This window comes from Drosophila bipectinata, chromosome 2R (genome assembly GCF_030179905.1).
Source record: "Drosophila bipectinata strain 14024-0381.07 chromosome 2R, DbipHiC1v2, whole genome shotgun sequence".
Lineage (NCBI taxonomy): Eukaryota > Metazoa > Arthropoda > Insecta > Diptera > Drosophilidae > Drosophila > Drosophila bipectinata.
In genome coordinates, this window is record NC_091737.1 from 23,251,682 (window position 1) to 23,521,324 (window position 269,643).

Below are 269,643 nucleotides of genomic sequence, written 5' to 3' on the forward strand. Positions count from 1 at the left end.
TAGGGAACTGTTGAATTGGAATTATTATTATTACTGTATTGTGCATGTAGCGAAAAAATATATCAAATACAACATATTAATGGTTGAGATCGGATGCGAGCGGCTGATCGCCGCTTAGGAGGAACTTTTGATTTCCAGCGCAGAGATAACCAAATTAAATTTCATTCCAATAGGAACATATGTCTAGATAAGCATATGCAATATCAAAAGCAAAGAAAACCAAAATCAAATAAAATAAAGAATGTATTTTAGAAATATGCAAAGCAAAACACTGCGGTTTTCCTGCACAAAAGTCTTATCGGAGTCATGGAGACCGCCACCGGGTTTCCGTTTTAGAAATTTTGCGGTGTCTTGAAAAGATAATTATTTTAAACTAGAAACTAAAAACTAAAGACTACAGACTAAGCACCGATAAGGTAAGGTATAAAAACCCCATGCCGGCTGTGGAAAAGTCACAGTTGTGAAGTGGCATTGCTTCCAGTGTTCAGTCTCCTAGATTCCCTTGGGTTTTCATCGCTTTCTACAAAATCACCGACATGGCCGACAAGAAGAACCTCCTGCTGCTCTTCGACCACCCCACCGAGCCGGTGTTCATGGACAAGGGCAAGACGGTGACCGTCTTCGACGTGCCCGACTCCTTCCTCACCGATCGCTACCGCCCCATTAGCAACGAGGTGCAGAGCCGGGTGGGCGAGACGGTGGAGCAGCGCATTCCCGTCCGGGACATCTCCATTCCGGATCTCCGGATCCCCATGTCCCTGGGCCGCGACGAGCAGTTTTCCCTGTTCCTGCCCAAGCACCGACGCATCGCCGGCCGCTTGATTGACATCTTCATGAACATGCGCTCCGTGGACGACCTGCAGAGCGTGGCCGTGTACGCCAGGGACCGGGTCAACCCGGTGCTCTTCAACTACGCCCTGTCGGTGGCTCTGCTCCACCGTCCGGACACCCAAGGCTTGGACCTGCCGTCTTTCTCGCAGACCTTCCCCGACCGCTTCATCGACTCTCAGGTGATGCGCAAGCTGCGTGAGGAGTCCTTCGTGGTGCAGCCCGGCTCCCGGATCCCCATCACCATTCCCCGGGACTACACCGCCTCTGACCTGGACCCGGAGCACCGACTGTGGTACTTCCGCGAGGATCTGGGAATCAACCTCCACCACTGGCACTGGCACTTGGTCTACCCCTTCGAGGCCACTGACCGCAGCATCGTGGCCAAGGATCGTCGTGGGGAGCTCTTCTACTACATGCACCAGCAGGTGATCGCCCGCTACAACGCCGAGCGCTTCAGCAACAACCTGGCCCGTGTCCAGCCCTTCAACAACCTGAGGGACTCTATTGCCGAGGGCTACTTCCCCAAGATGGACTCCCTGGTGGCCAGTCGTGCCTGGCCTCCGCGCTTCGAAAACACCAAGCTGAGCGATCTGAATCGCGAGGCCGACCAGCTCAACGTGGAGATCGGGGACCTGGAGCGCTGGCGCGACCGCATCTACGAGGCCATCCACCAGGGCTTTGTTATGGATGTGAGTACCATTTAGTAACTCCATAAGGCTCTTTATTAATGAGTAAATATTTAAAGGAACGCGGCAACCGCCTTGCTTTGGATGAGGCCACTGGCATCGACACTCTGGGCAACATGATTGAGTCTTCCATTCTGTCCCCCAACCGAGTACTGGTAAGCTTCAATCAAATCTTGTAATGAAATCTATTCCTGAGAATAATTATTCTTAATTAATTATTAATTATAATTGAATATCCTTTCAGTATGGTGATCTCCACAACAATGGACACACCTTCATTTCTTATGCCCACGACCCAAGCAACAAGCACTTGGAGTCCTTTGGCGTGATGGGCGATGTCTCCACCGCCATGCGTGATCCTGTCTTCTACAAGTGGCACTCGTACATCGACCGCATCTTCCAGGAGCACAAGTCCCGCCTGCCGGCGTACACCGATGCCCAGTTGAACTACTCCGGCATCTCGATCACCGGTATCCAGGTGGCCGCTAACGGAGGCCAGCCCAACACGCTTACCACCTTCTGGCAGCAGTCGGACGTGGATCTGTCCCGTGGCTTTGACTTCCTGCCCCGTGGCAATGTGTTTGCCCGGTTCACCCACCTCCAGCACCTGCCCTTCACCTACACCATCAACATCAACAACGATGGAGGTGCCCAGCGCTTCGGCTACGTGAGGATCTTCATGGCCCCCAAGAATGACGAACGCAGACAGCCCATGTTGCTGCGGGAGCAGCGTCTGATGATGATCGAGCTGGACAAGTTTGTTGTGTCCCTAAACCCAGGACCCAACACGATCCGTCGCCGCTCCACGGAATCGAGTGTGACCATTCCATTCGAGCGCACTTTCCGTAACTTGGATGCTAATCGACCAACTGCCGGATCACCGGAGGAGCTGGAGTTCAACTTCTGCGGCTGCGGCTGGCCCAACCACATGCTCATCCCCAAGGGTCTGCCCGAGGGTCTGCAATGCGACCTGTTCGTGATGGTGTCCAACTACGAGAACGATAGGGTGAGTATTCTCGGCTTCTTCGCAGTTTCTTGAATCTAAAGTTTGGATTTCTTCTTGAAGATTGACCAGCAATTGGTTGGTCGATGCAGTGATGCCGCCTCCTACTGTGGCGTCCGCGATCGCCTCTACCCGGATCGCCAGTCTATGGGCTATCCCTTCGACCGTCTGCCACGCACCGGAGCCGACCGCCTGGTGAACTTCCTGACCCCCAACATGAGCATCGTCGACGTGACCATCCGCCACGATAATCGCACTGTCGCGCGCCCGAACTAAACCAAGTCGAACGCATCCGTACCGACCCTGACCCGAATCCGCTGACCTTGCCCACTTCTAGATACATAACTCTTAGCAATCTATTGCATCTTTATTGAGACTTTAAAATAAACAAGACATCATGGCATTCCACACATCTATCTGCCTTTGTGCTCAATTGTTCTGGGGGCCTGGGAGCAGAGGAGCATCCCATTGATTGCGCTTATCAGTGGTTGGCGTCCGGACTTCGGAGAGCCAAGCCGTTAAAAGGCAGCTCCCCGGGCCGGAGAGGCTCAGTCCGTCAAGATCCGGTGTTTAGTGTAAAAGTGAAATTGATTCCAGATTACGGATTACGAGTTCCAGATTCCGGCGGAGATGAGTCTACGGAGCGTGGTGCTTCTGCTGCTGATAGCTGGCATTGGCGTAAGCGTGTTGTGGATTAAATAATCTAAGATTCCACCATAAAATTAAAGATTTGATGGGTCCATCTGTATAAAATAAATGATGTTGTTAATTTTAGTTCCAAAAATAGTCTAAAATATTAATTTTATAACAAATATTGAATCTTTTGGGAACTAAAATTGGGTTAAGGTCACAATACATTTTTAAAAACCATAAAAACAACAAGAAATAACTTATAACTTAAAAAGATTTTCATTTAATGGAAGATAATTATAAAAAATTAACAAGATCTCATTGATATTTTTGGATGGGTATTCCCATTTCAGTGCGCCTCGGCAGCAGCGAATTATGACCTCGAGGCCAAGACTTTTGTGAACCAGTCGAGTGCCAGATACTACAGATTCTACAACGAGATCGCCGCAGAGACCTACTCGGCGAACAATGAGGACGACTTCGAGGCGCTTTTCTCGAAGCTGAACAACGTGAAGCGGATTGCCGAGGAGCTGGTGAGCATATCCCGCCAGGCAGCCGCATTCGATCTGGAAAGGATTCGCAATCCGGAGACCAAACACGCCCTCCAGGAGCTGCGCAGTGTGGGTGATTTGTTCGTACTCGGGGATGACTACTTCTCCTCCGTTCAAATGAATCTGGCGGCTCTGCAAACCCTCTCCACGGACAAGGACATCGAGCCCTACTTGGGCGGGGCCAAGATGCCTGATGGGGATGACAGTCCGCTGGCCTACTACCCCGACATCCAGAAGATTGTGCAGACTAGTCGAGATTCCGATGAGTTGAAGTACTACTGGGAGACCTGGAGGGAGAAGAACCAGCTCTGGGCCTCGCTTAACTTCTACACGATTGTCCAGTCGTATCAGCGAGCGGCCAAGATCCTGGAGGTGCCAGTACACAAGCTCTGGTATCGCTCCGACAGCCAGGAGATGCTCCAGCAGATGGAACAAGCCATGACGGAGTTGCGTCCGGCTTACCAGCAACTGCACGCCTTTGTCCGCCAGGAGCTGCACAAGAAGTACGGTGGAGAGGTGGTCGACTTGAACAAGCCCATTCCGGATCATCTGTTCCAACAGGTGGTGGAGCAGGCCTGGGCCCCGGGCAGCATTCTGGAGGATTACTATCCCCGTGCCCAGCTCCCGGAGTTCGATGACTATGTTCGTCATTTGAATGCCAAGGCCATGGTCAATGAATCCGAGAACTTCTACACCTCACTGGGATTCGAGCCTTTGTCGCCGGAGTTCCACAAGAACCAGCTGAAGGAGCCTAACGAGGACAGGCCCAATGACGACTGTCGTCCCTCTGTCTTCGACCTCACTCCGCATCCCTACTTGATGTACTGCGAGAAGGTCAGTTTCCGAAAACTGATGCAGTACCACAGTCACTTGGCCAGAGTCTACTATGCCCAGCAGAGAAGCCACCTCCCCTCCTACTATTTCAAGGCCTACAACCTGGAGTTTGCCGTGGGCGAGGCGGTGGTCCTGTCCGCCTCTTCACCCACCCATCTTACGGGTCGTCAGCTGGCCAAGGGAGTGCTCAGTGACCGGGAACTGATGAATCGCCTTTTCCGCATGGTGAGTGGTTTGAGGCCTCGGATAGTTGGGATACACTTTTTAAAATTATTTTTTCCAGTCCCTTCATACCATTCTGAGCATTCCGCTGTACTATGTCCACACCAAGGTGATGCACGACTTGCTCAGTGACGCCGTAGACATGGACACGGTCAACAAGCACTATTGGCGGCTGATGGAGCAGTATGCCGGTGTGGAGCCCCCCATGGATCGTGGCGAGGGAGCCATCGATTTTCCCTACAAATTCTACGTGAACATAGACCAGAATTTCCAGACTCAGTAAGACTTCAAGCCATTAGACCCCCAAGAAGTGATAAAAATAATATCTTTTTCTAGGAAATTCATCTCCGAGATTCTTGGCTATCAATTCTATCGAGAACTTTGCAAGAAGAGTTTCAACAACAAGCCGCTTCACAACTGTGACTTCTATGGCAATTTAGCTGTGGGAAATAGCTTGAAGTACGTAATTGAATTCTTTAATACAATATAACATTTCATTGGAATTGTGTTCCTAGATCCATGATGTCTTTGGGATCTAAAAAGCCCTGGAGGGAAGTGGTGACCAAAATATTACCCAACAACACAGGAATAAGCAGCTTGGCGCTCTTGGAATATTATCAGCCTGTCCTTGATTGGGTCGGTAATTATAACAAAGAAGCCAATGCCAAAATAGGCTGGACAGCTACTAAAAAGAGTAAGTAATACAAATTTTTGTTTCAAAATAAATAAGTAATATTATTTTTTACTTTTAGAAATCGTTTAAGCAACTTGATGATGCTTATATACATATTTAAGACAACCAAACAATGTTTTTAACAGGCAAATTTTATTTTTCTCAGATAAATCATAAAGAAATATTAAAAATATGCTTTTAATTCAAACTTTTAAAATAAACCGCCTTTTATTCACGTATTTGTCAACACTTTTTACGAACCAGTTCAGGGAGAGCTAGTTGTCCCACTCGCATGTGGGGAAAGTGGCATATATTGGGGCTAGCTCCAAAAGCATATGCTAGAGAGAGATGATAGATTACATTTTGTTGGCGCGAAGGAAATCCAATTTAAATTTCCAAATATTTTTATCACTTTTTTGTACACATTTAATTGCTAAATCACACTTTTTGCTTAAATATTTTAGTGAGAATTTCTTAACTAATCTTTATTCAACTGGAAAATCTGTTCCGGCTGTGAGCAGGCTTTAACTTTTCCCTTTCAACTGACGACAGCTACCTGCCGTGGCTTTGCATGTTGCAAGTTGGACCAAGAGCCCTCGAAATGTTGCTTGGCCGGAGTTGAAGTGTCGCAATCCGAAGCCAAGAGTTGTCCCCGGTCTGAAGACCATCGAAGCGGACAGCAGCTTCATGTGCGTTCGCCGCTTGATTGCATCCACTGGCCACATCCACCGACCACATCCACATCCGACTAAGGAAGGAGAAAGATTTTTAGTAATTTTTCAATACTCTTTGAAAATAAAAAGTAATTTTAAAATAAATTAAAAGATTTGAAAGATTATGTTTTTTTTCCTCAGCAATTTTTAAACGATTATAACTCAGACTTGTATATCACAAAGGGTATCATACCATTCGGTTTTTGACTTTTCAGCCGGATTTGGAACCGGCAGCTGCCATGCTTCAGTTGTCCGGCGACAGGCGAAAGGTCAGTGATTCTGGTTGTCTCCAAGCGGACCGCAGGTCATTAGCCAAGACAAAGTCCAAGCCCAACGGATTGTGGAGCAAGGCAAGGTCGGCGGCTTGCCTCCTTTGCGCCTCCCGTTGGGTTTTCCCCAACAGCGGGCGTTTCTCATTTAGACGGCCGAGTGCTTTTTCTTCCCTCCCGAGTGATTTTCCTTCTGCTTTCGTGAGGGGGCGAACTTAAAGGCAATAGAAACTGCAACTTCAACAGCCACTGCAACTGCAAATGCGAATGGGAATTGCGTGCCGCCTGCCCCTTGCTAATTGCGCCAAATTGCGGTGGTCGGGGCGGATACTCGACGCGGAATGAATGGCCGTGAAATTGAATCATTTCCAGCTTCAGCTCCAGCTCCAGCTGCAGCAGCAGAAGCAGGCAGGCCACTCGGCGCGAGTCCAACTTTGACATGGCACGTCGGCTCCCCCGAAACGGAGAGTTGAGTGAAAGGCACCCACGCCGTCGTCCGACATCCGTATATGTATCTCTGGATTTTATGCCAGCTGTTGTTTAAACAAACAAGAACAATCATCCTAAATATTAAATGCCCTTAAATGGTAGATGTAAGACTTGATTTTTAAAAAATATTACCCTAAAAAGGTTAATTTAAAAGAGCATTTAAGTATTTTCTTTCAATTTGTTGCGAGTGGTATCCTGTAACTTTCCAATGCCAATTATCCAAAATTTCAAGACGACCCCTATGCGAGAGTATAAAGACTTGACTGTCCAAATTATGCATAGATATATGGGTATATGTAGGTATAGTTACAGTGTGTAGTATGTGGTGTGTGTGGATGGCTGTAAAAGATGGTGAAAAGAGCCAAAACGGAAACCGCAAAGGGAAAACAAGTTAAATGAAATTTGCATGTCGATGTCAGACAATTTGGTGAACTTTTTTAAATTGCCCATCAGCATCAGGAGATGCATTCACATTACCATTAACCCAAAAAGTAATCCCCATATATAAACACTCGTTCACAAGCTGCCAACATGTGTATATGTGAGTGTTAAATGCGAATTTTGTTTACATATTCATCAGGCACGTTCAAAGCAAATATTTTACCATTTATCTCGCCAAATAACAGGCAAAGTTTAACCAAACACAAACGGAATTCAACTCAAGTCCAGCACAATAACGCGGAATTGGGGGGTATTTGAATAGTTTTAGCATAATTTTATGTGTGGGGGGGATTGGGAAAAGGAGATCTGGGAATAAGCTCTAAAATGGCTTTGTTACGTGGGTCCATCCATTGTCAAGTTCATATTTGTTAAATAGACCCAATTTGGAAGCTTATAGTGGCTTAAGAAGGAGGATGTACTAATGTTGCAAAAGAGAAATCTTTACAGGGAAACTGAATCCATTAAAAAAATATATATGGTTTACTTACTGATTTGATTGTGAAATTAAACCAACTCATACATTTCCTCATAAAATATAGTTTGTCTTATTTCTTCCCTTTCTTAATTCTTGTGAAAAGTTTATAATTAGCTAAACATTTAAAAACCGAAAGCATATAATTGGTTAATGGAATCATTGGATCCTGGTTTATGTTAATTGTGTTTCAAGTCGAACTTTCGTTACTTGTTGTTGCAAAAACAAAAAATAAGAAAAAACGTTTGAGGAAGAAACTGCAGATCACCATCAACGTCACGCGCTCGCGCAAAAATTATGATTATTTGACGAAATCGCATGCTGTGTCTTATGCCAGCTGCCGCAGCGAGGCGCCCCAAAAAAACGCAAAAAAAGGAAAAATAAATAAACGAAAAAATAAAGCCATGGGGGAAAACAGAAGACTGAAGAAGCAATCAGCCGTCACAAACCATCCGAGCATCCATCCGAGAGCTGACCCCAAGCAATTAAGAAATTATGTATATTATGACGCGCGCTGTGATGATGGCAGCCCCGAGTCGAATAAAAAGCAATAAAATGTTACAGCAACAAATGCGAGCGTCGGATTGAGCATTATGTATACGCACCGTTGGTCGAGGGGGTGCGACGGAGCTCGGGTGCCCTGCAGGCGGTGTGCTTTGCTTTTTTCACTGTGCTAACCTTTCTTCTTTTGGGTGCGATTACAATGCCACAATGATATGGCGCGCCATAATTATCATTTGTTGCATCTTCTTTTGGGGATTTTGGGATTTTTGGGGGGCTGCGGATCATTATCCCCATCGCACGCCGTGGACATTGTTCAGAATTTATTTATGATGGAAATGAGGGAGGCGGATGGCAGGCGTTTGCGGTTGCTTCCTGGCGTGTCGAATGCTTCAAAAAACAAAAGACTTAAGGCACGAACTTGAGCTCAAGCCCTGGCAGATTTTACTAAATCTTATGTAAGCGCGTGCTCGCCTTAAATTAAACACCACATTCAAGAGGTCAATGAGAGACAGAGAAAGAGAAAGAAAGAAAAGGAAGAGAGAGAGAGATGGATGGCCTGCTGTGTAGGTGGAGAAATTATGTTGACATCATCGCCAAAAAATGGCCAAGAAACGAACTCAGTCGAAGCCCACAGCAGGCGCCTCTTGAAAAACTGAAGCCCAAATAAAAAAATTGTATTTTACTTTCATTTTCGTTGCGGCGAACGCTCGCCTCTTTTACTTTTTAATGAATTTCATGTATATTTATTTTTCGGTGTTGTTTATTTTTTTTTTGTTTTATTTTTGGTCAAGACATAAAAACCTCCGCATCTAAGTTTGGCTCTTTTGGCTTGTGCCACTCGAAACGGATTGATTGCACTTTTATTGTCCGGATTCCGTTTGGCCTCCGGTCGGATTAATTTTCAAATCGATTTGCAGCAAATCTTCTACAGCCGCAAAACGGAATTGTCCATTAAGTGCAGGCATTAGCTGGCTATAGTAACTCACTAACTGATCGATCGATCGATTCGTCGACTGAAAGTGAGCGGCTGGTGCAATGAGGAAACGTCTATTTATGAAAATCTGTTTGAATGAAAGTCACCAGCTCTAGCCGTTTTCCAAATTGTATTTTAATAGGCCAAGAGTCAATTTCCTGGCCTGATGCCAAAAAAAGCTGTTATTCGCTCAACGATTGTGAAAAACGGTCCAATTTTATTGCCAATTTTGGTTGCGCATTGGCCAATTTTCTAGGTCGCTCATCGGTATATACGAGACGCCTCAGGCTTACGAAACCGCCCAGCAATTTGCCAGTCAAATCTCTCCCACGCACTAATGTGCAAATTAAACGCATTTCGTATGACGTTGCATATGTGACGTTGAGATGGGGCCATCTGCCAGGCAATTACATTTACTCAACATAATTTCTTTCGCTTAAATTTTATGGGCTCTTTAGCCTGTTCAGCGAGCTCTGAGCCATTCCAGGGCCCACATTTCAGGGGGGATATTTCGAGTTATTACTCGGCTCGAAGTCGAAACCCCCTCGGTTACGCATGCCCCATCAAGAGTCAGCGGGTTGTATAAGCCGCCGAGCTCTTCCCGCATTTGACAGAAAATGTGTCGTGTTGGTAGTACCGAGGGGGCTAACAAAAAATAAGCACCACAAAGCACTGCCAAGACAAATGTGTAATTAGCGGGGAGAAAGAAACGTAAAGCGGGAAGTCAAGGCAAGAGAGCTCTTCAAGACAAAAAGATCTAAACGGCTATTCATAATGTCCAATATTTCTTGGGCCATGCCATTCCGTTCAATTGTCTGCAGATGCCATTCGGTAATCCCAATCAGGAAAAGGCAGTTGTGGTAGTAAATTTTTTTTGGTTACCAACTGCTGGAGACTAAATGATTTACGGCATATGTGGGACTTGAGATGTTAATACTCTTTGGAAAAGAGTCTTGGGTTGAGATTCAGTGTTACTCGGTTTTTAAAATAATAATAAAAAATTAATTAGAATTGTGGTGATAAAATACTTATGCAATGTGCCATTTTATTAAAGAAAAAATGTCTAAAATGATTCGGTGTATTCCAGATGGGTTACAATTTTCGATGTCTTCTCACTAATTGCCGCAAATTTCACGATCAAGTTTGGCTCGTGGCACAGACCCTACCACCATCGTCCGCCCTGATTGACTGATCGACTGATGGCATCTGTTTTTTTTTGCCTTTTTTTTTTGCCAGGAATGGAAAGTTTTTAATGTCCTAGCCACGCGTCTTGATCGCTCTCCCTCGCACTCCTATATCATTTTTGATTGCATGCCATTTGTCTCAGTTTCTTGGTTGTTCTGGTATTTATTATCTAACTCCAACGAACTAATACCCGCTAATTGGTTGACTAAATATTGGGAATTTGTCAAGCTCTGCTAATCAAATTAGAAACTGTTATTGATAATCGTTAGCAACAATCGATGCGTGTGTTGGTGTTAAAATCAAGAAAACAATAGAGCGGATTAAATCAGTTCTTGGATTTGGACTTGCAAACGGAACTGCGGTTTTTACAAAAGATCACGTGATTGATACACAGTTGGGGGTTCAGGTGTTCTAGTTGAAATAAGGGTTCAGTTCAGATGATGGAAAAAGTTAGATCCTCTTTGTTGGAATACGAACAATGCACCTTAAGTTTCCTATAGTTTAATTTCTCCCACTTTAAGTACTTAAATTCTAAAGGCTAACGTTTTTAACTTTAACTTTAAATCTCTGCTTAAAAAAGTGATAAAATCGCGGAACACTTTATGACTCTTAACCCGACTAATTTCTCTCGTTTAGTCAGAGTACGCTTAAGATATAGTCTTTAGAAAAAAACCCCTTATATGGATGTACATACACGTATCTGGTGAAAAAGCATCTTCTGTGGCAGATGACGTAGTCAGGGGCTCGCTGGGCTGCGGTTGAGTCCATTATATCACCTCTGGGTGAAAGTGATGATGGCATATGCGAGGCTCTGGCGAAGCCGATACTCGTTTGCGAATATTTTCCTGAATGTGGCACACAGGGTGTGTGAGTGTGCCGGATACGCCCCACGGCACCCTGTTGCCTGGGTGTTGGGTGTTGAATGTTTGGTGTTTGGTGGGCATGGCGAATGCAAGTATGCTAATGCCCATCGATTTGCATTTCGCCAGCAAATATTTTTTTTCAATTATCGATTTTTCGTTTGCCTTTTACTTTGGGAAGGTGTGCATCGACTTCCTCATTGCAGTTTCTTGCCAGGTGATGGAGCAACATGTGGGCTTGTATGTTTTGTCGGTTTTTCTATGTGATGCTTCAATTGGCGCTGATTTTCAGGGGAGAAATCGGCAATCGCGTATAGCCAAACCTAAAGCAAATGCCTGTCATCGATTAATGAATATTCATAATTGTGGACAGCAGCCGAAAGCTGGAAAGCAGCAGTTAGCCCCTTGGAAATTGTGCCACACGAAATTAAGAGCAATTGCTACTCGACTTTGTGGTTGCCAGCAACAGCAACAGCCCCAGCACCACCAACAGCAGCACCAGTAGTAAGAGTGTATGCAAATATTTGCCCTGGCCGCAAAAATGAAAAAAATAAAAACACGAAATGGAAAAGGCCAGCCAACTGGCAACACTTTCCAACTGTCGCAAGCATCCGCCAGCAACATGGAGCTGTAGTTGAAGCGTTAAAGCTGGAGCAGCACCCGCACCAATCTCAAGCCCAAGCCCCAACTTAAACCCAAACCCAATGCCAATGCCGATGCCGATGCCAAAGTCGATGCTGAGATGCCCAGGCCCCGCAGCTAAATCAGCAACATCAACGCCAGCAATGCCAGCAACTACAGATACAGATGAAGAAATGCTGCTGCTCCTTTCACTTTCAATTTGAATCGAGAGCAAAACGGACTTTTAGCTTTGCCAAATGCCAGCACCACACCACCAGCAATCAAAAGTAAATAGAAGAAATCCAAACAAAAAAAATCAAAGACAAAAAAAGTAGCAACGGATACCGGATGAATCATCCGGATGCTGTTTTGTTGACCGCTTCGTGGTTTTCCAAAGGCCGTTTCGCTATTTCTGTATGGGGCGACACAAAAAAATCATCACATGCCATCGCGGTTTCGGGTAAACCCGTGCGTACACCTCCCGGTTTTAAGATCAAGGCTTCTCCGACCAGCCTTGACGTTGAATTATTAAGTATTCACTGTACAGGTTGTGAACGCTCGAGTGGCTCAACCACAGATCAACAGATGAACCATTGTGGGGGCTTCTTTGTGGGTGCTTCGGCCTAAATAAGTTGTCAAATTTTAGCTATTGAACCCTGCCGCACTAATTGAAGGCAGAATGTTACTCTTTGACAAGTTTATTTCAAAAGCAATACAATCTTAAGATCCATAAGAGAGCTATGGAGTTTTAAAACTTATGGAATGTTTAATCCAGACAGATATAAATTAACCATATATTTCTGGATCATGTTGAATAATTTCAATCCATCAAAGCTCTAAATAAAATTATGCACAGCCACCCATTGCCCAGGAAATTCCACGCATTCCTCGTAGCACCTTGAACTTGCACCCTTGGGATACGGTTAGCCCACAATTGGGTTAACCAAACCGCTTGGCCTGGCCAAGATCTTTGGGACCGCAGCTGCTGCTGCTCCTCTGGTGTCAGCTGACACACGCTGCCCGGTCGTATGTACATTTCAATCAAATCAACTGCAATTAGCTGTCACAGCCGAGTCACAGCCTGTCACAGTCTGTCAAAAGGCATTAAATGTTGCGACGCTTTAGTGAATTGTGGGTTCTGTTTTTATTTTTTTTGTCCGGCTTTGTGGCTTTCTGGCTGGTTTTGTTGGCCCGTAGGCATTGGGAAAATATGAACTGAAAATGTTTAATTGGCGGCTGTCATGTTTGACCGGCAACAAGTAATAAAAGAAATAAAAGAAAAATAAAGGCGAAATAAAACGATGGTGCTTACTATTGGCCATGGCGTCCAATGATGCTTTACGACTTTATATCATAATTGCAGCTTACGAAATGGTTGGGTGGCGGGCAGGGTGGGGGCTGCGGCGTGGTACGTCTGCCGACATTAGGCAATAATTCGTATTATTTGTACAATGCGGTGGCTGTTACAGTACTCCCTCCCAACTATATCCCCGTTTTGTATCTTTTACGCTTGTCTGTGCATTTTGTTGCCTAATAGTAGTAGTAGCGGGGGAGGGGTGGCTGGTGGCTGGGTCGACAGCTGTTTTCAAAGCAGCACTTCGACGCCAGCAGCGACTGCGACTGCGCAGCGGCGTTCGAAAGAAAAGCTCGCGCTCAGCTTCGCTCAGCTTTTGCGCCTGCGCAGCGGATCAGACTTCTTTGAGACTCCGCTCAAGAAGGTCGTGTTAGCGCTTCGCTTGGCTCAAATCCACTTCCAGACTCGGCTCGCGCTCGTATTTACAGTTAGCTTCGGGACGAACGCGATCGTAAGTGTCCCAGTGTGAGTGTGTAGAGGATTAAGCCTAAAAGCCAGGACTTTTATTATCAAAACGCCAATCAAAAGAGAGAAAATAAACCTTAAAACCCCCGAGAGAAGATTGTGTGTGTGTGTGTGCAAGTGAGTGCTATTGCTACTGTGAGTTGCAGTTGCAACTGCAATTTCATCCACCGTGCCCCACCAACCCCACTCAGCCCCCCGCACACCCCTTCCTCTCGGCAGCTCTTGCGCCTGACAGTGAAAGTGATTTGATTTTGCAATTGGAGTCGCAACGACTTTGAACAATATTTCTGCTTGTTTGCTGATCCGATCAGCCAGCAGCTAGCAGCTAACCGCCTAGCAGCCAAAAGCATTTCTGCTTTTTATTATTACTCTCGCTGCTCCAAGCTGCTCCAAAGCCGAGCAAATCAAAGCAAACCAAACGAAACAAAACACGGCAAAACAATAAAGAAAAGTGCAAAAGAAAAACAGCCACATAAATTGCAGGCAATTTTTAATCGCGATCCTAATACAATTTCTTTCTCCCCATTTCGCACAGTAATTCGACAAAATTTGGATTAATTCTCAGTGGATTTTCGAAAAGGATTTTCCAAAAGGTAAAGTCTAGTTTCAAACAAAAATTCCAGAAAAGCCTTAATTTATAAATTTCACTGCGGAGCCAGTGATTAAATCATTTGAACATTGCAACATTCGCACGGAGCACGAACCGCAAAAAAAAAGAAACTCTATAGTTATGGTGCAAAAGTAAAGCGTCATTATCTAATAAATCTTACCATATATATATATGCCCAGTCTGTAAATGCATAAAACGCAAACCTCATGGCGTGGTCTCTTGCAAAATGTGGAAAGTATTCGCACTTAAATGCTTGCAAAATACCTGGACACATAATCCACCGCAGTTGAATCGCCCCAGGCTGTTCCATTTACGGACTAGTTGTGGTTTTTTCATTGCAGTTTTTCTATAATTTAAATCTAATAGAATTTTAATTGAATTTTTGACTGAGAAACTGGCAAATTCTCTTCCACAAATGCCATAAATTTATAGGCTTTTAGCCTCATCAGCAAACCATTTTAACTGTGTGACCCAATAATTTGTCAAAACTATAAAACAATGACAAACTATGCTTGTTTATTCAATGCATTTCCACATTAAAAGCCTGATAATTATTATATAACTGGCGAAGACATGGAATAATAAATAGGTTGGCTCGAATAAGTTAAAACAAAAAAAGCATGTCAAGTCGCCAATAAAACAAATAAAAGCAGACGAATGCAAAAAGAAAAGACACAGCAAACCGGAAAACATAAATACTGGAGCTGTAGGTTCAGCTCCAAACAAAAGTGCGTAAAAGAAGGGCAACACAGAGGCCCAAATGTGAAATGAGTCAAAAGCCAAAAAAAAAATTTGGTAGTGGTTGGCGCATCGCAGCGGCAGCGACGTCTTAGCCTCAATTTGGTTAACTGCAACCGGGCCACAAATTATTTGGCAACGTTTTTATGGCTCTGACGATGTCTCGTCTTGACTTCACAATATATATAAATACACATATTCGTTGGTATAAGTATGACATGAACTTCATTATCAGCAAAGTTGAACGCCGACGCTGTTTTTTTTTTTTTTGGTAACATCTCTTTACTTTTTTTTTCGTTTTCCTGAAGTGGTTTTATTTTATTTTGCTTTTTCAATTTAGGGCTGGCTTATTGCATAAGCGGAGAAACTCGTATGGCTTGGTCTGCTCTTTGGAGCATGTTGTCTTTAAATACATATAGATGCCAAGTTTTGGTTCAAAAATACATATTGCAGGGTTTGTTATGGCTGAGAACTTTCCTTCCTTCAAGACGGCACAAAATTACTTAATTTTTTTTGGAGATGCTTTAGCTATACTTTATGTCCGGCTCAGCTGAAATTTTTGGGTTTTCAGGTTGAGACCCTTTTTCAACATCATGTAATAAAATCCAAAATATACGAGCCAAGTCTCCGGCTTTGGTCTGTTGAAAAACAAGTTCCGCCAAATTGTGACCATGGCAATGGATTTCTTGGCTTCATTTGCCTTGCTTTTATTTTCTTTTTTTGTTGTTTTTGTTTTTTTAAAGGTTTATGTAAATATTTTTCTCTCTTTTACCTTCTTTGTTGCATTGTACTTGGCTGGCTGGCTTATATAAGCCAATCGAAACACTCCAAAAATTGTTGCTGGCTTTATGCAAATGATTTCTCAATTTTTTGTTGTTTTCATCATTTCTTCGGATCTGTTCGCTTCGAATCCAATTGATTATGTATTCGGGTTGTTTGTTTATCCTCTTGTTGTTGTTATTGTTAATTGGGCGCCCTGGGTCAGTGGGGGGCGGGGCAGAGGCGGGTGGGGGTGGTAGTAGCCAGTAGCGGCTACTGGCCATACGGCAGCTAATTATTGCGATAGCAGTTTGCCGGCCAAGTTTGTGTCCTAAGTCTCTTGTTTGTGGTGGCGAGTTTGTGGCCTAAGTCTTTTGTTTGGGAGGAAATTTTTGCGGTTAGAGCTCAATGCTCGTGCATGCCACGAGTCATTAGCGCCAAATTCTCTTGGCCAGCAACTTATCTAATGTGAAGATACCAAAATCGCACATCTATTGATTAATATTGCTCATACGCCGTGTATGTGAGAGGCGCTAATTGCATAATCATCGTCATCATCATCATCGATATAGCGTTACGATTTGCATGCAACGCTACATATAAAATTGGCAGTGTTTTCTGTTGCCGCAGCTACTTCTTAACACTCGGGTGCCGCTGCTACTCCAACCGACTTAACACATTCGTAACAATTGCGCAGCAACCTTCTGTATTGAATATTAATTAGCACTCTCTACGCGACAAGTCCGAGTATGTGTGTGTGATAGCGTCTTGGGCTCATCTTTTGGCCAACGATTGATTATGTGGTTGGAGAGTGTTGAAACAAAATGCTGCGGGCCATGGGCTGCGGTTTGCAACGACACTTACCTTACCCAACAACGGCTCTAATATGCTTACGCCGTTTTGTTGTCGTCTCTGTTTTGGGCCTGGTCAAAATGTGCCAATGGCACGACACCGATTTCCACTCAATTTCGGACGAGCACAGCTGGCCTGACCCACTTGGTGCTGGCGCTGGTGTCGGTGGGAAAGCCAAACGTTTTAACCTTTCGGGTTGAGCAAACAGTTCGTAATTGCAAATGGTAGCAATTCAAAATAATTGAGCAAATCTATTTTAATTCCCAACTGTCCAACTGTGGGAGGGAGTGGGTATGGTGGGGCTATCAAATTTGTGGTTTCTGTGATTGTCTCTTGAATGCCTGGCATGTTGTTGGCGATGAAAGAAATAAATGAAAATGCCATGCTTAACAAGGAAAAATGGTTTGGGCATTTCAAGGTAGAAAACTTTAAATTAAAGTGGCAATTGTATTTATAGCCGGCGATTAAGAAAGGATTTATTTTGGCTTTCGGCTCAGGCTTCTTTGAGCCTAAATGAAAGAAAATTTCAAACGTCGCTGACTGCTTTTTTTTTGTGTCTCTTAATTTATTATCCAAACGTTGGCCTGCCTCCTCCATAATTTAAGCATTTTCCCCCAATTCAACAAAATGCATAAAAATTTCCTTGAGCCGGCGGCGCAGCTTGTTTGGCATTTATTTTATTTTATGCGCAACTCATCAGCCAACAACAAATGCAAGACAACGAAAATGACAACTTTTGGTTGAGCTTTTGTGTTGCCATTGTTACTGATGTTGCTGCTTTTGCTGTGGCACTCGTTGCCATTGTCATTTTGCGCATTAGGCATTGTCTTCTTTTTGGTGGGTCGGAGAGAATTCATTTGGCTTGAATGATGCGTGGCCGGATAAAAGATAAAAGAAAAGTCTTTCCAGATTTGAGCCGCATAATCGACTTCCAAAAGCAAGGAGTCGTCGCATCTGCATACGCAACTCTCAAGATTGCAACTCTTTTTGGGGTGTTGCTGATGTTGCAGCTGGTGCTGCTGACGATGCTGCTGTGGTGGCGCATTTAAAATGCATTTATCTCAATTACGAGCAGAAAAGCAACAAAATCGCTTGTTTACAACGAAATGAAAACGAAACGAAATGAACGACGCATTGTTTGCAACAGAAAACAGAAAAAAACTTTCACTGCCAGCTCGAAACTAAAACAAAAGTAATGAAGTTGCGGGCGAGTGTATCTCACAGATTGGAGATGGAAGGAAGGGTCCCATCCGCCTCCAAAAAAATACAAAAAATTAACAACCAAAAAAAAAAAAAGTGTATTGTTAATTAAAACAAATAAACCAAAGGCCAGCAGCAACAAAGCGATTGTAAATTATGCGTGGCAGGAATGGAAGTGTGAAGAAAGAGGCGTTTCAAGAGAAAGAGCTGCAGAAAGCAAACGAGCGAGAAAGCCAGTTTCCGGCGTCCTTCACTCAAGGCCGTTTCCATATCGATGCGGCACGCATGCAACTCGACTCGATAATGATGACGATGATGGCGACGACGATGATCATGATGTTCATGATGATCATGATGATGATGATGATGGGGCAGCTGTCAGACTTACGTAACCCGATCTCCGGCTGGGCAGATGGATTAGCCCCAAGTGCACCTCCTACCGAAATGTAAATTGAGTTTTGCATCGGTTGCATCACTGTAGGAGTATGCGTGCTGGAAAAACAGAAATGCCAGCTGGCAAAACCAGTTAAGTCGCCAAAAAAAAAAAAGGAAAAAACATATATATAAATATTTCATAACCAAGCAAGCTAGGTCTATACATAAAGTGTTCGCAAAATGTGTTAACTATTATGCAAAGCAAATCTTCGAGACTGTCGAAGCGCCGAGTCACGTTCCGAGGGGCTGCTTCCCAGCTTCCCAACAACTTGGGCCAACTTCCTGGTGCATGCCACCATCGATACCAAAAAAAGGCACCGCAAATCAAGTTCAAAATGTCAAGTTTGAGCCAAGTTAGAGGAAGCAATCGAACTAGTTGCTCGCAGCACCACCACCAGCAGCTGCTTTTGTGGTGCTTGAACCCGAAATGAAAGTGAAAATACACCAAAGTCGATGGTAACCAAACCGAGCGAGCAGCAGAGCCGAAAAGCTTGCAAAAAGCATTTACTTGAAAGTCATTTTTCCCTAACTAGGAGTTCTTAACTTAAGTGACTTTCTATTAAGGGAATTTGAGTTTGAAATAATAGAGGGATTTTAAAGAACTTCTTAAGAACAAAAGATGACCAACTAACAAAAAGGTTGTTTGAGGAAATCATAATTAAAACTCAAACCTTTAATGCAAAGAAACTCTCATGCTTCAATTACTACAAGTATAATGGTGATTATTATATCTATCAATTATATCTATGATATTTAATGAACAAGTGTCATGCCTAGTTACCTTAAAAACGAGGTTTTTTTGGACCATTTTTGGTTTCAATTTCAGTCTCCTATGTAGGGTACTATCTAAATCACTCTAACTAAGCATCCCCAATTCAAGTTAGAGTACCAAGGTACATATTATATTTACTTTTATTGCCTTTTTCATGACATTCATTCATTTCCTTCTATCGTTTAATGTTAACTTAAAAAAAAAAAACAAGGCAAAACATTTAAACAACAAAATGGGGAAAAAAATGGAAATTGTAAAAAAATAAAAACATTGTGAGGTTTAGGCGGCTGATGACGGTTTTTCCAGTTTTCCCAGATGCTTTTATCTCAACGGGCAACAGGTTTTCCAAAAAAAAACTCAGCTGTAGCTTGTGACCGAGGAAACGCATGTTGTCGTTGCAGTTGCAAGTGCACCTTATGGTGGAGTTGCCGTTGGTGTTGGTGTTGCTGTTGTTGCAACAAGCCGAAGCGTAAATTGATGATTTAAAATTAATTTGCTGCTGGATTAATGGGAATTTAATGCGCAGAGCGTAGATTATGGCTGCCAGATGAAAGCTGATTTGAGCATTTATGAGTTTTACGATGACGGGCGTTCATGCAACCGAAAGTGCCCCGAACACACCCACTCTCTTAACAGCCAAAATTCAAACCAGTTGCTTATAATTTGTTTTTTGTTTTTTGATTTTATCTTTTGCAGGCAATTAAGGAAGTGATTCGTGGATGTTGTCGCACGATACGATGCAGCATGCAACCACAAGAAATCGCTTGAAACGTCGCTGTTAAAGCGTCAACAGCAATTGCCATAATTGCCATTGGAGCACCACACATAGACATACTATCCACATACACACACACACACTCCAGAGGACGTAAACGGAGTCCAATAACCCGGCACCCCGTATCCAAGATCCCAACCAACCAAACCAACCATCCATTGGACCATCCGCCCGGCACCCGGACCAATTCAGCCATCACAAAACGAAACTCGCCACACGAGCCATCGGCGGCAGGCACTCCACTCCAATCCAATCCAATCCAATCTGCAGCACCACTCCACCACTCTGTGCCACACACACACACACTCATAACGGCGTAAATCGTTTTGCCGCAAATCCAGCTGAATTGTAACAGAGACGCCGCATAGCGCATAGCGCCGGAAAATCCCCAAAAGCCGCGACCAGGCCAAAAACCAGTGGTGAGAAGATCAATGAACGCGGCACGCAGCTGACAGGCTTTGGTATTTGGTATTCAGTAATCAGTATTCGTTACTCGGTCTTCACTGTTTGGTGTGTCCAGCGGAGCGTAGGAAAAGCGAAACGGCTTCAAGTTCAGGCCGTAAGCAGGAAGTTGTGCGGCTGCACCTTAATTGGAGCCAGTGTCATTACCACCAGGCAGCACAAGGCAGCAACCAACCAAACAAACAACTCACCAACGCTCATCCTGCTCAATGTAAGATGTTAGTGACCAGCAGCCACATTAACAAAAAAAATAACAGCACACGCAACACCTGGAGATGGAGCCAACTGACGTTGGCCATTAATCTGTTCGCCTACTGCTGCTGCGCCTCGGCGGCCTCGCCCACCACCGGTGGCACAACGGCGGCTCTGCTAACGGGCCATCAGCTTCTGCCCTGGCAGACGGCAGCCACGGCGGCCACGCCCTTTACCACCACCCCTGCCACCGCCCGGAACTTGTACGCCCCGTACCAGAGCTTCAGCCAGCAGGACGACATCAGCTTCAAGGATGTGCGTCAGCGCAGCGATGGAACGGTGGTGCAATCCTTTGGTTCCTACCGCACCGCCCGCCAGTCGGGTGGCTCGGCGGCTGCTCAGCGGCGGTCCGATGTCGCCGTGGAAATAGTGCCGGCTCCCTCCGTGGAGCTGCCCCAGGGCGAGCTGATCACGGTGCCCAAGCAGCTGGTGCCCACGATGCCGGAGAATGTGACCCGCCAGGGCCGGCAGCGCAACTACATGTACATACCGCTGCAGGAGTCCGGTCAAGGCGTGGGATCTGGGGCTCTGCTCCAGCTGCGACCCAGCAGGAATGCCACCCTCTCCGCCCTGGGACCGCCAGCTGATGGAGTAGCGGCTGTGGCTCACGAGTTCGCCTCCGACTTTGAGGTGGAGGTAGCGAGGGATCCGGAGCGAACGGAACGCAGCGACTTAATGGCTGCCGCCAGCTCCACGGACAAGCTGGAGTACGCTGAGCCGGAGAACACCAGTCGCCGGGTAGGCTTCCAGTTTCCCAGCTACAGTCTCAAGCCGGCAAGTCCCTTCCACCCACAGGCCTATCGGGAGGATAACCCCATCTTCGGGGAGACAAGTGGTGGGGGCTATGAGCCCCAGCCCTACAGCGAGGACCCCGTGGCCGCTCCAGCTCCCACGCAACAGCACGAGACCCGGCACACCCGGCAGCTGTACTTTGACCCGGACACCGCCTCTTCCAGCTTCGAGTTCCCTGGTCTGGTGAGCAACTCAAAGCCGCACGGCCTTAAGATCTATCGGGACGATGTGACCAAGTTCGGCGACATCAATGGACCCATTACGGCTCTGCCTCAGCAGCGACCGCAGCGAGGCTTTTACTTTGGCGACACCGAGTTCCGGACGGGTCCTCCGATCCGCCAGTTTGGTCCGCAGAAGAACTTCCAGGAGTACGTGGGCCCCAGCGAGTACCAGGGCTCCCGCAAGAGCCGCTACTACCCGTACAAGTCCTCCAGGAGCCCGCGTGTGGTCTTCCCGACCAACGACAATGTGGGAACCACCGGACCCAGTGGACCAGCAGCCGGCAGCGCTCCATCCGGCAATGGAGTCTACTTCAGTGATAATATTGCCTTTAGGTGAGTGGATATATCTTTAAAGGACTTTAAAGAACTAATCGGATTCTTCCTTCTCCCATTAGGGATCAGAACTTTGGCATCAATGAACTGGCCGCCGTGCAGGATGTGCGGAATGACTACAGTCTGCAGGACCTGGACAGTGCCTCGGAAGCCACCAGCAGTCCACAGTCGGCCAGCACGTTCAAGGAGAAGGGTAAGTGGTGAACCGAAAAGGAAAAGAAACCCCGTCGTTTCCGCTTTCGTTAGGGCTTAGATGAGCTTCAGTCAGCTGCTGGGAAACTGCTTGCACTAGGCCACGTACTACCCCGAAACCCCAATGACCCTCCTCCCCAGAACATTCCCACCCCCTCCCACACACACCTAATGCCACAACCAAGTCTAAGCAACCCACCCAACAACCACCCAGACACGAGAACAAACCGATTGCAACTCCGATTCGATTCCCATTCGACAGTCGACATCACAACGGACACGGAGTGCCAGCACCGCGGCGGTACCTGCGAGTTCTTTTTGGGCTGCTGGCTGTCGGGCGGCCTCATTCAGGGGACCTGCAACGGACTATTGCGCGGCTGCTGCCACCGGACGGCCAAGTCGGCCAACCTGGGCAGCTCGGACTTCGTCGGCAATGCCGTAGATCTCACAGATCTGCCGCAGAAAAACTTTGGACCGGTCAACAACGAACCCAGTGAGTGTGAGGCAGCTCAGCTCGAATGCAAGCCAAATACAAAAACCTCCAAGCACGTGCACCTACACTAAACCCAAAAAAAAACCCCAAAATTATTAAAAAAAACAAAATTATAAAATGCTGTTGAACAAAATAGTTGGGAAATAATTTGCATGCCACCTCTAACCATTTACGTATATTTTGTAGTTCGTTTTGTTTCTTCATTATTTTGTTATGTATGTAGTTATGCACTCGTAATTCGCATTTGGGTGGTTTTTCAGTGCCTAATTAAGCCGCAATCGCTAGTAGATGTACTAAAACACAAACAAATTAAAAATAAAACAGAAAAAACAAAAACAAAACAAACCCCCGCAAAGAAGATGGCGCTGGGCAGCGTTGGAATGAAAAGTGAAGAAAGAAAAGCTGGAAAATAATATCGTATATAAGTTTAATTGCCCGGCATGAGCATGTTAATTACCACAGCACGCTAATGATAATTAAGCCATATATTACACATAACTTAACGGCATTACGCTCCAAGTCCAACTCGGATCCACCCCAGACCCCGACCAGACCAGACTCCGCACCAGACAGAAGCGCCTCGCCCCTTCCGAAAGAAAGACTCCAAAAGCCCAACTAGAAAGCTGAGCTGAACCCGGCAGTTGCGATGGTTTTGTTGCTTGTTTGCCTAATTGCCTGCTTTATGGTCACCCCCGTTGTTAATGCTTCACTAATCCCAAGACCCCCTCAGCCAGGACCCTTGAAAGGATGTAACTAAATGTGGCTCTCCTTCCTCTCTCTTCCATTTCAGGCTGTGGCATTTCGTTGGCCAAACAAACGGCCCAACGCCGCATTGTGGGAGGCGATGATGCCGGCTTTGGATCCTTTCCCTGGCAGGCCTACATACGCATCGGTTCCTCTAGGTTAGTAGTGGGATGACACCCTCAACCAGCTGAGTGTTTATGTTATGGTTTGACTCTACCAGGTGCGGAGGTTCGTTGATCTCGCGGCGGCATGTGGTCACCGCCGGACACTGTGTGGCCCGGGCCACTCCCCGCCAGGTGCACGTCACCCTGGGCGACTATGTAATCAATTCTGCGGTGGAACCCCTGCCAGCATACACCTTCGGAGTCCGACGGATCGATGTGCATCCGTACTTCAAGTTCACCCCTCAGGCAGATCGCTTCGATATCTCAGTTCTGACTCTGGAGCGGACTGTGCACTTTATGCCTCATATTGGTAATTATTTAGATTTAAATTTTAGACTCCATTGAACTGACCTTAATCATTCCCATTTCTAGCACCCATTTGCCTGCCTGAGAAGAACGAGGACTTTCTGGGGAAGTTCGGCTGGGCCGCCGGCTGGGGAGCTTTAAATCCGGGTTCCCGTCTCCGGCCCAAGACGCTCCAGGCGGTGGATGTGCCAGTGATCGAGAACAGAATTTGCGAACGCTGGCATCGACAGAACGGCATCAATGTGGTCATCTACCAGGAGATGCTGTGCGCAGGATACCGGAACGGAGGCAAGGACTCTTGCCAGGGTGATTCCGGAGGACCTTTGATGCACGACAAGAAGGGCAGATGGTATCTGATAGGTGAGTTTTTTTGAAAGAGTTCCAACCCTTGGCCAGATGTATAACAAGACTTCCATCTTCCGCAGGTGTGGTATCCGCAGGATACTCGTGCGCCTCCCGAGGCCAGCCAGGAATCTATCACAGCGTCAGCAAGACCGTAGACTGGGTTTCCTACGTAGTCGGCCTGACGATGAACATCTAAGAAGGGCAACTAATTTATTCTCATCGCATTCGCACCTGCCTGCTAAGTGGGCCCGAAGATTGTTTTTTGTACATAACTCACTTCATTCTGCTTTCGATTCTGACTCTGATTCTAATACTGATTCTGATTTCGATTCTGCTGACTTTTAATTTATGATTATACGCAAAAAAAAGAAAAAAGAAATACTTATAATTGAACAAATTAGCGCAGTACAATTTAGCAGATAGGAATGGCTGTGTGTATCTGCAAGATATACACGTGTGCGATATTTTTTGCAAAAAAAAAACAGAAGACAACCTAAATCCCTTAAATTAACTAATAATTATGGATAATTTTACTTAGTCATATGCGCTGTTATGTAATTTTAAAAACTATTTATGAACTACATTTCGTGTGTAAATAAATTATACAAATGTTGAAATGAATTGGAGTACGTCAAACGGGGTTTATTAAACGTACAAACTTGGTCCAAATATTATATTCTTGCTAATATCACTAATATCTACGATTTTTTTTGAATTTATTTCTGCTACTTCTTGAGAGGAAGACGCGGCATAAACAACTGCTGATATGGAACCCCAGCCGCAGTCCATCCCTGCTCAGCATCTTGATAGTAGAGCCCGCCCAAGCCCCCGTCCTTCGATTGTTGCTCCATCACCCGAAATAGAGTAAAGACCTCATGATAGATCTTGTAAAATATGACTGAAAATCCACAAGGTTAGTGGGGGGAAGATTACCAGAGATAGGAAGTGTACTCACCTAGTACGAGAGTGAATACCAGAAGGCACATTAGAAAGCTCGACAGGTCAATGAACAGACCTGCGACAGCGTAGAACACACCCAAATATAGACCAAATCCAAAACTTAAGCCATGAAATATTAGCCAGGGATACATCAACCAACTCGAATCCTGGAGAGCAGGAAGGGTTAGTGGAGGAGAATGTGGTTATAAGCGGGATACTCACCCGAGCAATACCAATAAGCAACAGTAGGCTCACTCCCAAGTTGATCAACGAAAGTCCATAAGCTATAGAGCTAAAGATTCCCAACACTATAAGGTTAGGAATACTTAAGTAGAGCGGATAGCTACATATTACTCACGATAGGATATACTCACAATTGATCAATATCTGCTGCTCGGTGGCCGGGACTGTGTTAAGGGGCCACTGCTTGAGGAGCAGCTCGATGTCGGGCTGCATATGCACGGTGAGCAACGAGCTGCACAGGATAACGCTAGAGAAGATCACACCAAGCCAGCCCAGGATAAGGACGTTGTACTTCAGGTTCTGACACTGCACGTACGATATGCCATTGCCGGAGACAGCTGCCATGGCAGCCGCCTTGGAACACGGATGAGCTGGATCGTTGGGCGCCATTGTGGTCTCCGTTTGTTGATGGATGGACCAAACGTACCACTTATAGCCGAAATCGGTTTATTTTCGATGGGAGGGGGCTGTTTGGGGTTTTGCCGGCTTTTAGTTTTTGTTGTTTGCTTGTGTGTTTCCAAGAGAACAAACAACTATGAACTGAGAGTCAGGCCAACGACAGCCAGGTGACAGCAAAATATTTGGTAGGCAAGGCCTGCTTGTTTTGTTTCTTTTCCCAATTTGTATCTATTACAATGCCATCTCACTTTCTTCTCTAGTAGAGAACTTAATAGCTGATATTTAGGAACCTATTTATTATGCTAATCCCCCCGAAAAAAATAACCCACCCGGCGACAAATTAGAAAGTTACATAAATGAATGTGTGGCCCCCATTCGACGGAGTCGGTTCTCCTTTGTCTAGATGGCCTAACCCAAAAACACTTGAACCGCCACGAGAACTGTTCCCATTCCGCTGGGAGACTTGAGCGGTTGTTGCAATTATGTCGCATAAAATAATTATAACAGACTGGGGAGAACATTTCCTGTGCCGCTGGCGGCGTCATCAGCATTTCGTAATAATTAGTAAAGATGAAGAAGATCAGTAGCTGCCACAGCAGCAGCTAGAAAAGCAACATCAGCAGCCACAACTCGAAGAGCAACATGAAGAACCATCAAGATCAACCTGTTGGTAGTTCTTGGCCTGGCTAATGGCGTGAAGTTTAGTTAGTTTGCTTTTGGCCAGCGGCGCGTGCGGTTGTGCGGCTTTAGAACTACATGTTGCATACTATCATCTTCTAAAATGTGTGTAGAAGTGGCAGTGAGGTGTGCTGCTGCTCTTGAGAAAAGGAAAACCGAGTGAGAAAACTGTGCCGTCGAGCCAGCGAATTGGCACAGTTTGCAATATGATTGTTATATAAAAATCCATTAGCCATCGGCCCGACGTTTCGACCCATTTGCGAGCGACCCCAGAACTTGTTCGCCTATCAAGGACACAAATCTCTTTCACTCGAGAAGTGAGTCACCCAAAACAGACCCATAAACGACGACGGCGGCGGCTTCTAGTAAAAGTGGAGCAGCAATAATAGGAAATGTAAGATGAAAAAGCCAAGACAGAAGACCCCAAGACTTCTAAAAGTGTATGAGAAGTTGTCATGCTTTCATTAGCAGCCACAAAGAATATAGAACATTTCAATGAGTGTGCTCCAGTGCTTCAAAAATCAATTCGATTCGGTGGCTAAAGTGACCTGTGACTAGTGATCAGTGACCCTTAAAGATGCAGTTCTTCTGGCTGCTCTTTGTCTTCTGGAATTTCAGTGAAGGAAGTGCCAGTAAGTAAAAGGCTACGTAAATTCCAGAAGAGCATAACTGATCAGTGATGACACTTTCCAGGCATCCTAAACACTCTCCTGGGAGTGCCAGCAGAGTGCGTGCACCAGAGTGGCGTCTGGCCCTGTAAGCTGAGCTTCTCCTGCTGGTTGCAGGGCGGCAAGCATGCCCGGGGCTGTGGCAGCAACAAGTGGCTTTTCAGCTGCTGCGTCGCCGAAGCCCAGCCCCCGCACCACAGCTCCTCGCCCCTGGCCAATCTGGTCGACTACGGGAAGCTGAAGCTGAGCCTCTCCAGTCTTCCCAAGCGAATAATGCTGCGGAGACGCGACGATAACGAGCTTCTCAATTTCAAGGTAAGTGGCCCGCTAATTAGGCCTTCATAGATGATTGAGCCATTCTGCCCGATGGAGTCCCCAGGGCGTTGCACGTTTTCGTGCCTCAGAAAAGAATCTAAAAGCCACATATCTTCCAGCCCGAGTGCGGACTTCCTCGAACAGCGCAAAACAGCCTCCAGAAGCGAATCATTGGCGGACGTCCCGCCCAGTTTGCCGAGTATCCGTGGCAGGCACACATCCGTATATCGGAGTTCCAGTGCGGCGGCGCCCTCATTTCGGCCAACATGGTGGCCACCGCTGCGCACTGCATCCAACAGGCCCAGTTGGCGGACATAACGGTCTATTTGGGGGAGTTGGACACCCAGGACCTGGGTCACATCCATGAGCCACTACCCGTGGAGAAGCACAGCGTTCAGCAGAAGATCATCCACCCGCGCTTTAACTTCCGGATGACACAACCGGATCGCTATGACCTGGCGCTGCTCAAGTTGGTCCAGCCCACGTCCTTCAGCGAGCATATCCTGCCGGTGTGTCTGCCACAGTATCCCATTCGGTTGATTGGACGGAAGGGGCTGATCGCAGGATGGGGCAAAACAGAGGCGCACATGGGCCACACGGGCACCAACATGCTACAAGTGGCAAGTGTTCCAATTATAAGTGAGTATCATCGTTATATTGGTTTTGAACTTGAGGCTATTTCTTTTCTTTTTGTATAGATTATGTATAATAATTATATTTATTTCTTTTAATTTTAAGCCACATTGGACTGTATTCGCTGGCACGAAAGCAAGCAAATAAATGTGGAAATCAAAGCGGAAATGTTCTGTGCTGGCCACCCCGATGGACATATGGATGCTTGTTTGGGTAAGTTATAAAATGTTTCCCAACTCTCCTTGCCATGTCTTACAAAAGGCCAAATCAAGACCATTATATAAAAATGTCCCAATGTCTCTATAATATCTTTCCTTCATAAGAATGCAATACAAAACATTTCAAAAACAAACAAACGCTGAAAATATATATTTTTGAAAGCTAAGATAGCCTCTGCATTAAAACTAGTTGTATACTTTAAGGCGGCAACACTAAAAGTTTTCTGTATGGAAATTAAAATTACATACTAACAACAGAAAATTAACCAATTTAAAATTGCAATAAAATCTATCCACCCGACCCTTCTTTTTAAGGTATTTTACTCAACATCCGGCAAAGATATAGCCTTTGCCGTAGGTTATATTGTGCAGCCTATCATTCTCTCCTTCAAAAAGTGGGAAATGCATGGGGTGGACAATCTGGCCCACTGCGATGGCGATATCTCTGGCAATATTCCTCCGATTCTTGAGCGGAGTACCTTAAACGAATCATGAATCGATTCTCCGCAAATCTGCATCAAAATCCGAGAACAAAATATTTTTAAGATTTTTTGTCAAATTTTATGGGGGGTCCCCTCCAAAATGTGGAAAATGCATGGGGTGGGCAATGTGGCCCACTGCGATGGCGATATCTCTGGCAATATTCCTCCGATTCTTGAGCGGAGTACCTTAAACGAATCATGGATCGATTCTCCGCAAACAAATATTTTTAAGATTTTTTGTCAAATTTTATGGGGGGTCCCCTCCAAAATGTGGAAAATGCATGGGGTGGGCAATATGGCCCACTGCGATGGCGATATCTCTGGCAATATTCCTCCGATTCTTGAGCGGAGTACCTTAAACGAATCATGGATCGATTCTCCGCAAATCTGCATCAAAATCCGAGAACAAAATATTTTTAAGATTTTTTGTCAAATTTTATGGGGGGTCCCCTCCAAAATGTGCAAAATGCATGGGGTGGGCAATATGGCCCACTGCGATGGCGATATCTCTGGCAATATTCCTCCGATTCTTGAGCGGAGTACCTTAAACGAATCATGGATCGATTCTCCGCAAATCTGCATCAAAATCCGAGAACAAAATATTTTTAAGATTTTTTGTCAAATTTTATGGGGGGTCCCCTCCAAAATGTGCAAAATGCATGGGGTGGGCAATATGGCCCACTGCGATGGCGATATCTCTGGCAATATTCCTCCGATTCTTGAGCGGAGTACCTTAAACGAATCATGGATCGATTCTCCGCAAATCTGCATCAAAATCCGAGAACAAAATATTTTTAAGATTTTTTGTCAAATTTTATGGGGGGTCCCCTCCAAAATGTGCAAAATGCATGGGGTGGGCAATATGGCCCACTGCGATGGCGATATCTCTGGCAATATTCCTCCGATTCTTGAGCGGAGTACCTTAAACGAATCATGGATCGATTCTCCGCAAATCTGCATCAAAATCCGAGAACAAAATATTTTTAAGATTTTTTGTCAAATTTTATGGGGGGTCCCCTCCAAAATGTGCAAAATGCATGGGGTGGGCAATATGGCCCACTGCGATGGCGATATCTCTGGCAATATTCCTCCGATTCTTGAGCGGAGTACCTTAAACGAATCATGGATCGATTCTCCGCAAATCTGCATCAAAATCCGAGAACAAAATATTTTTAAGATTTTTTGTCAAATTTTATGGGGGGTCATCTCCAAAATGTGCAAAATGCATGGGGTGGGCAATATGGCCCACTGCGATGGCGATATCTCTGGCAATATTCCTCCGATTCTTGAGCGGAGTACCTTAAACGAATCATGGATCGATTCTCCGCAAATCTGCATCAAAATCCGAGAACAAAATATTTTTAAGATTTTTTGTCAAATTTTATGGGGGGTCCCCTCCAAAAAGTCGGAAATGCATAGGGTAAGAGGTTAAGAGGAAGGGTCGTTTTGAAGGTGACCTCCTACAAAAAATTTAAGAATAATGGTCAATAAATATACAAATGGTTTAATGTACGATTTCTCAAAACTCATTATTTCAGGCGATTCGGGAGGACCTTTGGTTATAAAAGAGCGAGGACGATTTGTGCTCGTAGGAATTACCAGTGCCGGCTTTGGCTGCGGAGTGGACCATCAGCCAGGTAAAATGAAGTAAATTCTAAAACTTTGAAACATAAATATTGCAAATTGTTTACATTTGTTGCCAGGCATTTATCACAACGTTCAGAAGACTGTGAGGTGGATACAGGAAGTGCTGGCACGCAACGAATCATAAACGCTATCCCCTCCGAATGGCATGCAACCCATCTCAATAGTTTACGGCTCGTAGGCTTAGGCAATGAAAATGTGCAATCCGAAACAAAAGAGCGCAATATATTTATTAGATTTAATAAACTTTGTAATTAGCCAATTGGTGTGGGTGTTGGGAAGAGACGCCACCCGCTGAACGACCTTGAACGCCGGGCCGAAAAGAGAAAACTGCTGCGTGGCCAAAACAAAACAAAGCGCAGGTCTTGTTATGGGTTATGTCACCTGCTGTTTGGCCTATTTGGTGGAGTGCCACAAATGGCACAATCCCTGACGATTGCCGCCGGTAATTTGTACATTAGGCACATTAAGCTCGGGCACTTGGCTTGGGGTTGCCCAATATCTGCGGCAATTGGTTGCGCAGTGCAATGTTGCTTCTGCCACGGCTGCTGTTGCTGCAATGGCATATGGCAATGATATTGCATTTGTGTGTCATTGATCAGCGGCTGTGGCCAATAATTATTAATGGCTACAATCAATGGAACTGGCTGGAAAGCTTCTTCTTCGGCTTCTGCGAAAATGTCATGCTTGAGATGAAGCCAAGTGGTCTTTCCTGCTGCAATTTGTTGGGCAATTGTTGGTTTTGCTAAAATACCAATTTGTGCGATGGAAAATGCCACTTCCTCTTTGTCAGGGTGTGCGTGAGGGCAGGAGAGGGGATAGAGGGGGGGCGTGGTATGTCGTGGAGAGTGTATAGAGATTAGTCATGATAGCAACAGCAACAGCAGCAACATGCAATTGTCAGTTGAGCGACAAAACTCGTTGGCCACTCTTCTGTTGCTTTTCACTTTCGTTTTCAATGCTCTCGCTCTCTCTCTGTCTGCGGCTAAGTGCCTCTCCCTCGCTCTTTTTGGTGACTATTACTCAATAGCTGGGGCTCCGCTCTCCAAGCCAGGTCTGAGCCGGTGTTGATGGCATTTTGATTTTGGATTTGTCAGCCAACTGTTTATTAAGTGTTTCGACGCGCCAGCAAACTGTTCGCGAACTTGCCGCCTGCACCGCCAAAAACCAAATAAAAACAGGGCGCCAAGTCCTAAAAATAAACTAAAGATATTGCCAAACCACCGCGGTGGCAGGTGGAGAAAATTGTGAACTTAATTCAATTTACTCGGGCAGCAACTCCGAGTATTCGGGCTTATTCGGGCTATGCAAACGAGACGAGCGATTATTCAATCAAAAACTCGCGCTGCTACGTGAATTAAGTGAAACACAATTGCAGAAATCAGTGACAGCCGCTGTCGTACCACCGACGAAAAATACAAAAATAAAGTGTAAACACAGCAACGAAAGTATTGCAAAATGCGCCTGGCAGTTGCAGGCTCGATGCTGCCACAGCAACGTCTGATGTTGCTACTGCTGCTGCCACTTGCGGCAATAGTTGCTGGCCACAGCAATTACAATTCGGTTTACAACGAAGTGATTACCCCGGAGCTCAAGCAGGCGATTGATAAGGAGCTGCCCAAGCAGGCCAAGTTCTTCGATGAGCTGGATTGTGAGTATTCCTCTCCCCTCCCTCGCAACGAGCAAGTCAAGTCAAATCGAGTTTGTTGCCTAAGTCTTTTGTTTGATGACGCTTCCGTGCAGTTTCGCATTACACCATTTGCATATTAGTTAACAGTGGCGTGTTTAACCTTGATCTTCGCCACTTTACGCCTCGGTCTCCATCTCCCACATCGATTCGATGTCAAGTTCGTACCGAATTCCTCACAGTCCATCGCAATCGCTGGCGCACTCTTCCGAATTCCGAACTTCGACCCAAAGCGAAAGTCAGACTCAGTCGCCCTGTTCTTGGGCCACCGATTCATCTTGTTTAATTGGACTTTCGAAAAAAAGACATGCCAGCCAATTAGCCAAGAGATTAAGGTGGCCAAAACATTAACACAAAAAACACTCAAACTCCACATGCACACCACACATGAATATTTTGTGGCTTGGAAAGCCCGCGTTTTTTTGGGCAACTGTGAGTGTCTATTAAAATGATGGCCAGGCGAGTGAAATATTAGAAATAAGCAAGTGTGCGATCGGGGCTGAAAATTGCTGCATTGCAAGTTCAATGGCAGCACGGATACGGCCCATACGGGTATATGTAATACGAGTATGAGAAAAGCAAAAGTGTTTCCAGATACAGTTACAAGCACACACCAGGCAGCCAGTCAGACACACACAGAGGAGAGAGACAGGAAAATCAACTGCAATTAACTTCAATTGCAAACTTGTAGCATTCGAAAGTGTTAACACAGCCACAAATACCAAGCCATGATTCGGCCATTTTCCCAAAGATTATAGATTATTTTGGTTTGGCCTTTTATGTAAGCAGAAACCTTGGCCAAAAAAAAAGCGTAATCAGTTGAAAAAAAATCAGCTCGAATAGTCGAACTCGGAATCGATGGCTTGGCAACATGTTGCCAGCAACACGCTCAGAGCCGCCCTGCTCTGATTCACTCCACCTCTCTCTATCGCACGCCCGAAGTTGCCGCTCGGCAAGTGAAATGCGAAAGGCGGCAAAACGAGACTCCGTCTTCGGCTTTTCGAGCTTGCTTCAAGCTCACAGACCGCACAAGTTTGGCTTAATTCTGAGCCGATTTTCCCGACGCGCGGTCGCATTTTTTTCGGTCGCTTCGTGTGCGCGTGCGCCTTATGAAAATTTTTTGATATAAAGATCAACCGAAAAGCTGGAAAGTGTAGCGTTGAAAAGTTTTCTTTTCTTGTTGTCGAGAGCGCCGAAACTGCGCATGCGTGAACCGCAAGCAGCCAGATGAAAACAAAAGTGAAATCCTTGGTGAACTAGTGGCAGGACCGAACGCCCGTACGCCCGAAAGCGAAAGTGCAGCTACCCCGTATCGAAAGTGAAAGTCCCCATCCCAGAGTCGATCATGTCTTTGCCCAGGCACTCAAAGGATACCTGGCTGAGGCTGCTGATTGGCCTGGCTGCCCTCCATTTGGCTCAAGGACTGGGCTATCCCAGTGCCCAGCAGGAGCACGATATGCTAATCCTGGATGCTCTTTCCCGCCGAAGTGGAACCGGATATTATGGCGAGAACAGCGTGATGGAAATGCTATCCCGAAGTACTTGATTTGACTTGACCTCTGACTTCCTTTGAGAATATTCCCTTATTCCAGACCAATTTCTCCCTCTCTCTTTCTATCTCTTATCCCATCTCCCTCTGACTATTTCGATCCAATGTCTTTACAGTGATACCGCAATCGTGCCGCTTTCGTGGCCACAAATTCGAGTGCGGCCTGTCCATTTCATGTGTCTTGGGCGGCGGCAAGCCCCTGGATCTTTGCTCCGGCGGCATGATCTGGTCGTGTTGCGTGGACAAAGATCTGGATGCCGAGGAGAGTCCACACGCTGCTCCAGTCAACAACACGAGTAAGTATCCCGCTTCCCTTAACCCCAGCCCCTTTCCATCTCCCGCCATCCTGCCTCCAACGAAACCATTTGATTCTGAAAGACATTTGTCTCTCTGCTTTCCCCGCGTGATTCCGACCAATCGCAAATTACTGGGCTCCAAGTTATGCAACTCGGATTCGTATAATAGAGCAATAAATTAGCTTGCATTTCGAAAATGACAACAAATTGCTCTGCTCTGCACACACAACCACAAAACCACACAGGCTGCACGCTAAACTCAAGCCCATGGGCAGAGTGCTCGGATTTAAAACTAAATGGCTTTGAAGAACTAAGTATCCCAAGGAGTTTGCAGATTTGTTGGCAAACACATGGGTTTCTTGAACTGATTGTAAACTTTTTAACTTTCGGTTAAATAAATATAAATAATTTGTAAAAATACCTACAACATCTCAGATCAGTGCTATTTTTAACGCTTTTGACGGTATATTCGATAAAATTTAATCTAAATGACTAGATCTACGGAGCTGTTACAAATCCTATCATATGATATGTTCTCAAATCCCATAGAAACCTCTTTATGGATCAATAGTTATCCATCAAGTGCATTGGCCATATCGTAATCGCATCAAAACGATTGCATTAGAGTAGAAATACCTCAGAGTGTTAGACCAGCCACTTATATTATGCCACTAACGCACATACATTGCTAACGAAATGGTTATATTTTTTTTGGCTACTGGCTGTTGTTGTTTCTTCCGCAGCTATTTTGTTGTGCTCTGTTTAATTTTCTAGATTTCTGCCTTCTATTTTCGACTGCTAGCATTACAAAGGCCAGCAGACAGAAAAAAGCAGGCAGAAGCAGCCTGAACAGACCATAACAATGCATTACAACATGTTGTGAATAATTCTTAGTGGAAAATTTTTGTTTTTTTATTCCACTCCCCCCACTGGTTTTTTGGGGGCTCACATCAATCTTGTTGGCTGCCATCAACCCTTTCTTCTTTTACCGCAATTTAACTTAATTTTGAGAGTTTCTTCTCCAGTTTTTCGGTTAACCATTTCCTTGAAGCCCATAAAGAAGCGGGTTCTGTGGGCTTTCTTCGCGTCGCTCATCATGTGTAAAGTCTTTTTCCCAAGCCAGCCCCGTCTGGCGACAATGATAAAGCCAAAAAGCCAGATGGCAGACACGAAATGGGCAAAACTCACTTGCGGAAATAAACGAAGGTGAACGTTTTCGCATTTAAAAGTGAAATTTTTGTTTTCTTTCTTTGTTTCAATTTGGTGGTGCACCCTCCCCTTCTGGGCTTTTATTATTTTGTTTGCTTTCAAATGTGGGAAAAATCACAGTGAAAAAGTTACGGCATAGTCCCCAAATCAGGCCGAACTGTTTGAAAGTGTTAATCAAGTCATGACGCCGCCGTTCTGTCTCCCCCGAAATGGCTTTTGGATTTGTTTGAATTACGTGCGAAACAACCAGCCAGCTTAAGTGTCTTTGTCCGGCTCTGTCTTAATGTCCAAAAACTTAAAAACTGAAAGAAAAAAAACTGGCCAGTCTGGGCCCCCAGACTGTCCATCTTCTGCTGACATAATCGCAGTCGTGTTGGGGGTCTTACTTTTTATTATGATTGCATGCCGCGATTGTCATCGTAAGTTTAGTTTTAGGTTTTTTTTTCAATTTTAAGGGGAAAGTCTGGCTTGGAGTCTTTCACTGACCCTTGGAGCTGCTACTTGATCATCCTAATGGTTTTTTGAAGAAATTTTTCCATTAGAAATTTGCATATCCCATGTGCATATCTTAGTTATTTTATTTAAGGAGTTTTAGATGTCGTCGATGACTAAGATAACAAGCCTAATGAATATGTCCTTAAATATTATTTTCAAAAAATTCTGAAAGATAGGCCATATTCTTAGACCTCTTAGGATGATCTAGACCCCCTGTATCACGATTCTTACACACAGGTGACATAATACACTTGCATGACATATACCCCGATCTGTCGCCGAATGCGAACAAGCCGCATCCACAGCAGCAGCACCACCAGCACCACAACGGCCTGTCAGCGGCCTCGTCCACTACCTCCTCCTCCACCCGACCAGCCTATCCCGGTAACTACTACAGCACCAAGCGCCCCACCTTGTACAGTGGCGGTAATCCTTACAAGCCGGGTGGTAATGGCGGGTCTAGCGGATCCGGATCTGGTCACAGGCCCTCGCCGTCATCTAGCCTGAACAGCTGGGAGCATGAAACTGGCGGTCACACCATCAACGGGATCACCAACCACCTGGATAGCTTCTTCGACGCAGAGGCCCCGCCGGGAGACGTCCCACCGCCGCCCCACGAGCCCCTGCCCAATGCCCAGGCCTTTGCGGTGGGCAATGTCTTGGACCTAAACGCGGGAGAGGCGGCGGATGAATACCAAAGCGGTGGCAGTGGAGGCTACCACGATGCCACCTATCGTCCAGTGCCGGGTACAAAGCAATCTCACACATTCTCTCTCTCTAATAATTATTTCTGTTCTCTGGCACTTCTGCAAATGATTTTCCGTAAAGCTGCACCACACCACATTTCACCTATTCTTTAGTTCTTTGGGATTCTATTTATCTTTCTTTACTTTCTTCATAAGAAATAGTATTATTTTTTATATATTTTTAATTATTATATTTTTGTTTCTTCGGCAGGTTGTGGCGAGGTCTTCACCCGCTCTAATCGAATCGTGGGCGGCCACTCCACAGGATTTGGATCTCATCCCTGGCAGGTGGCTTTGATCAAGAGCGGTTTCCTGACGAGAAAACTCAGTTGCGGTGGTGCTCTGATCTCCAATCGATGGGTGGTTACCGCCGCCCATTGCGTGGCAACGTGAGTAACAAAATAAGTGCAGAGACCTTATATTTCAACTCTGTTTTAATTTTTAGAACCACCAACTCGAACATGAAAATCCGCCTTGGGGAATGGGATGTCCGTGGCCAGGAGGAGCGACTGAACCACGAGGAGTACGGCATAGAGCGAAAGGAAGTGCACCCGCACTACAATCCTGCCGATTTCAAGAACGATGTAGCCCTGATCCGACTGGATCGCAACGTTGTTTACAAACAGCACATCATCCCGGTCTGCCTGCCACCTCCGTCCACCAAGCTCACGGGGAAAATGGCCACAGTGGCGGGTTGGGGCCGAACGCGTCATGGCCAGAGCACTGTGCCCTCTGTGCTGCAGGAGGTAGACGTGGAGGTCATATCCAATGACCGCTGCCAACGATGGTTCCGGGCGGCAGGACGCCGTGAAGCCATTCACGATGTAAATATTCAAAATATTCAAAAATTCCAAACAAATATAATATATACCCCTTTCAGGTCTTCCTTTGCGCCGGTTACAAGGAGGGCGGAAGAGATTCCTGCCAGGGCGACAGCGGCGGGCCGCTTACCCTGACCATGGACGGTCGGAAGACCCTCATTGGTCTGGTGTCCTGGGGCATCGGCTGCGGACGGGAGCACTTGCCCGGTGTTTACACGAATATACAGCGCTTCGTGCCCTGGATCAACAAGGTCATGGCCAATGACAACAATGCGTAGTCGAGGCCATAGCAGTTACGCTGACCATTGACCCACTGACCCATGAACCCTAAACCGGAAGACTGCAGTCACCGCTCGAGAAGTTCTGCAGTTGTGTGCGTCCGCTGCCGAGATGCATCCCGTCAGCCAGGCCATGTGATTCCTCTACGACTCGGGGTTGCTAGTGTGTAAGACCCAAGGTCCTTGTGGCCCTGTATTTATTTTACCTTTATACCACCACTCCAAAGGGGATCCCAGAACCGACTTTGACCCGATCCTGTCGCCTTCATTCGTTTCTCATTGCATAACTAGGATTTTGGTTTAAGTTTTTGATATTTATTGTATTTCGTGACGAAAGATTCCTACATTCGATAGATTCCATTCACACACTTATTTATAATTACAACTACCTTTTAATATACTATTAAAATTTATTGAAATATTTTAAAAATGGGGTGTTTATTTGTGGGTTCGATTATAATAGATTTTTGCAAAGTGATTAGCTATATGATATTTTTTTATACACTTAAAAAGATTTAAATTTATTAAATTCGTAAGAATTTATAGCAATATTTTTTCTAAAAGGCTTATTAATCTTAAAATCATCTTAGTTTTAATTTATTGAACTATTCTACATGACAATTGTATGTATATAAAGTTTCTACACGCATTGGTTCGTTTCCCCGCTATTGAAAAAAACCATTGCCTACTTTGATGGATGAATGAGGAACCTTTTCAGTAACGTTTCCGAATCACATTTGAATCATTATTTGATTTGTAATGCTAATAACAAACAAAAGCAGTAAACAGCAGCAGTCCACAAAAGACACGAATAATAAACAAAAGATACCAGGGTGAGATGCAAGTGGGAAGATGCCGTCGGTGACCCAAAACTCTTTTTAGAGAAACTGAAACTGGCGGGGAGAGCGACATGCAACAAGTGCCACATGCGGTGCATGGACTGAATTTCTAATGAGTTCAACTTCCGCCAGTGGCTGGTTAATCACCGTGAGGCAGGCAGCTGGCAGAGCCATCAAAATTCAATAACATAATCCAGGCAGGCAACGAAAAGACCGGCAAGACCAGATCCCAGGCATTATCATTGCGATCAACAGGAGCTTATCAGGCGCTCTCCCGCTCTTGGCCAGAATCTCGGGGCCCGCTCTTAGGATCCACATTGGCGTCCACTTCTTCGGGCAATTGGCCAAAGAACCGGGATCCGGCCAGCAAGTCAGCAAGTCTGTTGGGGCTACGAGTCTTCAGTCGCCGTGGAGCTGCGCCAGTGTCAAGGTCTCTCGAGTTCAAGAATCGGCCAAAGACACGCGTCATCAGCCACTTAACCATCCATCCATCCATACAGTCAGTCAGTCAGTTAGTCAGTCAGTCATTCGGTTCTTAATTGTGCGTTTTCTTTATTAAAGACGATACTCTCGGCCGCGTCTGACTCCCTGTCTGTCTGTGATTTATAATTGGGCCTTGCTGGCCATCCAAATGATTTTCCATAAAGCTTAATGATCTGTTGATGAGTGTTTGCTGGTGTTTGTTTCTTGAACAAAAACCAAAAAAAAACCGAAATATTCAAATGGGGGGGAAGTGGCCACTAGCCATGCAATTCTTATCAGCGAACAGGTTTACCTGTCAACGAAAACGTTAATAAAGATTGACTTTCTTAACCTGAAGACGTGCATAAATTAAAATACAAACCAACTGCGGCACTCACACACACGCACCCCTCGACAAAGACACAGGTGACAAAGAATGGCAAGTGGCAGCAGCAAAAACAAACTCATTTGCACCACAAAATATTAAAAGAAAAAGCCATCATGTGTGTGTGGTTGTGTGTGTTTTTGGGATATGTGTGGGTTTGTTGTTTCTCTGTTGTCTTCTGCTTCTTGCTATTTTAATGTGAAAGCGCTGTTAACCCCAAAGGTAGCCCCCTGGCTTCCCCACCCCCTGCCCAAAAAGAAACAAAAAAAGAAAAAAAAACACCACTTGCCGCCAATCAGCTGTGCCGCCAAAAGAGAGAGGCCCCCAACAGCAGCAGCACCAGCAGCAGAAGAGTGTTAGTGAGTGCGAGAGTGAGTGTGAAGTTCATTTGAATAAGAAACAGCGCCTAGCTTTTGGCTGTTCTCGCCGCTGTTGGCCTTAATGGAAACCGTTATGCGTCGCTGCCGAGCTCTAACTAGCAACGTCGACTGCGCAGCGCCGACTGCACGCATGCGCACATGTGGGGGCAACCACAAAGAAAACGAAGCAAGCGGGCCGAGAGAGCGCTAAGGAGAGCCAGCAGAGCGGGCTCCAACTTCTACCAATTTCGCTTTGTGGTTCTTCAGCTCTGTCGGCGTCGCCAAATCTCAGCCGCTGCTGCTGCCGACGCCGACAGAGGCAGCGACCGAGACTCCAGTTCACCTGGTGATGGTGCCTGGTGTTTGGATCTTTTCAGCGATCGCCACTCCGCAGACGTGCGCAACTTGTCGCGCTCTGAACTTGGTCTTCTGCTCGCTTCCGCTTCTTCTTCTTCTGCTTCGTGTCGCCCGCGGGATATTTCTGGGAGTGCGTGCTAGTGCGTTTTAGCCGCTACCGACCGACCGACCGAGCGTGTGTGTGTGTGTGTGTTAGAGTTTAAGCGAAATATTAATTGGCCTGACCCAAAGTCCCAAAGGCAAGTTGTCCCAGTGTGTTGTCCCTAGAGCGGCAGAACTAATTTCGGGAGCAAGATACTACCCACTCGGCCACAATAGCCAGCAATTATCCGGCTAACAGTGCTTTGTGTGATTTTTTTTTTGGAACTCTTCTTCCCGGCCTAAAACAAAAGGTAGAACCATCGCAAGGCAAAGCCAAAAAGCCAGTGTCAAACAAAAGCCAAAAGTGAAGAAACTCATAAAAAGAACAGTCCAAGAAGTTAGACCAAAAAAAAAAACATGAAAAAAACTAAAAACAAAAAACTAGAAGCCGGAGGAGTTATAACAATCATACAGTAATAGCAAATTAAAAGAAATGACCCAAAATAGCTGAAAAGCCAACGCATGTAAATGCAAAAGATCTCCGGCCAAGATACGCATCCGACAGATACGCCGGCCCTCGAATGTTTTTGTGTGTGCCTGTGTGTGTGAGTGCCTAAAGTAGCTCCGCTGCACTTTCTACCGCGTACAAGTCAATTAAGCGCCAACTCACAGTACTCGGATGCTGAATCTCACAGATACCACAGATACAGATACAGATACAGCACACACCCAATAGATGCGCATAACTGCAACTAACTGCATCGAAGATGCTGCAGCTGAACGAAAAGAAGAAGAGTCATCCCAAGCAGCAGCATCGGCAGCAGCAGAAACAAGAGCAACAAGTTCAAGCGCCGCAAACACGGCCAAAGCTCAAAAACGAGTCCAAAGCAAAAGTCTCGAGTCTCCGCTCTCAACCGAACCGAACCAAACCAAAACCAAAACCAAACCATTCCGAGGCTGAAAACTGTGGGCCGTTGCCGATCCGATCTGCTCCTGCTGTAAATTTATTGAAATTCCTGTAAACAACAACAACGGGAGCAAGCCAAAGCGCTTGCCACAAGACTTTCAGCAGTGTGTGGCAGAGTCAGAAGAGTCAGCTTCACCATCAGCAGCAGCAGCAGCTTAGTACAAGTGTTTCAATTGCGGCACGGCTGCTTCTGCGGCTGCCGAGACACAAAAAAAAAAAAACAGAACCAAGAACTGAAAGAACCCTGCCTTAGCCTTCTCCTTGGCAAACGATTTTTGCTTTTCGGTTTAAAGAACTGGTCTGATAGTGGTTATGCCAATGGCTAAAAGAACAAGGGTATGCCGGGTTAGCTGGAACATTAGCTGGGTGTAGTTAGTTAGTGGCAAGATAATCAAAATATATTTATTCTTTTTCTTGTATTATCAGGATTTGAATGTATAAACAAGAACTAGATCTAGAAATAGCCATGTTTACTAAATTTCACCTTGCCACAATCTGGTTTAGAACCAAAACTACATAGTAACCACACGTCGACTCTGCTGCAGTCGCACACGTCTCTTCCTTATTGTTGGAGACCTGCCATTCCGCCTGTCTTTGGTCTAAAACACACTCGACCGCGGTTAGGGGAGCAGAAGATGGCCAAGACAGGAGAGCACAAGAGAGTAGTGGGGGCTTGGGACGTTTGGCTCGCGGCCACAGATGATCTGGTAGTAGGATGCTCTGGTAGTGGGCATGGCGCGTTATTTGCATTTCACGTTCTTGGGGCGCTCTGGTTTATACAGGTTTCCTGACGACTGACGGCTTCGATGATGCTGGCCGGGCCCACAAGTAGCATAAAATGGCTTGCAGTAATTATTGTAATTTGCATTCGGCATTTGTAATTGAGAAATTGCCGTTGATGGTGGATGGTTGCATTGAACCTGCATTCTGGTCGCCACTTGCCGAAATAATTAGCCAGGCCATTGTCAAGTTTGTGCCTTGAGTCTTTCGATTCGAACTAATGAACTTAGCCTTCTCCCTGGTTGCCACCGGCAGGTGACAGGCGGGCCCCTGAGTGGACAAAAGCAAAGCAAAAACTTTTTTTTTACTAAAAATACACACAGAAATTTCTCCTAACTCCGTTTTTGGGAAGCAGAAATGAAAGCAGCGCCAAGCGAGACGCACTTCTTATTTGATTACACTAGAAATGTACGAGCTTAGTGACCGTGTATGTGGTTTCTTTTGCGGCAACTGCCCGTTTCACGCCAAATGGCATAATTCTTTTGTTCAGCATTTGAAATTACAAGCTGCTGGCGGCTTTTCACTTTTCGTTTAGGTAAATACTAAAAGAAGTCAGCTGCCACAATGAAATCCCCTGCTGGCTTTCGCTTTTACTCAAGGCGGGGCATATACCTTCATACATACGTACCGCTCAGCTGACAAAATGTATTTTTAATAACAAACAAAACAAATTGTAATTTCACTTTTAACGAGCCAACCGAAATTGTCACTTGTATCGAGTCGCGAGTGGAAATTACTTAATTGCCCATAAAGCTGGAACTTCAAGATCGAGATTCGAGGTGGAAGCTGGCAAGAAAGGGACGAGGCACTGACTCGTCTCGGCCAAATGAAAATCATGCAAATCATCCGTCGCTTCTGACCCAGATCGAGACCCATTTCGCGCTTCCCAGGCAATCCCCGCCCGGTTCTGGTTATCGTTTCTCTCAGTAGCTCAGAAATTCATGTTAATTTGCACACAACCAGCCAACGCCAACACAATTATACAGATACGCATACCGATACGGGTGTTTGCGTCTGAACGTGACCCAAATACACAAATAGCTGGCCAACATTTTTGAGGCTGCGAAAAGCCAAACAATCGCTGGAACTGGACTCGACTCGACTCTGTGAGATTGTGGCAACAACTAAAGATCACACTACCAATTAGAATGCCAATGCTTTCGATTCTAGTGTTTAATTGAGGCAATTTGATGTTAGTTAGTATTTTGTTTTATGGCTTCCGTTCTCGATACCAGACTTTTAGCATTCGGGCCTAATTAAAGCGATTTACAGCTCTGCGATGGAAGTGTCTTTAAGCCAAGTTTCTGATGGGGCTGGAAAATGCTACTGCTGCTGATGCTGTTTCTGTTGCTATTGGAGTTCAATGACCGTATTACGCAACTCACAGAACTGTCGCTAACAATGAGAGTTACTCTCCCCGCAAACCGCTTACCGCTTACCTCTTACCGCTTTCCCCCTACCAAACGCAGCTAATTTCTCAACGCTGCAGAATCGTGACTGAAAGAAAGAGCCAACCCAAGCCAACCCAAGCCAAGCTAAAGCCAAACAGAACAGAACCGATCAATGAATATGTTGTCACCGCAAAAGATGCCTCCCGGCCATGGGCAAACCAAAGAGATATACAAACAAACATAAAGATACATGTTCTTGTGAGATATAGAGACGCATTGTCATCGCTGTTCCCGGAGCAGGTCCAGTTAACTCTAGCCAACTCATCATCATCATTTGTTGTCGTTGGACGCGCTTTCTTTGATTGCTCCGGTTTATGTCATCATTTCTGTACATTCTCTGAACTTTCTTTGCAGTTCGAACTCGGCGGCTCAATTAGGCGACTGTTGAACCCCAAAGATGAGCAGAACGAGTAGTATGGGAATGGGTCTGGGTCTTGGTGTGGGAATGGAAATGCATTTCCGAACAGTTATATAAACGCTGGAGGAAGATTATACAATCAGTTGAACGATTCCCGTTTGGGGAACGCTTTCTATGCCCACACGCATACACTTTTGCTTTCCATTTGGAACATTTTAGGCATGACTATACTGGTATACGTATATGTTACACATACGCCCTGGGTGCCGCGGCAAAATTTAGCTTCGTTCGGTTTCCGTTTCTGTGGCTACGTTTTGTTTCATTTGTTCATCGTTTTTGCATATGCAAGTCACCGGAGACAGACTTTCACCTACTTGAGTCAGCAGAGGTATTGCTTCTACGCACTTGTTGCCTTGCCTGCTTTTGCTTCTTCTGCTGCTGCTGGGCCGTGCCCATCTGTATTTTGTTGTTTTTTTTTTGATTAATTTGAATAAGGCCGTAAAACATTTCACATTTTTGGTTATGAATCACCCCCGAATGAAGAAACCTAACCGATTTATGCTTCACTTTTGCAGATGATGGGTGCACAACCACACACGGATTCAGAAGACACCTATACGTACACTGCAGCAAAGTGCAGATCGGCGATATCCAGGTCCATCAAGATGCCACGCCCCAGCCTCCTACTCAGCCTGATTGCACTTTGCAGTCTCCTGCTGCTGACGATAGACGCCAGTCCAGTTTTTGTGGATAACCCCAGCTTAGCACAGTGTAAGTCACAGTATTGAATCATCAGAGCCATCAACTTCATGGGTGTCGAACGCTCTCACTTAGCCGGAATCGGTTCAGCAAAGAGATACAGATACAGATCAGGCAGCAGTACGAAGCTGTCGTGGTTTATTTCCATTGTTTCCCAAGAACTCCAGCACTTTCTCTCACGTAGACTATAAAAAGTTTCTTTTCGGGAGCATCCACGGTTATTACAATGAAATGAAACGCGGTCTGTAAGAAACTAAAATCTACAAAGTAAGAGAACAATAAGAGTTCCAGGCCAGCCCATAATTAGTAGCCAGTCAGATGAAAATTCATATTTACTTTAACTGAGAGATTAGCTTTTATTCTTGTTTTAACTATTCCACTGCCACCTTAAAAGTTTATTGCCAAAAAAGAGAAGCCAACAACAAAAGACTTAAGCGACGAACTTGTCGGGAGGGATATCAAGAGCCAGAGCATTTCCAATGAAAGTAATCAAAATTAATGACAATAGAGACAGGCGTTTCCCGATCCGGGCCCGGTCCAAGAAGATTAATTGGGTCACAGTCATTAAGAATCAAATTTATACGCTATTAGCACTTCCTCTGCGGACGGCCCCACACAGCTGCCAATTTGTCTGCCGCAAGGCAACAAAGCGCAGCCTTTGAAAAAAGATGAAAATAAAACTACAAAACTTTCATATACAAACTGAGACTGAGACTGTCGAGACTGACCAGCCAAGATTCAAGATCCAAGATGCGAGAGCCAACAACTAAAGCTACCAAAGCTACCAAACGGGCAAACGTCAGCGAGCAAAAGCAATTGAGGTCAGCCATCAAAGAATGTTGCCATAAAATAAGCAACCCGCCAGTCGGGCCAGTCCGTCTTGGACCGGGAATCGGAATTGAAATCAGAATCAGACTTGGACTCTTGGCCAGAAAGCGCTTGTGCCGGTGAGCATTTCATGTTTATGACTGGACCGCAGAGGCAACAAAGAAAATATAAATAATATTGGAGACGGCAAGAGGTGGCTGCAGAAAGCGGAAAGTAAATTTGACGGCAAGTGAAAGGGAAATAAAACAAACAAACCCTCTGGAATGGAGGAACGAGCCGAGACATTGATTCTCGGTCTCTCCAATGGGCCCCGACACTTCGATTCGATGGTGACCCACTTAGCCACTGCGCCACTCACCCACAATCGGGCCACGAAAATGTGGTGCCGCGCATTCGCATGCCAAAAACGAATTTCCTTACATTGCAATGCGGGTCTGTCGCTTCTCTACCGTGTGTCTATCTCTCTCTTTTATTCTCTCGCCATCTCTGTCTTTGTCTGTGTCGTCTTGGCCTTCGATTCTGGCTGTTTGGTAGGCCAGGCGAGTGGCGGCGGCTAGCTAGCGAAACATATGCTAAGCTGTTGACCCAAAAAGCCACAAACGAAATGCAAACAGAAACAGAACCGCTGCCACGATCCATGGAACGTGACAATGTCTCTGGGACCGAGTTCAATTTCGGTCGATTGATTTCTTTGCTTTTCCACTCAACTGGCCGCCAGTTCGTGTCTTGAGTCATTTGTTTTGGGACGCTTCTGTGGCATAAAATCTCAGGCCTGTATTTCGTGTTAATTGCATAAGAAATGCCCGATACTTTACATCCCCAAAAGTTCAATAAACGCAAAACACGCCGAAACTGGTGGCAGTTGGCAATATTTATTTGCATACCGATTATAATCGTGGGAATATAAACGATAACAGATAATAAGTATTCAGGGAATACTCTTTCTTTAAATAATATTAGTGTTTTATAACTCATAATGGATGGATAGAATTGTGGATTCTTAATAAAATATATTTGAAAAGTAAAGTAATATACAAATTTCACACCTTGTTTCGTACTTTCCAAATAAGAAGAGGTATTTAAGCCATCGCCCTGCCTTGTTTTCTTTTCATTTAGCAGAAGTCCGGCAAAGTGCGTTATTTATGTGAATGGATATATTTAAAGCGCTTACTTCGAAATTCTGTGGCCAGGTTGTTAACTAAATTTATGACCTCCCTGGGGGAAACAGGACACTCGGGCGGTCTCTCTTGTCCCTGGCCTGACACTTTTTTTTGACCAAAACAAGAAAAAAACATTAACAAAACTCTTGGCCCCGTGCTCGTGGCCATAATTATATAAGTTCAAAGCTCGAGCTTGGATAATTCTCGGCTCGATTACACAATGACAAAGATGACGGGGCTGGTGGTTGGTGGGTCTCGGCAGCTCTTGGTGGTTCTTGGAGAAGAGCAGAAATAAATAAATAACAATAATGCGGATGGGCTACTGTTGCCTCATCGGGCGGTCTTCAGCGAGCATGTCTGTATGTATTTATGAATATTCTTCGGCCGGAGCGACGATGACGCCCTTCAGCGGACTTGGAGGGGAGCTAGCCAGCTTTTATGGGTTCGCTGTTGGGTTCGTTTTTGAGTTGTTGCCACTTCATTTTCACTTGTGCTAACTGTTTGCCTAACGGTAAATGGACGGACTCAAATTGGCGTACAAATTCGAAGGCGTTAATCGCACCGGCAAACGGAAATGGTGTGGAGCAGCTAGAATGGGAATCTTATTTGCTTTGTCCCTGCCCCTCGCCCAATGGGTATCATCATCATTATGTTTATCACCATTTTTTTGTATATTATTACTGATTTTTGGTTATTATCTTTAAATTGGCAGTCCAATCGGGCCGAAATATACGCCATCTGCCCTGCATCGTACGCAAGTCTGGACGCTCGGGCGTCTGCATGTTCGCCATCGATTGCATTAAACAGAATGGCACACACCTGGGCACCTGTATCGATCGCTTCTACTTCGGCTCGTGCTGCGCGCTAAAGGTAAGTGGCATCCCAGACTATTAAATAAAATCTGGTAGCAATTTCTTAATTGCTATTTTTTAATTTCCAGGAGGAGGCCTCGCTATTCGCGCCGGAGATCAACGACAACAGCATCGACCAGAATACCATTTCGCACTTTGCCCACGAGTCCACCACCTTGCCCACCAGCGCTCTCTTCAAGCTAACCACCGAAAGTGGCCTGACGAGCAGCAGCAGCGGCACCAGCAGCAGCAGTGCCGGCACCACCCACCATCACACCACCAATGAGCTGCTCAAGAACGTAACCCAGTCATACCTGAGCACCGCCAAGCCAGTTCGCACCACCATCGGTGGCAATAACAGTTCCCTGGCAACCACTCGCCGCCCACCACAGCAACACACCACCCACAAAAACTCGCACTTTGTGGTTCGCACCACTCTCAAGCCAAGTGCTGCGCCGGTGAATGCCACTGTGGCAACAGTGAAGCCACCACGACGTCGCACCACCACCGCCAAGCCAGTGCTTACGACGGGGGCTATAGAGCAGCGCATCGAAACCACTACGGTGCCAACAAAGTTTGTGACTTTCCAAATTGTGGAAACCACCACTCCGACGGTGACGGAGCCTTCCCTGCTGCAGGAGACGACGACGACCACCAGGCGGCACACAAGGCCCACGGTTAGCAGTTCCCTAGGGGGCTCAGCTAGCAGGACAACTAGCAAAACAACAACAACTACAACAACTGGGGCACCAACAACAACTACTACGGTAACCACCAAGAGGCCAACTCCCCCACTGCGCACCACCACACAAAAGCCGCACAAAACGCATTCCAGTAGGAGGCCCACGCCAGCCAAAAAGCCAACCACAACTGCAACCACAGCTGGTGCAGCGCAGGACACTCGAAAGCCGGCGGAAACAAGCACCACAGTAAATGTCACGGTCGCCAGCACCACCTTGCCCACTCGAAAGCCAATTGTCCAGACAATTAGCAGCAGCAGCTCCACCAGTTCCACCTCAACAACCACATCGTTTAAGGAGGAGCTGAACAAGAACAACAACCGCACCACCACGCCAGCAACCACCCAGGCGCCAAGGCCGAAACCCAAACCCACAGGAGAAATCGTAAAGGTTCCGGCTTTGCTGGCCGAGACAACTGTAACCACCAGTAGCAGCTCCTCCAGCACCACCCTGGTGACCAAAAAGAAACCCACCACCACCACGCCTACAACAACCTCTACAACCACTCCGAAACCCACCAGAAAGCAAACTACAAAAGCTTCAACCACCATCACAACAACAACAACAACAACAACGACGACTACCCCTAAACCAACCACAACCACCGCCAAGACCACGCTCACCACTGAAGCACCCACCAAGGCACCATCTACAACAACCACAACAGCCACCAAAAAACCCGGATTGATCACCTGGACCGATGTGGAGGCTGAACCACCGACGAATGCCAGCATATCGAACGATTGGCAGCCAGTGAGCATTTTGGTGCCACTGACCACCCAAAAGACCGAGGCCCCTGCAGCCACAGGTAAGTCTGGATTACACCACTCAAAAAGGTGGATTTTGTAAAATTTACGATTTGTTCTTCCAGCACCACCCAGTGCCACTGACAAAGTGGTCATCTCGGTGGCCACCAGTGTCAGTGCCGTGGAGACCCACGGAACAGCCAAGCCGCACAAGACCACGAAGCCAACAAAGACCACAAGCACACCCAGGCCAACAGCCACTGCCAGGCCAACAACAACAACAACCACAACCACCGCACCAACAACCACCACATCAACAACAACACAAAGTTCAGTGAAAACCACAGATGCACCAATAAACAGTGTAGAATTAGCATCATCCTCCACGGAGGTGGCATCCACTAGCTCAACTAGCAGCCCCTTCAGTACTATCAGCACCACCAGCAGCCCCACAACAAAGCCAACGACATCCACTGAAGAAACCACCGATTACAGCAGCGAAGAACCAAACACCACAGCCATCGAGGCCACAGGCAGCACCACCGTAGCACCCGCCAATGCATTGGAGGGCGTCGATTACCGAGAAGGTGAGTAAGTGCACCACCGAGGCGGTGGGGCGGAGGGAGGGGCGTTCGCTCCTCGGGAGAAAACTTGTTTCCCGCGGGGAGAAATCTATTAATACACTCGTGGCTGACTTTGGTCATAAGACAAAGCCAACGTGCGTGGCCATTAAATTCAATTTGAAGGCTAACCGCTGGCCTTGAGCCAGCATCAAGCCAAGAAGACCAAGAATCGGAGACATCTTCCGAGATTCTCTTCTGACCAGATCATAAATGAATGCACTGAAAACAACAATAAATATATCAAGAAATTAAATAAAAAGAGTGTAGTAAGATAGGAAAGATCTTGCCTTTGTTATACACTGCCGTTAGAGCCCTCTCTAATCTTTTAATATATTTCCTGAAAACTCATTTTTATTCACATTTTTTCTCAGTGCAAGAACTTTGCTAAGGCCGCAACAATTTTTACAGCAATCATTTACAATAATGACTGCATCGTGCATGGGATGGTTTCGGTCATTGTGCCGTATGGGTCACGTTGTCGGCCAAGTCTGCAAAATGCAGCCAAAAATGAAAAAAAAAAAACCATCCCAGTCCGTGGCCTCCCCCTTTCCCCATTTTCCTCCTGCAACTGCAGCCAGTTGACCGATTTGCAAAAAGCAAAAACAATCTTGATACACGAATCGAAACGAGTCGGGCCAAGACAAGTGGTTGGCCATAAAGTAGGCCGTTGACTGACCGAACAGCCAGGCAGCGGATGGCCAAAGCCAAGGACTTGGCCAAAGCACATTACATTGGCGGCCAAAATGACTGAGTGCCTGGCGGAGTGATTAAAATGTTTAAGGCTCTTGCCAGCCCATTATTTTAATTGTGACCTGGCGCTGGCCGCTATTAGCCATGATCCTGTCCATTGTTTAATGTTCGCTTCCCTCCTCACCCACAGTCTGTGGACGGCGCATGTTCCCCGAGCCCCGAATCGTCGGAGGAGCGAATGCCGCCTTCGGACGATGGCCCTGGCAGATCTCGCTGCGCCAGTGGCGCACCTCCACCTACTTGCACAAGTGCGGAGCGGCCCTGCTGAACGAGAACTGGGCTATAACGGCGGCGCACTGCGTGGACAAGTGAGTAACCACTACCGATTCCCAGGGGATCGTCCTGATGAGAGTTCTACTTCCAGTGTTCCGCCATCCGACCTGCTGCTACGCCTCGGGGAGTACGATCTGGCGGAAGAGGAGGAGCCATACGGCTACCAGGAGCGTCGTGTCCAGATTGTCGCCTCGCATCCGCAGTTTGATCCCCGCACCTTTGAGTATGATCTGGCCCTGCTCAGGTGAGTCAGTTTCTTTCAATTATTTTAATTATTTCATTAAAATTTGTTTACCTACATGACAGGTTTTACGAGCCCGTGGTCTTCCAGCCCAACATCATTCCGGTTTGTGTGCCCGACAATGACGAAAACTTCATTGGGCAGACCGCCTTTGTCACCGGCTGGGGCCGCCTGTACGAGGACGGACCCCTGCCCAGTGTACTCCAGGAGGTGGCGGTGCCCGTGATCAACAACACCATATGCGAATCCATGTACCGGGCCGCGGGCTACATAGAGCACATACCGCATATTTTCATCTGTGCCGGCTGGAAAAAGGGTGGCTACGATTCCTGCGAAGGTGAGTAATTGCCTGCAATTTGTGGCACTAATGTAACTGATTTGTATCCTCTTCCGCAGGCGACTCCGGTGGCCCCATGGTGCTGCAAAGGGAGTCGGACAAGCGGTTCCAGCTGGGCGGAGTCATTTCGTGGGGCATTGGATGCGCGGAGGCCAACCAGCCGGGCGTGTACACGCGCATCTCCGAATTCCGGGACTGGATCAACCAGATTCTGCAGTTCTAGGTCCTGGGATGACCTGATCCCAACCCTGATCCTTAGCGAATGCCTAGAAACGCAATTCCCTTTCCCGCACACATCGGCATCGGAATCCAACGATACTCGGACTCGTGCTCCGGTTATGGAAAGAACAGACCCGCGACGGATCTCTGACGGATTTAACCATAACCCGAGCAACGATTCCAGTTGCCACCATTTACCTCCGCCTGCCCACCCCCCCAGGAACCACTGGAACACTGATAACACTTCCATTGTCATAATCGTAATCTTACAATTAGCGTTGCCTAGCCTAACCTAAAACTAGTTAGTGAATGTGATTAACCAGCACACTAAACGAAAGGAGATAGGGAAAGATCATGTAACGTATTAATCGATTGGACGCCTAATTTATTCCCATTTGCTGTACATAATTTTCTAAATTATTGCATAACATTTACACTTAGCTTTAGTCCTATTCAATATTAATTTTAAAGGGACTCTGACTCGGACTCGATCGAGTCACTCGGTAGGGCACTATCACTTAAGTCGCTTCTCCTCGAATCGAATAATGCGGCAGAAGCTATTGTAATTTTATTTTATAACGTACTGTAATTATTTATTTATAGCAGCTCATGCGCGACAAAATTAATTAAATTCAAATGTTTAAAACAAACGTATAAAGTTTTTTTCTTTTTAAATTCTTGCAAAGATTACCTTCTGGCACGTGCTGACCATTTCCTTGTTCATCCACCTATCTGTTTCTACGCAACCCATGTTGTCCCATATTAATAGACACTGTCGATTTGGGGGTTTTTAATTGGAGGTCACTTTAATGTCCAAATTTAAATTGACTTAAATGGACTACTTGAAAGATGAGAATCGAAACCAAAAATAGAGTGATCCAAAAATGATAATAATTCTGAATATGAAAAGGGAAACATTAGTCCATTAGTCCATACTAAGGTAGGTATTTCGGTTTTTTAAAGAAATAAAATCGACTTTTGGAAGTTGTTAGTTAAATGGTATTTTCAAATTTATTATTTTTAAGGCTGGCCAAATTTATTGTATACTTTCGGGGTAAGAAAAAAAACTCGCACTCAACTTCAATGTAAGATTTACATTGTAATTTAACTATCAGTCATTGACAGGCTTCACAAAAATTCTAAAATAGGTAATCAAAAATCGAAAACGTAGAGCGTTTGTATCTTTTTCTCTATACATTTATTAAAAGTCATGAACTTCATAAATTAATCAATCGATTTCAATTGACTTCCATTTCTCTCAGTTCCTATTCAATTTTTCCCAAACATCATTTAGCCTGTGGAGTTCGGTCAGTGAAGAACCTTCGCAGCAAAGTAAGCACAAAAATCGGTAAAATTGCATAATCAACAACAAAATAATGGTGTTTTAAAATAATATTTAAATGCTCAATTTCTATCCACATTCAAAAAAAACCCCAAGAGCTACAAAAAATCCTGTGAACCTGTGAACTTTTTCATTAATCAATTTAAATAAAGTAAGGAAATCAATTCCCACCTCTCTATATAAATTCTATTTAATATTTTTTAAATAAATGTTATTCAGATATCGAAGTACCGGCGCTATGACCGCTCAAAGTTCGCTATTGCTCTTCGTACCTCTACTGTGGATGGCGATGTTACTTCTTGAGCCTGTGAAAGCCTTTCCAGGGAAAGAGATTAACTATATTACTACCTCTAACGCTACGGAAGTTCGTATTACCGATGAATCGTTTAAAAAATGTTGTGAACAAATTCGCCTTAATGAAACATACAGCGATTGTCAGATGTGCTTAGATTTTAGGACGAATGTGAATCTTAATATTAGTTGGAGAACTTTTGGTTCTCCCTTACGGAAAACCCACACCGGTAAAAAGCTTTAACCAGAGGTCTGCACGGCCCTATGCACGGCATAGGAAATTTCCCTGCCCGAGCTCTGACACACACTCCCCACTAGCTTAAACAATAAGCGCTCAGTACGTTCAAATGAAAACAACTTGTTATAAATATTTCCACAACCAAAATATTTGTAAGTAAGCTTCGTCAAATATCCAGCAATAGTTTTAGAGGAGGGATTTTATTTCAAATGAAGGGAAACTTGGTAGTTTTAACAAACCTGGTGTTATGAACTTTACCTTTTTTTAAAACGCTCACTTGGTCATTCATTTTGTGTGTCATTTTGTGTCATTTGGTGTTCTTAAATTGTGTCACTTTTTGGAAAACATGTTGATTTTGTATCAAAGATTTTTATTTAAATGCGGCTCTACATGCTACAACATATTGATGGCGCCATCTATTTTTGAAACTTAGAATCATGTAAAATGTATAAATTGTATATACAATAAGTTCACAAAAAGTAAGAAAAATATAAATAAAAGAAAAAGAATGTTAAATCAAATTATACATACATAAATATGATATATAAATAATCCATTGCCAAAGTGAATAATAAAACTTCAGAATTACTACAAAGAATATATATAAAGTACTACCTATTTCTTATATTGAACATTTAGAATGTGTTTACTTCCATTAGACCTTCAGACTTTCGGTTAAAAGTAACTAAAATATATATTTGTACAATTTTTTTTTCATACAAGATTCCAATTTTTAATGCACAAAACTATACTGAGCTTTGGTAACGAGTTAAATATCATTTGGCAGGTGCCGCGGACGAAGTTTGAAAACTTTCTTTGCCGGGAGGTTGAGCACACGACTTAAGGGGTTATATACAGTTGTGACAAATGAAAAAATCGATTTTTTTTTTATTGCATATTCTTTAAGTATATTCTATTGGGAATACTCTCACAAAAATTCTTAACGATCGGAGCATTAAAACCGAAGCTGTAACTATTTATAGCGCACTATCTGCATATAAAACTTGAACAAACTTGAAACTTTAAACGCGATTATCTCAGAAACTTTTTTTTGGGAAATTACCTTTGCGGTGGACACGATTACTAAAAAACTACTAATCCGATCAACACCAAATTTTGACCACTTATTTATTATGATATTAGCTAGTCCGTGAACGAGGGATTTTCAATTTTTTTGAAAACTCCTTTTTTAAAGCACAAAAAACGAAAATCTTATACGTTGAAAAAGTACATTTTTTGTTAAAAACGTCGCCATTTTTTTTTTAATCAAAATTTTTAAAAATCCCTCGTTCACGGACTAGACAATACAATTTACTAACTAAACTTTTTTGAATTTTGGATTTCGGATGAACCGTTTTCGAGAAATCTTGTCCACCGCAAGACACCATCGAAAAAAGACGATCCGGGAATTCGGCTATAACATTTTTGTTATGTAATATTTTTTTATGAAAAAATTTAATTAAGTACCCAGAAACATGTACTAAACAACGTCGGTAAAACATTTTTCATAAATATTTTCTATGGTGTCAAAAAAAAATCGATAAAAATCCATATTTTTGCGCGGTACAACTGTATATAACCCCTTAAATAAATAGATATGTTCCATGTTTTTTTAATAAAAAATTATATATTCCTCTCATGTACTAGCATTCAATTTTTAGGCAACACTCTTCGTTTAAAAATATGAAAAACTTTATATTTTATTTTTGTAAAATTGCGATATTTAAATATAGTGAATCAATATGAATAATATTACCTATTGTTTTATTTATTTAAAATAAATGTAATAGACTAATAATATAATTACTAAGCAAAAAAACCTTAATAGCTAAATGGTAAGGTAATTGGCTGAAAAGACTTAATTTTTGACCAAACGCCCTCCAATTGCCGGCTTGATTACGTCCAGATTGTCGTGGAACTTTCGCTCTCAGTTGATAGCGGTGGGGAATACTTGTACCTACTGGCCATTTGCATATGGCCACGAACACTTTTTATTGTTTTTGTGGCATGTGGGGGAGCCGGAGATCAGACCTTCGTGTGCGTTGCAAGTGCATGTCGTGGGGCTCAACACGAGATCGGCGGCAATAGGCATATCATAATTTGTACGGATATCACGTACTGCGACGGGGTCATGTGTCCGGATTATCAACGACTGCGATCACGACTGGAGTGTCGGTCCTGGGCCTGAACTTTCACATGGCGTTCGTGTTCGGGTAATGGGCGCCGATTAGGGGATTACTTGTCAGGCGATGATCCTCGACAAAGATTAGATGAAAAGTGCGCCTTTCGAAAGTGAAAATTAAAGCCTGCCCCCGGTCCATCTGCTCCATTTGAATTAATTTGTGGGCAAATTGGCGATTTATGACATTCGATGGCTTTATTTATGGCCTGGTTTTTATGCAATTCACAAAAACCAGAGTGAAATTTTTAAAGGCCTTACATAACCCAGCCCAATAGAGCAAATTTTATTGTTACCATTGATGGGCCTCCTATTTGGACGAACACATAGTTTTTGGCAGTGTTCGCAGACACCGAAAGCCAAGCCACTAATCCAGAGCATTCCCATGGAAAACGAAAGCTATGAAGTAACTCAAGTGCCTTGCATTTAGTTTCTAAAGAAATGTTGCACAATTAAAACGCTTGAAGCACCAAGCACCAAGTATCAAGCATCATCAAAAGCCGCACACACGAGTGAAATGAATGAGGGGGCGAGTGTCAGGCAAAGATCAGCATGAGGCATGAGGCACCAGAGAAAAAGATGACCACCACCAACTACTGCCTAGTGCCACCAACAACTGAACCTGAACCGAATGCACAATGACGACTTTAGACTTTCCCAACGGACAATACAATGGAAATTTCTTATTTTTCTGAGCAAAAAAACGAAAAAAAAATAAAAGAAGATTTATAGGAACAGTCGTCGCCGCAGCCACTTGAGAAGCAAACAAAAAACGAAAGTCCAAGTACTGCCACAATAATAAATATAAGATCTTTCTCCCAAAAATTTATATGCCCATCTATGGAAACAATTGAAAAGTACTCATGGACAATGTTTTCCCTTTCTTCAGTTTGAAGATGCCAGTGATGAAGGAGGCTGGGAAACGCCACTGTTCTGGTGGCACGGAAAACCTTTAATCACATAGAAGAGCCCAGTCGATCTCCTCCAGGTCCAGTCGATATCGTTTAATGAAATCGCACAATGCGAGTAAACAAAACCCATACCGTGGACCCAGAAGACGATCATTATTTTGATGGGCTGCCAGCCCATTTGAAACGTAACCCGTAGGAAATTACTCCTCATCCGGTAATTATTGGTCTTGGGTCTACATACTTCAAATCTTGATAGATCGATGGCCAGACAGATCTATGGGGCCGTTTTTGGATTCGGATGCAGCCAGCAGCTTGCCACAGCCCCCGGCACAGATACTGATGGATCTTCATTTGGAAGCTTCTCCTTTTCCGCGGCCGGTTCACAGGTGTGTCGAATGTCCAAATATGGGCGTCAATAGTTATGATTCAGTTCGGCGGGGAATGGCCAACAAGAGTTGCGATTTTGGATCTCGTTAAACTGCGGGGAAACCCTCAAAGGCTCTCCCCCACCTTCAAAGCCTCTTTGTTCGGTAAATCATTTACCCAGCACCTCGGGGCACGGAGGCTTCCCTTTCCAAAACTCAACAAAAATGTAAACCTTTTTCTGCCCTTTGGCCTGCGGACATCAGAAAAGTGAAGGCAATTGTAGAAAAAAATATAATCTTCTGGCCAACATTTATCAAGAAAAAATTATGAATTTCCCCCTTTGCATCGGCATAATCCAAATGAATTTTTTAGTTTCGCTTTCTAATTAATTGCATTAGCCCCGGTAGACGCCCACACAAAATGTAAAATGTTGTTAATGTAAAAATGTTTTCCCTTTTTAATTTTCGCCAATTAAACGGCCTCACAATCAAAGTCTTGGCGGTACACCAGCCCAGCGAATAAAAATAATAAAAAGGCAAAAAAAGGAAAATACAAACAGAAAAACTGATGGAAGATGGAAAAAAAGCGGTGACGGAAGTCGAATGGATTCTGTGAAAGGTGCAAAATTTTTATGGAGAGCCCCCAAACAAACAATGTGCAGAAAAAAACGCACCTAATGAAGACGAAAGTCGTTGCGCAAATGGAATTAAATTAAAATGGCATCAAAATGAAATAATAGTGCAATTAGCTTGAAGCCCAAGCTGGCCAATACGACCACCACCCAAGTCGGTGACAAAGAAATTTGTAAACAAAATTATGGCTTAGCAAGATGGCCATAAAATACTCTATTATATTGTCAAGTCTGGGAAGATTTGTAGTTTAGTTTTTAAGATGTATTAGAGACCTGAAATACTATCTTCAGGGTTTCTTTGTAATTTTTCCGTTTTTTTTTTATATTTTATTATACTGTTGGTCCTTATTTTATTCTCCAAACTTTCAATAGTTTAATATAATAAATAATAAAAGGAATTGTTTTTGTTTCATCTATATATTTTTTATATATATTTTTAAATTTTATTATAATTGTATATTTTAACTTAACCAAACCCTTGGCAAGCCTTAACAACTTTCCCAAATGCGTCGTTTGCCAAAAAGTTTCGCCCATTTCTCTAATCGCACACCCGACGACTTGCTTACTGGTTTATTGAATAACATTTGCGTAATTAAAAGTGTGCGAAAACGAAAGAAACCGAAATTAAATCATAGGTGCACCATCCGGCTTTCCGGGCAAATAGCCACAGGCTTACCGACCCTTTTTGGGGGCCATTGACACGCGATAATTGAAAGCGCAAGTTGTCAACAAGGCGTATGCGTGATGTGTTGTCGGTTTTTAGAAAACAAGGCTTAGTTGTTTGAGGATGTCTTTGAATAGAGAGGAGTAGGATAGGGAGGGGAGGGGAGGAACTAGCCAACTTGTCATACATTAGCCTAACAATCATTTTCTGTATGTCGTTTGTACTTGCTACCATGGCTACTACCCGGCTACTCACTTTCATTTATTGTGCTGAAATTTCTTTTCTGCCTCGTCTTGTTTGGCTTTAGTGGGTAAACATGGCCGGCAACCTGCTAAAAGTGAAATTATTGCCTTTTCAATTAGTCACAGATCCCCAAATACCGACAAAAACCAATACAGAGTCGGTTGGGCTACTGAACCGCGAACCCTTCGACGCTGCATAGTGGAAAGTGAGGCACCCTTGGAAGCGCTAATGACGGGGCAGACACTGTCAGTTGGGATTGAGTTTTTGGCTCAATTTGCTGGCAATAAATCAAAATTCATGTCGACGCCTCATTTTGATTAATTGGGTCTTAATCCAACAGATCCGACGCCAAAAACGATAGCAGACAATCCGGAGACCATTGACCATCATCTCACAAACAGGCCGCCTTTATGATGGCTTTCGTTTTCAATCGCCGGCGTTGAAAAACAAATTAATGGCAGTTAATAAACTTTGAGCCAAGATCGAACACACCGCGAATTGGCAACACGAGAGGCGTTGACATGGGAACATCCCCAGATAGAAACCTTCACTTTCTGGATTCACAGCGATTCCGCGATCTCCGTGTCGCCTTTGGAAATTCAATTTCTCACACTTGTCGCTCACTCACCGGTCATTATGGTGATGTTTTCATCGATTGATCGACCCGGCCCTCCCGTCGATTTGGCTGCTTAGTCTGCAGATTATTTTGCCAGCCGTGAAATAGAAATTTTGATGGCTCATCGTCGGAAAATATGCAAAACAGAAATCAAGTGCCCATTGCAATTTAAGGGGGCTAATTTTTGCCCAGATAGAGTGGAGCTCATTTCGTTTGATTGAGGGTCTGGCGAATGATATAACCCGAAATGTATAACCGATTGCCCGATCAGATTGGTGGCGGCATCTTAAACAGATTCAGCCGAAGAATGGCTCCCAATATTTCATCATTGACCGACCGGCTGTACGGATCGCAAACTCGACCCGTTGCCATTTGTTTAAAGTTCGGGTTTCGGCTTTGTTAGTGCTTTATTTTGGCACCTTCTTGGGCGAGCTTCATTGTGCCCGAGTGGGGAGAAAGTCAAAGATTCGCAGGGTCTTTGTCTTAGATACCATACCGTTGATTATGTTAAAATCGTTTAAAATCGTTCATAATTCCCAGCTTGTCGGGTTTCGTAATACCGCATCTAATGAATCACGGGATTCGTTAGCCCGTTTGCTCTCCGCCCGAGAAAGCCACCAACACTTTAGCCAACTAGTTCTGGCCGGGCTACAGTCACCACCACCCACGTGCCCGGCATGGCCAATCAGTTGGAGTTGGAGTCCGCTGCTCTCACACTGTTTTCCATTTCGATGGGCTGACCACAAGAAAATAAACAACAAAATAAAGGCCCAAGCAATGCCCAGAAAAAGTTTACAGAAAAAACATTAAATGAACAAGTAAAAAAAAAAAACTTTTTAAAAAACGGCAAGCTGCGACAACAATAACGAAAGTGAAATTCTACAAAAAGATCGTGATGTGATGGTGGAGCGGTGTCCACGCTTGGCCAGCCACAAGTGCCAGCCAGCCTGGTCAGGCGTTTACCCACTGGACCCCCTTCACCCCAGGGCTGCCCAACCCCGGGCCGGACCTCGACCAGGCCGACATTAAAATGCCGACCACCGGGCCAAGCCCAGCCAAGAAAGCAAAACAATAACACACCGCCACATCGATGGCGCCGCCGGATTTTCCACCACCGTCTCATATGCTCGCAGTGAAATTTGGGTCAAGGAAATGCCAATCGGCAATCCGCAGGTTGCACCTCCTAGCTGCACATGCAGAGGCCCAAATGACCGTTATTAGCCGCCAAAAGTGGCCGGTGTTTTGCTCTGCCGCTAATTGACAGGCCAACCAGAGGGGAATAACCTTTCCAACTGGCTTCGTAGGACATATCAAGAGTAAAAGTATCATTTCTAATACCTGGTGTTTTTGGGAGGATTTTTTTTTACTATAGATAGTATTTTTGAATAATCTATTTTATTTATATCCTTAATGGGTAGTTCTTTTAAGTGGCACTTATTTATATTATTTCTAAGACATAAATGGACATTTGGCCTTAAATCTAATAACAAGGTATAATATATTAAATCGATTTTATTAATAGGACTATCAAGCCAATAAAAACACCCATAAAATTCTAAGCTTAGCATCTGGTAAGATACACAATGTTAAAATCAACGATTTGTCCATAATCCTTAAAAGACAAAAGTCACAGGACTTAAGATAATGCATATTTAAAGAATAAATATTTTTAAAATAAATCTAAACAGTTTTTATTAAATTATTGTAGTAACAATTGGAATAATTTTTTTAGTCTTGTGCTAAAAACTGCATTATTTAAGTCTTGTGCTAGGTTTCATGAATAATTTCATGATTTCATGTACATTTTACAGACATATCACTTGTCCCCGAAAAGGAGCAGATGATCCGTGTTAATCGGACGCCCGGTAGCCACCAGCGAAAGCCCCAACCCAGCCAACTCCACATCCGTAGCCATCTCTTCTCCAGGTGTGACATGAATAGCGGGCAACAGGCCGCACGGAGCGCTCTTAACCGCAAGGCCGCCGCGTTAACCGTTTCAGTTGGGTTTCAAACGCGCACGCGTGCAGACGCCACAAGAGAGCGATTTGCAGCAGCAGCAGAGTAGCAGCGGCGAAAGAAAGCAGCAGCAGCAGCAGCGCTAGAAAGAAACGGCAAACAGGAATCCGAATCCAAATCGGTGGCAAGAAGCAGAAGCTGAAACGGACGCCGAATTAGAAATGTTTACCATTTAAGCCAGGCTTAATAGAAATACTCTCACGTACTCTACCTGGGCTCTCCCACCAGCCAGTGCCAGTGCTCTCTCTCTCCTTTCTCTCACACCTGCTCTCGCTCAATACGACGCTCTCTCCCTCTCTCCGTGTGGCCGGGAGTTAAAGTGAAAGTTTTCCACACAAAAGTGGCGAAGGTCCGTTATCTTGGCCCCCGTTCGGGCCAACTTGCAATCAGAAACTCAGACACACGCGGAGCGTTCAATTGACCGGACGCTTGGATCGGTCGAGGATCGCGGTGAATCAGAATCGGAATCGGAAACGGAATCAGATAGCTGAGATACTATAATATAGCCACCATATACACTTACTATATGTGGTGCAGTGTGTTAGTGTTTTGGTGCCACCAGCAGCAGCAGCAGCAACTGTAAATTCGCAGCTGACCAAAGAAAGCGGCCGAGTTAAATACGCAAAGTGTTCAGCGGTGGTCGTCGTCGCAGCAATTAAATCGGTGTCTGATCAGAATCGGAATCGGAATCAGAGATCCAGATACAGTTACAACTTATTTTCCGCTCGACGCGCGTTCGTTGCCTAAGTCTTTCGTTTTGCGCGCGCTCCGTTTTCGCACTCGCCATACCGATTTGCGATTTCAAAACCTGAGCAACCTGGGCGACGAATATTGAAGCCAGCTGGTACATAAAACGCTGCCAGACGGTCTAGGCCAAGATATCCCCGCCAAGTGTCCGGCCACCAGCAAACATGTTTAAGTGGGTTACGCCGGCCTCAACGGCGACGTTGTCCCGCTGCAAAGCAACAAGCAACAGAACAGCTACAGAAACAACAACGAGAATAACAAAGCCACAACTACTTTCCATCGCTTTAACAAGTTTAATAATAATAGTCGCATCATTTGTGCCGACAACAAGTGGATTTAGATCAATTGAAACGAATGGCGGTAAGTGACAGACAATTTACCTCATTGAATTAACAGAATGAATCGATGAAAGGCTCAAGATCCAAAGACAGCGGTACGGGGGAGAAAGAAGAAAGTTTAGCACACAATAAAAAATGTAGAATTATGGCAAAGAAAATCAATTTGGCAAATTGCAAGCTCATTTCGTTGCAAATCGAATCGTGTCAGTGGCTTTTGCTGCCTCATTTTGGCTCACTTGGCCAACGCCAAGCACACATCCCCACATACCTATACTATAGTATGGTACATCCAGTAACATCCATTGGAGGCTTTCACTCAATGGCTGGCTTTCGGCCCGGCCAAGTTGACAATGCGCACGGGCAAAACACAAACTATGCCTTTGTGTCAATAAATGAATCAGAAAAACTTTGGCACAGAAAACTCTGGCAAGCTGTTAGTGCTGGTGGTGATGGTTGGTGGTGTTGCTCTTGCGAATGACTTTCCACACTCCACGCACTTGGCAATTATTTGGTTCGTTTTATGCTACATTACGGCCACAAAGCTGCCACAAAAGACCTCAAGATGCTCCAGACACCATCAGACGTTAAACGTCAGACATCGACTTTCCATGTGACAGTTTTTACGAGTGGTGGTTGCTGAACACAGCACGGGCTTACTTGCCATCCATCTCATTGCCGTTAATTGTCGAGGTCATTCGGCTGATTTAAAAAGTGAAACAAATTTCTAGAGTACCTGGTTATTAGCTCGAATCGGCACAAACCGCAGATTGGGCTCAAGTGCCAGCCCACAAAAGGCATTGAGTGCCAACTCAATAAAAGTCCAATAAAAGAGGAAAACAAACTATTAGTATTAATGGACCCTTCTCGCTCCATACAGAGCCAGACAATGGAAATCTGTTATCGTTCTTTGATATGTGAAATTTCACACAGCATTTTCACTTCTTAGGCATCATAAAGTTGGTGAAAATGTTCATAAGTAAGTTGTAACGAATTTATGGTGTCAGGTGTGTATGATCTGTTTGGCTTTTTGTCTGCAACGAGCCAAGTCTTTTATTTGTTCAGCTTACGTTGCAAAAAACCAGGCAGTATATCTCAGATCCTTTAGTAAACAACTAAGTCTATAGAAGTAGATATCCAAGATAGTAATACCCTTAAGAGAAATATCTGCTTAATAAAATGTATAATTTTCTCTAATGTTCAACGATCAAGTTCTCAAGACTATCGATGGCAAAGTGATCCTCTATTACGACTGCGGTTTCTTCACCTGGCCAAGGTTTGGGAAAATCAAAGAAAAGAAAATCAATACTTCCGCTGGCAAAAGTCTGCTGCGTCAGAGAGGTGGAAGTCAGCAAATGCCAATCATCGGGCACATACACACCTGATCATTAGTATAAAACACGTAGAACAATTTTCAATTTCTATTCGGGCTTTGTTTGAACGGGAAAGCAGTGAGGTTGAGCCACAGTGCAGTGCAGTTGGAAAAACGCGTGCGAAATGAAAATGTCTTGGCCAGAAGCCACAGACCAACAGCGAACAGCAAAAACGCTGATTCTGATGGAAGCGTGTGCCAGTTTGCGGCTTTCGTTGTTGCCTGTCGCTCTGCGACTTGACTCTGCGACGGTTGTGGTTGCATTTGCGGTTTTAGCCATGGCCAAGACACTGCTGCTGCTGGTGCTGGTGCTGCTGCACTTGTCGACGTTGACTTTGCGGTAATTTGCGGCTCGGACCGGGCAGCTGAATCTGAATCTGAAGTGGCTGATGGACAGACAGTTTTCGACGTTCGATGTCGACGTCGATGTAATCACGTTTTTACCGCTGCCCGTTGGCCGATCATCGGCTTGGTCAATTGTTGCTCCACATAGATCTGGCCAACTGAATTGCTCTCTCGGCCGGCTGACAGCCAGATGCCTGTTTAAAAATCAATTCATAACTCTATTTCATCTCGTTTGGCTAATTGTTGGTTAACCGTTACACACGCCAACATTCTCGGTTTATGCAAATTAAACAAAAATTCCATAATTCCATATACATATTCGAGATTTTGTTTTGTTTTTTCCTCTTCATGCAATTAATGTGAAAGCGACATTTGACTTTCTTCCAAACCCATCCAAGGTAGAGATAGTGGTGATGGTGGTGAGAGGGCCGAAACCATTTTCCCACAGCCATTTTACACTTCATAAACTTAACGCAATCGCATTAAAACTGTGACAGATCATGAACATCGAGTGCCGGGAGAGGAGCATTTCACCACGGCCCCAGTATGGATTGCACTTCCTACTCGGCTGAGCAGCCGAGTGAAACTACAGTAGAACATGGCTAACAGCTACTGATAGCCATTAAAGAACTTTAAAGTCTAATAAAATCATATCTTGAATCGATTTTTACGAGTTACATGGAAATAAATGTTTGTGTTCCGGTTAGAGGTGCCTGACTGTACGGGAGCTTGTGAATGGAGGCTCAAACAGAAGCCACTCGGATCGGAAAGAGTCTCGGGGTACTCGCACCCATTTTGTTGACTGTTTGGTTTATCTTTTAGGCGCATCGGCATTGTTTCAAGTGCTACTGCCTTATATCGACACCACCGGCAGCGTAGTTACAAATTATCCGACTGTCAAGCCAGTGATTCGAAGTTCGAACTGAAAGAGCTGTTTGATGGGATGGGACCATCGTTCAAACAGGAAATACATGGCAAACTTTGAATTTGTTTTGACATGTTTGGCGGTGAAAGTGAAATTCTCCCGCGGAGCTTGCTTCCGCCGCATGACACCACACATTCTTCGGGGCCTTTGTATTCGCATGGAAATCAAACTCAAACAAAAAACGCACTAATGTTTGCATCCATAAAAAAGTTTGATGCCTCTGCCATTCTGTGCCAGCTTCCTCAGACATTCGTCGTCGTCGTCGTTGTGTACTTATTGCTTTTTTTTTTGGATGGGCTATTGATCGGAATCGACAGCTGGAATCGAGGCTATTGCCAAAATGATGTCATTTATTGCGGCCAAGCACCAACTTTCACTGTTCATTCACACAGTTTTCTTTTCACAGCAGCAACTCATCGAACTTGATATGATTTTTCAGTAAATTTGTTGGCAAAACGTTTTTGAATGCGAATTCAATTGGTATTCGTGGCGGCAACTATTGTTGCCCGCAGACTGTTCAATATAGTTACCATTGTGCACCATTTTCACCAAATTGAATGTTTCCCGGGTCGCATTGTGGCTTTGTTTGGTCAAACAATCAGACCATGCCTGCGAGAGTCCATTGTGACAGTCACTTCCCCAGCAACCCAGCCACCCAGCTACCCAGCTCCCTAGATCATGACCTGGCGAAAAAGTGACCACCAAAAAAGAATAATAATGGTAATGAAAACAAAACGAAAACCTGAACATGTGTAGCAGTTACAGAAGTACACAGTAGGTAGTACAAGATACATAGTAGCAAACGGAGCCACCTTAAAGTGCTGTTTTAAATTCAAGTTGGTAGTCTGGGGGTTCCTAGGCCCTGCCATTGCCCAATGGTGCCCCCAACATAACCAGTTCCATGCGAGAACTGGACTCCGGGAGTGACACCGTACGATTACCTTTCTTATTACGGTCAGCATGGCACACCATTCAGAGATGCCCAGTTCTAGATGTGGAAAAAAATGTGCCAAGAGCATTAATTAATTGGTTAAATTAGAGTTCACCACAAGCTATTTGTTCTTTAATGGTTTGGTAGATATTAATCGCTCTACTTGTTAGCAATTAAGAGACAAAGTGTTTAAACCACAAAGTGGTTATAATAATAATTATATTATAAGTGGTTATAATATAATAATCTTTTATTTTATATATTTAAAGCTTTATTTTGCTCATCTCTGATGGCCATTGGATCGCATTTTTTTCATCTGGTTTGACCAGAAAAAATTACTGTTTCCAGTCGAATTGCATGCGTAAAATTCATACTTACACCTGTGTGTGATACCCCACAGGTGTGTGCGGAGATGGACTGGCTGGCACTTGCACATTCACTGTTAGCTTACCGGTCTTTTGGGTTGTGAGTCGCCCGTGGTCCGTATTTGGGTCACTGTTACGATTTACACCGGAGAGGAACCAGTGGCCGGTGGGATGCTGTTCCCAATTCGCCAAGGCGACATATGGAGCGAATCGTATCAATACAGAGAGAAAAATGTATCTCAAAGATAAAGAATATGATATAACCTAGTACTCAGCTGAAACCTAGAAAACCTAACCAATTTTATGTAATTGAAGCCCTCTCGTCTCGATGGCGCTTAAGATTCGCGTGCAAATCGGTTATAGCCGGGCTTACTTTGTGTAGTTATATAGCTCATGGCCACAGTCCAATTGGCATAAAGTGCAGTAGAGCATGCAGCGGGATATGTTTATGTTTATATGCCGATGCTGATACCCAACAATTCAATTACGAGGCGATTAATGGAGATGTTTGGTTGCGGATCAGCTGCTATGTGGAGTGATTCGAAATAGTATCCACAATGTACAGGTAGTACAGGTAACCAAATCTGCCAGTTTAAGCCAAGAAAGGTCAAGACTCGGCGAAACTTTCCATTTCTCTCACGCAAAGCGGAAAACTTCTCGCGTGATGACACTCTCGAGAAAGATATAGCCATGTACTATACCGACGCAGCGCCGCACGTAAATCCCATTAAGATTAATAAAAAGCCAGCATAAAACAAAAGGAAAAGATAACGAAAACAAATCAGTATTGTGGCCAAGACACTCTCGCTTCCAGCTGCCGAGTCAAGTCATAATTAGTAGCCTAAATCAAGCGATTCATGAAAAGCAAACAGTTTTTCTTCGCTTTTGTCTAGGAAAAGTGAAATTAACTTGGGATGAATGCAACAATTTCTTCTATTTTCTTTCTGTTTATGGTAATTCCATGAAAAGTGACATTTGGTTAAGGCCGTTGTTGGCCTTTCTGTGGCCACTGGCCAATAAATCGTTAGGGAATTTTTGCCTGTCAATGGCCAGAGTTTCTCTAATTAATTGTGCCGCGAGTTGGGAAATATTCAGGCTTTTTTTTCCGATTCTGGCCTAATCGAACTATTCGGGATTTCACTTGACTAACTGGCCAATAACTATCAGTAATGTAGACCAAGAATATTCAACACTTTCACAACGCAATTAGAGCAAGATTCGTTAAATGCAAAACTGGCCAAGATCAGAGATCACACGTGGTGTTGCATGTTCGCTGCTCGCTGCGGTAAGAAAGTTTTTTTGCAGTCTTGGGCTAATTGATCGATAATAATTTTCCATTTTACCGTTAAAGCGCCTCGTTTGTTTACATTCTTCGGACTCGGAGCACGCCGAACACAGATCTGGCATTAAAAAACAAGTTCTACAAAATCTCAGAGCGGCCTCATCGGACTCGGCTGCTCTGGTCTTGCTCAGATCTTGGTCTTTGGTTTTGGCTTTTGGTTTTAGACTTGGCAGTATCATATACTCATGATTTAATTAAATTTCACTGCACGATAACTGTTCCATTGGCCAAAAAGCCAAGAACCCTCTGCCCCAAGGGCTCCAAGGTGACATCGATGTGCAACAGAATTCGGCTATTGGGCCAATTTTCTTGGATGATTAATGATATTGCCACCGCGTTTGGTCAGGTTGCTGGGAAGCCAAACTTGTTATCTCATTTTGCAGCTGCCTCAGCGGTTCGTTTATATATTTTCTGGTCTTTATTTTTTCCTCTCTTATAATAAACACCGAAAAATGTTTTAAAGCGGCGCGAAATTATTCAGGCGTTTGACACACTTTCGTTCCCCCGGCCAAAAGCATTCATGTTTTCTGGCCATATCTCTCCGGCTTGGCTGCTTGTTTGGCTGGATCTGTTTGGTGTTGCCGTCCAGCGATGCTGTAACCTATTTTGCATGCGTCGCCTTCGTTTATTACGCTGCAACATGCATTGACTTGGGTTTCCTGTTGCACAAATTAGGGTCAGAGGACTGTCAGTCCGTAATCGGTTATCCCCTCGCCTCGCAAACCTCACGCACATGTTTTCTGTGTTGCATGGTGGTAGAGTTGGAGTGCTTCCCCCCATCTCCTGTCATTTTGGCCTATAGGCGTGCCCATTTACCGACAAACATTCTTAGCATATTTGATTCCAGGCAGTTAAAAGTGTTGTCTTAACAAGGGTCTAGATCTGAATATCTTATGATCGACATTGCTTTGGGTACAGTGGAGCTTGACACACAAGAAATATAAGAACTAGTGCTATTTTATAAATCTATACAAAAGCCTAGAACATCTAATCCATAATATTAATCATTATTAAGAGTAAAACAAACCTATTAAAACAAAATATTTTAATGACTTGACTCTCTAGTATTATATTTATTTTATAACCCTTTAAGCCATTTTCTTCTAAGCCAACTCCACTGTAAAATCACTTAAACTAATAACTTTGTGATAACTTTCAAAATGCATAATCATGCGGCCCTTAAGTGTAGTACACCATTCAATTTGCTCGGGCTAAATCAAATAAATTATGCTAAACTGCATAATTACCGCTGCCTATTCGTGTTGCCTGCCAAACTTCATTAAGTCAGCCCCATAGCCCCCCGGGCTACCGAGACCAGAGACCCAACCACCGAGCACCGAGCTCCGAGCCCCGAAGCCGGTAATTAATTCATTGACTCCACAACTCCAGTCAGAGATGGTCTGGGGGAGACTCTGTTAACCGCCAAGCAAGAGTCTGTTGGAGTCGGAAGCTCTGTTAATCGCAAGAAAGAGGCTTTTGTTTTGGCCTGGCTAATACCGCCGCCGGCTTTTTCTCACGTCTCTTCGACGTGGCCCAGCTCTCTTTCGACGTGTTCTTTTAACGATTTGCGGAAGAATACTTAAGAGCACTTGAGTGTCTAATCGTAAAAATGCGAAATGTCTGCAAATAATAAAGCTGCAAAAAAATCATTGTTATTTTATTGGTAGACGCCGGAGCAGAAAAAAGCCAGGCCAAAAAGAGAAATGGGCAAGTAAAACACTATCACTTTTTCCCAATTATGTATGTATGAAGATATTTTGACTGCTATTCTAATGGAATGGTTTTTTGGCACTACTTTTTTTACTTGCTGCCTAATACACTTGACTCCACTTTTTACTTTACTTTCACTGGAGCAGTACGTGTCTGGCATAGTATACCCTCAATCGACTTGAGTCATGATGGCCTCTATTTTGGGTTGGTTTCCTGCAATTTCGGTTTCGTTACCCTTAGATTTTCATTTAATTAGCAGCGAACTAATTGGAACTAAGCCTCCTACCGAACCCCCGAATCTAGTTCGCTGCCAGAGTGTTTGCATTGGCGGCAGGTCTTTTGCTCCAATTTCACGTTTAAACATTGACACAGTCCCGCACCGACCACGGATCGGGGCCACCATCCATGGAGCAAGTGGAGCGACTGCGAGAGGTGTTAATTTTTTTAGAAGTAAACCCGTCAGAAGTACTGGTTTCGCGCTTCTGGTTTAATTGCTCTCCAAATCAATTTCGCCCCAAAATGTCAAGAACTTCCAATGGCAGCGGCAGCATTAAATGGTTGAATGGCTTTTCGAGGTATATTGGTCCTTTAACTATGCCAGTCTTTCAAGTAAACATTAAAAATATTTTTACACTAAGATGTTGTTTGAAATGATGTTGAAAAACAAAGACATTTTACTACAAAAAATTAAACTTAAATCCCCTATAGAGTATTTCAATATTCAGGCTCCTTAAAAGTAACCTTTCTCCCACCATTCCCTGTGGTTGCTGTCGTCATTTGGCAAATGAGTTGGAAAACCCCTCTCAAGTGCATTGCCCACACCTGGGCCGCAGATGAACTTTGACATGGCAAGTGGCTGCTCTGTGTTGGTTTCCCAGTCACCATTTGTACTGCCGCCAACCAGGGCCACTTTCACTTGCTGGTTTTCGAGTGGCATTACCTTTTTTTAAATATTCGGCTGGCTATCCACACAGAACAGGGAAAATACCGTCGTTTTAAATAGAGTTTATGCTTTATAGTTGAGGCTACTGTGTCTGTTTTTAAGTCCGAGCCCGAGGGCTTTTTGTCACAATTAGCACTCGAAAATGGCAATTATATGGATGGAATTGTGCGGCTTTGCGAGGCATTTAAAGTTGTCACTTTCATTTGAGGAATTTCCCACATTTTCACTACGCCCGCCAGTTATAATCCAATCATGTACAGTTGAGCGGCTCTAGAGATACCTGAATGGCATCTTAATTAAGATTTTGCCACGGGCATTTGTCGTTTTTGAGTGCGGGATTATTGACAAACGAAATCTGCATAGAAATCTGGGCAGTTAACAGGTGTTGAATGGAAAAAAATTAGAAAATTACACAAGCATGCCAAATTACCTTCCAAATAATCCAACCAATCATCCTTTTCTGTTTTCCAGGTGGTCGTAAGTTGTTTGGTGGCTACCGCATCACCCCGAAGCACTGTCGCGCCACCAAGACTCTGCCCAGCTCCGACCCGCGTGCCAATGGACCCACCATCTGCATGTTCAACCACGAGTGCGCCCAGAGGGGCGGCGAGGTTGTGGGCGCCTGCATGGATGGTTTTCTGTTTGGGGCCTGCTGCCAGATTCCGCCCACCCACGAGCTGGCCAGCACGCTGATCAACGAGGCCCAGAACGCCTACTTCCAGCAGCACAAGCTCCAGCAGCAGGCAGCTGCCCAGTCCTCGTTCGAGAGCTACGGCAGCCAGCAGGAGCAGCACCACGAGCTGAGCGACGAGCAGGTGGTGGCACAGCCGTCGCAGAACATCTACGACCAGCAGAACCTGGACAAGGTGTACCAGCAACTGGGCAGCAGCAGCACCAGCAGCAGCAACATCAGTCCACCCAGCGGCGGCTATGGAAACGAACCGGCCCAGGAGCCGGAGCAGGAACCGGAGCAGCCTCTAACCTATTCCAGCAGCAGTAGCACAGGCACTTCCACAGAAGCCGCCCAATATCAGTCCTCCTCCGCCAGCTTGGAATTCGAACAGGAAGCCTCGCAGCAAGCCGACACCTCCAAGGAAGCCAGCACCACCCAGAAGGTGGTAGCCAGCCAGCCGGTCCAGCCACCCACGTTCCACGTCCACAAGCACTCTGTGACCATCAATTCGCCCTCTTCCCCGCCCCAGAACGACGACTTTGTGATGCAGGTGCTCAGCACCCTGCCGCCAGAGCATGCCGATGACCACCGTGTCGTCTTCACCACCGAAGTTCCCACCAAGATCGGCAGTGGCCTGCAAGACCAGACCAGCTCCGAGTCCAGCTCGTTCGAGGAGGTTTCTTCCACGGCAGCTACTACTCTGAAGCCCAAGCCTAAGCCATCCACTCAAAAGCCAAAGCCGAAGCCAGTTCCTCAGCTGGCCGAGAGCATGAAGAGGCCCATCCAGCAGGCTAAGCCTCAGCAGGCAGCCAAACCCAAGCCCCAGCCCAAGCCTAGCCAGACAGCGGGCAACATCCATCACCACAACCACCTTATCTTGGACGGAGGAGAATTCACTCACAGCGACATTACGCACCCCGGAGCTGATGCCGACCTGGTAGAGGATCTCCAGTTCTCCACGGGCTACGGTCCCCAACCGGTTTACGCTGAGCCACCAAAGCAGGAGCCAGAGCCACAGCTGCCCGAACAGAGCTACATCTCCTCCAGCACAGCTGCCAAACGTCCGACCAGTGGTCAGAGTCCCACCACAGTCTCCTCGATCACGACCCATGTGGACTCCATCGAGTCCATCATCCTGCAGCTGAACAACACCAGCCACGGACCCAGCTACAACGTCGTGAGTCAGCAGACGCCCGCCTACGGTTACCCCTCGTCGGGAGCTTCACCAAGTCAGCCTGCCACCCAGCCACCTACTTTCTACCAGGAGAATGAATCTGAGAAGGTCCAGGAGTCGGAGCAGCAATCGGACTACGGATACACCACGACGACCAACTACGACTCCGCCTACGATAAGGTCTCCGACGAGAAAGACACTTCAGCAGCTGGCAGCCAGTCTGCGGAGCAGCCCACTGCCCGCCCCGGCTACGGAGATGATGTGTCCGCCGTACTGGAGGATCACACGATTCCGGCCACCAGCTACAATGATGCCATGGCCCCTGCTCCTCCCCAGACCTCCGAGTTCAACAAGATGCCCGTTATGGGCATTGCCTATCCGGTGGATATGTCCTACATCGAGGAAGAGGGCAGCTTGCTGGGAGGATCAGAAAGTGGAGCTGGCTATGGCCAGGTGAGCAGTGACTCCTATGAGGCCAGCACTGAATCTGGGTACCAGAAGCAGCCCTCCGTTCAGACGGAGCAGCCGCAGCCAGTGCCCACCTACGTTCGTCCCACCACGAATGCCAACAATCAGAACCGCCCCGTGGCGTCATACATTGGAATGGTGACCATGTCGCACTACAGCCCCCAACCTGGAAACGCAGACTACCACTCGCAACTGCCCGCCGAGGTGTCCGTGTCGTCGCATACAACCAAGGTGCAGGAGCAGTACGACGAGAGCTCCAATGGCTACCAGCAGCCTTCGGAAACGACATCTGATTACATTGCCTCTCAGCCAACGGCTCCTCCAGCCGCTTCTCCTCAACGTCCCCAGTACGACGCCGTGCCGGATCCACCCTCGGAGCGACCTGTATTGGTGACGGCGAGGCCCAAGCCCTCGACCAAGCGCCCGGGATTGAAGAGACCCATTAACGGGGAGAACACCAAGAAGAAGCCACAACCACAGAAGCAGCCTCAACTGAATGGTTACAACCAGGAGAAGGTCTCCGAGTCTCCCATAACTCATATCCAGATCAAGAAGCCAGCGGCAACTCATCACAAACAAGAGCAGGTCCAATCTGGATACCCAAGACCAGCTACTGCAGGCTACGAACAGACAACGGCTGCTGCTCCGTCTCCAGCTGCTCCCTCTCTGAACTACGATAAGCCCGATGCCCCGGCGACTCAATTCGATCAGCCTTCAGCTCCGTCCTCTGGATACGACCAGCCGGCGCCGATGCCCTCGGTGCACTACAACGAGGAGCACTTGTCCAGCTCGCCAGGAAGGAAGCCATCGACTTCCAAGCCCATTGCCACAAGCTACGTGACTGGACCCAGCACACCTCGCCCTTCTGCCAACGTGGACTACCACTACGACAATGTGCCCCCGCTCTTCATGGCGGACGACAAGCTAGATGCCTTCATCCAGAGCACAGCTGAGAACATTGTAGGCTCCACGCCTGGCAACTACCAGCCTCCCTTGGTGGCCACCGCCTCCACACCCATCTACGTTCAAAGACCCACCAGCAGCGGAAGCTATGGCCACAAGAAGCCCGGATTCGTGCAGATCAATGGAACTCCCAAGCCACCACGTCCCACGGTGTTGATTACTCCCAAGCCCACTGCCATAAACCTGGTTACGTACAGCACCCTCGGCGAGGATAACAACAAGCTGGCCTCCAGCACTAGTTCCTATGTGACCGGCAGACCTGGAGCAGGCGTGAGCTCCAACGACTTTGAGGATCCTGGCTACTTTGGCAGCAGCCCCGTACACTCGGCCTTCACACAGTCTACCACTGAAGCCATTTACGCAGTGCCTTCGGACGACAAGCCGGCATTCCCAGGATACTTTGGACCAACGCCCTCGTACCCGGCTTTCTCAGTGCCCGGAGAAAAGGTTGGACAAAATGTGATGGAGGAGACGTACACATCGCCGAACGACTTTGTCAACTTCCCGCCAGTTCGAAACCCGAACCTCAACATGTCTGCCGCGTCGAGTGCTGTGACCAGCGACCTGGAGCTCTCCACTCCAGCCTTTGTGGAGGATGTGGTGCTGAAGGACAAGATGCACACGCTGGTGCACAAGCTGGTGGCCTCGCTGCAGGGCAACTTTGAGGCTCTGGCCGATATGATTGAGGAACCGGGAAGCAACAAGACAGCGTCCACCTACCAGGCGGGAGCTGGAGGAGCAAAGCCCGTGCGAGTGACCACCCGCAAGCCCGTGAGGGTTGCAACTACGACCAGACCGAAAGTAACCACCAAGAAGCCCGTAGTTACACGAGTCTCCACCAAGGCGCCCAACAAGAAGACATCCGCCAGCAGCACCACTCGGAAGCCGGCGACTCGACGCACCACCGTAGCCCCCACCACCCGTAAGCCAACCACCAAGAAACCTACTCGCCGGGTGAGCAGCACCATTAGGCCCACCACAGAGAGCGCCGCCCGTCCCGCTGATGACGAGATCGTGGACGAGGAGGACGAGGAGGATGTGAACCCGAATCCCAGCGACAACGAGATCGACCAAGGCGCCACTCTCAGCTCGTACGGCAGCAACGGTCGCAAAATCCGTAAGTGTGCCCTGAACGTGTAGCATGGACCCGAAACAACTCTCTTTCTCTCTCTCTATTTCTTGTTCTCTCACCTGCCTATTCACCTGTTCCTAACCGCTCACGCATTAACCAACTCGCTTCCCAAACCTCATCCCCGTCTCATTGCAATTTTATTCGAAAATCTAGCGCGTCGCAAGCTCAAGAGGCGCAACAAAAAAAGAACTTAGATCCTCCCTCAAAAAATTATAAACCCCCTAGTGCTAGCGTCCCCCAAATCCATACCCTCATCCATTACCCATTACCCATACCCATCCGATATCCGTGTAACTGTCCCCCCAAGATCTATGCCTACCCAAAACTCTCAGACTCGACTCTCGAACACTCCCCACTCCTAACCTCGCATTTCACTCCCCATCAACAGAGTGCGGTGTGCGGCCCCATGTCAAGTCCGGCCGCATTGTCGGCGGCAAGGGCTCCACCTTCGGCGCCTTCCCCTGGCAGGTCCTGGTCCGTGAGTCCACCTGGCTGGGCCTGTTCACCAAGAACAAGTGTGGCGGCGTCCTCATCACCAGTCGCTACGTTATCACAGCTGCTCATTGTCAACCTGGGTATGTTATCACTTAATACAACCAGAGATATAAACAATATCTTACCTGATGGATAAATTGCAGATTCCTGGCCTCCCTGGTGGCCGTGATGGGCGAGTTCGATATCTCCGGCGACCTGGAGAGCAAGCGTTCTGTGACGAAGAATGTGAAGCGAGTCATCGTCCATCGGCAATACGATCCGGCCACCTTCGAAAACGATCTGGCGCTGCTGGAACTGGATAGTCCAGTGCAATACGACACCCATATAGGTTAGTTTATCAGAAGTCTTTTAAGAATATACGACACTCTTTCTAACCTTCTTTGACTTTCCCTCACTTTCAGTTCCCATTTGCATGCCAAATGACGTAGCGGACTTCACTGGCCGCATGGCGACCGTGACAGGTTGGGGACGCCTTAAGTACGGCGGTGGTGTGCCTTCCGTTCTGCAGGAAGTGCAGGTAACAATTACCATTACTTTAATATTCATAACTTGTTCAGAAACTAAAATATTAAAACTTGTACTAGGTGCCAATTATCGAGAACAGCGTTTGCCAGGAGATGTTCCACACCGCTGGCCATAATAAGAAGATTCTCAGCTCCTTCCTCTGCGCCGGCTATGCCAATGGCCAGAAGGACTCCTGCGAGGTGAGATTAAGCTTCGCCAGATCTAAGAATAAAATGATACAATATTCATATCCAACAGGGTGACAGTGGCGGTCCGCTGGTGTTGCAGCGTCCCGATGGCCGGTACGAGTTGGCCGGAACCGTGTCCCATGGAATCAAGTGTGCGGCACCCTACCTGCCCGGCGTCTATATGCGCACCACCTTCTACAAGCCCTGGCTGCGCAGCATAACAGGAGTGAAATAAGGATTCCGAACCCTTGGAGAAGGTCCTGCGGCAACCAGGCAACCAGGCAACCGGGGAGCTGGGATGCTGGGGAGTGTAAATAGAACGTAGAGTTTTAAGAGTCTGAGGACCGAGGTGCGAGAACAGTTTGTCGAACTTCAAAGTGGCGTCGCTGTCTTGCCCTCCTCTGAGCCCCAAACCCTCCTCCAGCTTCCAACATTACATTAGTTTAATTGAAAATCAACTGCAGCAACAACGAACGATATGGAAAACCCAAGACGCGAAATACGCAATCCGAGATTCAGATATTTTGTTTGAACTGGCGCTGCAAGATTCGCCTTTTTTTTGTCCAGTTCGCGTGCCTAACTTTTGTAGAGTCTGAATGAGAATTATGCTAATTGCAAGCCGTAATGCTTAAGACATATTTATTCTAGTTCTAAGCCTATTTATACAACTATTTATTTATTTATGAGACGAAACGGCCGCAGTTTCAGTTTGATTCAACTAAAAAAATTGTTATTTTCGTAGGCAAATTGTTGTTATGTTCAAAATGAATGAGAGAGAGCAAGTGTTTTTAGTTCAATTGAATTTACTAATTTATCGATTTATACCACTAATCTTTTTCTTAATTACGTTTTATGTTAATTGTTAAGCAAACGACAAATCGAAGCGAAAAGAGATCGAAATAAAATAAACGACATAAATTGTAGAATAAATACAGAGTTGCTTTAATCCTTCAGTTGAAACTGAAATGCCGGAGTGCAATCTACAATCCATCCGCTTTTTTCTGGAAAATGTACTCAGGCCCCCCATGCTCCTCGTACCCCATCCATTTGTTTACCCTGCATTCCGGAATATTTAATGGTGGGTGGGTGGCCATTTCCCGTCCCAGCTCTGGCAGATGCCAATGCTGCCAGTAAATTGAAAACAAGGTTAACAGTCTAAGCCAACAATTTCGCTCCTTCGTGTTGGCCGCGTTAGAAAGTTGGGGTTGGGAAATGACTTTCTATAAAATTGTATTACCTTCGTCGGATTTAAATAAAATGTTGATAACTTTTTCATCAGACATCTGGGTTTTATATAAAAATAGCTCAAGGTACTTTAAAGAAGGCTTTCACAATTTGCGAATTAAATATTTGCCGAAAAATGCAAAGAAAAAGAGTTTTTTGCCTACACAATTCCCATTATCCTGATGCAGAAAATGTCCTGAGGCTCTTGGCCAGAAATTGCAGCAAGTTGGCTCTTTTCATTTATGGAATTAAATTGCCTGTTTTCGTATAAACAGATTTGCCTGCCGGGCTGTGGCTTCTCGAGTCAAGGATCCTTTGTTGGCCACATTACCAAGCTCATTATATTTGCATCTGTACAGCCACCAATCAGCGTGACGTCATGGCCAAAAAACGGTGTACTATGGCCAACATAAAATATGCTGTGCCATTGATATTGATTCCCAGTTGCGGCTGCCAGTCGGCGAGCTTTGGTTGTGCCACAAACACACTTAATTCATAAAAACTAAGCGAAAGCTCTCGGTCTCAGGCCTGTTGGGCGAAAGCTCGCCGACAACAGGCAGCCGACAGGTGTTGTGGCATTCAGTAGCCGACAGGACGAGCATCCAGCAGGTACGTGTGCCACAGGACCCTGATCCCTACAGCCCTCCACTCCCCTTAGTGCGTTCGCGTGCGGTGAAAGTAAAAGTCGTTGACTGGCGACACGTGTGGAAATGTTGTGAGAAGTGGGAATTGGGCGTTGGGTGCGGCATTGTGATGCAACTGAGTAATGCAACTGCCACCATCTACTAAATAAGGGCGTGTTGCCATTAAGTCTGCCAAATTAGAGTCTAATTTACAGGTGGAACAGTCTCGGTGTCGTGAGACTGGATGTGGAAAACGACGTGAGTTGATCAAATTTCGCACAGAACTCGGCTGCCTTAATTGCAGAAATAGGATACACTATGAAAGGAAATGCTAATGTGAAACCGTAACCGTAGCAGATATTATAATAAGCCACTCTTAGTGCTAATGGGGCTCCTTTATTTTCCATATTTTCCAAATAAATAACTACCCATCAGCTTATGGTCCAAACTCAAAGGTCAATTAGTTTCGTTGCTAAACTTCTATAAACTCATCGCCTAAGTGCATGCCACCTGCTCGGCATTCGAAAACTTTATCCAATTGTGCAAAATATAACTGGAAACTAACTAATTGCAAAACTTTGGAATAGCCCCGAAGCAATTAGCCACATTCTGTTGCAGGAGCTCGGCAGCCGCCCAAGGAAGTGGACAAAAAGCAAAGTTTTTACATCTTTTATGGTCGACTTTGACACTTTCGACGGAATAAGGACTCGAACTTGGAGATGCGTCAGCGGCACTTTACTTAATTAAGAATCGAGGAAGCACCACAATGTATCAATTTCATTTCCTAACCTGGCCATTAAAGGATAGGTCGTTTCCCTTTCGCAATTAGTCGAGTTTTGATAAGCGACCTTGGATAGTTAATTGTAATTGGTGTCCGCGAGGGATAAAGGTTGAGCCAACCGTCAATCCCACGATTTTGGCCTAAAAGTTTAACCAGGCCCGTCTGGCCCAAATAGAAGAAAGTAATTAACAAACGCAAATGGGTTTTATTTTTTCTCAGCCCTTTTCCGTCACCACCTTCTCGAGAGTATTAATAGACTCCCACGCGGAAAAGAAAATGTTTTCCTTTGGTCAAGGGCCGAGGGCCAATAACTATGTAAACTCATTAAGTTATTGATGGGAGACAGCAAGACAGCCATTTCTTGATTAAATTGAATCATTACGAACAAATAACAATAAGTGTAAAGCAGCCCATATAAGTAGGCTACAATTTTTGGCATTTGGTGGAGAAAGAACTTTAAGACAGATCCTTAATTCTGGCAGGAAAAACTCACTTCCTGCGGCAAGTAATTATAAAATCATGTAATTTATATTCATTTTCAAAAGGAAAGCCAAATGTTTGCTTTTTTTAGGCCAAAGCACACATTATGGCTCTTGGTAACACACGATTCTGAATGCTCTTTAGAAAACTTTTTAAATAGAATCAAGTTAAATATAATGCCTATTTATATTTCGGGGTTCAATCAAATCAAGCCACGAACCTTTTTTCGCCATCCATCGATTTTCGTTTAGGCCGTAAATTAGACCAAAATAGCCTTAACTTAAATTGCCATAATTTGGCATATGACCTGACAACAACCACCAATATGTGCACATTAGGATTTATGTATGCCCCCATGGGGCAGTAAATGCGAAGGTAGAGTCTGAAAATACATAAATTAAGTCGCAGCCGGTAATAACACTAAAAGAAAACTCACAATTTTAATGAGCTGCCTGACAGGGACATTCCGCCGGCACTGGCGGCGATTTATGTTCCCCAACGCTTCATCCATGCGTGTATACACGGAAATTTGCTCATCCTGGATCCCGAAGGAAGCGAATAGACTCTGCCCCAGCATACATTTTAATTAACTGAATAGGGGGCATTCAATTTTCACAGGCAACGGGCACAGGCAACAGGCAACTGGCATCTGGAGGCAACGGCATCAGCAACAGGCTATTCCACGGGCGATGACGTACTAACGTGGCTGCAATGAGTAACATACCGCTGTGGGCAGCGTTGCTGCTGCTCCTCGGCACCTCTTTGGCCACACCCTCATCCGCATCATCATTCACCACCGGAACTGGCGCCGGACCCGGAACCGCTTGGCAGCGCGCCCTGTTCGGACGCAATTCGCGCAATCTAGTGCACCGCAGAGCCCCCGGGGACTTGGGTCTGAACGACTTCTATGGCCCATATGCCGGACTGGTCCTGGATCCCAGCCGAGTAGGGGAGCAGAGGGAGCAGCACCAGCCATTACCACCTCCGCAGCAGGTGAGTGGGCGTTGCAATTGCAAGGCTTCGGTCGGGAAACTATTTTATTTTTATTTCGGGAAATTGCTTTGAAAGAAACAGGAAAAAATTGCAGTTGGTCGTAAAAAAAAGGAGGAAGCCTGGTATGGCTTGGGAGTACAAAAATAAAGGTATTCTGATTTTTCACAAGTTCCCCGAGAAGAGAACTATTTTCCTTAGCCATTATTAACTTAATGAGACTCTAGAGAAATCAGTAGTCTTTTTTCGGTGAATCTTTAGTCGCCACATTTTAGGCCTCATTTCCAAAGAAAATTATAATTGAAACCGCCAATTCTAGACTAGTTTCATTTAACAACTCCTGCGAAGGTCGCAATCAACCGAAAAGTTCAGAGTTCATCTGAATTCTCAAATTAATCAACAGTCAGCAAGTGTCAGCAATATTGATAGCCGGTTATTGCAGCTCGGTGTGTGGGGGAAATATAACGCATACGCACCGTGTAACACCATGTTGAACAAACGCCGCTCTAATTGCCACCGAACTTGAACCTTCCCCACAGCTTCGCCAACAGACCGAGGTATATGGAATTGTAGAGCCGCTGATTGAGGACACACCCTGTGCAGACCGCGCCTGCCTGCTCAACGAGGACTGCTGTCCCTCCGGGGTCTGCGTCAACACATATGGCGGTAAGTTGCCTTAATTTCATTGCCCGGTCTCAATCAGCACTTGATGCCAATGAAAGGTTTTTTATTTCACAAAAATAAATCATATCAATAAAGAAAGTAATTATGAAAGCAGAGCTTGTTTGGTAAAAAATCGTTGTAGCTATTTTTTTAACAACAAACATCATCTAGAAAGTTTAAATTCCTGTAGTTGTCTAAAAGTTTTGTGCGCAACATGTTTTCCATAACTATGTCCCAAATTACGAATACATGTTGGATAATTTTTAAAAAATTACTAAAAACTTTTCCAGAGGGTAAATGCGTTTATGTGTTTGGGCGGCAGCGGGAGTTGTGCCAACACCATGCGGATTGCCCACAGGGAAGTGCCTGCATGCTGGTGGCCCAGGAAGGGGTATGGAGGTGTGAAGCAGAGCCGGAATCGGGAGCAGCCCCCTCCCTGCTGGACGACGTGTTCCGGATGAGACCGAAACAGCCTTTGGGCAGCGATTGCAGTAGCAGCAGTGACTGCCAGGTGATCAAGTAGGTTGAGGCAATTCAAAAGTATAATAGAATATTTATGGATTCTATTTCAGTGGCATGTGCTGCCAACAACAACGGTTGCACCACCGCGCCACCATCAAGCTCACCTGCGGTTACTTTCGCGATGCTTTTGATTGCGTGGACATGGTCGGAAATGAGGTAGGAGTATAGCATTTAATATTAATGATAACAATTGTTTTTTAAACAAAATTTTTAAATTCTGATTAAATTTTTGCAGCATCGGAACTAAAAAGCAGAAACACCACAAGTTATGAATGTGCTAACTGAATGAAATACCAATGTATTTCAACATGGATTATTGCGTTTCTCAGATATAATTACAATATTGGAACATATCAAATGTTAAACGAATACATATCAATCTTCGAGTTTGCTGTAGCTTAGGGAAATCGCGTATATATTGCCCGCATATGAAAATTAATTCGCGTACCACGTTATATTACCTAAATGTTCTTAGATATCTAAATGTTTTTCGTAGAAACTCCATATATACTGACTGAGGCATTCAATGTTATTAACAAACGGTTATTCTAATACAGTTTTACCATATTCAAGAAGAAATTAAATCGTTTCACCTCTCAATTTAAATCAAATCCAATAAATGAACTTAGCAAAAGTCTGTTGTGTTTTTTAATCTAAGCATTTTGAAATGGATACTCCTGGAAAATGAAGCAAAAATATAAAAAAACAAGGTTTGGTAACTTTTTATGCAGATTTGCGGAGATTCGATCCATGATTCGTTTAAGGTACTCCGCTCAAAAATCGGATAAATATTGACAGAGATATGCCCATCGCAGTGGGTCTTATTGTCCACCCCATGCATTTTCCACATTTTGGAAGGGACCCCCTAGAAAATTTGACAAAAAATTTAAAAAATATTTTGTTTCCGGATTTTGATGCAGAATTGCGGAGAATCGATTCACGATTCGTTTAAGGTGCTCCGCTCAAGAATCGGATAAATATTGACAGAGATATGCCCATCGCAGTGGGTCTTATTGTCCACCCCATGCATTTTCCACATTTTGGAGGGGACCCTCCATAAAATTTGACAAAAAATCTAAAAATTATTTTGTTTCCGGATTTTGATGCAGAATTGCGGAGAATCGATTCATGATTCGTTTAAGGTACTCCGCTCAAGAATCGGATAAATATTGACAGAGATATGCCCATCGCAGTGGGTCTTATTGTCCACCCCATGCATTTTCCACATTTTGGAGGGGACCCTCCATAAAATTTGACAAAAAATCTAAAAATTATTTTGTTTCCGGATTTTGATGCAGAATTGCGGAGAATCGATTCACGATTCGTTTAAGGTACTCCGCTCAAGAATCGGATAAATATTGACAGAGATATGCTCATCGCAGTGGGTCATGTTGTCCACCCCATGCATTTTCCACATTTTGGAGGGGACCCTCCATAAAATTTGACAAAAAATCTAAAAAATATTTTGTTTCCGGATTTTGATGCAGAATTGCGGAGAATCGATTCATGATTCGTTTAAGGTACTCCGCTCAAGAATCGGATAAATATTGACAGAGATATTCCCATCGCAGTGGGTCTTATTGTCCACCCCATGCATTTTCCACATTTTGGAGGGGACCCTCCATAAAATTTGACAAAAAATCTAAAAAATATTTTGTTTCCGGATTTTGATGCAGAATTGCGGAGAATCGATTCACGATTCGTTTAAGGTGCTCCGCTCAAGAATCGGATAAATATTGACAGAGATATGCTCATCGCAGTGGGTCATGTTGTCCACCCCATGCATTTTCCACATTTTGGAGGGGACCCTCCATAAAATTTGACAAAAAATCTAAAAAATATTTTGTTTCCGGATTTTGATGCAGAATTGCGGAGAATCGATTCACGATTCGTTTAAGGTGCTCCGCTCAAGAATCGGATAAATATTGACAGAGATATCCCAATCTCAGTGGGTCATATTGTCCACCCCATGCATTTTCCACATTTTGGAGGGGACGCTCCATAAAATTTGACAAAAAATCTAAAAAATATTTTGTTTCCGGATTTTGATGCAGAATTGCGGAGAATCGATTCACGATTCGTTTAAGGTACTCCGCTCAAGAATCGGATAAATATTGACAGAGATATGCTCATCGCAGTGGGTCATGTTGTCCACCCCATGCATTTTCCACATTTTGGAGGGGACCCTCCATAAAATTTGACAAAAAATCTAAAAAATATTTTGTTTCCGGATTTTGATGCAGAATTGCGGAGAATCGATTCATGATTCGTTTAAGGTACTCCGCTCAAGAATCGGATAAATATTGACAGAGATATGCCCATCGCAGTGGGTCTTATTGTCCACCCCATGCATTTTCCACATTTTGGAGGGGACCCTCCATAAAATTTGACAAAAAATCTAAAAAATATTTTGTTTCCGGATTTTGATGCAGAATTGCGGAGAATCGATTCACGATTCGTTTAAGGTGCTCCGCTCAAGAATCGGATAAATATTGACAGAGATATGCTCATCGCAGTGGGTCATGTTGTCCACCCCATGCATTTTCCACATTTTGGAGGGGACCCTCCATAAAATTTGACAAAAAATCTAAAAAATATTTTGTTTCCGGATTTTGATGCAGAATTGCGGAGAATCGATTCACGATTCGTTTAAGGTGCTCCGCTCAAGAATCGGATAAATATTGACAGAGATATCCCAATCTCAGTGGGTCATATTGTCCACCCCATGCATTTTCCACATTTTGGAGGGGACGCTCCATAAAATTTGACAAAAAATCTAAAAAATATTTTGTTTCCGGATTTTGATGCAGAATTGCGGAGAATCGATTCACGATTCGTTTAAGGTGCTCCGCTCAAGAATCGGATAAATATTGACAGAGATATCCCAATCTCAGTGGGTCATATTGTCCACCCCATGCATTTTCCACATTTTGGAGGGGACCCTCCATAAAATTTGACAAAAAATCTAAAAAATATTTTGTTTCCGGATTTTGATGCAGATTTGTGGAGAATCGATGTACAAATCATTTAAGGTACTCCGTTTAAGAATCGGATGAATATTGACAGAGATATGCTCATCGCAGTGGGTCATGTTGTCCACCCCATGCATTTTCCACATTTTGGAGGGGACCCTCCATAAAATTTGACAAAAAATCTAAAAAATATTTTGTTTCCGGATTTTGATGCAGAATTACGGAGAATCGATTCATGATTCGTTTAAGGTACTCCGCTCAAGAATCGGATAAATATTGACAGAGATATGCTCATCGCAGTGGGTCATGTTGTCCACCCCATGCATTTTCGACATTTTGGAGGGGACCCTCCATAAAATTTGACAAAAAATCTAAAAAATATTTTTTTCCGGGTTTTGATGCAGATTTGTGGAGAATCGATTTACAAATCATTTAAGGTACTCCGTTTAAGAATCGGATGAATATTGACAGAGATATGCTCATCGCAGTGGGTCATGTTGTCCACCCCATGCATTTTCCACATTTTGGAAGGGACCTCCATAAAATTTGACAAAAAATCTAAAAAATATTTTGTTTCCGGATTTTGATGCAGAATTGCGGAGAATCGATTCATGATTCGTTTAAGGTACTCCGCTCAAGAATCGGATAAATATTGACAGAGATATGCCCATCGCAGTGGGTCTTATTGTCCACCCCATGCATTTTCGACATTTTGGAGGGGACCCTCCATAAAATTTGACAAAAAATCTAAAAAATATTTTGTTTCCGGATTTTGATGCAGAATTGCGGAGAATCGATTCACGATTCGTTTAAGGTGCTCCGCTCAAGAATCGGATAAATATTGACAGAGATATGCTCATCGCAGTGGGTCATGTTGTCCACCCCATGCATTTTCCAAATTTTGGAGGAGACCCTCCATAAAATTTGACAAAAAATCTAAAAAATATTTTGTTTCCGGATTTTGATGTAGATTTGAAGAGAATCGATCCATGATTCGTTTAAGGTACTCCGCTCAAGAATCGGATAAATACTGACAGAGATATCCCAATCTCAGTGGCTCATATTGTCCACCCCATGCATTTTCCACATTTTGGAGGGGACCCTCCATAAAATTTGACAAAAAATCCAAAAAATATTTTGTTTGCGGATTTTGATGTAGATTTGTGGAGAATCGATTTACAAATCATTTAAGGTACTCCGCTTAAGAATTGGATGACTATTGACAGATATATGGCCATCGCAGTGGTCATATTGTCCATTCCATGGATTGACCTGTGACCTTTTGCATATTTTTGCCAACACATCGAGGTTAACTTTTTGTTTCCGAAAACCCTCAAGGCATTTATGAGAAATGAAATTTAAGTAAAAGCTTTCCACATCTCAGCATTTAATATTCATGTCCCCAAACCAAAAAGCGCAGAAACATACTGTGGTTCTGCTGGAAGACAATCTTTCTCCACCGCACACACTCTAAATAAAAAACGAGCAAATTTCTTTTACAAATATTTTCTGTTGGTTTTATTTATTTAAAGTGCCAGTAAAAACGCAGCTTAAAGCTAAAAGTTAGACTCTGTTTACACTTTCAACGCTTTTGTTTTTAACATTACACCCAAGAAAATCGTCCTTTCATCTCTAAACCTTTCTCTTTCCATCTCTCGGTCTATATATCTCTCATGATCCAATTCAATTACGATTAATACACATAGAAATGCTTTTAGCTCATATTCTTAATGGCTGAGACACTCTTCGCTAACTTGAGCCTAACATAAGTCGCGTAAAGTACATACATCGGTTTAGTCCTTAAAATCTTAAAAGTTTTCGAACCAAAAGTGTGTTTTTCTTTGCCAGCAAAATAGGATTTATTTTTGTAAATTTAATTGATTTTTTTCATGATTTTGCGCATTGTGTAAGTCTTATCTTGTTTTCGTGTTCGGTTTAAATTGAATCTTAAACTCAGTTCAATGTAAATGGTTTTTGGTTTGGTTGGATCAAGGGCTACGGGTGTGGGGTGTAGGAAGTGCCCCACATCGGAGGTTGTTCAAGGGTTTTTGTCTTAAAAACAATTTTCGTCTTAAACTTAGCTTGCAACACAGTCAAGCATTTATCAATTAACATTGTATATTGAATTATGTCTCGTTTTTTGTGTTTGACTCGCACGCACGGACTGCACAGACTATTTACACATATTACAAATACAGGAATAGTTTTAAAAACTAAATATACGTATATATACGATCTAATAGATCTAAAATATTTTGTTTAGATTTTTTTTTCCGAAAGAAATCGTTTGAGTTCGGTCAGGACATGATTAGCTTCGGTAAAACTAAATTAAAATAGGAAGTGAAATTTCGCAGGCCGAAAATGTAACAATATGTACTATATAGTAGCTAAAATGATATCATCATAATCATGCACACACTGATCGCACAAACGCTTACTCGTAGCTTACATCAAAATGATTAAAATGTTAATTAATGTTTACGTTAATCTCTCAGCTGGCGTGTGTATATGGTTTAAGGAAACATGTTTTATGCACAAACTACTATTGCATTCTCATCGAGGGTTTGTAAACACAAAGACAATGGACTCAATTAGCTTATGGCAATCGATATGGAAATTCAATTAGTTAATGACTTTAAAACACATATAACTGGGAGTACCCACTAGTTTTAGTGGCTTAGGTTTGTTCATGAAACATCGAGTTCCTTAAAATGTACAATCGAAGCAAATATAGTTTACAATTCATATTTAAATATACTAGATTACTTTATAATTATATAGTTGTATTTTAATTTGCTTTTCGCTTTACGGCTACAGTAAAATAGGAAGAACAAGCTTTGGTTACAAAAACAAGAAACAAAAATAATAAAAGTCAAACGAAACACTAACTAATGCGAAATGAACGAATAACAAAAATAATAAGCATGCCTATGGGTGAAAGGGGCAACCAATAGGAGTTGATTGCAAGGATCGAGAATTGTAATGATGGATGAGGGAATGGGCAAGTAGTTGCAGCTTAGAATAACAAACATAAGCTCATCAACTGGATGGGCGTGCAACCATGTGTGAAGTGTTTGGTACATATTTTAAGATTAGAGGCACAGCAGCAGCAATAGCGACGCGGGCATGGCAAGCTGCACGTGAGCAGGCGGCGCACCAACTTTGATTCATTAATTCTTTACTTTGTTTTACATTACGATTTCCTGAGTTTGTCAACGTTGTGTTGCTTTATGCCTAAATATTTAATTCTCTTCTATGCTGATGATGTGGTTCCTCGCTGTCGATGTACAAATATCTTTTACAATGCAGTTTAAAAAGGTTCTGCTTATTGAATCCGTGTTTGTATATTGGGTATAGTTGCTTTCACTGCTGCTCAGTCTTGACAAAGTCTCACTGTATTTTTCGTTTTGTATTTATAGTTTTTGTGTGCTGGATTCTCTTGCTCGCGAACAGGATTAGTAATAAAAATGTATAGATTGTTTTTATAAGATATTTGTTGTTGGTATACCTATGCCCTAATCGGTAGCTCTAATGGCAGTGCGGTAGTTTCCTATGGCGCGCCGCTTTGCTCACGCTGCCCGGAAACAAGCAAATCTCAGCGGAAATGTCAACGAAGGCTATGTACAATAGTTGAGGATGGTTTGGACACAAAACTAATAACGAGCTCGTTCTCGCGGAAACAAAGCAAGCATTGAAATCATTAAGGATGAGTTAGCGCTTAATATTTACAATTTCCTTTGTATTTCTATCTTAACGGTTTGCTCGAACTGCTTTGCAGGCGCTGCCAGGACATTTAAGGTAACGCGGGGCCAGGTTACAGGTTGCTTATGAGCATCGTACGAAAGTGCCGCCACCATCGTACGTACTCAAATCTCCTCCCTCTCGAACTCGTCGAACTAGAGCCACAATCAGTTTTTGACTTTGTCCTCGACACTTATGCTCGCTAGCGTCTTCTTGATGCGCAGAGCGGTCAAACGCGCCACGGGATTGGGATACCAGCACTCCTTCATCACCTTGGCCATATTGTGGAGCACGTCGGATGCGTGCCAGCGATTTGGAATGTTGGGGCGGATTCTTTCAATGCAAACAACCTGAAGGAATGAAATCGTATTTTTAAAAACTTCAAAAAGATAAAATTTTCTGCTTCTGCCAACCTTCTTCATTTCTTCGATGCTGGGATCCGGTTGCACGGCATCATAGTACGGCAACTGGTACTCGTCGTAGATCATGCCCATGTTGCAGCGCCGCGCAATCTCCCAGAGGATCAAACCGAAGGCGTAGACATCGGCCCGCTTATAAGAGTCAAAGTGCTGGGCGTTCATCGTCTCATCCAGCACCTCGGGGGCCATGTAGCGCTTGGTGCCCACACGATGCGTGGAAGGAATGTCCACCGAGTCATCTTTCTCCACATGGCGCACGGCCAAACCCAAATCTCCGATGGCGCAGCTCAGGTTCGACTTGACCAGGATGTTCTTGGACTTGAGATCCCGATGAGCAATGGCTGGCTTGCCGCGAGTACCCACAATATCCATGTGCAGGTGGGCCAGTCCAGTGGCAATGCTCAGCGACATGTTCAGCATGGTGTTGGTGTCCACCGCATGCGTGGTCAGATAATCGAACAGCGATCCATTCTCGTGGTAGTCTGTCACTAGCCACAGCTGTGTCCAAGTTCCATTGTCTATTGGAAAACGGTAGGGAGAGAATAAGCATTTTGGATTTCTCAGAGAGGATCGTCTGACAGGCTCACCCTTGTTGTCGGCGGCTATGAAGCCCAGGATGTTCTCATGCCGAAGCATAACCGTCTGATAAATCTCGGCCTCGCGGAACCAAGAGCACTCCTCGCGGCTGGAGAAGATCTTGACGGCCACGTTCTCGCCTCGCCAGCGACCACGCCACACCTCGCCAAAGCGACCCTTTCCGATCACGTGGCACAGTTGCACCTGTCGGGCAATGGATCGTTGCACCAACAAGGGGAGACCAGCTAGTGGGAAAAAAGGATTAATATTTCATTTAGGAAATAGGTACACATGGAACTCACCCGAACCGGAGCCCGAAGTGGTCATCTCGATGATGTCGTGTATCGTTGTGTTGCCATTCAAAATGGGATCGTAGACAGAGTCCTCCTTGGCAAAGGGTCTGCCGCTGGCCAAGCGCTTTCTCCTTTGGAAGTAGTACCACGAGCCGGTGCCGGTGAGGCAAATGAAGAGGGTCACGCCCAAGATGATGGCCCCCAACTCCCAGCTGGTCAAGCTGCGCGACGGCACCATGTCTGGACACATTCAAGGATAACATTATTAGAGAAAATCAATGGCAGCATAGGGTTAATGTGTGAGAAGTAATGGAAAATAAAAAATAGTAAGAATATGCGGAATGTTAGTCCATCCACTGGGAATGGCATGCACGAAGCCGTTAATAGGTAGATGTGCGTGATACAGGTAAGAAAACAAGGTGCATTACAAAAAACGAATCCCAGAAACTCATTCCAAACACAAGCCATTAGTAGAACTTAAATTTAATAATTTATTTACACAAACAGCACTGACCTGCACATGAATATGTTTCGGTTATTTACAAACCTTTGCATACCAAACGACGTCGCCTTAAAATCTACTTCAAAACTACTTCGCAAATGAACAACTTACAAACTATACGTAACAAGAGTTGGTTTTAATAAAGTTTTCGGTACCGAATCTGAATCAAAAAATGGCAGACAAACAGACTCATACAGAGACCCACAAGCCACCCACTGAACAAACACAAAAGTGCAATGGAAATGAGCGAACTCGTCTCATTAAAACTGAAATACCCTAACAGAAGTATTAAAAATGTTGGTAAATAAAGTGAATTTAAGGTTGAAAACAATATCAATTATATATTAAAATAATAATTTATCATAACAATAAAATTGGTTTATTATTTGTCTTTGGAAATGCAACTTCTGTGAGGGTAATAATTATAAAAAAAGAGCCAGACAGCAAGAAAAATGCGGCCATTAATGAATGAAATGAGAGACGCTGGCTCTGGCTCTGGCGCTGGCTGGAACTGCAGTTGCAGCTTTGGCCCTGGCGTTGCACATGAATGAATGACCGAGCCGCATAAACAGAAACGGGGCAGACACACCGACACACACATTCAGACAGCGGCACAGACAGTCACTGGAGTGGGCACAACAAAAAAGGGGGCACCACCGCCAGGAGGCAGGCCCAGCTCCCCCCATTTGTGGTTGTGGCTGGGGTGGTTCTCGCTTCTTTTTTTGTGCTGACTGCGGTGCGGCCCTTGAGACATGTTTGTTGTTGGCTGCTTACTTCCTTCTTAAATGCGTTTTTAACAAGTCAATGCGATGATGACTCGAAAGGTCACCAGACAAGCCCACAGCACAAAACTGCAGCCCGAACTCAGGTGACTAAATGGCGGCCAGTTGGTTGGGGTGATTGGGCGCCAGCAAGGCCACCGACAAGGTAACAAAGTGGTGCGAACAACAAGGACGATCCAAGGGAACACTAAAAACAATACCATGTCCTTTCCACAAATAAAAACAATGTACTAAAATCCTTAATATTAATAATTAAAATTTATAGTCAAATAATCATGAATTCAATTATGGTATCGAGAACACTTTCGGAGGACGAACATGGACAGTGACGGGGGGCAATGGACATTGTCGGAGACAGGTGGGCACTGGAAGCGTTTATGTGCGAACTTGTGTATGGGTGTATGGGTGTGTGTGTGTGTGGGTGGCGGCCAGGAGTGCTTATGCATGTGTTGGTGCGCGAATGAGTTTTGTTACAAAAAAACTGAGAGTGTACTAAAAAAAACTACTCAAATGAGGGGTGATGCAGTGGCATGGGCGTGGCTGCCTCGCGATGTTGGGTGGTGCTGCGAGTGGGCGGGTGTGGCGGCGGTGTGTGCAATGCTGATCTCACCTGGTAGGACACCACTGTAATTTGCTCGCGTATTGCAAAGGCTCTCGGAGCAGCACTGTGAGTGGGCTATCTGCGAATTAACCTTGCACGGGGACGGATCATCGGGTGGCAAGTGGCCTGCGTCCAGGCATCTACATACACAATATTTAGTTGGGATTTGCTTCATCTACTGGGTTATTGCTTTTGCATGTGTTTGGTTTGTTTATTTTCTTTTTTTTTTAGTTTCTACTTCTAATTTAAAGTCTAGATTAGCAATTTGGGTTGGTTGTGTTCCATTTGTTGTTATTCTAGTTGCGGTGTGCAGTTGAGAAGCAGCTGTTGCAGCTATCACTTACAAGCTAATATTCAGCAGCAGCAGCAGCAGCAGCCTGCAGAGAGGGGGGCGGGGGTCATAGGCTCAGGTTGTGTTGTCAGGTGCACAGGCAAAAAGCAGAGTCGGGGAATATGGGGGGTAAACCACAGCCAGATGGGAGGAGGGATGTTAAGTGTAAGACCTCGGATAGGGGTCTATAACCCATATAACGCCCTAGCAGAAACAACCTAACAGAAGGGCTCCATCAGAAGGTCGAAAATCATCCGACATCTACAAACTACAAACTACCAACAAGGTTTGTACGAGATACTTTGGCATGCATATAGATAGTTAGGGTTTATAGTTCATAGTTGGTCATAGAGGGATAGGGTGTGTAAGCTGGATTCCGTATAAGATATATACTGTGGTGTGTTTGTGTGTGCCACAAAGAGATAGGCAAAAAGGTGGGCGGTAGGAGGAGAAAAGAGAAAAAAACAGAGATTGGAGGGTGGAGGGGAGCCCGAGAAGCGAATAAAGTGCAAATAGAAAAGGTAAATAATAAAACAAAAGAGCAACAACTAGCCGTTGTGCACACCTCAAACTAAACTAGTATAAAAATGGATATCATTACAGATTATTCGATTGTTTATTTAATAATAAGTAAATTATTATTATTGTAATTAATATTATTATTATTATTGTAGTTGTTGTTGCAGTGCATAATTAGGCAAAAGTGAGATAAAAGATAAGAGAGAGAGTAGTGCAAACTAAAGAGAGAGAAATTGTTGTATTTGTTGTATTTGTTGACTGTAGTGTCGAGTTGTTAGGTGAAATGTTGCTGTACCTGTTTCAAATATCCTTTTCATAATCTCATTCTTATTGCAGAACTCATTCCTACAACACTCAACTCTATACGTATCGTACTTGGGCTTACCGCTGAGGCATTCAAACGGTATCCGATGCATATCGTATTTCAAATCGAGGCAGCTATATATTTGCCAACAATTGGGTATAGTTTTCGAATTTCGGATTTCGGATAAGGGAGCGACGGGGGAGAGAATAGAGAAAATATTATCAAATTAAATCAAGTTAGTTTTGGATTGGCATTTTATAGTTGCGATTGCTGTATGCTGTATGGTGGTTGTTGTTTGTTGACTTTCAGCTTGTTGCTAATTGAAGTTTCATTCTGGTTAGTAGCAATAATACTTTTAAAAAAATATGTAACTCGGGTTGCAAGTCGGTATCGATATCGGTATCGCGACGCCCTGGGCGGCGTTCGTTAGTAAAAGGGCTCTGCAGTTTTGGGTTAGAGATCAACTTCAACGAGCAAAAAATTGTGGGGTAATAACAGTCAGAAGGTAAACTATCAAACGGTGAGGGGGCAAAAGTCACACAAGAACGGGCAGAAGAGCGAAACACGTGCAGAAGCGCACGCACCTTCAACGGCGACCAACGAATTCAACCGCCGGCCACCCTCCATCTTGATGACGGGCCGGAGCCATCGGTTGCAAAAGTCTCTGTCCTTGCAGCAGGCGTGTCCGCCGTGCCGGGCTGCCGGACGGGCGGTGGGTCCAGGGCCCGCGTTGCACCAGATGAACCGACCCGGCGGAAAGCTCTGCGACATATTGAGGCATCTGCATCGGTGCAGATTGTTTGACTGGCTGTTCTGAAATCCTAACGACTAGGGATTGTGCCGGGATCCCCAGGCATGAGACACTCACCTGTAGCTGAAGATGATGCCCCTGTCCTCGCTCTTCTCCACCGACGTGAAGCAGTAGCCGTCCGTCTCACAAATGTTGTTAGATTCCTTGCAGATGTCGCAGTGGCATTTGATCAACTCTGAAACACGAATTAGTTGTTAACCATTTGAAAAACCAACAAATTAATCGATTTGGTGATGGCAGAAATTAACTAATTAGAGAACGAAGAGATCCATAAATCAACCGCCAGCTGATTGGTATCTCCTTTGGCGCTGGCCACAAGTTTGGACTTGGCATAACCATGCCCACGGGGCACCTGGCCGGGCACACGCTTACCCAGACAGCCACAGACACATCCATAGACGCAGACACTGCCGAAAGCGTGATGAAACAAAAACAAAACCATTTAGCATTAACAAAGCAGACGCAGAGAAGACAAGTGCAAAGTGGAGGGCCAGACAATGCGACCAGTTATGCCCTCCCTCCGCTTGCCGGTCTGTGCTTAGGCCTGCGTTTTTTTTTTTGCATGCCGGTTGCAGTTGCAAGTACCCGACTGCAGCGAGTGCAGCGGGCAAAATGCATCCAGACGTGGGGGTGTCTGCTGCCAAGCGGCGTTGGAGTGGGCCATGAGAGCTGTCTGGCTCAGCTCATTGACACCAAGCTGACGTCACGAGATGGGAATGGAATCGGAGACGGAGACGGCCTTTTAGAGGCATTCAGAGTCTTTGAGGTGTTAGAGTCACGCGAGCTGCACTCACAGAAAAATCCTTTGATATTTCATATTAAAAATAAACTTAAAACTACTTAGGACTACTTTTAATAAACTATTTAAAGTTAATTACACATCAATGTAATTCAATTATTAACGGTAACACGTTATCTTAGCCTACCCCGAATCTAAACTGGTTTCCCCTAGTTCGATGACTAAATTTTGTTCAGTGTACGGAGATTAGCCTCCGAAAAACCTCCGACTTACTTTCTTGCTTTTTGCTAACTGGCTGCGCTACATAGGGCTTCAGCTCCTGAGATGCTACAGGCGCAGCAGATCCAGAGTCTGATCCATCGCCGTCTTGGGGCAGCAACATGGGCACTGCGCTATTGTTACTATTGCTGTTGTTGTTATGACTTCTGTTATCAGTGGCCAGCGACGTCGATTGGGCGAGATAAGGCTGCTGGCCAGCTGTTCCGTTTGCTGCCTTCGCCAGCGGCGCCCTGGTCGGCTGCCATTTGCTGGCCCGAGCCACAGTCCCGGGATCCGAACTGGAAGCGTTCAAGCTGGTGTCCATTACCAATTCGATGGGAGAAGCTGATCGTTGATGGGAGGGGAGAGCGGGGAAATATAGGTTAGTTTCACACCTGGCCAGCACGAGGGTGGCCACATCCTCCGCCCCGATGGGGCAACCAAGAGGGGACCGAACTCACCGCAAACAGAGGCTCCGAGCAGAGCGCCCAGGAAGATGAGCCGGTGAGCAGCGAACATGTTTTGCTTTCACAGCAATTATCGGTCGCGGACGGCAGGCCTGTGTTGTGTTATTGTTTGCCACGGGTAGTGGGGCTTTTCTTTTGTTTTTCGCGCACGCACACGCATACACGCACAAACACAAAAACAGTGCGGCGCAAGTTCAAAGTCTGGGTCTGCGATTCACTTGCTTCTGATGGACAGACCCGCCAGGATGCAGGGGAACGAGCAGAACCTGCAACAGGAGGTGGAGGAAGCAGAGGACCTCGCCAGACACCCACTAATTGGCCCTGAATTGCGCATTTATCGCGTACGAATCGCGCCCACGAGTTCTCACAATTTTCGGGGGCATTGCTGATTGTTGTTACTGCACTGGACGAGTTTCGCTTATTGTTGCTTATTTCAGAATCTCCGCTCCACCCAATTGGAGGTGAAAAACTCTTCCTCACATTTCACGAACTTCACAGACGAGGGCGAGTTTTCAGGCGGAATCTTATCACGTGATTTACGTTGGAAACCACAGCGGCTTTCAGTTGTTTTACAATCCACGCAGTGGCCGGCACTACGTAGGTCACTTTGCAGCAATTTGTTTTTATTAATTGCTGTTATTTTATGTTAAATATACAATTTTGTGCAGTGAAAAATCCGCGATTGTGTGTGTGAATCTGCAACGGTGTGACCAATGTGCTCGAAATTTAAAAACGCAAAAATAGGTCGGGTGCCGCCAAAAGTATGGCAGCCTTTTTTGTTACATCTGGCAGCTTTCTTTTAAAAACATCAAAATTAAAATTAATTTACTTTTATTTTTAAATACAATTTGTTTAGTCATTATGGTTTACAGATATTAAATGCAAATTTTTATAATTGTCCAGGCTTGAGTTTGTTGAATAAGCAGATCGAGGTTTGTAAGAAGTCAGATGATTCCCCAAATATGAATTTTATGCTTTTTAAAACAGCCAATTGTTCTCTGGCCTATTTCAGTAATAAAGCGCTATATTTCTAATGGGTGGTAACAGAAATTTATTTCCGATAACTGCAGGTACTTCGAAAGGGCCCAGGAATCCAATGAGAACCAAAATGCGGTGCACACGTCGTGAAACGGAAACAAATCCACGGCATGATAGGGGTATAATTTAATGTTTTGTTTTCTACTGCCACAAGAGGCTCAGAATGGAAAGCGGCGGCATGCCAGGCTCAGCTCCCTTGGCAAATCCTACATAAAGAAAATATTGATAAGTGATAAGAGCATAAAAATGCATGTGCTTCTTCTTTCACACCGCGTGTGGAGAAGAAACCCGAAGAAAATCGTATTTACCCAAATACAAAACAAGGGGAACAAACCCCCAGTGGAATGTGGTCTGCACGGCACCAACGACAACTCCCAGACGCTCCTTAACTCCCTCAGACAGCTCCATTTTGTGCAGATTGTAGATTTTGAATCACAATTTCTTCGTGAATTACGAAATTAGAATCCAATACACCGACGGAAAGTCTAGTGTTGGTAAACGTTATTTTCTCAAGAGCCAAACTTCTGGCACAAATCACTTGGAACAAATGATTTATACTGATTTATAGGTAAATTATATTGAATATATGTTTGGAAAGCTTCGCCAGAGACTGCTTTGATTGGGAAAATTTGGAAAAGTTAAAAAATTTACTTGACAGTATTTTTTAAGGGTATTATTTTCATATGGTCCGGTTACATTGGAGTACCATTTGAATATATCATGGCGGCCTTAAAAGTTTTAAAAGTTTATGATCAAAAATATTTTAGGTGAATTTTATTGTAGTCGATTTAATATTATTCCTCTTTATTTAATGTTTTTCTCCCAAATAAATCAATTAAAGTTACCTATCCTTGTTAAGGCCGTTGTTTTCTTAAAATCTGGTCACACCCGAAGTTCTACCTTTCCTGCGTTGCCCACATGTGCATATAATACGTGCTAAGCGTATTTAATTTTTTTCGTTTCATGCACATGAAATATTCAGCAACGTAGAGCAACAGCTGCAGTGCCGAGGAGAGAACTTGTGATTGCGGCCCACTCTGTTCCTATCGTCAAACAAATACGTAAGTGATAAGCAACACTTTTTGACGTCGAGCTCGACGAGCACAGAATTCAGTGAAAAATCAATTCGTGTTATGTAAGTTGACTGGCGCACGACTAACGGAGAAATTATCCGCTTTCGCAGATCCTAATTCGCTAACTTGTTGGGACGGACCATGAAAACAACCAACCTCGGCCTGTACGCTTTCCGTTTAACCTTCGGTCAGGTGAGCACTCGCATATTAAACCAGTAAAACGGGAAACCACTCTACGCGAAAATGCGTTCAGCGACATTCGGTGCCAACTAGTGTCCCGGCCCCGCGAAACCCACACATCCCACTACAAAGCAACAATGGACCACCTAAAGCCAGGAGACTCTTGCCTCGAATGTTTGGAACTCGGCTTAGATCACAAGCTGCGCCTATTCTACATCAATCTTGACGAGGAACTGCTCAAGTGCGAGTCTCGTACTTGTCTCTGGCCGCACAATGACGAGGTTTCTTCGGATGAGGATTTTGACTTTGGGGATCCTTCTGAAACTGATCTGAGTCTATCTGATGGACCGAGTGCAAACCCGCCAGCACATCCCGCTGCGAAAACGTCTGATAAGGTGGAATGTTCCTATTCTGCAGATGCTTCATTGCCTGCAACGGCGGGGAACGATGACGACGACCAGTTCATTTTGGAGTTGCTAAAGCAACTGGATCCAGCTCCGCAAATGGTACCTATGGAGCCTTCACTGCCCGATCTGTCCTCTTCAGCCCATACTGAAGCAAAGATTCAGCCAGATTTTGACATGCCGAACCTAATGGATTTCAATATAGACTTTCCTGTGTCTGTACCTGCTACAGAAACCAAATCCGTTACAGAATCTCCAATAGAATATAAGGAAACAGACCAGCCGCCTATGAAGCTAAAGCTTCCAGAAAAAAAGGGCGCACTGCTGAAAAATCTCAAAAGCCAATTGGCGGATAAACTCAACAGTTCGTCGGAAAAGGAAGAGAAAATTGAACAAAAAGTGAATCCAATTCCTGCTGATATCAAGCCCCAAATTCAAAATAACCTGCAGATAGATCCCTTTAGCAGCCCGCTGAAGAAAGCGTCCACTCAGCCGCGTAGTCCTCCACCGGCCTTAAATGTTATCATCAGTATTCCGGAGCTCAAAAAGCCCAATTCCTTTCTGGACGCTATTAAACGCCATGACAAAGAGCGATCATCAGCGGCTCGGAGACGTTACAGAGTCCCGGGACCGGCTGGTAGAGGCCGCTATACCAAAGCTGTGATGCAGTTATTCGACAATTTGGAGACCACGAAAGCAAAGCAAAGGCCGCCCCAACCTTAAGCGATGTTGTTTCTTTTTTTTTAAGTTTTAGAAATAAATTTGCATATAAAATATGCATATACCAACCGGATGAGAACTCAAGTTCGTTTATGTTTTAAAAATGTCTTTGTATTTTTTGTTTATAAATTCGCCAATTTATAAATAGGCGGCACGCGTCTAGCGCATGATAATGTGCCAAGAAATACAGAGATTCCCGAAGAGGAATCTGGTGAGAGGCCACCATATCAGCATATTTGAACTCGGAAAAGAAGGTCGTTGGAACTGCGTCACTAGATGAGAGGTTTCTCAAAGCCGAGATTAACAGTGGAGGCGACAGCAAGTGATAAAGCGGAACAATTGTTGAGGGAGAAAAGTGGCGTCGTAACAGCCCGCAGGAGGCGTCCTATCTAATCTGGCATTACATCGACCCGCTAATCAGTTCAATGAACGTGGGAACGTATGTAGGGAAATCGGTTTCGTGTGGCTGGGCACTTGAACCTGGTTGCCAACCACCGGCGCAGGAATTTGTTGCTGCGTAGTATCTTTTCGTAGATGGGTGCTGGGCAGTGGGCCAAGTTTATTGTTTGTTTGGCCGCTAAAAATATACATTTATAGTATAATGCCTAAGATAGTGTGCCTAATGGTTATCTTATCTCCCTCAGGCGCCGTCGCTGTCCACACAGGCAACGTCGCACTGCAGCCATGGATTCACCACCAGCTCTTCGGCACCAAACCGTGTGGTGACGCGCTCTGCAACCATGCTGGCGCTTTTTGGCATCGCCCTGTCCTCATTCAGCCTGAAGCAGCTTCTCGCCAAGAAGCAGAAACACCAGGGCCTCCGCAAGCTCTAAGCTAAAGCAGAATGGGTATCTAGCCTAGGTAGAGCGGGAGAAGAGCCGCTGCGATTAGGCCATGTCTTGAAGCCGCATCCGACTCACTCATCACCCACCATCATATGTATATTTGCCTATTTTAAGCCATTCATCACTCAAACACACAATCGGATCAGGCACGCAGCAGGTGCCGGGCATGTTCATTTATTTTAATTTGCTTGTTGATTTTAAGACCCAGGCAGGACAACTTCTCGGGTACATACATAGATGTATTTTCTTGATTACACATGCACACCACTCGCTCGCAGCGCCAACTAAAAGGAATAATTTGTGATAAATCTTATATGAGTGTAGCCAAAACATGGCAAGCTAAACAGAGGTCGGAAACAAAAAGTCGCTAAATTTATGAAAATCCCAAATTATTATTAAACTTTTAGTTATGTATAGTTTGTGTATTTGAGTCTATCATATATGTATATTTAGTTACAAAATTGTAAACAGAACAGAGAAACGACTAAGAAGGAATAGAAACATTAATGACACCGACGGATATAAAATCGTGGGGCACTCTTCGTGCACTTTGCGTGAAACAGTATCCAATAAATCCAAGAAACAAACTAGTTATAGTTATATATTCAAATAAAAACATTATATTCAGCTGGAAATTTATGAATTTTTCTTCATTTTGGAAATTTAACAAATTAAATTAGATGCAGTATAAAATAACCAAAGGAAAAATATTTTCCTAACCATTTTTTGAAAGATAATAAATTAATCACAAACAAAATTTATTGTTTAATTTAATATTGTCCTGCCAATAAGTGTAACAATGAATATTAAATAAAATGGAATTTATTTATTAATTAAGCCTAGTACTGAGTTGACGAAAATCCGCTGTCCAACGAGTGACAGCTGTCAAACTCCATATAAAAAAAACGGTGGAAAAAAGGAAAGAAGAAGAAATTTTTGCCTGCTAGATTTTGCGGGTACTGAGTTGACGAAAATTTTTGTTATCGATGTTTATCGTGTTGCCGGATCAAAAAAAATAAACAGCTGCTCTCGGGGAGGTAAAATAAATAGTTCAAATTATTTGTGTAGGAGCGACATGGAGGGTCAATTGACCAAACAAAAAAATAGTCGGCCCGAAACATTTTCGACGCGCCAGGACAAATTAAAATGAATTTCTGCGGTCAAGACGAAGCCCATAATATGAGATTTGACCCACATGGGGCATTTTTTTTTTTTTTTTTTTTGTATTAAGTTACTTCCATCCAGGAAATTGGGGAAGATTTATTTGGCCGTCCCGAAGGGGCATTTTAATGCCATAAAATGGCATTGAAATGATTTGTGATTGATTTGGATTTTGATTTTGACCCAGTTTTCTATTTCTTAATCAGCTCCTTAGCGGCGAAATACATAAACAAAACACCAACATCCAATCGTTTTGAATTCATTTTTGCTTATTTGTTTTTTGTTTACAAACAACAGCTGTTCAGTATAACCTTATTTCTTCATTGTTTTGGTCACACTACCTCGGCAGCCGAATAAAGTGCAATTTCGCAAGCGGAATTTCAAGAGCGGATTTTCGTCAACTCAGTACTAGGCTTTAATTTAAAAACTTGTACAAATTATTCAAAAAAGCGTTATTTATATCGATAAATATCGATAACCGGTCGCTCTCAATAATCTACATTGCTTATAAATTTATCGCACGCGTTGGCAGCCCTTTATTTACAGAGTTTTATTTTGCAATCGATAGGTGGCAACTCTAATGAAAAGGGAAAAATAAATAAGTGACGTGCCACCAATAAGTGGCCGGCCACAACAGCAGGGTTTTGTTTTGTTCGTCTTAAGCGGACTGCGGAATGGGGATCAACGTCAGCAGGACGGCCGACCTGGGGTCAAACGAGTGGCTCCTGCGGTTTGTGGGTCGACAGCACATCGCCCCAGATGATGAGGCCTTCTGGAACGGACTACTCAACTACAACATCGTACTGCCGGAGAACAGGTGAGCCTGAGACATACAACGTCAGCAAGACTAATGATGTGTTCTCTTTTTTCAGCCAGGATCAATTGAACCTAGATAGCCGGTTGGAGTCGCTATGCCAGTCGTTCATCGGCAACAATTTGAAGACTGGGAACTTTGGCTCTCTGGTCGCTGTTTTCCTGGAGAAGACCAGCGAACTCCTGTCATTGTCGGACCAGGAGAGCAACATGCATGTCTGGCAGACATTCAACGCACTCTTTATCATCCGCACCCTGGTAAAATACATAAACGAAACAGGATCAGAGTTCCAGTTGCTTCAGCACTTTGAGGCTCTGCCCAGTGCCGAGCTGCTCCAGGCAGCAGTGGAGCGGCAACAGCAGACGCCGGCGGAGAATGCCAGCATTGCCATCGAAGCGACAGAGCAAACGGCGCCAGTGCCCGTCATCGTGGACGGGTCCAAGTTTGAGACCTTCATCGACGCGCTGGTCAACCTGATCGTCGTGATTCCCGTGAAGGAGTTCACTTACCATCTGCACCTGGAGGCGGTCAACATGCTGATCACGCTGCTATCGGTGCACTTGTTCGCCCAGCAACCCACTGACAAGTCGATTGTGTTCCGTACGGTGTTTAAGTGCCAGCACGCCAATGTTTTGATGTCGGCTCTATTGCACTTTGTGGCGCGGATGGTGGAAGTTCCGCACACCATGTTCGGGTCCAGTTCTGCCGGCTCTTTTGTATTTGGCATTGCTGAGTCCCTGCTTTCCATCTTCTCGTTCCGAAAGCAGCAGGATGCTCTGAAATCGGGACAAGCCACTGGCGGAGAACTTTCACAGCGCTTCCGAACGCTCTACCCTCTGGCCAACCAGAGCCTACTGCTAATTCTTATCCTAACAAATCACTATACAGCGCAGGAAAACGCTTACAGAGCCAGTTTGTTTGGCTGCGCCGATTCCAAGGACTCGCCCAAACAGGGCACTGGCGCTGGTGCGGTCTCCTTCCAAATCGACTTCTCGGCGGTCTATGAGACGTTATGCCTAATCGTCACCATTGACCAGGCTACGTTGCTCCTTTACTTGCTTCTGCATCGCAACGAACGTTTCTACCGATTCGTCATGCAGCAACAGAACCTGGAACAGCTTGTCATACCCATCCTGCAGACCCTGTACAACGCCCCAGACAGCAACTCGCATCATATTTATATGTCGCTGATTGTGCTACTAATTCTCAGTGAGGACGAAGGCTTTAACAAGAACGTGCACACGATTGTAAGTCCCTTTAATGTCCCGCGTTCAACCATTTTTTTTAATACTTGAGTGTTGAAATTTTAATAGATGCTTAAGAACATCACGTGGTATACGGAACGCACCATTTCGGAGATATCACTGGGTGGTATCCTGATCCTGATCGTCATCCGCACCATACAGTACAATATGCTGAAGATGCGGGATAAGTATTTGCACACCAATTGCCTGGCGGCGCTTGCAAATATGTCTGGACACTTCCGAGCCTTGCATCCGTATGTGGCGCAGCGGCTGGTCTCTCTTTTTGAAACTCTGGCCCGCAAGCATTCGCGCTTGGATGCCCAATTGAAGCAGCCAGCCGACAGTGCCGTGTTTGTTAATGTAGCAACAACGCCAGAGGACATGCTGCAGGATCTGAGTGTGCTGGAGGAAGTGCTGCGTATGGTTCTTGAAATCCTAAACTCCTGCCTCACTAACCAACTGGTCTACTGCCCCAATTTGGTCTATACACTCCTGTATAAACGAAGTGTCTTTGAGGGCTTCCGTAGCCACCATGCCTTCCAGGATGTCATCCAAAACATCGATATGGTAAGAATATTTTTGGAAATCGGGGGACCAAGTCTATACTTTCGTTCATCTGCAGGTGGTTGGATTCTTTTCTTCGCGACTGCAACGCGTCCAAGAGCAACGAGGTGAACTTGGAGTCAACGAAGTGCTGGAGGTGATATCAAAAGGTGCCAGCCAATGGTCCAGCGATCGTTTGAGGGTATGTAGATATTTCTTTCTGAAATAAAGTTATACCATCCTGTCTATTTCATCTTGTAGAAGTTCCCGGACCTTAAGTTTAAGTACGTCGAGGAGGACGCGCCCGAGGAGTTCTTCATTCCATATGTGTGGACGCTGGTCTGCAAGTACGGCTGCGTGCACTTCAGCTCCGAGAGCATAAAGAGCGTAACCACGGACATTGCCTGCTAATATTTACCCCACGCTCCTTTCCGCGAAACACGCGCGCACACTCGGCTTCGCTTCCATCGTCGTTCGATGCTTCGCTGTCTGTGTTCCGTGCAGGACTCTCTGATCTGTATGTGTCTATCAATCCTCTAACTGAAGCCAAAATATGTCGAAATTAAAAATCAAAAATAATAGCAAGAAAGCCCTTATGGCGCTTACTAGAGGCATTCGCATCTCGAACGTTGACGATAAATTGAAAGAAACAAAGCAAACGAGCGGACTAACGATAATACATAGTTCTAGTTACGCTAATACTATTGATTATGTTTATATGCAATCTATTTGGAATACGTTCAAGTTAAAACATAGCCTAATCCTTAACACCAGAACATATTTTGCTACGCTAACGACAGAAAACATATTTAATTGAAAGTTTAGCTCCGAACGCCTATCAATCGTTTGTTCTATTCAACGGAAAGTTGCAAACCCAATAAAATGTGTGTATACATATGGAGAATCGGAATATATATGCATAGATATATTTACATTGTGTATTTTAGTCTATGATAATTATATACATATTATTATATATTTAGCAATTGAAAAAGTCGATAAATTATATATTAACAAAGTTATGTGTGTTCTGTTTTAAATATTTTATCTAATAAGTATCTATAGATATTTCCCCAAGGCCACCTAGAAGAAAACGGAAGCACTCTGCCACTTTTCTTCTGGGCCAACATTACGTATACGCAGTGTATACAACTGAGCCTCCTGTTTTCTTTTGTTTGGCTTAACATTTCCATTAGTCACTGGGGCTTGTTTGTGCTTCATTATGCATATTTGCACTATCAGCAACTGCAATAACAACGACGGGATGGCTTGTTTATTACTATAACTTTGTATTTTTCCCACCATCAGTTTTGCCGGCAAAAGCGGCAGGAAAAACAAAGAATCGACTTTGCATTTAGGTTCATTGACTTGGCCGGTGTGTGAAAAGGTAGTGCGATGTGGGTTGACTTAGGCCCATGATCGGGAGGTATTATTGTGGTCTGCCGACTCGTGTTGCTGCTGCTGAACTTTTGTCAGCACTGCATACGTGTCTTAAATACACAAGTTCGAACTGATGGAAAAAATACATACGCATGGCAAACAATTGCAGTAGAAATTGCATTTGTTTTATTACCGCAAAATGAAAAAAAAAAACAAAAAGGCGGAAAATTTGTTATTGTGAGCTTTTCATAGCGTGTGCGTTTACTGCATTTTTAATTATTTTTTAGCGAAAATGTTTTGAATTTCTTTGCCTCCTATTTTGCTATAATTATTTTGTATGCTGGTTGCCTTTGTAGCACTTTGTGCGCTAAGCAGGTTAAAAAGGTTTATTGACTTCTGAGCTGCACTTTGTTAATTATTTTTGTATTTGGCCAATTGTTTTTAGTCGGTTGGACTTTATTGCAAAATCGGTGAGAATTTTCCAGAAGCTTAGCCAAGTTCGAAACCCAGAGGTGGCGATTGAAAAATTGCAAAATTGCGAATCGAAAAGTGGAAAGAAAACTCCAAAAGCATTGCGCATGCGCAACTTGATTGAATCTCGTTCGCACCCCCCGCTCCCCCCGCCGATTGTAAATTGTTAGCAAATTTCATTGTAAATTAAAAAAACCAACACCATTAATTATGACATCGATTTGGATCGGGTAGGCACAATTATTAATAAGCTGGGAAGGCCATACGCTGGGTTTTATTGGAAAATTCTAAATAGTTTAAGCTTAAGATATAATATTTAATAAATATATTTCTTTAAATTTAAGATTTTTAAATATTTTAAGTTCAAAAACGTTATCCTTTTGAAAGGGTATGGACGGCATGGCTACAACTGGAGCTGCAACCTGTCCAGCTGCCGGTTAGGATGTTGCAACTCCCCTGGAGCTCGCCTCAGATCGGCTGGGCCCGCATTTTCGCATTTTGTTTTGGCAAGCAGCTTCAGGTCATTGATCCAGTGGGCTGTTGGTAAATAAAACTATTTACTTTTTACACGAACGGGTGCAGGCGGGCCCGCACAATAATCTTGGGAATTTGCCAGGTCCAGGCCAGGCCAGGCCCTGTACCGGGCAATACGAAAACCCCCCTTAACTTCTTCGGGCGTTTGCCCTCGGCGGGGTTTCGCTTGAGCGGCTCCATCTTCCAGCGGCTAATGTTATGCATATTGGCCAAATTAGATTTCGAGTTATTTCTTTCTACACGGTTTTTAGGGGTTTATTGGCAATCGGCTTAGCATAAATTCGCACCTTTCAATTGTTTATGTTTACTTGCTTTGGCTTTGGCTTAAATTTGGTTTTCGAATTGTAATCGGGTTTTGCCTCGGTGTCTCGGTGTCTCACCGGTTTGTTTGTTTTGTCCATCTGTTGTTGCCCATTAAGTGGATCTACGGATCGTATCGTATCCGTGCGTATTTTTACCGCTGACGTAGTGTCAGCGTAGTGGTTTGCCTAGACCCAACTACCACCCATTGACGTGGTCCACTCATCCGTCTCATGTCCGTCCGGGTGACCTTTGCGGCTACATACTCGATCTTGTTAGCTCATTGTGTCTGCTGGTTTTCGATCCGATCGATCGATTGATCAGCGCTCCCATGAATGGGCCAGTTTTGCATTGAGAGCTCAGCTTGGACCATTTCCAAGTGAAATCTATGAAAGTTGAACCTATGAAGCCTCTGGCAATTGCGCCAAGCGATCTCTCACTTGAAAATTCAGTTTTGAGGCCGCTGATATTGTATTGGCTTAGATAACTCATAAAATTGTCTGAAACTATTTCTATAAATATTTATAAAACTCGTTGTTTAAATTTAGATTGGCATAGAGACTGCATTTGGTTGACAACAAACATTTAAAGTTTCTAGAATTTACCAGAAACGGATAATGGTTCTAGTATTTGGCAATTATTAGATATTTCTTGCATTCTATTCCCAGAACTATATTTTGGTAAAATTTTTAACAGGTTTAAGGACTATATTTCAAATCCCACCCTCTTCAAAAAACCTCTAAAAAGCTCTAATAGTTTTCAAAAACCACTTTTTTGATTCTGGAAACAATAGATTTCATAAGTATTAATTTTAGTTAAAAGAAATATTAAATATTTTTGTAAATCTTTTATTTTGTAAATATTTTTTATCACAATAACTTAAGCTCTAAATGGGTGGCAGGCAATGGGGCAACACCCAAAAAAAAGTACAAAATAAATGGATCAATGACAGAAACTACATAAATATTAGGTAGAAAAGAACAGTTAATCGCTTGGATTGTGATGTGGGTGAAAGTTTAAAGTACATTGTTTATGCTGCCTTTGGTTCGCTACTTTGCAGAATCGAAGGAAAAGCAGGCGCCTTTGGCAACAAATCGTCTGACGCGCTGGGGAGCTCTCTTCCTCACATTCCCTCACAGGTTGCCATGCAGTCCTTGTAGCTGGGGAAATTGTTCTCGTTGCCATCGCATCCGCCAAACTTGAACTCCACGCATTTCTTCTGCTCCGGATCGTAGCGCCACCGCGGGATCAGAGCCCGGCAGACACCCTTGCGGGCCGGCATCAGGCAGAACTGCTCCGGATGCGTATTCCGACCAGTGTTGGCCACATCGTCCAGGGAGATGGCATCAAAGAAGTCGCTCACATCGTCGTACAGGTCCATGGGTTTCGCCTCACTGGTGGCCGCGAGCAGGAGAAGCACCACAGCTAGTCCTAAGCTGGCCACTCCAAATGTTTTCAATTGTCCGCGCATTTTGTGTGTAATTATTTTATAGATTCGCGTTTCTCTTTCACTTGTTCACCTGGCGGCTGGAGATACTTAAATGGTGCCGCTTCGGATCTAGCTTTTGTTTTATACAAGCCTCAGACCTCTGACGTGACCGATGGCGCGCAAATCGGTGTCGGGGGATCGGGGTGTTGGAGGTGGCGATTGTTCCGAGCGGCCAAGAGACTCTGCAAAACCGTCATGTTGAGCTTTTAATTTGGCTTAAAATAGTCGCTCTTAAGTTGACTCTTTAACTGATATAAGATAGAGATAAAAGAGATTTAAATTACTCCATAAATGCGGGTATCAAAAACTTTAACTTTGTTGTTTAATACACATAATTTCTGTGCCGAATAAGGATTATAGTTTAAACTTTAAACTAATCAATATTATCAATAATTATGGAAACTATGCATATTTAAAAAGTTTTTAATTCAAATGAAAGGAGATTCAAAAAAACTTGATTAATGGTAATGATATTCTTGTTAAATGGTTAAGCTATTGGTTTTTCAAATAAATAAACTCGATTTTCTGCTCAAAAATATTCAAATTTTTCAAAAATGAATGTTTTTCTATAAATCTGGCAACTCTTGCATCGAGTATCGAATAACTATCATTCTACAACACTGGTTCATCTTCTTCTTCAGCAACATACGATCTGGCGCCGAATCTGTTTCAATTACAATTGTAAATTGTAAATTGTAAATTATAAATTAAAACTATATTAAGATGGGGCAGGATTCCATTTTACAGTGGGTGCGAAAGCTGGGGGAGAAGGGGCCCCGAAGTGAACTGGAATTACTTATTCAAAATACTCCAACAAAAAAGGTGGGACGACTTGTGCACTTAGCGTCCTTTGTCATTGTTTTTAATTTAATTTGTTTCGATTAGTTAATAGAGACTCTTAATGAGACAATGGCGCGCAGCGAGGGAATAACCTTTTGGAACTACCTCCTCCTGGGTTTTGTTTCCAACAGCGAAGAGTCCAGGCAGAAACGATTCGCCTGCGTCCAGAGTTTCATGGACGGACTTCGTTGTGTGGAGCTGAGTTACAAGCAGACATTCGACCTGATCACGCGTCTCTCTCAGGATCTGTCCACCTTTCCCTCCGAACAGCTGGCCTGGATTGTGGAGCACTGCGTGGACGGAATGCGACAGGGAGATGCCAAGTGTGTGGGCTGGAAGGACCTGTTGCCGGATGCACTTTCCCTGCTCTTGGGGAGGCCGAGGTTTGTGGTAAATGGGATTGGATTAGATGGACTTGAGTATAGAAACAACACGGTCAAAACTATTTCGACAATGCAATGGCCATCCACGATCTTAACGCCAATTGCTGACATGCTTAAGTAAGTTTTTAGTCCTTAAAATCCCTTGATGGATTACTTTTCTAAGCTTTCTTTCTATTGTAGAACTATGAATCTCAGCAATGCAGAACTTCTGACGGTTCTGAACAAGTTTTCGGCCGCTCTGCAGGAACTGTCCCCCATGGAACTTCCAGCCCTCTGCTTCCAGCTTTTTTCAATGTGCAACAGTGCTTCGCAGCTCATTATGCCTCTATTGGCGCTGGAGAAGTACTTTCATCGCAACTTTTACAAGCGTCTCTTTTCTGATATGTGCAGTAATTCCACCAATTTTGATAGCATAGGTTAGTATGCCTCTATCCTCCAAAAAGGTTGGAGTTTTTAAAACTATATCCCTATGTATTTAGATTCTTTTTCGGACAACGAGCTCCGTGAGGCGGAGGAAACCATTCTACACCATTTGAACTACTGTACTATGTATAAGCTCAACGAGCAAAATTTGGTTATTATGCTAAGGGTAAATTTTAAATCAAGATCTACATATAAATTAGATATTTTTCACAATTGTATGACATATTGCAGAACTTTTCGCATATGCCAGATGTAGTTTTGACGCCCTTTATGCTAAGTGCCATCATTTCCATGACCAGTATTAATCGGGATCCCGAATCTGCCCGAAACTCTCATTCAATTTTGCTGCCTTTCTTGCGGAATGTCATCAACAATAACGAAGAGGAACGCACCTTGGCAGACTACTCAGTATGGTATCGGGATACACTGCAGCGGAAACAAGTCGACTTGCAACAGGTGTTCAATGTGCTCATCGACCAGAACAAAGATGGCAAAGATGTCATTACCCCGGGACTTGTCCACCTAGTATTTTCGCTGCTCAAGTCGCACTCGACAAAGTTGCACACTTTGGCCATAACTTTTCTTACAAAATTTATTCGCAAGCGTTTCATATTTGGTCAGGGGATAATAAAGCTTGTTTCCGAGTGGATGATAGTCTTTCAAGATCAGAATCAGTTTTCAGGTGGGTAATGTATTATTATTACTTACTTTGCATTAATGTGTTATTATTCCAGAGTGCCTAACGCTCTTAAGTGTTGCGGATACGTTTACAGTTTCAGAATGTTCAAAGACCATTGAGACGGTTTTGGAGCACATGCAATGGGTTAGTTTTAATAATGATTTCTGATGATTATGTGTAGTAACACTGACTACTCCTTTATTAGCTTTCCGGAGAGCAAGCCATGCGTATGATGAACTTTATATTACCGCTCCTAAAAATATCTAATCGTGTTCGAGATGCTCTGATTGATGTACTTTGCAAAGCCATGAGTTCCAGGTAAGTGAGGGTTAATCTTACAACTTTTCATTCAATAATTTTGCTTCTAGTTGCATTCAGAAACGTCGCATGGCAATCTATGGGTTCTGCATGATTCTGAAGCAGTTGAACAACAGCAACGCGGCTCGTCAGACCTCCAGCGCTACTAGCTATTGCACACAGCATAGCATCTCTGGATACTCCATGATGTCCCAGAGCACATTTGGAAGTAGGAGCAACCCGCAAAGGAATTTCGACATGCTGACGCTTGAAATCATTGGTTTGCTGAGGAATTGCCTTCAGCAACAATTTGAAATACGTTGTACGCTTTATGAAAGTGAGTATAAAATACTACAGCATCCTTACATGAATTTCAGCCACTTCTTGTGAACAATTGTATTTTTAGATCTTCAAAGAGCTGTGGAGCTGAATGCCAAGCTCGTAATCCATGTTCTCCAAGTCATCGATTGGCATTTTAGGAGTTTTTTTGATACTCCTTCTGAAGAAGATGTTTTAGATAACTTGGACACGGTCTTCCGTATTCGCTACGATAACCTGGTTAGCGCCAACGATGACCAACACATGGAAATTCAACTGAAAGATAATCTCGGAAGACTCATTCAGTTTGTAGGCAACTGTCTGGCCATTTTCGAACGGGCTCCGACAGGCTACGATGCACGAGAGATGAACCGGCTTTTGAACCTTTGTGTGCAGCGGATGGTGGACAATAGACTTCCCCTAGAAGACACTGTAAGTACTTCTGTAGCTTTGATAATAAAACATCTAAAATAATGACACATTTCCACTCTCAGTCACCTCCAGCCACGCACCTAAAGTGTGCCCTCGTGTTGCAGCAAATGAATATAATCGAGGGAATCATTTCTCACCTGTTGCTATCCTCCAAACCCAGCAATGAACAAATATCTCACATTTTACCACTTTTTAAGATGCATACCAAGCTTACTGAAAATCATAAGGCTTTGGCAGGTGCTTCCAAAAAGGCTCACAAACAATCAAAGCAGGGCACTAACACTGAAAGCAGCAATATTACATTGAATGGCGTTCAGGTTAAGAATATTTGTCCGCAGCCGGAAAACATTTGGGATCTGACTATATTGGAAAAATTGCTCCATCTTTTGCTTGAGTAAGTGACTTGAAAGATTACTATTTGGCACGAAGATTAACTTAGCAAAACCATTACCTAAACAGCGATGTAGTTGCCTTTGCTGCTCCGGAAAAGACTGTTCTGCTGCGGTCCCACCAGCCTCTGGTTCAATATGTTCTGCAGATCTGCGCCAAAAAAGTGCAATCCATTCGACAGGAACCAGATTACAAGCAGCTATCTTACAGTAAGCGGACCCTAAAGCAACTGACTGATATTACCAAAGTCATATATGAACGCTGCATCCGTCGGCTGCCAGAGTTGTGGAAAAATTTTGACATGCAGAGCTCGGCACTAGCTGCCGAGTGTTTTATGGAATGCCTGCGAACTGCCCACGAGATTTATCCGAAGAAATTCAGTGATTTTGTAAAGGGATTTGGTGAGAAAACTGCACTGCATTTATAAAAATATTTCATAATTATTCTGCGGTCCATCATTTTCAGACATGGCAACTTTGACCAAGAACAAAGAATCCGTTCTCGTCATCCAGGATGTCTTGGATGCGTTTATGGAAGAGTACGGCAGTGATGAATCGATTTGCAAGGATGAGTTCGTAGCGAAACTACCCATTTGGCTCTTTGAGGCACTGGAGATTATGTTGGATCACATTCAGTACGATGAACGGTTAGCCACGGACTCATACACTTGGCTCTTGAACTTTTGTTGCAACAACGAGATCTTGAATGCCGACATGGGCCTGGTTCATAGAATCCTTTTCGTTCAGCGACAGAAAACACACCTGGGACCATTTTTTGACAATATCGCCAAGCAATTGGGGAGTGTACTCGGCGCCTTAAACGATGACGTGCCTGTAGATTCCGTAGGTCCGAACCTGAAGTCCATAAGCATCGTGACTGTGGAGAGTTGCTTACAACATCTGTACACTGCTGTCCAAAAGCAACTGGCAGATGTCGATTACTTTGTGACGAAAGCTAATAATTTAAACTACAAATGCCAGATTGTCCCTGAATCTGACCAAATATACTGGCGTGGCAACCTGGACGTAATGGATCGTTCCATATGCACTCGAATCATTCACATCTCGAGGACTTTGCTGGCGCTCACCAACGTCTGCATTCCCCTGGGGGCTTCCATGGACGGTCTTCTGAAACTACTGATCCAGCTCTACACCTGTATGAAGAACCTGACGAAACACTTTCTGTCTTGCTGCTCCTCGGATCCGAGCAACACAAGTATTCGCAACACAAAGTAAGTAAAATCCTTAAATATTCCTAAACCTTTAATAACCTTTGCTTTGCTCCAGATTCGAACTTCTGCTGCGGGATGTGGGAAAACAGCTGCCTACTAACATATATGAGCTAATTAACTACATCGAAGCAAATGCCATAGACGAGGAAGCTCAGCAGCATCTCAAAAAGCGAAAGGTTCAGGCCGAGCGGGCGAAAGTTCTGAGGGAGACCCGAATGATTCCCAAGGTTATAATGGTTATTGAAGACTTCAATAAGCATATAATTCTGCTTTCAAAGAAAACAAAGGCTCAGAACAGGCTGACCGATTACTTACACTTTGGTACCATGCGCGACTTCGACATTAAGTCGACGGATCTAAAGGCGGCTATTGAACGCAGTATTTCAGATGGCCGTAACATTTCGGTGGACGAAAGCCATGCGGAAGAGGATGAAGACGACGATGCTCAGTCATGTACGTATCCGGAAGAGGTTGAAGATGATGAAGATGAACCAGTCCAAGTAGAGGAAAAAAGCCAGCGCCGGAGACGCGTCCTTAGCACCGATTCGGAGGAGGCTCAACCTAAACGTAAACGGGGTCGCAAGCCGGCTGAAAAGCCAAAGAGTCCAGTGCCAGCCAACGATGTTGAAGAGGAAGCACCAAGCTCCTTAAAAACGGTACGTTCCAAGAAGGACAAAAAGAAACCGACACGACCGGTACAGGAGGAAGTTAATAGTGATGGGGAAGAACCAGTCAGTACTTCAAAACCTGCACGTTCCAAGAAGGATAAAAAGAAACCGACACGGCAGAAGGACATGAATATTGATGGCGAAGAACCGCCAGCTAAGAAAACAAGAGCGTCTAGGACTCGGCCTTCCGTGGAAGAACTCATAAGTGATGAAGATGAGCAACCAGCTGAAAGACCAGAATCGTCTAGGGCTTCGGTTGAAGTCCTAGAAAGTGATGAAGAAGAACAGCCAGCTAAAAAAACAAGAGCATCCAGGACTCGGCCTTCAATAGAAGAATTGGGAAGTGATGACGAAGAACTACCAGTTAAAAACACAAGAGCATCTAGGGCTCGGACTTCAGTAGATGAAATGGAGAATAATGACCAAGAACAGCCGGCTAAAAAATCAAGAGCGCGTGGTTCTCGGGCTCCACTGGAGGAAACTAATGAAGACACTTCGTCTAAGAAAGCAAAAGAGACTCGAAAACCCATAGAACCTGTTGCAAAAGAAAAGCCTTTAATTAGAGTTCGCCTGGGTCTCTTGAGGTCTGGGAGGTCTAAACTAGATTGATACACTTTTTGACAAAATATTGATGGTTTTGTTTGCTACATATAAATATTTGGAACTTTAAAGATAGAGGCCCATTTTTAGTACTTTAGTTCTACTAAAACTTCCATGTAAAATAATCTGAATAAAATGTAAAAGTAATCAAATGTTTTGGTCATTTTTATGAATGGTGGAGAATCGATCTACAAATCGTTTAAGGTACTCCGTTTGGGAATCGGATAAGAATTGGAGAAGATATAGCCATCGCAGTGGACCCTATAGGGGAATACCCCATTTTCAAGGGAACCCATCAGGAAAAAAGGAAAAAAAATCTGAAAAATATTTTTTCTCAGGATTTTGATGCAGAATGGTGGAGAATCGATCTACAAATCGTTTAAGGTACTCCGTTTGGGAATCGGATGAGAATTGAGGAAGATATAGCCATCACTGTGGACTCTATAGGCGACTATATCCTATAATATTGAAGATAGAAAGTTGGAAGTTCCTATAGATTTTATTTTGGGCTATATGACCATACCATCCGACCTACCAAATTTAATTTGGTAGAACAGTCTTTGTTTGGTTTCACGGATCGATCAATAAAATAAAACCGGTTCAGATATATAATATAACCATCGCACATGCTTATAAATATAATTATTTATTTGTTTAAACTTTAAATCAAAATCTATATACAAGTAACATCATTTATATTCATGCTGGCTAATTGTACTGAAAATTAAAGGATATTAGTAAGTTTTATGGGTTTTTGGGAAATGTCCTACTTACATGTTGCGTATGACCATGTCCAGAAACTATGGTGCTTCCATCGGGGCCTACAGAGACGGTTCGCCCATCCGGACGCCTCCATACCGAAACATCGTCATTCCAAACGCCAGCCTGATCATCGCGAGCCACAAAGTTCTCACCTTGGACGCGGCCATCGTTGATGCTGCGACTTCTCCTTTGTATGACAAATCCTCCGGGGCCTACGTCCACAGTCCGACCAGGACGCTCCACATGAAACTGTGGACTACGACGATCCCTTGAGACAACAAAGCCATCGGAACCATAATCCACTGTGCGTCCAGGACGCTCCACATGAAACTGTGGACTACGACGATCCCTTGAGACAACAAACCCATCAGATCCGTAATCAACCGTTCGACCAGGACGCTCTACATGGAACTGAGGGCTACGTGGTCTGCGCTGGGCATAAACGACGGGACTGGGTGCGTGAGGGACTGCCACCGGGCCAGGGACTAAGGGACCAGGACCGCTGATAGTGTGGGTACCCGGTCCTCCGTTCTTTCGGTGCAAATATGTGTTTCCCTGCTCATCTGTGTAGATGTGCTCCCTTGGCGAGGATGAGAGTTGGAACTGGCCACCCACTCCTGGCACTTTGTAGGTTCCATCGTTTTGGCCTCTGATGTAGACCTGGTTGCCGGGAACACCGAAGACGTGAGGACCCGTTTGTCTCTCAGGCCTGTGCTGGCCATTGGCTGCTGGGGGATAGCAGTGTCAATACCTACTAGGGGGAAGCAACGGCTAGAAGTTACTCACCAACGCAGCAAACAGCTCCAACGAGCAGTACGAGTATTCCAAGACAATGCATTGCTACCTATGTATGTTCTCCACCGAAAGCTGGGCTCTAACTAACTGGCCTAACTCGCTCGTGGTATTTATAAGTAGCTGCGCAGTAGCCGAAATTCAGGTACTCATCGAATTAGCGAAAAAGTCGAAAAATAAAATCCCAATCGTCACCGACGATGATAAGAGATCGGGCGGGAATTTCAGAAGAAACCGAACATATTGACCCACCAAATCGCATCCACGTGCAGGCCAGCCTTCATAGCTTTGACAAATAAGAACCAGTTATTTTTTTAATGATAAGACATAAAACGTTATTTCTTTCAATGTTTTGAACGTTTGTTACAAAGATACACAAATAAAATACCAGAAGCACAAGAGAAAATGAAACACATTGAAACCAAGTTAAATAGATGAATGTCGCGGTCATCGGTCATCGGGTTGGGGTGAAGTTTGTACTGACGATTACTTTGATTATGCATTTCGTCGAATTGACATTAGGTTGGTCTCAGACCTATTCCTCCGGCACCTTCCACTGCAGTTGCTTTCCCCGCTCGTACAGGTTCTTCAGCGCGTTGGCGAACTTCTTTTCCTCCTGGAGCTTCAGGTAGTGCTTGTATAGCTGTAAGGTGGTCCGAGCATCTTCTATGGAGTCGTGCGTCTCGGATTGAATTTTTGTTCCTGTAATACAAAGTTCAACATCTTACCAGAACGATCATTATAATTCTGTTGGTACATACCAAAAAAGTGCCAGGCCAGGAATCTCAGCGATACCATTCGATGGTGTGGCAGGTGGAACAAGTGCACCGTATCTATTATTTGCTCAGAGGGCACATAGATGTTGATTACCCTGAAATCATTCTTCAGGCCATGTCCCACAAAAATAACGCCCACATCCACCAGATACTTGAGTTTCTGGTAAGAGTACTTCAAGGCAGTCAGCCGCTTGTTACTAAAGTTAGCATCCAAGTCGCCAGGCTTAATGCCAGAGAACTGCGTTAGATAGTCTACGACCTTCTCCTGGGTGGATATATAATCGTCCATGAAAGGAACACCCTCTTGAGATCCTTGTCTGTTGAGGAAATATATAATGGAGGATAGAGTAGAGACAAAATGGTCATTAAGATGGCTACCTACCCCCGAATACAAGAAATACGAGCAACACTCATGTGACATGGCTTGATGGTAGCTGTTTTGCCATCCGGACGAATCTCATTCTCTTCCGGATTCAGTGTCACGAATTCGGCATCCATGGCGACAAGGTCACCAGACTGAGGCATTTCGTTCGTCTGCAATGGTTTCAGTGTGGCATCCGTGCTCCCGTTGCTTGGTGTGGGATTTGTCACATCCTAGAAACAAATGAGATTCAGTGATGGCTTTTACAAGAGGCAACGAGGAAGTCCTCACCTCCAAAAAGGGGTTGGTTAGATTACTAGCCGTGTCGGAGCTACTCTCTGAAGGAAGAGGTTCCTCGCTTTCTGTTGCAATCGAATCTGTGGAGCTTGCAGAATCCGTCTCATCTTCCACTCTCATGTAGAACAGAACGCATGGAACCTTCCAGTCCAGAGTAAACCACACCGACTCTTGCGGCGAGACAGGAGAAATGCTATAAAATACAAAAATTACATCAATTTTATTCCTAATCACACCAGAAATTCTATAACCTTGACCCACCTGAAATCATTAAAGATGTACCATTGGTTCTGGGGTTCGTCGGGAGACTCGGCGGCCGCCATCTTCATGACATGGTATTGCCTTTGTACATTAATCAAAGACACGAGGTTCTTTTGAGTCCCGTCATCCACTTGGCAAACCACAGCGTGCAGAGCGTATGTGCGATTGTTGTCGTCTTTGAAGATGGGAGGTTTCTCGGTCTCCTCCTCCTGTTCTGTTTTGGCTGTGCTGACTTCCGATGGGGTTTGCACCAGTAGCTCTCCTTCCTCGCTGAAACCCATGGTGAAGCTCAAGGGGAACCAAGACTTTTGACGTCCGATGGGCGAGCTATTAGCATTGTTTGATTGGCTTGTGTGTGAAGGCGACTTTCTGAAAGCCGAAAAAAACATTTTTTACCATTTCCGATTACAAGTTTAAGGGAAAAACTAACCGGTCTGGGTGCATGAAGTGACAATCACTCCGAGAACAGTTCGCTCCATAGCGACAGGGCTTGCTGGTGGTCAAAGAAGAAGCTACTTCGGCAGAGGGCTTTTCATTACAGCGGTTTAGTTGTCGCTTCAGGAAGGTCAAGTCCTTCTCATTATTGAGACCGCAGTTGATGGCCAGGGTTTGAGGCAGAGCGGTGACCTGACATGACATTCAATTTCAGTAATTTTGAGGAAATACTCATAATATTACCAGAGAACTCACCTTTACGATTTGATTTGTTGGTGAGAATTTCTTGCAGCTCTCGCAAAAGGCCTGGATGCTTTTCTCTGAACATAGAGACCGCTTTAAAATAGTTCCGAAACTGAAATACTGCTCACTATCTTTGATGTGGGTGGGGTATGACATATTGCAGGCGAGCAGAATGTTTTCCTTCGACTTCTCCACATGGCATTTGATGCACCGGTTAACGCAAATCTGTTTGGTGCCGAAGATCTTACTTATTTCAGTCTCTGCATTAATCTTGCTGCGCTCCCGGTCCTCATCCTTGGAAGTCTCATCTAAAAAATCCATTAAATACAAAACCCATTCAAATAACATCCTCCATCCTTATATACGCACCACATATGGAATCAAAGAGTTCCGAGGAGCCACTTGTTTCACCTGTGGCCGTGGTGTCGGCTAAAACATAAGCATAGTTGGTTATTTTTTCAAAAAGTAGAACATTCTTGTTACCATTCAACGATGTTTGCACAGATCCGCTTGAAGCGGACGAGTTCTTGCTGGAGTCGAAGATTTCGTAATGCATTTGATGCAGAATGAATCGGTTCCAGTTCTATTGGCGTGCATATTGTATTAGCGAAATGAAAAAAGCAAAGCATATTAGCTACATGCCTGTATCAGAGTTATCAGGTTGACATTGGAGGAGCAGTCCGTCAGAATCAAGCCCAACGCCGAGGCCTCCGGAACCGTGCGAAAAGATCTCAAGAAATTGCTAGCCTGGCACGGCGATGAAGCTTAACAAAAACCGAATGTGAATGGTAGGCAGTAACAAAAGTCTAGAAATGAGGTCTTACCGGTGCTCTTATCCAGCATGTGGAACAGAAAACCGAGTTCGCAGGACAAGCAAAACTCCTTCGAACAGGAATGTTCAATAAGCTTCACGCGCAAGGGATCCGTAAAGTACAGAATCTATAAAAATAATAATAGTAAGTAGTCTAAAGACATTACAGTTTTAGATAACACCCACTTGAAGCATAGCGTTGCAATAAGAGTTGGGCAACGTGGCCTCCAGTCCAGCGAAGCACGTCTGATTATGCTGCTCAAAGTCGAAATCTTGGGTGCCAAGCTTCGTATATTTTAATTCGACCTTGCGATACCGCCGTGGAATGATTTTAACGCCGTTTTCTGCTTTAACAGCAGCCACAGTACCATTACCGTTTGTGCTACTAGCGCTTCCCTGCTCGAGCACGTAGGGAATCTGATTCCGACGGGCAGTGCGCGGGTTTGGCGAATATCCGATCGGACCCTGCATTTTCATGTTGTTCAACACCTCGGGCTCGATGGTTTTGGGTCTGTGGTAATGGTACCGCAACAGCTCCTCCGGCCAGTCCGAGAACCACTGTGTTCCTGTCGTCAGATGTGGCAGCATAACTGAAGACAGCGGAAAATTGGTGTCTGAGAGAGGTACCATCGGCAGGGGCGGCACGGCGTCGGCGAACTCCGTGTTGCGCGAGAACGGGTTGAACTGTGGCTGAGGTGTTTGTACAGCAGCAATCAAATTGATGTGACCACTCTGATCGCCGAAGGCCATGGCCTGCGAGGAGGAGCTGATGTCGAAAGTGAGGCACTGACTGCCGTTGGTATTGATCTGGTACATCGAGACACGCGGCTCGCTCAGCTCTACAGTGTCTACCAGCTGGATTTGGCCGTAACTGGACACAACGGCCAGTCGCGAAGTGAGCGACGGCAGAAACTGAAGCATTTGCGGATCGATCAGCACCTGGATGGGAGATATCTGGCGAAGCATTCGCAGGTCATAGACCATGAGGAATCGATCGACGGTTAGGTTGTTCTGTCGGCCACTGTACCCGCAGGAGATAAGCAGGTTGCCCTGGACGCTGAAATCTGACAGCCCGTTGGTGTGTGTCTTGATGGTATGCTGCACCGCCAGGCTATTAAGGTCCCGCAGAGTCACCGTCCCAAACTGGTCGCCGGCAAACAAGAAGCGAGAGTTCTTGCGCAGCACAGTGCAGCCAGCGGCGCCCACGTGCTCCAGCCTGGTCTCCTTGAGCGTGCGGAGGTCGAAATCGATCAGCTCTTCCTGTAATCCCGCCATGACAAGGCGGTTCGGTGACAACTGCAACATGCACACCATCTCCGTCATGTTGTTGGATCTATAAGAGAAAAACAACGATGGAAGAAGGAATAAGCACAAGTTTTCCCCTATCACATACTTATGGGTAAATTTGGGCAAACCCCTTCGGATTTGGTGACGCAGCGAGGTCTGGGTCAATGCCAGCACTCCGGAATCGAGCGTGGTTATCTGGCGAACGATGTCACAGGGATGCACCTGGAACGAAGTGTACTTCTGCATCGAGCTGGTGTAGTAAGAGGTGACATGGCCCTGAAATGCAAAATATAATGATTAAATACATATCTATTGCTAGAAGCAGCCACTTACTCCCTGGTTGCCCATCCAAAGCAGCTCTTCGTAGTCGTCGAATGCAACTGTGGAGACGCCGAAATGTTCCCCGCCATCGGCGAACACGGGCACCAGTTCCACATAGTCTGGCTCGGTATTGCCGATGTTGAAGCCATTGAAACTGGGGGAAAATTGTCCGGATCCTCGAGCTGATCCCGCGTCGTAAACACCTGGCGAAACGTAAACACAAAACAAAGGAGAAAGCTTAGCTACGTGCGCTTGTTTGTTTATACGTATCAGATAAGAGGGACTCTCACGTACTCAGTATGTCCTCAGGGGCCCCGATTGGATCGGTGCCGCAATAAACGTAATCCATTTACTTATCCGTGCTCGCCTGTGTGTTTAATATTTCGATTTGCAAATTTTACTTCTAAATTTCTAGCCGTTTTCGTTTCTTAGCTACCGATGACACTATCGGTAGAGATGTCAGGGCAAATACCGATACTATCGCGCCTTACGAAACACGAAAAGTGCCACTTCTGCAATGCTACGTACTTTGGGATCCGCATGCAAGACACTTTTTAAAAACCCACTGGGAAATCGAAGAATGGCCGCCCTGCAGCAAATCGTGGACAACAATGAGCGCGCTCAGGCCCTGCTCGACTCAATTAAATCCGAGGTAGGTAGTGGCACCTATTCAGTGACGTAGTTAACCTCTTGTCGGCACAGATGAGCGGAATCCAGCAACAACTTGTTCAGCGCAAGAAGCAGGAACTGATCAAGGAAAACGCCCAACTGGCCAAGGAAATAGAGTCGGCTCTGGCGCAGCTAGTACGATTGGAACTACAAAACGGAAAAACCCAGATTGCGGTGCCCGGCTCCCGTGGCTTGTGCACCAGTGCTCCAGCGGCTCCGCCTGCGACAAGCGAAAAGCCTCCAGCAGAAGCTCCAGCGCCCAAGACCGCCAAGGAGCCCAAGCCGGAAAAGAAGGCCAAGGACAAGAAGCCAGCAGCAGAGAAGCCCGCTGCCGTTCCTGAAGCTCCAGTAGACGTTGGTCGTCTCGATCTGCGCGTCGGTAAGATCGTGGAGGTGGGCCGTCATCCCGACGCCGACAGCTTGTATCTGGAGAAGATCGACTGCGGCGAGGCGGCACCGCGAACCGTTGTGTCCGGCTTGGTAAAGTTCGTGCCACTGGAAGAGATGCAGGACCGACTAGTAGTGGTCATGTGCAACCTGAAACCGGCCAAAATGCGCGGTGTTACCTCCGAAGCTATGGTGATGTGCGCCTCCACTCCGGAAAAGGTTGAGGTCCTTAGCCCGCCCGCCGGAGCTGTTCCCGGTGATCTGGTCTACTGTGAAGGATATCCTCGCCAGCCGGATGCCCAACTGAACCCCAAGAAGAAGATCTTTGAGGCGTGCGCCCCCGATCTGAAGACGAATGACGCCCTGGTGGCCTGTTACAAGGGAGCTGCGCTCCATGTTCCTGGCAAGGGTAACGTAGTAGCCCAAACCTTGAAGAACGTCAGTGTGAAATGAGCCAATAAACCAAACATCGCCACCTACATAGATAGATTGCTCAGTCCTTATCAGGTATATTTAAAGGGTGTAGGGTTAACTCAAAGGTGGAACTGTCTTCCTTATCAAGATGTGCATTGGATTGGATTGGATTTCGACTAAGGATTGTAACTCGACAGTTTTATTGCACAAGACAGCAGTACATAACATCGGATTTTTATTAACAACAACGTCTATCTTATGTGCATAGAAAAGAGTATAAACGTATAAATATTCTCCACGTACTTGGCTCGAGCCGATTTATACGGCGCTTTAGCGTTGACGTTGATGTGGAGCATGGGTGCGGAATATGGCATTGGAATCAGTTTCGACCACTATTGTCTTGGTTAGTATGTCGTACGCGGTACGGTTGTTCTTGAAGAAGATCATAACCACGCATATGGGGAAGAGCAACGTCATGACCAGGTTTTTGGCTAGGGCCCGGGCAAAGGCCCGCATCAATGTGGGTGTCTGGGCGGGATAGATCAGAGCTCGCAACGGCTCACGCTGTGGCTGGAGCACGAATTGGGGCAGAGCTGGAGCCTGGAGCGGCATCACCGCCTCCACATAGTGTATGCGAATTTTCATTAATGACTTTCCGGGCGTGGCTCCGTTGTAGAAGACCGTCCAGAGTGCTTCGTAGCAGCAGACGGTTATTTTTGTGAGGAGTTCAATCAGCAGCAGGTCGGACGACATTGTTATGAAGTCCAGCGAGATATCGAAGAAGTTAATAAACAAATCGTCCTCATCCAAGGTGCGCCGCATCATCTCCTTGTCAAACTCCAAGTCGAAAAGGTTCACAACGCCGAATGTAATGATGATCTTCAGAATGAAAAGAATAAACACGTCGATGGCCTCCGCCACGGCACGTTTCCAAAAGGGTGCCACAACGTACTCGTAGCCGCCAATGCGATGGATAATATCAAATTGTTGTGCCTCGTCGAGCACACGGAATCGGTTGAAAGCTGGAGGAGCCTGGGGTGGCCCGGTTGGTGGAGCGACGGGTGACGGAGTCCCCTGGGCGGGAATCGCCGGGCTTGCTGGCAGTTGACCCAAGCTGGCTGGGTGACTAGCGGATGTCTGACCCTGGAAGAGCTGCGGGTAGTTGGCCATCAGGTAGTATGGAAACATGGTCATGGCGTTCTGGGCAATCGAAGCTTGTTTCGCCCATTCCGCCAGACTCGCGAAGTAGGCCTCCTTGGTTGACAGTTCCTGTCCCGGAGACGGGTCCCCCAGAAGCTTCTGCAGCGTATCCTCGGCTTTGTCGCTCATTTTGCTCAATGTTTTGCCTCCGACTTTTTATTTTGGATTATTTATTTGTTTGCAAGTTGACGTGTATGTGTCCCAGCGGCTGATATGCACGCGTTTCGTGGTGAATGCCAAAATTTTTTTTTTGATAACGACCGAAGGCGGGAAATTTGAAAAGTTCAGATTGAAAGGATTTTCTTATAAATCAGAAAACTAAATTAAATAAAAGTAAAACAATCGTTAGATACATTGGTCTGATTATTTTATTATTACACAGTTCGAAGTTGTTTGATTTATTCCTTAGACATAGCAACTTAAAGATCGAATACATTAAATCCGAATCTCCAGCCAAGACATTTAAGATTCACATTGACAAACAATCGTGGATATTTTCTTAAGGATATGAAGCATTTAAAAAGTACGTTGCCAAATCTCTAGACTCTGACCTGATCCTGGCGTGGACGATTTGTTTACGCATGTGTATCAAATACCTAGCTAATGTTTCAAAATAACATGTACATTTTATTGGAAAGTGCATTAAGTTTCTTAGTTAAATTTTTATTATTAGTTAGGTCGTTACACATGTATGTATGTATAATGGTATAATTGGAATAGATTGAACGATTAGACGCGGTCCTTGGTGGTCATGAACGTTGTTTAAATACAGTGGCTTGCTGCTTGACAGTGACAAGTGAATTCATCTATAATACGTATAGTTTCTGCTTCGAATCCTCATAGGACAACTAACTACCTTGGCAAGTTGTACAAATCGAATGCCTGTAAACAAGCATTAACGTCTCACACACACACACACAGGTTGCAACACTGAGACGAACACTTGTTTCTTAAAATTAATTAAAGGAATACAACTACATAAATACACGCCGTATTTATTGCCAGACATTACCAATATTTAGGTTCCCGAATTGCTGATTCAAGTTTGACGGTACCGATGAGGCTGGAGGCCCGGCAGCAGCAGCAAATCCGCCCGAGCCCTGCTGTGGAGCCATCGACATTCCGCTGGGCTGCATCAAGTTCATGGAGAGGCCGCTCAACTGGGGATGCTGCTGTTGTTGCTGCGAGGGCACTGATCCGAACAACGGCATCCCGCTGAGGATGCTCTGGTTAGTCTGCATCAGATTTTGGGCAGTTCCCTGGCCGCTGGCAGCGTATGGACTACTTCCCGAGTTGGGAAACTGAGCGCCACCGAATCCAACGCCTCCCAGGCTCATAGCATTGGCACCACTGCTTATGGGAGCGTTGCTGAAAGCATTTGGAGCTGCCATTACCGGCGAGTTGTACATACTGACCGAGTTCGGCGGGGTCATAAACTGGTGGGGAATCTGCTGCTGCTGCTGATGCATATATCCACCGGGTGCCATGCCCGTAAATCCGCCAAAGTTCATTTGTGGATTATGAGCGGCCGGCGTGTTTCCATACAATGCCAGAATGCTATCCTTCGAGAGCTTTCCCGATGTGTCTTTCTCACTGCCCGAGATCCCCAACGAGCCTTGGCTGAAGAAGTCCTGCTCCTCCTGGGCCAGTGAGCCTGGCTTCCCGGCTATCAAGCCGCCAGCGTCGCCATTGCTGCCGTTTGTCTTCTCCGGCTGTACGGTCATGGCGTCGGCACTAAGAAAGCTGGTGAAACTTTCGTTTTGCAGGTCTTGGCTTGCACTACTGCCGGCCCCACCACTGGTCATTGGCATCGGCTTGGTGGGCGATGACAGGCCCAGAAGGTCGCTTTCGCCGGCGCTGCTGTTGCTGTTGTTTAGCTGAATACGCTGGGATGTCTTCGGGCTGCAGCCGCCGACTTGGTTGGGCTTCGGCTTGGGCAGCGGGGCAGGTAGCGGGGCGTTCTTGGATACCGAAGAAGAGGAGGAAACAGCGCGCTTGTCCACGCCACCGGTCACTCCCCCAATGCCCAAACTGGCCTGCGCAGTCTTCTTTTTGCGCTTTTGGCGTTCTAGTTCCTCGTCGATTTCCTTGGCCCAGTCGACTTTCGGAGGAGAGGGCGGCACCCACTCACGGGCCAGGTACTTCTTGTGCTCGTACTTGGCCCGTATAAAGTTCTCCAGCGCAGAGTCCGTCTGGGGTCGTCGAAATCCATCCGGGAGCTGCGCCTCATAAACGGCGCGGGCCCGTGAGTTGCCCATTTGCTGCAGCGAGATCACCTGCTCTGGCGTCCAGGTATCCAGATTGACTGATTTGACTCGTGATATGTGCACACCCAGGTTGCGGTGGATTCCGGCGCAGCGAATGCACAGAAACATGCCCAGATTCCATGAAGCCCATCGGGGACCTATGGAGATAAAATGTTGTGCCCTTTAGTTCAGTCACAAGATAGTGCGTCCGATCCCGCCAAGTGGACAAGTGTTTATCTTGAATCCGCCCTCCCAGAAGAGAGTGTGAATTTGTATTGCGGTGGGGATGCACACACATATCTACATATTCCTACTTTCGTGCGTCATCATCGGCGTATTTTATAATGCAGAAGATGCTGCTAGTTATTCAACGTACCTTTAGCATCGCAATCCACACAATATTTGTTATCCTCGTCGCGGAGCATCTGCGTGAGCAGAGTCTGACACTTCTCCTGGATTAGCTTCGTCCGCTGGTTTGAGCTCATTTTTGCACTTGTCTTGTCTCTCCGCTGGAACTGATATCTCTGGACGCTAAAGCGGGCTGTTCGACGTGGCGTGGGCGACGGGCTGTTCAGAACTTATCGCTGCTGCTCATGGATATACAAATACAAGCGAATTCTGGAATTTCGGCCCCAACGAAATGGAAAACAGTTTTTGCTACCGAAAAAAAGAGTGTACCAGTGTTGGCAGATATAATAGCGACACCCCCTTTAAAACTTCCTACAGAAACAACGGTCTCACTAATTTTACAGTGTTGTCATTCAAATCTTTTACAAATTTTAAAAAGATTAATCATTTAAACAGTTTTACGAATATTTAATGCAGTCTAACATATTATTAATTTTTTTTTAATGTGATAAAAGTTTTTGTTTCAAAGTTTCTGCTAAACCTGGGTGAATTTTTTTCTTCAACTGTGTCTAAAATCCAAAATTTGATTGACTTTATAGAAAACTTAATTCCAGATATTTATATCTTAGGCCTGGTTAATAAAGAGGTATATTGGAATAAATATTAAATATTACAATTTGTCGCAACTTTTAAACTCCTTTTGTTGTTTAAATTATTTTCAAAAATTGGTCACACTATTCCGCAGCTGTTTGCGTGGACAAAATATTTTGGAAAATGAATGTAAGCTTAATTTTCTGTTTTGCTTAAAAACGATGGAAACAGTGACACAGACTAACCCACATCTTGTCCACAGGAGTCTGAGATTCCCATTGACATTCACACGCTGAAGCTGCAGGATTGGCTGGTCAGCAGGAGGATCGTCCCGAAGAATGTGCAGCGAGAAATTAAGGAGATTCACACAAAAATTAGCAATGCCCTCCAGGATATGCCTTCCAACGAGCAACTCATCAAGCTATTGGCCAGAACAAGTAAGTTTTTGGAGCACCAACATCCCATACCCACTTCATACTTGGGTTTTCTTCTCCAGACATAAACTACTACCATGTAAAGGAAATAATAGAGATCCTGAAGCAAACGGAGAAGGATACAAAGAGTGTGTTTGGAACCTATGGAAGTCAGCGTATGAAGGATTGGCAGGAGATCTGTCGGCTCTACGAAAAGAACGCCACATACCTGGCCGAGACGGCCCAGATCTTTGTGCGAAACGTCAACTATGAGATTCCCGGGGTGCGCAAGCAAATGACCAAGTTGGAGCAGCAGACCGACGAGAGCCTAAAGCGAGCTCAAGACCTGAACAAGCCCGAGACCCAGTTCTTATCCGAGCACGCCGCTCTTTTGGACCAATTAGGCGTGAAGGGCGAAAACTTGCATACAGAGTTCTTGGAGGTGCTGTCTGGTCTGCCCGATCTGTATGCCAAGTCGCTGCAGGGAATCGGAACCATTCAGGCGGGAATCGACCTCTACGCTGAGGTTAGCGGCCACAAGCAGCCGCTGCCCATTTTGAGCCATTTGGTGGAGTTCGGAAACACCACTGTGTACCAGTACATTCACAAGGAAGCACCGCTGGTCGTGGAGGAGCCTCCAATTAGACTTAACCTCAGCGAAGGCGCCGCGCCGAAGGATTCGGATAACGCAGCAAATGAAATTGACTTTGGTGCTATCGATTTTGGCACAGACGACAATGGTGGGACATCTTCCACCGTCTCGGCGGAGATTATCGATTACGGGGACTTTGGAAACGTGGACATGCAGGAGAATGATGGCGGTGGTATCGACTGGGGCATCGAGAGTGCTCCCACCGATGCCGTGGAAATAAACTTCGACATTCCGGTTGAGGAGTACGGAATAGTGGTGGAGGGCACCGGCATGGATGGTGGCACAGCCAAAGGTAAGGTCATCCCTTGACATGTGTTTATTTTCGATAATATTAAGATTTCTTCAGGGGATCAGGCCTACACCTTGCTGGACTCTCCCAACTATCGGGATAGGTTCTTGGATGAAATCTACGAACTGGAATCATTCCTGAAGCTGCGTCTTTACGAACTCAAGCAGTTGGAGTCCTCCAGTGACATCATGTTCTCCCTAATGGATAACATAGCCACGCACGATGCGGAGAGCATCAACAAGATCCTGCGGAATGTCGAGAAGCTCATCCAGCAGACCTCCGACGAGCAGACGCGCCATCTCTTCCAGCTGAAGCACTCGCCGAAATACGCCAACCTGCTGGCCAGCAAGCTGCAGCAGATGACCAAGGCCGTGGAGAAGCTTCGCTCCAACCGAGAAGCCCTCAAGAAGCGGGCCGTCGAGCTGCGGGAACAGCGGCAGGAGTTGAATCCTGTACTGGAGGAACTGATTGCTCAGACCCGGACGCTGCAGGGCCATATTGAAAAGGACATCTCGAAGCGCTACAAAAATCGGGTGGTCAACCTAATGGGGGGTGTTAACTAACTAAAAGCTGTTACTAATTTTCAAAAATAAACGGTCAATTGGGAAGTACAGAGGCGGTTTTATAAATTTTTTTAAAAGAAGTTTATTTTATTTTGCTATTTTTATTAAATATACAAATTTTATTTATATTGTGTTCTTTCTTTTTAATTGCCATTTGCTTTTTTTTTTTTGTTGTATCCAGAATACAAACCTAATTTTAGTGAAGTTTGTTTTGTTTTTTGTTTTTTTTTTTTTTGTTGTTTTTGCTTTTGTGTTTTTTTGTTCATAAAAGTATCCTTACACATTTAACGTTTTAAACTTTCACTTAAATATACAATTCTTATGTTGCTGAATTTGAATAAATGTAAAACAAGAACAACGCTTTGATTAACTTAAATATTGTGGGGTATTACTCGAATTTAAGGAAATTCATCAAAAAAATTAATAAATTTAATATATGTATACATACGTAGAATCGAATAGAATCGCGGGGAGCTGTAAAATCGGAAATGCTATTGAGTAGCTATACAAGGTTTGGGTGTAAAAAGCCACAAAATTTCGGGGGTCTCTCGGGGGTATACATTGGGATATCAACTAGACTTAGGCACTAATCTAACAAAAGTGTGGCTGGCTGTTGGTCAGCAAAAAGGCTTTATATAAGTATAATCAATTCATTAACTAAATAGAAAATAACAAGCACTATCGAAAAACACATTTAATTATACGGGAAGGGGCCTCATGATATGGTTACAACTTTGTGTGTCGCTTGGCTCGCCCAAAGGCAACAAGCGTCCTTTGCTTTCCTATTCTTTGTTCCATTTGATTAATCCGTCTGTGATGTGTGGACCAGACCCCCATCTTAAATCTGGGGTCCGGTTCTGACATATCATAATACGGTTAAGGTTAAATAAGCATAAAATTTGTTCGAAAGTTGCTTGTGGTTCTGCCATTATTGTTAGTTCTTTCTTACAGACTAATTTATATGTTTCATATAATTTATATATATATATAGAGATATATTCATTATTTATAGGTTTTAATTAGATTTTGCTTCTCCGTTACTTAGGTGCTACTATGTATATGTCTGGATTTAATTATGTATACATACGTTCCGTTTATCTCTGATGTACACATCTCGTAAACGATTACATTTTATACACGAATCATAGCGCCGGTCGGATTAGAAATTCTGAGCACTTTCTGCTCTAATCTTTATGGTATTGCTCTTAATTTCAAAAAACATATCTTTCGCCTTATCTACAATTTTGCCTTCCCCCCCTCCCCCCACTAAACTTATAAAAACTAAACCGAACTTTTCCTGTTTTCCGTTCTCCGTCTAATGAAAAACATCGCCTCTCTTGGCTGGCTCTGTCCACCAGCGTTGGTGGTGATGGTGGCTCAGCTGCTGCTGCTGATGGTGGTGGTGGTGATTCTGGTGCCTCGACTGTCAATCGTTCTTCACTGGGTAGTAGATCAAGTCTGGTTGCTGGCCGTGCGGCGGCATTTGCTGCATCATGCCCATCATTGGCGGTAGCACGCCCTTGGACTCATCGCCCAGCATGGAGTAGCCCACTCCCACTCCCACGCCGACCCCAACACCAACCCCTGTCCGATCGTAGACGTTGCCGTGCGGCGTTGGCGGAGGCAGGAGGTGAGGATGCGGGTGCATAGGCTGCTGCTGCTGGGCCTGCAGACTGTGCGGATGGTAGGCCTGGAAGCTGTTCTGCTTCTGCTGCTCGCTGACCAGCTGGTCGCTTAGATGCTGTTCATAGCCGCCTCCGTAGCCAGTGCGCATCAGGCTGTTCGCATAGCCGCCTGCGCCATGATGTTGCTGCTGAACCGCCTGCTGCTGTTGTTGCTGCTGCTGGGGGGCCGGCTGCTGCTGTTGCTGCATCAGATCAAAGTTGTACTCCATTGGCGCAGGATTTGTGTCAATGAGATTCGTGAGTATGCTGCCGATATTGTTATAGTTGTGAGGATCGCTCGGGTTGGCTTGACCCGGTTGCGGTTGCTGCTGCTGCTGCTGTGCCTGAGCCGCCTGTTGCTGCTGCTGCGGCTGCTGCTGTTGCTGGGGTGACTGGCTGAAGCCAGGCGCTGGCCACATGTGCTGGAAGCTCATCAGGTCACCGCCGAGGGCTTGTTCTTGTTGCTGTTGTTGAGGTTGCTGTTGTTGCTGGGGTTTGTTCACGACTTGTTGCTGCTGCTGCTGCGCCGGCGGCACATTCATTGGAAGCCCAAGGAACTCGGACGAGTCCACAATGAAGAACTTGTTATCCTTAATCTCAACCTGCTGGTTGTTTGGTGGATTATTAAAGTTCATGTTGCCCCAGGCGTTGTAAGCCATATTTTCTGCAAAAGAAATCCCCAAAAATTATTATAATTTCAAACCGAAAACGAGCTCTGTCCTTACCATTCATATTAAAGTTGGCATTGGCATAGTTGCCATGGTTTATGTTATTATGCCTTCCATGATGGTGTTGTTGGGGTTGCGGCTGCTGTGGTTGTTGCTGTTGATGCTGCTGGGGATGTGGCTGCTGCTGCTGCTGTGGTGGCTGCTGCCTTGGTGGATGCGGGCTCTGCGGAGTGTGACTCCTCATATGTTGCTGTTGAGCCAGGTGATGTTGCTGTTGCTGTTGTTGCTGCTGCTGTTGTTGTTGTTGCTGTTGCTGAGGCGGCTGTTGCTGATACTGGCTGATCAGTTGATGTTGCTGGTAGCCACCAGCAGGGCCAGCCTCGAAGTGGAACTGCCCTTCCTGAGTAAAGCTATTCATGCGCTGCAAATGCAATTCTGCGGAGCCAACCCTCGGCTGTTGCTGCTGCTGTTGTTGTTGTTGTTGTGTCGGCGGCGGCGTCGGATGTTGCTGGTGCAGCGGATTGGGTGGCTGTTGTTGCTGCTGTGGCCCGGCCTGCAGTTTCTCCGCATTAAAGCTCTGACTGTACATGGAATTCTGCTGAGATTCACTCGTTGACACTGAGTGCTGTGACGTGGACGCCGTCGACGACTGGGAACTGTTGCTGCTAACCATGGCTGCATTGAACTGATCCTGCTGCATGCATCCTGGCGTCGTCGACACCGGTGGCGGTGGTGTTGGCGTCGCTGCTGCGCCTTTCAGTTGCTGCTGTTGCTGCTGGGAAGTGGCGGAGGCAACGGCGGCTGCTTGCGCTTTGGCCTTATTGGCCACCGACTTCTTGCTGGCCTTCACAGGCGGGGGACCGGGCATGTCTTGTAGGGAAGCCATTTCTGGAAGCGAAAACAGTTCAGTCTAGTAAGGCCAACCTCTAGAGAAAGTATGAAGTGCTTACCTTCTTCGTTAGCCTTAGGGAAGCGCTGCTTTCCTTTTTTAGGCGGCGCCGGCTCGTTTCCATGCATCGTTTGTTTGTGTCGCACCAGGTGAGTTTTCCACTTGAAGGTCTTCAAAGATAGAGGTTATTTATAGGAAGGATCTATGAATATAAAGCTCCGTTTCAACTTACTTGATCGCAGTAGTTGCAACAGTGCGGCCGCTCCTCCGAATGCGACGGTAGGTGTCTCTGGAGCGACTTGGCCGATCCGAATCGCTTTCCGCACAGCGTACACTTGCATTCGGACACGTCGACGTGGGCGTTGCTGTAGTGCTCCTTGAGCGCAGGGTAGGTGAAGTAGGATGAGCCGCACAGGTCGCAGACATAGGGTCGCTTGATCTCGGTGTGCAGCTGGACGTGCCGCTCCAGGTTGGCCTTCAGAGTGAAACGGTTATGGCAAATGTGGCACTCGAAGAAATTGTCCCGCTTATGTACACGGATGATGTGCTGATACAGGGCGTTCTTGGATTGGAACTCCTCGCCGCACACCTCACAAATGGCCCCGTCGGCCTTATGGCCCGTCTCTTCGAAGTGCTGCTGCAGCTTCTTCTGCGGGAACTTCTGCCCGCATTCGCCGCACGGAAATGCTGAAAGGAGAAAGTTGTGGGATTAGAATTTGGAATGGATTCGTTAGAGGTCCAGTTCTTCCAAGGGATTCCACCGGGAAACTTGGTGAAATTTACATTCGCAGCGACTCACTTTTGATTTCCTTCTTGTTGTGCGACTCAACGTGAGCGTGGAACTGCTGCTTGCGAGAGTAGGACTCTCCACAAGTCTCGCAAACGAACGGAAACTCCTTCACATGCATAGTCCGGTTGTGATGAATGATTTCCTGGAAACAAGATTGCATGGAAGAGTTAATGGAAGTCTACAAAGCTTAAGCCGCCTGCCTACCTCCAGAGTATTTCCGTTGGGTTGCCCGCAATCGTGACAGTAGCCAGGATGCATCTTGTAGTGGTCCAGCAGAGACTTGCGCTTTCGGTAGGACTTGGGGCACAACAGGCAATTGTAGCTGGGCTTGTCCTTCTTACTCCCGGACGTCTGGCCCACGCCGCCGAGATGCGAGGGCGGTGCCTGCAACGAGGTACTACTACTGCTGCCGCCGTCGATCAGTTGCTGCTTCGCCGCGTCCAGTTCGTCGAGGTCGTGGTCCAGTTCATCGTCGTCCTCGTCCGGCGACAGGTCATTGTCATCCAGCTCCAGGGAGGAGTTCAACTGCCCGCCGACAGGAACATTGTCTCCCAAATTCGATAAGGCGGCCAGTGCCGGCATTTGCCGGTTGCCCATCATAGAACCACCAAGCTGTGGAAACTGCCCCGGCATCATCTGCTGCTGCGGATGCTGCTGCTGATGTGGCTGGTGCTGAATGCCCACGTGTGCATTGTGCTGCTGCTGCATCATTCCGCCCATCATGGAGAGCGGATTACTGCTTGAGTTGTAGCGGTTCGGCTGCTGGTGCATTTGCATCTCGCCGGAGAGGCCGGCCATGCCGCCCGCTAGCATCTGGCCCTCCTTCCGGTCCCTACTCTCCACGGGCATGGTCATTGGCAAGTGGTGCGATGGCTTCATGGACACCGCTACTGGCTCCTGCGACTGCACCGCCAGCTGCGGACAATGGACACTGCCGTTGTTGTTGCTGTTGCTGCTATTATTGTTGTTGTTGATGCTGATGCTATTGCTTGACGTAAGGCCGTTGATCACAAGGTTTGCGCTGCTGCTGCTGGCGTTTCTGCAAGAAGATTAGGAATTATTAGGAGGATTCTATTGGAATACCATCATAGTAACTCACAGGTGATTCGAGTGATGACTATTGTTTTCCAGGACCACCCCGCCCACTCCATTCCCGTTTCCACTCCCACTCCCGCTGCTGCTACTGTTGCTGCTATGGCCGCTAGCACTGTTTACACTGCCTAGGGCACTACCAGCGCCACCCAGCATGTCATCTATCTCGGGCTCCATCTCCAGACCATCGATAAGACGTCCTGCGCCTACACCCTCGTCAATAAACTCTTCGAACTTCATAATCTCTTGGGCGGCGGACGAGAGCTGCGACTCCGTCTCCGATTCGAGCTCCGAGTCCCCAAAGGAGATGGCCGGCAGCTGGTGGTCCTGCTGAATTTCCTCCTGCTGCTTCTGCTGCTCCAGCCGCTGAATCTCTTCCTGCTGCTCCTGCTGCTGCAGCGTAATTTCCTCCAGCCTTTGCTGCTCCAGCTCGCTCTGCTTCATCAGGCTTATCAGCTGGCGTCGTTCTCTGTGCCGGCGCCATTCCTCCAGACGCTGCTCCCGTAGCTCCTTTAGCACCCTGGCCGACGGCGTGGTGCCCAGGAGCCGGCCGGTGACCACAAAGTTCTCGTAGAACTGCCTGAGGAAGGGCTTATGGTGCAGGCTGAGCGCCAGCCGGAGCTGAGCCCGGAACTGGGCCTTGAAGGCCCGCTCGCTAAACTCGCCAGTGCTGTGATGGTAGTGCATTGTGTACTGGCTGTCCTCGTGGAAGACGTACCCGTCGCCCAGCGTGGAGCGCTCCTCTTTCCGCCGCACACTGGCTATGGTCAGGTGCATGTTGTTGGTGCGCTTCCGTTTCACCAGCTTGCCGTCGCTGCTGCTGCTGGTGTTGCTCGCCTCCTCCGCGCCCATGTGATCCTCATCCTCGAAGGTGGCCGTATACTTTCGCTTAACCAGCAGCGAGGACCCGCCGGTCTGGATCAGGTCCAGGGGATCACCGGGACCCACGGCCCAGCCATCGACATTGTTGCCGGTATGGAACTGCAGGGAAGACGAGTTCTGGGTATCTACATCGTCGAGGAAGTCCTCCTCCTCCTCCTCGAGGCACAGGAACTCCTCCTTACAGAGGATCTTTTCAAAGTTCTGGTTCAGATCAGTCGAGCCCGCCTCTTCCTCGGCCTTCTCGCGCTTGATCTCCGCCTCGCCCTCCTCCTTCTTCTCCTTTTTGGCTGTCAGCAGCAGCTGGAGTTGCTTGGTCCTCGCCAGCTCCTGCTGTCCCACTCCACCTGCTCCTCCGCCATTGCTGTTGGTTATGTGGCTGAACAGATTCCTGACGACTTGGTCGCAGGCATCCGGGTACTTGCACTTAAGCGTCTGCAGCAAGAACTGAATAGCATCGCCCCGCAATGCCGTATTGAGGCTGTCCAGTAGATTTAGTGACTGATCCACCTGTAAAATTGGAGGAAATTAATTAATATTCCATCCAAGGTGTGCAAAAACATATCGATATTTTCGATAAACATTCTAAAGATCAAGATCGAGCATGTTGCATCGAACCGGGATCAGAACTCCGTCACTGATCAAACATGTTCATGCATGCACCCATAATACCATGGGTGCGGTGGGTGGAATTTGATACTAAATTTAATCTTAAATATTTAAGTTAATCTATAAAATGTTTTTATTAAAAGTATAAATTTTAAACATTAATTTTTTATAATATTTTATATCCAGCTTTTAGTCCCACTGTGCTTAAACTATTACGCTAGTAGAAATAAATTACCAACTTCCGTTTCAAGCCGCCCATTTCCACAACAAACTATGGAATGCGGTGGGTGGGAGAGATTGGCAGGGTTGCCACATTAATACGGGACATTTGTTAGTCCGCTAAAGACCCAATTAGAAACGTCATTAGTTTCGATTAAATGACCAAAATCTCTCTCACACACACACACACACACACACTGGCAGTAGTAACTGTCGTCAAACACAATTGCTGATTATGATTTTCCAAACAATTTAATGCAATTAGAACTGGCTGGGGGAGGGGGGGATCGAGGGGCAGAGGTGGTGCAGAGAGCGCGTGCCTCAGCTTCTATGAAACGCAGACAGCACGGCGACTGAGCAGCGACGTTGCTGCAGCAGCGCTGCCTGCGAAAGCGATTAGCAAAAAGCAAACACACAGAAATAGCGAACGAAGATGGCGAAAAATAGGAAAGAAAAAACAAAAAACAGCATGGCAGTCGGTGGGGGGGCATCGAGGGGGCCAGAGAAATTAAAACAGCGCACAATTTGTGCTACTTTTCCCCATTCCATCCACTATGTTGCTATTATGTATGTATGTTTGTATGTATTTGTTATGTGAGTGGTAGTGTATATTTGCAGCGATTTGTAGTTGTTACAAGCACAATGTGGGGCTCTCTTCCCGCTGCTCTCCTACAGCCCACCCACCCACTGTGCGAGAGGGAGAGGAAAAGGAGAATTGGGTAGGAGCTTTAAGTAAGCGGCAACCCTGACACGAAATAGAAACATTTGAATACCCTACCCTTTGAGATGAGTAATTTAAGACAATAATATAAAATATTTTATTTTTTTTATAAAAATTTAACTTAAAACCATCCACTCTTTTATTAAATCTTGAGTTTTCTTCAAAAGCCATCCAAGAGAAGACAAAGAAACTTTCTCCACGTCCAACTGCATTTATCAATCAACTCGGAATAAAAACAAAACTGTAAAAACTGAAATGTTATTTCTAAACGATCTTACGATATTCAAAGACATTAGAGTTGAAACAATGTGGCAACGCTCCTCCTCCTCCTGAACGGTTTATTTGTCAATAAAGTTGTTGTAAATTTAGATTTCAGATAACACAACTTACTACGTGTATATACACTACATATATACATATACATACGTACATACAAACATTTATAAACTTTACTTGTGTGCTGGGGCAGAGAAAGAGAGAAGGAGAGAGCCGAAAAGCGGGAGCAGAGGAGCAGCGGAGATGGGGAGACCAAGAACGTGCAGTGCAAGAGAAAAGCAAATGCCATATTTAATTAGATTTTTTTTTGTGTTCTAATTAAATTGTCTTGAGTGTGTGTGAGTGTGAGCTTTTATGCTCGAATCTGTGCTCTTCTAGTATATTCAGATATGAGCTAGCAGCTAGCAGAGGCAACTAAAAATAATTGCATGTATCTATCTGTGTAGTGGGATTGGAGTTGATGGGTTTATGAAGGAAAGTGATATGACCCGTTGGGTAATCCTACAGAGTATCCCTAGTTCGGTTCTGGGATGGGAATGTCTATTTCATCATGATTTATTTCGCCTTAGTAGTTCTTTAGCAATTGTTATGTACCTGTTAGAGGCACACACAAAGATTCAAAGAGCTATCTTGAAGATACATATGTACATATGTACATATCCGCAGATACATTTCAACAATTGAATACAAAAAGTATCTAAAAGATAATTTCGATATAAAACTATTAGTTGGTGTTTAGTTTCGTGATATAACTAACAATAGCACTAAAAGATAGTTAAAAGATACCACTATTATTTTGTTCACTACTGTAGATACATACATATGTACATATATAAACTGTATTTAGAAGGGTGAAGCGTTGAAACCGGTGCCCAAGAGGGGGAGGTGGGAAGAGACATGACGTTTGCTGCATTTTTAGCAAAATTTATGTTATACATTTCGTGTCAGCTGTCTCCCTCGCACCAAGACACACATTAAAGATCGTAAAGTGGAACTCACACACACATATACCTACAAATAGTTGTACTAATCAAATAAAAATAGCATTTACATCGTCCGCTCTCTTTCCCTTATTTCTGAGTTTTATTAATGAAATTGGCACATCAACACAGTGCCATGAAGGCAAGTGAGAGGGGTCTCTATTTTTGGCAATTAAAAAAATACTCTTAAATCTAATTAAATTTTAACTTTAATTTAATCTAACAGTTTCCTTCAAAACAGATTAATTAAAGTATAAGACATTAAGCTACAATCGGTTCTCTTTGAAGCCCCTCTTAACCAGTTTGTTCCCGCCAAACGGTAAATCCAATATAAACATTCGTGTGACACACAAAACAATGAAAAGTTGCTCCACTGTGCAGAGCTGTTTACTATTCTTCTTCTTCCACTTGTGCTTTGCTTCGAACATTCGTACTCGATTGACTGTCTCGCTCGCACCTGCATGGGAAATGCCTCGAATTTATATGCATGCAAGAGGAGAGAATTCCCCCCCTTTTCAGTGCCCCAACCACCTCCTCCAACACACACACACATAAAAAGAGAACGAGAGAAACAAACACAATCATATTCCTGCTCTTGGGGCCCAATTTGAAACTGTTGTTGTTGTTTTTGTTTGTTTTTTGGATTGTGTAGTATTAGTATTTATGTAAATGTGTTTTGTTGGCTGGTTTGTATCTGTATGTGTGTGTCGATGAAGTAAATGTAAATGTTGTTATAAACTAATAAAAATAAAAATAAATATTTTCTCAAAAATAACGAAGGAAAACAAAACAAAAGTGAATAATAGCAACGGAACAACAACACCACCACCAACAGCAATGATGAAATGGGTCGAAAAGTGGGGAGTAGCAGAGTGGTATATGTATGTGGTGGGGGGAGGGGGGGGGGGGGAACTACAATTCATTTTAGAGGCAAAATAGAAAAAACAAAAATAACATTATGTGGCACTCGTCGAAAGGGGGAAAGAAAAAGGGGGAGAAAGTGGAAGAGGAAAATGGAAATGGAATGGGAGTGGTATGGGTTTGCTTTTGAATAGGGATAGTGGGAGTGGGTGGGCTGCTGTTGTTGGGGCCTGGGGGGAGGGGTTTTGGGATGCGGGTGGAAGATGGAGCAAAAGAGTCGACGGAAGTTCACACAGACACAGACCAAAACCAGTCAGTGTGTGTGGGTGGGAATTGTGCAAGAAGCGATTGCTGACGGGCTGGCCGGGCAGGAGGTGGGAGGGGGGTAGGAGGTTTTAAATCAACGAAGCTTTTAAAATAATAAACCAAATAGAAGAAATTTCAGAACCACCCTGGCCGTTTACACTCAGCCAAATGTTGGAGAAGTGGCCCCAAAATTTAGGAAATTCCCAATCTGAAGATGACCGCGATTCCCGCTCAAACTCATTAGCAGCGTCTCTTTGTTTACTTCAGGTGGTTCGCATTTCCAATTGGAGCGCAAAATCAAATTTCAACGCAAAACTTGTACTTTTTTTATGTTTGTTATTTTAATCGGGACGACCTTTTCACATTACAGCAACAACAACAAAAGCAACAATCGACTAAAAACAACAAAAAATACGGCCAGTGCACACTGTACTTCACTTCATTTGTTATCTGTCCTACACCTCCTCTTCTATCATGCTCTCTTGCTCTCTCCGCCGCTCTCTCTTCCTTGCCTACGCATTACACGTTGTTTTGCTCCTCTCTCAATTAGACACACACACACACACGCACACACAGAGGCATAAGGCGCTGAACTTGTATGCGTGTTGATATCGTGATTATGGGGAGTCGAAGGGAGGTAGGATGGTAATGGTAAACATTATTTAATTACCAGTAATTTAAAATCCAACTGTGTAGTTTTGTTATCCATTTTGTTGTTGGTTTCTGCATTTGGCTGAATTTTATTTATACGTTTCACTCTCATACACACACACAGTCACACAGAATCTCACTGTCAAACACGCACGGCCAGGCATTGGTGTGCGTGTTTTTTATTATTTCGATTTTCTTTAGCCCGTGCTTCGCGTTTCTTCGTTTCAACATTGAGAAATTCCACTGTTTTTTTCACATTTTTCTGCTTTCGACGCTTATGAGGGGGAATTTGCAGATTTTGTTATTGCATAAATCTGGCCCACGATTTAGCTCTTTCTGCTTGCAACTTTCTGTGGCACACACACATACACGCGCGCCCCGCTTTTGCTTTTGCTGCGTAAGAAAAAATGTTTTCCAGCCCCGTTTCGACGCTTCTTTAGTGGCGCGTTCTTTAGTTGGTCGAAAAGCCCGCCGAGAAACCGATATTAGTTAGTTTAGCAAATAATTTTAGTTTTTTAACAGCAACAGCAAATAAAAAGCGACGGCAATTAGAGGTGGAAAAACGTCGATGAAAATATCGATGCATCGATAAGATTCCACATATTCGTAGCGCCCTCTCTGGGGATAAACTAAAAACTAATGTTCTGATGACGACCTCTGTGGGATGGATGCTAAAAGATGTTCCAAAATATCGAGAACAATCAGAAAATTAAACTTTAATTGAAAAATTGCATTTTCGAGGCATTAGAGTGGTGGATGAAAAAACCTTTAAACCAGGAATGGAAATTTCTGGTATTGACAAATAATCCGTAGTTAAAAAATGTGGCAGCACAGTATCTGGCTGGGACTTCGCCATCTGGCGGCTTGCAAATGAAGCACTATATATGCTGTTTTTCAACACTGCAAATAGAATCAAAACAAAAACAATCTGGCATCCGTAACCAATTGCGCCTACGGAGAGCCCACTGTATATGTTTAAATATTTAAATCTGATCTGTCCCTAAAGCTAGACGGACTTAAAAGAATTTTGTTAGATAACTTTTGTTTTTGAAATTTTATTTCACTCTCCTCAATTACAAAAAACGGGACTGAATGCCCTTAGGCTAAAAATTATGCAAGTATCTATCCACCGGTGCCCCAAGACTCAGTCTAGGGCTTGGCCTGCTGCTTAGTCTGTTTCTCCTTTTTGGCAGCCTCAGCCTCCGCCTGCACCTTGGTGTATTTCTCGATGAGCTTCTCCACGTCCGGCTTTCCCAGCACGCTGTAGACAGTGGTGTTGTTGACACGCTGCAAAGTGGCCATCTCCACCTTCTCCGGGGTCAGTTTGGTGGTGTCCAGAGTCATCGAGAGTACCTTAATCGCCAGATCCTTGGCGTCCTCGAGCTTCAGCTGCACGTTCTCCTTGTCGGCCAGCTCCTGTTTGAGCATAGTAATAGCAGCGCCGAAATTGTTACCAATGCAAGTGGCCTTCCAGCCACCGTAGTTGCCGCTGGGATCGGACTGGTACAGCTGGTAGCCGTACTTGTTGTCCCAGCCCATGTAGAGCAGTGACACGCCGAAGGGACGCTTGCCTCCGTACTGAGTGTAGGCCTGCTTGATGTCGCACAGGTGTGAGACGAGCTGCTCGCAGGGAATCACCTCGCCGTAACTGAACTGGTAGCGCTGGGCGATGAGGCGCAGCTCTGAGGTCAACACGTTGGCGTCCGATGTGATGCCGGCGACGGAGCAGACCATGTTTCTGAAAATTCAAGGGACAGATGTATAAAAAAATGTTTTTATAAATCTTAAGTCCTTCAGTTCACTCTGACTCAGCGTTAAACTTCTGCTCAAAGGTACAAAAGGGCATCTAGGATAAAATCTTGTTTCTTTCAGTTCAAATGATGAAAACCATATTTTATTAAAAAAAAATATCTTTTGCCCATTGCAGAGAGTGAGGGAACCTTTAGTAGCATAATTTTTTGCTTGTCACTTACTCATTCAGGCGGTAGATCTTCTCCGATGGAATGGCGCTGTCCAGAAGTTTGTTAGTGCTACGGCACTCGGCGGCTAGCAGGATACCATCCTCTGCCAGGATGCCCAAGCAAGTGCCGGCGTGCGAAATGGCCTCCATGGCATATTCCACTTGGTAGAGACGGCCCTCCGGCGAAAAGATCGTAGTGCGGGAATCGTAGCGGCGTGCCTACAACAATGATTAAAGGTTGAGAATCCTTGTTGGTTGCTCTATCATTTCGCCGAATAGTAAACTCATCACCGGCTGGTCTAGAGGTTTACTTACCATCTTTACGAATTTATAATTTTACAAGTTTATTTGGCAAACGAACAGAAACTCCTTGTCATTCAGTGTAGAGATGCCAGACAGTTAGAGATGAGCGATGGGCATTTAAATTTATTCGATAGGACTCAACTATCGTTTGTCGGAGGCCCCCTCACATTTTCCAGACACGGTCACACCGGCCAAGTTTTAATTGTGTTGGTTTGGACGCGCGAATTGTTTTTAAATTCAGTTGATTTCTTTTGAATATGGGAGATCTGCTTAGCGTGCGTATAGTTAAAAGATTTAAATTTTAATGGTTTAAAAACGCTCTACTCCCACCTGCAGAACTCTGAGCTTTTCAAAAAGCTAGGCGTCGACAGCTCCAATCAGTGGATTCTATACGATGAGCAACTGGAGAAGTTCTTCAAGTTTTTGTCCCAGGATGTCACGGACGCTAACATTTTGACTGAAAGTCAGGTCCTGGAGCGGGAGGAGATGCGACGCCGGAACGAGTGGCTGGATGAATCAGATCGAGAGCTGAAGCTGCTGCAGATCGAGTCCGAAAGTCCAGGACTACTGAAGTTCAACCGACAGGACGTATCCGCCTTGACAATGGAAATAGCCTCGATCGAGGAGGCTTCTCGGGACTACGCCTTGCTCCTTGAGGATATGTTGTAAGGGATTCTTTTAAACATTATTTGAACGAGAAACCAAAATATTCCGTATTTTGTAGAAACGCCAAGCATTCAATTAGCAATCATCTTAGCGAGCTGGAGTGCGCTGCGTGTGAGCTGCAAAGCAAGGAGAGGGAACTACTCGGCGAGTGCCAGTCGAAGGCCAAACAGCTGGAGGATCTGCAGCGGGAGAACTGCCGCTTGAGTGGAGAGGCAAAAAAATCATTCACAACTCCACAGATGCCGCCGCTCTTCATGCATCAACTGCCACTGGAGCAGTATTTCCTTAAGTGCGACTCGTTCATGCAATACTTTACGTTGTATGTGAAGGAAAACTTTAAGATCCAGGAGTACGACGAGTTTCAGATAGCCGAGAACGATGTTCTGCATGAGAAGCACAAACTAGAGGATCTTCAGAATGGGTAGGCATTATGCTTTTAAAATCTATTCGTAGAAGTTAAAATACTTCCTTATTCTAGGATTCAGCACTATGCACTCTCATATATCAAACAAAAGGCCAAGGCGCAAGCCACACAGGCATTGATTGACCAACTGGATTTCGGCCAGATTCATTGCCTCAGTCTGGCAGATATGGCACGGGAAATGCACGAGTTGCAGCTCCTAAATGAGCACCAGCTGAGCAACGTTCACGACACCCTATTGAACGACCTAACTATCCACGTTCAGCAACATACTCAACGTCGCATTGAGCTCGTCCTCTATGAGAATACTAAGCTAAAGCTGGATCGAGCCATGCAGCGACATGAAAGCGACCTCAAACTGACCAAGATTATATCGGATGCACTGTCCAATGCGGAACTGCTATGGATTGCCATTCAGCTGGACTGTGACAAGAAGCGCAACTGCTTGGACACCTCGGAGGAGCTACGGAACCAGGCACAGGCAACCTGGCAACGGGTTCAGACAATGCGATCGATTAATAGCACTCATCAGGGTATCTGCGGGCAGTTTATTCAGGAGATTGCCAATCTTCTTTCAGCCCATCTTGGCCATACAGTTAAGGCCGGCGAAGCGAAGCCCTGCCTCTACGAGTATGAAAAGTTTGGGCGTCTGCTTTCGTATTCCCTACAAAGCATGCTCAACAAAAAATCCTCTGATTCCGTGCGCGATCAGCTAGATAAGATGTGAGTAGTTTCAAAGCTATTTGGATTGGATCTTAATTATCATCATTTTACTCTACCCTAGCAAACTTTTGGAGCAGACCCTGCGGCCTTATGTTTTCGATTCCCCTATCGAACAGCCTATGCTGGAGAATGTTCGGTATTTAAGTGCCATTTTCAATGTCACCCAGCAGCAAAGTCGATTGGATGAAGCTGTCCGACAGCTACGAACAGATTTCCTACAAAACGTATCCGGGCGTATGGTATGTGGATTTAGATCGAGCGTTAATTCATAAAATATATATCTTCCCATTTAATAATTTTAGGACATGGACAAGCTTTGGCGATATAGTGTGGTCCTGTGGATCTGGTTTCTCACAGAACCTCAGAGAGTCCTTTATGCGATCGATGAGGTTAAGAAGGCTTCGGCTGCTCAAATCCGGCCAGGTGGTGGACTTCAGCGAAAGTAAAGTTAGTTAATATGCAATCTGTCCCGTCAATAAATTAATTTAATATAAAACTTGTTCGACCTGAGGTCCCACCCACGCTGTAAGACTATAATTATCACTTATTATTAAATGTATACAAATGTCTTCATTAATTGTAAAATAAATAATTATTTAAAGTTTGTTTCCTGCTTATTTTGAATTAAAATCAAATCCTTTTAATGAATGACCCAAAGGTTCAAGACTGCTTTAATAAAGTCTGCACGAGTGCCACCAAAACAGACAAATTAATTGCAGCCGGCACGCGACGACTCTTCCAAACGATTAACATTCAAATTCGGCCGGAGAAGCAACAAGTAAGGCCATTAAATCCTGTTCGGCTAACCCAGAGCCACTTGGCCGGCAAGTTCCTTGGCTTCCTATTGGCTGTGTCCACTCGGGTATTTGGCCGACTTGTGCCGAGCTTGAATCCTGAAACATATATAAGGAGCATCCGTTCTTGGCCTGGCTCACTTGATTATCTCGGGTCGGTATAGTTTCGGTCTAACTCCTCGGTAGTGCGGTCTTGGTGAAGTGTTTTTCTAATTTTTTTTTTAAGAAAAGTGAAGAGACAAATTTTTGGCAAGTGAAATGAATGTTTTTAAAGTAACTCCTTAATTTTGGAAGCTTTAAGTTCAAGGATATTTCAAAGAATATTGAAACAGATGGGCTTTTTAAAGGGTGGTCCCTAGGAATAATGATTCGCGGCTCATTACCCTTATTGTGATTTGAATTAATTTCAGATTTGTATGGATTTCAAGCTCGTGAAAAGTTGGAGCTGGGAACTCTTCAGATTCGGCTGAGGGAGACAGTAATAATGTGATAATTCCAAAGAAATTATTTCAAGTACATTGAAAATGAATATTTTGAATAAAGTTCGTCAAATATAAAAGGAATTCTAGGCCTTAATCCTTAAAATATGAACTTCCTAACCATAAGCTTCCTTGTTCTCGGCTTGGTATCGGTTCGACTGTTGAGTGTTCCCCCGAATCCAAAGCGCAATGAGATCGCCTGGGACGAGTCCATTAGGGATATGGGTTTTGATATCACCACATCCGGGTTAAGCTTCAATGCCAACGATACGGGGATGGAGGTCAGGACCTTCGAGAGAAGCAGAGAACCCAAATCGCCTCAGATGGCCAGGTACACCGACATGGGAGAAATGGGTCAAATGCGTGTCTATAATGTCGGGGTGCTGATGGCTTCTCATTTGGGTAAGTGCTGGGAGGAGCTGGAGAAATAGTTCCATGAGCTGATGGACTCGCCATCTCCACAGATTCCCCGTTCGACTTGGAACGATGCGGACCTGCCGTGGATTTGGCTCTGGATCAGATTAATAAGGTGTTTCTTCGTCCTCACAACATCACTCTGGTGAAGAAAAAGGCGAGGTTAGTCCTTGAACTTGGCGATTAAATTATACTTACAATTTTGCATTTTAGTTACCCCTCCTGTTCGGGAGCCCGGGCTCCAGGACTTGCCGCCGATATGCATTTCCAGGACGACGTAATCGCCTTCATTGGACCGGCCTGTGCGTTTGCCCTTGAACCGGTTGCACGTTTGGCCGCCTACTGGAACACGCCCATCATTACCGGCATGGGGGATCAGGTGAGGTGATGGCATCCAGTCGCGTGCCGGGCCACGCAGCAAGCCGCTTTCAATTCCGCTGGATGAGGAACCGGAGGATTAAATTTAATCCTACCGACGGTTTCAAGTCCACACACCGTATTAGCTTCTCTCCCGCCCCCGCCCCCACCCTCGCACAGCCAGAGACAATCACATTTAGCCGCCTTAATTGTCTCGTGGTCTCGTACTCTTGACATTGGCAATTAAATGGCTCTCGGCTTCCTCTTTAATTTGCATTTAAGTTTCCCGTGTTATTGATAACAAATGGCCTTTTCCCCTCCTGACCCTCTGACCCGCTGCCAGCCACCTTCCTCGGAGGGTGAGCTAACGGTGACCTCTGGCATCCTGGGGAGGATACACAAGTGGAAGAACGAGAATACGGTAAGTGAGGGGACTCTGCACTCAACAAAAAACACAGGATTTACTTTTTTTTAACAATTGGTCCTAATTTTTAAACAAACTTTAAACACAAACTTACTCACAGTTGCACTTTTCATTACTTGGCTTAAACCATTCCTGGCTTGAGCAACGGGCTACTAGCCCTCTCGCTATTCTTACTCCTTGCAGGGCATGTTCAAGGACAAATCGAAGTACCCCACCCTCACCCGGATGTCCTACTGCCAGTGCAGGCTAATCCTCGTCTTTGCCAGTGTCTTTCGCCAGTTCAACTGGCGTCATGTGGCCCTGTTGGTGGACAGATCGGAGCTCTTCTCGTGGACGGTGGGCAAGAATTTGGAGTACGGGCTTAGACAGGAGGGACTGCTGAGCTTTGTGAGGGAGCTGAATGGCAACGAGGAGGAGATATATGAGAACTATCTCAAAGATGCCAGCATGTATGCAAGAGGTAAGAGCTAGACTGCATAATTATCATTCTTAAATAAATATTTTAACTATTTTTTATCCCCAACAGTTGTCATCTTGTCAGTTCGAGGGGTTTTGGTGCGAAAGTTCATGCTGGCGGCTCATAGTCTGGGCATGACCAATGGCGAATGGGTCTTCCTCGACGTGGAGATCTTCCAGAGCGACTACTGGGGCGACAAGGGCTGGGAGAATAAGGACGAGAACGATGCCAAGGCCAGGAAAGCCTACGAAGCCCTGCTCCGGGTGAGCCTGTTGCAGCCGACCAGCCCCAAGTTTCAGGATTTCGCCGACAATGTCCGGGAGAATGCTTTATACGATTACAACTACACCTTTGGGGACGGCGAGGAGGTGAACTTCTTCATTGGTGCCTTCTACGACGGCGTCTACCTCCTGGGAATGGCCCTGAACGAGACCCTCACCGAGGGTGGTGACATCCGGGACGGCGTCAATATCACGAGGCGGATGTGGAATCGCACCTTCGAGGGCATCACTGGACATGTTCGCATCGATGACAATGGCGACCGAGATGCAGACTATTCCATCCTAGATTTGGATCCCATTAACGGAAAGTTTTCCGTGGTGGCTCACTACTCCGGGCTTCATAAGTAAGGTTTCAAATGGAGATTTTATTTCACCAATTAAGAGTTCTTTTTAAAGGGAGTATGCTGCAGTCCATGGGAAAAAGATTCATTGGCCAGGAGGACGCGAAGAGCCACCGCCGGATGTGCCTCCGTGTGGCTTTCTGGGAAATTCCCCAGACTGCCATGGAAATGGTATTTAAGATTTCATTCCTCTAACCACAGTATTGGTTCGTTTACCATTCTTTTGCTCCTCAGAATCCACTATCATGTACTCCATAATAGGACTCGCCTTATTTCTGGGACTGGTCTTTCTGGTTATTTGTTTGCTTCAAAAGTAAGACTTAAAGTTTATTAAATTCGAGAGATTTTAAAAGTCGGAAACCCCTCAGACAGATGAAGCTCAGCAAGGAACTCAACAATATGTCCTGGCGCGTCCGACCCGACGACGTTCTCATCGAAATGGGCGGCATGTTCGGCTCCAAGGGAGGTCTTCAACGACTCGACGTGGAGAACATATCCCTGCAGCAGTTCGGCATCCATTCCGGCCGTGCCTCAATTGCCAGCTTTACGTCACTGCCCCCGCAGGTGTACACCACCATTGGACAGTTCAAGGGCGAGCGGGTGGCCATCAAAAAGGTGAACGTAAAGAAGGTGGAGTTGACCCCGCAGCTTCTTTGGGAGATTAAGCAGGCGCGGGACGTGAGCCACGAGAACACGGTGCGCTTCGTGGGAGCCTGCATCGACCTTCCCCGTCCCACAGTGCTCATTCTCACGGAGTACTGCTCACGGGGTAGTCTCAAGGACGTGCTGGAAAACGAGGCCATCGAGCTGGACTGGAACTTCCGCATGTCCCTGATCCACGACATCGTCAAGGGCATGAACTACCTCCATAACAGCGATGTGGCTGCCCATGGGAAGTTGCGATCGTGCAACTGCCTTATAGACGGGAGATTCGTCCTCAAAATCTCTGACTTTGGACTAAGTACCTTGACCACGCCCTCGGACTTTGTGCGGGATCAAAACTACTACCTGAGTAAGTGGAGTATGTTAGTGGGTCATGTACTCCGATTCATGGAAAGGTTTCTATTGTTTACAGAGCTGCTTTGGATTGCTCCCGAATTGCTACCACTGACCTCTATTCCGGGCTGTTGTCCGGCTACGCAACGCGGAGACGTCTACTCCTTTGGCATTATCCTGGAGGAGATTGTGAATCGCGGTGGTCCCTACCAGGAAGCTCGTCAGCAAATGGACGTGCACACGATCCTTCACAAGGTGCGACAGTGCAACGGATTCCGACCACTTATCCGGGAGCGTGAGTGTCCGCCGGACCTGCTGGAACTGATGGAGAAGTGCTGGGCGGATAACCAGGAGGAGCGACCTACCTTTTCCACGATTCGCAGCAACATCCGGACAATAATGAAGTAAGTCAATGGATAACATTGTAATCCTTGTAATGGTAATCCTTTTTGCAGGGGCTTCTGTGAGAATTTGATGGATGATCTCCTGAACCGTATGGAACAGTATGCGAATAACCTGGAGAGTCTCGTTGAGGATAAGACGCGGCAGTTAAGTCTGGAGAAGCAGCGCACCGAGGAGCTGCTCTACCAGATCCTGCCACGTCCTGTTGCCCAACAACTGATGGCCGGCGATCTTGTGGAGCCCGAGGAGTTCAGCAGCGTAACCATTTACTTCAGCGACATCGTAGGCTTCACGGAGCTGTGTGCCCGGAGCAGCCCCATGGACGTGGTTAACTTCCTAAATGATCTCTATAGCACCTTTGACCGGATAATCGGGTTTTACGATGTGTACAAGGTGGAGACCATCGGCGATGCCTACCTTGTGGTTTCGGGCTTGCCCGAGCCAAACGGAGACAAGCATGCCCGTGAGATTGCTCTAATGGCACTGGACATCCTGCAGGCAGTCAGCTCCTTCAATCTGCGCCACAAGCCGGAGTACAAAATTCAGATTCGTATCGGGATGCACTCAGGATCCGTCTGTGCCGGCGTTGTTGGCAAAAAGATGCCTCACTACTGTCTCTTTGGAGACACGGTTAACACGGCGTCTCGGATGGAGAGCACTGGATTGCCCGGCAAGATCCATGTTTCCTCCGCCACCAAAGCCATCCTAGACAAGTTCGGTACCTTCCAGATGGAGCAGCGTGGCGATGTGGAGCTCAAAGGGAAGGGCACGGTAACCACATACTGGTTGAACAGCACCACCGAAGCCGAGATCCGGCCACCTACTCCACAGATTCTAGCGACCGACGAGGTACCTTTCCCCCTGCTCTTCGCAGGGATGGGCAAGTAGCCCCACGGCTGAAAATCAGTATTTTACAATATATATTTTACATTGAAAATAAATTTGTCGCTTTAATTGTTTTAAACAAGTTTGTTTCTTTTTAGTTTGTAGGCTTTTAAAAGTAGTCCTCTAGGGATTATTAATTATCTCGCAAACGGCTCTATTTTCTTTATAGCAGGATTCGTCATTCATTTTGTAAGCATCTTGGACAGGCCTCAACTCCACACAATGTTCAATTCCATTTTTGTTATCCGGCTGAGGTATAGACCATGCTGTGTAAACCATAGGTCTGCCAGTTTTCACCGAGTAGAATGATCCTGGAGACCTTCCCTCGTCGAAGTAGGACACCCAGAAAGGAGCATATATTGTTTCATTGTCGTATTTCTTGAGATATAAATAATCTGATAGAGCGTTCATTTCGTCGTCCGATTCAATTGAGGCCAAGTCGGCATAATTTTGAATACAAAGATCACGAGCAGAATAAAAGTTAAGTTTTACGGGAGACACATAGTATCGCTTCTCGCCGACACGCAGAAATGAATCTGAACGGAAATAAACCTTTTTTAATTAATTAAAATCTATTTAAATTATAAGATTTCTTACCAGTTAAAAGTCCTGTGGTGCCCAGGATGAATAAAGACAAACTGATTATTAGAACGAACCTCATGGCTGAGTCTTCAAGAATGAATACTACGGATATCAAGTCTAGTCCTTATATAGGCGATCGGAAAAATCTTATCGTTGATGGAGCGATAAAAAGAAAATAAAAAAAGAAATTTTTTTGTGAGTTTATTGACAGGAAGTAAGATACGTCAATTAATTTATAATTCGTTTTTATGTAACATATCTTAAGATTAGCGATAAGATTCAAAAGAAATTTTTTGTGCGTTTATTGACAGGAAGATATGTCAATGAATTTATAATTCGTTTTTATGTGTCTTTATTTTGCATTCTTGTTTTAGAGATTATTTGTCTAGACTTTATGGTATTGATAAAAATACTGGGTACAGGGAACAATATTTTTGAAAAGACCAACCAAAAGCTCACCGAAAAAGCCCCTTTTCCAGGGACTCAAAGCTCTTGCGCCAAGGATATCAATGATAAAATAATGGTATCTTTCCGTCAGCTGTTTGGGCTGAAAGCGCTTTTCCGCAGGGGGAGGAAATCTGTATTTGCGCATACCGTGGAAAAAGGAATTGCCACAAAAACAAAGTTGTGAAAAGCGGAAATAACAAGTAGAACAAGCCCAGCCACAAAGACAGAAGGTGTGCCCGGAATGAGAGTCCAACAGCAGCATGATCCGGAGGTCAACACGAAGGCAACCAGCCATGTAGAGGTGGAGTCACTTTAAAGATCCGGGAGTAGCAGCAGACACAGATACAGATACACACTCCGCCAGAGGAGCATCGTTGAGCACAACCTGTAGTCCGAGATGAAAGTGTTCCGGCTGCGTCTGGTGAAACTCCTTCTGCTGGGGTTCCTGCTGGCCAACCTGGTGTTCTTCTATTACACCTGGAACACACTGCTCTGGCGACGCATCAGCCGGGCTCTGTCCGGGAGTCCGGGTTCTGAGCCGGAGGACTTGCCAAAGGTTGCCAAGCTGTCGCCCAAGGACAAAGTGCGCAACGCAAACAAGCACATCCGGAAATCCATCACCATAGTATTCTACGGTCACTACAACTTCGAGCAGGATCTGAAGGCCAGCATCGACAGCATCCTGGACGTGATACCCAACATGCCCATCCTGGTGCTCCAAGAAGGCGGTGCGGAGTACGCCTACCCACCGGTTAGCTATGAGAGAAACCTCACCGCCGGAGAGGAGCACACCGTGGTGTTCCAGAGCCTCTCCTTTGACGTGCGCCGCACACGTCAGGAGCTGAATCCTTTGGCCGCCATCCGCACCAAGTATGCCCTTCTCATGCCGGACAGTGTCCGGCTGAACAGCAAGAACCTCCTGCAGAAGATTCTCCGGGAGATCAACTCCCTCGGCCAGCCGGGTCAGCCAAAGGAGCAGCGACCGCCCGTTCCGCCAGAGGATACAGTGCGACGCATGGTTCTTGTCCCGTTCGCTGGCAACCTGAAATCCTTTAGCAGCTGCCTCAAGATGCATATGGACCTGCCCAACTGGACCCTGGAGTTGGTGGCCACCAACGACAGTCGCCACTGCGATTTGGTGACTATCTTCTACAGAATCATGAATCTTAATCCTAATTTAATGCTATCCTCCTTGTAGTTCCTCCAGAAACATGCAATCCTGCTGGATGTGGCCGCTCTGGGAGCGATGCCAGAACCCTTTACCCTGCCCTTCCCGGAGATGCTCTACATGCAAGCCAAAATAGCCAATCTTTCGGTGAATTATTACTCAGTGCTGCCCATAGGCCATTATTTCATCCTATATTCTTTCAGACCACCGTGTTCCCGCAGGCGTTCCAGGAGGGTCGACGCCTGTTTGCTTCCTTCCACACCAAACAGCGACGGATGGAGCTTCGCCGGCGACAGTTCCGGGAGATGTACAAGAAGCTGCAGATCAAGCGGATTGTGAGGAGGACTTACAAGATTCCGGGCAAGGCTCAGGCGAGAGAGGTGTGGGGCCACGGCCTGGTACTAGATGGCCAGTTCTCCTCGTCCAATACCTCGCTGCCCCTGGTCACGGACATCGATCTGTTTGGCTGCGAACGCACGTCGAAGTCCTGCATCGGGAACGTGTACGGCGGCAGGCCCTTCTATTCGTACATGGAGAAGCACACACCTCCTTGCTGCCTGGACAAGCTGAGGACGACCTTCAACCATGTGCTGGAGGAGTTCGAGAACGTGGGCATCCGCTACTGGCTGGACAATCACGCCCTGAAGAGCGCCATCGAAACAAACCAGTTGTCGCCGGATGCCTATGACATCGACATCAGCTTTAACGTCCAGGATCTGGAGCGATCCAACTCGATGAAGAAGTCGCAGAGCAAACCGTACGTGGACAACGAGGGCTTCTATTGGATCAAGGCCACCGACGGCCACTACTTCAGGGTGCAGTTCTCCAAGCCCAACCAGGTGGGCGTCAACCTGCTGCCCTACGAGATCAGTGGGACGGAGGCGCGGGCCAGTGGCTTCTTCGGCTGGAAGGCTAGCACCTTCTCGGCAGACTTCCTGCATCCGATGTCGACCGTCCTGTTTTTGGGGAAGAGCGTCATGTGTCCAAACAACGTGTTCGAGTATCTGGAGGCCAAGCACATCAAGGTGCTGTCCGCCGACGTGGACGTGGAGGAGGAGTGAGCCAGGTCAAATGAATTTGGTAAGAATCTGGCTGGGTTTGTTTGAGGTCAATAGGTGTATACTTCTGTCTAGTAACAATTTTGTAACATTATGGATTTGAATTAATTTTTATTTGAACGACTTAGAGCATTATATTGTACAATTTTGTGATCTTTGGTATTGTTTCCAAGTTCCTTTGGTTGGTAGACTTCAACCGCAAGTTGATAATTAATTTTTAGATTTATAGTAACATAACTCTAAACATAAGACGGATGCATTACGATTCTTTTAGAACCAGCAGATCTATATGTGTAAAATATAATACATGCAATCAGACTCGAGTGTTTATCTGCTTTGACCATCAAAATATAGACCATATATAGATAGGATTACGACTTGACGGTTGTGGCTGCATCCTGTATAACCGCTCCCTCTGGTAGTTCGCGGACCAGCGAGAGGAGCTTCTCCAACTTGGATATTTGCAGTGTGTTCTGGTCCAAATAGAGCTGTTTCTTGGGCGGCTTAACCATCATGCGGAGATTGGGCGAGAGCTTGAGGGAAGTGGTGACGCCCCTGCGAAAGGATAAGACATTTATCCATTAATCTAGTAATAGTAATATCTTTATACTTACTTTTCATCTCCCACCACGATAAAGGCCAGCTTCTCGTTGAAAGCCAGCCTAGTCAACTTGTTCTTCCGCTTGGGAACCACGGCCTGAACGCATATGGCCTTGTATTTGTTAACGTTAAGATCGAAGACGTGCACCTTGCCCTCGGTGGTCACGGCGGCAAACACGGTGCTGGAGTACGGGGCCCATTTCACATCTCCCACGGCGGCGCCTAGATCGAAAATGAACAGCGGATCGGCCCGCATGTCCTCCCAGACCTTGACGCGCCAGTCGCCGCTACAGGACACGAAGATGTTGCTGTTGAAGCGGTTGAAGTCAATGCGGTAGACGGACATGTTGTGGGCCATGTAGGTCATAAGGTACTTGGAGCTGAAGGATGTGCTACATTTGTAGATGAAGCCGCATTCAGTGCCCACCAGGAAGATCTTCGGATCAACGGGATGGAACTGAATGCAGGAGCCGCCGCTCTTTAGGCTGACTTTGGTTCCGTCTGGACCATCCACAATGGTATTGTCCCTGTAGAGGGTAATGATGCTGGTGACCCACAGCTTGTTCTGCATCAGAATCCAGTTGAAGACGCGTCCGTCGGAAGACACCGAAAAGAAGTTCACCTCGCCATCGGGCATGTCGGGTCCCCACCTGATCTGCCACACGCACTCGGCGTGCTTGCAGTTCACTCCCTTGGACACGTAAAGTGGCTCCTTGCAGTCCTCTCGCAGATTGTAGACGGCCACGTTGCCGTCATATAGTCCGATCACGGCCAGAAAGGGATATGTACGATGGATGTCACAGCACATTACACCGCTGTCAGTTTGGACTAGGGATTGAAATATTATAGAGTGGATGAGATCTTAAGAAGAGGACCGGAAACCTACTGATATAGTCGGGAAATGAGGGATTCTTGACGGTGAAGAGGCACAGATAGCCTTCGTTAGTCTGCTTCATAAAGTCATCTGGAAAGGAGATCTATGAGTTAAATCTTTTTGATATTTTTCGAGACTCACGAGATCCAAAGCAAACGGCAAAGAGATCATAGTAGCTAGGATTGAAAAGGATATCGGTGACATTCATCTTTTTGGTCTTGTCATACTGAAACTTCCACAGGGGCAGAAGGTTGCCCTCTCCATCCCGGAACTCGTCGGCCGGGTCTTCCCAATAGCGATAGTCGTGAGCAATGTCATCGTAGATATTCTGGTTGATCATCCGCTCGAGGATCTGCCAGCACTTGAGGTACTTCTTGTTGAGCTGCTCGGCAATGGCGGTCTTGTCGCGGAACTTCTTGGCGCGCATTCCCCGCTTCCGGTCATCCTTTTTTCCGCCATCCTTCTGCTGCTCCGCAAAGTTCTCCAGATATGAGTCATAGATGACCCATTGCAGCACATTGGCTCCATACTGGGAACGGGGTGGGGGAATGGTCTGGGTGTCCACATTCTTGGGGGCAATATGGTTTGTAGAATACGAACTAATAGAAAATATTTTTTTACGATCTTACTCTCTTGGGGTTTGTATAGGTCAAGGCCGCTCGTTCGCAGTAGTTGAACTGGTTGATGAGTTTGCGCTTCTTGGAGGAGACAGCCACTGCCCGGGCTCCGCCACCTGTTTCCTCGTCGTCCCGAGGAGCACCTTCTCCCTCTCCTTCGCCCTCGTCTCCCTCAGTGCCTTTGCCCTCCTCGTCGTCCTCCTCCTCGACCTCCTCCTCCTCACCCCCGTCGTCCTTCTGACTGAAATGCATAAATGGATTATTTTCAAAACTCTTATTTTCGTCATGTAAACAATAAACCAGCTGGTACATGGGTATCAAGGCAGTATGAGGAAATATCGACCCTTGGCAAAAGTTTTTTTTATTTCTGCATGTATTAGCATTGAGACCTGGCCAAAAAAAAGGGGTTCCAGAAGCGGAAAACATGGCTTTATTACCGGAAACTAATTTTAAGTTTATTCACAACTTCTTGTATCGCGTGCCCAGTTTAAAGAAAGCAAACACTATAAGAAATTACCATTCTTGAGAAGGACTTACCTTTTAGCCCCGCCATCGTCCTCATCCTCCTCGCCTTCGCCCTCCTCCCCGTCTCCGGCCTCCACTTCGCGCTGCTCCACCACCGTATAGTTGGGCATGGGCAGCGGGTAGCCGATCTCGTCCGACTCCTCGATTTGGCGGCGCGCCTCCTCCGAGTCAACGTGCAGTGAGTTGCCGGCAAAGGAGATCAGGGTGACCGTGTTGCCCGGCAGGGGTGCCAGAACGAACTCCCCCTCCTTGAAGCTATAAACGACCAGGTTGCGAACTATATTGGTATTGGTAGGCGTCAGGGCTTTGGTGATCTCCTCGCCCAACTCGGCTTCGGTGAGGTCCAGCTGGTCGTCCGGCTTGAGTAGCTGGCGAGACCGCATCCAGGCTTCGTAGTCGTCGGCATCGCCACCACCGCCTTCACCTCCTTTGGTCTTGGAGCTCCTCAGCTGGGGGAAAGGGAGCAACAGCATGACGAACTTTGCGGACAAGTGTGTGTGTGGCAATAGGGTAGGTGCGGTGCATGCAACAATCCACTGAGGTGCCTCAAAAGTAACGCAGCCGGGATGGAGGATCTGGGTGGGTGAGTACTTACCCCGATGGAGTCATCTGGAGGTGCAAGGTCATGATAGGTATTGGGGCAGGTAGCAGAGAATGAGAAAGGGAAACCAAGCGGAATGCGGCATGCGACTTGAAAGAAGAAACACCCGAATCTCGGGTAATACGGTTTATCCTGCCAGGAGGCGTTACCTCATCGCCATCATCGTCGCAGTCACTGTCCCTGGACACTTCCTCCTCGGCTAGATCGGAGTTTCCTGTGGCAGTTGCCATCTCTTCCGCCATTCCGCTGCCCACTGGACTAAGTGTGATTGAGATGGAGAGCGATCTTTCCTACTTAATAGCTACTACTACGACTTGTATTTACTTTACTTTCTTGGCGTAAAAGCTACAGATTGCGGTTTGTATTTACAAGATGTTGTTATGAAGAGAACTCGGTTATTCAAATTAGATAAAAATCAGTCACTCCAAGTGGATATTTACAGGTCCCTAGGTTGGCAATGCGTTTCAGAATATTAGAGGATAATGGGATATGAATTATAGTTAGCACTTTTTGGAAAAACATAGAAGAGTGTTTTTCAAAAATCCTTGTAAAGAAACCAAGGTACTCCTTGCTCTGATAATAAGAGTAAAGACTTATACTTTTCAAGTTTTAAATTATTCGCTTACCAAAAAATGTTTAAAATATTTAAAATGATTTATTATAATATTTACATAAACCCTCGAAAAAAGTTCTAAAACGCACCGCATCCACACTCACATTCACACAGATCTACGTTGCTGAATCAGCTAAGAGAACCATCTAATAGTGGCTAGTGGGGAAGCAATCTAATGGTCAAATACCGCCATGGCCTTGTTGGCTAGCTTCCACATCCTGGCTTGTGATTTGTATAGCGAATTGAAAATGAATGACCACGAAAACCCGAGAGCTCGAAGCGCGGTTGCTGAGTTCTAAGCCGAGGTCACAAAGGACCCCTGAAAATCTATCCGGCTCCGCTCCGGGAAATCTGTCCGGCAAGAGTCGCAAAGCTAGACTGAGCCAAAGGAAAACAGACTGAAAGCCAAGACAATCCTGATGACGTTCGTCACGTCAGCGGCCTCTCAACGCCGAATGGAGGCAGAAAACTTTTCGTCCTGACGTCACAACAGGATGAGGCGGAATAAACAAATTGCACACAACTTGATTAGGATGTCCTGGAAAGGGTAGTGCGACACCGAGATTGGCTCTTACAGAAATACATATTTATTTTGATGTGAATCTAAATGAATAAGGTGAGCCTAGGGTCGTATTCGTGAGTGATTTATCGACTCTTTTATTGCGTTGGGCCTGATGAGACTTCGACACTCACCAGCCCGGCTAAAGGCCAGGCCAACTAAATTGGTAGCCGTAACCCAATTGCACCGCTACGATCGGGCCTTCAGCCCTGCCTCCTGCCGCCGGGCCAGGCTTTCCTGGCTTGGCACGCACATGGTGGCCATTGTAGTGCCACGCCCCCTCAACAGGCCGGAAGGGCAGGAAATTGCAAATTATGTTTCGTGACAAAGTTCCATCAAAGAGGGCTGCCTGCCGGAGCCAAGCTTTCAGCCAAACTTATTAAAAAGTAAGCGCAAATAAGCGCAAAAAATTTTTAAACCCAAAAATAGACGGCAAGGCAGCCGCAGCAAGGACTTTCTTTTTGGCATTACGTTGCCAGCCATCGAGGCGATAGGATGTGTGCATAAAGTGTGTCAGGTGTATTTTGATTCTAGTACGTAAAATAAGAATATTCACTCTGATAGCTACCTTCCCTTTGCCTTTTCCATCACCTTTTCCTGCTTTTTGGGCCATCGTCACTGCAACTCCTCAGATTCCGTGGATATCAACGGCGCCGGTGTCGGCTCTTCACAATTTGTAATAAATTTGAACAAATGCTTTCTCCAACTCGAATTAAAAGTATTTGTGCTGTGTCGGTTCGGTCACTGACAGCAGCCCGAAATGTTGCTTTTTGTGTGCGTATTTGACAGAATCAAAGCAAACTAAAGCAATCCTTTACGTAATCCTTCGAACAGGTCCAGGAGGTCTTTTGTCTGCCGCTCTGATTACTTTGTTTATTTCAGTTTCTATAGAAATTTGGCAATCACCCTACGCACCGAGCTTCGGTTGCCATTTGCATATCGATTTGGACAAGAAAAACATGAAAGAAAAGCTAACCCCGAACCTAAAGCTTATGTACACCAGCTCCTTGCTTATAGATTTTGATGACAAAAAATCTAAAAAACATGATGTCCTCAGATTTTGATGCAGTTTTCCGGAGAATCAATCCATGATTCGTTTAAGGTACTCCGCTTAAGAATCGGAAGAATATTTGCAGAGATATGGCATTTTCAGTGGGTCCTACTGCCCACCCCATGCATTTTCCACTTTTTGAAGGAGGCCCTCCAGAAAATTTGACAAAAAATCAAAAAAATATGATGTCCTTAGATTTGGATGCAGTTTTGCGGAGAATCAATCCATGATTCGTTTAAGGTACTCCGCTTAAGAATCGGAAGAATATTTGAAGAGATATGGCCTTCTCAGTGGGTCCTACTACCCACCCCATGCATTTTCCACTTTTTGAAGGAGGCCCTCCAGAAAATTTGACAAAAAATCTAAAAAAAATGATGTCCTCAGATTTTGATGCAGTTTTCCGGAGAATCAATCCATGATTCGTTTAAGGTACTCCGCTTAAGAATCGGAAGAATATTTGCAGAGATATGGCCTTCTCAGTGGGTCATACAGCCCACCCCATGCATTTTCCACTTTTTGAAGGGGACCCTCCAGAAAATTTGACAAAAAATCTAAAAAAAATGATGTCCTCAGATTTTGATGCAGTTTTCCGGAGAATCAATCCATGATTCGTTTAAGGTACTCCGCTTAAGAATCGGAAGAATATTTGCAGAGATATGGCCTTCTCAGTGGGTCCTACTGCCCACCCCATGCATTTTCCACTTTTTGAAGGGGACCCTCCAGAAAATTTGACAAAAAATCTAAAAAAAATGATGTCCTCAGATTTTGATGCAGTTTTCCGGAGAATCAATCCATGATTCGTTTAAGGTACTCCGCTTAAGAATCGGAAGAATATTTGCAGAGATATGGCCTTCTCAGTGGGTCATACAGCCCACCCCATGCATTTTCCACTTTTTGAAGGGGACCCTCCAGAAAATTTGACAAAAAATCTAAAAAAAATGATGTCCTCAGATTTTGATGCAGTTTTCCGGAGAATCAATCCATGATTCGTTTAAGGTACTCCGCTTAAGAATCGGAAGAATATTTGCAGAGATATGGCCTTCTCAGTGGGTCATACAGCCCACCCCATGCATTTTCCACTTTTTGAAGGGGACCCTCCAGAAAATTTGACAAAAAATCTAAAAAAAATGATGTCCTCAGATTTTGATGCAGTTTTCCGGAGAATCAATCCATGATTAGTTTAAGGTACTCCGCTTAAGAATCGGAAGAATATTGACAGAGATATGGCCTTCTCAGTGGCTCATACTGCCCACCCCATGAATTTTCCACTTTTTGAAGGGGACCCTCCAGAAAATTTGACAAAAAATCTAAAAAATATGATGTTCTCAGATTTTGATGCAGTTTTGCGGAGAATCAATCCATGATTCGTTTAAGGTACTCCGCTTAAGAATCGGAAGAATATTGACAGAAATATGGACTTCTCAGTGGGTCATACTGCCCACCCCATGAATTTTCCACTTTTTGAAGGGGACCCTCCAGAAAATTTGACAAAAAATCTAAAAAATATGATGTCCTCAGATTTTGATGCAGTTTTCCGGAGAATCGATCCATGATTCGTTTAAGGTACTCCGCTTAAGAATCGGATGAATATTGGAAAAGCTTTGGCTTCCGCTGTGGGCTATATTGTCCACCCCATGTATTTTCCAATATTTGGAAGTTTTACCAACTCATTTACAAGTTTTTCAACTTATTGATTTAAGTATCGCATATATAAGAGGTAACAGAAACCACCCGATGCACTAATTTCAATAAAAGCGAAGGTTCAGCTCGATGCACTACGGATCGCCGAGGGTTTCCGAGACAAAACAATCTCATTAAGATCGATAATCTGTGGCGGCAGCCCGGGAGCAATAAAGTGGCAGTGTCTGCAGAGTCAGCGGAGCCCAAAGCACGAATGAACAACGACACTGCCGCTGTGGTGACGAGCGCTTTGATTGGAACGCCTCTTGATGCGACATGCATATCAATTAATTACCCCCACAACTCTGGCGATCGTTGTTACATTTGGCTGGGCCCGGTGGACAGTGGACACTGGGTCAGGCGGGGATTGGGTAATATTATTTTGGGGATATTACAACAGAATACGAGAGCTGGAGACCGATTGCAAATCGCTGGCCACTGCCACTCTTTTGGTCTCGAATCGATAGAGCCCGTGCAGTTGGCCGAATTTATTCAAATCAGTTGAATTCCGCGTGAGGAAGCGTCGAGGTGTCGTCTCTCTCCTGATCCCCGTTGTAGCTACTGCAATGTGCAAATACGTCTTAATTGCTGCACTGGCCGTGATGGTAAGTGGCCAATTAAACAGTGGCCATCCGCCGCCAGCACCCACTAATCACCGCATTAACATTGCCCTTGGCTGCACAGACCACCGTCCCACGAGTCCGGGCCACGCTGCACGACCTGCCCGGGGTCTTTGACTTCTCCAACCTGGACCTTGTCAATTTCCAGTACTTTAAGAACCTGCCATCCCAGGATCCGAGAACTGCTGCCACCGCCAATCCCTTTATAGAGCACTTCCAGAAGAAGAAGGCTGTTCTGGATTATTTTGACCGCCTGTTCTTTGGAAATTCACCATTTCAGCAGCCCAGCGAGATTCCTTTTGACCCGCATTTTGGCCGGGCGTGGCGTCCAACCTACGAACGAAAGTTTGGCTATCGCGGTGAGCGTCTTATCGCCGCGCTGGGATCAGGGTACTCCGTCCAGCAGCTCCGTCATTTTGGAGCTATTCCTCGGGAGTACGGCACGCCGCATTATCCCAGCTGAGTGTGTTTATAATCCATAATCGAAATAGTGCGAGTATTTATGAAATAAAGTTAAGTGGATCTATTTAACCTGCAATGTTTTTACATGTTTGAGTGAATCTGAATGACGATGGGCCTTTGAAGAGTTTCAGACATGGAATTTTACTGTCCTCTTTTTAGTTTACACGCTATAGTGAGTTTTTTAAACACATTCCCTTATTCCAATAGTCAAGTTAGTAAAGTTGTTTCTAAAAAGTTGTATTTAGGAAAGTAACTTAGGTGCTATTGATGTGTTAGACTCTCCGTTTTTGCGTGGAAATGTAGAGGACATTGTTGCCGCGGATGAAGGCATCTCCGTATTTGTTCTTCAACTGCCCGTTGACGTACTCCTCCGTCTGTTCCAGGCAGATATTCATGTATCCGTCCAAGCAAGCCAAAACACCTTAAAGGAAAGCACAAACGTGATATATGCCGGTTGGCTTTGTGGGTTTCCCAGGATTTAGTCGTTACCTCGGTAGTCCACGCCATTATTCAGTTTCACGGCAACGGGACGTCCGTGTATCTGATTGATGAATTGAGAAAGAGCCTCCTTGCGGGACATATTTATAGGGTAATAAATGCAAAATTCAGTGAGTAAAAAATAAATGCGAAACTACAAACACGAATAGAGTTGCCAGACCAGTCTTATAATGTGTCTTAAAGTGTTGCCAGAAAATAAAAAATAGCTAGAAATAGCTAAACTGCAAAGTTAGGTACTAATAATGGTATTGCATTTCGTGAATTTGTTACAGTTTGGTTATTTATTTAGATTCTGTCACCAAGAATGTATCATAATTTACTATAATTCACATAAAATATAGTCGTCACTCGGCATGGCAACCAAAAGCAGTGTTGCAAAATGATAGTTGGCGCCATCTATTGGTCATGTAATGAAAATTTCAGCACTATTGTTTTTAAAAGATTTAATTTAAATAAAGCGGAGAATATAAATTATTATCTAGAAGACAACTTAGAAATAAATAGGTTCAGTGTATGCCTTCCAGAGGCGTGTAGGTCTTGTACTGATACAATTCTGGTCCGCCATATCCATATAGAAGCTTTCCTCGGCCATGTTCATCATAATAGGGGTAACGGTATTTGGGTCTGTAATAAAAATAATTTATAAATAATTTTATAGAAAATCTAATGTATTCTTAGTAATATTTTTAACATACCTTTCAAAGTACTGGAAATTCGGCGCCTTTGGCTGAACTGTAGCCAGGGAAGTCTGAACCATTAAGGTTACAAAAAATAGAACAAGCTGGAAATATGAATAAAATGTTAGTTTTTAACAATTATTGCATATAATATAAATATTAAACAGGTGTAATAGTCTCTTAAATTTATTTTATTAATTAGAGATTTAATTTTTATTTTAAAATGCCTTTAAATCAAAAAGGCGTAATGTTTTAAAACAGGTTAGAAACATGGTCTTGTCTTTCTCCTTTTACTTTAATTTGTAATTTCTCAAACAATAAAATAAAGCAAGTAATTGCATTCAAACGAGTTTGAACAACGGAAGCATGTATTTCGGGAAGTTAGTCTCCACATTAGTTCACTATGTCAGTCACAGAAAAGTGGTAACTGGCAGTTGGCCGACGCCTTCCAAGAAATCGCTTTCAGTCGGTCGGTTTAACCCGAGCAACGGTGGATGACGCTGGTTATGTAATTACAATAGCAATAACCGCGATGCGCAACTTGGCCACAACTTGTTGCCTAGAGATTATGACACATTTCGCCTGGCTTTCAACTTGGCCGAAAGAGAGCCAAAGAGCGTGATGGCGATCGCCTGCAGGTTTCAAGGTCTCTCTTCAAGTCCCCAATTTGGCCCACTTGTTTCGGAAATGTGTCAATCAAATAGTTGGCAATAACAAACAACCCAAAGAAGAACGAGGCACCTGCTCATTGGAAATTCAAGTCACAATTTCCTACGATCGGCGACGGTTTTCTTTTGGGTGCGACTTTCGCGCAGGCGCATAGTCGAAATTGTGTCAGTGGGCCCAGACACTTGTTAATTGGAGGAGTCAACGCCTCAAATCTATTTGGGGTAAAAATCTAACCATCTAGACTTACGGGCAGCAGCCGAGCGTTCAACTTTGCCATGGCTATTGGAAGATTCAAATCCCGATCGTACGTCTTGGCGGTAAACGTGTAATAACCAGGTACGAAGACGTTCGCCGGGCGCGTTTTGTTTGGCAACTGAATTGCATTGCCCGCCGCCAGACGGCCAAGAGTCAACAGCCAAGATCCGAGCACCACGAAGAGAGCGGGTAAAGCTTGACAAAGCTTACAAGTCGGAGCCAAAACTTGGTTTACACTTCAACATAAAAGCAGTACTGGGCATATTTTAAAGTTTTCTTTTAAAAGAAGCAAACCTTCTTGGCGCTAACATGGCGTATGGGTAATTTTTGAGAATTTATTAAGGCTCTTAGTATTATTAGATATTTTTCTTCCAAAAAGTCCCTAAAGTCTCATTGAAATCTTTTTAAATATTTTTGAAATATATTTTAAAAATAAAAACTTTTGTCACTCCTTCTTTTTCCAGTGTACATTTAAGTGTTTATTTATTTAATCTAATGATCCTCAAGATTTTGCAATTCACAAGGAAAGTGAAAGTCCTGAATACTAAAACTAAAAGCTTTTTCCGCCAGTATTTAAGTTGCCGGAACCTAACGAATAAACAAACAATTTTCTTGGCCAAGACTCACCTGAGCCCACTCACGTAGGCTCTTTCAAAAGAGAAACCCTAAGCCCCATTAAGAGAAGTCTCAAAGATCAAAAAGAGCCCGGAATAGCGGTCTATAGAGACAGCTGTTCGAGTGGGCAAAAATGGAATTGAGGCCAAATTACCAAAGTGGTTGTGGACCAAACTGGATGGCTTTAACTCTTATCGAGATGACGACGATGGACGCTACAATTATGTAACTTCTGCAACCATGAAGAGACGGAATCCAGCAAAAAAAAAAAAAACATTTCTACCAACCCGATGGCCCAACCAGTTTTTGCTTTCTTCGATCGCTAGGCTGTGCCATTTCTTTTCAGCTCTGGCGCACTTTCTTTGCCTTGCATTTGCATTCGCAGTGTCATTTTTCCTTGGGTTTCTATTTCTGTTCACCTTAAGTCTTTTTTTTATCTGTTTTTTGTGCTCACTTTGCGGCAAATGGCAGTAACCTTTGGCAAATATGCGTACTTAGTTCCGTCTGCCATGAAAACCAATTTGGGTTGTCATAAAAAAAATTAAACGAAAAAAATAAAACAGTTCATGAAGCCAAACAAGATTATATTTTCAAGTACCTGGTCGAAGGTTGAAAGCAAAGTCACAGATCGGAGATCACATTTCATTCATATATTTTCAAATATTCAAAAAAAAAAGATCTTTAAAGGAAACATTTAAAGTTTATATTTTTTGAAATTATTTTCCATAAAAATTAATTTAAAAAAAACATTTACTTACAAGACAAATTATATGGTTTTCCCACTTATTTTGTACAATTATTTTAAATATTTTCTCAGAACTAGTTTGACTTGATTTTAAATAATATTTTGTAGCTAAAACATTTTCCCAATTACCAACTTCCTAACCGTTTAATATTTGTAAGCCATATTGTATCTTTTAGATTTCCCACTCTCTCAAATTTTAGGCTCTTCGCTCTTTGTAACTTCTCAAAGTGGGTTCGACCTGCCATTATATTGTTTTTTTGTTGTTCGAGTCGTTGATTTTTATTTTCAATATTTTTTGAGTTGGCGCTTGGCTGGGTTTTATGCAACTACACGATTTCTGCGATTCGTAGTCTTCAGTGATCAATGGTCCAGTGACTCGCACGGGTGGCGCTTCAGCCTAAAAAATAACAGCTCCAATCCGACACAATGTTGCACCTGAGATTTGTCTTTATGGGCGCTGTAAGTGCACCGAAATGTGTTTAAAGTAAAGTAAATAAGCCATGAATAACATTATTAAGGAAAAGTGTGCATAAAAATAAGAGAAAAGACAAATTGTGCAATTGTGTGTTTCACGGGGCGTATTAGTAATAAATACTTTCCCATGGAGGCATTATTGGAATTTGTCTGAAAAAGAGATAAAACAGCATACCCGGCTAATAAAGGAAAAGAGATTAGGTCATTTAAAATAAAAAATCAAAAATAAAAAAAATAAATAGTTCTTTCCGTGCTTTTATTGAAATATTAATAACACGATTAATAACGACCCTTCCTTCAATACCCCTCGTAAATAAAGCTGCTGGTCATCCTGCTCCAAGCTAGCCAACCCACCGATGGCTTCATCCTGCGCTTTATCACCGAAACCCTGCAGAACAATGTGGCGGGAGAGCCCATCCTACACGAGACGACCCAGTGGAACTTTGATCCTGAGGCGGCCAAAAAGGCTCGAGCCTTGTACTACGAGGTAAGTGGCGCCATCACCAAGAGATCCCCAATATCTGAACCATTTCCGGCACTTGCAGAAAAACGGTTTCCGGTCGGCCAAGTTCATAGAGCGACTGGGCGTGGGCCTGGATGGACGCCACGAGGAGCGACGGGAGGAACAGATCGAGCGGGACACAGGGCGGCTGAACGGAGCGCACAATGTGAATTATCCGCCTCCACCGGTTTAGTCATAAATAATAATAATTTAAATTTAACTTCTTGTTTCGTTTGCCATGAAGAGGGGGATATCCAGCATATTGTCATCATTTTAATTTGCTGCGATTAATTGTCATTGTGCGCATTAATGTGCTTCACAAGGATTTGCATAATTTGCACAACGTCGAGCCATGGGATTCCCCCCTCTATCCATAATTTTCTCTGTTTTCCGCTTATTGTTAATGACGGCAGGATCTGAAGGAGGGAGGGGCGCTTTGGGAGAGCTTCGGAGAAGGACTTACCGAGTCCCCAGCAATGTTGTTGTGGTTTTAATAAACGTTATTAGCCAGCTGGGATGGGGGAGCTGGATAACCAGCCACCCTGCAACTGCAAATTGCCGCAATTACATTTGGCTAAAGCGAAAAGCAACGGCAGCTACTTACTTTCGCAATTTTGCAATTTCATAATTATGTCGCATAATTGAAGCCAATTTCGCTTCGAGCTGAATTGGGACAATGTGGAAAATGAGTGAAAAGTGTCGGCGAAGGATATGGGAAAGTGGATGCAGGTATGCCTCTATAAAGCTGTGTTTTTTCTCTTTTTCGCTTTTGGCAATTTTTAAGTCATACTTTTAGGGATTTAAAAATAACAGAGAGCATGGATAGCAAAAAAATTAGCTCTATTTGACATATATTTTCTTTTAAAGATCGGGTATAGTTCATAGAACAAGATATAGATTTGTATAGGGCTTTTTATATAAGCCCAATCAAGAAATATCCTTTTTTAACAATATGAAATATAAATCAATGGAAGCTCTCTCTTAAATTAAATTTCCTGTTAATAAAGATTTGTGAATAAGCCCGATTTCGAAAATCGAAAGCCGGCAATCGGACGGATTAACGCGAACAATGGCAACCGCAAACTGCCGTGCCACTGCAAATGCAACTGCCACTGTCAGAAGTGGAAAGTGCCACTGATGTTGCGAGTGTGTGTCCCACCACGGAAATGAACTGTCCACGCAATGATGCAATAATGCAGGGAATAAGGCAACAAGGCAAACTGCTGCGTTAAATAAATAAAATTACCCACAATTTGCGGCTCTTTGGGGATTCGAGAGTCGACGGAAATTCAGAAAGGAAATTACATTACAAGTGGAGAGTGTCCTCACTGTAGGCCAATGGTTGGTAGTATGGGGCGTATACGTAATCCGGCACCAACCAGCGATAACACCATAAAATTGTTTAATAAATTGTTAATACCACATTGTAAATATTTCATTGATAACGAGTTCTCACTCCATGGTCCCTGAACACTGGCCTCCGTGTGAACCGAAGCAGTTGTTCCTGTTTACGACACTAATTTAATACGAAATCAAACAGTCATCGGCATATCGATAAGGCGAGCCAGCGGGTTGACTTTTATTAAAGCAAAATGTAAATAAAATCATAATGATATTTCGCTGGCCCAGGCCAAGCCATGCCAGGCAAGCCAGTTCCAGGATGAGACCGAATGCATATTCATTAGCCTTATCAGCTCACTCAACATCAAATAAAATGTTTAATAATATATACAAGTAAAGGGCGGCAGGAGGCGGCAGGTTGGGTGGCAAACTCGATAATAATGACGGGATATCACATCAGGTTGAATCAATTGTCGCGTTGTTGGGTATTAACATTCATTTTGTGACGATTTTCCCCTGACATCAATTGCTGTGAAAGCGGATTACTTGTCATAAAAATACGCACGCAAAAAGAGGGAAAATTTATGTAAACGCTCCAAAAAAAGGGGCTGGCAGGCTGTCTTTCCGGTGGAAAATACGAGTACGAGTTTGGATACTTTCAATGGCAGCTAAATGTTTTTTGATACTATTATTATTAGACAGGTAGTACGACCATGAACGGTTGACAAGGTTATAGAGATTGATGGGAATACTCTTTCTTTTGGTATGATATAGTATAACCCAAACCAAATACAAAGCTGAAACCTATTTATGAATTAAAATAAAACCAGAATCTATTGGCTAGACATTGCATTAGTCTGGGCGGCAAATTGGCATTGGGAAATGGATTCCTTTTCACCTCTCCAACAAAATGGGAAAGGCACTTCCTCATTCCTGAACCCTCAACTATGCTTCCCAGTTTGCTGATTATTGGTTCAATGTACCTGAAGGACATTGGCTGTTGGAAACAATAATGCAATGGGGCATTATGCAATGTGGGTGGGAGTGAGCTGGGTTGAGCTGAGCAGGGTTTTGGAATGAATTTCTTAATGCATTTCCGTTGCGCAATTGAAGTCAAAGCTAAAGGCAGGGCAAGGACTCTGACGGCGGCTAATGCACAGGCCACAGCAACAATAAATGTCAACTTGTCCTGCATGCAAGTGAAGTGTAGCCAGAGAAAGGCAAATCAACTTTGCTTGCGCATAAAATGTAATTTATAAAATGTAATATAATATCAACAGCACACAGAAATCGGGGGAGGACCAGGGGTGGAGATGGGGTCATCCTATAACAATGCCATAATGTCAACCGGCTTTTGTCCTTGTGGCTGATTCTGCTGGCTACCCGCTGCTGCTTGAGTTTCTCATTCTCTTTGCTTTTTACACAGAGAGAAAGAAAGTAAGACGATCTATGTTTTTAATAGATTTTTCTGAAACTTAATAAATAAAGCATAGTCTTACTTATCCTATAACTAATACTTTATTTTCATTTTTATTTTAAAATGTTATATACCTTCCTTTTTTAATATTTCTCTTTCTCGGCTAAGCAGCCTTTATTTTATTTCATTAAAAGCAGGAATCGACTTCCTTGCGCCGCTCTCCTCTAGCAAGCTCTCCTCTGCGCTGCAGGAGGTCCTTTAGCATATCCTTGTGCCTTTTTATTTGAGGGTAATTGCGATGCTAGCAGGGCAATTTTAAATTTTATCATTGCACCCGCATCTGTCGCTGACAGATTAGTTAGTTCTGATTCTCATCCTGAGATTCTTTGGCCTCAGCCGATTCATTGCAAAAGTTTTCATAACTTTATCAAGTAATTATACGTTTTCAGAAATCTTTGAAAAATAAATTAAGTTTTAAGACTAAAGGGTTGGATGGTAGATCAGTGTTTTTATATGTATTTAGTTTATATATACAATATATATTGTTAGCACTGTTCACACGAATATGAAGATTTGCTTGCATTTTTTTATTCCTTCAATATACTTGTAAAGGATTTATTTTCTGTATTCAAAAAGCAAATCCATTATGGCACAACGTCCTCGACTAATGCAGTCAGCAAACTTTGGAAAAAGGAAAGGCTTTTCCTCAGTTAATGCTTTGTTATCGATATTGGTAATGTATTCAGCTTTTTTTAAAAAAAAGGAGGCTTGTATCCTTTTTCTTACTATACTATACTTTTCTGTACTGTATAATATTATTTACTATAATATCTAATCTACTATACTTGAGCCCATTACTGCCTTCAGTTGGCAAGCCAAATGCAACATTTCCTGATCAGAGGAATTCATTTAATTCGGTTTTTGGTTTCGTTTTGTAGGTTGCCACTTGAATTCACTTGATTACAAAGTAATTTATTGGCAAAACGAAAAGTCCAAGGACCGGCAGTGGCACCGGCAGCAGCACCAGCAGCAGCAGCAACAACAACAAGCTATGTCAACAAGGATTTGTCTCAATGACAGCCTCCTAGCCACCCATCTGTACCACCACCACCCACCAAGCCCCCTCCGTCTATCCGCTGTGCATACGAAATGGGCCAAATCCCAAAAATCAACAAACAAATGAAAAGAAAATTCAATAAAATACGTTAGGAATCGTAGAGGAAACTTTTTCGCTTCTTTCTTTCTGGTTTCTGGTTTGGAGGGGAAAAACTAATTACACAGAAAAGCTGAAAAAGCGTCTGCCAGTGGGCGTGTTAGCCGAACCGAGGCACGCCCACCATTTTAACGGGCCCTTCTATTTAACTTTCATTTCTTTTCCCCTTACGTTTTTGGCTTTTCCTTTTTTTTTTTTTGCTTTCTTACGTCTTGGCACATTGCGTAAGGCGCATTTAATTACGTATGCCAGGCAGGAGCTGCAATTCCCATTCACCTTTTTTAGATTCTTTTCTCAGCCATTAAGGACAGTGCGTTTTCGTACTATAAGGTGTTAATAGTCCTATACAGAAACTGTCCAAAAAATGCTAAACAAATAGCAGAAAAATCTAGTAGCTATACCCGGTACTTCTATCATATTCTTTATAATAAATCACAAAACCTTATCTTACCGAAACGCACTGTCGCTAATTCGGACCCAGAAAAAATGCGAATAAAATTAATTATTTTGTCAGTTGATACAGCAATGCTAACTGCTCCCGGATCCTTCTTCAAATCCAATCCAATCCCTTGCTCTTTTCGGCTGTCGACCCGTATCCTTTGCTGGTCCTTGGCGCTCTTGTGACACCCACAAAGCCGCAGGACACGACGCGTCGGCCGCCCGCCACCTGCCACACACAAAATTGGCATGTTGTGTCAATATAGACGGCAGACACTGTAGCCGGGTCCTGGCCGTGAGGTTTGGCTAAGTAAGGATCTGTCATCCGAAAGCCATACAAAAAATGAGGAATTCCCCCCTTTTGGATGCCCTTTTTTTGGTTGCGTGGCCCGCGGTCATGTTATTTTTTGCAATTTAAGCGATATTTGTGAATCCAAGGAGTGAGGCCTTGCTCCTGGAATATCCTGCTAAAGATATCGTCGTTGATGCATAAAATGTTTACAGAAAGCAATGATTTTTTTTATAAATCTTTTGATGATTTAAGCGATATTGAATTCATCAAGATGGACGAATAAAAATCGCTGAATAAATATTGTTAGAGCCAATCAAATATTCAGAGAATAGTTTTTTGCAATTTTCATTGACATGTCCTTTGAACTGCGAATAGATTCCAGTTGGCCTCTTTTTGTTAAAGAACCTTAATGAACCTGTCCATGGCCGCCAAACGGCCAATAACAAAGTTAAAACAAACAGCGGGACGACCATAAAACTACCATCCCCCGCATTAAGGACCCATCCACCATCACACTCTGGGGGCCAATGGTCCAACCAACCACACGTTTCCAGACAATTACTGGCAAATTGCGTTGAAATGAAATTTTCAACGTTTCGATTTTTGGTTCTCGTTCTGATGCCTTTTCCCTTTTATTTGTCGATCCTTGTTATTTTTTTTTTGTTTTGTATTTGGGCTTTGGAGTCTGGAAAGTCAAAAAAACGAGATCCAAAAATTTTCATTACAATTCAGTTGGAGCAAAAGGCCACAAAAAGTAAAAGACAACGCACAAATGTGTGTGCAACGCAAAATTGCGGCTCAGCTAAATGCAGAACAAAGAAAAAACAGCAACAGCTGCAGTCAGATAAAGATTAAATGAACGCTAAACTGGCAACAGCGAAAAAACAATGCCCCATGGGTGGGGCCCACCATTTGGGGGTGGTGTTTTGGGCCAGAATGCTACATTCGGAAAGGGTTTCTGGCCACTCATACTAGACGTCCCAGTGATGCCAAATTTTAGAAGGTGATAGATACCTTTAGAGAAAGATTATTTATATTAAAAATAGTTATAATTTAGTTAAATCTATTAGGTAACTAAAAAACTATAAAAAAGGGAATTATTTGGAATTATACATGCATTATACATTGAAATATTAAATAAAAATCAATTCAGTAAACAGAGAAGTTGTGAACTATGGATCTGTTATGCCAAATCTGTTTTCTAGATTCTAGGTTCTAGGTATTTGAGTTTATAATAATTTAATTTTCTTCAGAAAATATATATATATAAAAATATAGCTTATAAATAGTATTGATTATATGTAGCCAAAGGTAACTAGTTTTAATATAATAACTATTTACCCTTGTAACACTTCACATGACTTTAACATAAAGTAAAACTGCCGCAGTTAATGTATATAATATATGCATGTATATATATATATATATATTATATATACTTATGGAAAAATATATTTATATATTAAATATATCAACTATATATTATAAATCTTAATTCTCATTCACAAGGCAATATCTGGCGGGAAAACCGTCAACTAGCCAACTGGGCATTCCCGATACGAATCTGCATATGAGCTAATCTCTGGGCGTTGATTTTTTGTTGCAGCTTTTAGGCGCAAACGTTTATTGCATTTAGTTTTCATTTTGTTCCCAGCCGCTGTCCTTTTTTGCCCAAAAAACGAACTCAAACAAAGGCCTCCAACCACGGGGCCAAAATCCCCCAAAATGGAACCAAAAAAAAATTTTTGGCTAACGAGAAATTGCACTTGGCCAAGTGGTTGGAGGAAAAGTGGTAAGTGGGTGGCTGGATATGTGGTGGGCGTGACTTATTTGCACATGATGGGCGAAATTTAAGCGCTTTTAAACACAATTGTTATAAATAAACAAAACAAAAAATGTAACAAATTTCATTTCTGCAACGTTTTTGTTTGAGTTAAAATTGTATGCAAGTTTTTGCATGGAATCCTGACGATGATGTCTAGATGTATGTGTGTGTGGGGTTGGGCAAATAAGGAAATTTACAGCACTTATGCAAACTCACACACACACACTAACTCTCGCATACAGATGCAAATGGGGAGCCCTCACCCATACAGAGGCAATTGAATGCAATTTTGCATGAGATATTAAAAAATACTTTTTTTTCGCCATTTTTTGGGCTGCCAATTGTGTGTTACATTTCCGTGAGTATGAGTGAATGGCGGTGGGGGCGTGGTCTGGAGGAGTCCTCGTAGGCTGCACTTTTTATTTTATTACGCTTCCATTTGCTGCAAGGCTGGGGCCGAGCAACAATAACAAATGAAAACCGTTTTTAATGAAATTTTTGAACAAGTTTCCACACCACACTCTCTGCCACTTTCGGCTCTCATAAAAAAAACGAATGGGCCGAAAGGATGGTAGGGTAGGGTGGGGGGGTTTTTCGAGAATCGACAGGCAATATGCAGATGTCCTGATGAGCCTTCATCAGCCTTTCATTTCCAACCATTCGAGTCTCAATTGTTCCTCATTTGCCAATCTAGCCATAAAACTGCTAAAAACTTATTTTTTCCCTTTTTTTATTCACACTCGAAACAGAGGAAACGTTTTCGAGGGTTTTTCTTGGGCACACACTCGGTCACAAAAGGTGTGTGATTACAATTGTTGTTTGGCCAGCCCCCGCCCCCCCGGTAACGCCCATGCGTACACATATCAAGCGCCTTATTGTATTGTCGCCCGAGATTGAGACTCGGATTCGGATTCAGATGCAGGATTCTGGATTCGAGATTCCCAGGCAGGGCCAAAGCCAGATACAGAGCCACTTGGCAGTTGTCAGACTTTTGTCGGCTTATTTGTTTGTTTGGCTACAGTTTTGCATATTGTCCTGCATATGGATGGATATGTGGGCATTATCCCTCTGTTGTGTCCTTCTGGGCTGGCCAAAAACGGTAGCCACTCGACCATTGTTCGTGCGACCAATTTTTATGTAATTCAAGTGCACAACAATGTGACAGGTAATTTCCAATGAATTTCCTTCATCCCACACACACACACAGGACATGGGAAACAGGACGATGGACCACATGTGATTGCCCATCTCCGAAGGTGAAAAGAAGGTGGCCAAATCTGCACCGCAGAATGCCAATAGAACAGAAGCCGAGCCGCATAATTATTGGGAAAACACTTTTGTCGGCCCCGAGCCGTTTGAAGTGAGCAGCCAGCCTCCTGGCCAGGGTGGCTGAAAAGGAGCCTTCTAGTCCACATCCTTAGCCGCTTATCTTGACGAGAAATTTGCCAGAAGTACGACCATGCATGGTCCTTTCATATGTGCTTTAATTTGGCCCGAAGTGAGTGTCAATTTACCACTAATCTGGCATATGTAGACCAATTCGCAGATAAGTGTTTTCCATACTAGGAATACTATGGGCTTATCGCCAAGGATCTGGAAAAGTGTGCCTGAAGGCGGCTCTTCCGCTGGCTAAAAAATAAAACCTGGATGTCCTGTTCCTGTTCCGTTGAAAATACTCCTTTTTCTTCCGACTAACCCATTCTTTTCGCCCCGGGACTTAATAAACGTGGCCAATAATGCTGGGCACAAAAATGTTTAGATACAAAACTTTACCCGGGATATTTGTATGCGGCCTGGGTCCTTCCGCATTTCTCAATCAGTTGGCCTCCTCCCACCGCTATATTAGATTATGGAACTAAATGTCAAACAAGCCTTGGCCCGTCTCCAGTCACAGTTGTTTGATTACGTCCACAAACAGTCAAGGATATTGGATAATTCAAGCGCCTGGCTACGTGAATGTGGCCGACACGGCCCCCCAGTACTCGCAGTTCAGTATCAGTATCTCCGACCTCTTGGTGTGGGTGGTGTGTGTTTTGGCCCGGTTTGCGGTTGCTAGCCAACCTCAGAAGTTGCTCATTTGCTGCCGCATATTACATTTTGCGAGAGCAATTGCGAACTCGCCCGAGGAGTTTGGAAAACGATTTAACTTGGGTTATGCGAATTTCAGAAGCCTCAAGTTTTAATAAACTCGATAAAAAGATGGGAAACTGAATGGGATTCAAAGGATACACTTATGGGGGCTGCGTTTTGAGAAGAATTTGAAAGATAGGTTCTTAGGTACCAAAATACTACTACTTCCCTCCTTATACCCAAAATTATTCGATAAGGTATCATCAGAGTACATCATGCCCTTCTCCATCTCCCCTTCCCCAAATGATTTAAAAAGTCAATCGGCTTTTCCTGCCTCTTTCAGAAAACCGCTCAAAAATGTTGTCAGTGGCAGCCATGCACCCAACCCATCCGCCCACTAGCCCACTCGCCACCCACTCAGTGGGTTAGAACTCAAAATTAAATATCCCAGTCATAAGAAAAGCTATCAGCTCACCTCTAACCCATTCCCGCTCCTGTTCACAAGAATATCCGGTAGACAATGGCAGGCAGACTGTAAGTAGACGAAAACTTTTTAGTTGGATTACGTGGAGGGTAAGGACGAACGCACACACGTATCCATCAGATACTTGCCATCTGCTGGATACTTACCCCGCCCACAGTCACTAACACACTCGCACGCACCCACACAACGAACGAAATTCATTTTATTACTTTGATATATTAGATTTAATGGTTAAGAAAAATGTTGCCAACAGCATCTGCCCCACCGCCGTCACGGCACCACCCCGAGCTATCCACCCCCTCCCGCACCTTTTCCGCCTGGTGGCTCTATTGTGGAAAGTGGGTGTTTGTGGGTTGTTGTCGTCGTTGCAGTTAACCTTATTAAAAGGTGAACACAGTCATGGCACCAGGGAGAATTGCCACAATGTGTTTACACGCAGCAGCAGCGGCGGGGCGGGGGTGGCCAAGTGGGTGGCTGATAGTTGGGTTGGGGGTAACACGATAATGACCTCGTTGGCTTGGGACCGCGGTGTGTGTGAGTGAACTGTTGGGACATCCAATGAGGTTTCACCTCCAACGCGCATGTCCCGAGAGAAACCCCCCTCGGAGAGAGGGAGAGAGAGAGAGCCATTCGCTGGAGAAATTTCCTAGCCGAGCTCTCCGAGGACTCCGTCGTGTCCTCCACCCCGTTTTACAACAACCACCCACCCACAGGCCGCCTGCCTCAATTGATGTGCTAATTTAGAAATTACAATGAAGTGTAGCCTTCAATGAGTTTGAGTTTGACTTTGATTCAATTTGTCATTTCACACTTGGCCTAAATGGCTTTCGGTATCAGTATCAGCCCTCTGCTGGGGTCTGGGGGTGGTGCTTACAGAGCTCCTTTGGCTAAATTAGTTGAAAGTGTTCAAGAGTGCAATAGAACAATAGGGTTTTCCAGGGAAACAGTAGTATTAAAATCAAGTTTTTTCATTAGGAATTAAAATTTATATTGTATTTAAGATTTTAAACAATGAATAATTAGATAAACAATAAAGATAGTATGATAATTTATTTAAACTAAAAATATAACTCATAAAAACCACTAAAAGATTAATCATTTAATGATCGCATATCGAAGTACTTTAATCAGTTGGCCCCTGGATAAATTAGGGCCTATCCTGGGCTATATCAGAGATCGGGTATCGACAATTACCGAACCAGAAACCCCCCCAGGCCAGCCCTCCTCCAGCTTGTTAGCCAGACTAATGAGGCCACGATTATGGCTAAGTGCGCCGATGATGCTGCACAAATTTCAACGGTATTATGCATTCTACATTAGATCATAGATTACGCTCTAACAGATCCGAGCAGGTACCCCAGAAAAGAGTCCTTAGTCCTCAGCTGCCCTCCTAGCCGCAGCTCTAAATTAAACGAACACAAAATCGGATTTCTGAATGAAATCTGCATAGGAAAGCGTCCTATGAAAATATGATTAAGCGCCTTGGCTTAGACGGGCGCTAAGCCGACGTCTTGGCCTCTATTCGGCAGCCTGGGTCCTGCGAGTCCTGTGTGTCCTGTGGCGTCATACATCTGGCACATTAATGAGCACGGTCAGCGGCAGCTTTGTCCTGGCTACTTGTTCACAATTCACGGGAAATAACGTGTTCGTTCTCGGCCAATGCATTTTGGCTAAAAGGTGCCACGATCTTTGGCTTTGTTTGGGTTCGGGGCACAAAGGAATTGTGTAAGTTTCGACAAATTAGAGAACATAAATCCGCTGCTGCGTTTTGTCAGCATTGTAAGCGGCGTTTCAGCTCAGACACTATGGGCATTATGCGTTTTGTTGTTTCGGTGACCACTTTTAGCCACGTTTGCCTTTCTTTTGTGTTATGCAACCAGGGCCTGTGGCAGAGCTTTGGGGATATAGCCTGGCCTAAGCAGTTGCTCAGCACAAATCCTAGGGCCCGTCAGGTATCATTTATTCAAGGTTAAAATCATTTGCAATGTTGTTTTAGGTTGTAGTTTGTATATTTGTAAAAATAATAGTTATCGAATGGTTAAGGAAGATAGTATTATTATGAGTTATATTTATAAGTTAAGAAAAACAGTCTAAAAATTATTGATCTATAATTTTTTTAAGTTTTTCTCTTATGGTATACATTTTGAAAATAAATTATTTAACATCTACGTTTTTATATGAATGCTTAACGAAGCATATATCTTAATTTTAAAATGATCTATTTTTGAAATTACTAAATAATTTATACTCCTAAGATATAGGTCCTATAATACTCATGTAAAGACTCTCAGAAAATCAGAAAACCAAGGTTTAGGGTTTAAAAGTTTGAGAGTTATGTTAAGAAAATAGATTATTTTCTTTATTTTAAGAAAATATAGGTATTGGTACTAAGGGAATCTATAATATGTTAGATCTAATAGTTAAAATTCAACTTATTTTCTTTAAATTATTCTATAATTAGAAATGTTAAAAATATAATAATAGATTATAATAGATTAGGTTTCGTTTTATGTAGTTATGCAATTGATTTAAACTTTAATACCAATATGGATTGTAAAATAAAAAACAATTTATGATACTGAGATCCGTACTGTACCTGTTTTCTCTAGAAGATTACTAAAAATATCCCCCTGGATAGATCCTGTGGAACGAGATCAGTTTAATCAATGAACTTACGGCCCCGATCCGGCGAAACTCCCTGCTAAGTAAAGGGATTCATTGATCGTTTGGATTGTTCAATGAAACCAAGGGCACATTCTCAAGCCGCTGCGGCCCGAATCCTGGCGATTAATCCATCGCCGAAATGGAAGCGGAACTAATAAACGATGTCCATGCAAATGGCCGACATGGCAGGATTCAGGTAGGCACCGCGCCAGTGGTACAACCTGTTTTGTGATTTGCGGATGAGCCCGAGCCAGGGGAGGGATGCTATACCATAGAGGGAGAGAGATGAACAGGGGCGTTTCGGGAGGGAGATGCAGTATCCATGAGATACACAGATAGTTTTTAACAAGCAACAAATTTGTGAAATAAATAAAATTAATGAAACAAACTAGTTAGGGCCATGGGACGATATCGGGATAATGGGGCGATGGAGAGATGGAAAGAGAGGCACGACGAGCGAAAGGGAGGGCAGCAGAGGAAAAGCGAGAGGGAGAGTCCCAGAGAGAGCAGAGCCAACACCCCTTAACAAAAGCTACCTGCAATACAGAGACACAGATACGGCTGCCACCCCTAGACAGACAGGGAGGGCGAAAGTGAGAGCAAGCGAGACGGCCTAGCGGCAGGACATGGGCCCAAACGAAGGATTGGGAACAGTGAGCATGTCAGCTCAGCCTCGCCCATTTCGTTCCTGCCATACACTTGCAACAACAACAACAACAGCGGCAGCAACAGCAACAACCTTTGGCAGGAGCAGCCAACAATCGTTGGACGTATTTAATGGTACGGTTCCGCAGGAGACGAGCTCAGTCGGTGGTTGTTGATCGTCCCGAGCGTTACTCGCACCACTCGCTTCCTGATTACAGCGCACACATAGCTTCCAGCTCGTCGCAGTGGCTGTGAGAATTAAATCAAATCGATTTGTCGTCAAACACAATTAACTAAGTCATTCTCGGTGCGTGCTATCGTTCGCAACATATCTAATTCAGTGACAATAATCAAATAATAAAATAAAAGTTTCAAAGCTTGATCTACATTAAAAATATAAATTCAATTAAAACGGAAAAATAAGATTAGAATATTAAAGACAAATCGAAAACAAGTGCCATAAACTATAGCTCTTGGTGGAGCTATGATGACCACAACAACCACACAGCACCACCAGCATCATCCCATCATGCCGCCAGCCATGCGTCCCGCCCCCGTACAGGAGAGCCCCGTATCTCGCCCCCGTGCCGTCTATAGCATCGATCAGATCCTGGGGAATCAGCACCAGATCAAACGCAGTGGTAAGTCTACATTTGGGGATTTTATTTTTGTTTTTAAGGTTTTTTTTTCGAAATTTTTACATATGCCGACGGGGATTCTTCTTCGACAAGATCTTTTCAACCATTTTCTGCCTATACCATAGGGGGTCTAATGGATATCAATTGCTTAACTCATTTTTATTCATTATAAAATAAACTATTACATTTTTAAAATGTAGGTGACAAACATGACATGTAATGTCATTAAAGTATGTTTAATTATATTTAAATATGATATATGAAATCAATGGTTTATGTAGGATATTTCTAGGCTTAAGTTTAAAGATGTAATAGTTCAAAATTAAATGTTTGAAATTCTCATTAAAAGTAAAAATAAGATTCTTTAAAACACTTCAAGAGATAAGGATACAGTCTTGCAAATCAATCTTCATGAGCCTCTTTTCAACTTAATTCATCTTAGAATTGTTTCAAAATTGAAATTAAATTAAAAACTCAAAGAAAATTGAAGTAAATATGGCTTTATGGTTTACTCAAGCCATAAATCTCATAGCTATCTATAAACTATACTTCTCTAAATTAAACTTAAGCTTAGCTTAATTTCGTGAGGAATAAATTGTCCAAACACACTCTAAAAACCCACCCAAAGTAAAGCTTCATTATCAAACTTCATGCTCCGTCCAAAACAGTTGACCACATCAAAAAGATTTATTTGAATACCCATAACAAGACACCCATCGAAGTTGTCCTGTCCTATCTGCCATATCATATGCAAATTGCTCGGAAAGGACATTTTATGGTAGTTAGTGTGGGAGAGACAGAAACTTTACGGCAAACATGAGCCTCGTGCTCCACCCAGGATAAAAAAAGGAAACATATCACGACAATAGGGGAGGTGTTGTTAGCTTGTAGAAACTCTTGTTTGGGGGCGTGGTCGAGCTGCAGGAGGCTGTTCGCCCAAGGATCGTCTAAAGAATAAAAAAAAGTGTATCAGTGTATCAAAACAAATCTGGCCGGATGTGACGCGTTTAAGGAGAGGCCGGGAGTGAGGATGAAAAGCAATTGCGCCATTAGACCCCTAATTAGATTGGAAGTTCTTTTGGGTGTGCGAAGCCTGGGAGCAGGATCTAAAATTGCCAGCCAGGACGCGGCATTCAGGCAGGGCACCCATTGGCCCAATCTCAGGTCGCAATTTGGCGACAACGAGCGGCGTGCGCACCGCAGGATACTGCATCCTGTGAGCCTCGTTCTCGATGGCTGGCGCGTAATTTGATGCTAGCTGGAAATTACCTTTTCGCCACAACAGGCTGCATAAATGTTACGAAATACGATAAGGATACATCCAGAGAAGGCGTCCTGCTGGGCGCAGACGTGTCCTGGTGTCCTGGTGCCATTGTGAATCTGATTAATTTGAGGTTCATTAAAGTTTGATTACACGTTCTACGTTCTCCGGTTTTCAAAAATCTCAGTACTCGATTCGCCCGGGGCCGTGTGAAAGGATATATGTTTGAATTTATAAATGCCCGGCTGGGCGAGGGGGAAAACTTTTTCTGGCTTTATATTTATTTATTTGTTATTGATTGCCAAATCAATTTGCGTAGCTTTCGAGTGAGACTTTGCTTTAGAAAAAAAGGAGGGTTAAAATTCAGGATATAACTACTTCAGATACAATTGAATGAATTTCAATTCGCATCGAGCAGCGACAGCAGCTGCCGCTGAAAGCCGCTCAGCTTTTGATTTTCAAAGTCAAACGAAAAACTTTTTGTTCGCGGGTCCTCGAGTTCAATTTGAAATTGTTTAACTTTTCCCCTCGCATATTCTCCATCCCGCAGACACGCCCAGCGAAGTGTTGATTACGCATCCCCACCACGCCCATCAGCACCACATCCATCACCTCCACAGCAGCGGTGGCAACACCAATGGCACCAGCAACCTCCAAATGCCGCAGCAGCAACACCCGCACCAGCAACAGCAGCAGTTGCAGGTCCAGGCCAAGCGCGAGGACTCGCCGACGAACACGGACGGAGGACTGGATGTGGATAATGATGACGAGCTGTCCTCCAGCCTGAACAATGGCCATGATCTCAGCGACATGGAGAGGCCGCGCAAAGTTCGGAGGTGAGTTTCCAGCGACAATCCGCTTACCAGATCAAATCGTATTTACCCATTGTCGCGCTATTAAAAAACATCCAAACAAAGGGTACTTGCCTCGGCCCTTATCGCCAGCTCGCAACAAGCATCTAACCATCGGCCTTTGATTTTCCAGATCTCGCACAACATTTACAACGTTTCAATTGCATCAGTTGGAGCGGGCCTTCGAGAAGACCCAGTACCCCGATGTGTTCACAAGGGAGGATCTGGCCATGCGCTTGGATTTGAGCGAAGCACGCGTCCAGGTAATTGAAATCTATAACGATTTAGGCAATTATTTCTGAATTAGACCAGGCGCTAAATATCCTTTGATTAAATATGTTGTATGACTCGACAATAGATACACGATACTTATGAGTACTTACTTGTTAGAGAAGCTTATATTGAAAGAGTAATATTGTTCATAATATGGATCAGAAAATATTTATTACAGTTTTAAGCTCTATAGATTTTTAATCTTCAAACTTAACTGGTCGACAACAAGCAAACCAAAACAAATTATTCCGATTTTTGAGTCTGGGAACTTGATGGATAAGCCCCTGAAACAATCACCGAACCCAATTTGTAAATATCCTTTGAAACACTTAAACCCCACTTTGTATACAAACACGCTTAGATATAGTCAGGGGGTTGCCGGATTTTTAGGGGTTGGCTGAAAGGACATTAGATATTGTGATTTTCCAAATGATTAAATTGGCCGCGCTCACATGGTGTTGGTATTTTTATTAACTCTACTTTTGGGTAAACAATTAAAGTGTCTTTGGGTGGCTGTCTGCCGGCTGCAGGACACGCGGCATGGACGCACACCATATACACAGTCGACTACACATGTAATTAGGGTGTCCTTTCGCCCCGACTCTGAACACAATTTGATCTCGGTTGAGAATGCTTTCAAACACTTCACTTTTGATTGAGCGATTCGCTCAATTTCGTTACTATATGCTCGCATGCCGAGGGGGGGAATGAAAGTATCGCAATCACAGTCGGGGCACAAAAAATAAAGCGAATGTAAAACAACTTGACCTAAGCACTCACAGAGGGATTACCGACTCTGCATACAAATTGTCCGCTTCACGGTCGTCATCCGCATCCTCGCATGCTCACATCCTCGCAACCTGGCACTCACATCCTCGCATCCTGTCATCCGCGTATCTGTTAGCAGATTAACTGTAATTGGTCATTGATTCGCATATGCAGAGAGTTTAGGGGGGTACTTCAATAGTAACATATTTAGAGCTGTCCGTTTTGCACCACAATTTTTGTAACATTTTTTTTCGGCGATGGATACAAAGTATCTGAAGCTTAATCCCCGCCTGGTTTGGGGTCGATGAGTGGGCAATTATTTTGGGATTTGCGAGCACATGGTGGGGTCACTCCAATAAAAAAAAAGGAGTAGCCATGGATTGAACTCACGAAGCCAAATTAAATTTTTTACAAAACTGAGAAGAGTCTAGTCTTTAAGTTCAACCCATTTTTTGCGATCTGGCGACAGTTTTTCTCTCGTTTTGATCGCACATGTGTGATAAATGCTGAACGGATATCCGCAATTCAACTTTTACTGCCTCGCTGCTCCGGCACAGTGGTTTAAGTTGTTCGCATTATAATTGCTACCAACTGACAATTAAAAAGCCCACAACATGGGTCGTCCCATCAGAGAGACACACACAGGACACAGGACAATAATTGGCAGCAATTATAGCAAGGAAATCGTTGCTAATTTACTACTCGCTCAACTGCACCCATTGTTGCAAAGCCCTGAAAGGGGATAGGGGGCTGTGGCATCTAAAACACAGGGTGTCTATAATTGCGGAGACGACTACTCTTTTGTCTCGGACTCTGGCCCGGAGTACAGCCACCTTACAGCCAGTTGTCAAGTGATTTCAATTTACAAACAATTAATTTTCGCATCAAATGCCAGAGATTCTCCTCAGATTGAAAATCCTTCGTCCTTTCCCATCCTCGGAGCGGAAATGTGTGTGCAGCCAACGCCTATTTTGTGGGGTGCAGCAGTGGGAGGATGGAGGATGCCGGAGGTCTGGAGTCCAGTCAACCCCAAGCAAGTGTCGAAAAATGCATAAGACACCCTTTTGGCAGCCAGGAGGCAGACAAAGACAGACTGCTGAGAGCATTGCAAATCAGAGTAGAACACTTCCGATTGGATGCCATTGTATTTGGTCTCCCCGTCCTCCTGCTAACCCTTCCACTCAGCCCATATCCTTTCGGCTCAGACATGCGAGACTAGAGGCCCAGAAGAAGCCACCGAAGGACACAAGTTTTTGGACTGACAGATTGATAGATTGCCGAATTGTTCGAGTTTTGGTCAAAGTCAAAGCAATTATAAGACTCTTGGAAAGTAGTTGGTTTTTGTGGATAAAGTTTGTACAACAGGATACCCTATATTAATATTTAAATCAAGAAATCCACAAATTAATAGAAGAGGGAATTAAGCCTGATTTTTTATAATTTATTCCTTCCTTCCTAGCATTGTCAGCGCTCTATAGATCATAACTACTTCCTAACCCTCTGGTTTAATTATAAAAATAGTATACCTATAATTATCACATTGTAACCCCCCTTTTTTTAAGGGGTATCACAATTTGCATTCGCAAAACAGCAACTCTAAAGTTCCATCTTTCTGTGCACTTGCAGGTGTGGTTCCAGAACCGTCGGGCCAAATGGCGCAAACGTGAGAAGTTTATGAATCAGGACAAGGCTGGCTACCTCCTGCCCGACCAAGGTGAGTGTCCTACCCCTGCACCACAGCCCAACCACCCACCCACTGATACGCATTTGATTCGTCCACAAATTGCCAAATTACGTGTGCAACATAATTAGGAATTATGCCGCTTGTCATCAACCCCGAATCACCCACAACCATCCCTTTTGTTCGTTTCAGGTCTTCCGGAGTTTCCGCTGGGCATTCCCCTGCCGCCCCACGGCCTGCCCGGACACCCCGGCGCCCTGCCCACCGAGTTCTGGCCCCCGCACTTCGCCCTCCACCAGCACTTCAATCCCGCGGCAGCCGCTGCCGCCGGTCTGCTGCCGCAGCAGCTGATGGCGCCTCACTACAAGCTGCCCAACTTCCACACCCTGCTCTCCCAGTACATGGGTCTGAGCAATCTGAACGGGATCTTTGGAGCGGGAGCTGTGGCAGCGGCGGCGGCAGCCAGTGGCTCTGCAGCAGCGGCCGCGGCAGCAGCGGCGGCGGCCGGATATCCGCAGAATCTCTCGCTCCACCAGGTGAGCCAAGTGAGCCCGCCCTGCAGCAACAGCAGTCCCCGCGAGAGCCCCAAACTGGTGACCCATCAGCACCCCCCGCCGCATGCGGTCTCGCCCTCCGGAGGCGGTGCCACCACCCTGATCTCGGGCGGCCTGATGCTCACCTCGACGGCCGCCCAGTCGCCGAGCAGCGCCACCGGAGCCAGCAGCAACGCTTCCACACCCGTCTCCGTGGTCACCAAGGGCGAGGACTGAATGCCACCACGACTTCGTTATGTACATATGCTGTAGATATAGCCGCCTAGTTATATATTGGATCTGGATGCTTTGTCTTTGGCCAAAGTTAACGTAGTTGTAACACCCGAATAATAATCTATCTGTAAAATATCTTCGAGCTATTAGAAATAAACACTTAATGTTAGACTATCTACTAAGGAGAACATGTCGATGAAAAATAAATCAAATGAAAGAAAAACTAAAGTATTTTATAAATTTTGGGGGGTATTGTCATATAAGCCATGGCGTATAAATATTAATTAAGGTGATGATGAGGAAATTTAAGGTCCTAATTGTTTAGAAATTTGGTGGATCTTAAATATTCCCTAATAGAACCTAAAAACAAGGTAATACAAGTTTGGTTGGTTTAGAAAACCCTGTTTCTGATTATTTTTTATTGTTTTGAACCTTTAAGATACTTTATAGAGGATAATGATTGATAATTTTTGTAAAGGATAGGTTGGAATAATTTTTAATATACAGAACTTATCATCTTTAGAATAAAATGATAAGTTTTTTTTATATATTTTATTGGAGCTATTGTTAATTGTTTTTTACTATTTATCTTAAAACTCCCTAGAGTTCCTAGACTCAATTAATTTTGATCTCGAAGTCTGAAGATGGCAAAACATTTCAGGAAGATCCTCATTTAGACTATTATCCTCCTATTTTATTGACTGCAATTCCAAAATTAATCTCTTCAGCTGTTTCCATTAGGCAGTTTTTTAGTTCTACAACATTCTCTTCCTCTCGTGAATGCACTACAAAATAATTGTTGAAAAGTTTGTACCTTAAGTAGGGCTTATGGTCCTACAAAGTCTCATTATAAATTGCTCAAATGCTACAATTGATTGTGTACAAACTCAGCTCGACCTTTCCGTGGCCGGAGTCAAATGAAAATGATCTTCGGCTGGGAATCCAAAGCAGTCGACTGACTGACTACCGACGACCTACCCCTAAAGGCCAAAGGCGGAGAGTTCAAATCGTATAATAATCTCGATATTATGTCAAATTTGCGGAGCTCAGGAAATGTTGCCTAATATGTGAAGTGAGGAGACGGCCAAGGAGCCGAAAAAGTCGACAAGAAAAATAGAACAAAGGACCAACAAGAATCTATAGCATTGTGTCGAGGATACAAGCAGACAGACGTCGAGGAAATGCAATTCTAAAGGATGTTTTGAGCCAAAGGATTTGCACCAAAATTCAAGTGGTGGTAGCTGCCCAGGGAACAGGGTGAGTCCTTTTGTAGTGGGCCGCATGCAGAGCTAAATGCTATATTGATATCTCGTAATTTGTGCCATAATTACTTTTTAATAATTTCGCACAGCATTCGGGCTCTCGGCAGGATATCCTCGGCGTTGTATGTGCAATGGCCTCAAATTTAATAATAAATCGCCGTCAAGTTCCTGCTCACTCACTCAGTCAGTGGATGTGTGCTCCGATTCGGGTTGGAATTTGATTACACTTACGATTTGGAATGGGAAGGGGGTATACATATTTAAGTATAAATGGGCGAGGTCACAGCCAAATTCCCTGCACAAATACAGGCAAAGTAATAATAATGAATAAAATGCGCGACTTAACGGATTTGTCACAGTGAAAAGGACGCTCCAGGAGGAGGTCCGCCTTCCAGCCAGCCCAGTCCTGTTTTGTCAAAGGAAGCTCTCATAAAACTCATATGCAATTGCCTTTTGTGGCCGTTCTTTGTGTAAAAGGTATAGAACCAAAAGATATCCTTCGAATGGAAGGACCTGTTATACGCTTACTAAGGTAGGGGTTGGTTAATATTACTATAATTTGGTCAATTATTTATATTGTTTTAGTTTTGTGGTTAAGATTTTGGGAAGATGGGTAGGAAATGAAACAATATGTCAAAAATAAAACTCCTATAATTTTATCCTTTTTTTCACCCACGAAAGTGTATCCCATATTTAATAGAATCCCAAACTTTTTTCATCTTGTTTCTATCAACGAAAATTCAATAAGTTGAAGTAGATCTTTTATTTGTGCAAGTGTTTGGCCAAGCTGCTCATAGAAGGAGGGCCGTCAGTGTGGGCTGGAGGCATCAGGGTTGGGGTAAGCCGCCCATCTACATTTCGGGACATCCAAAATGTCCTTGTGTGCTTGTGTGCCTGCTCCTTTAGAGGCAAGACCCTCTCCCTGTGTGTCTGTGTGTGTGTGCTCGTGGAATTTCATTCAGTGTGCAAATTCAGCGCGTCACTCTGCGGGCTATAAATATATGAAATTTATCAAGTGGCCCTTTGAGTTTCGTATTTGTGGCTCTATGAAATTGAGTGACGAGTACCGCCTTCGTCTTTCCCGCTTGCCTCAACGATATTTGCAGTTGGCTCAGTGCAATTCCACCTTCTCGATGTGTTTGTGTGTGCCTGGTTGTGTGTTCGAACAAAATTTTTATGAGCCAAATGCTCTTCAGAGTGCCCAACACAATGGGTAACGAAAATCAATTTCGTCCTCGACACTCGAGCGCATTAAAATGGTAACAGTTACGCAAAAACAAGAGCAAGTGAATGAGATTTAAGGCGGTGGGTGGTGGCGATGGTGGTGCACTTGAAAAACTGCCAACATTTTCAAGTCGTCACGAAACTGAAAAAGTTTACAGAGGAAAAAATTAATCCTTTTTCCAGAATACCCGTTTAATGAAATGTATTTAAGGGAATTATTGAAGTTTTAATTTCACTTTCAATGGAAGCAGCTCTTATTGGTCAATGTATTTATTTTAATATTTTATTAAAGACTTATTATAAATATTTATTAATTATTTTTTCCCTCGTGTAAATTATGCGGCGTAATGAACGACAGTTGATGAACTGAATACTGTGGGCCAACTGAATACAGCGGTAATTAAACAAGTTAAATCCGCTCAACAGACGCTCAAGAAAGATTCCCAGGACTTGCCAGGACGAGGCCCGCCTCCTGCGTCCGGCTCTGTTTACCGCAGTATATTTTCATTTCATTTGTGGCATGAAGAGCAACTGAACTGCAGCGCTCGTTATGCACACTTAAAAATTTATTTCGCATTTAATTCATCAAAAGTTGTCAGCGAAATAATTACGCGGATTGTCTGGCTGGCTTCCCATGGTGGGCTGTCGATTGGGTGGGCGGAATCAGGACCAAGGGAAGCGCCCTAATGAGCGCCATTTTGTGGCGACTGCCACACAAAAGGTAGCAGAGGGGCGCTTGATAATTACTGTAATTTGTGACCACTTGAGCAGACATACTTATTTAAGAAGTATCGGGTGTCCTTGGATTTTCCGATCGCACAAATAATACTAAATTGCCAACACACCGCAACAAGCGATTGCCAACGAAGGCCATTTCCGACAGGATATTCAGTAAGTAGGAGTCCTGGCGACAATTGGGAAACACGATACTTTTGTGTCAATTGCTACTGCCTCGGCTCCAGCTAAGTATTTCAAAGCGAGCCGACTGCCCCGAGCCGATCCTCTCCAGCTGAGATTTCTCAGCTCCTTAGACAAGGCAAAGGACATTCTGGAGTGTCCTGGCCTGTTTGCCTGCCTGTTCTGACTTTGAAAATGTGGCTAAGCTGTGCCTAATTTTATCGTTCGATGATCGTCGCCAACAGCTGATCCTTAGCCTCTCTATCGCCCTGAGTCCTTCGTCCCGTATCCTTCATATCTGTTGGCTGTGATTAAAGAAAGAGCAGTGGCCCCGTGGTTTTTGTTTACAGATTTTAGCCATAATGGTTTCATGCCTGATTTACTTGATGAGGTCCTTGGCCAGTGGGTTTCAGGTAAATATATATGTCCTGAATAACAGGCAGCTGGCTTCGTCCTTTTTGGCTGGCCAGTCAATTGTCTGCTCATTAGCCAATGGTTTGCTACCGTAGATTGTTTTGATGTAGTGAATAGTGTTTTGGGAGATTCGTTGATAATCAAGAAGGAATAAAAACTCCATTTTTGTTTTGTAGAGAAAATGTAAAGCCTATAAAAGAAACTCTTTAAAAAAATATTTAATTGAACCAATAGCTTTGAAAAACAAAGGCTTAAATTATTGTTAAACACCTTACACTTTTGTAATCCATCGCCAAAATAAAAAAAAAAATGAATAAAAGAACATAAAAAAGGGTTCGAGTTGTTTAAAGATTTTTTACGGAAAAGTGTTTATAACTCGGCCAATACTTGACAGATTCAAAAATGTTATACCTTCGCTATCTCAGAACTTTCAGGAGAATCCTTTTAAATCAAAACATGGCAACAAAAATTTTGAACCATTTTTCGATATTTTTTCAAGGGGTACCATCATGATTTTGACCAAAAATTGGGTCAAATTTTTAGTTTCCTATTTTTGCTCCATTTTTACGCAACTAAAAGCAGATTAGTTCCCTGATTCGTAAATGGTATTCTGTTTTTCGATCGGTTACGAAATAGTTAAGATATTCACTAAAAAGGGTATGAAAAGTTAAGATTTTAGCCAAGTAAAAAAAAGTTTAAGGAAAAATGTCATAGCTTCTCTTATAAATCTAATAACATGTTTCCATTTATGAGAAATAAAATATAAATAGGACATATCTGAGGTATGACTTCTTAATGAAATGCTAAAAATACACAAACCTTTTTTAGATGCTAACAAAGAGCATGGCTCATATCTATAATAATAAATTAAATAAACAAACAAATATATCAAAATGAGCTAGAAACAGGAAGAAATACTATTAAATTAAGTTAATCAAATGTATGTGCTGTGAAATTAAGCAGCTGCTGGGCATGGTATGTTTGCATTTCCACCTTGCTCGCGTTTGTTCACGACCACAGGCTCATAAATTATATTAATAAAAAGGCAATACCTTCAACAATGGCCCAAAGGAGAATAGGACTCGAGGGGGAGGAACAGAGGGAGAGGCATGTGTGTCATTGCTGTTAAACTTTGTTTACATTTTGTTTATTAAACGACGCGGAAAACTAGCGGCAGTCCCAAAATGCGAGCGTGTTAGAAACTACGGGTCACACCTGACTGCCAATTCGCTACCCCTTTTCCCACCCAGCCAGCTATATACCTATGTGTGTTAGCCAGAAAGCAGTGACGGGGCGAGTTTTAGTTGTATTTGATTTTAATTAAATTTCCGCAACTTTGTCACAATTTGTTTGTGTTTTAGAACCGAACCCTCCACAGCCCGCCTTGCGTGCCGGCAAAGGCTGCCGGTCCTGTCGCCTTTATCCTTTTCCTTTTTGGCTTCAAATGGCTTTGTTTGCTTTGTTCGAGCACGTGAATGTGAAAAGTTCAGTTATTAATTGTCAGGCCAACACCTTGGCAGGTGTCGCTCGTTATGTTTGTGACGTGAAAATTTTTGGTTGATTTAGTTCCTAGACACCAGAGTCATATTTTTTACTCAGCCGCGTACCTTCAGCCTTCAGTCGCATTTCGTCCTCGGGCTGACGAATTTGTTCCAACTTTTTAAGAACTTGGGGGACGCGTGCCAGATGAGTTTGTTCTGGAAGATATTAGGAGAATATGGGATAAATATAGTTTGATTATAGGTTATCTATAGCAACCAGACAAGGCTGGTCTTCTAATTGTAGATCGCTTTTTACCATATTTTTACCTTTATTAGTAACTTAAAATAATAAATAATTTAAATAATATAAATAATATAAAGTTACCCACCTAACTCATCGGCTATGTCGACGATGGTTTGACGATGTCGGCCATAGTCATTCAGGTCTGCCATTGCTGAGAAGCCTCTGGTGAATAGCCAATAATTTTCCTGATTTCCTGATGAGCCAAAAAGTGTTTTTATTGAAATGTGCCGAAATACGATCTGACAACGCTGGCACTGCCTGCCACTGTCCTGGGAATCGGTTTCGATTTTCAATACTTTTGATTTCTCGATGTCTATTCTTTGCTCTTTATTGTGTATGTCTGCCAATTATTACGCCTGATTTAATAAACTCAATGAGGCTCTTAACTGCTCAAAGTGGCTGCTAATCGTTTCGGTGTTCGCAGTCGCAGTCGCAACAAAAAAAAAAAAAAAATCAAATAAAATAAAATATAAATGTGGGCGAAAGAGGAAAATGGAAATAAAATTGTTGTGCACGGAGCGACTGTGACAGATCAAAAGAAATGGATGACAATTGGTGCTTTCCTTACCAACCGTGGAGACAAGCCAAGTCCTTAGCTATCCACCCACACAGACACAGGCACAGGCAGTCACAAGGAGACAGTCTCCGGAGGAGCCTCATTGACGCTAAATCGACCGGAACCGGAAACGCGCCGCAAATTGCAAAGTTTGAGCAGCACTCTCTCTCTTGCTGTGGCCCTTTGCCAAATTAATTTCATTTTCAATTCAGCTTTTTTTTTTTGCGTGCTCTTTCTATGGCGGGAAATTGAAAGCAATTTTCTTTGCACTTTTCGCATTTCCCCGCGATTATATTAAATGTGAATTTCCTCGGCCATTTCCTAGGCGGAGGGCAGAGGGCAGAGGCACAAAAAGCGACTCCGATGAGGCGTGGCCAGGACCGAGTCCTTTGTTTGATCGCTGTCAACATCCATGAATTCATATTTCGATGAACGGTGCCATTTTTTCACAGCAGTCTTCTGTGGATTACGGGTATTGTTTTTTTTTCTGTCGCTTTCTGCATGAACAGTTTCAAGGACATGACCGAAAATTCAAGTGCGCGGCACTTGAAATAACAGAGCGACATTGGGAAATGAATGGTCCATAGAGACGGTGCTAAACCCTTGGACAACAATGCGTGAAAAAGCAGTGTGAAATTGTCATTTGTTTAGTGAAAGTATGCTTGGCACATTCAATACTCAATGGAGGTAAATCAGGCGCATAATTATCATGGCTCACGTGTGTGAGCGCAGGACTAAGGACATGTGAAAAGGTGAAAGGTCGAGGGGATAAGCTCGAGTGTGTGTGTGGGACTCGGGATTTGTTCGGGTTGCTGGGTTCTAGGTTGGTGTGGAAAATAGCTTATTTAAATTGTTAAATGCTCGCATTATTTGTACTAATTTGTGGGCAATTTCCTAATGAACACTTTTCACGCATAATGCCTTGGGTCGGTCCTTGAAACACTATTTCTTCAAGCGGCTTATACTACTCACATATCTGTATTGAAGAAATGCCTAAGCCGTCATTTAAAAATCTGTTGAAAACCTTTTTGAATGCGATTTGTTTGGCAGGTAGGGGTTTGGGGAGGTCAGAGGAACCAACCAAGCAACCCCCCGGGGGCCATGTGATGGAACCAAGTCTATTAGAGTCAATTAGCGAGCGATTATAATGACTGGCCGGACCGGCCAGGCCAACCCCCTGTCAATCAGCCAGGATTTCGGCCGGTTAACCCTCCTGCATCGTTTTAAAGTCATTGAAAAATTTGCACATAAATTGCGTAAAGTGCACATTTTTTGTTTTTCGTTTTTTGTTCAGCCCTAACACGTTTACACAGCCTCGACGAGGTTCTGGTCCTGTTCCTGTTCCTCCTCGGCCAGGACCTTCTCCTGTGTTCCTGTGGGCTGCACCCTTTTGCTGTTCAGCTCGGCTCGCACAAATGGCAATCACCCCCAATATCGATGCCGATGCGTGTGTGTTTTAAAACTGCATCACCCCTTTGTCTGGTTGTTGGGCTCTGGATCGCTTTTTATTTGGTCAGCCAAGGCGAACATTGTCAGCCCAATTTCACACAAAAAATGCAATCAAATGTGACGCTTTCCATTATCCTTGCGATTTATATTTTTCCAGCCAGTTGTCGAAGGGGAATGGCAGGGGGATTTCCAAATGGCAGTGAGAATGAGAGAAATTGGAATCAATCAAATTAAATTGCCTCATTTGGAAGGGATTTAAGAGCGTTTGGGATTTATTTTGTAAAATTATTAAATGACATGACCAAAAATTGTAATTCATATTTTTTAATTTGGTTTATAAAGCTATCGCTTTATGGAATTGAATGAAACATGAAGTGCAAGGATGTGTTGCATACTTTTAGGTAAGTACATGGCACTTCACTTTGCAGACTGACTTTTCTGATTATTTTCTATATTTTAATTATTTGTAAAGGGTAAAAAACATTCCATACAAAGCAATGTGTTTGGCCGACTCCTAATTTAGTGATTATTTTTCAAGAAACCTTTTTTTTCAAGTCTCAGAGCTTCAAACACTTTACGCTTGAGTGAGCACAAGCTTGCTTTTTATTATATTCTCATTTTTGGTGGCTTTGCCGGCTTCATCGATATTAATTGAAGTGAAAACAATGTGTGTGCTGTGGGGTGTGTGTGTGAGTGTTTTCTGAGTGTGTCTCCATAAGTAAGCGCCTTGAATCCTTGATGCCGGAATCTACAATACTAATTGACCATATGGGTCGTTTCTGCACGGAATACTTGAAGTCATACGAATACGAGTACGAGTACGAGTATGTCTGCCTTGAATCCTCTGTGTATTTGCGCTCTTTATTATGAATTTTAAATCGAATTTGTATGAAAATTAAGAACAAGGATATATTGTGTGCGTGTTTATTTTTGTTTTTGTGCAAATTGATTAGTGGGTTAAAAATACGGCAAAGGGGGTTGCTCGATAAGTTCCCATTCTCCCATGTGTGTGTTTGTTGTTGTGCAGCGCGGTGTAAAGTGATTCGCTTGAGAAAGTGAATTCCGGTCGTGCAAGTTTTCGCCCATTTTTGTTCAACTCATTAGCGGCATCTGTCGCGGCTTCCTCCCGTTTTGGGCAAGCGCCAGGGATTCGCGCCCATTAATTACCCATTTGCACGTACTACATATGTAGATTGCTGTTGCACTTGCAACAGCGACATCGTCAACGGCCGAGAATACAAATTTCATTCATAATGCCTATCGAGTTCTAATTAAACGGCCCAACGCCATTCTGACTAATTATCTTGGCAATCCCCGCGCCAAAAGCATTTGTCTCCCTCTTGGCCCGGACAGAGCATAATAACTCATCCTGCCCAGAGTGAAATGCATTTCTGGTAATCAGTTCGACATTGGCAATTTGTTTTCGTTGCCGCCTTTGATCATCCGGCTTGCGTCATTTCCCCAATCGGGCGGACGATCGAGTTTCCACATGGCATAAACAAAAATGTTCTTTTCTTATTTCCCGCCTTGGAATGTGTCTAAAAATAAGAATCGTTTCAAAATCATCGCATACACATCGCGGGAGATATGTATATTTTGAAATATTTTTGGTATTTCGAAAAAAAGCTTTTTTTTTAATGGAATGTTGGAAATATGAGACACCACGCCTGGAAGTCGAGAAAGCTTTCAAAACCCATAGCTTTAAATGGGCAGGAGGGTGGATCCTCCCTTGAGGATCATTGTGAAAGCTTTGAGGGGACAAGAGTTTCCCGAGTGGTATGATAGATACCATCGAGGTGTGGAGATACCCCAATCTTTCCCCCACTCTATCGCATTTTTTCCAAAATCTTGAGGTTTTTAGAAAAAATTAAATCTAAAAAATCGTTTTTATTTATAAATAATTATAAATTGTTTTAATTAATATTACAATCATTGGATTATTTTACATTTCGTAGGCAGTAGACCCCATCCGCTCTACCGGGGAAAGTTGTTAGGTTTTCTATACAAAAAGCATGAGGGTGTCGTTTCATTCGTAAAACAATCAAATGGCGATCAACATTTAAGGTAAGCCGCGAGCGAATAACAAATGGATGGGGATCGCGGTTCTTGACATAGATTGTGTTACATTTTTTGATTGATGTTGGTGTTGTGTTCAGTCAGTACATAAGTGTATTCTCGAACCAAGGATGGCACATTGGTATAGTAATGATATTCAAAAACAAATGGGCGGGCAACTCTGATGTTTGAGTTGTTGGTTTGAGTGGTGCACCTGCCCCGCCCAAACCCAGAACCACAATAAGTAGAGCCAGGAGAGGAAGAGACAGGCGACGGGGGCTGGTGTTGCTAGGCAACTGCTTAGAAGCACTTGCGGTGGACGATGCCAGGGCCGGACTCGTCGTATTCCTCCTTGGAGATCCACATCTGCTGGAAGGTAGACAGGGAAGCCAGGATGGAACCACCGATCCAGACGGAGTATTTGCGCTCTGGGGGAGCGATGATCTTGATCTTGATGGTGGATGGGGCCAGGGAGGTGATCTCCTTCTGCATACGATCGGCAATACCGGGGTACATGGTGGTACCACCAGACATGACGATGTTGGCGTACAGGTCCTTACGGATATCCACATCGCACTTCATGATGGAGTTGTAGACGGTCTCGTGGATGCCGCAGGATTCCATTCCCAAGAAGGAAGGCTGGAACAGGGACTCGGGGCAACGGAAACGCTCGTTACCGATGGTGATCACCTGACCGTCGGGAAGTTCGTAAGACTTCTCCAGGGAGGTGGAGGCAGCAGCGGTGGCCATCTCCTGCTCGAAGTCCAGGGCGACGTAGCACAGCTTCTCCTTGATGTCACGCACGATTTCACGCTCAGCGGTGGTGGTGAAAGAGTAACCGCGCTCAGTCAGGATCTTCATCAGGTAGTCGGTCAAATCGCGACCAGCCAGATCCAGACGGAGGATGGCGTGGGGAAGGGCATAACCTTCATAGATGGGGACGGTGTGGGAGACACCATCACCGGAGTCCAGAACGATACCGGTGGTACGACCGGAAGCGTACAGGGAGAGCACGGCCTGGATGGCGACGTACATGGCGGGCGAGTTGAAGGTCTCAAACATGATCTGGGTCATCTTCTCACGGTTAGCCTTGGGGTTGAGGGGAGCCTCAGTCAGCAGGACGGGGTGCTCCTCGGGGGCAACGCGCAGCTCGTTGTAGAAGGTGTGGTGCCAGATCTTCTCCATATCATCCCAGTTGGTGATGATGCCGTGCTCGATGGGGTATTTCAGGGTGAGGATACCACGCTTGGACTGGGCCTCATCGCCGACGTACGAGTCCTTCTGGCCCATACCAACCATCACACCCTGGTGACGGGGACGACCGACAATGGATGGGAAGACGGCACGGGGAGCGTCATCACCGGCGAAACCGGCCTTGCACATGCCGGAGCCTAAAGGATAACACAAACGGACAGAGGTCCATTAGTCGCAGGTTCATCGGACAGAGGTTCCGGGTGGAACTAAACATGTTCTTCTAACGGACAGCGAGTAGCAGTCTGGGATATCCCATGAAGAATATAGAATGTAGTCTGGCACAGATTTCTCTCTGAAAAAGTGTGCGAAGATTTCTGAAGTGATCTTTTTCTTTCTCTTCTCTAAAAATCCATAGCATTTTGATGTCTCTGTTAGAGCGAAGTTATGTATCTGGATTTTTCTCTGGGAATATATCTTTTTGATGAATATTTGATAGGGAGAGTCAAAAAACTGATTCTCATAAAGAAATGGGGTATTCTTTATAGAAAATTAGGGGGGGAATTGCGGGGAAATTTAATTTCCAATGTTTGCTAGAAGATTTAATATTTTCCGAAAGGAAATAATCTTATTTTGAAATTCTTCTATGATTTGATGATCTCTTAGGTTTGTGAAAAACAAACGTGAATTGGATTTTGTTTAAAAAATGTTTTTTCCTTATCAATTTTTAGGTTTTTAAATTTTTAAATAATATTTTCATCCTCGAAATTTTGATATAAAAATCAAAAGTTTTTTTTTAATATTCCTTAAGGATGGATGTTTATGTTTGTAGTTTTTCACAAATCAGAGATCTATCACTTAAAAGATCACTTTAGCACTAGCTGGGGCATATCCTTGCGCCCTTTTTAGTCCAACTTGGAGATAATCCGGTTGATGGGGAATACGCACCATTGTCAACGACCAAAGCAGCAACCTCATCGTCACACATTTTGAGTTTTGTTTTTAGTTATACGGCACCACGGGTGAATTGAAAGAATTACGGCAATGTGTACGCTTTGGAACACAACTGACTGACTAAAGTATCGCCGCGTTGGTACTCGGATTATATACCGGCGATTCTGGTCCAAGAAGCTGAACAGCACTGGCGCTGCCATGCCCCCCGCCGCCTCCGCCTCCGCCCCCTCTGGTCTCTGGTCCTTACTATGTGAGGCATAGGCCCCACACCAAAACACATCTATGCTCATGGATGGGATGACTAAAAATAGATCCTTTCAGCATAGGGGGCGCTTTGGAAAACGGCATAAGAGCGAACGAGAGGGCACCACCACCAGCACAAGCAGTTCGGGGCGATCGAGCGTGCAGATAGTTATCGGAACCGAATCGGGTAGGATCGGTTGGGGAGCCGACCGACAATATGGATGCTCACGATCCGAGGCCCCCGAGTCCAAAAGTGCCGTATAAGGCAAGGCGGCGCCTCCAGCAGGCTGCCTCGCTCTCGGGCGCTCTCCCATTCTCATGGCGGATCGCCTTCTCACTCCCGCACTTTCTCGCTATATGTACCGATCCGATCCGATCCGATCCGTTCGGTTAAGATATTTTTTTTTGGGTCGGCGGGGGATATACGGTTTGTTGTTGGCTTCTATTTTTTCGTATTCTTCGTTGTTTTCATAACTTTCGTGTTTTTCTCATGTCGTAATAAATTCATTTTCTATTTTCGATATGTACATGCATATATACCCGTATTCCGTATTCAAATCGAATATCTATATTTTTTTTCCCAGCCTTTGCACCTTCGTGCCTTTCGTTTCTATTTTTGGTAATATTTCTCATTAAGATCTCGCCTCCTCAAGAGACTTACAGAGAGGTATAGAGAGTAAAATAGGTCTGTCTGCTGCCTGCCCACGCCCCTTGTAATGAGCATTAATTTAACCAATTGTTTATTTACAAAATATTCTAAAGCAGGGGGTTATGCGGAGCCCAACTTCGCTTCCCCGATTTATCGTTACAGGCTAGCTTTGCAGGGTACCTATTTAAATTAGGTTTTGTGGAATCTATTTTTGGAGTGCAGCTAAGTGGGGCATGTTTACGTTTTATGGCACAATCCGGTGAGTCCATTCGTTCCTATGGTTCCTTCTCCTCCTACCTCTCTTTGCATTTCACCCGATTTCTTCTATATCTAAATACATATATATATTTATACTATATACCAAATATATGTATACTTTTCGGGTGCTATAGAATAGGTTTACTACATGGAAAAACAAATGGATTTCGATGTCGCTAAATTAAAGCGGACCGAGGCCATATGCATATATTTTCGAATACTTTCAGCTAACTTTTTCCTTCATATAATAAGTGGGTATATATGTATTTTTTTGGATATATCTTTAGATATATAATACCCAGAGTAGGAGCCAAAGATTAGCAGGGAGAATGACTAATCTCTGGAACCCGAATTGCCAAAATTATATTTCCGATAGTTTCTGTATAGTTGGAGCAGGATGTATTTCTATATTGTTATATTATTATCTGTGCTATAATTAGTTCAGGTGACAACAAGCCAGATATTCTTCCAGGGTTGTCGAGTATTGAATAATGCGGTTATTGGTTACCTGTAACCTGATTTGTCTTTGAGAAAAAATATGAATAAACTATGAATCTATGAATAAACGAATATGATCATTCAATGTTTATAAGGTTTTATTTATTATTTATTTAGTAGTTCAAAAATTGCTTAAGTTTTCTAAAAATATTGATATAAAAATATAAAACCATTTTGTACTTTCATAAATGTATCGAACATTATTTTATTTTGTTGCGGATTTGCCATAATAATGCAAAATTGAATCCCAATTTAATTAACTTAAGTGTACTGTTTTACTTCCATTAGAAAATATTTTATAAAATGTATATTCCCATCATGTTTCTGAGAAAAAAAAATATAAGAAAGTATTATAAATCTAATCTTAAGAGCCTCAATAATAAATGAAGTATAAATAATAAAGATTACAAAATCCCCCAAGGTCCTTCTATTCCAACTTTTATTAGCTAATGTGATAATCATTTTCCAATTAAAAGGAACTGTTAATTCAAAGTTAATTATTGCACTACCTTGGATGATTAAATACCCGTACGGTGATCCCATTGAAGTCCTTTTATTTACCATTTAGCTCCAGTCACCCCGAACCATATAAAAACTTTGTTGTAGCTCTTGGGCTCGTTGGCTCAGAAAATAAAACCAATTGCAAATAGATTATATAAATGGCTAAATCAAAATTTAATAAAACCCAACGAATTGCAAGCTCTCTGAAGCGAAGGAATAGTGGGAGGGACGACTGTCACCATGAAAGTCCAAAAGGCCAAGGAATTTTAATAATGAACACGTATCCTGGCAGCGAATGCAGCTTGTTGTGTTAGTGCACGTGCGCCAATTGCCAGCACTAAAGGGATTCATTTGTGAATTACCCAATGCCAAAAATTCAGTTTCCCCTCTAGTTGGCTGGTTGAAGCCAACCCCCACCCACACCACACCACATCCAGGACGAACGTTCCTAAACAAACAGTAAGACCAGGTCGGGGCTGAGAATCAACGAAAACAAATTGCAATTGAGCCGGCAAAGGACCAAGAAAATCGCTGGATTTCTGCCTTTTTGGCTGGGTGACAAAAAGTGGCCACCACATCACACGGGTCGGGATTGGGAATTCGGAAGGGATACTGTTGCGATGCGCATTTGACAGCTCAACCGGAATGCACACAGGCGATGAGGATGACGATGGCGATGAAAAGGTACACTTTGGAAAAATGTTTCTAAACGAGGTATTTTAGATTTTTTCAATTTTAAATGTATTAATAAAAAAAGATGGCTTTTTTTTTAAAGATTTTCAGGTATTTTATTTATTCAGAGTGACAATAAGGGCATAAAATAGTATCATCTTCCAATAGACTATAGTGCCGGGTATTATTACTTTAGGAGCTAGAATTTACTTTGTTATGCTATTATATTATATTATATTAGATATTAAATATTATATATTTTTGAATAAAAACTCATGTAAAAAATATATATTTTTTCTATTAATATATTCTTTTTTTAAAGTGTACATTGGGGCTGCGAAAACGCCCAAAGCCAAGGCAACAAGCCCTTACACGGCTGTGGATAGCGAGCATTCCGGGCTGCTGGGAAAAGTGGGAAAGCCACCCTGTTTTCATTGCTTTAAATGACTTGGATTCCCATGAATTTTTGCGGAATTTTTATTGAGTTGCCAATTTGGCAATTGACAGAGTTGATCAAAGTGGCTGAATAATGGCGGGGGTGGAACGTTTTCAGTGTGAATTAATTTCAAATTAGTTTCCACATGCATTTCGGGGATTTATTGGATTTTTGCAGACGGACACAAACAATCAGGGGAAAACAAAGGGTCGTGATTGGAAAGGGTTGGCCACAATCCCTTAATAGGCCTAATCACAATCGATGGCCGGTGATTTGTTTAGCGCATTAACAGCTCTACAACTGACCGCTGTCCAGCTGCCACAAACTCATCTGCCACTTGGCCAGCTCTCGTAGCCCCCCAACCTCACTCCCACCCCAGTGGATCGAAATCAGGTCAGGCAAACGCATATAAACACACCATTCCGATTCAGATTGTAATTTCTGGAATGCATTAATTTGTGTTAATGGGGGAAAAGCCGAGGCGATAGAAAAGTTTTCCAGTTTGTTAGGGTTTGAAGTGCATACACCGGGTTTATTTATAGTGCCCCACAATGGATACACACATGTGGAAAGGGAGCAAGACTGCCACTTAGGCCATGGAAATTTTCCGCGCCCAGTGGGCGAATCCTATCGTATTTCAGCTAAAACATTTCCTTGGAGTATCGAACCACGAATATCTGAACATTAAGTCATTCACGTGCTGCCTGCAATCGGTCACCACAGATCGCCGACAAGTGGCAGAATCTATACGTAAATTCGGGGCTAGACCCCAATATTCTATAGCGGATCGGCATATGGATGTCTCAGTGTCCAACTGCGGGCACTTGCCAGACCGAAATACTTTCGGATATGCGCTCCGCCGAGTATTCTGTCTCGCATCTATAGATCGGTGGTCTATATATCCGCTTAGTCTCTGTCTGCCGCACTGTACGCCTCCAGGGCAAAACAGAAAATTTCTAATATTCAAGACCAGAACGCAGAGACCAAGTAAAAGTGTATTTCTCTGTCTTTTAGATGATTTGGGTGGACCCAAAGGGAAGCTAAGAAAATTGCAGATATTCTTGTCTTTAAGAATTGGATTGAACCAGAATACTTTTCTTATATCTTCCAAAGGCTATATCGTATGCTTATGAATGACTGCATCCATTATATGATTGTAGGAAGGGCAGTAGGTTGGTGTCATTTTAAGCTTAGTTATGCTTAAAATCATACTTTTTTTTTTGAATTCTATATATTAACAAAAACTATGTCCAATCTCAAGTATCTTTCGTTCTAGTGCTCTATGATTTATGTATTAAAATCAGTATAACCTTGTTATTTTTTTAGAGACAGAAACTTGACGCTTTTTAAATGAATTTTCTATAAATATGTAAAGGGTAGGAATGTTTCGACCTTCTATTATTGCTTTTTGAAATGAAAATATGTCTGATGTTATATATTCCCCTTAAATTTCATTGCAATAATGTTCTCACGTTTGGGTCACCCTTGTTGGGGTCACCCACATCGGGTGCATATAGAGCCTAGGGAAAGGGAGGTAGGAGCCCAACAACAACCAAAAGTGACGCGGACATTTATGGTCTGCTCTAAAACGGATTTTTGTTCAGTTTGCAACACACCAACACCCATGAATCCGCACACCCGCGCACAACAACCATCATAATCACCGAAATGTTGTTCAATAATTTCAGTTCTGGCCGCTGGTTTCATTTCGTTTGGATGAATTTATTTTTAACATTGTTATTTTATATATACACGAAATAGAAGCAGCGAGCGCATAGGAAAAACAAAAAAAAATATATCTGTGTATCGAAAAAATGTAGAAAAATTAGAGGCTGAAAAAAAATAAAGGAAAACAAGAAAAATAGCGCCAACGCTTTCATCATCGACCAAACGGGCACGATCAGCTGTATGTCATCAATATGCGATATATCTTGGTCAATATATAAGTATCATCGTCTGTGTGTGCTATTAATTAAAGTACAATTGTGATATAGACATATGGGATATACGGATACGGAGAAATTGGTAGAAAGATTTGTTTTAATTCAGCCCTCATGGCCATATAGCCTTCTTGTTTCCGCTCGAACCACTCATGGCCATGGGAAAGCATTCTTTGGCATTACGATCAGACTCGATCTCGGTGGTTTTTGACAATTCCTATTAATAGGACTCTCTTGGTTCTCATTCGGTTCAACCTCTGTGGAGCACTTGTCACCCACCGTCTGCTCCGAAATCGGCCAGAGAACCCTCCTCATGGTGTGATGCAAAATCATTTGGGAATTTTAATTCGGCTTCTTCAGTCGTCACACCCTAAGTAGTGCAGTGTGGGGTGTGTGCACTTTATTCAAGTTCAATTCCGTTGGACTTTGTCTTGCACTTGGCATGCATTGAATTTTTATTTAATTTGTAATGTATTTTTGGTTTGCCAACGTATTTTCCCCAACCACAGAAAAAAATTTGAATTAATTAGATCAGATATTTTTAAGGATGAAACAAATAATGAAATATATCTAGTGCTCGATTCAGGCGGTGTCTGTGGCTCATGCTTAAAAAAGCATAAGCAAACTAAATGAAAAACAGTACCTATTTTATCTCAGTGTGATCAATGCCCTACAAGAGGGCGGTCCACATGTGAGTGGTCCACAGCTGCTACATCTTCGAATGCCATTTTATGCCTTATAAGGCGAGTTCTTGGCACCTACACACCCCAGCATGGGGATATTTTTGGTCTTGCTAGATGATTCATTCCCGGCCAGATCCCTTTGGCTTGGCCATCCCCCTCTTTGTGATTGTTTTGCCATCTCTCAATATGCCCATCACTCAATCAGAGAGCGTTCTATAAATGTATATTAGTTTTGCTCTGAAGTGCTGGGGAAGTGGAAGTGCATTGCTCCGGATGCAATTCCCAGCACAGCTCATTAATAACTTGACAGGCATGCGAGTGGAATGAGCTGTGAAATCTAAAATTAGTTTAAGGTCTTTTTTTTTAGGAATAAAAATTTAATTAAACTATTCTTTGTGTCTTCTTAATCAGCTAACTAAAAATAACGAACACTTCTTGTTGCGCCATCTGTTCGGAAATCAAGTACAAGCCAAAACCGAAGGATGGCGCCACGAAACTTTGAGTCATATTTATACGCTTGCAGAGGTATAGCAAATGATATCCGATACCCCTGTGGATATCAGCTACCCCTGTAGACCCTATAGGGGAACCCCCATTTTCAAGGGATCCCACCACGAAAAATGGGCACAAATTTGAAAAATATTTTGTCTCAGGATTTTGATGCAGAATGGTGGAGAATCGATCTACAAATCGTTTAAGGTACTCCGTTTGAGAATCGGATGAGAATTGGGGAAGATATAGCCATCACAGTGGACCCTATAGGGGAAAACACCATTTTCAAGGGAACTCATCAGGAAAAATGCACAAAAAATCTGAAAAATATTTTGTCTCAGGATTTTGATGCAGAATGGTGGAGAATCGATCTACAAATCGTTTAAGGTACTTCGTTTGGGAATCGGATGAGAATTGGGGAAGATATAGCCATCACAGTGGACCCTATAGGGAAAACACCATTTTCAAGGGACCCCATCAGGAAAAATGGACAAAAAACCTGAAAAATATTTTGTATCAGGATTTTGATGCAGAATGGTGGAGAATCGATCTACAAATCGTTTAAGGTACTCCGTTTGGGAATCGGATGAGAATTGGGGAAGATATAGCCATCACAGTGGACCCTATAGGGAAAACACCATTTTCAAGGGACCCCACCACGAAGAATGGACAAAAAATCTGAAAAATATTTTTTATCAGGATATTGATGCAGAATGGTGGAGAATCGATCTAAAAATCGTTTAAGGTACTTCGCTTGAGAATCCGATGAGAATTGGGGAAGATATAGCCATCACAGTGGACCCTATAGGGGAAAACACCATTTTCAAGGGAACCCATCAGGAAAAATGCACAAAAAATCTGAAAAATATTTTGTCTCAGGATTTTGATGCAGAATGGTGGAGAATCGATCTACAAATCGTTTAAGGTACTTCGTTTGGGAATCGGATGAGAATTGGGGAAGATATAGCCATCACAGTGGACCCTATAGGGAAAACACCATTTTCAAGGGAACCCATCAGGAAAAATGGACAAAAAATCTGAAAAATATTTTGTATCAGGATTTTGATGCAGAATGGTGGAGAATCGATCTACAAATCGTTTAAGGTACTCCGCTTGAGAATCGGATGAGAATTGGGGAAGATATAGCCATCACAGTGGACCCTATAGGGGAAAACACCATTTTCAAGGGAACCCATCAGGAAAAATGCACAAAAAATCTGAAAAATATTTTGTCTCAGGATTTTGATGCAGAATGGTGGAGAATCGATCTACAAATCGTTTAAGGTACTCCGTTTGGGAATCGGATGAGAATTGGGGAAGATATAGCCATCACAGTGGACCCTATAGGGAAAACACCATTTTCAAGGGACCCCATCAGGAAAAATGGACAAAAAATCTGAAAAATATTTTGTATCAGGATTTTGATGCAGAATGGTGGAGAATCGATCTACAAATCGTTTAAGGTACTCCGTTTGGGAATCGGATGAGAATTGGGGAAGATATAGCCATCACAGTGGACCCTATAGGGGAAAACACCATTTTCAAGGGAACCCATCAGGAAAAATGGACAAAAAATCTGAAAAATATTTTGTCTCAGGATTTTGATGCAGAATGGTGGAGAATCGATCTACAAATCGTTTAAGGTACTTCGTTTGGGAATCGGATGAGAATTGGGGAAGATATAGCCATCACAGTGGACCCTATAGGGAAAACACCATTTTCAAGGGATCCCATCATGAAAAATGGACAAAAAATCTAAAAAATATTTTGTCTCAGGATTTTGATGCAGAATGGTGCAGAATCGATCTAGAAATCGTTTAAGGTACTCCGCTTGAGAATCGGATGAGAATTGGGGAAAATATAGCCATCCCTGTGGACCCTATAGGGGAAAACCCCATTTCAAGGGATCCCATCATGAAAAATGGACAAAAAATCTAAAAAATATTTTATCTCAGGATTTTGATGCAGAATGGTGGAGAATCGATCTAGAAATCGTTTAAGGTACTCCGCTTGAGAATCGGATGAGAGTTGGGGAAGATATAGCCATCACTGTGGAAAAACATGACAAATATTTCGTCTCATAATAAAATTTGCTAGGCAGAGACACACTAGCGCCATGTAAATAAAATGTAGAGTTTTAGTTCCAAAATTGGCCGTAAATGGAACTAACCTTCGAATTTTAAAATGAAAGAGCATTTATTTTTTGAGTTTGTTTTCATTGTACTACTAAATTTAATAATATCAGGACATTAAAAATTTTTAAAATATATGTATCTCTCTTTCTATATCTTTAAATAACTTTTACGTAAAAAGAAATTTGGATTTCTGGAATATCTGGAACATATTTCAGAGGCAACAAATATTTTCGCTTTGACATACTCTAATATTTATTCATATTTAATTTAGATCGTTGGTCAAGGACTCACATTATTTATCCTAGACTCTATACTTTGTTTTAAAATAGTACAAGCCTTCCACGAAGGGATGAAAAATGCCATTAATCTGTCCCTAAACACTCGCTAAGTAGCCTCCCTTCCATTTCCCCCGACAATTTCAGTATAAATGCAGAGTTTCCTTTCCCATGTACAGCGCTTTCAATGCATTTGGGTGAGATTTTCCGCCTAGATGGTGTGCGTGTGATAAGCGTCCTGATGTAATTGCGGGCAATTATCATAGCGCCGAGGTCCTTTGAGCAAATTGTATCGCTCACATGGGACACACATACCTACTTCGGTGTGCAAGGACTCGTGCAAGCCCCCTGGCTTGGGCAACATGCTTGCATTTAATTGCCCGCGGCGTTAATCAATTACAATTTTATTCGTTACATTATTAGTTTCGAATACGGCTACTGCACCTGTTTGAGGACACCCCAGCAGGACCCTTTTTTCTTCACCGAGGCCATTGTTTGCAGTGCATTTAGTCCTTTTTAATTGCCTTTAATTACTGCACGTCAGCGTTTTTTTTTGTCCAATGTCTCATGATTTTCTTATTAATCAACTCATTAACCAGCCATGGCCACGGCCATTCGATCAATGAGCCAGATAAGCTTCATAATTGGCCCGACTAGGTTATTGGTTATTGATTAGCCCCATCCCATGGAACCCTTTCCCCCAGAGAGAAACAGAAATAGAGGACCTTTGCGCTAAAACTTGACCATATTTATTTTGTGCTAATATTCTTTAGGATTGGACTTCTTCGTCGGCGTTTTCGATAGACCATAGAAGTAGTAAAATTTTACAAGTACAGTTTGCACAACGTGATTATGTATAATCTGCTTCCGAATCGAGTCCTTACAACATACGAAATTCACTAAACTTAGGATACACCTAGAAATTGAAGTTGGGAATGTGTTTTGATTGGAGCTAAACTTAGGAGCCGGGGGCACTGAGGCTAGGAACATTCGGGGGCTAGACCATGGACACCAGGCCCTTGTTCAGGTTGTCCAGGTGCTCCTTGGCCTTGATCCGCAGCGTGGCGATCGAGTTGCTGCGCATGTCGGCCGGCGGGGTGGCAGATAATTTAACGGCAGTGGTCTGCGACTGCGACGAGGGAGGTGGTGGTGGCGGTGGACTGTCCCTTCCCACGTCCAGGAGCTCAATGTTGGCGTTGGCCGCGCACTTGTCCAGGCTGCTGCCGTGATTGCTGTTGCTGCTGCCGGCTTCCAGGTCGCTCAAGTCACGGCCCTCTCCGTTGGAGTCAGCGTTGCCGATGCTCAGGTTCTGGGGCGACATGCAAACGTCCGGGCCACTGCACTCCAGCGAGGCGGAGGAGGAGGACGACTGCGAGGATGAGACCACGGCGGCCGCCGCTGTCGAGCTGACCGGCAGGCTACTGTGCAGAGGCGTGGTCAGGGCCGTGACACCGTGGTGAGGCGAGCCCAAGGAAGTGGCATGTGGCGACATGCGTGACAGGTGCGGCGACAGATGTGACAGGGGCACCACGTGGTGGCCGGCGTGCGGGTGGGGTACTGCGTGTGGCGGCGGTGGAGGTGGCGGTGGCTGCGGCTGACCATGCCCACCATGGGGCGGCGGAGGAGGTGGTCCATTGTGGGCATGATGATGACCCATGGCCGCCAGACTGCTCATGGTTAAGTTGGTGGGCGCCAGGCTAAGAGGCGGCGTCAAATAGCTGGGATAAACGGTTTGCGGATGTGACAGAAATCCTAAAAAAGGATAAAGTTTAGTAAAAAATGGAAAAAAGAAAAGATATATTAAGTATTTTACCTGGCAGTGCACTAAGCAGTGGCGGTGACAGCCAAGGATCCACCGGCAGTCCAGAGGCGCCGCATCCGAGGCGGTGGGGCAGTTGGGTGAAGTGCGTCAGGCCCAGACGCAGACTCTCGGACTTCTCCTGGCGACGCCACTTGGCGCGTCGGTTCTGGAACCAAACCTGAAGAGACAGCAAAAGAAAAGCGGGTTAGCTAATTAGTTTGCTGGCCTGAGTGCACAGAGCAATTAAATTAATCACTTGACAAGAAACGCGCTAATTTAATCAGCCGTGAAAGCGACGAGGAAAGCGCTTTCGTTTTGAGGAAGAGCCCAGAACGTAATTAGAGAGACTGAATGGCCTTAATAACGATGGCAGAAGCTGCCAGGGATAACGGTAAACGGTGAAACGGTAAAAGCGGAACCCCAAAGAGAGAGCTGGCCCCAAAAGAGAGAGCCACACAAGACAAAAAGCAAAATGGCGGCCAACGCAAAATTGTTAATGAAAACACAAACTCCCATGCCCAAAGAGATACACATACATACATACATACACTCCAACACACAAACGAGCAAACAAAATGGCTGAGCAGACTCCCACCCACACACACACACACACACACACACCTAGGAGAAGAGAAACACCCAAAGTAACGGAGGAAATAAAATAAAATTCAATTAGTTGCCTTGGCTCTAATTAGAATTATAGCAACAATGAGTGTGTATTAGTGTGGCTGTCTAATTAGTGGCTGAACCGAGCGAGAGGGAGAGAGAGAAAGCCCAGAAAAGCCATCTAGGGAAAGTTTTCATTGCCGTCGGCTTGGTTATTACGCCCCCCGACCACCCACCCGGACCACCTCGACCAACCAATCAACCTGCCTCCCATGGCCCATGCCTCATGCCCCACTTTGCTGCCTGCCTGCCACGCTCAAAGTAATTAAATGCAATTTGCGCAAATTAATAAGAAATTATTTCAGATGGAAATTTCATTAACATGAAATGTTGTTGTTTATCGCCAGTGTGGCAACAGCTCCTGCTCTTTATCCTGCTCCTGCCGCCAGCACACACACACACATAAACAGCAATCTATGTAGGCAGTGTACGGGTATTAGTGTGCGTGCCAGTGTACTCGGTGCTGGGTGGTCCCTCTGCGGCTCTTTAATTAAAGATAATGGTGCGTAAAATTATTTTCGTTGCCCCGAAAGTGATTTGCAAAACAAATTTGCGAGTCGGAAAATGCAATTTCAAATGGCTTAATTAAAATACACTAACCAAGCAAATAAGGCAACTATAAAATAAGTTATAAGGTAAAGGATTCAAAAAACAGAAATTAGAAACTGAGATTTTATTAATATATTAAGAGTTTGAAGGAAATTAAAAGCTAAAATATATTAAATAAATTATGAAAAAAATTAATTTCACCAATTATAAGATAAGAAACCAAAAATTGGAATTGGAATTCTATTTTTAACTATCAAAAACTCATTTCATGCTAATCAAAAGCCAATCAAATCCGTTCCAATTAGAGATGTTCCTTGATTATCTTTGAATATCTGTCGGATATCAATTAGCAGCTCAGACATACAACAATAACAAGAGTGCTCAAGCAGCAGCCAGCTTGCCACTTCTACTGTCTTTTTGCCTTCACCCCACTGCCGCCCCCTTTTCCAGTAAACTGAAATCCCATTTAGAAAGTCTAATTTCCTGTCTCTTAAATCTGTACGAAGAAAATAAATTAAAGTTAGCAGCTTTAGGCCACATTCAGCTCCTCTCTCACACACACACATACCTAATCAGACGGTTGCCATTTGGTAGGGAAAAGAGAGTAAGAGAGAGAGGTAGAGAGAAAAAGAGAAAGAATGAGAGGACCTGCTTTCCCCACTGGCTGTTATAATTTGAGTTTGTGCTTCTTCATTTTAATTAAATCATCAAAATCAATTTTGTAATTTCCATTCATGGCGCGTCATAATGAAAATCCCCACATAAACCCGAAGAAAAAGAGGGAAGATAGAGTGGGAGAGAGAGAGAGAGTGCCCCGTTTGGGTGGCACGCCCACAAACATCATTATGATGTTCACCCTACTTGCCACTTGCCACACACTCATCCACCCGAAAGTTGGCAAAATTGTCTGCTTTCATCTTTGGTTGTTGATGCTGCCACCCCCCTTGGCACTCTACCTTTCCTCACCCGCCCCCAGCCACCCTCATAACCATGACATGGACCAAACTCAATTTTCCACCCCATAGACACAAATACAAGCACATACCCGGGCATCCCCATTTTCAGCCATTTTCAATTTTGCTACATTTAGCCGGCTCTGGCCTCAAAAAGCCACCCACTCGCCCACCCCACTCGATGCTTCGCCCCGCAGCAGCCCCTCGCCTCTATCGGGGCTGGCCTGCAGCAATTTGGCATTCATGTGGAGCACGCGACTCACCACAAGAACACCCCCGACCCATCAGACAACCACTTTTCAACTTTAATCTTTTTCATAAACTTCGCATTGGCAGCAAACAATTTACGTCCCTGTCCTCCCCACACGAAAAAAAAAACCCTCAACCTTCCCAAATCCCTAGGCCCCCCCCCCCCCCCTTACCAAGCCGAAAACCCTCTTTAACGTCATCATCTTGCTCTTCCTCTTCTTCTGGCCCTGCCATTCAACCATTTCTGCCTTGTCGTCTTCTTTAATTTTGTTCGCAGCAAAGTTTTGCCGTTTTATTGGAAAACTTCTGCCGCAAAGTGTCGTCCCGCCCGAAAAAAAGAAACCCCACATAGACATAGAAGTAACTCACACAGCATACAAGGCGTATACGCAATACGCTTACCATCTCTCTCTCTCTCTCTACCGCTCCCACTCTATTTCAGTGTTCCCTTCTCTTTCGCTCGCTGTGTGGCAGAAATTGCTTTTCGAATGTTTCTGACAGTTTGCAAATTGGAAAATTGACTTTTAACACACAAGAGCTTCAGCAGCTTAATAAAACTGTTTGCAACTTGTAGAGAAAGAGAGAGGCAGACACAGGGTGTGCGGGTGGTGGGAGGGACTGATGATGAGGCGGTTGTAGGCTAGGGGAGTGTAGTTCCACTTGACATTACACACAATTGTTGTTGTTGTTGGATTATTCATACTTCCGATTTCTGGTGAGTTTTCCAAAGATTGAGGTCGGGCCAATTGCCATGCCAAATCCTTGACTTTGATTGACCAAAGATTCAATCAGGCTTAGACTGAATACTTAAACAATGACTTTTTGGAAATAGAGGTTAGAGATAATAAAATACTATCATCATATAATGGTTAAGCAGAATGAGAAGGACAATAGAATTAAAATAATTCAACTCTTAACTGATAGAATTGTAGGTGTATTAGGAGATTTTTTAAAGATGTTGTAATATTTAATTTTTATTATATACCTTTAACCTTATTCTAAAATAATTCATTCCATAACATAAGAATAACGATTTTGATAGACAATTTAATAAAAGCTGAGGTCAAAAACATAAAAATAAATATTTATTCAAAACTCCTAAGTCTCATAAGATTACTCTGAGATCCAATTATAAAACCTATTAACCATCTATTACCTTAAATTTAATAATATAAATCTCATCCATCCAACAAGAAATATATCCCCTTTCAAATATTACTTAATATCATTTTGAAAACCCCGGAAAATACAAATTTCCCTTAGCTTTTATCTCTCCCAATGGGGGGTACTTGAAATCAGCTCGGGGAAATCTACTTTCAACTCGCTACAACCTTTGGCATAATCATTTTGCCAGCAACAGGACTATAATTATCCCAGTGCCGCCCCGTTTGTCATGCAATTCAATCAATTTGATTGAAAACTCGATGCCATCGAATGCACTTTGTTTGAGCTGGCTGGTTGGGTCTCGTTGGCGATAGGCGAGTTAATTGCATGGAAGCAAAAATACAGCCCAGCATGAACTGCAATTAGAGACCTCGAGACCCTCTAGGGGCGAGGGTAGCTGGGGGTAGAGGTAGGACTGGCAGGACAACCCGCTGCGTTCAAGGATATTGATAGCGGCGCCTAAGGTAATGCGCCCGCCTGAATGCCAACTGCATGGGAATTCGGCTATGTCCTCGCGCAAGCTTTAATTCAATTAAAAATTTCTGAAATCCTGGTTAGGGGAGCCTAATTATACGGCTGTCCCGATTCCAGACAGCGACAGACACGAAGCATTCACTCCAATTCAATTCATTTTAGTTTAGGGCCTGTCATAATTCCAGGACGAATTTCGGTGGGACAAAGCCGCAGCGTGGAGTCCTTGCCCTGTTAGTTTATGACATGTTTTTTATTCCATTGTTGGCTTTTGGTTCCGGGCCCAAGTCGGTCGGGCCGGTCTCTACCCCAAGCATCCTGTTTCGGTTTCGGTATGCTTTGTGCGATTCAGGACGAATTAGAGCAAAGACAAAAGCTTTGACGACGGCCACAATCCGCAAGATGTTTTAATTAGTTTAGGAGCCGACAAGCGTATTGGTTTACACTCGATGCCGCCGTTTTCCCCTGAGGGTATACATGGTTAAAAAAAATATGGGATAGTGCTGAGCTTTTATAGAAAAAAGTGTATAAAAAATCTGCATATTCCTCAAGATTTTTGGAAAACATAACATAGATTATCCCTTTGGAAAAGTCAACCTTTAGCCTTTGGATTTCCCTCGTCAGCTTTTCACACTTTCCCACCTCTCGGCTAATTACAGTTTCAGCTTTCCACCTCGAACCCTGTAATCGAAGGCCAAACACGCGACAAATCTTGATTCTCTGACAGCCACAGACTTGGCAAGCAGCACCGCCTCAAATGTCACTCTGAGAAAAGACCAGGACATTGAGTATCCTGGCCCGAGAACAAATCCAAGCTAAACCGACACCCACTCGATCATGGGCTTCGGGTTTCCCCGATGTAACTTTGGCCCAGGGAGACCTGGCCGTGTTTGCAGGGGCGTGTTTGCACACGGCCACGTGGCACCCTGTATTTAATTAGCTATTTATTTACTCGCTGACATGTCGAGCAGCAGCCCAAGCGAAAGAAAGGGCCGCACGCACAGTTAATAAGCAGTTAAATCGGCTACAAAGGACGACAAATACCAGGCAACTTTTGCGCGCCAGGCGGGGGTTGCTTTGGCTTGGCTTTGGCTTTTTTGGGAACTGTCACACGGTGGTTGGGGGTGCAGTTCCCTTCCCAGGGCCAGGACAAAATTCTGTTGACGCATTTTTAATTTGCAACAGTTGAGGGCCCACAGGATACGGAGGGAGGTCACCGCCCCCGGTAAGGTCGATCTCACTGAGCAGTTGCCACGCTCAATTTGAATATTTTTGATGAGGAAATATGTTGGTTTGGGATACACTGTTAATTATTTGGGAGGAATTTTAAGGATCAAAGACTAAAGAACACATATTTTTAAAAGAACTAAGCAGGAGAAAAGGTATCGTCCAATCAAGTATTGTAGTAACTTCTCATTATGTCCTAGGAAGTCCTTAACCCTTTTCTTCTTGTGTATTCTAGCATAGCTTTTGGGCTCCTTTAACATTCAAAGTTTAGCCCCTTTGATAACTTAATTATAATTTGCGTGCTCTCGAAAATAATATTGTTATTATTGTTATTCCACCTGCCAGCCGAAGCGAAATTTGTTTAGGTGATTAATTAGCACGTAATCAACATGAACAACCGACCGGACGTATACGAGGACGCGGACGAGGCCAGAGCTTGGAAAATTGTTTAAGTGTTTTGTGATTTATGCAGTCGCAGTAGGAATTTGTTTGGGAAACGCATAAAACCAATTAGCAGGCAGCGGGAATTAATTAAAAGCGGAAAAAGCGAGTCCCAATACCGAGCGACCGACCGAGTGTGGTGTGGAGGAGTTCTTTTGTGGCCTCATAAATATGATGTCTGAAATTATTATAAGCCGCTTGGGCCCGACATAATTAGCGGTATGCGAGTATAGTACGCTCCCTTCCCGCAATAAAATGTCAAAACAGGCATTTATATAAAGCTGATTAAGTCAATTTCATGTATCGCACACATGTCTCTGGCTTCGGGCCCCTTCGACTTCTACATACCTGGAAATTCCGATATTCGTTTCTGTTTTTGGGCGACTTTGTATGGGCCTCCTTTGATTGACTTTGGATTGGAAGTGAAATGGTTTTGTTGCTGCTAATTTGACAACTTAAGCTCAATGCTCATTTAAACTGACAGCAGATGGGCAACGGATGCTTGTTTTTAGGGAAGTCAAAGGCAAACTCTTTAAACCAAAAAACAAAATCAGAATAAAAATCAAAGTCACGAATCACAATCTCGTGCCGCCTAATTGAATTTCGCTGAAAACTTTAAACTGGATTGAGTGCATCCTTGACATCTGACAGGGGAGTAGAGCCCTGTAATGCAATAATAATATTATATAATACCCGAAAGCACCCGCACTTTGCTCTTTATCCTTTTGGTCGTCATCCTCTTGGCTTTTGACTCTGGGCTCTGGCCCTCTGAAGCGAACAGATGTGCAACTCATTACAAAGCATTTAGGCGTTCAAATTGAATAATATTCATAATGTTTTCATGTAGCAGCAACAATCTACCAGAGGGGGGTGTTGTGATGGCCTCTACAAAATAAACCACCCACTCGCTGTGCCGGAACTTCCCTTGCCACTTGACACTTGAGGAGGTCCGGGGCAGCTGCTATCCCATTTGTTTTCTCAGAGATCCCCGAGAAAATTTGCCAAAAATAATTTACCATAAAAAAGCGTCATCAAAATGAGAAATAATTTCATTGTAATTGTAATTGTCTGCGCTTGATTCTGGGGCAAAACACTTTGGATGGAAAGGGGACGCAATCATCGATTTCATGATGTCAAGTGAGGTTATGCTTTCAACACGGGGGTTGTAACCGCCCCTTTCTGGAGGGTGACTTCGGCCAGGGTCGGGGGTTATATGATTTATAATTTCATTCCGTTTGATTTATGCATTTATATTGAAATGTGTTGACAGGTTACGGTGAATTTGAGAGACAACTGAGCCTAAACTAGAGCAAATCCCGAGCACGTGTACGCCCTTCTGAGTCTATTAGCCATCAGGTGAGGAGTAGAAAAGCGCAATCATAGCTGAGTTTCAGGAAGGGAAAACAGGAACCCGAGGGCACGTTTCAGAGCTTAACATGAGTACACTTGCAGATATTTAACCAATGAGTTTGGAAGAACCTTTTTATTATTGTAAATTATTTTTCTATGTGTAAGCAAACACAAGCTCACATGAAAGATGCCGCCATAGTAGGCTGCCTTTAAATTCTGCCCTCCGGCTCAGACGCGGGAGACACAACACCCTTTGGCATGGCACTCGGTACGGGCCTGGTACTCGGTAAGGACATCATCAGACCAAAAAGACCAGACCAGGACGTGGAACGAGGACATGGAGCGACGCAGAGCAAACTCAATAAGTCGCATAAAAGAATGAAATTGGATGCCATTGCAAACAAACGCAAACGATGCCGACAATGTGGTCCTTTGGCAGATCCTTCGGCATCTCCGGCCTTAGACTATCTGCCAAATGCCAAGGAATGCCTTTGAGTTGTGCGGCAAATGCGTCGTCATCCTCCTGGCCCCTGGCTCCTGGCTCCCTTCTTCCAGTCTTTTTGGGACTCTATCTGTGCTCCTCAATTTTGGTTTTCAAGTTTAATTAATTGCGACACGGATTCGGTGTGGGCGTGGCCCGATCGCAAAGGCTTCCAATCCTCTTTTGTGATGCGGCAAGCTTCTAATGAGGGTTAATTGAAAGCGGCAAACTTCTGTGGAAATCAAGTTGCCTTGCTGTCTTGTTTGAGTCTTCTTTCTAAGTTTATTGTCAATTAGAGATTGAGAAAGTTCCACAACCAAAAATAGTATAAACCAAAAAAAAAAACATTCCCATCCTCCTGAAAATTACAAACGCGTTGTAATTAGCCGTTTCATGTCAAGTGCTTAAGCTTTTTTTAGGTCATTGTTCTTGTTGACAGTTGATCAAAATAAATTTTATTAAACGGCAGATGTTCAACCCACACAGGCCCCGAAAGACCCCTGTCTAAATATATTATAAACTTGAGTCAAGTCTGACCGCCTTTGTGACCTGACATTTATTTACCCTTGCGGTGGCTTTGTTCCAGGACCTCCTCCGCCTCGGCGCTTACTGTTTTTTATTATTATTGTTATGCCAAGGTGGCATAATGTGTTAATTGTTTGGCCCACACCCACCCTCTTGGCACTTGAGAGCAGCTGTCGCTCCGGTGAGCTTAATATTTCATTTTCCATTTAATTACATCAACTTGGACGATTGAAATGCAAATAAACATCGAGGAGCGGACATAAATCAGGACCCACTTTTACCACTAATAAGTGGCCTAAAAAAGTGGGGACCAGTCACTCCCCAAAGAGAGCAGGTCCCCGAGGTCCTGACAATAGGTTAAATAAGTTGAAAAGCTTTTTGTCCTGTAGCCAAACGTTTAACGTTTTTCAGGACCCACTGGGGCCCTGGCTTGTTATGCATTCAATGGTTGCCACTTTGCCGTTTTTTGATGACCCGCACAGGACATTTGAAGGCTCCTATTTGATAGCCGATGATAGCCAGCCAGCGATCGTTTTCATTATTAGATTTGTATAGGATTTCACGGGGCTGGGGGCATGTGCGGGTCTAAACAAATGAACCTAATATGCATTATTATTATGGCATGTGAAAACGAAAGCGTTGCAAGGAGTCTAAGGACACGGGCGGGGGCTCTGGATGTCGATAAAACGGTCATGCAAGCGAACGAATGCCAAAGCTGAAGTAAATATTCAATAAAAAATAATCGAAGCAGAAACCAAAACGGAGCACACACACACAGCCATGCACTGGAGAAATGAGCATAAAATGTGGCAATATCTAGGAAGGAGGAATCCAAATTCAAGCTAAGGCTCAAATCCAATGGCAAAGTGGAATGCAATAAAAATCTATTTTATTTGTTAGTGAAATGACGTTTTTATTTGTTTGCTGTTTATTCACATCCACGCACACGTGGATGGAGACAGAGACAGGATAAAGAATGCCGAATATATCGAATGGCCCGCGGCTCCTGCCCTGCCCTGCCCTGTCCTGCCCTGGCTGACTGTGTCACGGCACACATGTCGTATGAGCAATATATATACAGATAAATAAACTATTACACAGGATTATTATTTGCTTTGGCTGAGGATATTTTGACAGGTTTACGATATTTAATCATTTGACTATGCAAAATAATTGACACAAACTTTTCGTTTCGTTTCGTTTGTTTATTTTTGCTGCTAATAAACCCAATAAAAGTGGCAGTTTCACATGGAAATAGTCATGTTTGTTTCCCAAACTAAAGCAAGACATGCAGGATGAGTCAGTCTCCTATCCCATCTATCCTGTCGCTCGTACATCATTTTTTTGCTACTCTGCCTTCGATTTTCTGCGCCTTGGCCATGGCAAATTAAGTTTTAATTAAACTCTTTTGGCCCCGGGCCTAATGCGGCGTATGATTGAGTCGACTGGCGGCTTTAACCCTTGACTGAGCCACGGACAACCCTCCCAGATACCTCACTCGAGCCTGTCTGTCAGCCAGTAATCCAAACAAAAGTAATTGTCATCTCTCCCCGGACATATGGTCCGGCTCTCAGGGTATCTCTCAGGCTTTTAGGGGAAGAAACGATACACTTTCCCGGGCAAGTGTTAATGATCGTCTGGCAGTGTTTTTTGGGCGTTAATCCGCCGTTTAATTTGCTAGCTTAACGCGTTTTGTTTTGGTTACCATCGCCGATAATCCCAGGCCTCAAGTCCTTGCTTAACAGTTGCTACCTTTTTTCTCTGCTTCGGTTTTTTTTGGTTTGGGATAAGTCCTTTTTGCCAGATATGGACTAACCACAAAATGGCACAATTTCAATTGTGTTTTGGATAGTTTGTGCTCTTGCCTGTCAATGTGCATATACTGCCATTTAAACAACAATCAAACAAGCCACAGAGAAATTCATTCCGATGCCATACACAAAATGCAAAATCCAATCAAACTTTTTAAACAAACATTTAACAAATCTATTACAATGCAATGACAGCCAACCGAAAAAGAAACCGACGAAAAGTGGCCGACCGGGTCTGAGAGCCCCACAATGAACTCATCTAAACGAGAAATTCTATTTGGTGGATGGCCGACTGGGTTTTCTGCCAAAGAAACAACTCAGTTAACTTTGGTTACAATTTCTCCTATTCTATTTTTTTTTTGTCAGCCTATATGGTGTGTGTGTGTGGTGTGTGTCTGTGCAAACTTAATCAAAACAAATTTCCACCTTCAACGAGTTGCACACCAAGCAATTTCCCAGGCCCAACTGGAGAGGAAAAAATACAAAAAAAAAGAAAAATTGGGGGGGAAACTGAGTAAAAACGATAACTAGAACTTCATGCAAACTAACCGCAAATACGATTACAAACACACAGAGACGAGGTGGGAGAGTGGCAGTAGGGTGGGCGAAAGGTGAAAGGGCACAAAGGGGCACCAGTCGGGGATGGAGGGTCAGAGGTCGGGGGCATAGTGCAACCCACTAAATCGAAAAAACCAGTCAAAGGGTTGGAGAGCTCGTTTCGGTTCCTGCTGGCATAATTTGAATTCGTGTCAATTTGACAAAGTGACACATGAGGGCCAAAAAACCCAGAAGGAGAAATTTTTATGCGATTTCGGTTCATTACTTTTGTATTCCGTTTATACTTTATACGGCATGGCCTGGCCTGGCCTGGGCCAAAAGGATACACCTATAAATATATACAAATATATATTCCACTAGTCGTTCCGGTATTTGTTTATTTATTTATGTGCTGTGTTGTGTTGGAGACGCCGACGACAGTGTCGCCAAACTCTGACTCTGTGGGCACGATAATGTTTAGTCAATAAAAATGATTTGTCGGCTGAGGAAACGAAACGAAATCGTGAAATTTGATATGTCCTTTGCATTTACGAGGGGGTTCCGGTTGGGGATCCCCAACTCCAACTCCAAGCCCTTAGTTTGAGGTGAAAAAAGGAGAAACTATGTCAATCTTAGAGTGGAACTTAGAAGGGAAACTATTTCTTAACCTAGACTTTGGATCTAAGCTAATGGATGAGAATTCAATTTTTTATCAAAATTTGTCCACATTTTTAACCTTTGAGACCAATCCCACCGATATTTTGTGACTCTGCTTAAGCATATTTTATGCTACACCGCTGTGAATGGAATTTACGAGGCGCCCTGCCCGTTCACGTCACAATTTGCCACCCGAAACGAATGGCTGCCAGACATGGCATCCTGCCACACTGCCACTGCCACCGGCGCACTGCCACTACTTTAGTGTCTCTGTGGCACGGCGAGCATAAAAGGCACATAGTCGCATAAAATGCATAATTCTCTCCGAAGAACAAAGGATAACTTATTGAATGGGTTACGGGCCAGACTCGAAACTCTTTCGGCGTTGTCATTTCGCTATTGAGACATAAATTGTTATAAGAAAGTTATGCACAAAGTTTGACAAATATTATTACGGGGGTCTCAGGAACATACCGTCCTTAAATGAATCCTTAAGTGAAGTAAGAAAACCTCAAATGGTATGCTAATTTTAATTGGAATTCTAAATAAAATCAAACAATCCCCAAAAGTAAGAGCATCTATTTAAGTTATTCTTTAAATATTTTCATTGCACTGCCCAGGATATCTATGTATCTGATATTTGAAAATGTTTATTTACATCTAGCCCCATGCAGTTACACGATAAACAGCTGGCACAACTTAATTTCGTTAAAATAAATTGCAAACGGAAATTATTTAATTTCCGGAGCCTGGCTGAGGCGGCGACTTCTGTTCGAGGCGTTGATTGCACAATTAGCCGGAGGTTCAGGTGTAAATCACTCCCGGCAGCAGATACTAGAGATATGTAGAGCCTAAGTGGATGACTCACCTGGACGCGGACCTCGGGCAGGTTCACCTTCATGGCCAGCTCCTCGCGGGAGTAGACGTCGGGGTAGTGCGACTTCTCGAAAGCCCTTTCCAACTCGTGTAGCTGGTAAGTGGTGAAGGTGGTGCGGTTGCGTCGGTGCTTCTTTTTGGCGCAGTTATCGTCCTGGCCTAAAGGGTCAATGGAGGTTAAGAGGATAGCCATGTTTAAGTAACGGGTATCTATCGAAGTCTTTACTTATAAACTATTAAAGTTGACCTTTGATCTCACCTTCATCATCGCTTCCGGAGGTTATCTTCTCGCCCTGCTCGCTGCTGTTCGTCTGGTTGAGATCCTCGCTGGAGGCACAGCTGCCATTCACCAAACTGTCATTGTCGGCGTTCATCCGCTCGCCATGATCTCCGGGATTCCCATTAGGATTTCCGTTCGAGGTGCTGCGGTATTCGCTCTGATAGCCTTGCTGCTGATGCTGATGCGACTGCTGCTGCTGGTGTTGCTGGGCCTGCACCTCGTCCAGGCTGCGTGCTCGGATGCCGTAATTTCCCAACTGGGACGACTGGCCGTTGGCTAATTTCGGTTCATTATCATCACAGAAGGCGCCGGCGGCGGACTTGCGCTTGGGGGCCAGTGGACCGCGAGGCGACGGGGTGGGCGGCGAGGTCACGTCGAGGTGCAACTTTGTCGTGTCATCGTCGTCGTCCTCCAAGTCGCTGGTGGAGGACATTGAACGTTCGTCGTAGCCAATCTGCGACTGCGAGCCAGGCGCCGTCTGGGAGTCCACAAAGTACCCGCCCGATGAAGGAACTGACCCGTTCCCCGCTCCACCCGCACCGGCACTCGCCCCCACGCCCGGTCCCGATCCCGCTCCCGCTCCCCCTCCCATTGCACTCATCGGCGATGACTTGGCGTATTTGCCGTGCTGATTCTGCTGCTCCTGCGCCTGCGCAGCCAAGGCGGCCAAGTGCTGCTGGTGACTGCCGTAGGAGCTGGGCGGCAGGGGCAGTGGAGGCTGGGCAGTTGCAGAGCCCCCGGCCGACTGCAGTTGATTAGCCTCGACCATCTGATGCATCGAGTTGAGGTAATTGCCCGCCGCCTCCTCCTGGTGCCCGTACCCGTGTCCCTGTCCGAAGGCGAAGGCGTTGTGGTACCCGAAGGGAGCGTGGCCATGGTGGGGCGGATGATTGGGGTGCCCGGCATGGGCAGGATGCCCCGACGGAGCTCCGATCTGCTGCGATCCATGATGCAAGGGCGCCGGTGGGTGCTGTCCCCCTGGAGGTGTGGGAGGCCCATAGGGCAAACTGCCTCCATTCTTGGCGTGCTGCTGCAGCATGCTGGCCATGTGGCTGTCCATGTTGCGCAGTTGAGTCAGTGTCATGCCGCAGCGAAGATCCGTGGCATCTTCATCGCCCATCGAGGGGTCAATATCGCCTGAAAAGGAATGTAAGTATGTATTTGAGTTAGATCCTTGTTTAATATTAGGGCTTTTTAAGGCCATAGTTTGTCCAACACTTTGGTTCAGATCCACCCCAAATACATGTAATCAAGGCAACATTACTCAACTTGTAATTAATTGGCCTGATCAATCGCTAATACATCATAATTTAGGCCCTGTTCGCCCACGCATTGGGCCGCCTGATTAGATTTTAATTAGTATGCCCAATGAGGCGGGCAGACAAGTCATAAAGCCGTTCGCTGGCTCGCTAACTCGGCGGCTAAGAGTCCGCCAACCGCCAACCAACCTGGCTAATAACAACGTGTTATTTAATTTGGTGGTTGATGTGGGGACAAAGGGGAGGACTGCCATCAGGCGACAGCCTTCGACCTGCTGCAGGTCAAACCTGTTGGCCGCCCACCCACTAATAAACGGCTTTCAATTAGCCGCCTCGTATTTACAATGTGCGGCAATAAAAATTCCCAGAAAACAGAGTCGAAATGCCAAAGGCCCAGTTAACTCAGATGGCTGAAAGTTTCAGATGAGGCGGCGGTATTACAGTCCCTAATGGGCGTTCCAACTGGCGCTTGTGCATATCACGTGACATGCAAGGAAGTCATTAGTTGTGCCAGTCCTTTGGTTTTAGCTTTTAGTCTAAAAACGAGTGGGTGGCTCTTTGCGGTTCTGGTTCTGGCTGGTGGCAGGTGGCTGGTGGGCTTTTAGCTGGATTTTGTGTAACCGAATTCAATTTCTATGTTAAATTGGCTTTCGAGGTGGGGCGAATCGTTGAATCGAAACAAAACCAATTACCCAACCAGACTGGGAAGTTGCAACTCCAAAATATCCGTAATTATTTGATAGTCTTTTGGATAATTGCTTTTTGATGTAGGCCCGTTGGAATCGGAGCGGAGTTTCGACTCCGGTCGATTGTCTAATGTAATTATGTGCTTCATTCCGATTCGCCTCAGCCCGATTAATTGGGTCAACATATTGGCTAATTAACTTTAAACAGCAGCCGACTACAAGCTGTAAATGCCCCGAATTAACCTCTTCAAGCGTTTTCACCAATCAATCGAAATTTACACGCCCAGCGTGCGATTTATTTAGAGCCACTGTCTGCTCCAATGGTGCTAATGAAATTAACAACAAAAACTTTCTGAAAGCCTCTGCCTGCCTCTGCAAATGAAGTAGCACAAAAGATGCCAGCCAGCCTGGCAATTAATAGCTTTATTTGAATGTGAGCCGCATGAGGTGAGAGACAGTAGCCACCGCACCACCCATTCCCTGCCTTTGCCTGTTTTTTTTTTTTGATTTTTTTTAGGCCCACACGGAGTGCGTGAGTTAATTGCGTGAGCAGCGAAAAATAAAAGGTTAAAACAAAAGTTTTTCTGCCTCCCAGGACGCCCCAGGAAAGGGGACTATTAGAATGTAAGGGCGGTGGTTCACACTCGAATACAATTTTCCAGAGTGTGAATGATGTGAACAAGTGTGATATGAGCACTATCAATTAAGAAATGTGCTCCGAACACTATCCATTAGCTGGCCCAGCAATTCAAGTCGGCAGCTGGAAATTTGTCGGTTGTTAACGCAACTAAATTACATTGTCTTTGAAATTATGTGATGTTGTCTATAAATGCTCAAAAATGCTAAGTGGTTCAAACGAGGGCAGCACGTGGTTGGATTCCCCGAGATGAACCTGACTTTTATTTTGCTCTAGTTAGCCCCACTCTTTCCCAGAACCCGGCTTGTGATAGACAAATTGACGTTAATCGCGTCACTCCTGGGCCCTCCTGCCGCCCTGCCGCCTCTCTAATCCCAATCATGATTTGACAGTTTCCCATTGTTGGTCAAATACTTGGCCATTAGGCGGCCTAATTGATATGTTATTAGCCGAACAACAAAACGCCACGTTTCTGAAGAGTCATGGCCAGCAGTACAGGTAGGCACTAGGGGCCAAAAGGAAATGCACATTTCGGCTGGTCTTTTTTCCATATTCGCCGGAAGATCGGCTGGCCAGATGAGATGAGATATCGGATTCATATCAAAAAGCGAAACAAGCCATAAACAAAACTGTCAATCACAAAACTGGAGAGGGGGGGTGGTGCTGGGAGAGGGCTTACACAAAGTGGTAGAAGCGACAAAGGCGGCTAATAAGACGACGCCAACGCACCGACACAGACACGCATTAAAATCATTAAGACGACTTAATGCTCACTTTAATGCCGCGTCAACTGCTTAACAGATCTCGTGTAGACGGGGATCACTTCAGGCCTCTCTATCTTGGCCTGCACTGAAAGAAATCAATCAGTTAATTGGGGTTCTAGAAGATTCTTTACTTTCATTAATCTTTATCATTTTTTAGAGTGCACTTGTTCCGCTTTTACTCTTTTTTCCCCATATCTTGATCTTAAGCCTGAAGAGCAAGCTCGTCCATGTCTCGGGAAAATGCACTTGTGCCTCCTGCGCTTTTAATGATTGTTTACATCTCAATCGGTCCCCCAACCCCAATAGCGTTCTGTCTCTCTCTTTGGCTCACGCCCTATCTCTTTCTGACGCCACCGCCGCCGCTAGCTGTCAGTTTAAATGCTTTTTGACGGCTTGTGTCTGGCCGCCAGTTTAATTATGGCTTAAATGCGCAACTCTGTGAGCATGCCTTGCACTCCCCCCCACTCCCTCTATGTAGCTGGCTTGTTTCTAATTAATTTGCGGCCATTTAACCTGAGTTCGAGTTGATGTTGTTGCCGCTTCCGTCCATCGCCATTTTGATTTGTCTCTGGATGCTTTTGACAGCACTGTTGTTGATGGGAGAATCAAGCGGCTTACAACACTGGTCTCTACTTGTGATGTCTGTTTTAAACGTTTATTGTGTCACTTTAATGTAATTTAATTATTTTGTTATTAAAAAGAAAATTATAAATATTTTTACGTATTAATTTATAGATCTTAAGGGTTGGATGTTTTTCAAAGAGTATTAAGACTAATTTTCATTGAAAGAGTTAATAAAAAGTTCTACAAAAATAATAATAATGTATTTTTCCCTTGAAAATCCTTACTTCCATAACTAGGACTCCTTAGTCAAAATGGCAACGGAAACTCCTTAATATCTCACCTCGCCGGTAGGATCATCCAAGGACCCAGAGTTATGCCAAGCCATAATCGTTGGAATATCAATTCCCACCCATTTTTCGCAAGTTCCTAGGGTATAGGGCTAGGGGAAGTGGGCGTGTCTGGGGGCAGAGACTGAAAAGGAGACGAAAACGTCGAGAAAGGCGAAAATCGCTTGCCGGCAATCAAAACAGAAGCGAAATGAATTATAAATGACGTGCAGAAGACTATTTTTGGCACCCTAGCCCACAGGGCGGGGGAGACGCCGCGCCGTCACCAGATGGCACCACCAAACTCGCCACTATAATCCAGTTAAAAAGCCTTCAAAAGCAGTCACTCCCCGCCGCACCGATAGAACTTTAAATTGGCCCAAAACGGAAGCCAGGATCCTAATCCCATCTATGACTTCCTTTCGGCTTCGTTTCGTTTTCTTCGCCGAACGATTACCGCTGACTGATTGCTTATCAGCTGTCGTGCATCTCGAGGCGGTGCCAAAGTGCAAGCCCGACGCCATCCACCCAACCCAGCCCATCCATCACACCGCCCACAACGACCACCACCCCCACCAATAAAATGAGCCACCCAGCCAAGGCTAATACAATTTCGCGATTGTGTTTGTTGATTCTGTCGCTCGCGAGCGGGTAATAGAAATCGATTTGCCTTTATGACGGCGGGTCCCACTGATCCCGTGATAATGTATTGTGGTATTATCCTCAGTCCTGTTTCTGTGACTTACCGTCGCTGACCGTTTCCGCTCTGGTGTTGCCGTTTCCGTTACGATTCTTCAGGCCCAAAATGGCGTCGATTGTGTGTCGGGGCGTCAGGGTCTGACCGCCCGATCCGAACTTCCTGGCATTATCCTTCAGCAAGTCGTTACTATCTGCGGGTATGTACAGAAAAAAAAAAATAAGGAAACATGCTGAATTAAAAGCCTGTTTGCCAACAGTTTGCCAAAGTCAATTAGGTGCACGACAACTCTGCCACGGCTGCGACTGCCACTGCGACTCTATGCAAATTTGTCAGCAATTTCGAAAGTATTAAAATTTAGTCCAGTCCCCGCTCACACACATGCACACAACTCTATTTGCGATTTTAACGAGCTAAAAGCTGTAATTGCAACCTGCGGTCTGCCGCTTGCCGCCTGCCGGCCCCCAGGCTCCGCTGCTCCTAATAATGGCCAGTTGTCACGACGGCATGCTGGAAAGTAGGCAACATGTTGCCTGATGGTTTTATGCATTTTTAACGAAATTAAAACAAACTGTGCCAAGTGGCGAGGACAGGTTAGGGGTGCCAGTATGGCAGCAGGAAAATCCCCTTAATTACTTGCTCTTGCAATTAGCTTATAATTTTTCTCTAAAATTTCCAGCTGTATGTGCATGTTAATGCACGGAAAACATTTCTGTGAACACGCACACACTCAAGGACTGGCGGCGGTGCAGCGGAAAAGTGAAATGGAGAGATTATCCTGGCATGTACGTGTCCGGCAGCAATTTGTGTTAATTAAATCTATAATCAAACAATTGCAAGCCTTTTCCGGCTAAGGCCGTAAGGTAAAGAGGTATTTTTCATTAAATATGAGGGATTTTAATATACCACGGAATTCCTACATGCATTCTAGGATTCAATAAGGATGTACTTCAATGGAAACTTCAATCTGAGCCCTAGTTTTTTGTTCAAATTCCCGTCGGAACTTCTTCTCACCTTCGGGGGAAATCACAGTGTTGTTGTTGGCCAAGTGGGCGGCATAGTGCTCGTGGAACTGCTCCAGATTCTTGAACTTCTCCACGATCATCTGCAGGTTCTTGGCATCCCTCACATTGCCGAGCAGGTGGCGCAGGTGCTCCAGCTGCTTCGGTGGCAGCTTGTGATTGCCGCCGCTCTGTTGCACCAACTGCTCAAAGATGTGCTGGAATGTGGCGGCGGTATTGGAGCTGGAGTTGCCTGCAGCCGATCCTAGGCCAGCTCCCGGGGCAGCTCCTGGCTTGGCCACAGGTCCCGGCTGGCCAGGACCGGACTCCATCGCGGTCGCCGCTGGCGGGGTAGAGGCTTTAATATCCATTATAATTCTTGGGTAATAATTCGTTTGTAAAATTGAACAGAAATCACAGTTGATGCACAAATTGTATTTATTTCGCTATCAATTCTCTTCACACTCTGGCACTCTGGCTAAATGTCAAGCATTTTCACTGGCGGGTTAAGGTTCAACTCCGGAGCTACCGAGACCGTTGCGTACCGTGCCAAGGCAGAGTTGGCAATAAACTCGAATACAGCGGCTGACGACGCTTCGAGTTTCCAAATCAAATTGGAAACCGGTTGAGCTCACCACATCTATATATACACAGAAGGCTGTGTGTGCGTGTGTGTGTCCCGAAGGGGCGGAGTCAGCTCCGGAGAGAGTCGGAGAGTGCGCAGGATTCGCGGGGTGGCAGAGCTCTCTCCGCCTCACATCCTGCGTCCAGCCATCCTACTGCGATCCATAGTCCGGAATCCGGTGTGTAACAATGGGTTTTCGGGCCCTGCCAAGTGGTTTGTTTGTCGGCTGCGTAATAAAATAAACTAACTGCACTTACTGCTCCTCGTCCTGGGCCGAGGATTTGCTTCCTGGCTGCACTTTTTCGCCCTGCAATTATGACTTCGGAGCCACAGATTTTTCGACCACAATTGCATCGGAAGACCATTTTGGGGCTTAGGCCACAAAGTGTGTGTCTCCTTCGCTTATGTCCTCGCTCCTCTTAGACTCTCATTCGCCCTTTCTCTTTCTCTGGGGGACTTTCCCTCTCTCTCTTTCTCTCTATGGATGGCTTGATGTTGCTGCCAAGGAGCGTGAAACCCGAAACGGATACATAAGTGGATTTTGTTAATATCCTGCTATTGTTACAAATTTGCAAGCTGATTGCGCCAAGCGGCATTTGTGGAAAGGAAGGAAATAAACTTAAAAACATTCAGGAAGCCGCAGAGGCCACGAATTTATTGGGTCTGGACTTTATCCTTGGCTTTTGCTTCAGGAGTTAGATCTGGGAGTATTAGAGGGCTTAGATTGGAAGCTATAATCCTAGTCAATTAGTGTACACTTTGTTTAATTTATTTATGTTAGGAATTAGTCGGATTAACGCTTATGTGAGCTTGAAATAAAGGGGATTAGTTTATTATTACATTTACTTACCTTAAGGATTTTAGCAAAAGATTGTTGGGGATTTTATATGTAAACCCTTCAAGAAGATAGAAACAAATTTAGATGTTATGGTAACCATGGTATTTATTTAATAAAAGCACTATATCCCAAAAATAAATTGGGTTAGAGTCTCTTTATACGAATTTAGTCTTCCATAATGGCTTACTGAATCTTCTCTTGCCAATAGCCTTGGGATCTCCCGGCACTGACAATACCCGGTTCTCAAATAGATACTTAGCCATGTCCTGCTTATTATTAAGAAATTACAACACTTATTTTCGGTAAATATTTTTTGATATTTATGAAATTGAAACCTATGGATTATAATATAGTAGATTATAATCTATAGCCTTTTTAATATATAAAATAAAAATTAAGGAAAAAGTAATGTATCTTTCAAGAACTCTATACCCCATTTAAGCTTTTAGAAAGTGGATATATTTTTATGAAGATCTCAAGCTTAGATTTTAAGCCTTAAAAAATATTACTATTATGTCTCCACTATTTCAACTTTTAATCGATATAAAAATAAACTGGTCGAACCTGTCTAACCTGCGCTATCATTATAATCTAAGGAGAAGGCATCGGTCGTTCGATGAATGGAACCCCAACGCCGACATTTGATTGTCAGCAGGGTAGCAGGCAGCGGAGGCTGCCCAGTCAGTTAGCCCGGCCAGCCATTAAGCCTGGCCAATACCATTAACACTAAATTTTAGCCGGCAATTTGGAGCTTACCTGTTGTCATGAGTTGCGGTTTTTCCAGCCATCTCCACTACTTAATTTTGGTTCAGTCCAGTTCATTCAGTTTCTTCTTGGCTTCGGTTCAATTTACTCGTTTACGCTATCTCCCATTACACGTTAAATGAAAATGCCAGATAGCCACACACATACGAGTGTACCCACACCAATGCCTTAGATGGCCCAAACGCCCCCTTCCGTCCACTCCGATTCGATTTGTGCCAACTAATGAGCTCTTAATGCGCGTTTATTCTTACGCATAACGAGCTTGCCAAACGTAATTACGTCCTTCGAATGGTTCCGAGTGTGTATGTGTGTATGTGTGTGTGTCTGGCTCTTATGCTCTCCCCAATTGTAGTGAGTGTGGTTGGGTGGGTGGCTGGGTGTATCTGTGAGAGGCTGCCATGTTGGCGCGCTGCTTAATTGAAGTGGAGCGACGGACGGACCATCTGACTCGGTTATCTCCGTCTGCTCAGCGACTGTTTCTGTCTCCGGTTGTTTATGTCTGTGTGTGTTTGTGTGCTTCCACTTATCCTGGCATCTCATGAGTGTGGGTGTTATCCTCGCGTCGTTTTCATTTACGGCACATCCGCACCGTTAACTCAACTTCCCAGCCACGCTCTGTGCTTTTTGTTTTAAATTAATTTGCTTTTAATTTGCTCTATTATGTGGCAATTTCTCCTCCTTTGGCTTTAATTAGTTTGCTTTTATCGTTAAGCAGTTAACGGCGGTCGCTCGGAACTCAGGAAAGAGAAATAATCTTTTTGCTCAGATTAAGCATACGCCCAGTATGCCCAGTGGTATGGGGTGCCATATAATTGACAGGCTGGCGGAGAGGGACGAGAGGCCTGATGCCTGATGCCGTCTGACGGGCAGACAGACAGATGTGTCCGTGGTCGGGGCTGCACTTAGCCGAATCCCCTTATCGGGAAGAGCAGCCTTCGAAATCTAAATCGTTCTGCGCATGCGTGAATGTCTCAAAAAAATAAAAGCGAACCAGTTTAATGGACAGTGTCTTCTCCCTCCACCCTCCCAGCACTGCAGCCTTTTCGAGGGCGGGGCCTAAACCAGTCGCTCTCTCTCGTTTGCGTGTGTGGGTGGGAGAGAGCGCTTCGGCGCACTGCATAGCCCACACGCATACACTCGCCATCTGGCACACACACACGCCGCCTTGTGGTAGACCAGCATTGAAAAAGTGATGAAAATAACTCTCTGTCACTTTATTGGCGCTTAACGAGTTTGAGTTGATGAAGAATTTAATTTATGATGCTGCTCACACCATTGCCGAAGCGAGCAGCCCCGAAAGAGACGGAATGAGGCCAGAACGAGGGAAAGAGAGGGCGAGTGTGGGAGAATGGGGCGACGAATGGGTGGGTGGGAGCCAGAAACCGCACGGAACAAGGCTAAATGGGTGGAGAAGTGGGTCCGAGGGAAAGAAGAAAAATTAATGAACTCGTAACTGTCGCTTTTGCAAATTGGGCTACGTGAGTGTATGGGTGTTTGTGTGTGTGTGGCAGTCACACTCACTCACAGTCCACACACACACACACACATACACCCGGCAGAAACAGCAGCCGTCGCTGCCGGCAGACGTCAAGCTTTGATGATTTAATTTTCTGGTCTTCTAATTTAATTTTATTATAGAAATACAGACACGTACGTGTTCGCTGGTATGTGTGAGCATCGAAGGGAGAGAAGCGGAAGTCTTGCATGTATGTGTGGCCCTCACACCGACATACACATGCAAATTCGTTAATGGAAAATGGTGGCGTTTAATTGAAAAAGGAAGTGCGCCAAAGGGCTGAGCGACAGAGACATGAAGAGGAGAGGGTGGGCGCGACCAAAGGACATGGCAAGGACCGAGTTTTCCATTCGAATTAATTTCCATGTGGGCAAGCTCCACCCCGCTTTCAGCCTCTGCAGTCTGTGTGGATCTTTTTATAGTGTTTTCCTTTTTTATTATTTATTATCCATTCATTTTTTTGTTGCGGTGGTCTCTTTTTTTACGGCTTTTAGTGCGGTTACTGTCCAATAACAATTTTCAATTACATTTATTTGTTTTCATTGCCAGGAAAGAAGGCCGACAACTCGGCAGGGATGGCGAGTTTGTTCGTCCGCAAAGTTAATTGAATTAAATATTTCAGCGGGATAATTACAAAATGGCGTTGATTAATCGTCAGCCGCCATATTGATTTTGCCGGCAACAATATTTAATGATTAACAATTAACATTGAACAGGGATTTTTGATGCAGACACAGGACACTGGATGCAGACAGCTCAGCGGCCAAGCCGGCCTCTTTGTGCCTTAATAAAAGCAATTAAAATTCATTAGCTGCAAACACACTTACACACACACACTGACACTTACTAACACTGGCACACACAATCACACACTAATGCCATCATGCGCTCGTTTCCTCAATTATTCATTCAATTTTGCATGCCACAAAAGCAAGGCAACAAAGTTCCCAGACCTGGCTCGTAGCTCTTGGCCACCAAGCCAGCACTACGTCTCCGCCTCCGCCTCCGACCGCCTCTTTTGGAAGCCTTCTTCTATACATATTCATGCGGCTAAATGAAAACGGCAACACTTAAATGCAATTTGCCTCAATTTTAGCAGCAGCCAGGTCTCCTCCTTCTTGGCCTCATATCGCCGCCGCTGCCGTTGCCGTCTTTCCCGGCATCTTGGCTTAGAGCGCCTTAACGTCTTTTCATGGCACTTACATCGTCATTCTATTCGTCTAATTTCATTTTCTTGCCATTTTCACTGAAGAACAAACTCCTGGGCCACTTCTGAGGGCCGGTGGGTGGGCGTTTGCTTTTCTTTGGCTTTTATTCAGCTACTAGAGCAGTTGATTTTGCCAGACTGGCTGTTTTATTTTAATTACATTCAATTAAACATGTTGATTGATATGTTTGTTTTTGTGCGACTGATTCGGTTAAGACGAAGATTCAATCAGGATATCTAAGGATGAAGAGACTAGAAGGGTGTCTTAGTATTTGAGGCTAGAGTTTAAAGTATTTGAATTTTTTAAAATATACTCATAACTAAGGGAGCCTTTTCAATTTATTTGGCAGCCCACTAAGCCTTTTATTTAAGTAGAATTTACCCCAAAAAATATATAGTTTTCCAACATTGAGGTAAAATAGATTTTATAGCTAATTAGGTGCATATTATTTGCATTTTAGTGTTTCATTTTCATCTAATTTGTGCCCCATCACCGGCACCATTACCGTCACTGGCACCACAATCATGAATAACCGCTCGACCAGCATCGGGGAATAATTATTGCCATTCTGGGAAAAATTGCATTAATTTTCTAACAAACATTTTCATATTAATTGAACATTTTGTGTGCAATCAATTTGCATATCAAGCATTAATAAATGGAATTACCCGTTTTTAATTGCATTTCTCAGACAAAAGTTTTAGTTTTTGGCCAAAAAAGCAAATTGTTTTGAGTTGCAATGAGTTGTCCAATGGACAACAGGAGTGGAAAAACCGAAAACGAAAAGCGCGACCAAAAAATTAAGCTTTATTTGTGGGAATTGCAATTCAATTAAGTTTTCAAAACATGCAAATTGCGAATGTGGACACAGCACAAATATTGACTGAGACGCGAACCGAACCGTACCGAACCGTAGCGTACTGAAACTTGTTTGTATAATTTCATTAGCGTTGATTTGCAGCAAATGCAATTGCAAATGCGTTGAAATTCACTTGGCCTGCCATTGATTAAACAGGCCGATGTGGCTGGCTGGTCGGATGGCTGGATGCCTCAAATCGAATTTCAAATCAAGGATGGCACTGGGAGCGTAGTGTGCAGTCCTGCGATCCAATCGCCCCCAACAGTAAAATAAAAACTAATTACGATCCAATGACCCTGTGCGGTGGAAAATGTTCATCTATGGTTAGGCGCCAACTGATAATTATAGGCCTGGAAACTGGTACTCTGATTGCCGAGCGGCAGGAGCAGATGTAGCTACGAGCCAGCGACGGGGGAGGGTGGCACGGGTGCATGGTAAGGGACAGGAGATGAGGGTGCGTCGCCGCAGGAGGCCGGCCCAATGCCCAAAAACCCAAACCCAATCCCATTCCAATTCCCATTCCCGTTGCCAATCTCAATCTGTATCCCCGGCCAGGGCAAACATGTCCGCAACAGTTTCCGCTGCACTAACGAAATTACAAACGCAGACTGACGCACACACACGCATACGCCATATCCTGCGGCGACTAAACGCATTGGTAGACGAACAGGCTCAGGACCTCGTTCTGCTCCGACATGCCTGGCTCTGGCTAATGCTAATGCTAATGCTCTTTGAGCGTCTAATTAGTGGATTACTATATAAGCAAACTATTTGGCCGGCAAACGGCAACCTCCAGGAAATTGTGCGGAAGACATTGCAGGACCAAGTCCGAACCAGCCAACCAGGCAGCCAATTAGTATCGGCTTGGAAGCTAATGGGGTCCTGGAACTCCCAATCAAAGGGTGAACTAAATCCAATGGATTAGCTCAATGAGATAAATCTGATTTATGCTTGCTTTGCACTCCAAAGGCTGATGGGAGTTCATACATTTATTGAATAATTAACGATCGGCTGTGTAGCGATTTAAGAAGACCGATCGATTAGCGAGTGGCTGAACAGGACGAGAATTGCCTGCAATCCGGACACCCCTGCGGTCCTTCAGCTGACGGAACTCGTTAAGTTGGCGCTCCCCGATGGCCAAGGGCAGGGGGAAGATCATCCACTCCGCTCCACGGTGGCAGGGCGGCTCCGTCAATGATCCATGGTAGCTGTAGAACCGGGAAAAGAAGGGCAACATCAGGTAGCTGAGCGGGAAGGGAGGAACCTCCACGGCCTGGCCAGCACTCTGCACCGCCACGAGGTGTTGGATGAGCACGTCCAGCAGAGGATTGTCCTCGCTGAGTTCGAACATGTACGAGATCATCAGGATACCTTGACTGGAGGTGCATCGGCCGCTTCCGTCGTCTACGTGGAGGCACTGCATCTCCAGGGGATAGTGATGGTTGTCAATAGTGTGTTCTGACCCGGAGGAGTTGTACCAACTCCAGCGGAATCGTATCTCCCGGAACTCGAAGCGACCCAATAAGTCGGCGCCACCGATGTAGGGATTCTCTTCTCGAAAGGCGGCGCGCAGGAATAGGGTGTGGCCATCGTTTTCTATTCGAATGCCCATAGGAATGTCGTCATAGTGGCGCCACTCCATGACGCAATCAAAGTAGGTGGTTGCCAGGCAGTCAGTGTCGATGTTGATGGGACTTTGGTTGTTGCACGGTGTGTTCCAAGTGTGTGGCCCCCTCTCCATGCCATAGTCGAAGCCATTGGGTACCCCGTAAGCGGTGCATGCCACCAATTCCTGATAGTTTGACCTGTCTTGACCGGCATCTCCTGCACCGATTTCGGCTTGATTTCTTTCCCTGGGACCATTGCCACGATCGAGTTCCTGCTCCTCCTCCTCATTGACGTTTTCGTTCGGCCTTTGTGGAACTTGATTACCGACATCGCACATGGTGACGGCCGAGTGTACATTGAAGAGGAACAACAGGGCCACAGCAAAGGCCAGAAACCACTTGAACGCCGAACTATCCATGAGTTGGATAGCAAAGAAGTCCTTCCAGCACTCGAACCATTTTAAAATATTGCACTTGAAGCAACCACTGAATATAGACATCTCTGCTCCAGTTGAGATAAAATAATGTTCGACACTGAATCCAGTCTACTTGGGAGCCAGATAGGGCGACAGGAAAGCACTGGCCTTCCGGGTCGGTTGAGAAAATTTCTAATTAAACCCGCTGAAAAGTTAATTATTTTCAAAAACAAATTGGGTGCGCAGCAATTTTGTGCGAAAACATTTGCAATTTGTTTGCATTTGTATTTTGCATAAATTAATTACGCACAAACTCTCTCTTCGGGAGCGGAAATTGCTTGCACAAATATCCTGTGACGCTCCCGCGCAGCTCCCTCCGGCTCCCACCGGCTCCCTAACCATTCTCTGTTGCATTTTGGGAAATTAATTAGTTTTGTATCTGGAAAATAGTCGAAATGAGCTAGTCCTAGGAGCGGAAATTATTTCCAGCATCCTGGCACCTTTTGTAATCCCCTATCCGGGCTACAACTCCGAGGTCGACTCCTGACTCGTGAAATTTGAGACATTTCGGCCATCTCTGATTAGCATAAAGTCACCAAGAGGCAGGAACGCCCCCTTAACGGCGAGGGCGAGTACCCACTGCGATTCAATTATGACATTTTTCTGATCAATCCGCTTGGCTTTGATTTGATTTCATTTTCCTGCACTTGTGCAGGGCGTTGACGTCTGCCAAATGTTACAAATTGTCCGTGCCCCGAGTGGCCCGGGGCCATGTGAGTTGCACGCAAATTGATGGGTAAGCATGTGGCATAAACGGAAACACTAACATCGTTAGGAGTGCCTGTTAGAGGCCAGAGGGTGCCAGAATAACAAAGTAAAGAAATAACAATCATAACCATTTTTGAGTTACCATGCCCCGAGGCATTTGTTTTCATTTATGACCGAATGACTCGATTTTTATGGTCGCTTAGGGTTAATTGAGGCTACAGATTCTAGGGGGGAGTCTGTTTTGGGGGTGGCTTGTTGTTAGATGTTTGTCTTGGTTGCAAGTTCTGGTAAATACCTACAAGACAAGGTACTTTTGACCTAGAAAATGACTTATTCCTCTTAAAGAAATTTGTCTTCCCTTTAAGGGCTTCTTTAAAGTCCATCCTTAACTTCATAAATGGATAAAAAATTCCATGAAATTCCATCGATTGCAACTGCGACATTGACATGAAATGCAAAAGGAATTTCCGCTTCCGTTTCTGCTCGGAATGCTGTTGCAGTGCCACAGCATCCTTGTCCAGGATAATGGCAACTAAGTTTGTCTCAATCGCAGTCTCACTTTGAATTTGATTGATTCGCTGGCTGCTGCTGTGAGGCTCAGTAGTATCCTCTTAAATTACTTAACCACATTTACCGATTACGCCAAAGAGAGTATTAGGTCCTGGTAGTTGAGCGCAGCAGGAGTTCCTGCGTTTGGTGTAAATTTTCACACATTATTCGAATGCCAGGACAGGGACGCGACAATTACCGGGCTCCGATAACATTGTCTACCGGGATTTGGTTCGCCTCTGTGACCCGGAGCATCTCTTCCGAACCAGCTGATAATGTTAATATGCGCCGCAGGACATCAAACACCGGCCTGAGCCTGAGCCCAAGCCCGAAGCGAAGGATCAGGAAGAGGTAAAGAGGCCACTCAACTGTGTTTGGCCAATCCGCTTATGCTTTTGTCCCGTTCTCTCGCAGGCAGCGAATTAGGCCAAATACCTTCCATGGGCCAGGATTATCGCTGGAGTGCGATTGTTAAATGAACAACGTCGTTTCCGCCAAAGGAATACCCAGGAATTGTGTGCAACCGCAAATTCTTTCTTCAAGATCGTTTTGCGACCATGTTTGCTACTGTATTCGTACACGATCCTTTCACTCTCCATACCGGGCTTCCTCTCTTTGTCGCTCTCTGCTCCTCAGCTGCCTGCTAATGTGATCCTGATCCTTATCTCAGCATGCGTCCTTTGTCCTGGCCATGTGAGTGTGTGCGTGTTTTCACAGCATTCAGACGCATTCGCCCTCATTAGCAGCTTAGGGGCGTTGACGTGTTTTGCTTGTTTACAATTTTTGCTACTTGCCTTTCATGTTTTCCAATGTCCTTGCGATATCCTGAAAGACTCTTCCTTGAGCGAGAGCACTTCCCTTTCAAGAGGGTATGTACAAGAGGTTCCTGAAAGGCCGATCCATTAAATAATAGTATCATTGCACTTGGAACCGAAGAGGAAAAACAGCAACGCCTCCAGGGTTGAAAAGCGGTCGGGGATGATTTTTTAACTCAAATCTGGCGATTCCGATCGCTCGTTAGCTAATTTAGTTCACAATTGATCGCTCAGGACGATCTTTACTCTAAGGGTTACATTAAATTGATTTTGATTTTGGGGATTTAAAAAAGTCGCATTTACTCTTACATTAGTATTGGTAAAGACACATGTTCCCTAATTTTAAATCAGAAAAAACTTTTTCAAATTATTATTTTTCTAAAATATTTTGACTCTGAAGCAGATTGGTGGAGAATCGATCTACAATCTATCTATCGATTAAGGTATTCCGCTTAAAAATCTGATAAATATTGGCAAAGCTATGGCCTTCCCAGTAGCCCCTATACTCCACCCCGTGCATTTTCTCATTTTTAAGGGGACCCCCTAGGAAATTTGAAAAAAAATCTGAAAAAAATGTTGCATGTAGATTTTGATGCAGATTTGTGGAGAATCGATCCACAAATCGATTAAGGTATTCCGCTTAAGAATCTGATGAATATTGGCAAAGCTTTGACTTTCGCTGTGGTTCAAATGCTTAACCTTTCCCATATATTAAAAAACACTATGTACAATATTTAATGTTTCGTTTGTCGATAAAACTTTGAAAGTTTGTTGACATTTTATTTTATTTAGACCCAAACCTTACACAATATTTTACCAACAGATGGCGCTGCATGATGAAATGTAGGAAACATTTAGCAAGCAGTTTATGCACTGCTTAGACATTTACAGAAGCAGGTTATTATTATTATTATTATTGTTTTTGTCTTATATTCATTTAATTATATTTTTTTTTATTTCAATTTATATTAGAAAATGAAAGACGTGACTTTTTTTTCAGAATTTATAAATAAATGTAACATCAGGAAAGCATAATCTTGTACTATATAGGAAGGCACGTTCTTGTTAGAATAAGGACTATCGAGAGGACAATTCTGTCCAGAAAAGTATTTAAATGGCATCCTGATTGGCTTAATTGATTCATTAATTTATTTTCAAGTACTGAAAATCGTTTATGTTTTCTTGAAAGTATCTGGATGAGCTGAAGATATGGCGACTGATTTAAGGAAGGAACTTACAGCTGCTTGAATCGCTCACAAAAAGAAACATCTAACCAAACAATGAAAAAAGTCGGAAGCTGGCAAATGTTAAGCAAGAATAATGCGTTACACGAAACTGCACTAAGCGCAACATTTTCGGGTTTACGCCAAGTTCTTTTTTTTTGTTTTATTTGGCTATCTTTTATGGGCCTCTTGCAGTGCAAATCGAGCTGAAGACAGACACAAAGGGAAAAGGAAGGAGCCTGGAGGATGAAAACTTCCTGTCAGTCAAGATGGCCAGAAGACCAGAAGCCTTCCTTTTTGGCCTAGACAAATTACCACCGAGTTCTCCAGCAGTCATCAGTCAGAGCCGGAGGACAGTAAAAATCTTTTTGGGTCCCGGGACCACATAGGAAAGTGTCGACAAAAAATGGTCGCCAACCCGCATATGCCCATGCTAATTAGGGCCGTCCTGAGGGACTGACAACTGGACCTGGGCCAATTAAATGGTTAAGCTGGCTTTCGGGTTCGAGCTTGTCATAAATTTTGACTGATTATGCGTATTCGTCTTTGTCGTCGAATAGGGACGCCTTTAACCACCCACTGTCCCGGCCGAAGGACCCATGCCCCATGTCCCTGTACCCCAGCCCCTTGCTGAGTATCCTTTATAACAAGTACCCGTGACAACTGAAGAAATTTCTGCGGCAAACGCCCCCCATCCTCCCAAGTGTCCTCAGCAATTCATCATTCAATTAAATTGACCGCAAAGAGCCGCATTTCACATCATTCTCAGTTCGTCGACATCTTCTGAGGTTGCGTTTTAAAGTTAGCCCAAAGTGAAATCCTTTAATGCGCTGCCAGCAGTTGCTGCAATCGATTATCCTTTCAATAAAACGCCGCGGCCCGAAAAAAAAAAACTTTTCCTCTCTCTAGAACCGGAGGGTGGGCGGTCGGATATTGGGGGATATTGATTTGAGGTTGATTTATGCGCTGGCTTAAAAGCGAATTGTTGTGAGCTGCTAACTGGAAATCTGTTTGGCTGCACGTACTTGTTGGTCCTTCCTATGTTCTCCATGTGTGTGTGTGTTTGTGTATATGGAAGCCTCCTTCTGACATCCCCGCCTCCTGGCGGGCTTAAGCGATTCCCAAACAAAGTCGAAAAGTCGTCGTGCATGTTCAAAGAACGCTCTGAATCCTTTGCATTTGAACTGCGTTTTTTGTGGCTAAAGTTTTTTGGTATGCGAGGCCAGTCGCCTCAAGGATTTCGCCGCTGTCCTAGTCACAGTCACTATCCTGTCCCACTCCGCTTTGGATTTTCGTAAAGTGATTTACGACCCGATCATGCCGAGCATTCAAAATTCCATTTAATTGAGACCTTCTTGGCATGATTATCTGCCGGAGAAATATTGTGAAATTCATTCACTCCCCGCCATATGCATGTTCTTTAAAAAATATAGTTTTTTTGTATAAACACACCTTTTTTTGATACGTCTTTGATAAATTAACACTCGAAGTTAGATATTTGCTTTATGGCAAAATATAAAAAAAGAAATGAACAATGTTTTGGACGCTCTAATAAGCGAGCCAAACGCCGAATTGAGACGTTATCACGATTTATTCCTCTTGTTTGCTTTATAATACACTAATCAAATGGTACACCCGAAGAAAAATTGTTAAATAAAGAATAACTGGTAAAAAATAAATCAATATCAATAAATAAATCCATCAATTTTAAATAATTTTCCATTATCCTTAGAGATCGAATAATAATACAAAACTAAAGGAAAGATATTCACAATAAAAACTTATTTAAGTATAAGAATTATTTTTCTACAATAGATTTTAGGAATATTCTCGGTGCCCCTCACTACATATTGTATGCTTTTGATCTATTTCTTTAGAAGCTGTTTCATTTATGATTATAATTTAATTTTTGGAATATTTTTCTTATATTTCTTTATTGCTTTTATTATAATAAATACCTTGAAACTTTAGCAGAAATTCAAAAAGCAAAAAAATGTATATAATATTGGTAGATTGGCCCCCGATATAATCCTCCTCAGCCCAATCCACAATCTGTTTACATTAACCATCATATGACTTTATAAGCTAATAAATAAAGCAAAAAATCAAATGTGTGATTCGATACAGCTGTTTTCAGTGACGCCTTATGATTGTGGACATTATTTTTTACTTTGAATATCTAATTATCACTTGAAGAATAACAACCTGGTATTGGAAACAATGATAGCTATGTATATTGGGTAGGTGGAGGAATAAGTATATCAAACGGGAGACGGACAGCCTTTGTGAAGCGCGGTTGCCATGGCAGGTTCTCATTTCGCTGGCATTTCGTTGTCTGACTAATTCAACATTTGTGCAGCGCATGCAAAATATTATCAAAATTCCTCCAAACATTCGCAGGACTCAAAGGACCCTGTCTTCCCCACCCGCTAGTCAGGGGTCTGTAAAAATAGCGGAACCAGAAACTAATAAACGACAACAGGTGAAGCCGCGCTGACACGTGGCTGAAATGCTGAAAAAGAATTTAAACCGGGGAGTGGACTTTTGGCAATAACTGCGGGCTTAGAGCAAGGTTGCCACGCAACCGGATGTCGAGTAGTTGCCTCATTTCGCGGGCACTTCGATGGCCGCTGCCTATCGATAGCCCCCCAGGCTCTGTTATCGAAAAGGGCGCCAAAAAAGGCTATCATTTTGTATGAATCCCCCGATTCGCTAGCCGCCTCCCCCAATTCGTCGGCCATTATAAAGGGCGTGGCCTAGCTCACGTACGCACGATACTCGTCTCGCTTGCACTCGCTTGATGCGAGTGGGACAGCAAGAAAGTCTTACCATCTGGCCGTCTCTTTCCAATAGCTATATTTGTTTTTTTTTCTGGGAGATTTTTGCAAATCAATGCAGGAGATAACCCGCAGGCGGATAATGCGCGACTTGCCCCGTCGATTATACGAAAGACACTGTCATGGGTGGGGGAGGCGAAGGGCCGGGATGCGGGTACTGCCAGGGGGTGGCACGGGCAGGGCAGTAGGCGATTGCGCAGTCGTTGCCGTTGTCGATGCCCGACGTTATCAGCTCCGGAGTCAATTCGATTTGATTTTTTCGCGCTGCCCTCAAATGCAAGCGAGTCCGCCTTGGCAGCGCTACGTTTCCGGCGTTCTGCTCCGATCCGATCCCGAAAACCCGTCGCCACCACAGGCCGTTTTATCAATCCAATCCCAAACCATCAAAACTATTAACACTGATATGGAAAAGTGAAAATGTGCAAGAAATCCGAGTTAAAACTTAAACAAAAGAAATAATAATAAACATAAATCCAAAGAAAAGACCGCACCCGCAGAGGCCAAAAGAGGTGGGTCTGTGCCGTAACCCCGCCGGACAGTGTCCGGCTGTCAGTTGGCCAAACATTTCATCAATAAACGATTCAACTTCCGCTCCGTTGCGTGCCGTTACCTGTCCATGTCTGTGTAATGTCTATGTGTGTGCATTAGTATTTGTGTGCGTGTCCTTCTGCCCACTGAGCGTGTGCGTGTATGTGTGCTAAGGAAACTTTGCAACTTCCGGCCAAGTGACTTCGATTTAATTTCTTTGGCTTTTTTATGGTCAAGCATTTAATTAATTTTACTATGGCAATTTGATCGTCTGGTCTGACCTCTGACCCCTAACCCTGTGCAACATACAAAAGAAGAAGGCCAAAAAGGACTCGGCAGTATAAGGAGCAGTAGCAGGAGGTGAGGTGAGTTTTTAGACAAATGAACAATAAGAGTTACAGAATCAAATCGAAGCTACAAAAGTTTCTGCGGTTAAGGGAAAGTGAAATGGATTTAGTTGTAAGGAAAATAAAAGATTAGTTTTATTAGAATTCAATGATAGTTAAGGTTTAAGGGAGATTCAAGATGTTTGCTCTACTTTTTAGAGAATTTAATAATAATCCTTGGATAGATACGTTATTTTTAAAATTATTCACCATTTTAAAGAGTGGAAATAAAATGGTGTTCAGAATTCCATTTCCTGTGGTCATTCTTCATTTCTATTCTATTCATTTCTATTTTTCTGAAAGATTTTTAATTATTAAAAGACAAGACTATCTTCTATCTTCTTCTTTAACAGCCACACCCATTTGAAAGCCAAGCCACCGAACCATTGAAATGTAATTCGCACCGAAGGCGAACGCCAACGTTCTGTGATAGACGAGTATACGAGCGGACAATCCCCTTGGGATTTCTGCCCCTCCCCAGACCGATTCTCAATTCAATCAAATTGAATTCGAGAACCGACAACGACGATTCGAAGGTGATCTTAACTCCTGACACGATCTACGGATACAGCAACAAACTGTCGACGCTTTCGATACGCAACTTCTCGGCAAACATGCTGAACAATCTTGGGGCCAATGTGCTGGGTAAGTTGTACATTTTTCCAAAAATTTTAATAATGAAAATGTATCTCCGAGATATAGCCCAGGGGAGGTATAACATTGTAATTAAGATCGGCAAGTGAATTGCGCTAATATATAATAATATGTGTATTAATCCGTCCAATCCACTTGGCCATAATTAAACTAATTTCTTGAGCACACCGGCCCCCAAAGCTGGGCAAAGTGCTCGGGTAGTAGTTACTTCCGATCTTCCGATTGGCATCTCCAATGTCTGCTAAATGGCCTATAATTGAGGCGTCTAACCAGATGGTGGCGCCTGGTGTCGCGTGCATTTAGCAATAATTAAGTTGTATATTTAACTAACTCGACAAGCCTTCTCCCATTCCCATTCCCATATCCATAACCATTTTCGATTTCATTTCCGATTCCCAGGCAGCGTGGCAGCAGCGTGGGTGTATCTGTGTTAATTGATATAATTGCTCTTTTAAATACGCCGCAGATTGTGAATTACATTTGCACATTGCTCTCGCTCGGCGCACGCACATAATTATCAAACTTTGCTTCTGTCCACATATTAATATATTAATAAATCGGTATAAATTATTTTTACCACATTGTTGATCAATGGTTCAAGCACTTTCAATTTTGGCAATCAATTTGCAGTTAGCCTGGCCGGCACTACCCGCCCGAGCTGCACTGCACTGAAGCTTGCACTTGGGTAAGTGAACTGCATTCGAATCGAATGAGTTATGGCCGCGTTTTTATTCAATTTTTATTGCCGGCGATGCCGAGAGCGATTCAGCCAGGACTGTCCAGAGTCCTTCGGAGCGTTGTAATTAATTACTTTTATTAATTTATTGCCATTTTTCACACGCCGTTGGCTCGGTCGGGCCACCACTGCGTATGCTTAATGCCCATAGTTGCAGGTCCGGCGTGAAAAAGCATTTCTCTCATTGATTGGAATAAGCCCGCAAATATCGAAAACTATAACCAATATATTTAAAAGTTTTCGGCTGTCAGCATTTGCAGTTAAAGTTAATTCTTGGCCTGAAGTTGGAAACCTCTCACCACTCTCCTCCAGTTTTAAAAGTCCGTGAAAAACTATAAATATCAATGATTCGCAGTGCTGAATCCTTTGGCCAAATCCTGCCCGCAGTGCGAGAGTCGGCCATAATAAATTTCGTAAGCCTTTTTCGGAGTTCTGGCGCACAACAAAGGCCAACAGAGGAGGCCCCCACCACACCACTCAGTTGCAGAAAGCCAACAAATTTGCATATTGGGTGCGTGGTTACGGGTGTCTGGAGCGGAGTGGAGGTCCGTACAATTAAGAGCAATTTGCATGCAAAAGAAATGGCAGGACTTTTTCTCTCCATCTCACCAGCGAGTGGATCCTTTTGGTACGTGCCCCCTACTAATGCTTAATTTGCATGCAGCGAAAGAAACTTGAATGGCATTTTATTCCATTTTCGGTTTGGAGCTTCTCGTGAGCCTCGCATTAATTAAATTAATTTCATGATTGCATTTGTAATTTGCACAGAGCGTCCTCCATCTGGCCCCTTGTCGATGGCTGCTGCCCCTCAAAGTACATACATACTTACCTATTCATATGTATGTTTGTGGCCCGCAATCAGTGCGTGAATACCGCTTTGTGCGTTGGCATTTTTGCGGTGGCCTGCGCTAGTGAAATATGTGCTTTAACCCCCAACCACCCGTGCAACCCAACCACTATGCTACCCATCCCATCCCGCCCCCAAAACGGCATCCGTTCTGCATTGAAATGTTTTGCGGTTACTGCGGATTCTGTTCCCTGTTGCGGTTAGTTGTTGGAGCAGCCTAGATTCCATCCAGAGCCAGAGCCAGCCGATCCGCAACTGGAGCCAGAGCCAGATCCAGAGCTGGAGCTGGAGCTGGATGTAGCCTATGTATATATCCTGGTAGGCGACTAAAAACCGCACAATTTCCAAATTTCAATAATTATGCACATTGCACATGCAACTGACGACCGGGTGCAATCGCAGTCCTGAATGTCCTGATTGTCCTGACCGTCCTAGCCCGGACAGTGGGTATTCTGGTGCATTCTCCGAACCACGAGTTTCGCGTATACACGCTCCCAAAAACAGACAAACTGATTTGCGCAAATTGTGCAAATTGCTTGCGCGATAAATTCATGTTTGCCAATTTTAATTAATTAATCGCTTTGTGCGGTTTTCCATTCGTTTTGCTCTCCTCTTTCTTGCCGGACCAGGATGTAATTGTATCTGCCGGATTGTGTGTGCGACTGTCGGATTGTATCTGTGTATCTGTGATTTCGTCCTGCTGGGCTGTGTTTACAGTTTTGTATCAACGCTATGTTTTCGGGCCTGGCCAACTAAATTACAATGATAGATTACAAAATTATGCCTCATTAGAAGCTCATTCCGCTGATGTGAAAGCATTTTCAACACTTTTATTCAATTTAGGGATTAGTTTGAAGTTGTTTCTAATCTGGAAACCTTTTAAAAATAACATTTTTCGAGCCATATTTGGATTGAATGGACTGGCTGGACTGAGTGTGGCATTTTCTTGATCTGCATACACAGTGAACAGTTAGGGCTGCTGCTTTTTTAATATTTATGTGTTACAACTGTAAAAGTCGAGGTGAAAAAATCAAAGTTAGACCAAGCAACTAACTAGCCGGACAGACGTTGTCCGGCCCGGGGCCATTGCCAGCCAAGTGCGATTTCGAGAAGTGGCGCTATTTTATGGCTCCCAAACGTGGCCAAAACACTCTCTGCGAGTCTTCATATAACCATACTATATATACACACTCATAGACCTAGAGCTGTGTGTATGTATGACTTTGATTTGGGAAAACAGAAGGAAGCGGGAACAGTTGGATGTTAAAAGTCGCACTTCTTTGGAGCAACGGACCAGCATCTCGGCCGCTGCTAGTAGTAGCTCTTGGCCGTAGATTCATGTTTGAGATGTTGCCATCGAGCGTGAATTTCCAGCCTCTGAGAGCGGAGAAGATGCTGAAGATTACTAAGGCATATGGATGGAGATATCGCACCTAACACCGCGCCTTAAATTTACTAATCACGAGCAGAGTTTTTTTGGGATCTGCTTCTCCGACTTTCAAAGACCAACTTGCAGACATGGTCGAGATATCGACCAAGTGCGTAATGCTCCAAATATATGTCAGTGACGTTGTGGCAGCAACATTGATTCGTGCTACAGATTGCAGAAGCCTTTCCCCCCGCAGAGGTGGGGTGTGGGGTGTGGTCCCGATTGGGGACGTCACCATCAGAAAATCGCTAATGAACAGTAGCCGCACTGGGTGTATGTGTAAAAATTAGCACTTTCCGGGCAGCGCTTTAAAACGCGACTGGGCCAGAGCAACAACAATGGCCAGTTACAGGGAATGTCGCTTGTTGGAACTCCATATATTTTATTTGTTGATATTTATATTTATGATTTTATGCGGCGTCTCTCTGGCACTCTGGCGTTCCAGCACTGCACTCCACTCCTGAGACCCTCAAAGGAGGCTCCCGCTCCGGTTTTCTGACCTGCCCAGTCAGTCAGTCAGCCCGTGTGTCTGATGTTTGCCGAAATTTTAACAGGTCCATCTCGAAAACAATAAAAATCATTGAGAGCCGCCATTCCCGCCACCGCCGACATCAAAGTCGGCAATCGAGAGTGTTCGGATACCTAACCGGGAGTCTAAATGAGGATTGAGGACTGAGGACTGAGGAGCTACGGCTTTCTGTTTTCCGCTTAGTTGCGATTTGCATTTTGGCTTCGCTTTCATCGGAAATTGCACAGGGCTAACAGATGGTAGCCGCTAGCCAGTTACTGCCGGCCACCTACACCTTCACTTTAGGCCAATTGCGTGGCCCGCAATGACGACATCCCAGCGAAACGAATCTCGGGTCCCCCCAAAAGGTTATAGCAAGTGCGAGTGTCGGGGACTCAGGGAATTGGACAGTCGGGGACTCGGGGAAGAGTTCGCATCAACTGGCGATGAGCAAATGTTTGACTTGTAGCAACAGTTGAGCTCAGTAACAACATCACAAGCAACAACAAAGGAATCGGGCTAAAAGAGTTGAGACCGGAGTCTCTCTCGCACGTACATGTTAAAAATTCCAGTCGTTCGATGAAGATGATGCGACTAGAGACCCCGACTTACCCACACAAATGAATCCAATGCTGCCCGGGCTAGACCTGTACTCCCGTACCGTCAGATTTCCACTCCCATCCCACATCCCATGGCATGATATAGACGTACAAATAAAATGGAAATAAAACAAAAATACGTTACGTTAGTCAAGTGAGGCCCGAAAGGTAGGAAATGAAAAGGGTTTAGCCTTCCGCAACTCTCTCGCTTGCTCTCAGCACTAACCATACAGCATATAGACAACCCATTTCATACAACGAAAATGGACGCAAAAATTTCTTGCGACAGGCCCCAGCAGGCCCCAGAGCGGATTTCTTACGCTCATCGTTCGTTCATCTTACGCTCATTCTCTCATTAAATTTTTTCTGTTTCTCAGTCTCTAAACGGAGCGCGATGAAGAAGGTTGGCCTGCGCTTCGGTTGATCTTTGTATGTATGCGTGTCACACATTCACATACACGGGTGTTTGTGTGCGTACGATTTCGTTTCGAAGCCAGCGCACAAAATTTGGATTTTTCTTACTTTTCAGGCTTGCTACCCTAACAAAATTCGGGTATTCGTTATTTGATGAAATGACGAAAGAAATTTATTATTATTATACATTTATTATTTATTATACATTTTTAATTTATTTAGGAATTAGATTAAGTGTTAGTAGTAAAATGTTTTCTGCATATATATTTTTACGAATCATTAAAAATCAATATACTGAGAATGTGTCAGAGTATATTTCAGTCGGAGTCACTTAAAGCGCCGATTGCTTTTAAGTTTTTGTTGTTCTGCAAGAGGCTTGTGCATGCCTACTCTAACGATGGAATGATTTTTAAGGGAGGGTGAAGACGGGTGAAGAATTAAATTACTTTTTAAAGTTCCAAAATATATAAGGAAATTATTAAATTAACGACAATAATTTAATTAAATCTCACAATAACCCAAAATAATAAGTGCCTGAAAAATTGTAAACAAAAAAGGTAAACAAGTCCATCAGCTGTTTTCGTGTCTTCACCCTCCCCTAAAAATCATTCCATCGTTAGAGTAGGCATGCACAAGCCTCTTGCAGAACAACAAAAACTTAAAAGCAATCGGCGCTTTAAGTGACTCCGACCGAAATATACTCTGACACTTTCTCAGTATATTGATTTTTAATGATTCGTAAAAATATATATACAGAAAACATTTTACTACTAACACTTAATCTTATTCTTAAATAAATTAAAAACGTATGCTGAAATAATAAAAAAAATAATATAATTTCTTTTGTCATTTCATCAAATACGAATACCCGAATTTTGTTAGGGTAGCAAGCCTTAAAAGTAAGAAAAATCAAAATTTTGTGCGCTGGCTTCGAAACGAAATCGCACGCACACATACACCCATGTATGTGAATGTGTGACACGCATACATACAAAGATCAACCGAAGCGCAGGCCAACCTTCTTCATCGCGCTCCGTTTAGAGACTGAGAAACAGAAAAAATTTAATGAGAGAATGAGCGTAAGATGAACGAACGATGAGCGTAAGAAATCCGCTCTGGGGCCTGCTGGGGCCTGTCGCAAGAAATTTTTGCGTCCATTTTCGTTGTATGAAATGGGTTGTCTATATGCTGTATGGTTAGTGCTCTCAGCCACTCGCCCTGATACACTGCACTATAGGAAATATGAACACTTTTTCTGGCCAAAAATAATATCTCAAGAACGAAACAAGATATTTAAGTTCTGATTTTTGATTTGAGTTCACATGGTCAATAGATTCAATATTTTAAAAAAATGTGGGCGTGGCACCGCCCACTTTTTAAGAATCACATTCTAACTCAAAAACTAAGCAAGATATTTAAATTTTGATTTTTGATTTGAGTTTATATGGTCAAAAGAACTCAGAAATGAAAAAATTGTGGGCGTGGCACCGCCCCCTATTTAAAAATAACATTCTAACTGTTCGGTTTTGCACTAGTCTCACAGCTAACAGATTCACATTCAAGGTGTTGAGGTTGCCTCCTTAAATTATGAGTTTCTTCGAAAGTGCATTTTTATGCATATTCATATTTCACTCATTTGAAGAAAATTAAACAATCTACAACATGGACTAAATTACATTGTCCGACTCCGCCAGACTTGGTTTAAATCTCTTTTTAAAAATGTGATTTATTTCTAAAAATTTCTTATGCTAGACTGCTTACATTTTCACTTTATTAAAAGGACAACACAAGTTTTTTGGACACTTCACATACACAAACACACAATACAAACCACATTGAAAAGTATTCATTTCAAAACTTTTTATTTTGTCCATAAAATTTTAAGTATTCGTGTTTTTAAAATCGCACCAAAAAATCGTAAATTCTAAGCTCATGTAAATGTTAACATCAACAGCTGTTTTTAACAGCCGTTTTCTTCGCAGTGGCGCCATCTATGAAAATTTCTGGTATGCAACATTAAAAATTAATCTATTGTGAATGATATGCAGTTAAAATTATTTAAATCCTTTAACTTTCAAAAAATGGTTTTTGGCCAGAAAAAGTGGTCAAATTTCCTATAGTGCACTGTGTCTGTTTCTGCATCTGTATCTGTACAGTTTTGTATCTGTATCTCTGTATCTGTGTATCGCACCTCAGTTTGTTGTCAGTTTGGCGCTCTCTCGCTCTCGCGTACGTGTTGTTACTGTTTTTGGCATCTTTTCCCTGCTGAATGACAGGTTGTTGAAAAATTCAATTTATCCGATCGCCACAGTTCGGTCCGAGCAATCCTCTAGGTCGTTACCATACCGGTCCCAGTCCGCGCAACCTTCACAAAAGTTAATTCAATTAAAAGACAATCGCACTAAACAAATTATTTCGGAATCGGATTGAAGTTTATTTAAAGATTCAACAGTAACTCAGAAAATCCATGAACAAAACTTCCAGTGTGTGACCCCGATTGGCGCGTTCTTCTGTGAATATTAATGCTATAATACAATCTAAACCATATTCTTCTGTGAAAATCTTACTCACCTTTAATTTTTGGACAATTCAACTTTGGGTGAATTATTCCGAGCACCTTTGCCACTTATTGCTCTTTGGTTCAACGGGCGCTGCTCCCTGTTCCAAGCCATCTTGCAGGCAAGTATAAACAGCACGCCAATAGTCTGGATCAACAGAATCTTGCCAAAGCTCCAAAGAATCCAATAAATGACCTGGCCAACCAGGCCCATTACCCAATCAAGGAAGAAACAAATCATGATGAATTATTTGAAAAATTCCAAAACGCCGAGCTGGTAACCAGACTTCAACAATCACAATTGTGGAATGGGCAGAAAGATCCTTCCTAGTCTACTATGATTTATTGAATGAGAGAAAGCCCATCGAAAGTGTTCTAAAGGAGTGCTGTGTTTCAACACTTAAATAGTGTTAATCTAAATAGACTTTTTGGTTATCGAAGTTTTAAATTGTTAAAGGATTTTTATTTAGAATCTATTAGAATTAAACAGTTCTTAAGTAGAGGATATAAAATTCCAATCTATTTTTATATAAAGTTTTGTTTTTAGGATCTTCTAGAAAACACATTTTAGGTAGCTTTCGGATATTAACTTTTAAGACTAAAATTTTAAAACCGTCTTTTTATAAGCCTTGTATTTTTTATATAACTATTTCAATCTTTACCTGTATCTTTCCCCTATAAACCATATACAATATCAGACTTGGGAAACAAAAGTCTTACTTTTTTCTAATTTATATCTTATTTAATAATTAACTTTCTTATTATTTTAAAATAGGCCCCAAGGATTGTGATCTGCCCAAGGCCGCTCTGACGGCGCTACACGCGGGCGTCAACAGTTTTGGCCAACTCCCGGTTGGCCCGAACCTGGCCGATCTTGGCGGCGTGGCTGGTGGTGGTGGTGCCAACGGACCTGGTGGCGGAGTGGTGCCCGTCGGCGGGGGCGTGGCTCGCCTGCACATATCCGGCGGCCTGTGCGACAACTCCAATGCCCTGAGCAGCGGAAACGGAAGTAGCGGCAACAACGGCAACAGCAACAATAATAGCGGCAACAACAGCAACAACAACATGCAACAACAGGATCAGGTGAGCAGGCCAGCGCTATAAGATGTTCAAAAAAAAAAAATCCGAGATATATACATATGTTTATATAGAAAGAAGAGAGATTAAGATAGCGCTTAGTTGATACGAAACTTTTTTAATAATCCATGTTCTTTTCGATGTTTATTTTTTTCCTTCAAATACTCTACTCTGCTATGCCAAAAAAAAATCCAAAATCCAATCAAAACCAATTCGATCTGAATTCGATCCGAAACGAAAATCCGAAATGCCAATGAAAATCTGTTCAAAAATCAAAAAAACCAAAAAACAAAAACAAAACGTGAATGTGTGTGTTCTGAATTGTGTAATGAACCTAATTAAATGTGCCATGAATCATATTCGTACTCTATGACTCATATCCGTAAACTATAAACAAAAGTAAGTGTACTCTGATTTCCATATTTAGATCCGTAGAACTCCTATCCTCTAGTCTAACTGTAATTCACTGTAGACCGTAAACTGTCAATCGTAATCTGTAATCCGTAAACCGTAATCCGTAATCCGTAATCTGTAGTTTGTAGCTTGCATCCTAGTAGTGTCCCAAGACCTTCAGTTTCTAGGCGACTGTCTCACAGGGTCCTTCCCACTGGACCTGTTCTTTTTTTTATTGCAGCACCTGGACAAAAATAAGCAGAAGCGCCACCGCACCCGCTTCACACCCGCCCAGTTGAACGAACTGGAGCGATGCTTCTCGAAGACCCACTACCCGGACATCTTCATGCGCGAGGAGATCGCCATGCGGATCGGACTCACCGAGTCGCGTGTTCAGGTGAGTCATTCCCTAGAATATATATATAAGGGGTATTGCAGTATAAGATCCAAGTATATGCTTTCCAAGGGCAAAACTAAGAACTCATTTTGATATTATACGATATAATAGGGAATTTCTAACCTTACACTTCCATTTCTACAAATAAACTCTTAAAAACTATAATTAAAAAACTGAATTTATTCAAGTGCCTTTTTTGGCTTAAAAATAATTTGCTTGGCCCACCATTGCAGCAGTTAATTTGCAGTTGATTGAGATGGAGACCTTAGTCCTGGGCATCTAAACTTTGCGTGGTTTTGTCCTGCGGCTCGACAGTTGTCGTGGTCGGAGGGAGCTAGCTGTCTGAGTTTCGGGTTTAGTTCGTTTTATGGCCGACATGACATTTCACTTGTGTTGCACACAACCGCAATGGACGTTTGGCTTTGGCTTTGGCTTTGGGTTTTTCGGGTTTTCAGTATTCGGGAAGCTGTCTTTTCCAACTTGCAACAGTTTACGAGGCTCGGGGCGGAAAGTCGTCGGCGAATGCCATTTAAGCGCCCAAAATTATACTTTATTAAAGCACATAAAGTCACATTTAGTCGGGCATCCAGCCACACTCCCACACCTCCTCCCGCCACACACTCACACAGACACACATCCCCACATCCGAACTCCCCAACTGCTCTTTGGTTCGAGAAAAACTTTGTACCAAGCTCGCACTCACACACATACACAGACACACGCAGAACGGGCTTTATCCTTTTGTGGCTGGCATGACTCCCCTGTGCTGCTGCCATTATCCTTGCGCGCTCTCTCTCTCTCTCGTGGAGGTCCTTTTTGCATGCGGACGGGCTTTGTTTATGCGACAATCGAATTTACTGCTTCATTAAATTTGTGTTTAAGCTTCCGCTTCCGCTTCTCTCATTCGGAATATCCTTGGCAAGGATTCTTCCCACAGAGCCAGAGCCAGAACCAGAGCAGGAGTGTCAGTGTGCAGTGCAAGAATCGTTTTGCGGTGCAAATGAATGCCAAAAAACTTTATCCTATTGGCCGAAAGCCTCTCCGACTGCCGTTCTGGCTAAAACAATTAGCCATGAGTGAGCAACTCAGGCGACGACACCTTCGTGATGATTTTGCTGACGGCCCGACGCCCCCACAACCCGGATCCACAGCCCGGATGTGTTCTACTTTGATAAATTGTTTTAATAATTGCGTATCAGTGTATCCCGTTAATGCTCTTTTCCTCCCCCACCCAGATCCGGCTGCCAGGACAATGCAGTCACCTGCCAGGGGGTAGATGCCGCACCGGGGTGGCTGGGTAGGACTCCGTGTTAGAACTGCCGTCGGCTTTTATTCCGTACAGATTTTTCTTTTTGTATTTCTTCGTCCTTCGGAGCCAGTGTTGTTGTAGCCCTGCTGTTTTAATGTTTGATTTTGCGTTGTCGTTGCGGCTTAGAGGATGTCAGACCGTTGGATTAGTTTTGGGATTGCTGTTTAATAAAATTAGCATATAAATTAAGTTCGCAGCAGCAGTAGTCGCAGTTCGAAGGCGAAATAAAACATTTGGAGCTTTGAAATTTTCACACTTTCACGCATGTATGTATTTTTTTGTATATATATGAGGTCGAACCTTCATTCAATATGCACACACACGTCTGGCCCTAAATCAATCTACAAGGATTTGAGGCTAATGACGGCATAAAGACAGACCCATCGTCCCCTCGCAGATAAATGCCTGAAAATGCCTCTCCGCATTAGCCCCGAAAATCGAGTCAGATTTGAGGAAAGCGGCTCGGATGGCGGGCAGGTGCATAAGTTATGAAGCTCACGTAGTGGCTGACTGGCTCACCCACACCCCCACCTCCACACACATGCCCCACACATCCGCCAAGGAGTCCAAAGCATTTATGGTAAATATAATTTAATAAAAACAAAATTCAGAGATATGGCGACTCGTCCTTCTGCCTCCGAATGTCTCCCCTCCTAATCGGATTTTCGGAGGCTGGCTAAATTATGTTAAAATAGCATTTAGCAGCGGGCGTCGCCCCCGGCATTGTTAATTTGGGTTTTCTCGCCCAGTGGGCGGCAATTGAACAATTTGCCCAAGGACAATCTGTTTGTAACACGTGACATCTCCGCGGGTCATCCCAGGGAACCCCGGGAACGTCTTCGTCGCGGGGCGGCCCAGAGGATGGCCCACAAAATTGACTTATCATGAGTCGTGGCATTGTCAGAAGCATTGTTGCAACATTTATTGGTTTGTTTATTAAATTTTACAAGTGGTGGGAGGTCAAAGGGATGGGAAGGACGTCGTCCTGCCACGTGTCAGTGTGTGTATGTGGGTGTGTGTGCCACAGCACCAAATGAATTTCTCACATGATTAATTTGCCAGGCAACCTGCGGACTAAGACACTAAAAATAGCAATTACAGAGTCCGGTAACTGGTGACAACAGACTTATCAGTTATCCCAATAAAATCTAGAAAAGTATACCTTTTACAACTAAAACTCATGGGATATCATTAAATTTTCTTATCCCAAACAACCTACAAGCTTTGTGCTTCAGCAGGCATAGGGAATATCGATTGATTTAAGCCAAGAACCAAGAGTTCCGAGCCATTTCTCTACAGAATCTTACAAGTTCCTTCCCGACCTTCCCACTGACAAGGAGCGTTGATAAATTATTGCCTCGACTTCAGACAGAACTAATTTATTTGCTGAGCCGCTTAATACCCCCTAATAATAGCCTTCTGCCAGAGTGAGAAAGTGTCTTTGGAAAGGGCGGGGATGAAAGCAAGATATCTCTATAACAGCCAGCCAATATCCGAATATTTTGCGAAAAATTAGCTGAAATATTTTCATAAAAAGTGAGCATCTTTATTAAAAACCCGCCAAACGCGAAGATATCTGAGGAAAGGTGAATCGCGGGCGAGGGGTCAAGTAGCTGGGGACAATGTGGCGACTCCTTTCAAGCGAGACACTCAAAGTGGGGCCAAAGGCGACTGGGTCGTGTCTGATATAACCATGGCATCGCAAATTTTAATTAAACTTTAATTGAAATACCAAAAACGAAAATATGCAACAAATAGAAAAAAGCAAAAATGTGGAAGCCAGGTAGCGAGTGGGTGGGCGGGGTGTTTGGGCAGGACGAGCTATATTTAGCGAAAGCTTTAAACAGCCAGACAAGGTTGAAGGTTAGGGAGTGGGAAGCTTGGAGCCGCTTGGAGCGTGGAGCGACTGGATTCCCTATAAAATTCACATAAAGAGCATCAAGGAAATCTGGCACGCATTCTGTTTATGGCATATGAAGCAATTCCGAAAGCAATTTCGTTGATACTTTTCATTGAAATGTTTGTGTGAAAATGGCGTGCCAAAGTGCCGGACTTGGTGGGGGCTGGGACAAAAAAAAGGGGCGACGATGGGATAAGCTGGTCCAAATGTTGCTGCCATTGATAGGATGACAAGAGCCCCACGACCCAAAAACAAAAACGGCAAAAAAACGAAAAAGGTTGAAAAAGTTTGTGAAGACAAAGCAAATCGTTGGGGAGCACAGAACCCGTAGCCTTAAACCTGCGCATGCTCCACGAATGCAGCGAAACATTTTCGGGGGTTGCATTGGCCAACCTCCCCTACCAAAAAAAATACGTATATATGGTATATCCCAGATCGAAGTACCATTGAGAAGGAGGCTGCAGTTTCCCAGGAAACACGGCCAAAATTAATAGCATCCATCCCGAAAATCTAAAAAAATCTCAAAAACTATTTCATAAATCAAAACTTGAACTCGTCCAGTTGGGAAGTTGGGCGAGAGGTGGAGGATGGATGGGGGATGGAGACCCCCATCAACCCCCAAGGAAGCACTTTGATGGCTTCTATCAAAGGACATTTCTCTGCGAAAGAGACAGCGCCAGTGGGGAGAGAGAGAGACGGTCATAGTAGTCTCGGCTCAGAGGCGGGTTGGAGCTCCCAATCTCGGGACTGTGGGTGGTGTGGCGTTATGGGGTCGCGGCAAGTGTTGCCCGGACTGACTCGTAAAGCAGGATTTAAAGGATAACATAAAATAAATCGACTGGCATTTGTGTGGGGTAGAACTGGGGACTGGCGACCAGGAGCCTTTGGGGTAGGGGCAGAGTCGAGACGGCATTTTATGAATTTATACGCATTTTTTTATATGCTCACGAATGAAAAGATATTGGCCGAAAAGCGATTTCCATAAACCACTCAGAGCCCGAGGAGTCACAGGATATGAAAGCGAGGATGAGGATGAGGCCAATAATGATAATAAAAAGATGCTCGAGCTCAAGATGGAGACAGACTGAAGGCAATGGCTGCCGGCCAAGACACAACATCAAAGGCCTAAAGCCAAGGGACAGCTTGCTTTGGACTTCGTCGAGTGGCCATTTTATATTTCGGTTGCCTGGCAGCCTCGAGGGGACAGGACATCCATGAGAGGGGGAGTGGAGGGACTGGGGGCTCAAGAAAAAGCAATAACCTGGCCAATTGATTTTTGATTATGACCGAACAACCAATAACTGACAAGTTCCAGCCCGATGCAGACTGCGGGCCAAACAAAAATTGTCAGCGCAATCGAGCCGAAAAGTATTATTGCACTTTCTGGCTTTTGCCAATCAAATGTTTATTAAGAGATGCTGCCCCTTCCTCCCTGCCACCTGTCATACTTGCCACACTAGCCCTGGCATTGCCAATAATATTTGCATTGCAGGCTAATCGAATTTTGATTGCAATTCTGTAGTTGCAGTTGCAATTCCGATGCCAGTGCCAGATGCAGTTTCAGTTTTCAACTCTCGCGCTTCCCTGTCCCTGATTGATAATTTTGAAATTGGCTTCTGAAGTGGGGCTTTCTGTGGCAAAGTGCATTTCTATGTTGGCATCGCTTTGGGCCGACTGTCATATGCAAATCAAATCAAGAGGACACAAAAACCAGCTGCAAGTCAGACTGGCTTTTTTTCCTGCGGTTATCCTTACAGCTGTTTAATCAGCCATTAGGTATAATGTGCAATTAATGTTGCATAACCAACCGAACAGATATCGTAAACAAGACTCAGCCCCTGGGATGAGCCGGGGTGCTGCCGGGGATTCGGCAGGTCGGTCATCATATATATGGCAGGCCATTATGCCACGGAAGTGCAATCATAAGGCTGCAAAGGCAGGGCGACACCATAAACAGGTTCATAATAAAAAGGGCCGTTGGGTCTTTGACACCCACCCCATCACCCCATAGCCCTCCCCGGGGTTAGAGCCAGTAGATCCGGCAAATGGGTATTCCAGCCACCCCCATCCAGACCATAAAATCAAAGCAAATCACTTGTTATCCCATTTGCAGTCGCACTTCCCCCGGCCGTGTAATTTGGGCAATACTTAATTTCTGACTTCTGCCTCCATTTGTGGGAATTCCTTCCCCTTGCGAGTGCTACTGGTTACTGGGCTCTGGGTTCTGGGTGCTAATATCTGCGGCCTGCCGCAAGAAATTGCTTTTTCATGAACTTGACTCATTTATTATTTGCAACAGTTTCCCTTCCACTACCCCACCTCACGATTATTATTGTTGTTTGTGTTTGCCTTTTGCTGGTGGTGTCTTTTCCTTTGTTGATCCTGTTTTTTTGTTTTGGCTTCTGCTGCTGTGTCAGTCGAGAAGTGAAAATTAAAAGTCCAAACACGAAAATGCTTTTGTACGAAACATATGGCAGAAATTTCTGCCCAACTTTTGGTTTTTGGTTTCTATTTTTTGTGGTGCTTTGTGTTGCTGGCAGGTTGCTGGTTTTTGGGCAATAGGAAGCAAATAATATGAACTCATACTATAGGGTTTTATATTCCTATTAAATGAAAGGAAAGTATTTGCCTAGAAGAAGTCAAATAGTAATGAAGGGTACAATTTTTCCGTTGATGATAGATTTTAGAAGATGCTTAAATTTGGTAACTATTTTCTAAAATTTTTGAAAATCTTTTATTGAATAATAGCGCCATCCTTCTATATTCCCTTAGGTTGCTCTTGAGCCAGCCTGGGTTTTGTAAGATAAAAGCATGGGGCTTATTTTGAAAATTATGAAATAAAGAAATTTTATTGATAATGAAACACCGATGGCCATTTACAACCGATGTTTGCAGATATATCCCATACCATATTAGCTTATAACATAACCTGCCACTTTACTGCAAGTGGATATATTTATATATTAACTTTGGATATATTAACTTTGCCTCCGCCCGAATTGCGCCGTCCTTTCTTGTTACTAGTATCTTTATTGGAAGTGACGTTGTATAATAAATTATACTTAATTTTATATTAAATTTATGATATATAATTGAACTAAGAACTAAGAATATAATCTTTGTTTTGAAGATTTAAGTTTAGTTCTAACCTTGCTCTTCCAAGACCCTATTTTAAGTGTTCTATTTCTAAATAGTAGATAATCTTTTACAAATGGATCGGTGGCATGCCACTTGTTGAAGTCAAAGTTAATCGCAATCCCTTATACATCCTGGTTATAACAACCACCCTTTATAGGGCATTGCTTACATAGGAATTCGTTGGCCTTCTGACTGAAGGAAGCCACTCAGCAGCTTATAATTTATGCATAGGGGTGAAGCTTAAAAAATTACCGTTAGACACACAATTTAACGCCACATAAGGATGAATTCTCCGCTTTTTTTTTATGTTTTGTTTGGGTTCACGCTTCAAAATTGGACGCAAAAAAAAAGAGGCAGGAAGGGAGGGAAAAAGGAAGCCCTAGAGGAGACAGGAATGAAAACAAATCAACAAGAAACCCACACAGGGAGACACACACAAATGGGATTGGCAGGACACACACCCTCAAATATTATGAATACATACAGACACTTTCCATGCAGACATAAAAAATAAATGTTTTGTTTAACCGACATTTTAACGCCTATTTACGTGCCGGGCACGTCATGCCAATTTAATGGCTCGCAGCCTTAAACCAAAAAAGCAGGCAATGACTTTTGGCTTTCTCTTCCTCTTTTTCTTATTTCCGTTCACACTCTTAGTGTGGGCGTGTCTGCATTTGCGTGGGTGATGGTGGCTGTGTATAGGGAAATACCCTCACACGAATCTGTATAGCAAAATAAAACAGCTAAGACTAAATTTAATTTAGCAAACTCAATGAGTCGAAAGGAGATGGCAACAGAAAAAGCCAAAGGACGAAAAACAATATCAGAAAGAGAGAGCGAAAGAGTACAGAGAAAGAGAGCGTAGAGGGCAGCCAGACAGACAGACAGTGTCTTAAATTATTAAATTAAAAGTTAATGAATAGAGCGACGCATAAACACGTAAAAAACATAAACAAGTCAAGGTCGCCGACACACCTCCGCCCTTCGAGTGGAATTCACACCCCATTTGCCGCCTTACCACTTTGCCACCCCTTATCCTTTGCACAATGTGCCACATTAGTGTCCCTGGTGTAAAAACGCGAGCCTCCGAAAACGCTAAAACAACCTGAGAGATAGTTCCAGTTGTCCTGATTTCAAAAACAAAAACATTGAAAGAAAATTTGTACATATTTGAAATATATAAGTTATACTGTTTACTATTTAAATTAGAACCTCTGATTAAAGACTAATAGTACCAACATAAACGGAAGTCTTTGAAATTAGAGTAATACGAACTATCTAGAGTTTTCTTTCACTGTCTTTTTTTGGTTTCTGGTTGATTTTGAATTCTTGGTAGTCTGCCTTGGTCCGACATACCATATGACAAACCCGCTGGGGACCATCAGGGCTTCCGAAGGCCTTACAAGCAAAGTTACTTTGCTCGAAACTTGCCATTTTTCTTTCAGCCCCCTGTACCACCTCCACTCTTTGGACTGGTTTGTTTTTTTCAACGTATACTAGTATTCCTTTTGCCATTAGTCTGGCGCACTCAGACAGAAACAGTCGACGCCGACAGTCGGTGACAGCTCAAGATTTGCCACGAAATGCTGGGATTTATAAATACTATATAGCACTCTATACATCCAACTGGGAGTGTGTGTATAACAGTTGGGTTGGTTGTCAACCCGACTGCGAGTGATGTGGATGCGAAGGCCTGATGTCCTGGCGAAATCGTTTTCATGTCACTAGTCATTCACAGCCTGGCACTTTATTCACATTTTCATTTTTTCTTTTTGTTGTTTATTTTTTCGTTGCTCAAAGATTGGGCAAAGCAAAGGACTAAAAGTGGAGCCAGGAATCTGGCAGGAGCTGAAAGTTGAGCTGAGAAAACCCTTGCAGCCTGCAATCAACGGGCTCCGAAAAGTAGGCAACCCTTTTTGCCCCTTCGATAGTACGTATGTGTGATGTCGCGAGAGGGAGGAGGTAGGGTGGTAGGAGGAGGTGGGAGGTAGATGGGAGTGCTTGTGTGCTGCCTTGTAAATGTCAAAACCTCAACATGTCGGCTAGCTCGGCTCCGTTGTTCTTATGCATATGGAAATGCCAATTTGAAGCGAACACATCCGACACGGGCTTCGACCTCTCCGGCCCTAAGACAAAAGCCGATGATATTGAAGGTCCGGCTCCCGGCTCCTGGCTGCTGCCTCATGGCTCCTGGAGTGACCAAAGATGCAGAGAGCCCGGAGTGGGGGCAAGAGGCTGTTTGCAGCCTTGTATTCAGCCTATAGCCGAAGAATTTACATATGGAATTTATGCGCATGTAACTCCTGTTCCTGTACCTGCGAGCGTGTGTGTGCCTTTGTCGAGACATGTTTTGACTGTCACGACGGTAATTGATCTCGATTAAGACCATGTTGTAGGCAGAAGAACCCCGACGGCTTGGGGCTTGGGGCTGGGTAGGGGCGCCAAGGGGGTGGCCGGTTGTTGTCCGACACGGACCCGCAATACACGCATTACAAGGCTGTCAAGGATACAACCGAATACACGTACATGACAATAATCTTAAGTTGGAGGCTCTTTAAAATCTGCTTAAATGGGGTGGAAACAGGGTTATGAAATGTTAAAATGATTCATTAATTAATTAGACCTTAAGGGTCCAGAGCGACCCACTCTTTCAATGAGTATTGGTTTATATTATATGTTAAGTGAGTCCCAAAGATATATAGTAATATTTTAAATTTCTGTTCTAGGTCTGGTTCCAAAACCGCCGAGCCAAGTGGAAGAAGCGCAAGAAGACCACCAATGTCTTCCGCACTCCGGGCGCCCTGCTGCCCTCCCACGGACTTCCTCCATTTGGAGCGAATATTACCAACATTGCGATGGGCGATGGCCTCTGCGGAACCGGGATGTTTGGCGGAGATCGCTGGAGTGTCGGTGTAAACCCCATGACAGCAGGTGAGTGTCCTGGAGCTGGCAGTGAAAGGCATCCATACTAACTCTCGTATTTCGTGCTATCCTTACTAACCGCTGCCAAATTGGAAATGGGCACAGGCTTTGGCCAACTGAATCAGTCGTCGCCGCTCTCGTCCACGCTGAACAGTGGCCTGAACTCGGGCATTAACATGGGCTCCGCCTTGGGCGCGGGTAGCTACCAGCACTACGGCCTCAACGCTCTGGGTAGGTGTCACAAGTCCACTTCCTAGACACCATCACAAAGCCCAAATCACATGCCCAAATCTGAAAAAATTTTCCACCTGCCTGCAACAAACAAAAGCCAAGCGTTGACACTTTTTCGTTGGCCATGTTAATATACATATATATTTTTTTTATTTTTGAGTTTTGTTGGCTCGATTGGATTTATTTGCTTTGCTTTCGATACCACCCGGTTCCAGGTCCAGTTTTGAGTTCCAGTTTTCAGTTTCCAGTTTCCAGTTCTGCCGACAATTGACCAAACACGACGCCAGAGTCCACGACTCTCATTTCTTTGAACTCATAACACTTTTTTTTTTCGGTAGCCCCGAAACATTTGCATGCGTATGGGTTGTATCGCATCGTATTATTTATAATGCCCGCGGACCTTATGTTTGTTCGATCAATTAACAGTCAGTCGTTTAATTTTCAGGAATACCCAAAGGCATTTTTTCAACTTCTTTATTTGGTTTCATATAGTTGTGCTAATTGACATTTTGGAGACATGTTCATGTCGATTCTTTTTATTTATTTTCATTTTTTTTTTTTTTTTATATTTTGGCTCTGGCTCCCGTCAGCAAAGTTTTCATTGTTACATTTTTGCTTGTTATGATGAAGAAAGATCTGATGGTTTTTTAATAATTTTTAAAAATACCATTTTTTTCTTTAGGCGACTCCATGATGTACCAGCACAGTGTGGGCGGGGTGAGCTGTGGGCCGAGCGGCTCGCCCAGCGCCACCACGCCGCCAAACATGAACAGCTGCTCGTCGGTGACTCCGCCGCCGCTATCCGCGCAGCCCAATTCCAGCCAGAATGAGCTCAACGGTGAGCCTATGGTGAGTCCTTTGAATAAGTCAAAGTTGGTGGTTTGTTATCCTTTAGAATTTTCAACAGCCACTGCACCAGCAGCAACAGCAACAGAGCCACCAACAACAACAGCAGCAGCAGCAACAGCAGCAGTCTCACCAACAGCAGCAGCAACAGTCTCACCAACAGCAGCAACAACAGATGGCGCCACCGACGCCGACACAACAGCAACAGGACGCAGGACTTCCGCTCTGCCACCAGTCCATGCAGTCGCCGACAGACGGCGCCACCGAGGAGGATGTGTGGCGAGGCCACAGCATTGCAGCGCTGCGCCGGCGAGCCTCGGAACTGAACTCATCGATTCCTTCCTACCTACATCACGCCGCCCACAACAATTACGAGCACCACAATTCGGTGTACTGAAATTTGTTGAAAAGCTTCGAAAGCTTTTCGGATTACGGGTTCTCCAACTGTGGAGCTGGCGCCCACGACTTGGGCTAGGGAGGGTCGTGTAAAGTCATGTAAATGGAGCCAGTGCTCCAGCTTGGATGGCATCGAAGCGTTATAAGATAACCAAAACCTATGTTTAAATTATTGTACAATTTATGTGTTTGCATTATTTGTTCCATGATTTAGGACACACAACTCGAGGGGAAAGTACTATTTGGGGGCGAGTGCATCTTCGACTTAAAAGACTATAATGAATGTAAACCATGTATACGAGAAACGAAGCTAACGATTTAGAAAACAGTACGAGTACGATTGCGATCGTATTCGAACAAATAGAGTCCTAAGAAAACCATGAAACTATACGTTCTATTCCAGCATGAATAATGTAGACATTAAACATTTGCAGTATACGAAAATTGTAAAAAAAAAACTAAACACAAAAGATTTTGCAGGCGAGGGACATATGTAGCAAAAAAATGAAAGCCACCATCTTCGAGGCGTCACAATAATTTTTGGCAAGGGAATTCCATGGAGTTCGCGCTTAATTCGTATGTAAGCATATTATGCCTCTAGGAGTGTATGTATTAAGTAGATCTATTCTTATGTAAGTGTTGTTGTTTTTGTGTATAGGCAGTATACTTCTGTTCCGTTGCTATATCCTCATATAACCATACGCGATACCGACCCATAATACATATATCGAACGAGCAGCCCCAACTATAGCAAAATGGTGTGTCCCAGGACACACACACAGACACTCTCAATGAAAAACTAAAAAAAAAAAAACAAAGATACAACTCAAATCTCAATCTAAAACAGTTTCAGATTGCACGCATCAAATGGATTACTTTTACGATTACCAATTACAAATTATAACAAAAATACAATTAAAAACTATATATATATGCATACAATTATGGCATACTTGTAATAGACTTTCTTGTATCGTTTAAGCCTAAATTTAAATCCAACTAAAACAAAAAACAAAAAACGAAAAACAATTACTATGTATGTAATTACTATGTATTATTAAATAGTAAACTAAATTAAAATTGAAACGTGATTTGCATTACGGTGGAAGCTCAAAGTGGTTCACAAAGTGCCACTCAGTGTGGCGCAATTCTGTGGAAATTGATTTTTAATTCACTTTATGAGTAGAATAGATAGTTGGAGGTAAATTAAAAATATTTTGTAAAAGTTCTGGTATCTAAAGAACTATTAAATGCAAGAAAGATAAAGGGAATAGCTCAAAGCAATTGTTAAAAAAAGGACATTGATACTCCGAACTAGAAAATATTCCTGAAAAATAAACATTTTGAGGTACATTCAAAGGGGCATTTCAGTCCCTTTATTTTTCCTTGATAGGCTTATGAATAATTTCAAAATATTTGCAAAATACAAAACAAGCCAGATTGATGGAAAGGTAGCATGCACATTTAAATATCTCAAGAATTCGCCAGAGTCCTTTCCGTAAGGTGCCCTTTGAACCCATGCAGATGCAATTACAATAATTGAATGGGATTGGGAAATGCTCAAATGCCAAACAAGTTTAAGCTGAAAATTGGCAAAATTGATAAAACTTTGACAGTGTGTGGCACACACTCACACTGCACATGGCACACACTCCCCACTCACACTTTGATAATGGTCCTGTTTGAGTGTGTATTTGTGGTCTGAGGCTGGGCTCGACTCTTTCCATTGGCCATGACACCAGTTCTGGCCCAGAACCTGTCTGATCGGGGTCACAAAAGAGCAGGACGCCAGGACATCATTCGACCCGACTGCATGCAGAGGCTTATAAATTTTATAATGCTCGCCTGACATTTGACATGCACATTGTCACGACAATTGGCCCGTGGAGCCTGCAGCTGAACCTTTTGACCAGACCCAGTTCCAGACCCATAACCAGATACAGATCCAGAACCCGGAACTCCATCCAACTTAATCACACAGATGGCAAATTTTATGCGAAATATTCATCCACTTTATGCTCTCGTATGTATAGTCGATGCACATAAGCTATTTAATAATACAAATGCCCATTCGACAGGTTTTAAATTCGGATATGGAAGGTGGAGAGGAAGTCGGGTGCCCGGAGGATGACGTGCTCGAACTCCAAAATTGATAGCTTGCCATCGCCGTCGACGTCAGCCTCCTCAATTACCTTGTCGGCAATCTGCTGGTGCTCCTCCGGACTCAGCTCGTTCTTGGTCATTGTTGTCAGGCAGGACATGAGGTCAGCGTGCCCGATGAAGCCGTCCTGATCGAAATCTGCAAAGTTATGTCCGAACATAAGTACATACAAATGCCAAGTGGGTGGGCTCAAGCCATACAGTAAGAAAAGAATTTTAAAATGCAGTTTGATCCTAGAAAAGGTATACAAAGTATATAAAATATTGGTAAAGTTTATACACTGAAAACCAGAAGAAAGATATTTAGTTTAGAAGCTTTATAAATCCATCCTTGGAAATGCAGATGCAACTAATTTTTGCAAGTGCTCCTCGAAGAGGTTAAGTGTAAGCCTTGTGCCTTACAAAACTTGACATTTTCTAGCACAAAAGTCAAGTGATGTGTGACAAACTGAGTTTGCCGGCAACCTTGTGCTCGTACTCGTGCTCGTGTGTGTCGCATAGGTAATCGCTTGCTGCACGTTTCAATTTGTGTCAATCTAATAATGCACATTGAAATGAAGTGTAGTTACCTCTGAGCCTCTGCCATGGCTTTGGCAAACTAGTCAGTCTAGCACAAATTTTTTACAAACCTCTCGACCTGAGAGACACTTTTCATCCTATTGATTCTATGCGAACTTTTTGTGCCATTAATTTGGAGTGCCAAGTGCACAATCAATTTGCACGAAAACTTTTGGCCACCCAGTTACGGTGACATTTTTGAGATTCTAATTTAAATTTCAATTAAAATGCTTATTAGAATTTATGGCTGTCCTTGAACTTTGTCTCTGCAGCAGCCGCAACACAGCCATTGTTGTTGTTGCCTGGCACGGCGCCACAAATTGTCGAGTCGCGAGTTGTGTGCCACGCTTGGCGGCGACCACGGGCAATGCGTTCCTTGTAAAAGCCAAAGGCACAAAAGGACATCACACTACCACACACACACACCAACAGGCCTCTCTCGTGAACGCATTCGGAGCACCCAAGACAACAAACACGGGCTGCGGCGGAAATGCATAAACAAAAGCTGAAAATGTTGGCCAGCAGCTGGGGCTTCAGATGGGAACAGAGTTTAGAAGTCTGCACTGAGAAACAAATATAGTTGCATTCAAAAAATATATAGTTTTAGGCTATCTAACTTGTAAAGGATTAAATCTTATAAATAAGCTTTGAATCAACTTCTTCGCATAGTATAGTTTAATTTTTAATAACTAATATTTCTTACAGTGCATCCTGCACCACAACAATGAAAAGGGGAAGCACCAGCAACTTACCATAAATTTTGAAAGCGTAGAAAACTTTAATGTCCCTCGGCGCCTGCTCGCTGAAGACAGAGAGGGCGTCCAGAAAGTCCTCAAAGGATAAATTGCCCTGGCCATCGCGTGAGAAGGCCTCGCCTGCAAAAATGGAAAATTGCTCTAGAATTTTGGACGGCGGTATTGGGGGAAGGGACATGGGGGATTTCTGTTTTGTTTAGCTTATGCATTGGTCCTTTGTTACGTACAGATACGCCGGCGAAAGGGATTCTCACGCAACTCGGGCATCTTCTCAATGCACTCGCAGGGAACCTTGACACTCGAGGCCTGACCCTCGGTCATTTGGCGTGGCACCAAATCCGGACGCAGCTCTCGAAACCTTTTATGGACGCTGTAACATATACAAAACAATAAAGTTTATTAGTTTCGAATAACCGCAAAGGTTAATACCCTAACATAATTGAAGATTATCATTAAATATATTTAAGACTAGGATCCTTTTAGATCTTTTTAGAGCTTAAATATTAAGCTCTATGTATCCTTCTAGTGGGAATATTATCTAGGAACTAGTCGAACTCTATATCCCCTGATAGGGTATAGAGAGTGGAAGACCGGGATGAGCCAGTGGCGCTATGGCAGCCTTTGTGTTCCTGTGCCTGTCTCTCTGGGCGCTGTAATATGGGTATTTTTTTCTGTTTCCTGCCCTTTGTGGCTGTCGAATGGCAAACAAAAGGATGCTCCGAACAATGGCATCACTTTGGCATCGCTTTGTCCGGCCTTATATGAAATAAAATAGTTTCGGCTTATTACGGCAATACAAATGGCCTACCGCAGGATCTCCTTGCGAGTGAAAAACGTGCAATCCTACCCATTTCCGCGGCGGAGCAACAGCGTCAGTGCATGAAACGAAATTAGCTTTGGGGTCAATTGGACTGATACTGATGGATGGTCCAAATCCTCACCTGGTAGTCGTCCAGCTGCTGCTCGGTGAATGTCACAACTTTGTTACCCATCGTTCCTGGCCAAAGCGATCTGGGACCAGCTCCCGGCCCAACTGGTTAGTCCCAAGCGTGAATGGCGACTGTCATGGTAGCGGAGTTGCCGTGGCGGGCCAACTGCCCCACAAGCTATAACTTTGCATGGCCCGGGACACGTATGGCGCCCGCATTCGCATGGAAATTAATTAAGGAGTGCCCTGGAACCCCACCCGCTCCATAACTATACCTCGCCTCTGGCACCGCCCCCCATAACCTAAGCTTCTATGGCCAGTGCCAGGAGCAGCGCCGTGTATCCTGTGGTTTGTTTGCCGCTGTTGCCTTTTTCGCTGTCAAGCTGCGGCAAAAATCGTTTTTGCGTTTTTGTAGGTGCGGCTCAGAGTAAAAAAAAAATATGGAACAACTAAAAACATCTAGGGGAATCTAGCGAATAATCAATACCTGGTGTTCTGGTTAATAAATCACAAACATGTTAGTTTTAGTTAGCCATTTATTATGACTTGAGTACAATAAGTTATTTAAGTATAAGTATTTCTTCGCCTGTTCACCAGCCAATTAAAAAGAATGTAAATCCGAAAAGTACCTATTATATATACAAAATTCCAAGAAAGTCCTACGGCAGGATTATCTACATTACGTGCTTTCGTACGATTACAACATGCTCTTGTTATTCTTGTCGAACAGGTATGTGGAGCACAAGATACAAAAAAAGCAAAAAATTGAAACTAAATTTATGTAGAAGAGAAAATTGTAGCATAGTTTTCTGCGCTAGACTGTCGATGCGTATGGCTTTTAGTTGGGTGTAAACTTTATCAATTAATTTAATGCTCGACGGCACTTTTCCATTTCACGTGTCTGCTCTATGAATTTATGAAAGTGACTGTCGGGCTTGGGGTCCAAATCCAGGACACTGAGCTTCGTTAGAAAGTGATGACCCAGCAGGGAGACACACCAAGGCTGCAGTGCGGCGGAGCTGGAAAATATTTCGAATTCGATTAGCACCAGTTTACCCAACAGGACGTGGTTCTATACGAATGATACCTACCTTTGGCTGCCACCAGCGGGGCAATCGGTTTCCCATTCGATTTCGATTTCCTGAAACGTCAACATAATCGAGCAATCCAGCGCCGTGGCTCCCAGCATGTATGCCTGCTCCGGGTCCGGTTTCAGGTCTAGTTCAGATTCCTCGGCGGCAACGGCGGCGAAGAGCAGTCCCCGGAGTGAGTTGTAGGTGCGCTGGGAGTGCTGAGCATAGCCGGAGTGCCACATGAAGTCGAAATGGTTCTGCAATTGTCAAGAATTTTTACTCCAACTGCATGAGCATTGGCCACTTGGACGCCTTTTGATGGCCAGCTTTCAGAAAAAACGAGGAGTTCAAGAAAACAATGGAAAGCCGAAATTTGAAGTATACTTCTTTCGCCAAAAAACATAGTTATTAGCATTTTTTTTAAGGTTATAGATTCTAGAAGTCTCTTTAAGGAAGATTAAACTTTTAACCTTAAAAACTTTATGGCTAATAAACAATATTTGTACTTCTGTTATGACTGAATTGCATTTTTTAGAAAAAAAAGGAAAACTAACATACTCTTGCAGAGTATATTTCAAATTGCCTTGGCTTCCCTGGGGGCCGGAAAAATAAACAAACCTCCGGACTGGCGAGGCATCTAGTTGGCTTACCTTTACCAGCAATTGCAAATTCAAAATTTTTTGCAGCACACAATTTTTTGGTAAGCGAAATATTTCCGCTTTGTTGATTTGTGCTTGAAGTTGATTCGTAGCTTCATTCTCATTCCGATTTCGGGTCTGGACCTCATTCTCATTCTGTTGCTGATTCCGATTCGGATTCAGATTCCAACTCGTACTTGGGCCTGGAGTTGGCAGTGTTTCCGTTTCCGTTTTTGTTTCCGTTCGAGTTGCCATTGCCAACACATTGCCGGACAGTTTGCTTGTCCTCGTTGCTGCTCCGGCCGCAGCTTCAGCGGCTGCATCTGTTGTTGTGTCTATTCGGGCCAGCTTTGTGTACCTTTGGGTCTCTGTCGTGGTCGTGGCAGCAGCTGCTCTTGTCCGGGTCGAGGATTGACCAGCATCGACAAAGCAGCCAGCTCCCCACTTTTCCGCCTTCCTGTCAACATTAGCGGCTCTGGCCATTGTCTCCATCTGGCCAATGGAAACGGCGACGGGACTCGACGGTGTTGGCTGCAACTCCTGGCCAGAATCGTATTCCCTTAGCAGGCAGGCCACCAGCAAATGTTTTATAAGCACCATCATTTCACTGGAGAATTTCAGAGATTTTATGGCCACGGCGTTGGCGATGGCGATGGCGATGGCATTGGTGAAATTTTGTTTGTTAGCATTTTCAATGCCCAGTCCCATTTGGAGCGGTCGATGTCAACGTTAGCGTGGCCAAAAGGTGTTGAAAAAGCCACGAAAAGCATACGGAAAAATCGAGGAATACTTGAAAAACCAGAGAAAACCTGATGGCAAAATGGTAGAGCAGATGCTAAGAGAGAGAGAGAATGCGGCCAGGAAAATGGCAATGTTGGCATTTGGCACTCGAGAATTTGTGTTTTTGGCTGCTGGTCCTTGCATTATTTATTGAATATTTGCGTGTTACCCGAATTTCAGAGGAGTTGTTTCCGTTTTTCCTCTCTTTTCGTTTCAGGTTTGAAAATTTATGTCCGGCCAGACCGAACAAGCGTTGGGGAAAAGTAATTAAAAGAGTACAATGGTATGGAAATATTATTTGGAAAGAATATCTCAAATTGCTTGTTTTCCCCAGACCAGCATTCTTTCTTCTCATCATCGAGTCTACTGAGAATTGGCTGCCATTCCTGGCTGAGGATGACTTACCCGGGAAAAACACGCGAGTGCAATTCATCGAAGGAAATCGAATTCGCGTGATCGCCATAAATTAAATTGCCGTCCCGAAATACACGTAAATTATTTTGCGGGCAGGCGAGAAGTGCATCCAAGGCACTGAGCATACGACTGGGCTCACTAAAAGCACACAAAAAATGCAATGAGAATGTGGGGATACATCAGCAGACATGTCTCTGATACAGTGGAGTTAATGACTATAAGCCTGGAGATCTAGGCCCGGGATTGGGTTTTGTATAGCTTAGCTTACAGGGAAAGTATCTGACCCGACCTATAATAGTCTCCCTCAATACCCTTTAGATACCATATTATTTAAAAATTCAAGACAGCCCCCTTGTTGTGCTTATGGCCCGCACAGTACCTATGAATAATATTATTAAAACTGATGTATGCGCATATGGAATATGTATATGAAAGATGCTGGCACCCAAAACGAAACCAAAAGAAATGGCAACAAATTTCAAAAGGCCGTAAAGGCTCGGTTCGGGTTGGTTCGGACTCGGACTCGGACCACTGGTAAAAGGAGCATGAACCGGAATGGAGTCGGAAGAGATTGAGAGGAGCAGGCAGGAGCAGGCGGCAACCCGGAATGAAAGCGCAAGCAAATTGAATTTTGTGCACGGATGCACGCATGACTTGAAACAGCGGGCCGCAAATAAACGAATGAGTGGAGCGGGCCTGGCATTGGGATTGCAATTGAAGTGGACCAGCGGCTGGTTGGCCGGCGGTCCTGGCCGTTCAGTTCCTGCCGTAGAATGAACCAAAAGAAGCACTGAGCGAGGACGAGGACACAAAAAAAAGTGCACTAAAGCTGAAGGAGTGGCAAACAGTAACCGAAAGTGTTGGAATTATGAAGCACGACAGGACACGCAAATGGAGCAGATTGAAATTTATGACTCGATGTTCGTGCCAAAGGAGCGGCCTGCCGGCTGTCCACCCAGTACGATGTCCGTCCTGTTCATTGTTCGTTGTTCGCAACTTGGGGGTTCGATGACATACCCGGAGAATAGCTCCAGCGGACAGTAGTGGCCCAAACGTTTGATTTTCCCATTGTGCAGCTGTCGAAAGAAATGAAAGGAAAAACTAAAACGACCTTCGTTATTCCAGTATCTTCTCACCCGCTCACCTTCAGCAGCTGCATGTTGCAGTAGCGACACCAGCACTTGTCTCGGGTTAATGCCTGGTGCTCCTGATCCTTTGGCTCCTTGTCCTCCAGCACCCTCTGCTCCGCTGCCTCCTTGTCCGTCGTATCCTTGTTTGGCTTTGTCTCTGCTATGGCTGGCATTAAATCAAATAAATCGTTGACATCACTTGCCAACTGGATCCAGCCTTGTTTGGGTTTTATTTCGATGGCATATGTATCGCCCAGACGACGGACACCGCTCCAGCTCCGGTTCCTGCCGCCCTCTTCATCTCCTGTTCTGCCCTTTGCCTGCAAAATTATATCGTTTCGTTTATTTGCTCTCTCTCTTCACCCTGCCACCCCCAAGCCCTGCCACCAGGTCCGGACTCCGGAGGAGTAAATGGAGTAAAAGGAAGGTGCCGGCATGTCCTGCCATGAAATATTATGCCTGCCGTGTACCGCGAACTTTTGCCCGGTGTTGATGCCATTTTGACTTGAAAATGCAGCCAGCAAGGAGCGAGCAAAAAAAAAATACCCATCATGAATAAAGCGACCTGGGGTTCGGATGGGATTGGTTGGAGGTCAGATTATCGCTCCGGCTCCGGCTCCAGCTCCAGCTCCAGCTACTGTTGCCTGCCATTGCCGTTGTGACATAAAACAAAAGTTGTTGCGCTGATTGTATGATGAGTTATGGAGCCACCGGTCGGCACGACATGGCCATAGTTTTCCATTGCCGTCTCCAAACTTGAAATTGAAAATTAACATTTAAAGCCGCAATTAAAAGGTTTTTCTGCGCTCACATTTTTTTCGGTATTTTCCGCCGCAATCCCAATCCCGGGCGGCCAACAATACGGCGTTAGTAATGGCCACACATACATATACTTTCTATGGATGATTTTTTTTTCCAGTCCCAGTCACTCCTGCTCCGCCGGTTGTTTGTTTCCTTTGCTGGCAATTTTATTTCGGTCAATGCTTTGGCACCAAAGCCATAAATTCAATATGTACCCACCGAGCAAAGTGAACAAATAGCCAAAAAATGGCGAAATCCCTGGATGGGGGATGATCGAACCGCCGTGTACCCTCTGACGAGGACGACTGGCTCTGGTTCTGGCTATGGGGGGTGACCCCATTCATATGAGCTCCCAGCTAGCTAAAATACCCACGCTCCGGCCTCCCGATTGTGGCGGAGGTGGACATGGAGCATACCATAGCATACATATAATAAAAGTTGCAGCTATGGCGGCACTTTCAAAGCAATTTCGGCATCTTTTATAACCGCACCAGCCCGAAAACCGAACGAAACGAATCGAAATAGCCGGAGGCAGTGGCGCGAGCGGGGCAAGGTTGCCCTGTCCGGCACCACCAACAATGGCAAGTAACGCCACCAACAAAGTGTTTACACTGTTGCCCACTTTAATTCAAAACAAAGAACCGTTGATTTATGTGCCTTGGCCGACGGTTTTAGCTTTGAATTTGGTCCAAAGGGATGGAAGTCGTGGGCCTCCGAAAAGCCACCGAAAAAAAGAGGATAATACCCGAAATGGGAAACATATCTTTAAATTTTTAGTACAAGTTATTCCACTTCAAAGGATAAGTAAATACTTCTTCAAGAAGGAAGCATCCTAGAGAGGTTATATACTTTCTAACTTCCCCAGTTATTCTAAATCTAAGTTATTCTAAAGTCTAAATTCTTTCAGTGTTGCAGCGCCAAGCAACTAAACCACCACAGGATCAGAAACAGCGGTTTTGGCAACAGGAACGGCAACTAACGTGTCCTGCACATATGGCCAAAAATGCCAATATTGTCCTTGTACAAAATACACAATTTATTTGGACAGCAACAACATGACTACGGCTATGGTAGAAACGGCAGCATCAGCGTTCCGCATTCAGCGTCCAGTATCCAGTAGCCAGTAGCCAGTAACCAGCAACCAGGATCCAGAAGCTGGAACTGGAGCAGCTGACGGCGGCGACGACCAACTCACCTGTAAATTGGCAAGTAAAACATCGAACGTGGCAGGCAATTGGGTCACATCTGGCAGAAGCAGGCCGAATGGCCCCACAAATTCCTTATCCAGACGCGAAACTGAAATGGTTGCAAGAAGAAAAGGGTCTGTGAGCGGAATGAATGTAAAGTGCAAGCGCCAGCATCCGGCCGGCGATTATTGATATATAGACGCCGCTGGGTTAGACTCCAACCGGTGAATGATAAATTGTTGGTCCCGAACAGTACGGCCAGTGTGCAGTATACAGCCTGTTGCTGGCTGCTGGCTGGATGGCTGGATGGCTGGCTGCTGGGCATAAACCCGATCTTGATATATGGCCACGACTATGGCGTCCGCCACTAATCAGTCCCAAGTGGGGGTCGGTTCGTTGTCGGTTGGGAGAAACTGGAGCAAGAAGCCAGGACGTGCTCTGTTTGTCTGTGGGTGCATCGTAAACGTCAGTGAAAGCGACTGGCCTGGGACGGAACACTAAAACGCTCGTTTATGATTGATTGCAGTGGCTCTAAAAGGCTTTGGACACTGGCCAGGATAAGGCGGGGAGTGTGGCGCGCGGGTCAGAGGCCAGTGAAAGCCACTGCAGCGAAAACTGATCAAATACAAAATTGTTGCCACAATGGACAAACACTAACACACACCGTAACGGGGAAAGTCCGCTTTGTTGATGCGGAAACTTCTGCTCTTGGCTCCCGGCACCCGGCTCCTGGTTCCTGGTTCCTGGCTTTTTTTTCCCCCATCTTACATAATAAACGTATTAAAGTTGGCACGAAACACTGGAAATTTATTGGAAAAGTATCTGAGAGTCAGCAAGGGTCAGTTTGTTGTTGAAATTTAAAATTTAAGAAGTTTATGTAGAGTTTCTATTAGTTTTTTAAACAAAATATTAGCTTTACAGATTTTTAGAGAAAAGATAACCCTTTACAAAGTATTAAAATATTCAAATACTTAGGAGTTTTTAGTCTATATCTTTGTTCTTAGTGATAGCTTAGTTGGCTCAGTGCACTTACCCGGTCTGTGGGCGCGTATTTGCTCGTTTATCCAGAATCTATCGTCTTCCTTTGGTATGGCAACAATATCCGCTCCGCAGACAAACTCATTTCCTAATAGACGGCGCATTATCCCGATATAAGCCATAAAATCCGGCATTGTCAAGTCGCCAGCTGGGGGAGGAGCAAACCCGTCGGAAGATGGACCAGCACGAGGCAGCACATAAGAGAGAGAGATGTGGATAAATGAAATAAACACATTTGATGCAATGGCCAAAAGATGCACAAAGATATAGAGATATCCCAGTGGGCGACTGTGGATGGAGGGGATAAAGGGCTACAGGAATAGGAAGTGGCGAGTGGTGAGTCAAAACCCAGCCAAGCGGGCAATAACCAAAGCACAATACTCAAATTGGCTGGGAGATGGGCGAAGCGCTTGTCTGGGTGTTTGAAGTTGCACGCAACCATTTCCTGACCAACAAAAATGGCAGAATGTAAGGCAGCCAGGCTCCGGAGGCAAACCATAACTGGCTACACACATCCCTGACCAAAATAATAGCATCAATGTTTATAAAAGCTTATCAAAACATAGTTCAAAAGATGAATATTCTTTACATTTGAATTTAATATAGAGAGTGGAATACAATCTTAAAAGAAATATTGAATTCCAAATATCCTGCATTGCTAATGAAGCATTTCTATCACTGTTTTCTTGACCACAGCTGTGGCAGCCACGTACAAACCTTTTTTGGTAACGACTCCAACGGATGATTCGCACTGCCCTTCCGGCTGGCAGCCCCCTTTCCGCTCCTGCCGCCGTCTGTTGGATATAATTTTTGGCAAACGTAAAACTTTTTTAAATTGCGGCAAGGCGAGCACCAAATTTGCATTACCCTCCGCCCGATAGATCAACTCAATTTGGCGCAGTTCCATCGCCGCGGGCAGATCCAGCAGGGCGTGGAGATTCTTGGCC

At 44.3% G+C, this 269,643-nt stretch overlaps 41 protein-coding genes and 1 long non-coding RNA gene across 66 annotated transcripts in view; 22 read left to right on the top strand and 20 right to left on the bottom strand.

The window, feature by feature from the left end:
- Positions 1–464: 464 nt before the first annotated feature.
- PPO2 (Prophenoloxidase 2) lies at positions 465–2,936 on the top strand. The gene is made up of 4 exons (XM_017238328.3): positions 465–1,520; positions 1,577–1,672; positions 1,762–2,523; positions 2,584–2,936. Exons 1-4 carry the CDS (start codon positions 537–539, stop codon positions 2,794–2,796), a joined length of 2,055 nt encoding a protein of 684 aa, XP_017093817.2. The 5' UTR covers positions 465–536; the 3' UTR covers positions 2,797–2,936.
- Positions 2,937–3,082: 146 nt separating this feature from the next.
- On the top strand, positions 3,083–5,520 carry Ance-4. Its single transcript, XM_017237855.2, has 6 exons — positions 3,083–3,198; positions 3,504–4,760; positions 4,819–5,036; positions 5,094–5,216; positions 5,273–5,451; positions 5,510–5,520. Exons 1-6 carry the CDS (start codon positions 3,151–3,153, stop codon positions 5,518–5,520), a joined length of 1,836 nt encoding a protein of 611 aa, XP_017093344.2. The 5' UTR covers positions 3,083–3,150.
- An 8,133-nt stretch (positions 5,521–13,653) lies between these two features.
- On the top strand, positions 13,654–24,842 carry LOC108122946 (uncharacterized). Of its 3 annotated transcripts, none has more exons than XM_070278590.1 (9): positions 13,654–13,776; positions 14,312–14,369; positions 19,839–21,977; positions 22,040–22,170; positions 22,432–22,662; positions 23,453–23,564; positions 23,627–23,880; positions 23,943–24,236; positions 24,302–24,842. In XM_070278590.1, the coding sequence occupies exons 3-9, from the start codon at positions 20,596–20,598 to the stop codon at positions 24,415–24,417; spliced, it is 2,520 nt and encodes an 839-aa protein (XP_070134691.1). In that variant the 5' UTR covers positions 13,654–13,776; positions 14,312–14,369; positions 19,839–20,595; the 3' UTR covers positions 24,418–24,842. The 3 variants fall into 3 exon arrangements, with proteins under 3 accessions (XP_070134691.1, XP_017093293.2, XP_043066891.1); XM_017237804.3 differs by having other exon boundaries at positions 13,654–13,762; XM_043210956.2 differs by lacking the exon at positions 22,432–22,662 and having other exon boundaries at positions 13,654–13,762.
- Positions 24,839–25,949, bottom strand: LOC108123205 (uncharacterized). Its single transcript, XM_017238293.3, has 4 exons — positions 25,535–25,949; positions 25,383–25,468; positions 25,177–25,327; positions 24,839–25,119 (listed from the first exon to the last, which is right to left on the bottom strand). The coding sequence occupies exons 1-4, from the start codon at positions 25,791–25,793 to the stop codon at positions 24,947–24,949; spliced, it is 669 nt and encodes a 222-aa protein (XP_017093782.2). The 5' UTR covers positions 25,794–25,949; the 3' UTR covers positions 24,839–24,946.
- A 578-nt stretch (positions 25,950–26,527) lies between these two features.
- On the top strand, positions 26,528–30,656 carry LOC108123204 (serine protease 33). Its single transcript, XM_017238292.3, has 6 exons — positions 26,528–27,112; positions 27,174–27,463; positions 27,583–28,102; positions 28,202–28,309; positions 30,335–30,433; positions 30,500–30,656. The coding sequence occupies exons 1-6, from the start codon at positions 27,058–27,060 to the stop codon at positions 30,565–30,567; spliced, it is 1,140 nt and encodes a 379-aa protein (XP_017093781.2). The 5' UTR covers positions 26,528–27,057; the 3' UTR covers positions 30,568–30,656.
- Positions 30,657–31,592: 936 nt separating this feature from the next.
- On the top strand, positions 31,593–37,904 carry LOC108123193 (serine protease 1). Of its 4 annotated transcripts, none has more exons than XM_017238273.3 (6): positions 31,593–32,091; positions 33,793–33,972; positions 35,914–36,423; positions 36,634–36,811; positions 36,868–37,246; positions 37,303–37,904. In XM_017238273.3, exons 1-6 carry the CDS (start codon positions 31,899–31,901, stop codon positions 37,519–37,521), a joined length of 1,659 nt encoding a protein of 552 aa, XP_017093762.2. In that variant the 5' UTR covers positions 31,593–31,898; the 3' UTR covers positions 37,522–37,904. The 4 variants fall into 4 exon arrangements, with proteins under 4 accessions (XP_017093762.2, XP_017093764.1, XP_017093760.2 ...); XM_017238271.3 differs by lacking the exon at positions 31,593–32,091 and adding an exon at positions 33,162–33,665; XM_017238275.3 differs by lacking the exon at positions 35,914–36,423 and having other exon boundaries at positions 31,597–32,091; positions 37,303–37,903.
- Positions 37,905–38,592: 688 nt separating this feature from the next.
- On the top strand, positions 38,593–51,737 carry Np (serine protease notopleural). 3 transcript variants are annotated; one of them, XM_017238268.3, is made up of 9 exons: positions 38,593–38,790; positions 44,136–44,331; positions 47,020–47,177; positions 47,248–48,706; positions 48,770–49,231; positions 50,148–50,325; positions 50,382–50,534; positions 50,597–50,868; positions 50,928–51,737. In XM_017238268.3, the coding sequence occupies exons 2-9, from the start codon at positions 44,136–44,138 to the stop codon at positions 51,089–51,091; spliced, it is 3,042 nt and encodes a 1,013-aa protein (XP_017093757.2). In that variant the 5' UTR covers positions 38,593–38,790; the 3' UTR covers positions 51,092–51,737. The 3 variants fall into 3 exon arrangements, with proteins under 3 accessions (XP_017093757.2, XP_017093756.2, XP_017093759.2); XM_017238267.3 differs by lacking the exon at positions 38,593–38,790 and adding an exon at positions 39,933–40,162; XM_017238270.3 differs by lacking the exon at positions 38,593–38,790 and adding an exon at positions 40,219–40,315.
- An 8,842-nt stretch (positions 51,738–60,579) lies between these two features.
- Positions 60,580–75,480, top strand: flz (transmembrane serine protease filzig). 2 transcript variants are annotated; one of them, XM_017238392.3, is made up of 7 exons: positions 60,580–61,691; positions 70,071–73,994; positions 74,398–74,584; positions 74,648–74,832; positions 74,906–75,021; positions 75,089–75,208; positions 75,267–75,480. In XM_017238392.3, the coding sequence occupies exons 1-7, from the start codon at positions 61,496–61,498 to the stop codon at positions 75,429–75,431; spliced, it is 4,893 nt and encodes a 1,630-aa protein (XP_017093881.2). In that variant the 5' UTR covers positions 60,580–61,495; the 3' UTR covers positions 75,432–75,480. The 2 variants fall into 2 exon arrangements, with proteins under 2 accessions (XP_017093881.2, XP_070134911.1); XM_070278810.1 differs by lacking the exons at positions 74,398–74,584; positions 74,648–74,832; positions 74,906–75,021; positions 75,089–75,208; positions 75,267–75,480 and adding an exon at positions 74,163–74,227.
- Positions 75,481–76,903: 1,423 nt separating this feature from the next.
- Positions 76,904–81,113, top strand: spab (space blanket). 3 transcript variants are annotated; one of them, XM_070279089.1, is made up of 6 exons: positions 76,904–77,029; positions 78,923–79,297; positions 79,834–79,960; positions 80,248–80,476; positions 80,530–80,635; positions 80,715–81,113. In XM_070279089.1, the coding sequence occupies exons 2-6, from the start codon at positions 79,016–79,018 to the stop codon at positions 80,724–80,726; spliced, it is 756 nt and encodes a 251-aa protein (XP_070135190.1). In that variant the 5' UTR covers positions 76,904–77,029; positions 78,923–79,015; the 3' UTR covers positions 80,727–81,113. The 3 variants fall into 3 exon arrangements, with proteins under 3 accessions (XP_070135190.1, XP_017093725.2, XP_070135191.1); XM_017238236.3 differs by having other exon boundaries at positions 77,019–77,301; XM_070279090.1 differs by lacking the exons at positions 80,530–80,635; positions 80,715–81,113 and having other exon boundaries at positions 77,019–77,301; positions 80,250–80,317.
- A 3,828-nt stretch (positions 81,114–84,941) lies between these two features.
- Positions 84,942–94,508, bottom strand: babo (TGF-beta receptor type-1 babo). Of its 4 annotated transcripts, none has more exons than XM_017238234.3 (8): positions 93,789–94,508; positions 93,343–93,672; positions 92,388–92,505; positions 90,375–90,505; positions 88,490–88,720; positions 88,199–88,432; positions 87,606–88,129; positions 84,942–87,542 (listed from the first exon to the last, which is right to left on the bottom strand). In XM_017238234.3, the coding sequence occupies exons 1-8, from the start codon at positions 93,844–93,846 to the stop codon at positions 87,360–87,362; spliced, it is 1,809 nt and encodes a 602-aa protein (XP_017093723.2). In that variant the 5' UTR covers positions 93,847–94,508; the 3' UTR covers positions 84,942–87,359. The 4 variants fall into 4 exon arrangements, with proteins under 4 accessions (XP_017093723.2, XP_017093722.2, XP_017093721.2 ...); XM_017238233.3 differs by lacking the exon at positions 90,375–90,505 and adding an exon at positions 91,511–91,653; XM_017238232.3 differs by lacking the exon at positions 90,375–90,505 and adding an exon at positions 92,104–92,300.
- Positions 94,509–94,608: 100 nt separating this feature from the next.
- Tom7 (Translocase of outer membrane 7) lies at positions 94,609–95,421 on the bottom strand. Its single transcript, XM_017238430.3, has 2 exons — positions 95,141–95,421; positions 94,609–95,038 (listed from the first exon to the last, which is right to left on the bottom strand). Exons 1-2 carry the CDS (start codon positions 95,238–95,240, stop codon positions 94,974–94,976), a joined length of 165 nt encoding a protein of 54 aa, XP_017093919.1. The 5' UTR covers positions 95,241–95,421; the 3' UTR covers positions 94,609–94,973.
- Positions 95,422–95,710: 289 nt separating this feature from the next.
- On the top strand, positions 95,711–98,689 carry LOC108123290 (uncharacterized). Its single transcript, XM_017238429.3, has 3 exons — positions 95,711–95,893; positions 96,016–96,097; positions 97,854–98,689. The coding sequence occupies exons 2-3, from the start codon at positions 96,047–96,049 to the stop codon at positions 98,040–98,042; spliced, it is 240 nt and encodes a 79-aa protein (XP_017093918.2). The 5' UTR covers positions 95,711–95,893; positions 96,016–96,046; the 3' UTR covers positions 98,043–98,689.
- LOC108123289 (uncharacterized) lies at positions 96,104–97,896 on the top strand. Its single transcript, XM_017238428.3, has one exon. The coding sequence runs from the start codon at positions 96,223–96,225 to the stop codon at positions 97,210–97,212; it is 990 nt and encodes a 329-aa protein (XP_017093917.2). The 5' UTR covers positions 96,104–96,222; the 3' UTR covers positions 97,213–97,896.
- Positions 98,690–99,786: 1,097 nt separating the features above from the next.
- On the top strand, positions 99,787–102,838 carry LOC108123300 (dymeclin). The gene is made up of 5 exons (XM_017238441.3): positions 99,787–100,032; positions 100,088–101,276; positions 101,343–101,840; positions 101,896–102,018; positions 102,078–102,838. The coding sequence occupies exons 1-5, from the start codon at positions 99,890–99,892 to the stop codon at positions 102,225–102,227; spliced, it is 2,103 nt and encodes a 700-aa protein (XP_017093930.2). The 5' UTR covers positions 99,787–99,889; the 3' UTR covers positions 102,228–102,838.
- A 2,495-nt stretch (positions 102,839–105,333) lies between these two features.
- LOC108123063 (kunitz-type serine protease inhibitor bitisilin-1) lies at positions 105,334–106,134 on the bottom strand. The gene has a single exon (XM_017237967.3). The coding sequence runs from the start codon at positions 105,970–105,972 to the stop codon at positions 105,625–105,627; it is 348 nt and encodes a 115-aa protein (XP_017093456.2). The 5' UTR covers positions 105,973–106,134; the 3' UTR covers positions 105,334–105,624.
- Positions 106,135–106,653: 519 nt separating this feature from the next.
- FANCI (Fanconi anemia complementation group I) lies at positions 106,654–112,377 on the top strand. Its single transcript, XM_017238467.3, has 13 exons — positions 106,654–106,812; positions 106,876–107,330; positions 107,394–107,629; positions 107,693–107,802; positions 107,868–108,318; positions 108,371–108,459; positions 108,521–108,633; positions 108,684–108,949; positions 109,019–109,362; positions 109,425–109,756; positions 109,822–110,153; positions 110,218–110,983; positions 111,039–112,377. Exons 1-13 carry the CDS (start codon positions 106,714–106,716, stop codon positions 112,258–112,260), a joined length of 4,815 nt encoding a protein of 1,604 aa, XP_017093956.2. The 5' UTR covers positions 106,654–106,713; the 3' UTR covers positions 112,261–112,377.
- A 511-nt stretch (positions 112,378–112,888) lies between these two features.
- BaraB (Baramicin B) lies at positions 112,889–114,013 on the bottom strand. 2 transcript variants are annotated; one of them, XM_017237939.3, is made up of 3 exons: positions 113,800–114,013; positions 113,026–113,741; positions 112,889–112,968 (listed from the first exon to the last, which is right to left on the bottom strand). In XM_017237939.3, exons 1-3 carry the CDS (start codon positions 113,849–113,851, stop codon positions 112,960–112,962), a joined length of 777 nt encoding a protein of 258 aa, XP_017093428.2. In that variant the 5' UTR covers positions 113,852–114,013; the 3' UTR covers positions 112,889–112,959. The 2 variants fall into 2 exon arrangements, with proteins under 2 accessions (XP_017093428.2, XP_043066724.1); XM_043210789.2 differs by having other exon boundaries at positions 113,026–113,738; positions 113,800–114,010.
- Positions 114,014–114,111: 98 nt separating this feature from the next.
- Positions 114,112–119,050, bottom strand: PAN2 (PAN2-PAN3 deadenylation complex catalytic subunit PAN2). Of its 2 annotated transcripts, XM_017238297.3 has the most exons (15): positions 118,892–119,050; positions 118,610–118,800; positions 118,383–118,552; positions 117,176–118,322; positions 117,003–117,117; positions 116,821–116,942; positions 116,662–116,761; positions 116,548–116,607; positions 116,191–116,486; positions 115,931–116,127; positions 115,501–115,869; positions 115,234–115,432; positions 114,964–115,175; positions 114,567–114,898; positions 114,112–114,507 (listed from the first exon to the last, which is right to left on the bottom strand). In XM_017238297.3, the coding sequence occupies exons 1-15, from the start codon at positions 118,944–118,946 to the stop codon at positions 114,341–114,343; spliced, it is 3,732 nt and encodes a 1,243-aa protein (XP_017093786.2). In that variant the 5' UTR covers positions 118,947–119,050; the 3' UTR covers positions 114,112–114,340. The 2 variants fall into 2 exon arrangements, with proteins under 2 accessions (XP_017093786.2, XP_070134007.1); XM_070277906.1 differs by having other exon boundaries at positions 117,176–118,552.
- A 33-nt stretch (positions 119,051–119,083) lies between these two features.
- Positions 119,084–120,132, top strand: AIMP1 (aaRS-interacting multifunctional protein 1). The gene is made up of 2 exons (XM_017238299.3): positions 119,084–119,249; positions 119,300–120,132. Exons 1-2 carry the CDS (start codon positions 119,115–119,117, stop codon positions 120,104–120,106), a joined length of 942 nt encoding a protein of 313 aa, XP_017093788.2. The 5' UTR covers positions 119,084–119,114; the 3' UTR covers positions 120,107–120,132.
- Positions 120,133–120,250: 118 nt separating this feature from the next.
- Positions 120,251–121,486, bottom strand: LOC108123209 (protein FAM8A1). The gene has a single exon (XM_017238298.3). It carries the CDS (start codon positions 121,394–121,396, stop codon positions 120,398–120,400), a length of 999 nt encoding a protein of 332 aa, XP_017093787.2. The 5' UTR covers positions 121,397–121,486; the 3' UTR covers positions 120,251–120,397.
- A 131-nt stretch (positions 121,487–121,617) lies between these two features.
- Positions 121,618–124,228, bottom strand: LOC108123131 (stromal membrane-associated protein 1). Its single transcript, XM_017238161.3, has 2 exons — positions 123,890–124,228; positions 121,618–123,671 (listed from the first exon to the last, which is right to left on the bottom strand). The coding sequence occupies exons 1-2, from the start codon at positions 123,996–123,998 to the stop codon at positions 122,263–122,265; spliced, it is 1,518 nt and encodes a 505-aa protein (XP_017093650.2). The 5' UTR covers positions 123,999–124,228; the 3' UTR covers positions 121,618–122,262.
- A 337-nt stretch (positions 124,229–124,565) lies between these two features.
- On the top strand, positions 124,566–126,495 carry LOC108123130 (CDK5RAP3 protein homolog). Its single transcript, XM_017238160.3, has 4 exons — positions 124,566–124,641; positions 124,715–124,889; positions 124,949–125,809; positions 125,864–126,495. Exons 1-4 carry the CDS (start codon positions 124,636–124,638, stop codon positions 126,367–126,369), a joined length of 1,548 nt encoding a protein of 515 aa, XP_017093649.2. The 5' UTR covers positions 124,566–124,635; the 3' UTR covers positions 126,370–126,495.
- A 59-nt stretch (positions 126,496–126,554) lies between these two features.
- LOC108123129 (uncharacterized) lies at positions 126,555–137,544 on the bottom strand. Its single transcript, XM_017238159.3, has 8 exons — positions 136,994–137,544; positions 131,480–132,861; positions 130,585–131,419; positions 130,390–130,522; positions 129,823–130,277; positions 129,652–129,760; positions 128,759–129,589; positions 126,555–128,697 (listed from the first exon to the last, which is right to left on the bottom strand). The coding sequence occupies exons 1-8, from the start codon at positions 137,084–137,086 to the stop codon at positions 127,796–127,798; spliced, it is 4,740 nt and encodes a 1,579-aa protein (XP_017093648.2). The 5' UTR covers positions 137,087–137,544; the 3' UTR covers positions 126,555–127,795.
- Positions 137,545–138,009: 465 nt separating this feature from the next.
- On the bottom strand, positions 138,010–139,377 carry Prosalpha3 (proteasome alpha3 subunit). The gene is made up of 3 exons (XM_017238470.3): positions 139,250–139,377; positions 138,948–139,153; positions 138,010–138,712 (listed from the first exon to the last, which is right to left on the bottom strand). Exons 1-3 carry the CDS (start codon positions 139,250–139,252, stop codon positions 138,124–138,126), a joined length of 798 nt encoding a protein of 265 aa, XP_017093959.2. The 5' UTR covers positions 139,253–139,377; the 3' UTR covers positions 138,010–138,123.
- On the top strand, positions 139,376–141,651 carry dgt3 (dim gamma-tubulin 3). The gene is made up of 6 exons (XM_017238469.3): positions 139,376–139,512; positions 139,574–139,902; positions 139,962–140,324; positions 140,382–141,047; positions 141,109–141,286; positions 141,350–141,651. Exons 1-6 carry the CDS (start codon positions 139,495–139,497, stop codon positions 141,491–141,493), a joined length of 1,698 nt encoding a protein of 565 aa, XP_017093958.2. The 5' UTR covers positions 139,376–139,494; the 3' UTR covers positions 141,494–141,651.
- A 776-nt stretch (positions 141,652–142,427) lies between these two features.
- Positions 142,428–146,933, top strand: LOC108123034 (atrial natriuretic peptide receptor 1). The gene is made up of 11 exons (XM_017237931.3): positions 142,428–142,722; positions 142,785–142,896; positions 142,948–143,113; positions 143,435–143,512; positions 143,699–143,975; positions 144,042–144,597; positions 144,650–144,765; positions 144,829–144,907; positions 144,963–145,606; positions 145,670–145,994; positions 146,046–146,933. The coding sequence occupies exons 1-11, from the start codon at positions 142,428–142,430 to the stop codon at positions 146,878–146,880; spliced, it is 3,483 nt and encodes a 1,160-aa protein (XP_017093420.2). The 3' UTR covers positions 146,881–146,933.
- Positions 146,934–148,041: 1,108 nt separating this feature from the next.
- On the top strand, positions 148,042–150,229 carry LOC108123282 (ribitol 5-phosphate transferase FKRP). The gene is made up of 3 exons (XM_017238416.2): positions 148,042–149,044; positions 149,105–149,221; positions 149,278–150,229. Exons 1-3 carry the CDS (start codon positions 148,304–148,306, stop codon positions 150,133–150,135), a joined length of 1,716 nt encoding a protein of 571 aa, XP_017093905.2. The 5' UTR covers positions 148,042–148,303; the 3' UTR covers positions 150,136–150,229.
- Positions 150,224–155,308, bottom strand: LOC108123281 (dynein intermediate chain 2, ciliary). Of its 2 annotated transcripts, none has more exons than XM_070278521.1 (7): positions 155,090–155,308; positions 152,761–153,194; positions 152,236–152,464; positions 151,748–152,174; positions 151,619–151,696; positions 150,747–151,560; positions 150,224–150,687 (listed from the first exon to the last, which is right to left on the bottom strand). In XM_070278521.1, the coding sequence occupies exons 1-7, from the start codon at positions 155,132–155,134 to the stop codon at positions 150,504–150,506; spliced, it is 2,211 nt and encodes a 736-aa protein (XP_070134622.1). In that variant the 5' UTR covers positions 155,135–155,308; the 3' UTR covers positions 150,224–150,503. The 2 variants fall into 2 exon arrangements, with proteins under 2 accessions (XP_070134622.1, XP_070134621.1); XM_070278520.1 differs by having other exon boundaries at positions 152,761–153,197; positions 155,090–155,307.
- A 2,385-nt stretch (positions 155,309–157,693) lies between these two features.
- LOC108122977 (uncharacterized) lies at positions 157,694–158,408 on the top strand. Its single transcript, XM_017237859.3, has 2 exons — positions 157,694–157,857; positions 157,937–158,408. The coding sequence occupies exons 1-2, from the start codon at positions 157,819–157,821 to the stop codon at positions 158,333–158,335; spliced, it is 438 nt and encodes a 145-aa protein (XP_017093348.2). The 5' UTR covers positions 157,694–157,818; the 3' UTR covers positions 158,336–158,408.
- A 147-nt stretch (positions 158,409–158,555) lies between these two features.
- On the bottom strand, positions 158,556–158,997 carry LOC108122978 (U6 snRNA-associated Sm-like protein LSm6). Its single transcript, XM_017237860.3, has 2 exons — positions 158,824–158,997; positions 158,556–158,755 (listed from the first exon to the last, which is right to left on the bottom strand). Exons 1-2 carry the CDS (start codon positions 158,912–158,914, stop codon positions 158,607–158,609), a joined length of 240 nt encoding a protein of 79 aa, XP_017093349.1. The 5' UTR covers positions 158,915–158,997; the 3' UTR covers positions 158,556–158,606.
- Positions 158,998–159,264: 267 nt separating this feature from the next.
- On the bottom strand, positions 159,265–160,563 carry LOC108122979 (uncharacterized). The gene is made up of 3 exons (XM_017237861.3): positions 160,426–160,563; positions 159,528–159,613; positions 159,265–159,456 (listed from the first exon to the last, which is right to left on the bottom strand). The coding sequence occupies exons 1-3, from the start codon at positions 160,453–160,455 to the stop codon at positions 159,339–159,341; spliced, it is 234 nt and encodes a 77-aa protein (XP_017093350.3). The 5' UTR covers positions 160,456–160,563; the 3' UTR covers positions 159,265–159,338.
- Positions 160,564–162,100: 1,537 nt separating this feature from the next.
- On the top strand, positions 162,101–162,962 carry LOC108123046 (uncharacterized). The gene is made up of 3 exons (XM_017237949.3): positions 162,101–162,252; positions 162,587–162,754; positions 162,813–162,962. Exons 1-3 carry the CDS (start codon positions 162,220–162,222, stop codon positions 162,960–162,962), a joined length of 351 nt encoding a protein of 116 aa, XP_017093438.2. The 5' UTR covers positions 162,101–162,219.
- Positions 162,963–175,442: 12,480 nt separating this feature from the next.
- Positions 175,443–181,587, top strand: hbn (aristaless related homeobox homeobrain). Its single transcript, XM_017237895.3, has 5 exons — positions 175,443–175,799; positions 177,608–177,893; positions 178,042–178,171; positions 180,576–180,663; positions 180,823–181,587. Exons 1-5 carry the CDS (start codon positions 175,643–175,645, stop codon positions 181,398–181,400), a joined length of 1,239 nt encoding a protein of 412 aa, XP_017093384.2. The 5' UTR covers positions 175,443–175,642; the 3' UTR covers positions 181,401–181,587.
- A 4,905-nt stretch (positions 181,588–186,492) lies between these two features.
- LOC108123062 (uncharacterized) lies at positions 186,493–187,239 on the bottom strand. The gene is made up of 2 exons (XM_017237966.3): positions 187,065–187,239; positions 186,493–186,891 (listed from the first exon to the last, which is right to left on the bottom strand). Exons 1-2 carry the CDS (start codon positions 187,126–187,128, stop codon positions 186,764–186,766), a joined length of 192 nt encoding a protein of 63 aa, XP_017093455.1. The 5' UTR covers positions 187,129–187,239; the 3' UTR covers positions 186,493–186,763.
- A 3,898-nt stretch (positions 187,240–191,137) lies between these two features.
- Positions 191,138–193,330, bottom strand: Act57B (Actin 57B). Its single transcript, XM_017238107.3, has 2 exons — positions 193,179–193,330; positions 191,138–192,430 (listed from the first exon to the last, which is right to left on the bottom strand). Exons 1-2 carry the CDS (start codon positions 193,216–193,218, stop codon positions 191,340–191,342), a joined length of 1,131 nt encoding a protein of 376 aa, XP_017093596.1. The 5' UTR covers positions 193,219–193,330; the 3' UTR covers positions 191,138–191,339.
- Positions 193,331–202,699: 9,369 nt separating this feature from the next.
- Positions 202,700–222,309, bottom strand: Rx (Retinal Homeobox). The gene is given in 8 exon segments (XM_043210941.2): positions 202,700–203,591; positions 203,593–203,663; positions 203,666–203,718; positions 203,780–203,945; positions 215,717–215,883; positions 215,984–217,141; positions 220,987–221,130; positions 221,952–222,309. Coding segments are annotated over 8 exon segments (2,745 nt in total). The 3' UTR covers positions 202,700–202,963.
- A 6,393-nt stretch (positions 222,310–228,702) lies between these two features.
- CAH15 (Carbonic anhydrase 15) lies at positions 228,703–229,935 on the bottom strand. Its single transcript, XM_017237940.3, has one exon. It carries the CDS (start codon positions 229,854–229,856, stop codon positions 228,750–228,752), a length of 1,107 nt encoding a protein of 368 aa, XP_017093429.2. The 5' UTR covers positions 229,857–229,935; the 3' UTR covers positions 228,703–228,749.
- A 6,290-nt stretch (positions 229,936–236,225) lies between these two features.
- otp (orthopedia homeobox) lies at positions 236,226–258,314 on the top strand. Of its 7 annotated transcripts, none has more exons than XM_017238396.3 (8): positions 236,226–236,857; positions 237,232–237,523; positions 245,398–245,705; positions 246,334–246,489; positions 255,566–255,770; positions 255,867–255,992; positions 256,675–256,841; positions 256,900–258,314. In XM_017238396.3, exons 2-8 carry the CDS (start codon positions 237,493–237,495, stop codon positions 257,233–257,235), a joined length of 1,329 nt encoding a protein of 442 aa, XP_017093885.2. In that variant the 5' UTR covers positions 236,226–236,857; positions 237,232–237,492; the 3' UTR covers positions 257,236–258,314. The 7 variants fall into 7 exon arrangements, with proteins under 7 accessions (XP_017093885.2, XP_070134129.1, XP_043066801.1 ...); XM_070278028.1 differs by having other exon boundaries at positions 246,352–246,489; XM_043210866.2 differs by having other exon boundaries at positions 246,355–246,489.
- Positions 249,805–269,643, bottom strand: part of Dso2 (Daisho2) — a 21,641-nt gene continuing 1,802 nt past the window's right edge. Inside the window, exon 3 of the mRNA XM_070278030.1 lies at positions 249,805–249,814. The gene's annotated coding sequence lies outside the window, so the exon portion shown is untranslated. The remainder of the gene's footprint in view (positions 249,815–269,643) is intronic.
- Cib2 (Calcium and integrin binding family member 2) lies at positions 259,239–261,777 on the bottom strand. 2 transcript variants are annotated; one of them, XM_017238397.2, is made up of 5 exons: positions 261,649–261,777; positions 261,516–261,550; positions 260,935–261,077; positions 260,705–260,827; positions 259,239–259,533 (listed from the first exon to the last, which is right to left on the bottom strand). In XM_017238397.2, exons 1-5 carry the CDS (start codon positions 261,697–261,699, stop codon positions 259,316–259,318), a joined length of 570 nt encoding a protein of 189 aa, XP_017093886.1. In that variant the 5' UTR covers positions 261,700–261,777; the 3' UTR covers positions 259,239–259,315. The 2 variants fall into 2 exon arrangements, with proteins under 2 accessions (XP_017093886.1, XP_070134994.1); XM_070278893.1 differs by lacking the exon at positions 261,516–261,550 and having other exon boundaries at positions 261,649–261,727.
- Positions 262,187–269,643, bottom strand: part of Ipk1 (Inositol phosphate kinase 1) — an 8,909-nt gene continuing 1,452 nt past the window's right edge. Inside the window, exons 1-10 of one of the 2 annotated variants that reach the window (XM_070278026.1) lie at positions 269,564–269,643; positions 269,414–269,490; positions 268,692–268,844; positions 267,667–267,767; positions 265,685–265,990; positions 265,558–265,616; positions 264,532–264,678; positions 263,359–263,953; positions 262,727–262,965; positions 262,187–262,654 (exon numbers count right to left, since the gene is read on the bottom strand). The exon at positions 269,564–269,643 is cut by the window's right edge and continues 51 nt beyond it. In XM_070278026.1, coding sequence (XP_070134127.1) covers positions 262,498–262,654; positions 262,727–262,965; positions 263,359–263,953; positions 264,532–264,678; positions 265,558–265,616; positions 265,685–265,990; positions 267,667–267,767; positions 268,692–268,830 — 1,743 coding nt within the window. In that variant the 5' untranslated portion in view covers positions 268,831–268,844; positions 269,414–269,490; positions 269,564–269,643 and the 3' untranslated portion in view covers positions 262,187–262,497. Of the gene's footprint in view, positions 262,655–262,726; positions 262,966–263,358; positions 263,954–264,531; positions 264,679–265,557; positions 265,617–265,684; positions 265,991–267,666; positions 267,768–268,691; positions 268,845–269,413 lie in introns of both variants that reach the window. The other variant, XM_017238340.3, reaches the window with a different exon arrangement.
- Positions 263,336–264,590, top strand: LOC138925993 (uncharacterized). Its single transcript, XR_011442276.1, has 3 exons — positions 263,336–263,408; positions 264,344–264,409; positions 264,461–264,590. It is a non-coding gene; the product is annotated as an uncharacterized lncRNA (long non-coding RNA).

Excerpts from the sequence above, each read along its gene's own strand:
- PPO2 (XM_017238328.3), top strand. The coding sequence starts at position 537 with ATGGCCGACAAGAAGAACCTCCTGCTGCTCTTCGACCACCCCACCGAG. Across the intron at positions 1,521-1,576 it reads ACCAGGGCTTTGTTATGGAT|GAACGCGGCAACCGCCTTGC; the intron begins GTGAGTACCATT and ends AAATATTTAAAG. Across the intron at positions 1,673-1,761 it reads TGTCCCCCAACCGAGTACTG|TATGGTGATCTCCACAACAA; the intron begins GTAAGCTTCAAT and ends ATATCCTTTCAG.
- Ance-4 (XM_017237855.2), top strand. The coding sequence starts at position 3,151 with ATGAGTCTACGGAGCGTGGTGCTTCTGCTGCTGATAGCTGGCATTGGC. Across the intron at positions 3,199-3,503 it reads TGCTGATAGCTGGCATTGGC|TGCGCCTCGGCAGCAGCGAA; the intron begins GTAAGCGTGTTG and ends TTCCCATTTCAG. Across the intron at positions 4,761-4,818 it reads TGAATCGCCTTTTCCGCATG|TCCCTTCATACCATTCTGAG; the intron begins GTGAGTGGTTTG and ends TATTTTTTCCAG.
- LOC108122946 (XM_070278590.1), top strand. The coding sequence starts at position 20,596 with ATGTTAGTGACCAGCAGCCACATTAACAAAAAAAATAACAGCACACGC. Across the intron at positions 21,978-22,039 it reads AGTGATAATATTGCCTTTAG|GGATCAGAACTTTGGCATCA; the intron begins GTGAGTGGATAT and ends TTCTCCCATTAG. Across the intron at positions 22,663-23,452 it reads ACCGGTCAACAACGAACCCA|GCTGTGGCATTTCGTTGGCC; the intron begins GTGAGTGTGAGG and ends CTTCCATTTCAG.
- LOC108123205 (XM_017238293.3), bottom strand. The coding sequence starts at position 25,793 with ATGGCGCCCAACGATCCAGCTCATCCGTGTTCCAAGGCGGCTGCCATG. Across the intron at positions 25,469-25,534 it reads GCAGCAGATATTGATCAATT|TGTTGGGAATCTTTAGCTCT; the intron begins GTGAGTATATCC and ends CTAACCTTATAG. Across the intron at positions 25,328-25,382 it reads TGCTTATTGGTATTGCTCGG|GATTCGAGTTGGTTGATGTA; the intron begins GTGAGTATCCCG and ends CCTGCTCTCCAG.
- LOC108123204 (XM_017238292.3), top strand. The coding sequence starts at position 27,058 with ATGCAGTTCTTCTGGCTGCTCTTTGTCTTCTGGAATTTCAGTGAAGGA. Across the intron at positions 27,113-27,173 it reads TTTCAGTGAAGGAAGTGCCA|GCATCCTAAACACTCTCCTG; the intron begins GTAAGTAAAAGG and ends GACACTTTCCAG. Across the intron at positions 28,310-30,334 it reads ACATATGGATGCTTGTTTGG|GCGATTCGGGAGGACCTTTG; the intron begins GTAAGTTATAAA and ends TCATTATTTCAG.
- LOC108123193 (XM_017238273.3), top strand. The coding sequence starts at position 31,899 with ATGCGCCTGGCAGTTGCAGGCTCGATGCTGCCACAGCAACGTCTGATG. Across the intron at positions 36,812-36,867 it reads GCCGCCCATTGCGTGGCAAC|AACCACCAACTCGAACATGA; the intron begins GTGAGTAACAAA and ends TTTAATTTTTAG. Across the intron at positions 37,247-37,302 it reads GCCGTGAAGCCATTCACGAT|GTCTTCCTTTGCGCCGGTTA; the intron begins GTAAATATTCAA and ends TACCCCTTTCAG.
- Np (XM_017238268.3), top strand. The coding sequence starts at position 44,136 with ATGATGGGTGCACAACCACACACGGATTCAGAAGACACCTATACGTAC. Across the intron at positions 47,178-47,247 it reads GCTCGTGCTGCGCGCTAAAG|GAGGAGGCCTCGCTATTCGC; the intron begins GTAAGTGGCATC and ends TTTAATTTCCAG. Across the intron at positions 48,707-48,769 it reads CGAGGCCCCTGCAGCCACAG|CACCACCCAGTGCCACTGAC; the intron begins GTAAGTCTGGAT and ends TTGTTCTTCCAG.
- flz (XM_017238392.3), top strand. The coding sequence starts at position 61,496 with ATGTTTAAGTGGGTTACGCCGGCCTCAACGGCGACGTTGTCCCGCTGC. Across the intron at positions 61,692-70,070 it reads ATCAATTGAAACGAATGGCG|GTGGTCGTAAGTTGTTTGGT; the intron begins GTAAGTGACAGA and ends TCTGTTTTCCAG. Across the intron at positions 75,209-75,266 it reads GCCAGAAGGACTCCTGCGAG|GGTGACAGTGGCGGTCCGCT; the intron begins GTGAGATTAAGC and ends CATATCCAACAG.
- spab (XM_070279089.1), top strand. The coding sequence starts at position 79,016 with ATGAGTAACATACCGCTGTGGGCAGCGTTGCTGCTGCTCCTCGGCACC. Across the intron at positions 79,961-80,247 it reads CTGCGTCAACACATATGGCG|AGGGTAAATGCGTTTATGTG; the intron begins GTAAGTTGCCTT and ends AAACTTTTCCAG. Across the intron at positions 80,477-80,529 it reads AGTGACTGCCAGGTGATCAA|TGGCATGTGCTGCCAACAAC; the intron begins GTAGGTTGAGGC and ends ATTCTATTTCAG.
- babo (XM_017238232.3), bottom strand. The coding sequence starts at position 93,846 with ATGTTCGCTGCTCACCGGCTCATCTTCCTGGGCGCTCTGCTCGGAGCC. Across the intron at positions 88,433-88,489 it reads CACTTCGGGCTCCGGTTCGG|CTGGTCTCCCCTTGTTGGTG; the intron begins GTGAGTTCCATG and ends TTTTCCCACTAG. Across the intron at positions 88,130-88,198 it reads CATAGCCGCCGACAACAAGG|ACAATGGAACTTGGACACAG; the intron begins GTGAGCCTGTCA and ends GTTTTCCAATAG.
- Tom7 (XM_017238430.3), bottom strand. The coding sequence starts at position 95,240 with ATGGAGCTGTCTGAGGGAGTTAAGGAGCGTCTGGGAGTTGTCGTTGGT. Across the intron at positions 95,039-95,140 it reads TCCCCTTGTTTTGTATTTGG|GATTTGCCAAGGGAGCTGAG; the intron begins GTAAATACGATT and ends TTCTTTATGTAG.
- LOC108123290 (XM_017238429.3), top strand. The coding sequence starts at position 96,047 with ATGAAAACAACCAACCTCGGCCTGTACGCTTTCCGTTTAACCTTCGGT. Across the intron at positions 96,098-97,853 it reads TCCGTTTAACCTTCGGTCAG|GCGCCGTCGCTGTCCACACA; the intron begins GTGAGCACTCGC and ends TATCTCCCTCAG.
- LOC108123289 (XM_017238428.3), top strand. The coding sequence starts at position 96,223 with ATGGACCACCTAAAGCCAGGAGACTCTTGCCTCGAATGTTTGGAACTC.
- LOC108123300 (XM_017238441.3), top strand. The coding sequence starts at position 99,890 with ATGGGGATCAACGTCAGCAGGACGGCCGACCTGGGGTCAAACGAGTGG. Across the intron at positions 101,277-101,342 it reads ACAAGAACGTGCACACGATT|ATGCTTAAGAACATCACGTG; the intron begins GTAAGTCCCTTT and ends AAATTTTAATAG. Across the intron at positions 102,019-102,077 it reads GGTCCAGCGATCGTTTGAGG|AAGTTCCCGGACCTTAAGTT; the intron begins GTATGTAGATAT and ends TTCATCTTGTAG.
- LOC108123063 (XM_017237967.3), bottom strand. The coding sequence starts at position 105,972 with ATGCGCGGACAATTGAAAACATTTGGAGTGGCCAGCTTAGGACTAGCT.
- FANCI (XM_017238467.3), top strand. The coding sequence starts at position 106,714 with ATGGGGCAGGATTCCATTTTACAGTGGGTGCGAAAGCTGGGGGAGAAG. Across the intron at positions 109,757-109,821 it reads TTGCTCCATCTTTTGCTTGA|CGATGTAGTTGCCTTTGCTG; the intron begins GTAAGTGACTTG and ends TTACCTAAACAG. Across the intron at positions 110,984-111,038 it reads ACAAGTATTCGCAACACAAA|ATTCGAACTTCTGCTGCGGG; the intron begins GTAAGTAAAATC and ends GCTTTGCTCCAG.
- BaraB (XM_017237939.3), bottom strand. The coding sequence starts at position 113,851 with ATGCATTGTCTTGGAATACTCGTACTGCTCGTTGGAGCTGTTTGCTGC. Across the intron at positions 113,742-113,799 it reads TGGAGCTGTTTGCTGCGTTG|CAGCCAATGGCCAGCACAGG; the intron begins GTGAGTAACTTC and ends GCTATCCCCCAG.
- PAN2 (XM_070277906.1), bottom strand. The coding sequence starts at position 118,946 with ATGGATTACGTTTATTGCGGCACCGATCCAATCGGGGCCCCTGAGGAC. Across the intron at positions 116,762-116,820 it reads ACCTGATAACTCTGATACAG|AACTGGAACCGATTCATTCT; the intron begins GCATGTAGCTAA and ends GCACGCCAATAG. Across the intron at positions 114,508-114,566 it reads CCTGGCCTGGCACTTTTTTG|GAACAAAAATTCAATCCGAG; the intron begins GTATGTACCAAC and ends TTTGTATTACAG.
- AIMP1 (XM_017238299.3), top strand. The coding sequence starts at position 119,115 with ATGCTACGTACTTTGGGATCCGCATGCAAGACACTTTTTAAAAACCCA. Across the intron at positions 119,250-119,299 it reads TCGACTCAATTAAATCCGAG|ATGAGCGGAATCCAGCAACA; the intron begins GTAGGTAGTGGC and ends TTGTCGGCACAG.
- LOC108123209 (XM_017238298.3), bottom strand. The coding sequence starts at position 121,396 with ATGAGCGACAAAGCCGAGGATACGCTGCAGAAGCTTCTGGGGGACCCG.
- LOC108123131 (XM_017238161.3), bottom strand. The coding sequence starts at position 123,998 with ATGAGCTCAAACCAGCGGACGAAGCTAATCCAGGAGAAGTGTCAGACT. Across the intron at positions 123,672-123,889 it reads TGTGGATTGCGATGCTAAAG|GTCCCCGATGGGCTTCATGG; the intron begins GTACGTTGAATA and ends TTATCTCCATAG.
- LOC108123130 (XM_017238160.3), top strand. Across the intron at positions 124,890-124,948 it reads CAAGCTATTGGCCAGAACAA|ACATAAACTACTACCATGTA; the intron begins GTAAGTTTTTGG and ends TTTCTTCTCCAG. Across the intron at positions 125,810-125,863 it reads GGATGGTGGCACAGCCAAAG|GGGATCAGGCCTACACCTTG; the intron begins GTAAGGTCATCC and ends AGATTTCTTCAG.
- LOC108123129 (XM_017238159.3), bottom strand. The coding sequence starts at position 137,086 with ATGAGAGTGAAACGTATAAATAAAATTCAGCCAAATGCAGAAACCAAC. Across the intron at positions 130,523-130,584 it reads CCAACGGAAATACTCTGGAG|GAAATCATTCATCACAACCG; the intron begins GTAGGCAGGCGG and ends TCTTGTTTCCAG. Across the intron at positions 129,590-129,651 it reads CCCTAAGGCTAACGAAGAAG|AAATGGCTTCCCTACAAGAC; the intron begins GTAAGCACTTCA and ends TTTCGCTTCCAG.
- Prosalpha3 (XM_017238470.3), bottom strand. Across the intron at positions 138,713-138,947 it reads AAGATCTACCGCCTGAATGA|AAACATGGTCTGCTCCGTCG; the intron begins GTAAGTGACAAG and ends TTGAATTTTCAG.
- dgt3 (XM_017238469.3), top strand. Across the intron at positions 140,325-140,381 it reads CTAGAGGATCTTCAGAATGG|GATTCAGCACTATGCACTCT; the intron begins GTAGGCATTATG and ends TCCTTATTCTAG. Across the intron at positions 141,048-141,108 it reads CGCGATCAGCTAGATAAGAT|CAAACTTTTGGAGCAGACCC; the intron begins GTGAGTAGTTTC and ends ACTCTACCCTAG.
- LOC108123034 (XM_017237931.3), top strand. The coding sequence starts at position 142,428 with ATGAACTTCCTAACCATAAGCTTCCTTGTTCTCGGCTTGGTATCGGTT. Across the intron at positions 143,114-143,434 it reads TTACCGGCATGGGGGATCAG|CCACCTTCCTCGGAGGGTGA; the intron begins GTGAGGTGATGG and ends ACCCGCTGCCAG. Across the intron at positions 145,607-145,669 it reads GGATCAAAACTACTACCTGA|AGCTGCTTTGGATTGCTCCC; the intron begins GTAAGTGGAGTA and ends TATTGTTTACAG.
- LOC108123282 (XM_017238416.2), top strand. The coding sequence starts at position 148,304 with ATGAAAGTGTTCCGGCTGCGTCTGGTGAAACTCCTTCTGCTGGGGTTC. Across the intron at positions 149,045-149,104 it reads ACAGTCGCCACTGCGATTTG|TTCCTCCAGAAACATGCAAT; the intron begins GTGACTATCTTC and ends TCCTCCTTGTAG. Across the intron at positions 149,222-149,277 it reads CCAAAATAGCCAATCTTTCG|ACCACCGTGTTCCCGCAGGC; the intron begins GTGAATTATTAC and ends ATATTCTTTCAG.
- LOC108123281 (XM_070278520.1), bottom strand. The coding sequence starts at position 155,134 with ATGGCCCAAAAAGCAGGAAAAGGTGATGGAAAAGGCAAAGGGAAG. Across the intron at positions 152,465-152,760 it reads GACGATGGCGGGGCTAAAAG|TCAGAAGGACGACGGGGGTG; the intron begins GTAAGTCCTTCT and ends TATGCATTTCAG. Across the intron at positions 150,688-150,746 it reads ATCGTGGTGGGAGATGAAAA|GGGCGTCACCACTTCCCTCA; the intron begins GTAAGTATAAAG and ends ATCCTTTCGCAG.
- LOC108122977 (XM_017237859.3), top strand. The coding sequence starts at position 157,819 with ATGTGCAAATACGTCTTAATTGCTGCACTGGCCGTGATG. Across the intron at positions 157,858-157,936 it reads TTGCTGCACTGGCCGTGATG|ACCACCGTCCCACGAGTCCG; the intron begins GTAAGTGGCCAA and ends TTGGCTGCACAG.
- LOC108122978 (XM_017237860.3), bottom strand. The coding sequence starts at position 158,914 with ATGTCCCGCAAGGAGGCTCTTTCTCAATTCATCAATCAGATACACGGA. Across the intron at positions 158,756-158,823 it reads TAATGGCGTGGACTACCGAG|GTGTTTTGGCTTGCTTGGAC; the intron begins GTAACGACTAAA and ends CTTTCCTTTAAG.
- LOC108122979 (XM_017237861.3), bottom strand. The coding sequence starts at position 160,455 with ATGGCAAAGTTGAACGCTCGGCTGCTGCCC. Across the intron at positions 159,614-160,425 it reads TGAACGCTCGGCTGCTGCCC|CTTGTTCTATTTTTTGTAAC; the intron begins GTAAGTCTAGAT and ends TCATATTTCCAG. Across the intron at positions 159,457-159,527 it reads AATTTCCAGTACTTTGAAAG|ACCCAAATACCGTTACCCCT; the intron begins GTATGTTAAAAA and ends TTTTTATTACAG.
- LOC108123046 (XM_017237949.3), top strand. The coding sequence starts at position 162,220 with ATGTTGCACCTGAGATTTGTCTTTATGGGCGCT. Across the intron at positions 162,253-162,586 it reads GATTTGTCTTTATGGGCGCT|CTGCTGGTCATCCTGCTCCA; the intron begins GTAAGTGCACCG and ends TCGTAAATAAAG. Across the intron at positions 162,755-162,812 it reads CTCGAGCCTTGTACTACGAG|AAAAACGGTTTCCGGTCGGC; the intron begins GTAAGTGGCGCC and ends CGGCACTTGCAG.
- hbn (XM_017237895.3), top strand. The coding sequence starts at position 175,643 with ATGATGACCACAACAACCACACAGCACCACCAGCATCATCCCATCATG. Across the intron at positions 178,172-180,575 it reads TGAGCGAAGCACGCGTCCAG|GTGTGGTTCCAGAACCGTCG; the intron begins GTAATTGAAATC and ends GTGCACTTGCAG. Across the intron at positions 180,664-180,822 it reads CTACCTCCTGCCCGACCAAG|GTCTTCCGGAGTTTCCGCTG; the intron begins GTGAGTGTCCTA and ends TGTTCGTTTCAG.
- LOC108123062 (XM_017237966.3), bottom strand. The coding sequence starts at position 187,128 with ATGGCAGACCTGAATGACTATGGCCGACATCGTCAAACCATCGTCGAC. Across the intron at positions 186,892-187,064 it reads CGACATAGCCGATGAGTTAG|AACAAACTCATCTGGCACGC; the intron begins GTGGGTAACTTT and ends AATATCTTCCAG.
- Act57B (XM_017238107.3), bottom strand. The coding sequence starts at position 193,218 with ATGTGTGACGATGAGGTTGCTGCTTTGGTCGTTGACAATG. Across the intron at positions 192,431-193,178 it reads TGCTTTGGTCGTTGACAATG|GCTCCGGCATGTGCAAGGCC; the intron begins GTGCGTATTCCC and ends GTTATCCTTTAG.
- CAH15 (XM_017237940.3), bottom strand. The coding sequence starts at position 229,856 with ATGTCTATATTCAGTGGTTGCTTCAAGTGCAATATTTTAAAATGGTTC.
- otp (XM_017238396.3), top strand. The coding sequence starts at position 237,493 with ATGCTGAACAATCTTGGGGCCAATGTGCTGG. Across the intron at positions 245,706-246,333 it reads ACATGCAACAACAGGATCAG|CACCTGGACAAAAATAAGCA; the intron begins GTGAGCAGGCCA and ends TTTTTATTGCAG. Across the intron at positions 256,842-256,899 it reads AGCTCAACGGTGAGCCTATG|CCACTGCACCAGCAGCAACA; the intron begins GTGAGTCCTTTG and ends AATTTTCAACAG.
- Cib2 (XM_017238397.2), bottom strand. The coding sequence starts at position 261,699 with ATGGGTAACAAAGTTGTGACATTCACCGAGCAGCAGCTGGACGACTAC. Across the intron at positions 261,078-261,515 it reads ACTCGCAAGGAGATCCTGCG|CGTCCATAAAAGGTTTCGAG; the intron begins GTAGGCCATTTG and ends TATATGTTACAG. Across the intron at positions 260,828-260,934 it reads TCCCTTTCGCCGGCGTATCT|GCGAGGCCTTCTCACGCGAT; the intron begins GTACGTAACAAA and ends CCATTTTTGCAG.